The sequence below is a fragment of the Rutilus rutilus genome, assembly GCF_951802725.1.
Source record: "Rutilus rutilus genome assembly, chromosome: 14".
Lineage (NCBI taxonomy): Eukaryota > Metazoa > Chordata > Actinopteri > Cypriniformes > Leuciscidae > Rutilus > Rutilus rutilus.
The window spans coordinates 25,262,076-25,525,180 of NC_140219.1; the positions used below are offsets into that span (position 1 = coordinate 25,262,076).

A 263,105-nucleotide genomic window follows, 5' to 3' on the forward strand; every position below is an offset into this window, starting at 1 on the left:
TCTATGCTAAGCTATGCTAAAAGTGGTACCGCCAGACCCGGAGATCGGCTGAATGGATCCGAAAACGGTTAAACTCAACTGTTTAACTCTGGGGGAGTTGTAAAATGAGCCTATTTCCAAAAAAAGTGGAGTATCCTTTTAAGTTAAGTCAACTGATCACTTTATACAGCATGGCCCCAAACGTATATTTGAACACTATCCATACTTAACATTTTCCTTAAGTCAACACATAAATAACAAAACTTCAAAGCAAGTTGCAATTAAATAACACTAAAGATTCCAAACGTTTTTTTGTTTTGTTTTTTGCAGCATAAAAAGAACCATTTTCAGTTCCTCAAAGAACCGTTCAATTGACAGGTCTTAACGTTCAAACGGAATGCATTTTTTTATTTCACTGCGCTACTTTTCCATTGTTCTTCAATGTAAACACGTGCCAGACGGACATGTTTGACCATTGTATGCTACGCTAGTCAGTTCAAATATACACAAAATGTCAGGCCCTGTTTGGCCCTGTTTAAACGTAAAAATATTTTATCAGATGTGCCTTTCATTTAGACGGCGACGGCGTTTTTGGGGCTTAAAAACGCAAAAAAGTGAAACCACCCTCCAGAGTGGAAATCTTAAAAACGCTCCACCGTCGCGTTTCCGTCTAAACGGTAAAAACGAAAAAGTCTGCTAGACAGTGAAGGCACCGATCAGTGCTTCACATTGCCACCTAGCCGCCTGGAGTGCATACTACGTTGAATTTCACACACTTTTGCGTCACCATATGCACGCAGACCCCCCCCCCCCCCATAACACTCGTCTAAACGCAGAATAAAAAGTGATCACTTTTGCGTTTTCTCTTCAGATCGTTTCCATGTAAACGTAGCCTCACATGACACGACTCTAGACCTTGCGCTTTTTCGCTCGCTTTTTTCGCTCTTTTTTTACTGAACTCATGTTTTTAACAGCAAAACTGTATTCTGTGTGAACTAGCCCTAAAAGAGTATATGCTATGCTTGCAGAGCTAACCTAACTTTTCTGAGCTATTTTTTGAAATGCCTTTAAACGTTTGTCAAACAGAAAGTGTCAATAAATGTAGTCATCATTTTCAACCATTTATCTATAGTTTTATCATTTGACAAATAGCACAGCACTTTTTTGTGTGTGTGTGTGTGTGTGTGTGTGTGTGTGTGTGTGTGTGTGTGTGTGTTTTTTTTTTTTTTTTAGCTCAGGGGTGTGAGTGTGTGTGGTCCTCTACTCTGGGACATGTTTTTGTTTTGGAGTGTGTTTGTAGGTTTCTGTTTTGGATTATGTGTATATACATGCCTGTACACAGACCAGTGCATTTGTTACATTTGGTGTTGTGCGTGAGGGTGTGTAAATGTGCCCATCCAGAGACCCTTTTAGACCAGTGTCCTCAGAAATCACGCTGGGAAAATGGGAGCAAATGAGAATGAACCTCGGACTTCGAAAAGGGTCACACAGTGCTCCTATTATGTGTGTGTGCGAGCCTCGGGGAGTCATCCGGCCCAAACACATCTCGCCCAGTGTCTCTGTTCTTTTTCTTTTTTGTGTTAAGCATTCAGAGGAACATGGCAGAGATGTGTAATTACTTGTTTGAGGCATTGTGTTTTCAACAGGTGTGAAATATGTGCACCTCCTCCCCTTTGCTTTTCCTTTTTATCTCTGTTCGTCTCCTCATCTTGAACCCCCCATCATCCCCGTTTTTTCTCAAGCCTTTCTTCTCCCAGCTCTCTTCATCACGATCACACGTTTGTCTCGCTGTCACACATTGTTTCTCTCTCCTTCCCCTCATATTCCTCCTGTCAAGTTTCGCTTCTCACACACACGCCTATGATTCCTCCCCTTCTTTAAAGTGGTTTATCTCTTTTTTGCCCCCGGCCAAAATAACAACAGCTTATTAACCTCGATTAGCCCTGCCAGTTTTTCTTTTCAACTTCGTTCCTCTCCTTTTTTTTTTCTCTCCCATTCTTTCAACTCTAATTCACTCATTCTCCTTCAAGAGGGAAGAATTCTCATGAAACGCTCATCTAAAACGCTACCTGAAATGCACACACACACACACACTCCTGACACAACTTTTCCTCAACCCAAGGTAACAATAATCGTCAAAGTCTTTCAGGAAGATAAGTAGTCGGGAGTGGAAGAGTTCAGCAGTGCATCTCGGATGGATCCAAAATCCTGATCCAACATAATCGGCTTATTGAAACCATTAGATATTGAATCATGTTTCTGTGTTATATATAACAAATAAGAAAAGAGATCCACCAACATCATCCATTAAAGTCTTATAAATACTGACTGACATCTTATTCCTATTATAATTGTCTTTCGTTCCAACAAATAACTGGATAAGAGTACCGCGAGGAACATTTTATTGCTCCAAGGTTTCTCTTTCAGAGCTCAGGAGACTTAGTGGAATTCTCTATGATGTTTTTAAAGCGTTAACATGGACTCAAATGTTTTATATTTCCGAGGAGTAATAGTGATAGACAATTGTTATTGTACAATATATAAATAACGGTTCTTTATGGCTTCATGAAGAACATTCCATCGCACAAACGTTTATTTATAGAGGAAAAAGTTATTTTGGGTTATTAAAATGTTATTTTAAATATGGTTCTTTGTGAACCAATGACATCATCTTTTGGAATGTTTATTTTTAAGAGTTTAAAATCTTAAAGCTTTAAAATAATGTCTGGCATTAGAAATATTTGAGTTTATATTGAGATTTAAAAATCATGAATGCATACTTTGGTATCTTGGCTTCGAGAGACTGAGGTCTCTTCAGAAACATATGCGATTACAAGGGACTTTTTCTCGGGAAAAAAATTGGAGAAGATCTCGATATTGAAGAGATCTTGTTTTTCCTCTTTCCTGTGAAAGTAAAGGCGCCGCATACTAATAACGTCATTATTATGATATCCATAATTATAAAGAAAACATGAGTGGGATTTGCCTGTACAAAAGTAATTCGATGACTGTCACCGGGCAGAAACCGTAAAATCTCAAATCAAAAAAACCACAAATCATGAGGAGATTTAATTCCTATGATCCATACATTTGAGCAATAATAATAGAGATTTTGTGTAAGATTTGTGAACTGCTGTTTTTCTCATGGCATAGATATTATCGAGAATCACATGAAGAATGTTGTTCTCTTTTATTGCTTATTTGGATGTAAGCACAACAGCTCTAAAACAGAGCACTGGCATATTTACATAACCCCAGAAACAAATCCCCCGCGACTTTATTGAATAACCACGGCTTTCATTAGGACAGATCCCTCTCTCTCTCTTCCTCTCTCTGTGTGTGCGCGTGTGCGTCTTTGCATAGAGCCTACAGCTGGCAGCAATGATATGATGTCAAATCGGTATATCAGTCAGTTGCGCTGTCTTTCCCCGTCTCACACACATGCACACGTAGCCTCTCGCCTTCCATCTTCTGACTGATTTGTTGCCTCTGTGTTAACACTAAACAGACGAGTCTTGGAGGCTCCAGTCAACAATACCAAGAATTCAGTATTATGGTGCAATATCATAAAACATGTTTCCTTCTATCACATCATATAAAGTTATATTGCCCATATGATGGGCTGGTCAGTTCAGTGCACAAAGAGGCTAGTCTTTCATATTCATGAGCGAGTGTGTGTGTTTGTGAAGGGGGTCAGGGTCATGTTGTGTGTCTGTGTACAGTTAAAGAAGAGATTTATGTGCAGTCTGCACTCAATCAAACGTGCATTCCTTCACTGACTAGACACACACACATATAAACTAACATGCAGGGCACTCAGAAGGATGTTAGAATATAAATGCATCCGTTACATACATGATGGACGTCAATTGTTTCTAGATACATCAAACCAGGTTTCACTCGCTCGTTCACACACTTGCTCTCCGTGATCTCTACAAGGGGACATACACTCCTCAATCTCCCCGAGGATACTTAGTTTGAAATTTAAATTGATGGAAGTTGGCCTGAAACGTTGTCGGCTTTGCCAAGGACCTTCAGAACAAAGCAGGAATGGACAATAAAACCTGCGTTAACAAAAACCCTCACTTTTTCCTTTGCACGTTCCTCACATCTCTGATCTTTTTTCTCATGCTTTTTTTGGTCCAATTCGGGTGCACTTTGTAATTACCTTTCCTTTTTTTCTCTCTTGCTTTTTTTAATTACCCCCCCCCCTCACCACCATTTCCCCATCTCTCTGACTCAAGTTTCTCATTTGACGTCGCCCAAAACGACCCGCTCTTGAAAATAAATATAACAAAATGAAGAGCAACTATCTGCACGTCCAATCTAGAAAATCAAATATGGAATGAAAGAAAGAAAGAAAGAAAGAAAGAAAGAAAGAAAGAAAGAAAGAAAGAAAGAAAGAAAGAAAGAAAGAAAGAAAGAAAGAAAGAAAGAAAGAAAGAAAGAAGTGGGAGAGAGAAAGGGGCTTGGTGAAGCGAGGGGCCATGTTAATTTGGGAAAAATGTAAACAGCATGTGTAACTGTTCAAACCGTGACCAACTCATTTTATATCATTCCCCTGTGCTCGCTCTCTCCTTTTTCTTTTAGAGGGAATCTGGGCTGTGTTAACCCTCTTTCCTTTCCTCCATCACTCCATCTCTCTCTTTCTCCTTAAGCCCTGCACTTCCTGAAGCTCTTCATCCCTCTACCTCGCTTATACACTCTCTCTCTCTCTCTCTCTCTCTCTCTCTCTCTCTCTCCTCCCCAAAAACCCACTGTCTTGTCCGCATCTTTGCTTGGATTAAAATGCAAATGCATGGGGCGCTGTGACATGTTAATGGTTTGGGGCTTCTTTTTTTCTGAAACCATCTGTGTGAGTTTGAGTGTATTTGGCAGTTTGGGCTGTGTGTGATAGATGCATGTGTATATGCATTTGGGGCAAGCGTGCATGTGGGACAAACTGAACTGTAACATGGAAAAAGAGAATGTGTGTGTGTGTGTGAGCGTGACAGACTGTTCTGCTGCTTTGTTCAGGCGTAAATCGCATCATTTCGTCACACACTCTTCCTCCTTTTCACAGGCTCCCTGAAGACAGGTGGTGTGTATGTGTGTGGGTTTGTGTGTTTAGACCCTGACTAACATGAATCATGTACTTTCTCATATCAGTGTCGGTTAACAAGACAGGGGCGAGCTTGCCCTATGAACCACATTGCACTTGAGAACAAGAAGAGAAGCATAACTGTAGTCTTAGTATGTGCGTGTGCACAGGTTTGGTTATGCTCGTGGGGAACAGAATTATGGAAATGTGGTGAAACGTGACAAAAATGAGCGTGCGAGGACATTTGAAGAAGTCTTCTATTTGAAAGGCTCTCAAGGCTTCAAATCTTCAGAAATCAACAGGTTTGTGTGAGAGTTTGGGTTTAGGAATAACATCACCTCTATTGAGATGTTCTCAATATTGAGTCTGATACTGATATTTTTGAAAATACTTTGTAATAGTTTGTTATAAAAAGTCATTGTAGTGTGAATTTTATTTTTTTTTTAACATTAAAAATACCTACTTTAAAGAAATATATAATAATTAACTTATTATTAGAACAAAACAATCTCTGAACACTAAAAATTATATGATCGATATGTTATGACAACGTATGTTTTTACATTGCTTTAACTCATCAAAATAAGATAAGCAATTTTCAACTTTTTTATAAGTTATAAAAGATTCAATTCATCTTTTAAGTCAGTTTGATGTAATTTAAGTTGAAATGACTTAAACATCCAAGTTGATTGTACTTAAAAATTTAACTTTTTTTTACAGAGTATACACATGTAGGCTAATTTATATTATCCATCTTTACTTTCTTTATCATGTAATGTGTTTTGTGACTCAAATTTCTTTAGGCTAGTCATGTAACAACACTCTTGTTTAAAGTGTAATTTTAATCTGAAAATTCCTATTACACGTCATCAGGTCACCTTAAAGTTTCACCGATTTAACATAGGCTATAGCATATATGCAAATAAAAATAACTGACCTTTAGAGCAACAATTTAATCGATTATTTTACACGAAAAGCAAAGCTATTTCCGAGCTAAAGAGGTTTCGTTAACTTGCTTAAACGAAATTCACTTATTTTGCTGCATTGAATGCTCAGGCCTCTCAGACTTTCAGGGAATCAATCTTTGAGAGCTTTTGAAATTGTTTTTAGAACAGAAAACAGTATCACATGCGCAAGAAAACTAAAGATGCATTCACTCTATTTTCTCCTTCTGGCGACCTTGCAAACAAATTTAGTAAACATAGGCTACACACACACACACACACACACACACACACATCCACACACACAGACATTGTGGACTTTAAAGCTCCGAAAGTAGCAAACAGTTAGCCTATATTTAAATAATTATATTTCATAATTATCCAACAATAATAATAATTGTCAACTACCAAAATTAACTGTGAAAAGTCAAAGTCGCTCATCACTTACCTTTCCAGCGACGCATTTTAATAAAAAAATAATAATAAAAAATAATAAAAATCCGATTTCCGTTCTGATCCGTTTATTCTTCTTGAGGTTTTGAAGGAGTTTTTGATGAAATAAAATGAACCCTGTTGGTTTCGTGGGCCGCCCGGTGATTTAGCAAACTCTCCCAGAGCTTTTTTTTTCAAACTTGGATTAGTCTGCGCGTGCCTGGAATGCTATAAAAAGAGAAATATATAAAATACCTGTCGTGTGAATGTAAAAAAAAAAAAAAAAAAGTCAATAAACACAGTAGCCTAAATAAAGTCTCTAGAGCAGAAAGTGAGCTCGTGAAGTGATTGACAGTTGACGGGTGACCGCGCGCGGGCGCGTGCTCTAATATCCAGGTGAGTGTCGATGAAACTGACTGAGTGACTGACTGAAGTGATTTTATACACATGCCTGAGAGAAAGTTCTGTCCCCCGGCCTCTCCTCCTCCCCCAGTCCCTCTCTCTCTCCTCCTCTTCAATGATTCACTGTTGATTCATCTTCTCTGAAGTGAAGTACCCTGCCACGAGACTCTGAAACCACAAAGCTGGGAGGAATTACACTCCTGACAGATATTTCATAATTCCGCCATTTATTTTGTCACCAACAACATAGACAATGTAGGCCTATTGTTTTTTTCTCGGATTCGGTGACTCAATTATAATTTGGCACTGAGTTATTCATTGAGAACGTGCAGTGTTTAGACTGGTGTGTTTCTGACCTAGTCTCGTGCTTGATGTGTGTCATTCCTCTGGTATTACCTTTATTGACAGTGAGATTATTGAGATTTGAAGTGCTACATGCGTGGGTTATTTCAGAGGTGTGTAAGTGGATAAGCACTTCATTTCACAGGCAGCATGACATTAAAAGAACAGGACTGGATTTACATTGTGATTATTGTTGTGAGCCTGTGATGTTTGACTGATCACCGTCCTGATGTTAGATGTGACGATTCGTGATGCTGCTGGCGTCCTCTGCTGTTTAACACTGGGATCTTTCAGCTCTTCATCATTCAACCCTTTTTGTTTTAACCTTCTTTATTCAAGAAACAGATGCAAATATACAAACACCTTCAGGAAAACATTAAAGTTAAATAACATTGGTATGTAAAGTGTCAAATATAGCCTAAAATATTATTGTGGCTTTAACTTAAAAAAGTAAGTAACCTTGTCTAAAATTTGAGTAGCCTACATTTAAATTAAAAATTTGAGTTGATACAATTAAGGAGATTGGTTTAATCAACAGCAACTCGAATTATCTAAATTAACAAAAGAAAAAAGAAAAAATGTGATAACAAATCAGGAATATATATATATATATACACAGTTTTTACAGCGTATTAATAAGAATCATTATTCTTATTAATAAAGAGGATAAAAAAAAGACAAGGGATAAAGAAGAGACAGATAAAGGGGTATACCATACATTTTTATTGGGAAACAATAACAATAGATAGATAATCAGAGAAGAATTTGCCAAACAAAATAAAGAAGTCAAATAAAGAAGTAATATTCTTTCGATTTTTTTGGAGTCAGTTTAATAACAGATAATCTTTCGAATTAAAAGATTGCACAGGGTTTTATTTAAATGGGAATATAAGTTAGACCAAAACTTCTGAAACAATTTACAAGAATAGAATAAATAATGTGTCGTCTTTGTGACCACAAAACGTACAAGTACAAGGAATATCAACATATTTGGACACCGTTAAATTAACAGGGTCTTATGCAATATTTTAAAGTGCATCAGAATATAACTAAAATAATGAAAATACATGGATAAAGTTGCGTAGAAAGATTATTTTATCTTTAACAGGTTGCCATGGTTATATAAATAGGCATTTATTAAGAAAAAAACTAAATCCATGTTTATTGTAGCCTACATTTAACATTTATTGTACACAAACTATTCAGCATTTAGAAATCCACTCAGTTGTACGATGTCAAAGATGTGAGAGAACGAATACAGACTTTATTTTAATATTCAAGTATTATTATTATTATTATTTGAGGTTTATATTAATTTAATTTCAGTAAAGTAGATTTTTTATTATTTCATAGCCTATTAATAATACCATTTTAATACTAAACGTGTTTTTAATTATATGAGATTTTATATTTTATTTCGTTAAGTTACAGTCATAGTAGGCTAATAGATTAGCTTATTATAACCACATTTTAAATGTATTTTTACTTTTTTAAATGTAAAATATATATATTTAATGTCCTTTTCCAGTATAGACTGATACAATAGTCATTAAAGCACATTTGTTTTTACGGTAAATATTTTCTGGAACATGAAAAACGTCGGGAACATGTGAGTGGGGAGTCATGGAAACGCGTGACCCTTCAACACTTCTTCCGGGTTACTGTCTTTCTTCAGAACCCGGAGGTTAGACGCGGGAAACCGGAGAATAGAAGAGCTTGATCATTGCAGTTATTTGTGTGTTTTCATCAAATTTCTTCAACACCGGGAAACACGCTTATACGTTCATAAAGTCGTTCTTCACCCAAAGTAAGTGCTAAGTACGTTTGTATAATGTAGTGATGATGATCTTAAATCAAGCCGGCTGAATGAATCTCGCCCGGTCCACATGTACAGCAGTGTGCGAACACTGGCGGTGTCCCCAAACACAGCGTGTTTCCTACATAGACAGCATGTTATGTCCTCATTAGCGCTTTCGAGTCCCCTGAAATGACCTCTAGAATTCAACCGGAGAAACACTAGCAACACACAATGCAGCTCGTGAAGAAGTGAATTAAAGCCTTCAGAGCAAGACTAACTGATATCAATCATTTCTTTATGAATGCGTGCTGAATTCGGAACCGCGTGTTAGTATACTACTCGTACTACTTTTTTAACCATATCTTTCTATGGTAGAAATAGTATGAGTAGTAACTTATACTAGTATGCGGTTCCTGTGTTATTGCTGTGTTGATATTAATACTTATATTTTACAGAGATGGGAGACACTCTGGAGTTCAATGACATCCATCAAGAGTCGAAGGGATCTTGGGTAGGTGACTTTAACTTTGACTCCAATATGGAGTTAAAAAAAAACAAAAACACACACAGCAACTAGCAAACATGAGAGTGACCCCTAGTGTCGCAGTTTGACCTTTCACCTCCACACCAGAAAATGGCTAACCCTAACCCCAACCCCAATAAAGCTTCATATTTGATACACTCGTTTCTAAGGCCTCTAAATTATCAACGTGATCATAACTTTGCTGAAAGATCTGTTGTACACAATCTACTGACGTCTGATTAATAGTTCATACTTTTTTTAGCATATAAAAGGCCTTTTAGTATAATTGTAACAATGCCCCTCTTTCAAGTTGTGTCTTTTAGCTGTGAAATCTTAAGAATAACATATTGTTAGTAGTATTTCAAGATGAACACTGAAGCAACTTTTGATTATCCAGATATCATTTTTTTTTTAAAAGCATGTTAAAATGTGAGTGTCAAATATGATACAACAGGCTTTTGGGGAACTTTTGTCAAAACTAAGATCAAAACTTTTTCACAAGATGTAAAATAAGTCTTTGATGTCCCCAGAGTGTGTATGTGAAGTTTTAGCTCAAAATGTCCCACAGATATTTTTATATAGCATGTTAAAATTGTCACTTTTTGAGGGTGAGCAAAAACGCACTGTTTTTGTGTCTGTCCCTTTAAATGCAAATGGCGGAGCTTCAGAGTGTCCTTTTTACCTCACACAGACATGCACTGAAAATTTCAAAAACTTTTAGCCTTTTGTGTTCAAACCGGAGTCAGACAATGAAGGAGAGACTCGAGAAGAAGTGACAACATGTAGAATACAACAGGACATTTCTGAATGGTTAGTTGATGAATTTATGTAGCTTATGTGTAGTTATCTTCTAGTCATTAGCATATTCTGTCATGATAATCTATAAATCGCATTCCCGGGGGCGGGGTTTATGTAAATTTTAGGGTTTGTGATGTCACTAACCCGGGAGGAATCCATAAAAAGCTATTTCTTCAAAAGCAAATATCTCTCTTTGCTTTGAACTTTGAGCGTTGTAACTTTGCAGATGTTGTTTATGCTCAAACAGCAACATTACACACTAACTACAGTTAGAAAAGTGAAATCATAATCAACCAGCCCTTTAAATATCATTTTACTAAGACATCTAAATAGTGACAACTGGTATTTATATGCATTTAATGAAAGTCTGCTATAGTGTTACAAAGTCCTCATTGAGTTATATTACAAGCTTCAACTATCAACAACAAATAGGATACAAAACATAAAACGCATGTGCAGATGGTTTTATATATATATATATATATATATATATATATATATATATATATATATATATATATTCTAAATGTTCCAAAAAATGAGTTTTCTCACTATTTCATATTTCAGGGTTAAAATCAATACACAGAAGTATGCATTGTGCAGTGTTGTATGCATTGAGAACTTGCATTGTTTACAGCAGTAATGTGCCCTTCCAAACATATCACGAGTTACACTCACTCAGAAACCTGCCAGCTTTGTCTTTAGATGGAAACATTTAAGAATGTACAGAAAATATGTAATATACAGGAGGTTATTTAATCATAGTAACGCATAGTGAATGATCTATAATTGCTCTCCGCACATTTCTTTCTGTTTGTGTCTGTTGTCAGAACGATGGCCGTCTGAGGTTCAGCAAGCAGTCTGTGGTCTATAAAAGCCATAAAACGGGGAAGGTGGACAGTATCCCGGGGCCTGAACTCTCTGCGGCGCAGTGGCGTCGGGTCTGCCTGGGTCACGGGATCAAACTGGTCACCAGCACTGGACACATCTACAAATACGACGGCTTCAAAGACACAGTGAGTGTGTTGGGCAAACAATAGTTGACCGATCAGAGCTGCATATCCATAAATGTAATGTGTCTTTTCTTCTGTGTCAAAGGAATGTGTGTGTAATTCAAGATGTTAAGGAATGCTTTTCTCCCGGGGTTAATCACTGGCCTCCAATATAATGGATTTGCTCTGTATGTGTGTGTTTGTATGAAGTCATTGTGTGTGTGTGTGTGTGTGGTGTTTATTATTAAGCAGTGTACCGTAACTCCGGAAGAATCTGTTACATGTAACATAGACAAAGTTGACATGAGTGTGTATTTGTTTGCTGTGTATTTAGATGTGGTGTTTAACAGCTAACTTTAAACCAGCTTCGTCATTGTCTTTACTTAGGGGAAAAAGGCAATATTTTGAGGATCAGGGAATGCTGGTTTGTGTAATGTTAAAGTGATGGGATTCTGTAGTCCAGTGCCAAGCTCATTAGCGCGCACACACACACACACACACACACACACCTGGTGGAGTGACATGTGGAAGCGATTGTGCAGTGCTGGATAAATAAACGGGCTGATTGAGCGTGCTCCGCATCAGCCTCCGGCCGGATTACACACACCTCCACCGTCCCAGTGGGCCGAGCGCCGCTGCCAACTCTCTTTATTAATGAACCCAGGGCTGGATGAGAAAGAGAGTCAGGGGAAGTGAGGCATTAACTCTGTTTATCTCTTCCTTCTCTTGCTCTCTCCTTCCTTTTTGCTTTCCTCCCCTCCGCAGGATTTTGAGAAACTCTCAGCGTTTTTTAAAGCGAACTACAAGTTGGAGTTGGCAGAGAAGGACATGTGTGTGAAGGGCTGGAATTGGGGCACCGCCAAATTTTCAGGTACACACTCCTATCTACACATGCTACTAGTAATTCATGAAATTAAAATTGTCTGATTTTCATATCCTCCTGGGACCCAGGAATAGACTTTTGTCCACTGTAGTGGACATTATATTTTAGTGAATTTCTCTGACATCATACATGTCACATGTCACAACCTGGGTGTCCTGTAAAGAGCACATTCAGGACTTTTCAGAGATACCAAATGTTTGGAGGTTTCACCATGAAAACAACTTATCCTTGGTCTTTAAAAATGTCTGACATTAATTTAGTGATCAAATGTAGGAAATATGATAATATATTGTAATTATAATTTAAATCGGACTACTTTTCAAATTGTATTTCATAAACCAACATCTCAGGAAAACGTGTTGGGGTTTCAAATCAAAACAAAAAAACGTTCTGTTACAGAACAGGATGTTGATTTCATACATGTCCAGTAGAGCACATCAGGACTTAAATCATGTTTATCAGGTATTTTGGGAGACACAACAAGAGAATATGGAAATAAATTATACATCAATATTCCTATGAAATATTAGATATTATTATTAAAATGTTGCTAATTATTACTCCAATTATTACACTTCTTTTTTCATTAAATGTTGCTCCAAGAACACATTATTGTGCACATTAGATACAGTGTACAGATACATTGCATTGAATTGGAATATTAATTTATGGCCATTTTACCCACAAATTGCAGAAAGTAAAATGCTGTATCAATTCATTCCGTTATATCTTTCATAACATAGTTGAGAATCATCTTTATACAAATTTTGGTTTAAAAAAAATCCTGAAACCCCAAAATTTGTTGGTGATTGAAAAAAAAAGGTGATTGTTTTTGCCTATACATATAATTTCATGTCATTTTATTTTTTTAAACAACTGAGTCCTGGTGTCCAATACAGAGGACATAGCATAACATATGAATAAAATATCATTTTTCAAAAATGTTATTTTACCATTTGTTTCTTATGCTCTAATCAATGTGATGACATGAAAAGAAACCAAATTCAAAAAACTTTTTTTTTCTGGGTCTCAGGAGGATATTATGGCTGATAACCGAATGTAACTGATAACTCAATGACTGATGTGAAAGTTCTATAATGTCAAATTTGTTGTTAAATTAGTATTTTTAACATGAAGATTTAGTGAGCATTGTGCAATTTAATATATAGTACTATAGATGGATACCAACAAGATCTACTGATGGTGATAAACTTATTGGCCAATAACAATATAGTACCTATATATTCCAATACACAACTCCACTATATGTTTATTTGGATTTTTCTAAACATATTCCCAATAAATATCACCTCGGGCATCAAATTATTCAACTATGCTGTAGAAAGGATGGTAAAAAAAAGTTTTTGAAAGTTAAATGTATTCATCAAGGATGTTCTTCTGAACTTTGCTCATCAACAAATCCTGGAAACCTGTGCTTGTGTTTCCATAAATATTGAGTAGTACAACTGTTTTCAACATTCATAATAATAAATGTTTCCTGATCATAAAATCATCATTTTAGAATGATTTCTGAAGGATCATGTGACACTGAAGACTGTGTAATGCTGCTGAAAATCCAGCTTTGCATCACAGGAATTAATTGCATATTAGAATATATTAAAACAGAAAACAAATCTTTTAAATTGTAATAATATTTCACAGTATTGCTGTTTTCAGTGTATTTTTTTTATCACATAAATCCAGGCCTGATTTGAGATTTCTCTCAAAAATCTTTCTTATCCCAAAGTTTTGAACAGTATGCAAAAAAAAAATCTGCTTTTAAGATAGTGAGACTGAAATAAAAGAGCTAGGCCAATCAAAAAGCACTAATGTTGCCATGGTTACTGATGTCTATGTGTGTGTGTGCGCTCAGGGTCTCTGCTGTCATTTGAGGTGAGCGAAAGTCCTGTCTTTGAGATCCCGCTGTCCAGCGTATCCCAGTGTGCAACGGGAAAGAACGAGGTGACGGTGGAGTTCCATCAGAACGATGATGCGGAGGTGTCACTCATGGAGGTCCGCTTCTATGTCCCGCCCAACACTGGAGACGACGGCACAGACCCCGTGGAGGTGCGTGTGTGTGTGAATGTGTTTGTCTCGGTCAGTGTGCGAGCAGCTGCTGTTGATGCTGATGATCTCACTCTCGTTCTGTCGCAGGCGTTCGCTCAGAATGTTCTCTCTAAGGCAGACGTCATCCAAGCTACTGGAGATGCCGTGTGTATCTTTAAAGAACTTCAGTGCCTTACGCCGAGAGGAAGGCAAGTTGTGTCTTTTGTTATGACCATACACATCTTTGGCCAGAATGGTTGACTAGTTGTGAAAGGGGTAGTTCATCCAAACATGAAACTCTCATTTTAATGTCATTCCAAGCTAGTGTTGTCACGATACTGGAAATTCCAACTTCGATACGATACTTTGAAAAATATCGATATTCGATACAATTTTCAATACCACAGGGAAAACTGCCATATATATTCTGCCATACAGATCATTTATCTCATAATGTTTTTGATAATTTGGGAATTTTTTGTAATCGCTTACACACACACACAGCTTTATTTGAATCGTTGAACTACATTTACAAGAAAAAGACAACAGTCAGTAGTAGGGATGCACCGATGTGAAAATTGTGGCCGATACCGATAACCGATATTAATATTGCTGTTATGGCCGATACCGATATTTACCGATGTCGATATCTCTGTATAGAAAACAAATTTTAATGATTATCAAATAAAGAGCTATTTTCCAAAACACTTTTTTTTTTTTTTTTTTTACTTTAGAAATGACTGATATTGGGCACCTTTACCTGTATGCATTGCAAAATATGTCACACATACGACACACATGCATTATATTGCATTGCATATAATGTGTGCTGGTCAACTTGTCTAAAATTAAGAAACCCTTAGAAAACAGAAAAAAAAAAAAAAACAGGAACATTGTGTACAATTTAAGATAATTAAGAATTTATTATTCCAATATCCAAATATGATACTAAATACCACAGGGAAAAGGACTTCTATTTGTGACGTGCTGTCTTTGCCTTTGAACAACAGGGCACGCATTAGCTGAATAAATGAATAACTGTTAATAAATGTTAACAGTTGACAATGAATAGACCGGAGTCCAATAATAGCATAACGAATCACTTATTCTAAAAATAATAACAAGTAGGCTAGACGAATCCGACATATGGGCTGTGTTAACAGTAAAACGTCCGTCATTTAACGAATTTTAAAAACACGGATGGATAATACAAAATGCTTTCTGACATTTTGATAGAAAAAAACAAAAACAAGCAAGAACAAAATTTTAACTTAGCCCGTCAATTTTTCATTTTACAATTATCTTCTCTCTCTGTGCGCGCGCGTCCGTGTTTGTGAGGGAGAGCTCGCGCAGCACTGATACAACGGTAGCCTACTTTTTAATCCATAAGTAACGAACGCGCTAGTTTTCATACAAAATAAATATGTAACATAATTAGGTAGGCTACTTTAGTTATTATTAACACAATAACGTAACACATGAAGGCTACGTTTCTCAACACTGAGAATGAATAAATAAACGCCTGTTTCTCCACTCGCGCTTATCAGTAATCCACAAATCACACATGCCGTCACTTTTGAGAAAAATCTAATTCGAACGGGTATCAAATATCATGCAATATATTCAAATATCTACGAGTCAAAAAACGATCAATCAAAAATGTGTCATGAAGAGGGAAAAAACATAACTGCGTTAACAATGTTACTGACGGGACAGTTCTCTGTTAAGCACGTCTGAACGCGGCACTAAAGACCGCTTTAAAACTTTCACAGAGACCTCAAACAGAAAGCACAAAGCCTGTCTTTAAATTTAATTTTGTTTTGTATTAATTGTATCTTAATTTTGATCAATGTTTAATCAAAAATAAATAAGAAGTAAATATTAGAAAATATTTAATCAGGACATGGAGGCAACGGCGCGTGAACTGAAGCGTGTCTCAAATGAACCGAAACCTACCTGCCTCACAAACCTAAGACATATATAGAAAGCTTGAAACATCTATTTTTAAACAGAACAATTCAAAACGAAAGAAAACAGACTGTTCTCTGCTTATGTCATCTGTATGAAATGTGTATTTCTCTCAGGCGTGTTCACTACTGCTAAGATCGTGAGTCGTCAACTTCATCTTCATCTTCAACTTCACGTCAAATATCGGCCTGTTCACATCGGCCCTATTTTGACATCGGAACGATACCGATGTGTAAAAAAATGACCATATCGGCCGATATTATATCGGCGGCCGATATATCGTGCACCCCTAGTCAGTAGTAAAATAAGAAAAAATAAATTGCAAACGATAGCACAAATAAATACAATAGAATAAAGAGACAAAATAAATAAACATGGCTTTAAGTTTTTCAGGTGGGTCTAACAGTAGTATTCAGGTAAGAAATACTAAAGAAATTTAATGAAGTAATCAAATGTAAAAATTAAATGCAGATTAATGCTTACAATTAAAGTTACAAAAGTGATTTTCTTTGTCTTTTGTTCTTTGATTAACATGACAGACAGCAACAGGTTTATTAGGCTTCTGTCACTTTAAAGGGGTCATATAATGCCATTTTTGTACAAGCTAATATGATTCTTTAGGGTATAAATTAAAAAGTTTGTAATATACTTTAATTAAAAATTCTCATTAGTATTGTAAGAAAACACTCATTTTACCTGGTCAAAAACAGCTCTGTTTTCAGCACGCCGTTTAAGTGCATGTGTCTTTAAATGATAATGAGCTTTGCTCACCCCGCCCCTCTGTTCTGTGCGTACACCGTTTGTTATAACCATAACACAATAACCATAACGCGTTATTCATTATAAACGTGGGATTATGAATTATATTGAGAACGTCGTATAAAGAAAACATGCCGTAATGTACCCTGAGTGTAAACAGCCGCATTCATCGTGAAGCGTGCAGCAAGCGATTTGCAAAGATTAATATAAATATTAATATAAAGGTTAATAAAACGTTACTCACTACTTCTTCTGGAGGTGCAGCAGGAACACGAATAGTTGGTACCGATCCTTTTTTCAGGAGCAGCTTCTTAGCAAAACCAGCTTTATACTGACCCTCGTTTATAAAGCAGTCTGGTGAAATGATTCGCGCAAACATGAAAGCATTGACGTTGTGGGGAATATTCCCTTCGAAAACAAAACTCAGCCACTGCATCTTCAGCGGTTCGGATTTAGGAACATCAAAATGACTGCTGTGTTCGTTATTGCACCCAAGAACAGAACACCACAATCGCTTAGACGCCATTCTGCTCATAGACAGTGCTCCAGCGTATGATGTACTATGATGATTGACAGCTCGCTCACGAGCGAGGGCGGGTCTGATTTGAAACACTGCTGTCAATCAACAATCGTGGGAGGGGCGTCCGACCGTGTGACGTCACACGGTTGAACGGCTTGATTAGAGACGGGAAAACATATAAGAAGATAAAAAAAAACACTGGATGGATTTGTATCATTTTATGATGGTTGTGTACAGACACTGCCAACACACATTTCAGTACAATCAACTTGTAAAAGTGCATGTACCATTATATGACCCCTTTAAGAGCTTATGCACGGATCCAATATACTGTTACGCAACGTGTTTTTTTGTTTTGTTTTGTTTTTTAACTACTTGTTCCAAAACTGACTGTATTTACCTGAATACTTGCAAGATGGGCATTTTGACATAATTTTGTATGTTAAAGCGCATTAAGCTACGAAAAAGGAGTCAGTTTTGTTCTCGTGAGCTGTATGAGCCAAATTTATGAGAGCGCCACTTATATAGATCAGTGGTGCATGCGCTTCTGGTGTGAGCGTGAAACCTGCGGGAATGAGCAAAATTATATGCAATGCAAGCACTATTTAACGGTAGCGAATGAGACGAGAGAGTGAGAGGAGGCTGGTGTGTGTCACTTCGTTGTCGGAGAGAAGAGAGAGTGAGAATGTGCAGTTTGGGATCGGTGTATTTGGTATTGGACTTCTCATGATGATCATAAGACTTGTGTTTTAGAAACATCATTATCCCTTTAAGGCTGACTGACTAGTCGATTTTGAATGTTGTTACACCTCGTCACCAAACGAAACTGCATTGCAACCATCTGGAGCTCTGCGTGTCTCCAAGTGATGCGCATGTATTTAAGTCTTTTAGTGTTTTTCTTTCAGGTATGATATTCGTATCTACCCCTCCTTCCTGCACCTGCATGGTAAGACTTTTGACTACAAGATCCCCTACACCACCGTACTGCGTCTCTTCCTGCTGCCGCACAAGGACCAGAGGCAGATGTTCTTTGTGGTGAGTTGTGTTTTTATGTGCTGCTCCCCACCACAGATAAATGAAACTCAACAATAGCTACATTAACTTGTCAAAATAATCCATTTATCAGATTGATGGAAAAAGCTTAATGTAAACATCGCAATTGATCTCGCTGAAATTTCAAACAGTTTGGAAGGGGCCGTGTTCATTTTAAATTAAAATAAACGTATGCAAGTTGAACAACTTCAGACTGTTTTTAGTCGACATTTATGTGATTAAAGTTGAGTGGGCGTTAACTAGTCGCTGATCAGGCAGTGTCTCTCTACTAAATAGTGAAGCTGTGGGTTTTAGTTACTAAGAAGTATATGCTAGAACTTTTCAGTTTCTTAGCTATTTTATTGATAAAGACAGAACAGTGTTGACAATACCTTTCTGCGCTACTGAATGATTCTGTGTGCTCATGATCTGCGTGTGATGTGCAAGCTTCTGTGTGTGTGTGCTTTACAATGCAGCAGCGCCTTTAGAGCAGCGAATAATTTGCGTGTACAATAAGCTCCAGATAGTATAATCAAACATATGTAGTGGAGCGCTCTCGGAGTATGCAGTTATTTGTCATTTTAACTGCTGGAAACAGAGTGTAAAAGTGGACTTCAAAGCTTTATCCTGTTGTGCCCTCTATAGGGCCATGATCAGCGACTAGTCGACGTCAAGCTTAAACCGTCATGGCAGAGCATTAAAGTGTGTGTGTGTGTTGCATGCATACATGCATACATGCATGCACATTAACAAACACAGATTAACAAATCTAGGTTTAGAATTCTAACCTGTGATTTAAAACCTCCATTTATGATTAATGGTCTTCGCTTGATGGTTTCACCATTGTAATTAAACAGCAACAATATTAAAGGTGCATTGCGCGAGAGTCTGAGTTTTCGCAGAACTACGCCCCCTCTGGCGGCAAGCGAAACTGCAACCAGAGGTGTGCACGCTCACGGACCACACGCACACGCACGCTTGCACGAGCTCGAGCTGGTCATAACCCAAGGAGCATCAGCCGCACAAATCTTTTGTTTACAATCATAATGTCTTCAGAGGTAATAAAGTTTTAAATCTGCAAGTAATTTAAAATATGTGAAAGGAAAGGCAATTGAGTAAATAACACACTTATGTGTGAGGGAAAAAATGGGGGTAGTAGAAAACTTCGTTTTTTATTCCCATCTATCTCCATGTTGAACTGTGTTATGTGTTTACTGTATCCACTTATGACTATTATTATGGAAACACGTTCATGAACAATATAAGTTATAACTTTGTAAAAGCTCAAAATTGTAATCATGATACCATACCATACACAGTCGGTCAACAAAGTACACCCAAATGTCTCAAGGTAATAAACAATCAAGTGGCACTATGACGTTACCATAAAAGCCAAACAGGCTAATCCGCCGAAGATTTGCGGGGGTTTAGCCTGTTTTATTGATCAGCTAAGTAGCATATTCCAATAGCAATACATCGTAATTAAGCAGTAATTTGCTCAAAATTTGTGTCTAAGTATCTAACTTATATATCAGCATTTTATATCACAATCATTCTGAACCTGATCACTGACAATGGTAAGTTAGTAAAACCTATTCCGATTGTACATTTATCTAGCTTACGCTAAAGCATTACACATTTTATGGATCGTCATTTATTGTCATTATTGGCCGTATCAGACATTAGAGAATGGGATATATCTTACCTTTTTATCAAGAAAAAAGCCAACTGAGGATCCCGTTTGAGCCCTAGAGCAGACCGGAGATCTCTCCATTTGTTGAAAGCCTTCCCTATGTTTACTCTCATCTTACCCCGACGCCTGTCTGACTCCAATTTGGACCTTTTGGTTGCACTAGACAAAAGTTCTCTTTTTTTTTTATCTTACGTGGAGTTTGCGTTGGTGTTTGAAATGAACTACAAGCCGGTCTCTTAGAATCCATTTTCTACGGAGAATGGCGGCGTCGGCGCATACACAAACCTGCCAGACATATGAGCGTGCCGTGAACGCGCATGACGTCACGCCCAGTCTCAGATTCCGACCCGAATCCCTCTTATTTATTTTACTGTACAGGATTATAGAGGCAATCGCAGTGATCAGAGAAGGGCTCAGTCAGCCCATCAGGCAATTGTTTAAGCATGTATGGGTTAGAAAACGGGTATTTTTAACATGAAAAGTTGCGCAATGCACCTTTAATGTTCCATTTCCTTTTCTATTGAGCACCAAAAACTCTGCTTGCCGACTCCAGGCTAGAAATCAACATCAATGTTTGTGATTGGCCACATTGATCAACGCTGCAAAAACATGTTGTAAATAGAAACCTTTGACGTTCTCCAGAGCACAAACAAGCTCACCTCATCATCACCTCTGCTGGCAATAATAAACATTCCTTTATTTTTTTCTTCGTCCGACACCGAGATGAGTGACGGATCTGCATCCCGGACTCGATAGCAGGCGCAAGCTCACTGCCCGCTCGATGCGCTTTCATTTTTATTTGTAATAAACACCTCTCTGAGATCTCTTGCCACACATAACATTTTTGTCTTTGTTCAATCAGCCACATATTTTATCTTGTAAATTAAAGTTATGGAGCAACAGGATTAAAGTTAATCTATCTTAAATGTAAATTAAATCAAAATGAAGGTTTAAATGTTAACCTGCTTAGTTTAAAGTTATTATTAGATAAACCTTGATTTAAGATTAATACTTTTTGGTGCAACCCACCCTTAAAATGTCTTAAATTTGATGTTAAATACTCAGCAAAAACCCAGTGCTCATGTAAATAAATGTCAATCAGATTGCACCATTTAGGGTTCATATAAACAGTACTTTCTGAACCTGATATCAGATTGGATTCATTCTGACTAGTGCATGTAAACGCACCTAATGTGTCCCAATGCTAAATAATGCATTGGTGCTGCTGCCACCTGCTGGTTAAATGTTGAATCACAGGTTTATTCATTATGGGCTCAGTAAATCTTAACAGATGCTTTGTGAAAAGGCTGCTTCATGGTTATTTAGTCGGTTTATTCTTGACCCAGTCTTGATCCTTTTATTTTCCAGATCAGTCTCGACCCGCCCATTAAGCAGGGTCAGACACGTTATCATTTCCTCATCCTCCTCTTCTCCAAAGATGAAGACCTCAGTCTTGCTCTCAACATGAACGAGTAAGTTCACTGGATTTTCTGTGTGTCTCTCAGATGATTAGCTCTGCTGATGGCATCTGTTTCTCTTCTCTCTAGGGATGAGGTGGAGAAGCGTTTTGATGGGAAGCTCAGTAAGAACATGTCTGGTCCGCTCTATGAGATTGTCAGCAGGGTCATGAAGGCTCTGGTCAACAGGAAGATCACAGTGCCTGGAAACTTCCAGGGGTAACGCTCACAAGCATTCTGTTTCTCATTAGGGGTGGACGATATTCTAGTATTATTTCTTTTGTGGTTGAGCAAAGCACAGCTGGATGTTAGGAGTTACTTTACAATCACTTTACATTTAAGGTCCTGATATACTCATGCTAAAGTTTTTTTGTTCTTCGCCTAGGTGTAAAGTTTTTTTTTTAAATGCGTTTTCAGCAGTATACAGTTAGCGAACATCAAGAGTGTCAGCCATAGCAATAGTGTAGGAGAGAAAGGTAGGGACACACCAAACCGACCCCATAGAACTAGCGCTGATGAAAGCAGACTATGTTGATGCCTTGCGTCGCAGGAAATAATCTGTGCTTGAACACACCGAAAGGACTTACAGGCGACTGTCACCTGTGTGCAAAGGAGATAACTGTCTATTTAAGCAGCTATATATTCGTCATTCAAAAAGGGAAAGCCAAACCAAGAGTGCAGATGTACAAACTATAAACAAAGCAGCGCTTGCTTAACGCTTTGAATATCACTCAGGCTGATCACGTTCTTTATTCCACTCCACTATTATGAAAATATTCACGCAGTGAAATGCTGACATAAAATTATAACGGCCTTCAGACTGTCTGACTTCTCTGCTTGCTTTCATCTCTTTTACTTGTTTGCTAAACTAAACAGCCAATCGGAGTTCTTTCTCATCGATGCTGAGTCTACATGTTGAATCGGCCCCCCCCCAAAAAACGACAGCGTCCTGCTAGAGCCAACGGTGCAGAACACTGAAGAAACTAATAGTATCTGCCACTATTTACAAGTATAAATTGCATCTAACTAGTATTTACACTTATTGCAAAGAAAATACTGCTCTTTTTACAGTTTAAATAGAATCTATTGTTAAGAAAATATGCTATTTTCACTTCGTGCAAATAGCCACTGCCTTATGACTTTATACAAAAGATTGCTTTAAAGCAATTAGCTTTACAGTATTAAACACGAAAAAACAGCGTCTCTTTCAATTAAAATTACAACTTCAATTTTTACTATAAAGTGGCCCTCCTTGCCTGACCTCATTACATATAGTAACAAAAAAATGTTTTGCCCAAAATGTTGTGATATACATTGCTTATATTGCCCACCCCTAGTTCTCATTCATAATAATGTGTCAAGATCAAATTTTGAAATGAAATGTCTTTACTGATGTCAGTCTTTATCTCTCTCTGTGTGTGTGTGTAGTCACTCCGGGTCTCAGTGTATAACGTGTGCGTATAAGGCGAGCTCAGGGCTGCTGTATCCTCTGGAAAGAGGCTTCATCTATGTGCACAAGCCACCGGTTCACCTGCGCTTCGAGGAGATCTCCTGCGTTAACTTCGCCAGAGGAACAACCACCACTCGCTCCTTTGACTTCGAAATAGAGACCAAGCAGAAAAACCAGTTCACCTTCAGCAACATTGAGAGGTAAACTACATTACCCACAAATCATCACACCTTGCCCTAGAAAACACAGACAGCAGTGTCCTTCATCTCTCAATCATAAGAGAGAATGTCTTTCTCAACATTTCTGCAATCTGCAGCAGCCTGTCCTAACCAGCAGCCAAATCACCCTGTAGCCCAAGACTGGTTGCCCACTGAAGCTAAGCAGGGTTGAGTCTGGTCAGTACCTGGATTGGAAACCTTCTGGGAAAGCCAGGTTACTGCTGGAAGAGGTGTTAGTGAGGCCAGTAGAGTGCGCTCACCCTGTGGTCCCTCAGTATAGTGATGGGGACACTATACTGTCAAAGATCACCGTCCTTCAGATGAGACGTTAAACCGAGGTCCTGACTCTCTGTGGTCATTAAAAATCCCAGGATGTCCTTCAAAAAAAAAAAAGGAGTTGGGGTGTAACTCCGGCATCCTGGCCAAATTTGCCCAGTGGCCTCTGTCCATCATGGCCTCCTAATCATCGCCCTTATATTCTAATTGGCCTCATCACTGTCTCCTCTCCACCAGTAAGCTGGTGTGTGGTGGGCGTTCTGGCGCAACATGGCTGCTGTCGCATCATCCAGGTGATGCTGCACATTAGTGGTGGTTGAGGAGATTCACCTTCCATATGTAAAGTGCTTTGAGTACCTAGAAAAGCGCTTTATAAATGTAACAAATTATTATTATTAACTAGGCATAAGCGTCAAGTCTTTCCAGTCCTCACAAATGATGATCACGTCTCTTCTGTCTTATGTAGGGAAGAATATGGAAAACTTTTCGACTTTGTCAATGCCAAGAAACTGAACATCAAGAACAGAGGATTTAAAGAGGTATGTTCTGTTGTTTCAAACATTCATTTCGGTTTGAGCCAAAATGCACAGAAGAATAATACACAGTCAGTCTGTGCATTATAATCAAAATGAATTGCACTACAGGTAAAAAATTGTCTATGCATTTGCTGTATGGAAAAAGTCAAGCCTTCTTAATGCAAATTATATTTAGAGCAAGAATCAAGAGTCTATCTAAAAATACATCTTTTCTACACAGTTTTTCACTAAATCAACGAAGGAAATTATTTTGACTTAAACTACCGTTTAAAAGATTAGGATCTGCAAGCTTTTTTTCTGCAAAGGATTGTAGCTTTTATTCTGCAAGGGCACATTAATTTATCAAAAGGGGCACTAAAAACATTGTTTCAAAACATTATTTTCCATAATATTTTTGTTAACCTTTCGATTAATCAAAGAATCCTGAAAAATGTATCAGTTTCCACAAAAACATTTTTTTTCCGACATTAATAACTTGAGCAGCAGATCATCATATTAGAATGATTTCTGAAGGATCATGTGACACTGCGGACTGGAGTAATGATGCTGTAAATTCAGCTTTGCCATCACAAGAATAAATTACATTTTAAAATATATTAAAATACTAAACGGTTGTTTTAAATTGTATTAAAACAGCATTTGAACACCATTATAACGCATACATTTTGTATGAGTGTGGCTTCTTCTGTTCCTCCATGCTTTCAAACCGGCGCTTGAGTGTGAGACGTCATATATCTGCAGTGGTGGCATATTGGCACTTTGTTCAGAGCAGAAATGCAATTAAAGCATTTACATGCCTTGTAATGCAATTAAATCAGCGGTAACCATAACTGCTACTCTGCTTAATCACTATATTGTTATTATGAGTTAACTTGATCACAGTACTGCTTTAATCACATTATAAAGTGAATGGAAACAACCTGTGATGTGAATTGATTCACGTGAACTGAAACGGTATAAAACAATTGATTTGCGGAAATGTTACATCCATTAAAATCAGCACATTATTCGCAGTATAATTTAATATAGAAATATAGAGTAAATATTTGACATGTGGCCCAGCCTTAATGCGCAGTATCTATTTTTCATTTCGTGATTTTCTTTTTTCCTTGAGTTTGAGCTTGTTCTGATTGTGTTAGTGATCATGTTTTGTTCCAAAAGTCATTTGAGTTATAATTTAATAAGTCATGTTAGGAGCTTTTTCTCTGGGCACACCCAAATGTACATGTATGCAGCGTTAACGTATGGATGAATGCGCAGTACGAAACTGGTTTTAACTAAATAAACAATCCATTCTGTTGATGGATTTGCACTCTTGGGAATAAGCAGGAAGAGCGTTTGAACCTCTAATTCTATGTGTGTGTTTATACTAAAGTGCCCACACTTTCACTACATTAACTTCCTATGGACAGCAGCAGCATACCCAGTAATGTGTTGATTCACATGATTTATTGAACTGTTTGTGTGTGGTAGGGCATGAAAGGAGCTGAAGGCTACAGTGACTCTGATGAAGACCAGCATGATGCATACTTGGAGAGGATGAAACAAGAGGGCAAGATCAGAGAGGAGGGAGACGGCAGCGATGACTCCGAGGGCGATAGCGGTAATGACACACCTCAACTAAAACACAAAATGCCAACTTTATTTTTCAATACATTAAATGGGTGCTTAAACTTGAGAAAATATTGCTTGTGATCATCAGTTGGTAAAACTAAATATGAGTATTTTATTTTTCTATTACATTTTAATTTTTTTCTCAAAGAAGAGACGAGACCAAAATGTGGCTATTAATAAAATGGGTAACAGCATTCTAGCAAAAAAATCTACATGAAAACATCAAAATTGAACAAATTTGAGAGAGAGAAAAAGTAATGGGTAAGAGGGTTGCAAATTAAGCCAGCACTCAGTAGGTGCTACATTTTGGGACTAAATATTGTTTTGCAGTTCACCCGAAAATGGAAATTCTGTCGTCATTTACTCGCCCTCATGTTGTTCCATACCTGTATGAATTTGTTCTTCCATTGAACACAAAAGAAGATATTTTGATGAATGACGATAACCAAACAGTTGATGGACCCCATTGACTTCCATAGTATATTTTTCCATTGTTAGGGGTTAACAGTTTAGGACCCAAGGACCAGATGTTTGAAAGAAGACCCAGAGTCAGAATTATGAAAAATTTAAAGAAACATTTTACTGGAGATAGTTTGCAGTTTCATCAGCAGAAGTCAGCTTCAAGACTCACACAGGACTCCGTAGGCCGCCCCGCTTACAGTTACAAAGATCACAGCAGTTATACCATTTCCAAGGTCTAAGCTACGTCATTGCTTACAGGTTGAATGATTCTCATTGGCTAAGAAATAGATAAACATAGTAATTTTCCACACATATACAGATAGACTGAAGCATATCTCTATAGATTATGCGGCTGACACTCAGACCCTGAAGTCAGGCACGTCGTGACCTTCCAGGTCGCAGATTTGGGTTGCTGGGTGCCAGCATGTCCCGAACAACAACTCAGTCAATCTCCGACAATGCCAGTGGTTCCTTAACCTGTAAGCAAGAAGACTAACACACACACCGACACACATCTTTTCCAAGGTTGGATTTGGCCAGGCTCTAACTATAAACAGGAGAATCCTCTCAAAACATCAAGATAATACGTTCTTTCTCTCAGGATAGGACACTTTAGTCTAAATGGAAAATATAGGCTTTAACTGACAAGTGGTCCCTTAACTATAGACTTCAATGACCCCTATATGTTTTAACATGTTGAAGACCTTTCTCAAACACAAAACAAGTCCCCATTTCATTTCTGGAAGCCAGGATAAATAGGCAAGCACTGTTACTGCATTCAGATATCAAATACAGACATTAAAGAATACATGAAAAGAACATTTCAGTAATCACACTGGTAACTTCTATAACAAAGTAAAATCTCCAGAGAAGTCATTCAGCTTATTTGATATTTAGAAGGAAAAATATTGATTAATACCTTGATGATAATCACTCATTACATATACATTGAAGCAGCAGTGGATTCCAATCCACCCCCTTCACCATACTATGGAAGTCAGTGGGGTCCATCAACTGTTTGGAATATCATCTTTTGTAACCCTTTAACTTATTTCCTATAAATTCAAACAAATATGTAAAGAAAATTATTTGTTTAATCTTATTTCTTATGGTAACTGGGTTGAAGGTTGAGCTTGACGAATGCAGTCAACACTGCAATTGTATAAATGTTAACTGATTGAGATTTACTTGTCTTCCCTTTATGCTGTAAAATAAATATAATATTTATATATTTATATATAAATATATATAGTGAGGATAAGTATTTTAACACTATATAATAACACTATTTAACACTATATAATATAATATTTAATACAATATAAGTATTTTAACACCCTGCTATTTTGCAAGTTCTCCCACTTGGAAATCATGGAGGGGTCTGAAATTGTCATCGTAGGTGCATGTCCACTGTGAGAGACATAATCTAAAAAAAAAAAATCCAGAAATCACAATGTATGATTTTTTAACTATTTATTTGTATGATACAGCTGCAAATAAGTATTTGAACACCTGAGAAGATCAATGTTAATATTTGGTACAATAGCCTTTGTTTGCAATTACAGAGGTCAAACGTTTCCTGTAGTTTTTCACCAGGTTTGCACACACTGCAGGAGGGATTTTGGCCCACTCCCCCACACAGATCTTCTCTAGATCAGTCAGGTTTCTGGGCTGTCGCTGAGAAACACGGAGTTTGAGCTCCCTCCAAAGATTCTCTATTGGGTTTAGGTCTGGAGACTGGCTAGGCCACGCCAGAACCTTGATATGCTTCTTACAGAGCCACTCCTTGGTTATCCTGGCTGTGTGCTTCGGGTCATTGTCATGTTGGAAGACCCAACCTCAATCCATCTTCAATGCTCTAACTGAGGGAAGGAGGTTGTTCCCCAAAATCTTGAAATACATGGCCCCGGTCATCCTCTCCTTAATACAGTGCAGTCGCTCTGTCCCATGTGCAGAAAAACACCCCCAAAGCATGATGCTACCACCCCCATGCTTCACAGTAGGGATGGTGTTCTTGGGATGGTACTCATCATTCTTCTTCCTCCAAACACGTTTAGTGGAATTATGACCAAAAAGTTCTATTTTGGTCTCATCTGACCACATGACTTTCTCCCATTACTCCTCTGGATCATCCAAATGGTCATTGGCAAACTTAAGACGGGCCTTGACATGTGCTGGTTTAAGCAGGGGAACCTTCCGTGCCATGCATGATTTCAAACCATGACGTCTTATTGTATTACCAACAGTAACCTTGGAAACGGTGGTCCCAGCTCTTTTCAGGTCATTGACCAGCTCCTCCCGTATAGTTCTGGGCTGATTTCTCACCTTTCTTAGGATCATTGAGACCCCACGAGGTGAGATCTTGCATGGAGCCCCAGTCCGAGGGAGATTGACAGTCATGTTTAGCTTCTTCCATTTTCTAATGATTGCTCCAACAGTGGACCTTTTTTCACCAAGCTGCTTGGCAATTTCCCCGTAGCCCTTTCCAGCCTTGTGGAGGTGTACAATTTTGTCTCTAGTGTCTTTGGACAGCTCTTTGGTCTTGGCCATGTTAGTAGTTGGATTCTTACTGATTGTATGGGGTGGACAGGTGTCTTTATGCAGCTAACGACCTCAAACAGGTGCATCTAATTTAGGATAATAATTGGAGTGGAGGTGGACATTTTAAAGGCAGACTAACAGGTCTTTGAGGGTCAGAATTCTAGCTGATAGACAGGTGTTCAAATACTTATTTGCAGCTGTATCATACAAATAAATAGTTAAAAAATCATATATTGTGATTTCTGGATTTTTTTTTTAGATTATGTCTCTCACAGTGGACATGCACCTACGATGACAATTTCAGACCCCTCCATGATTTCCAAGTGGGAGAACTTGCAAAATAGCAGGGTGTTCAAATACTTATTTTCCTCACTATATATATATGTGTGTGTGTGTGTGTGTGTGTGTGTGTGTGTGTGTGTGTGTGTGTGTATGTATCCATTAGTCGACTAGAAGAGGTTTGGTCGACCAAAGTTTTATTAGTTGGTAAGTCGCAGGAAAAAAAACTCAGGAAATCAGATCATTAACGGCAGGAAATCCAAACATCCGCCTATCATTAATCGACCTCAAATATGGCTTATCACTTAAACATGTAAGTAGTAACAACTTTACAAGTCTGCTTGCTCTAATGTTAACCTAGATAAATGTGCGCTATAAATAGGCACATAAATGTTTGTTTTTGCGGAGAGCGCGCTTGCTGCATGATGTGTAGGCGCCGGCGCGATCACATTTAACTTAAAATACTCCATTTTTTGGTCTTACAGTTAAGAGTAATGCAAACTGTAAAGGTTTTACTTTTATTTCTGTAAACTCAAACAATAACAACAAAGCGTGGTTTTGTAAAATAATGAAAACAATCAGGATGCGTTTTCTGTTCTGTCTCATTGAACCCAAACTCAGTGTATACTTGCCTCACAGACATGAGAAATATATCTATAGAAAGCTTGAAATGTCTTTTAAATTAACTAATTTAAGTGGAAACCAATAATGTAATCCATATGAAACGTGCATATAGGCTACTACTGCGGAGATGACAAGTCAGCATCATTGACTTAATCTCTACAGCCGAAAACACAGAAAACATGATCAATTAATTATTAAAAATGATTAAAAGAACGACTACTAGTTGACTAGAAAAATCTTTAGTCGAGGGCCGCCCTAATGCACCCACACACATACATACATGCATACATACATACATACATACATACATACATACATACATACATACATACATACATGTATATGAGTAATGAGTAGTTTTATATTTCTCCATTGTTTTTAATTAAATGATGTTGTCTGCAATGCTTCATGGGATTGTTCCATCTAACACTAAAGTCGATAAGTCTTGGACCTTTGTATTTTTGTCCAACTTTCAAATACTCTTTGCTTAAAATCCAAGTTTGTAATGTTAAGATTCACCTTGTTGCTGCTTGGCTTTGTTTGTGACTTAAAAAGTTTGAACTGAGACTTTTAAAAACAAATACAAGAAATGAATGGAAAAAAATACCACTGAAAAAGTGGGCGGGCACTAATGTGCTATTTCAATAAAATATAAATATTTTCAAATACAAAATGAAATCATGCTCAACTCAAATTGTAAGTTGTAAGTGGAATATGTTGAATTGTGTATAGTAGTTAATATCTAATATCTTCCTGTAGATGAGTCTTTCAACCCTGGAGAAGAGGATGACGACGTCCCAGAAGAGTAAGGGATTTTAAACTTTTCTTTTCTTGATTTTTAGATGATTTGTCAATCTTTCACTCTAATAATATAATGTCACGTGTGTGCAGGTATGACAGTAACGCTTCAGCGAGCGCCAGCGAGGGAGAGGACGGCGACAGTGAAGATGAAGGAAAGAAGAAGAAAGTTGAAAAGAAGCCCAAGAAAGTGGAGAAAGTGGTGAAAGAGAAGAAAGAGAGAAAACCACGGAGAGAGGTCTTGGACCTTTTTTTTTGCAATATCAATATTTACATTAAATATCAGTATGTCTTAAAGAGTAAAGATGCACAGTGGTGCTTTTGACACCATGCCTGTTTGTTCTTGTCTGGTAAAACTGCGCACGATAAACATCACTGTGAAAAACCTTAATACATTTACTGGCATCTGTTCAACAGTTCAGAAAACGAAACCCACGTTACCCCAACTTGTGCACTTTTATTAAACCTCACTTCCTCTCTCTGTGGCGAACAGAAAAAGGTGAAAGACGCAGGTGCTCCTAAGAGGCCGATGAGCGCTTACATGCTGTGGCTGAACGGCAACAGAGAACGCATCAAGAGTGAGAATCCTGGGATATCAGTTACTGAAATCTCCAAGAAGGCTGGAGAGATGTGGAAGCAGCTGGGCAAAGACCGGAAAGAGGTCAGCCTCATTAACATCACACACCAATAACCAGGAAGTCTTCACAATCCCTATTAAGGAAAAATTATTTGAAAAGCTATATAATAATTACATTGCTATATCAGTGTAAAGATACAATGCTGCATTAAAGCCAGACTATATTATGCCTGTTCTGACCCACCTCAACCCCTAGTATTAAAATATACTGTTTTAAATGCAAACAGTCTGTGTAAAAAACACCCAAATGCCACTTCAGAAGCGCTTCTGTGCCACCTTTGGAGTGAAAATGTGATGAGATTCGATTTTTAGGAAAATGGCAGTCAACATCCAGTACGCAAATATTACAGTGCCATTATTGGTGGTCATATTAAAACATTAGTTTCTTAAAATGTATTGCACAACCCTGACTTCCAGGCAGATGTGTTGAATCAAAAACACATTGTTTATGGACTTTAGTTCTGTGGCAAATTCGATGTTTTATGCATGGGGACTAGTTTTCAGGAAAAATTGCTTTCTTTCCTGCATATGCAGAGTGACTGCTGCACCACTGAATACATTATTAGCCACTTACTAAATCATTTGTCTGTGGTTTGTTTCATTGGTCTGCAGACGGATGATTGAAGCATAAACTACTGATGCTGTGTTATAGAGTCAGTGTGTTTAGCTAAATGTCTCTTGTGTGTTTCGCAGGAGTGGGACAAAAAAGCAGAAGAGGCCAAGAAACAATACGTAAAAGCCATGAAGGAGTACAAAGAGAGTGGCGGGGGAGCGGCAGCGGCAGCGGCATCTGTTACTAAGTGAGCCGACTATCTCCAAATCTCAAACACGCACTTTGTTAGTGTGCAAAAATGCTTTTTAAGATCTAAAATGATTCTGTGTATTGTATATCATTTATCAGGGTTCTCAAGTTTGATCAAAAGCTTGGAGTGAGATCACATGCGGTTAGGGGAGGAGCCCTAATGGAGCCCCGCACCCGTCTGTCCGTCCCCGCCCCCCAATTTTACCCATTGTTCATAATTAACCAGCACAAATTTAAATTATAACAATTGGTAAATCTGATAAATGACAGAGCAATTCATCACATCAAATATACTCTTTAATGTTATATTTCAAAATTACAAATATACAAAAATTACAAAAATATAACAAATTGCTCCAAACAGTTTGGAAAAACATCTTTTTGCATTTTTAATGTGTCTAGTCGTAATGGTATAATGATTTATTGTGTGGTGGGACATTGTGAACAAATGACATAGAGTATTAAGGTGTGTGTGTGTGTGTGTGTGTGTACACAAGAGTACACACTCCAGCTTATGAAATGTGTTTTGTGTTGTAAGTGTTTGTTGCACATTTTGATGCCTTGATAACATTTATATATTTAATGTTCTAACCTAAAAATGTTAGACGAGCTTTCTTTCTTCCAACTTAACTTCTCCATCACGACGTGTGTTCGCGTGATGTTGTTGGTTACTTAGTAACTAACGAACGTACGGCGGCCGAGAATTTTCCGTCAACTTCCGTGTGTTCGCGCCTATGGTTCGCGCATCTATGTAACGAACGCAATCTGGCCGAGATACGTGCTGGCGGCAGGAAACTTCACTTTGTGTGCCTGCGCCTCGTATACAACGTTATATATAAAGCTTGCAGGACAACTTGGTTGGCATTGCCTTTTCAGCGTGAGAAATACACGGTGTGGCGTGTGAGCGTGTGAACTGGTTGAATTGCGTGTGTCTCACGGCCAATGCGTGAGACTTGAGAACCCTGCATTTATATACACTAGATATTAAATTTTAACACAAAGAACTCACCAGATTAATCATACATTACCATTCAAAAGTTTGGGGTCCTTTTTTTTATATGCTCATCAACGCTGCATATATATGATGTACGTATTGTGAAATATTACAATAATTATTGTTCTAATATGCTGATCTGTTGCTCAAGAAACATTTCTTATTATCAATGTGTGCTGCGTAATATTTTTGCGGACACCGATACATTTTCTGGATTCTTTGATGAACAGAAAGTTCAAAAGAACAGCATTTATGTGAGAGAAATCTTCTTAAAAATTCTTAACGTCTCTCTTTACTCTCTCGCTTGATCAGTTTAATGTGTTCTTGGTGAATAAAAGTGTTAATTTAAGAAAATCAACTTTGTTCTTTTGAAATGAGTGTTACTTGCAGCTCTGCTTTATATTGACACAGTCATTGCTTCTGCTTTTAGGGAAAAGAAAAAGAAAGGAGGGAAGGTGGAAGCTAAGAAAAGGAGTGTAGCGGAAAAGGAGAAAAAGAAAGAAGGTGGAAACGAGAGCTTTAAGAGCAAAGAGTTCATCTCCAGCGAGGAGAGCTCATCCGAGTCTGACCACGGCAGAAGCAGCAAACGCAAGGTGTGTGAATGATGCGTTTCCTCTTGGGTTTATCAGGTAATTAGATTTGCATTCATTTAACCCGTCTAATCTGTTGCAGGCTTCTGATGATGATGATGAGGAAGAGGAAGCCGCCTCCACACCAGCCAGCTCAGAGGAGTCAGGATCTGACTGATGTCACACTGACGGCACAAAGACATTTCCACATCTCAGGTTTCACAAATGAATAATGGACCAAGACTCTCTGCTCCCATGCTGTTTGCGCTCCACGCACATTGTTTCACATATTTTTTCCATTCAGACTGAGAACTTGGAAATAGTCCGGTAACATTTTTCCCTCCTTTGAGAGTGACGCCAGAAACTCTCCGGTTTTTATTTTATTTTATTTTTCTCCGGTTTTGGTAGACTGTCATCATTCAGGGAAGTGTGGATAGACCTACTTGTAGAGGATTTTCTATTTTTTGCCTTTTTTCAAAATGGAAAGACTGCACTTCAGTAAATGTTTTGTTTATTTCATTACCATGTTTTGTATTTTTAGCTATCAAATTGTTAATCACTGTTTTGCAATAAAAGTTCAGTGAGTGATTAAGTGTGTGTGTGTGGTTCAAGTATACCCTACATATAAAAAAATGTCATTTTCTATTCTGCAGGTGAAGACCTTCTGTGTCTGGCTTGTTCAGGCGGTGTGAAGTCAATGGTCTGAAAAACTATTCAGTGAAATCTTCACAAATGAACAACTTTTATGAATTTTTAAGACTAAGTTACAAAGATTACAGGGGATACATATATCACACAGAAAACACTTAGGAAACCAAGATACGAAACTTTAAGAAGAGCAAGGCAATAAAAAAAAAATTATCAACAGATTTCATGAACAAATAGAGTCATAAAATAACTTTAATTGACGCAAAATCACTGACTTTACATTTATGCAGAGGTATTATACATTTTATTAACATTTGGCCACAGTGCGTTTGCAGTTTTAACCTATCGTTAAGTTTAGTAACGATATCCCAAAGCTAGTCCCAAATCAAAAACAGTACATTACATTATTAGATGAAAGCTAAACGTTGGCTAAACTCGCTACATTACGGGTCACGTGACTTTAACGGGATAGTGACTATCACTGAGTTCGACAACTTATTCAGTCTTTATTTTAAAATATATATATTTAATAATTCTTAAGTATTAACCTAACAATGCTGTAAAAGTGAACTTTTGGGCAACTTAAACCCACTTGAATATTTTTTTTAAATCCATTGAGAAAAAAAAAAAAAAAAAACTTTTGCTGAAGTGCTGAAAACTCGTGACTCGATACATAGCCTAAGCTTGCGATTCAGTTTCGATTCATTTGGCTAAATATCAGGTAAAGTAGACCTACCTACATGTTAATTTTTCTCAAGGAAACAAATCTCTTAACCAAAGCTGTAAACAACAGGGAAACCTGTCAGGTGGTATTATTATTACAGATTCAAATGAACCCATTCGTACGTTATAGGCTACAATTAATATAATGCGGTTTTTATAGCCTAACGTTTTGACACATTTTAATGATTTACATTTTTATTTTTTATTTTTCTAACAAACTTGCTATGGTCGAATGGCTTTATTCTCGTCTTTCCGCGGTTAAAAAACGATGACGAGACATGAAGATACATTTCTGTATCTTTCAACCTTCTGACATTCATTCATGTTTATTTGGTGTTACCTCAGCTGTCTGCATTTTCTAAATTCTGCTGATGATTACATTTATGCTCTCGCAATACTTAATTTCCGTTTTAAAACCACAGAAATATAGCCTACTGTTATTTATTTAAAATTAAGCATACAATTTTATGAAGAAACTAAAAAAAAAATCTGCTCAATAGTTTGTCTCTTTTACTCCCACTAGCAGTTGATTTGTGTATAGGCTATAGCAGCTACTGCAATATCTATATTGGTTCAAAAGAAGGGTGAAATCCTGAATACCCAGCTAGGAAAAAATAATAAAAGCACTGATGTTCATTTGCTGAAGTGGTGTCCAGGAAAGTTGTAAATAAATTAGCCTACTGAACAAATTGCTGCAGTAGATAGACAGATGGGGGCCTCCAAATGTCCAGAACCGGCCCTGCTTTATGTGTTAAATTTAGCTTATCCTGTGATTACGGAACATTAAACCCGCTTAAGTAGCAAGGCATTGTCCCAACACACATGTCCTGCTGTCAAACATGTGAGATGACTCAACCAATCACCCTTTCTAAAAGGATTTTGTTAGCACTGAAAGGCAAGTAAATGAACCCCATCAGGGGTATAAAGTACCAGTAATGGCTTACAATGAGAGCTTGTGGCTTTTAATACAGCAGAAGTCCTTCAGTGGAGATATGTGGTCTGGCAAAAGCAAAGGGAAGTTGAAAAAAAAACATGTGGTTTTTAATATGATAGAAGGGGTAAGAGAGACGGATGAAGTTGTGCTTGATGGTCTGATGTAAAATGAAATTGAAGATTCTCTCCTCCTTTCTGTTGCCTTTTTTAAATGATTTAAAATTAAATTTAAATAACATTACTGTAATCATGATATAGGTATAGCCTAGGATATATAAAATAGATAAATCAAAACAAAACATACAGTATATCCCATCCTCTCTCGCTGTCAAACTCCTGTTCTTTCTCATGGATGACGTTGTATGTTGTCTTAGAAGGATAATCAATTTTTTTGTGCCATATATCAATAATGCCAGTGCTCAACGCATGTGTAATTTATGGGAAGTTGTGTCCACTCAAAAATGCTTCTCTGAAAGCTTTCTAGTTGGAGATGACATGACGTTGTAATTGACCACAAACATTATGGGCTTCAGTAAATGAGGAAATGCGATCTTCATTTTAAGTGTACACAATTTGCAAACGATTCCAGAAATGTCCTAGCAGGCCAAAGCAGCATCCGTCAGTAAATATGGGTTAGGCAGTATGATGGCGAACAGCTTTATTAAAAAAAATGTATCACTTTGATCCTATTTTTACGTTAAGTAGCATGTTTCTAAAATCGGGTATAGGTTTTCTTTGTCAAATAGAGCAGGATAATCTGTGGTTGGCAGTTCCATCTCATCTTGTTTGTAAAGGGAACCTGTCGGCAGTACAATAGCACATGGCGAATGGCATTACTGTTTACAAAACCTGATCTCATGGGAAAATTTTGCAAGGTGCCGATTTCATACGAAAACATGCGATTTTTAGAAAATTAAAAAAGCATTAAGGACCCCCCTAAACATATCGTACGAATTAATATAAAACTTATGTTAAGTATTGCCATGACTATCCCATGAGGACACGGGAGAGGATTTGTCATTGGCAGTGAAGTGACACAACTGACACTGGTAGGTCACATGACAATAATGTTAGTACGAATGTAGTACGCCTGGATTATATTCATACTACACACATTCATACTATATAGTAGGGATGTCCCGATACCACTTTTTCACTTCTGATACGATACCGATGCCGCAGCTTTGGCTATTTGCCGATATCAATCCGATATTTTTATTTTATTCTTGAACTAATACTACTAATAATAAAATATATGGAAGCACTTTGCTCAATTAGCCACATAAAAACATCTCACTCAAATGGAGAACAAATACTTCCATAGTCCACAACAACAGTTGATAATGAAAGACTGCCACTCTTTATTCAAAAGACCTTGAAATGAAAACCAATGCAATATGATGAATGTCCAAAAGATCATTTTTGCTTTTAAACAGTGTGTGTGTGTGATTTTGGTTGGGTGACAGTTGTAGGTTACAGTTTGACAAGAGTTTACAGTTTGACAAAAGCACAATGTTGTGTTTTACACAAATATAAATAGGCTAAACACTTTTTGCAGTTTTAATGATGTCCTGTATGAACAAAATGACGGAGTATAGCCTATGTTTTTATGTTTCCACTGTTCGATCGCGCCCGTGCCTCTCTCTCTCTCTCTCTCTGACACACACACACACACATTCCAGCATTGCAATATTGACATCGCAGCCTGTTCATTTTGCTGCGTTCACACCAAACGCGAATAAAGCGTCAAATTCGCGTCTATCGCGTTTAGTTCGATGTTTGAACAGTTTGAATCAATTCGCGCGTCTATAGCTGGTCCAAAGCGAGTGCACGCGAGTTTTATTTATTTTTATACCGTGTATTCTCCGTGTAAATCCATGCACCGAACCGTGATGCACGTACGTTCAATACGAATACCGTTCCACCCCTAATAGGTATCGGATAATAGATCATATTTTTTTCTCCCCTCCGATATCCGATCTAGCGTTCTGGGCCAGTATCGGCACGATGCCGTGGATCGGATCGGGACATCCCTACTATATAGAACATACTTTTTAATGGTCGTGAAGTAATTAGCCTACTTATTCAAAATAAGAACCTACTCAAGAGAGTATGCGATTTCGGACGCAGCCAATGTGTTGGTTTAAATTAGTGCGAGTTGGAGAGACCAGCAATAGTTGTAACCAGGGGCGTAGCACAAGATCCCGGGCCCTATGTATAGGCAGTCCTGATGGGCCCCCATGTTCCAAATAAAATATATTCCAGACTTTTCAAGGGCCCTCTCTCCCCTTGGGGCCCTGGTAATCAGTACTGGTTTTACCCCCAGTCCGACACCCCTGGTTGTAACAACATCAGTTTATCCACTTAAAAAGTAGGTGCAAGCATAAAATCGTGTTAAATTACGAAATGTGCATAATCTGAGATTGTCTGATAATCAGCAGATTGTCTTGTTTGATATAACATTTATTTAAAACATTCACCTTAATTAAAAAAACAAACTAGAAATACCATATCTGAGAACATGAGAGTTGTAAAACGAAAAATAAATAAATAAATAAATAAATGATTCTATGGGACCCTCAAACATTGAACAAAATGAGGCTGTTGTGTTTTTAATTGTTAGTCCATGTTATATGTATTTGCTCTGTAATTTTTTACGTAAAATGTTCCCAGTTTTTAACTTTTTGAATGAAAATGCTTTATAGAGTTTTTTTTTAACCTGATTTAATATCACGGTTTTGTAGGCAAGAACGAAGTAGTTGAGGGGAGGATCTAAGGGTATGTTTACACAACAACGATGTACCAACAACGTTGCCAAAACGATCCCGTTCACAGGGATCTGCGAAAATGACTAAAAAGGCTGTATTATACATGCCAAGGCAGTAGTTGGCGATGCCACTTTGTCAAGAAACACGCCGCGAACACGTAATACGCATGCGCATGATGTCACCGGTTTCACAAATTCACGTTTTTGTTGTTTACATGGAGACGGTAAAGGCATCGTTTTCACAACCTTCAAAAGCTCGCATTTTCAGGCCGTTGTCGTGTAAATGAACGGCCAAAACGCATAAAAAGTTTTCCCTTTTCAAGAGCAATGTAAACATACCCTAAATATAGGTGGTTCTTTAAAGGGGTGGTTGATTATGATTTCACTTTTCTATCTTTAGTTAATAAGCATAAACAACAACAAAGTTCAAAGCAAAGTGAGATCTTTTCTTTCAAAGAAATTGCTTTTTAAGGACTACAACAAACGGCTGGTAGGGACTACACGACATTCCTCCCGGGTTAGTGACATCACCAACCCTAAAATTTACATAAACCCGCCCCTGGGAACGCGATTTATAGATTATCAAGACAGAATATGCTAATCAATGACTAGAAGATAACTACACATAAGCTACATAAATTCATCAACTAACCATTCAGAAATGTTGTCTAGATGTTTTTTCTTTTTCTTGAGTCTCTCCTTCATTGTCTGACTCCGGTTTGAACATAAAAGGCTAAAAGTTTTAGAAATTTTCAGTGCATGTCTGTGTGAGGTAAAGGGACACTTTGAAGCTCCGCCCCCTTTGCCAGGAGCAGCAGCTCATTTGCATTTAAAGGGACAGACACAAAAATGGTGCGTTTTTGCTCGCCCTCAAAAAGTGTCAATTTTAACATGCTATATAAAAATATCTGTGGGGTATTTTGAGCTAAAGCATCACATACACACTCTGGGGACATCAAAGACTTATTTTACATCTTGTGAAAAGGGCATTATACCACCCCTTTAACACCTCTGGAACACAGGCATCCACAGCAAAAAACACAACTCGAAAAATGGCAAGACAATATCGGACAAAAGAGAACTGATACATAAGGCTACAAATATATGAAATAATGATAACTAAAACAGATGGCAACTATGGAAACAAACTTCTCAAAGGAAGTGAAAACAGAAAGAAACCAAATGCGAGTGTTCAAGAAAACACAAAAAGTCTTTTGGAAAATACAAATAATATGTGACATTTTGTTGGTGATCAGTGATATTGCATAATATTTTTCACATGAATTATACACTTTTTAAGTTACCATTTTTTCAGTTTAATTGGGGAAGGGGTTGATGGAGGTTGGTATAAAAATTATTTTGAACAAGTATAGTGGATTAATCCATGGCCATGCCCATATTTTAATGGTACAGCTGGTGTGGTTTGACAGGAAACATATACGATCCTAAACAATACATTGTAACAATGCCCGCCCACTTTTCAGCAGTGTTGTACCTGGAAGGTTTTTTTTTTACATTGTTTTCCATTCAATTCTCCCTTTGGGATTAAAAAAAAAAAAAGAGTCTTTGTTAAGTCATTTGTTTGGTGTATTTTGCTTGTTTTGACTCTAAATGGTGGAATTTTCTGAACAGCATCATGGGTAATGTAGTTTTTCACCTCAAATTCTGCTGTTAAACACAATTACTTTAAAAAATAAGTTGAAAAAATGCAGACTGACGGCTTCAACAGCAGCAAATAACATAGATTAACAACATCGTAGCTTGTTTTTAAAGGTTTAAAAGTTATCCCTATGGAGAAAGCATTCTTTCGCAGGTTTTGAATGATTGACTTGATAGCTATGTCACAAGGTGTTTTGAGTTTTTAGAAATGTACTTTTTTTACCAATATGATTGTAACTTTTTGGAGGAGAAATGAAAACAACAGTGGTAATGCATATTGTGACTGTATGTGTGGTGAAAATGCCAAAGACAAAATGCAACAAACATTTACAGTATGTGTGCGTAAAGAGCTTTCACAAATCAACTGATATAATTAGACGTAGTGATGAAATTAAATATAAATTTACTAAAGGTTTGGTTTGTAAAAAAAAAAAAAGTGAAACCTTTCCCTAAAATAAAGCTGAGAACAGAGAGGAGCAAATGAGCAGGCTATTAAGGAAATGCAGCCAAGGCCCCTTGGGGTCTGATGGAGGAGAGGCATGACCATGAAAAGGGGAGGGAAAATGTGGTCAAAAGTATATTTTTTTTCTTCCCAATGCATCAAGTAAAATAAGACGCACAGCAGTGAGGAACACACTGGTTCGTCCTGCACTGGATCTCGAGACTTTCTTCAGCGTACACTTGTTAGCATTAAACTACACACTCTTCTACTATGGCTCCCAAAATGCTGCACTTCGTCACTGATTTCTTCGTCTATGAAACGGCCAAATCAGTTGTGGTGAAGAGCTGGTCTGTTGGAGTCATCAACCGTTTCGTCCAGCTGTTGATCATTCTGTATTTTATCTGGTAAGCTTTAATTATGTCCTTGTTGCTAATATTAATTTAAACTCATTTTAAAGACTAGAGTGTTGGTGTAAGGGCTTGTAAATGGAGAAGAAAAAAAATTATTAGGCTTGAATGCAGTGATTGGATTGTACTTGATGGGATTAAAGAGCAGAAAATGTAATTAAACTTTGGAAATGTATATGTAAATGTTTTGAAATATGAAGGTTTGGGACTATTTAATTTAACTGCTGAAATGTATTATTTCTGTTTTGTTGCGTAAGTGTGTAAATGGGAGTAAGTGCACCATTAATGACTTTGATTATCTATCTATCTATCTATCTATCTATCTATCTATCTATCTATCTATCTATCTATCTATCTATCTATCTATCTATCTATCTATCTATTTATCTATCTAATTATCTATCAATCTATCGATCATCTATCTATTTATCTATATTTATCTATCTATCGATCATCTATCTATCTATCAATCTATCAATCTATCTATCTATCTATCTATCTATCTATCTATCTATCTATCTATCTATCTATCTATCTATCTATCTATCTATCTATCTATCTATCTATCTATCTATCTATCCATCTATACATCTATACATTTATCTATCTAGCCTGTTTATTACCCATTTAGATGACTAACTAACTTTTTAGCCAGATAATAGTAAAAGTATTTTATTTTTTATTTTTTTAAATCATTGATCTTAATATTTTTTGTTATGTGCGCGTGTTTGTGTTTTCAGCTGGGTGTTTCTGCATGAAAAAGGACATCAGCAACGGGACACTGGGATTGAGTCTGCGGTCATTACCAAAGTGAAGGGCTTGGGCAACTTAAATAACCATGTGATGGACGTAGCAGACTATGTAGTTCCATCACAGGTCAGCAAATGTACATTTTTGCACAATTACGTTTTGCATCCCCCTTCTCTTCAAAGTCTTGGTCTGAGGTCAACTTTTCTGCATTTTTCAGGGTTCTTCATCGTTCTCTATCATCACCAGAATGGTCATCACAGCCAATCAGATGCAAGGACGGTGCCCTGAGGTGACACCCAAACCTCAGCTGACTTTAAATATACTTCAAATATGCGACCTTATGTACTTACACACACTCTCTCTCTCTACTCTTCCCTTGTCTGTCAGACTGATAAGCAGTTTAATTGCACAACTGATGATGACTGCAATAAGAATAATAGCTCAAATATAGGGAATGGTGAGTTTGTTCTCTTTCTAAGGCAGACATCACTTTCAGGTCTACTAATACTCATAGTTCTTCAGCGAGTAACTATGTAGCAGAGAAGCATGCTAATACTTTCTAGGTTGCTTGATACATCTCTCCTATTTTTACAGGTATTTTAACAGGCACATGCTTGATCAACAATGTTACAAATAGTACAAATAGTACAAACAGTACAAATAGTACAAATAGTACAAATAGTACAAATAGTACAAACAGTACAAACAGTACAAACAGTACAGGAGGATGGTGTGAAATCAAAGGCTGGTGCCCTGCAGAGGATGACAGCTTTTCTGGGTAAGAAAAAGTGCAACCTTTTGGACTTGTAATTTAAATATTGTATACAATGGGGGTTGTCTTGTAATCCAAAATAGATAGTTTTAATGCTAGACACATTAATAAATCTGCTCACTCTCAGAACTCCAATGAAAGAGGTGGAGAACTTCACAATCTTCATCAAAAACAGCATTCGCTTCCCTCTGTTCGATGTCACTAGGTGAGTTTATTACATTTGCACAAGGATTAAAAACGATACTGTTGTGTTGTGAGAAGCCATTTCATTTAAAATGTATTTTTAGAATTTAATCTCATTTTAAAAAGTTGCTGCCTTCATTTTTTTAAGTACAATCAACTTAGATGTATAAGTAATTTCAACTTAAAGGGATACTCCACTTTTTTCGGAAATATGCTCATTTTACATCTCCCCCAGAGTTAAACAGTTGAGTTTGATATGATATGATATGTAATGATATGACGCAGCGCCTGAAAATAGGTCTAATAGGTTAGACAAACTTAGTCCCGGTCACGTTGGAAGAAGTTACCGAGCTGGGGACTATTTTCAGGCGCTGCGTCATATCATTACGCCTGCTGCACTCATGGTACAGCCGCACAGTTCCTTGATTATTACGCTGGAATGAGAGTAGTTCCTAGTCATATAGGCTTAGAAAATCGCAACTTTTCATTTTCCGTCGATCTCAGTACACGGTTTAACTACAGAAGAGTCAAGTTTTAAATAGGAAAAATATTGAAACTCTTTGGTCATTTTGAAAGAAATGCTACTGGACTCATCAGAATCAATGATCTATGCTAAGCTATGCTAAAAGTGGTACCGTCAGACCCGGAGTTCGGCTGAATGGATTCTAAAACGGTAAAACTCATCTGTTTAACTCTGGGGGAGATGTAAAATGAGCTTATTTCCGAAAAAAGTGGAGTATCCCTTTAAATTAAGTTAAACTGCCTTAAAAAATGAGTTGAATATTGTACAGTTAACCTAAAATAGTTTAAAACTGCTTAACTTCTTTTGACGAGTTAAAGTAATGAAAAAATATATGTTGTCATGACTTACTGTTCATATAATTTTTACTGTGTATGAATGTACCAAAATGTATTATTTTTCACATGTGAAAAAAACAACAAAAACATAATAATAATTCATTGCAAAATGGACTGTGGGTCAAATGATAGACTTATGTTCAATGGCGTAAAAATAAAACAAACAATATGTTGACTGCACTGTTCATATTCAATGATTTATCCATCTGCCACAATAGTGTAATAAAGTCCAATCACCTTGAATCATTAATTTGATTAATGTCAATAATTCAGTCAAAATGTTCATCAACAACCCTAAATTTATTGACACCTCTAAATATAATTAATATAGTGCCCTTATGAAAGAAAGCCCAAATAATAACAATAGCCTAATATTGCTTCAGACTACTGATGTGCTGTTTCTCTCTTACTTTCACAGGGGCAATTTCCCTTCAAGCTTAAACCAGTCTTACATTCAGAACTGTAATTTTGACCCGGTGAGCGCGCCGTTCTGTCCGATCTTCAAAGTGGGAGATATCCTGAAAGAACTCAATCAAAGTTTGGACCACATTACTGAAAAGGTAGGTTTACCAACTCAGCTTTGCCTTTCATCTCTTCCTATTTTCAATTGATCAAAGAGATCATTGAATTTCATCGTTTTGACTTCTGCCAGTTTGTTACAGCAAAAGTTGATATGCCTCGTCTTGATCGGCATGGTGCTACACAATAGTCTGGTTTGTGAGTTGATTAAAGGCTAATTATACCGATATCACGTATTTCCATTCGCAGAAGAGTCTTTGTTATAATATATATTGCTAGGACTGTGTTGGAGCCCCTGTTGCCTTCAGAACTGCCTTAATTCTTCATGGCACAGATTCAACAAGGTGCTGGAAACATTCCTCAGAGATTTTGGTCCATATTGACAGGATAGCATCACTCAGTTGCTGCAGATTTGTCTACTGCACATCTATGATGCGAATCTCCCGTTCCACCGCATCCCAAAGCTGCTCTATTGGATTCTGGTGACTGTGGAGGCCATTTGAGTTTAGTGAACTTACTGTCATGTTCAAGAAACTAATTTGAGATGATTTGAGCTTTGTGACATGGTGCATTATCCTGCTGGAAGTAGCCATCAGAAGATGATACACTAGTCATAAAGGGATGGACATCAGCAACAATACTCAGGTTGGCTGTGGCGTTTAAATTATGCTAGCTAAATTGGTACTAACAGACCCAATGTGTGCCAAGAAAATATCCCTCACACCATTACACCACCAGCAGCCTGAACCATTGATACAATTCAGGATGGATCCATGCTTTCATGTTGTTTACGCCAAAATCTGACCCTATCTGAATGTCACAGAGACTCATCAGAACAAACAACGTTTTTTTAAATCTGCTATTGTCCAATTTTCATTTTTCATTTCACATTTATTTGTATTGCGCTTTTCACAACACATATAGTTTCAAAGCAGCTTTATAGAAAATGATTGAAATTATAACTTAAATTTTAGGCGTTCTTTAAGTAAATATTATAAGTCGAAGGGTTTGGCTGACAAATAAAATTTGGGAAACCCTGGTCTAGAGAAGAAGAGCCTCAGTAACAAAAGAACAGGGCTTATTAGAAAGCTCTTTAATTTAGTTCTCACTAGTAACAATTTGTGGGAAAGCTAAAGCTTGTGAAGGTGGAGATTAAGCAGACAGCGGACGGAGAGTGACTGTGCAGCGCATGTAATTTATTCAGACACTTCCAAATCAAAAATATATCATGAGAGCTTTTCAGCTGGAACTCAAACTTCTGTTTCAACACTTTAGCGCGGCTTTCACGTTCACAGCTCCTTTTCACTCGTCTCTCGACACCTGTTAGTGCCATACATTCAGTTCCCCGCACTCGCTCTCCACCCAGCGGCTGCCGAACCATCCCCCTCTTCCACACAATTATTATTAGAGAGCTCTCTAATTCAATTCTTACTAGTAACAATTATTTTTAAAGAGCTCTCTAATTTAATTGTTAATAGTAAGAATCGAATTAGAGAGCTCTCTAATTTCATTCTTACAAGTAAAAATGAAATTACGCCAAGTAACGCTGGGAACGTTTTAAGCTAAAATGGCTTGCCATAGTGCGGTAAAAATTTTCCTTCACCAGAAATCGAATAGCCTAGACTTCCCCATGGCTCAGGTTTGATGGTTGTTCCTTTATCCTTTCAAATTCATTGCTTCATTTATTTTCTTTCATTTAGCTTTCTCTCTGGCTTCTGCCTGCTTTCAGTGTGGCAAAGAACAGCTCAGCCTCGTCATTCTTCCTTTCTCCTTTCTCCAGCAACACCGTGAAATCTCTAAGCCCTTTATGGCAAACACTATTTTACTGTGCTGCTTTGGCCCCCTGAAGGAGAAAAAAAAAGAAAATAAATGAAGCAATGAATTGTAAAGGATGAAGGAACGACCATCAAACCTGAGCCATGGGGAAGTGTAGGCTATTAGATTTCTGGTGAAGGGAAAGGCTTACAGCACCTGGTATTCCCAGGCGGTCTCCCATCCAAGTACTAACCAGGCCCGACCCTGCGCTTCCGAGATCGGGCGAGATCGGGCGTGCTCGGGGTGGTGTGGCCGTAAGCGAACGACACAGCCAAGAGTGAACTAAAGAAGGCACACCAGCAGCAGCACCTGAGAGGAACAGAACCCTTTTCCCCTAAAGTGTTTGTGTTTTTAAAAAATATTCCCGCTTTAACTATAGTCAGCTCAGTTTGCTGAGTGAGTTTATCCCCTGATTTCACAGACAAGGCTTAAGGCTATTGTCCCAGACTAAAATGCATGTTTGAGCTGTTTTATCTGAAAGCAACTTGTACTAGCATATCTTAAAATATCTCAGTGCCATTGTTTCGTCTCAAGATGCACATCATTTATGGGTTTTTTTCTAAGACAGGTTTATAAAAGCTACTTAAAGGGTTAGTTCACCCAAAAATGAAAATTCTGTCAGTAATTACTCACCCTCATGTTGCTCCAACCCCGTAAGACCTTTGTTCATCTTCGGAACACAAATTAAGATATTTTTGATTAAATCTGAGAGCTGGCTCACTCCTCCATAGGCTTCTAAGACACTATAACTTGCTGGCCCAGAAAATGTATTAAAGACATCGTTAATATAGTCCAAGTGACTCCAGTGGCTCAATCTTAAGTTTATAAAGCGACGAGAATACTTTTTTTGCGCAAAAACAAACACAAATAACGACTTTATTCCACTTTTCATTTCCTTCTCTCTGGGCCTCGAGTCTTTTCACGTAGTGTTTAAGCGCAGCGCGTCTGTGTTGCACATCACCACGTATCACACACATGACCAGCGTCGCCCAATAGTGAGCCTACGTGTGACGTACAACACAGACGCGCTACGCTGTTAACACTACGTGAAAAGACTCGAGGCCCAGAGAGAAGGAAATGAAAAGTGGAATAAAGTCGTTATTTTTGTTTGTTTTTGCGCACAAAAAGTATTCTCGTCGCTTTATAAACTTAAGATTGAGCCACTGGAGTTATGGTGCAAGTTATGGTGTCCATAAGCCTGTGGAGGAGTGAGCCAGCTCTCAGATTTAATCAAAAATATCTTAATTTGTGATCCGAAGATGAACGAAGGTCTTACGGGGTTGGAACAACATGAGGGAGAGTAATTACTGACATTTTTGGGTGAACTAACCCTTTAAATGTCTCAATTGAACTAAGGCCTAATCCTGGCTTAAAGGGATAGTTCACCCAAAAATAACAATTCTGTCATCATTTACTCATCCTCATGTTGTTCCAAACCTGTATGAGTATCTTTCTTCTGTTGAACACGAAAGAAGATATTTTGAAGAATGTTGGTAATCAAAAACAGTCGATGGGCCCCATTGACTTCCATAGTATTTTCTTTCCAACGGCTACCGTCAACTGTTTGATTACCTTGCAATTCTGACTTTATTTCTCGCAGTTCCGAGTTTTTAACTCGTCGTTTCTGACTCTTTTTCTCAGTCTTTCTCTTTTTCTGACTCTTGTTTTTTGTCAGGGAGGAGAGATTGGAATTAACATCAACTGGAAGTGTAATCTTGACTATGACGTGGAGAAATGCAACCCCAAGTACTTCTTCACACACCTAGATGCTGCTTTCAAGCACAGCAAAGCCACTAAAGGATATAACTTCAGGTATAGCACATGAACACACATGGCTGCTCGTGCACCGTTCCGGCTTTTCTGCCACTGCATCTTGTTTTTTGTCTCTTTCAGGTTTGCTAAATACTATCAGTCCGAAGATGGGACCGAGTATCGAACGCTTCACAAAGCTTATGCCATCCGCTTTGAAATAATAGTGTCTGGCAATGTAGGTATTTTGTACAGCCGCCCTATACGCTATATAAAGCAGCGTTTGTGACACATATGGGCTTGTGTGTGTCTAACTTTGCGTATCTATTTGCAGGCGGGAAAGTTTAACGTTGTGCCGTTTCTGATTAATTTTGTCGCCGCATGCACTTCAGTGGGATTGGTAAGATTATTGTGACATGCATGCAAAGATTAATACTGGCAACAGCAACAACAAAAAACATACATATTTGACCGTTGTATATTTTTGCAGGCTACAGTGTTCTGTGACATCATCCTCCTCAACTTCCATAAAGGGGCCGACGAGTACAAAGCAAAGAAATTCGAAGAGGTGCCAGATTGTTTATCTGACTTGAGTTTGCTTATAAGTATGCAGAGGTAAAGTAGAGCGATGTCTGATCTTTCTATGCCCTTTGTGACAGGTATCAGGCATTGTGCAGGAGTCGAAGGGACCCTGCCAGGGCAGCCAGATGTCAATCAAAGTTTTGGGGAAGAGCTCAAATGACTCTGGGACCTTTTCTATTGGACGACAGGAGTGAGTCACGTGTCCCGAACAAACCCACGAGATTTTCTAATAATTATACTACTTATTTCTTGATTTTTTTTATTATTTGTAGTTTCTTCAAGTAATAATATAAATACCATAGTTTGGTTTAAGTCTGTGAACCTTTAGGGCTGTTACTGCATCGAAATCAAGAAAACGTATTAATGTAAACCATCACATCTATACACTAGAGGTCAAATGTCTGTAAAGACCTGCTCATTCTTTATCCTAATAATCAAGTCTAGACTTTCGAAATTATATGAAATAACACAAATGTAAGTATGAGTGTTACGCGCAACTCTCAAATGTTAAACATTTCTTATCTTATATTTGAGCTTGAAGGAGTTTCCATGTGTGCTGGACACTTGTTGGCTGCTTTACAGTTTTTATCAACATATTATTTTCTAAATAAATTCACAATTTATATATGTGTATTTTAAGCATTTAACCCTTTTGTTTTGGATCATTAATACACGTTAATGCCAACTGCATACATTTTGGCAAGTGTGTATATTTATTGGAATTTTACCATTTCACCCCTTATTTCCTTTAAAGGGATAGTTCACCCAAAAATGAAAATTCTGTCATTATTTACTCACCCTCAAGTTGTTCCAAACCTGTATGAGTTTCTTTGTTCTGCTGAACACAAAGGAAGATATTTGAAAGAATGTTTGTAACCAAACAGATCTCGGTTCCCATTGACTTCCATAGTAGGAAAAATATATATAGTAGTCAATGGGGACCGAGATCTGTTTGGTTACAAACATTCTTCCAAATATCTTCCTTTGTGTTCAGCAGAACAAAGAAACTCATACAGGTTTGGAGCAACTTGAGGGTGAGTAAATAATGACAGAATTTTCATTTTTGGGTGAACTATCCCTTTAATAAATCTATTTTACTCTAGGTACACAAAACAGTAACACTTAGGACCCATTCGGACCCTGCGTCCATTGCAATGGACATCACATGTCAGCCCTTTTTTTTATTATTACTTCTGGAGCATTTCACCTATAGTTTAAAGCCTGCAGTCCATGAGATTGGACGTTTGTCATCCAATCAAATGTCAGTAAAGCTCTGCATGTGGTAATTAAAAAACAACAACACCACATTGAAGAGAAGCATGGCAGCAGTTCACTCCAAACACAGAAATAACCTTTTCTATGGTTTTATTTACATTTTTTGATATGTTTGCCAGTATTTCATAGTTTGTATGTAAAATAGAAGGATTGAACTTATTAATTAAAGTTAAAAATTGGGATTTTTTCAAATGTGTCTGTCCATTAGAATGTACAGTGGGTTCAAACGCCTGTTACTGAAATCACATGTCCAGTGATGCTGATTGAAATTTCCCCATATAAACAGTACTAATACATTTTTGAAACTATTTCATATGCAGAATATACAGTTCTTGAAGTGCTTGAACATACAGCTGATGGAAATGTCTCAGATGTTGACTTTATGTGGAGTGATGAGGAAGATGCAGATGATGCTAGATCTCCAACAACTGGTAGAAGACCAACAAAAGTGTAGAATGAAAATTAGGGATAGTTAGTTAGTTAAGACTTTTCATACAATTAGATGTACAAATACACATCTTCTGTGATAAGTGCAAGGTGCTCTGCTTTGTGTCATAGAGAAATTGTTTCAAAGATGCACACAGGAAATTACTCGATTCTATAGTTTATTTTAATATGAATAAACAAATGTGCAATCTATAAAGCAAAAACCTTACAATTAAAGTTCAATTTTTTGACCTTGAGAAGAAGCTTAAAGTATAGACCCATAATTTTTATGTTAATTATTTTATTTCATGTTGGTACATTTTTGCGATGTACCCCTGTTTTGACCTGACGTGCATTGAAATGGACAAAAACAATTAAAAAAGTGTTGAAATTTGTAATATTTGTATTTGGTCTCATTTATAGAAGCCTCATGAGCTGGGAATATACTTTTATATTTTTCAGAAACTTGAAACATAATTCAGGTCTGAAGGGGTTAAGAACAAAAAATGACCCCATTGAAACCCATTAAAACTAAAAAATTTAATCCCAGGGCCATTTAACTATAAAATGATGCAGTCTTTGTTAATAGGCTTTCATTCTGTCGGCAAGGCTTCAAAATTAAAATGTTTACTATTTTTCACCAGATGGTGCCATTTTCTCAGGTTTGGCCTATAAAGAAAATGCTCGCTTTATTCCTGTTTTCTGCTTCTGCTTGTTATAGAGCCAATTGGATAAATTATTCATAAAATATTTTCATAAAATTAAACCTCTATAACTTTTTGTTTCACTTCTTTAACTTTTGTTTTTACTTGACTGGTAGTCTACATTTACAAACAATACTTAAGCAGCAGCAAATGAAACGATACACAAGGAACAGTAATTTATTCATTAAGTAACAGATAGAAATTATGATATGTGAGTATATACACTATCCTTTCAGAAGCTAAAAGCGCATTCAGGATTCATGGCTATTTTGTGTGTTTAGTGTGAAATATTAGATTAAATCAGCTGGATTTTCATTCTGTTGACTTGGAGATTGTAAGTAATGTTAATCTTAGAAAATGAATCACACAACATCTTTACACATTAATTTAGGAAATAATTCTATTGTTATTTTTATTACATAAAATTTTTAATTTAATGGCATATCAATATAGCACTGGCATATCACAATCTCATTAAAATGATTTTTGTTTTCATAATAGATGTATTAATCATAATTGTCTGTTATTTGTGCTGTCTCCCCAGTCTTACAGTTTATGCAAGAGTCAGGTGCGAAGGGAGTTAAAATTTGTACTTTGCACTTTTGCCTTTTAAAGACACAATCCACTTAGGGATTGAAGGCCGGGGAGAAGGCTCCTCTGGGTGATCATTATCATCATCTTCATCATCTTCATCATCTTCATCGTCTTCATCATCGTCATCATCGTCATCGTCATCATCGTCATTCTCTGGCAAGTAGCTGGGCGGTAAGATGATGACCTCCTCAGAGAATCGAACGCGTCGTTGAGTGTCTTCCATCCTCCTCTGGGAGACGAATAGAAAGAATGACATAATTGTAATTGTGGACAATATGATTACAATTGAAATTATATAATGTGTCGCTTTTTGAAAAGACCAGCTGTTGCAGGCCTGTTCATGCTGGACTATGTTCTATAACTCAACTTAAAGGGATTGACTTGTAAATGAAGATTCTGTCATCATCAATATACCCTCATCTCACTATAAACCTGTATGACTTTCTTCTGTGAAACACTAAAGGGGAATTTCTGAAGATATCTTGGCCACTCGCTTCAAAATAACGTTAATGAACGATGGCTTTCGAGCTCTGAAATGGCCATAAATGGATCATAAAAGTGGTCGATATGACTGTTCCGAGTCTTCGGAGGGCTTACAGCAGCTTTGCTCTCCTCGGTACATTCATGAGAGAAGCAGCAATATCATTCTTTTAAAACAGATCTCTTTCAATGAATTGGTTGATCCAAGTCATTCTGAATAATTTGACTTACTGACAGCAGTTAATAGCGGCAGATTTTGAGTGAATAACTTACATTTTTGCAATGTTCCTCATGTAAAGCTATCATATTATATTTCAGAATATAGTGCCCAGTACAATTCTTCCCCTTTTCATGTTCCACAGAAGAAAGAAACTCATACAGGTTTGGAACAACATGAGGGCAAGTAGGATATGACAGTATATTTATGTTTATTTAAATGGTGAATCTGGTTAACAAGAAAAACTCTTGCTTGTACACCAGTATATCATGCTGAGTTAAAAAGTAAAAAAAAAAAAACAGCATCAATCATCCTTGCTGAATAAATGTACTCATTTCTTTTTAAATATTACTGCCTCCAAACCATTGAATGGTAATGTAATGTACATGCTTATTGATTGTAATGAGGATCGTCCTCACAGCAGTGTAGGTTGCTGATGTTACACATTAATCAAAGTGTGACTTACAGAATCGGTTAAAAAAAAATTGTAGTGACTCACATCGTAGTAGCCTGTGTCACAAGACAAGACAAGCAAAAAATTCAGCACCACCCAACAATTAATGGCTCTAAAACTACAACCATCTCGACATAACAACACATGTGCGTCTGTAGTCTGTAATAACAAGCTATGTTCACACCCTAAACTTTAACCAGGGGTTAAACAATTCTTCTGTGTTTAATCAAAATTACACAATATTTTATTACTTTTTATTAAAAAGTATATTATTTTATTATATTTTAATGTGTTACTCATTTTCATAAAAATCAGGTTATATATCAGTTAAAGGTCCCCTATTAGGTTTTTTTTTTTTTTTTTTTTTTGCCAAAGCAAATCCACTTTGCATGCACTTCCAAAGGATGAGGACTCTGGCTCGAATTGATACGGTAAGACCGATACTGTTTGTATCACTGTGTTTCAAGTGCTGAGGAAGATCCGGAGCTGAAATTCTGACACAACAAAGTTTGGTTTCTAAAGCCGTAAGTGGGTAGACCGATCACAACAGACTGGGCCATCTGACCAATCAGAGCAGAGTAGACCAATCACAACAGACTGGGCCATCTGACCAATCAGAGCAGAGTAGACCAATCACAACAGACTGGGCCATCTGACCAATCAGAGCAGAGTAGACCAATCACAACAGACTGGGCCATCTGACCAATCAGAGCAGAGTAGACCAATCACAACAGACTGGACCATCTGACCAATCAGGGCAGAGTAGACCAATCACAACAGACTGGACCATCTGCCCAATCAGAGCAAAGTAGACCAATCACAACAGACTGGATCATCTGACCAATCAGAGCAGAGTAGACCAATCACAACAGACTGGACCATCTGACCAATCAGGGCAGAGTAGACCAATCACAACAGACTGGGCCATCTGACCAATCAGAGCAGAGTAGACCAATCACAACAGACTGGACCATCTGACCAATCAGAGCAGAGTAGACCAATCACAACAGACTGGGCCATCTGACCAATCAGAGCAGAGTAGACCAATCAGAGCAGAGTAGACCAATCACAACAGACTGGGCCATCTGCCCAATCAGAACAAAGTAGACCAATCACAAAAGACTGGATCATCTGACCAATCAGAGCAGAGTAGACCAATCACAACAGACTGGGCCATCTGACCAATCAGAGCAGAGTAGACCAATCACAACAGACTGGGCCATCTGACCAATCAGAGCAGAGTAGACCAATCACAACAGACTGGGCCATCTGACCAATCAGAGCAGAGTAGACCAATCACAACAGACTGGGCCATCTGCCCAATCAGAACAAAGTAGACCAATCACAACAGCCTGGATCATCTGACCAATCAGAGCAGAGTAGACCAATCACAACAGACTGGGCCATCTGACCAATCAGAGCAGAGTAGACCAATCACAACAGACTGGGCCATCTGACCAATCAGAGCAGAGTAGACCAATCACAACAGACTGGGCCATCTGACCAATCAGGGCAGAGTAGACCAATCACAACAGACTGGGCCATCTGACCAATCAGAGCAGAGTAGACCAATCACAACAGACTGGGCCATCTGACCAATCAGAGCAGAGTAGACCAATCACAACAGACTGGGCCATCTGACCAATCAGAGCAGAGTAGACCAATCACAACAGACTGGGCCATCTGACCAATCAGAGCAGAGTAGACCAATCACAACAGACTGGGCCATCTGACCAATCAGGGCAGAGTAGACCAATCACAACAGACTGGGCCATCTGACCAATCAAAGCAGAGTAGGCTCTCGGAAAGGAGGGGTTTAGAGAGACTGAATCCTTTATCGAATCGTTTCAGACACTGAGAAAAGAGCTGGTGCTGCAATGTATCTTATGAGAAAATTAAGTGTTTTTGACCTTGGATGCATGTAAACCTTTTGACAAAACAAAATTAGGAACCTTTAAAATAGCATAATAGGGGCACTTTAAAACTGGTTTATATCAATGCATATTTTCTTCTGTCATGTAGTAAATCATACCTTTTTGACCATCAGCGAGTTGAGTGAAGACGTGGGTGAGTCTGAAGTCTCTGTGGCCATGAAAGAGCTGCTGTAGTCCTCGTCCTCCATGTCTTGTGTTGTGTGTTCAAATGGATCTGTCCTTTTTGTCCAATGCTCTCTTTTACGGTTCAGAGATCCATAGGATTTTATGGACGATCTGTCCATTGGCTGAGAGAAAAGAAGGAAAAGAAATAAGAAAGAATTAACATATATTCTAACATGTTGCTAATTACTAGCAACCTAATAAATCAATATTGTTTCTTAATGCTTATACTTTCACCTTAATGAATGAAAGGTCCAAGAGAGGTATGAAATCCTCCGTCCCACCTTGGTTGGGGTCAGATACTTGACTAGACATCAGTTGTGGATCGCTATGGTCAGTTGCCTTTGATTCGTTCGGATCAAGCTGGGAAAACTGTGATTGTTCGTTTGATTGCTCACTGCAGTGAGATTCACTAAGTTTCAGATTGGCGTTTTGTAACACGTTTGTAAACGGGGCAGAAGTTTGTAATGGATTTGTGGTGAGATCAGTAACATGTGATGAAGGAACGCTCATCTGGGACGTCTCGGTTTGGTTGTAAACAGGTTTATCGGAGGCAAAGCTCTCAGAGAGTGAAGGTTTAGTCATTCCTAAATGGGAATCGGTTGTGTAATTTTGAGTCCATTTACTGTTCCGTTGTTCTTCACGTGATTGGTTGATATTCATTTGTGGCTCGTTTGATTGGTCCTGTGTGGTGCAGTTAACTGAGAGAAACTGAGCCCACTCCGTCCCGCTGAAGATCTCCTCCATTAAATTAGAAGTAGTGCCAAATGAGAAAAGACTGTCACTGAGAAGAAGAATGAAAGATAGGAGTTGGGTTATTTGAAAGGCAAATACATCCAATGAAAACCACCTCAACCAGGATTTAATAGGTGCTCTCTCATATTTTCTTGTGTTTTCATAATTTTAGCCCTTACTGGGTCACACATTCTTTCTTGATGAGACAAGAGTTTTATAAGAAAAAGAAAGTGATTCATGGATCAGACCCGTGGAATGATAACTATGTCTTACTGCATATTTCTAATGTGTTTACCTCATGTAGCTTAGCGAAGCAGGGCCATCTTCATCCAGTGCCATGCTGATCGGTTCATGGTGGATATCTGTAGTCTCAGTGGGTGCCGTTGGTGTGTTGTTCACATAGATGGGCCCCGATAACAACGAGAGATTACTCTGAATATAAGCAGAAAGGACAAGTGTTTTAAATTAATTCTAGATTTTGCATGGTGCTTGTGCTTGCCCACAAAATGTCTCTGCCAAGATGCTGAATTGTTTGGGTAACTGATTACTGGAACATTGCAATGTGGTTGCTTAGGCATTTTGAGTGGTTCTTCGCACACTGTTGTGCAGTTGCTAAGACAATGTTAGATGGTAGTTAAGGCATTCCGTGTGGTTTTTAGGCACATTGTAATTCAGTTGCTAGGTGGTTGCAAAGAAGGGCCAAAAACTGACTTTTTACCACACTTGCCAATGGCCGGTGACTTAAGAAAATTTACCAAAAGAAAGTTTACTGGCCAGGAAACAGTTTTTGCAAAACAGGCAGTTATGATAACAAAATTTTAGATACCAGCGAAAAATTGGCACTGGCCAATCGTGGCTTAGCAACCGTAACTAGGCGCGGGAGGTCTGGCAAGCTTTCGAGCGAGGGAAACATGCCGAAGCGTTGGTGCAAAAGCTTGACAGGCGTAGCAACAGTAACTAAGGAGGGCGGGGCTTAGCGAAGGGTCAATTCTCTATTGCAGTTTCGATAAAACAGCTAAAACTACTAGCCTAATATAAATTTGAAACATTATTAAAGACAAGTAACAGTAGTTGTAGAATACAGTAACAGTAGATAACCGACTATGTTTACTAGGATACTCTCCGAGGCCGATATTTTTTAATTTTTGGGGGGAATTTGTGCATTCAAGCGCAAGAAGCCGTGAAAGAGAGCTCAATTCAGTATTTCTGCACTCCTCTGAGACGCGGCGAGACTGCACTCCTCTGAGACGCGGCTTTCTGTGTGCGCTTCAGATGTGTGCACGCACAAAACTTCCCACACAGCGTGCAAGTAACGAATTGAGTTTCCTTTAGCGTCTTCTTACGCTTGCATATTTAAATTGCCAAGGCTTAAACTTTTTTGACGATGCAACACTGGCCCGTCAACTGTCCCGGGCGTCGTTCACGTTTGTTTACTAAGTTCTCACAACTTTGCATTGCTAGCCAACTGGCGATTGACACAGTTTCTGTTGCTAAGGCATTCTGAGTGTTTTTTAACACACAGTTATGCAGTTGCTAGGTGGTTGCTATACTTGACTCAGTTTCATCATTTTCAGAACATTTCAGTATCCAAACAGACTGTACCGGTCATACTACCGGTTGGACGCTCACGCTAAGTGTTTCTATGTTTTGTTTTTCCAAATTATTCATTATAAATTTTTTTAAGTAAAAATGAAAACGAAAGTGTCCCAACAACAGTCGTGAATTCTAAATTAGGCTAGTTTAATAACTTTGCAAGTTTGCAGTGTTTGGTTCTAATATTGCAAGCTCCACTAATAGACAAAGAACTGGTGCAAAACTGGCTTTGACAGTATTAAACCAAGCGGACACAAATACTCACTTGTACTTCATTCTGCGCTAGTCTTTCTCCATCATCTCTTTGTCTGGTCATTGTGCTTCTGTGTCTCTCTCTCCATCTCTCTTTCACATTCTGAGCCCACCTTTTAGCTTCCCCCCACTTCTTCCTACTTGTCTTTGTCGTTTTTCCTGATTGCTCGTGAGGTCTGATGCCTTCAATTTTCTCATTCACAGCAACCCAGCTCCATGTGCCACTTTGACCCTTGACCTCTGGTTTTTCCACCACTGAAGATGATGATGTCAGTGTTGGAGCTAAAAGGTCAGGGGGGTTTTGTAAGGATTCTGTTTTGTATAACGGTGGCACATTTGAGCTGGTGTTCCCTTCCAGAGAAAATTGTTGCATCTTCTCTGGCCTGGGCATCTGATCGTCTCCGACCCAGGAAGTGACATCATCGGTCCTCTCTGACGTAAAGCGCTTGTGTTCCCCCCAAATTAATGGTGGCCGGTTTGGTTTAGTAGAGAATCCTGAGTTGTGTTTACAGATCCTTTTGACAGGTTGCTTTGGAGTCAATGGACCCCCAAAATGAGAAGACTGTTGAGTCTTATTCCAAACTGAGGTGCTTCCATCTCGCTCTTTACTTTTGGAGGAAAATCCAAACGGATAAACTGTTGTTTTAGATGAATCCTCCGCTGTTTCATACAGACTACATGTTTGCATATCAGCATGTGAGCTACTGTTGGTCTCAGCGTTTAGCTGTAATTTCTGAAGCATAGATTCCAGTAAGGCATGAGTGTCTGAAACAGGGTTCAACTCCTCCATTGGGCTCTATGTTACCACATGCACACACATGAGTCAACTCGCAGATAGTGGACAGATGTACACAATAAAGCACTCACTCTAGACGCTCAACTTTCACCCATGCTGGACAATTCCACAGATCCTTCATTTATATCCTCATGTTAGTCCATACAAGTATTTATTTCCGTCCGTCATTCAGCTCCCCTCGTTTTTCATCCCTCCTGTTAGCTCTTTTCTTGATTTCTGAAATCTTACAAAAGGAAGTGGTATGAATAATAGTTCAAGACAGAAAGAGAGGGAAGAGGCGTGTCCAACACCCAGATGGACAGGTAAGACGAGTGTGTCAGGATGAAACATTTTGTATTTTTCTCACTCCCTCTGACCAGCCACTGAATGACGGAGACACATTTTTGAGAACATTTTTATGTCTTAATATGAAGTCACTGCTACAGCAAGTGAAGCGATTTCATTTAATTGGTCACCTCTTTTCTTTTAAGCAGCCAACATACTGCAGTTCTCTAATGCAAAATCACTGGTTTTATTATAACACTAATTGTAATAATGGTATTTAGCTAGATTGCTGTAGATTTATATTACTATAAAGTAAAATACTAAATACTAAAAATAAAATGCAAGAACTATGGTAAAGTAAATCAAAACTAGGCTATAAGAAATTAATGATGTAGAATAAAGCACTTTAACTTCCACTAAAACACACACTATAGCTCAGGCTCAAAATGCAATAGTCAATGTTCACTATGCAGTATGTGCCTTAAAATATAATAGAACTAAGGTCTTCAGGTTTTCTTGTGCACTATGAACTGGTGTTTTTGGAGAAAGAGAGAGTGATCCTCTTTTTATGCTTTACCATAGGATATAGAATCTTGCTGTGATGCTGCTGTTACAAGACTTGTAGATGACAATTATCAAACAGCTGTTTATTTCTATTCTTATTTAAACTTATTATAAAGTATTGTGATTAATATAATTTTATTGTCATTAAACTTTAAGCGGATCTTGCAGAACCTGTTTTTGATGTTTAAGCAGTTTCCTTACGCAATTTTATGCTCAAGTTGGAACCTTCCATATTGGGGCGCTTTGTTATGACGCAAACAACTGTATCTGATACCTCCCTCTGATTGGCTAGTGCAGAAAATACGCGCCACATGTCGGATTCGAAGTAAACAAATTCTTGAATTATCAGCTTCTAACAAGTTTATCGTTGTCAGAATTATGTACTTTATGTTATGCGATAACAGATAACAGCTCTTAAACTTATCTTTACTTTCAATTTCTTGCGTTATAAGAGCCACTGGCGTCATGTAGCCGGTTCCGTGATCCGACAAATACACCAGCTTGAGCCGGAGGAAAATTAATGTAAATAATTTATGTTGTTTAAAAATAATATTGGTGACAAGCAAAATATAATGGATTGTGTTGCAACCGGAGGAAACGTTAAAGGTAATAACTGAAGCCGTTCACACAGGGCGAGACGTGTTTTTCAAAATTATATTATAATTAACGTTAAACCTAAAATGCTACTTAGAAGCTTCCTGTGTGAACTTCCCCTGCTCTGAAATAAAAAAATAAATGTATAAAATGTCTTTATGAACAGAAGTTGAGTCATGCACACTTTTTTTTGTAGTTTTAGCAAAAGCCATACACTCGCTGTCAAGAATCGGAGAGGAGCTGTATTTGGAGCCTTTGGAGGATGGGGTAACGTTATGTGTTTGATTCCAGTGTTTATGATTGTGTGTTTATGGCAGACTAATGTGAGCTGTTGAAATAATGTGACTTGTGTGTGTTCTGTGTTTTTAGTTGGCCCTTCGGTCGGTCAACTCTTCCCGGTCAGCCTTTGCCTGCTTCCTGCTGTCTCCTCTCTTCTTCCAGAAATATCAGGCTCCTTCAGACCAGAGCTTTCGCTGCAAAATACCCATCAAGGTAACATTTCCTGTTCTGTTCATTCCATCTCTGCAGTTCCTCTATATTTTGGGAACTAAATACTTGTCAGTGCACCACGTATACACTATAATGTGTCTATCAATTAAAGTCGGCATGAAACATGTTGCTATAGTGTTTTGTTCCCTATTGTTATGTATATCCGAGTGAAAGAAGTAAAATGTAGGGCGGAGCTTGATTTTGCCCATGGGGAATTGATTGGATGGTTGTGGTTTGCTATTGGTCGATCTGATGTGAGTGACAGTTTGTCCCGCCCTCGCACCAGTAAACACGTCATCTGAGATGTTTCTTCAAGAGTTATTTTAAAGGGTCACCCTCATGTCGTTGCAAACCTTTCGTTCATCTTCGAAATACAAATGAAGATCTTTTTAATGTAATCTGAGAGCTTTCTGTCCCTCCATTGACAGTTGCGCAACTACCACTTTGACACTTCAAAAGAGTTCATAAAGAGAATGTAAAACTAATCAATATGAATAGAGCGGTTTATTCCAAATTTTCTGCAGAGACTCGATTGCTTTATATGATGAACGGATTGAATTTAGTCTTTTATTCACATATAAACATTCATCAACTCACACATCAGTTGTGGTAAACGGAAGCTCAAGCATGTTCGCTTGATGTGCGAGAACCAATGAGATTCATTCTCGTGTTACGCAGCACGTTTGAGCTTCAGCAAGAACCAATGAGATTCATTCTCGTGTTACGCAGCACATTTGAGCTTCAGCAAGAACCAATGAGGTTCACTCTCGTGTTACGCAGCACGTTTGAGCTTCAGCAAGAGCCAATGAGGTTCATTCTCGTGTTACGCAGCACGTTTGAGCTTCAGCAAGAGCCAATGAGGTTCATTCTCGTGTTACGCAGCAAGTTTGAGCTTCTGCAAGAGCCAATGAGGTTCATTCTCATGTTACGCAGCACGTTTGAGCTTCAGCAAGAGCCAATGAGGTTCATTCTCGTGTTACGCAGCAAGTTTGAGCTTCTGCAAGAGCCAATGAGGTTCATTCTCATGTTACGCAGCACGTTTGAGCTTCAGCAAGAACCAATGAGGTTCATTCTCGTGTTACGCATCACGTTTGAGCTTCAGCAAGAGCCAATGAGGTTCATTCTAATTACGCAGCACGTTTGAGCTTCAGCAAGAGCCAATGAGGTTCATTCTAATTACGCAGCACGTTTGAGCTTCAGCAAGAACCAATGAGGTTCATTCTAATTACGCAGCACGTTTGAGCTTCAGCAAGAGCCAATGAGGTTCATTCTAATTACGCAGCACGTTTGAGCTTCAGCAAGAGCCAATGAGGTTCATTCTAATTACGCAGCACGTTTGAGCTTCAGCAAGAGCCAATGAGGTTCATTCTAATTACGCAGCACGTTTGAGCTTCAGCAAGAACCAATGAGGTTCATTCTCGTGTTATGCAGCATGTTTGAGCTTCTGCAATGAACCAATGAGGTTCACTCTCATGTTACGCAGCACGTTTGAGCTTCAGAATGTAAAATCGTCTTGTCTTTTTCTTGTGTTCTTCAGAGTGTTCAGGCTGTGTTCAAGTCCCTGTCGTCTCTGGATCGCTCCGTAGAAAAGTGCCGTCTTCAGTTGAACAGTGAAAAGAGTCGGTTGACCATAACTCTGCACTGTAAACACGGTAAAAACGTTTCCCAAAAAACATTGTTACATGCTTTTTGTTACTAGGATTAAATATAAACTATATCATCACAAAGCTCTCTATATAAAGTTGAGTATATAAATGATGTATATCCAACTTATCCACATACATACAGTAGTCTCACGTAAAGCAATATATTCTATATAGCAAATCTCAACGGCTTGATTGCTTGTATCATTGCAAAATGTAAACTATTATCACCAATCTCTAATCTGCTAAATGCGACTATATGGCATAAATATATTTAAATACTATACACATTAACATCATGATTTTCTGTAAAGCCACATTGAATGAATGTGTATTGTGCAAAGCGCTACACAAATACATTTTACTTGACTTGATTAACCTTTATTATGGTATTGTACACAAATACATTTTATTTCATAATAAACTTGTTACAAATCTTGCATAGAAACGGCATGTTCTACAGTACGATCAACCTAACTGTGTGTTTGTTACAGGGCTCTTGAAAACACATAATTTGTCCTTTCAGGACTGTGAGAGTTTGCAGGCCGTGTTTGATAAAGAAAGCTGTGCAAACGTGCTACAAGCTCAACCCAGGTTTACATTAATCTTAATACCTCAATATTAATACCAACCCATTTGCAGTTCCTTTCAGAGTGTGTTTAATGATGTTCTGTTGTTTACTGTAGGCTGATGGTGGACACGGTTCTGCATTTCCCTCCATCTCAGGAGGAGGTGACTCTGTCTGTGAGCAGCGATCGAGTGTTGCTCAGGAACCACGTCGAGGACGACGCAGGTATCAGTGGTTTCAGACTTCATTCTGCTGCTTTGCAGAAAACAAATCATGTCAAGTCAACGTTTTTTCCTCTCTCAGACCCGTCACGGGCGATGATGACCGAACTGTGTTTGAGCTCGGAGGAGTTTGATCATTTTGCCATCAGCACTCAGACCAGCATCACCTTCTGCCTCAAAGAGCTCAGGGTGAGTGTGAACTCACACAAACATCAACATATACTAACACAAAGAAAGAAAACACATCTAGCACAGTGTGACATATTTCTGTAAGCATAATAATCACTGCAATAATGATCCAATCATTGACTCTTAAGCATTTGCCCATTTAAATCCAAACAGCGACTTGGCCGTGCAGTGATTATAGTATGCTTTGTCTGTTGTTGTTATACTGATGTTTTTAAGAAAGTTTGTACGGTAACCTTGAGTGTCGTAAAAGGCGCTTATAAATACAATTTATTATTACTTCTTCTTATAATCATTTATAATTTTTTTTGAAGGTTGAAATGTGAGATTCATCATTTTCTAAAACTTTTGTTAAATTGTCATCATCATTTTTATGGTTTCGCGTTTTACCTTAAAACGGCCCTTGCCCTACATTCACCTAGCCTGGCTAACGTCAGACCTCGTCTCATTGAGACGTGGTCTGGGAACCACATGTTCATTTTCTCGTATTTGAGGCGTGGTTTACGAATGCCCAGAGCCGTTTATTGGGCGCTACGAATGTCTATCAAATGCGCCTGTACGTAGCTCATAGCCAATCGTTTCAATTATACCAGATGACGTTTGTAGAGCGACAGAAATTCGACGAGGAAGAAGACGATGGGTCAGAGATTTATGTGTACACGATGGCGTTCAGCGACTAAACTACTTAGAACACTATCTAAGGCCTCATCGAAAGGTAACTTAGCGTCTGATGCCATGTTGGATCCATAGATATAAACAAACTGCTTCGGTGTGTCGCATAGATGTCGTCATCGTCTTGCTGCTCCCTCCCCATTCTGTGATTGGTTCCCTTTTTGAGGGGAAAATCTGGTCCATGGTGTCCAGGCTGCCTAGCAGCGTGAATAAAATCAGCATGGGGAAACCCAGGATAACATTCACCTACATTTGACTTACATTTTTTGAATTAGTTTTTAATTGCCCTGATTAATCATGCACAAGAAGAAAAGATACATTTGTTATAGTAAAAAACTTGATTGGTGTCAAATTTAATGTTTGATTTTGTCTTTTTTATCATTTAACCTTGACTTTTGCCATTGAATGCTATAGCTTTACTTTTTTTTTTTTTTTTTCTGGTTTTCCATCAGGGTTTGCTTGTATTTGCTGAGTCATCTGGTCTTCCAATCTCTATGTATTTTGATGAGCCAGGCAGGTTAGTTTATATTTGCTCATGAACTAGCCCAATTCACGTTTTATCCACTTAAATTTTTTTTTTTTTTTTTTTAATGATCAAAAATGCTATACACTACCATTGAAAAGTTTCAAATATTATTACAATGTAAAATAACTGTTTTATTTTTTAATATAATATTTTAATATTTGTAATTATATGTAGTGTATTCCTGTGATCAAAGCTGAATTTTCAGCATCATTACTCCAGTCTTCAGTGTCACGTGATCCTTCAGAAATCACTCTAATATGATGATTTGATGCTCAAGAAACATTATTATCAGTGTTGTGCTGTTATCAACATTGTTGTGGAATCAGTGATATTTAATGAAAAGAAAGTTCAAAAGAACAGCATTTATTTGAAATAGAAATCTTTTGTAACATTATAAATGTTTAATTTCATGTGTTCATAAAAGAATGAATTTCTATTAAAAATATACTGAGCTCAAACTTTTGAACAGTAGTGTGTATGTTTAAAAACGGTATCACAGTGTATTCTCACCTGTGTGTGTATGCGATTGTGTTTAAGTCCAGTAATCCTGAGTGTAACAGACAGTGTTCTGGAGGCTAATTTTGTCCTCGCTACACTGTCAGAGGACTCGCATCCAAAGAACCACGGCAAATCCAACACAAAACAGTACGTCAAATCATGAAATATGGAATATAATCAATCCTATAAACGTTAAGATTCATTTCTAGTTGGTACTTTTATCGTTTTCCCCCTCAGCCCTGATACCGAGCAACCAACAGACGACTTCATGAATGACGACATGGACTCATTTCTCATCGCCATGGAGACCAGCGAACTACCTGGACCGTCACATGCACCCACATCCCCCCCGCACCCTGTCCCCACCAATAACAGAAAGCACCCAGCCAGCGAAGAGGAGCAGGAGGAAGCACTTGCAGAAGGACCTCCCAACAAAAAGGTACTATAATCTTTTAAATGAAACATTTGTTTAAAAACATAAAACTTAATGCCCGTATCTCACTGATTATTTATCCCTCCCTTCTTCTCTTTCAGTTTTGTTCACTTTTCTTCGGTTCAGTTCTGCCCACGCTGTCTCAGCTGACCAATCAGACGATACAGAGCCAGGAAGTGCTCGCAAGTGACAGCGAAGACGAAAACCAGGCAGAAACATCATAACCGCCCCGTCGATTGAACTCAGAAGTGAACGGTGTGGAAAGAGACTCCCACATGCAGCCTCACAAAGACCGCTAAAGACATTTACACACACACACTTCTCCTCCTGATTTTATTTTTCTATCGAAATAATAATGGGTTTAAACCAAGAGATGAAGCAGTGAAATATAACAAGCCACGTCAAATCATTGCACAGCTCACATTAAAACATCTCACTCCCACTGTGAAATGCGAATATTTGATCAAGTCTCTGATTATTTAGAAATAATTGTCAGAAAAAGGGTCAGAGTTTCTCCTGGAGCGAGATTGAGTCTGAGAGTCGCTGTTCCCCGTGGACACGACGTCATCGACACACTTCTTGCTGAGCACCTGGAAACTCTTCCCTCGTGTCTGAGGCTTTTTCCTCTCTTTTCCTTTGTCCTTTTCCATCTCTTTCTCTCGTTTCTTTCTGTCTTTCTCTTCCCTTTCTTTTCGCTCTTTCTCCCTCTTCCGCCTCCTCCTCTCTTTCGCCGTCAGTTTCTCCTCTTTCTCGCTAAAGTCCTGGATGAGGATTTTGGGGATGGGGGTTTTACTGGTCTCCCCACGGAGGCGACGGAACAGACCCAGACGTTTTGGATTGTCTGACTTTGTCGGTGAGCTAGGCTGAGCTTGTGTGTCTTGTGTAAGTGTGTGTGTCATATTTTCTGAAGGCATGTGTCCCTGCTGCTGTGGCTCTCTGAAGGTGTCCTCAGAGAGGATTGTGGGATAGGAAACCCGCGAGCTGGAAGTCCTTCGCACACGGAGCTGAGCTGGCGGGACGTTTGGGGATTTTGAAGATTGAATTAAAGACGGAGACTCTGAACCCTGGCTGTTTCCTGGTATTGCACATTCACTGTCATGAGGATTGCCAGATCCAACAGCACAATCCTCTGTATTACACTCAGGGTTGCAAGATCCAGCAGTCACATGATCTCTGTTGGTCTCTGGGTTGTCAGATTCAGTTGCGACATGCACCGCTTTGTAATCTGGGTTGCCAGATACAACAGCTGAATCTTCTTTATTACTCTCTGGGTTGCCAGATCCAGTTGTAACATGCACATCACTGCATTCTGGGTTGCCAGATCCAACATCCGGGTCTATTATATTACTCTCTGGGTTGCCAGATGTAGTTTTATCATGCACATCACTGCATTCTGGGTTGCCAGATCCAACATCCGGGTCTATTATATTACTCTCTGGGTTGCCAGATGTAGTTTTATCATGCACATCACTGCATTCTGGGTTGCCAGATCCAACATCCGGGTCTATTATATTACTCTCTGGGTTGCCAAATGTAGTTTTATCATGCACATCACTGCATTCTGGGTTGCCAGGTCCAACAGCAATTTCCACCTCATTGCTTTCTGTTTTTTCAGATTCAGTGATAACATCTGTCACGTTGCTTTCAGGGTTGCCAATAGCAGAATCCACTATATTGCTCTCAGGGTTGCCAGATTCACTTCCAACAGGCACTTTTCTGCTCTCTGGATTGCCAGATTCAACAGTAATTTCCACAGCATTGCTTTCTTTGCCACGTTCAGTGGTAAAATCTATGGTGTTGCTTTCAGGGTTGTCAGATTCTGGAGAAACATGCATTTCATTGCTTCTTTCTGAGAGGATAGTATCATCCTCTGCATTGTGTGCGAGGTTGCTCGATTCTTCAGTTGTATTGACTTCACAACATATTGTATTTTCAGATCCTGATGATTTAATTTCTTCACTATTTTCGAGATTGATTTCACCGATTTCTTTGTTACTAGATGTGGGAACAGCGGCAGCATCCTTGTCACTGTTTTCAGAGTGTCTTGATGCTACTGTTGCTTCTGGTTCAAGGGTGTCGGTGCCATCAGCAGGATTCGTTTCAATCTGCTCTGGGTTGCCAGATCCTACCGTATCCTTCACAGTGGAATCCATTGGACAGTGCACTAACTCTTCGGATGTAACGGTAGCATCCATGTCATTGTGCTCCGGCTCGCTTGATTGGGATTGCTGTACGGGATCTGGATACTCAGTTTCACTCTCTTCTTCAGTTTGTAAGAAGGATGCTTCAGATGTTTGCAATGGGTTATTGTCTCTCTCTTCTAAGCTTATATCTTGCCTTTCTTCCTCCAATCGCTTGTCATCTTTCTCCTCACACATCTTTGAAGGCTCTGTTATCTCTTTGGTTTCCTTTGTCTCCTCAGGGAGAACATTAAACTCTTCTTGCTGAAAACCTTCCTCCTCGTCTACATCACCAGGCTCTTCATCTTCCTCTGTCACTGTGTGCATGTACAAATCCTCTTCTTTCTGCCTTTCTGAATGTTCATGTTCTTCATGTGAATCGCTAGATGTTTCGTCCTGGACAACATGTGTCTGTACCTCTTTCTCTGGGATACTTTCCTCATTTTGCAAATTGTCTTCCGGTTTTATGACAATTGGCAACCTATCTTCTGTTTCTTCTTGTCGTTCACAGTGGTCTGTTTGTATTTCTACTTCCTGGATGTTGCTATCTGGCTGTGTTTCCTCTTCCTGTTTACTGAAAACAGTCTGTATATCTTCTTCCTGTGGTGTTTCAACAGGTGAACTTTCTTCTGGCTCTGAAGTCTTCTCTTCCACAGTCTGTTCATCTTGACATGTCTGATTGTTTGTATTCTGTTCAGTTTGATTTGTTGGTGCTTCTCTGCTCTTTTCATCTTGACCTCTGTCTTTTTCTATATTCTGTTCATCCTGCTGTCCTTGCGTTTCTGTACTCGGTTCATCTTGGTTTGTGTTCTGTTCATGATGGTGTGTCTCCTCAACCTCAGCTTGTGTTGTTGCTGAATTATCTTTCTGTTGGTTTAAAGATGCCTCTGTGTGCTCTTTCTCAAAAACATCAGAGTCGATACTAGAGGACACCACCACTGAGATGTTTGGATGTGTGTTGTGGTCTTTGTGTTTGTGTGTAGAGAGCTCATCTGTTAGCCTGTCCCGTTTGTCCCTTTGCTCCCCAACGATACCACACATACTCTTCCTCCTCCTCATCTCCTCTTCGTCGCTCTCCTCCATCAGACTATGTGAGAACTTTCTTCCTCCTCCATCCCACTCCTCTGTGTCAGTCTTACTGCTCCTCTTCCTCCATTTCTTGCGCAGAACCGAAGGAGAAAGAGAAGAATGTGAGCGCATTAGAGGAATAATCAGGCTCCCCTTCTGTCGCTCCTTCTTTTCGTGTTCCTTTTGTTTATCCTGCACTCTTTCCCATGCCATCCGGTATCCATAACAGCGCCCTCGTGGGTCAAAGGTCGAGTTCGGTCTGTCTGTCTTCCATTTCTCCAGCTCTTTCTCTGTTTGTTTTTGCAGGTCCGACAGGGACAGGGACACTGAACATACCTAAGGGGTGCAATAGTATTTTTGAGTAAAGAAATCTATCAGGACTTAAGGCCTGTTCACATTAACAGGAATGTTTGGAATTAAAATTTTCTTTTCAGTCTAAATGTGCAATCACATTAGCAAAATTTCACGGACAAAAAAGATCCATTGTCAATAGTGTAACCTTGTATGAAGCTCACACATCACTGTCAAACCAATCAGCTTTCTGTTTTTCAATGCGACAAACTGTGAAATCTGCTTGGGGAAAACACAAATTTCCCATACGCGTGGATTCCTATTGAAATGACTGGATTTTGCCCGTGAAAAATTGTTAAATAACACTAAATGTGGTTATTTTAGTGATAAAAATCATAACCTTAGTTATTCATAACCCTTAATGATTAAAAAAACAGCAGACGTCCGGAATGAAAATTCTGTTTCACTCTCTGACAGTAGGTGGCAGTTATAGAAAAACATAAATACCCCGGTTACCCCGGTTCGCCTCGTTGGTTGTAGAACAAATGAGTGGTGTATAAGCGAAGCTATCAGGCTAATCGGATGTCTATATGCTATCCTAATGTATAAGCTAACTAAAACAAACATTGATGGTCATTATAACACTCACTGCCTGGCCAAAAAAAAAAAGTCACTGTTTGGATTTAAATTTAATTTTGGATTTAAAAGTCAATGATTGGATCATTATTGCAGTGATTATGATGTTTTTAGCATGTTATATGTTTGGTGACAGTTCTTCTAACTCTAACTGATGGAGTGTGTAGCTTTTTTATTTCTTAAACCAGGAAGACACATCATGGCCATATTCCAGGCAAGATTCATCAGGCTCAAATTGTGTAATAATGGTTGGGAGGGATCATGAAGAATCATTTTCACACATGAATCGTCTCCTCAGAGGCCAGACTTTAAATTCAGTGAAAGTCTTTGGGATGTGCTGGAGGAGACTTTACAGAGCGCTGGACTCTTGCAAGATCTGGACCAAAAATTGATGCACCTCTTGATGGAAATAACATCACAACATTTATTTCCATCACAAGGTGCATCCATTTTTTTGGTTAAGATCTTGTATTGACAAGGCAAGAGTCAAGAATAACTTGGGGTTAGAAGAACTGTTGCTAGGACATAATAATCACAGCAATAATGATCCAATTGCCAATTTAACTCCAAACCGGGCAGTGTAGCCCTAATGACATATAATGTGATTATGTAGGAATTGAAATCAGGCGACTGTATCCATTAAACATTCTCAATGGGATCAGTCGGGGTCCTTATGGAGATCTGGTTTTGAGAAAGGACCAAATTTCTGACGATACAGTTTCTGTATTCTTCCTCTGCTATTTACTGTAACATACCAAGATAGTCCTTTCATGGGCGCCAACACGTCATGGTTTTATTTAACAGACGCGGCTCTGGGCATACGGTCAAAAGCACAAATCTTATTGCTTGTTCAGGTTTCTGAGAGATGAGAACACCCCTCCGTAGAAAACATCCGTTGCATTGACAGCATGCGAATGTTCATTTTAGTCTAAATATAACCATCATTCATCAAATTAAAATGTTTATCGCACCGGATTTTCGCACGGAACATTCATTTTGGTGTGAACAGGCCTTTATTTAGATGAGTTGAAATACAATATCAGTGATATTACCTCATGGATAAAGGCATCAGTCTGCTCATTTTGGACACGCTCTTTAACACCTCGCAGTCGCTCCAGGGTTTCCATCTGTCCATCACACTCTTTTCGCTGTCGTCCCTCTCCCAGACATCGCCGCACCAGCACTACAGCAACCTGAAACAAAACACGCACACCTGCCACACACACACACCAGCTGTGGTCACCACATGGACTCAATTAAATGGACAAATCATGAACTCCAGAAGTGTTAAAACCTTTTTCTGCTGTGCAACAGAGCTGAAGGAGAGAAACAGGATGGAAACCTCAAGGCTAAACATTATAAATACACTCAGCACTGAAACTAAACGAACTCTGAAACTAAAATGCTCTAATCTACGGAAGCTTGTTTCCACCACTGAATAAAAATAAACGAGGTAATTGCGACCTTTTATCTCATAATCCAGACTTTTTTTCTCAGAATTGCGAGATATAAACTCACAATTGCAAGGGAAAAAAGTCATTTGTGAGATAAAAAGTTGCAATTATCTTTTAAATAGTTTTTTTTCTGTGGCGGAAACAAGCTTCCATACTAATCTGCTAATATGAGAGCCAAAAATAAATGCTTCTGACCTCATGGTCATGGTTTTAACTGCTTAAAATGGTGGCGGTAGGAAGTCCCACACGTCAGTTAGATGAGACAATAGTTTTTTATTTATATCATTGGATATTTAACATATGTTAATCAAGCAGGTCTGAGTTGTACTTGCATAATTAGAAAAGAGACTGCAACTGTTGGTTTCTGGAAGTAAAAACATTTGTTTTCTCAATAGGGAAATTGTTTTTGAACGATAACTTATAAACCTTTAAAAACAGACCTTCAGTAAGTTCTGAGGTTGTTAATCGATGGTAAATGCTCTGCATTATTTTAACTTTAGTTTTTTTTTTTAAATGCTCGTATTTAACAGCAGAATTCTTGGTTAAAAACTACATTACCCATGATTCTACAGAAAAACTCAAGAGAATTGCAACAAGCAAATTGTGCCAAAAGTCTCGGACAGTCCCGCGAAGCACTGCGAATGACGAAATTGAGTCAGTGTCAATACGCTACTCCCTTAACTACAGTAGTCAACATTTGAAATGGATCAAAAAAGTTCATCAAAGTTGGGTATTATTCAAAATTCATGTATAACTTCGATGGAAGGTTTTGATCCACTTCAAATGTTGACTACTGTTCTTAAATATGTGTTTATATGTGCACATTTTGCAATAAAAAAAGAAAATTATAGCGTTTCTATATATAATAAATATCCTTAAATTAAGTTTTATACTTCTCCATGGTTTTTAATTCGATTGTGATTTGCAATGCTTCATGGGATTGGAGTTATTTCCCTCACTAAAGCCATTAAGTAAACAGTTTGGAACTTTTTTTCAGTTTCAAACACCTTTTTGCTTCAAATAGAAGTTTGTAATGTTGTGATGTACCTCCTTGCTGGTTGGTTTGGCCCATAGATCATTAAAACTCTTTAACAAAGACTCCAGAAAATTAATTAATGAAAAAAAAAACAAAAAAAACTTTCTGAACCATTGAAAAAGTGAACCACTGTCTCCATTCGTAGCTGACCAGGGGCTTTGCCAAGATGGCCGACAAGCCAACTGACTTGCCTTAAAAGGATTTTGATACTTCGTACATAATCACAGTAAAGCTCCAATTGTATGACACTTTTTGTTGCAGAATAATAAGGGTGGGTGACAAATACTTTTGTAAAAAGGGAATTATTTGTAAGCAAAATTGGCATCTAGCATTGAGTAATTCATCATCTAAGTGTCAGTATAATGTCTAAAGCCAGGTTTACACTGTACGACTGTGGCCCCTATTTGGCCGTCGGAGACCAATTTTGAGAATCTTAAATGGTTCCTCTGATCCTGGGCCAAAATCTGAAGTCGCTGATCGCTAGTTTGACACGTTCGTCGACAGGTGATTAATGACCATTGCGATCCAATTTTTACCTCCGACGAAATTCTGCCAGTGTCAGAAGTTTTGAGGCTCAGTCCTGCACTTTGACTTCTCCTACAACAACCATCAAATTAAAAACCAATAGGACCGCGCAGAACCTGATGACGTTCTTGTGTGCGTCCGTTTTTAACGCATCTTGACTCAAGTACAGTTTGACATTGAAGACAACTGAGATCCTACAGCGTGACATGGCTTACAGCGGGGATCATGTTCGTACAATCTGACAATCAACAGTCATGAAGGACTATCATAAATCGTACAGTGTGCACCCGACTTAAGACCACAGTCAAATCTTGCAAATATATATAGTTGAAAACAAACCATAACAGAAAAAGAGATCCCAGACTCTGAGCAAAGTGTTGAAAGGCAGGTGACGGCTGTACAGACACATCAGCCAATCAGTGGCAAACATGAGAGGCTCCACCCCCTGATTCTGCAGGTGTTTGTGTGCAGCTGGACACAGCTTTTTTAACACACTTGAGAGAACAGCAGCGTCGAATAAAACACCTTCCTAAAGAGAAAGGATAATGAAACTGTATCTATCAATTTTCATACACATTTAACCGTTACTGTAAAGATGCCCTACCAGCAGAGGACTGTAGTATCCAGGGAGGTAGAGCTCACTAATCTGCACCAGACACCAGAACGCCTCCTTAAACAGAAAGAAAATCAGTTACGCAATGTCATGCTAGCATTCGTCATGCTAGCATTCAATGCTAACTATTTCTGCAGTAGCATATACATATCATTTCTGGAATAATAGCTGGATCCCAATCACAAAATGAGGTCATGTGGCAATAAATGGTAGTACACTACTATTTGAAATGTTTATCATTGCATATGTGTATATAAATGCATTAAAAAATGACAGGTAGTGTAGTATTCATTTGCAAACTTATACATAGATCATCTGTTATATGATCTATATATGCTACCATTTAAATTATTTAAAAAATATGAATCAGCACAACTGTTTTCAACATTGATAATAAGAAATGTTTCTTGAGCATCAAATCATCATATTAGAATGATTTCTGAAGGATCATGTGACACTGAAGACTGGAGTAATGATGCTGAAAATTCAGCTTTGCATCACAGGAATAAATTACATGCATTCAAACAGTTCTTTTAGATTGTAATAATAATTTACAATATCACTGTTTTTTACTGTATTTTTTGATCAAATAAATGCAGCCTTGCTGAGCATAAGCTGCTTCTTTCAAAGACATTAAAATCTTACTGACCCCAAACTTTTGTACGGTAGCGTACATTATGAATGTGCCGCCTTTTGCGTATTATTTGGTTGTTTATTGTGTAATAGCTCTCATGTACTGTATAGTCATGACAGGAGTGGTACCTCAGCAGGCATGTTCATCAGAAGGACCGCGGCCACCGGACCCTGTGCCTGACAGTAGCCCTCTTCGGGACGGTACTGAGTGTACGCTTTCAGGACCTCCAGCAAGTCCTTCTGACTACTCATACAGAGAGCAGACAGAAGCAGACACAGAATGAGAAATGTTGTGATTTATAATGCAACAGAGCACACTGCATTCAGCACGGGAAGGGAAAGGACAGTACCCATGGCCGTCTTTGGACTGGAACATCTCATGGAAGGGAAATTGTCTGTCTGTGTCTCTTTTGATGACATCGGTCCATCCGTGATGATCTGGAGCTTCGACTAGACGCTAACACAGAACAAACAGGGCTTATAACACTGCCTGGCCAAAAAAAAAAGTTTGGATGTTTGGATTTAAATTGGCAAATGCTTAAGAGTGGATCAATATTGCAGTGTTTGGCAACAGTTCTTCTAACCCTAAGTTATTCTTGACTCTTGCCTTGTCAGTACAAGATCTTGATCAAAAAAAAATGGATGCACCTCGTGATGGAAATAAATGTTGTGATGTTATTTCCATCAAGAGGTGCATCAATTTTTGGTCCAGATCTTGTATTGACAATACAAGGGTCCAGCGCTCTGTAAAGTCTCCTCCAGCACATCCCAAAGACTTTCACTGAATTTAAAGTCTGGACTCAGAGGAGACGATTCATGTGTGAAAATGATTCTTCATGATCCTCCCAACCATTATTACACAATTTGAGCCTGATGAATCTTGACATTGCCATCCTGGAATATGGCCATGATGTGTCTTCCTGGTTTAAGAAATAAAAAGCTACACACTCCATCAGGTAGAGTTAGAAGAACTGTCGCCAAACATATAACATGCTAGAAACATAATAATCACATCAATAATGATCCAATCACAGACTCTTAAGCATTTGCCTATTTAAATACAAACAGCATTTTTTTTTTTTTTGGCCAGGCAGTGTATAAGAATATAAAAACATGATACAAATACAACCAATCACTTACTTTGTAGAGTTCATGGTTTTTGTCTTTTCTATCCTTAGCACCACAGAGCAGAGGCCAGCCCTTTGCCCTGACGGATGCTGGGATGCCCTTCTGACATTGACCTTTGACCTGAGACAAAGGAAGAGAGCTGAGCGATGTGGCTGGCCATTGTAAAACTTATGCTAACAATTAAATGCTCTTTTGACTGCAAATGAATCCAAAATTCTTGGATATTTTAGCATATTCAGAAAAAAAATCTGATTAAGCATTTCTTTAATAATTAACTTACCCAAATGCGTTAAAGGGATAGTTCACTCAAAAATGAAAATTGTGTCATTACCTATTCACCCTCAAGTTTATCCAAACCTACATGAGTTTCTTTTTATGTTGAACACGAAAGATGATATTTTAAAGAATGTTGGTAACCAGAGAGTTTACGGCACCCACTGACTTCCATAGTAGGGGGAAAAAGTAGAAGTCAATGGGTGCCGTAAACTGATTACCAACATTCTTTAAAATATCTTCTTTTGTGTTTAGCAGAAGAAACAAACTCATACTGGTTAAGAACAACATGAGGGTGAGTAATGACATTTTTGGGTGAACTATCCATTTAAATACGATGATCCCAAATCTTACATATGGAGGAATTTGGCACTCATTTGCTGTCTGCAGTATTTGACATTCAACATCCTGTATCATATGTGGGCCCACTGACAATGACATATGAGGTTTCAAACATTAATCAACTGAAAAATCAATGCTCAAAGAATCAATACGATCAGAAACAGCTGGGCTATTTACACATTAACTCATTATTGATTTATCAATTTATAAGTTCCACAAATAGCCTTCTACAATCTACAGCTGTTAGACTTACAAATCACTTGAAAATGTTATGCTGTCCCTTGTGAAAAAGAAGTGCTCTTAATTGTATTGAATGTGCACTTGTAGTGTTTCAAATCTTAAAAGTATATTTTAAAAAACTGTTCTTGAAGGCAATCTAATATTAATGAAATAAAATGCACTTAAGTGTATTTAAAGAGACTCTTAACACACTTAAGTACACTTTGTAATAATGTCAGATTGAAAGTATTACGTTAAAGTACATTTTAAATCATTGTTTTATTAATATTTTGGCATGCTTTAAAAGTACACTTGATGTTGACTAACATACTAAAGCACACGTAAAACACTTGATTATAATCATAACTGTAGTGTCTTATTCAATATTACACTTACAGTTAAAATATTGTTCATTTATTCAAATGCAACGTCATTATTGCAAATGTGGAATGACAAATTGTCATACAACATGTCATACAAATTCATGACATGCAGAGAAACAGAAAGATTAAAGTATATATTAGTTTACCATAAATTATATATGAAAAGATGTACTAAATACATAAGTGAGTCAAAAAAACATTCAGCGAAGCATTTATACATTTCCACAATAATACATTTGAATTTAATATTCAAATAACAAGCAATTAAGTGTCCTAAAACATTACATTCAGTTTGTGCTTATGTATGGGATAAGTAAAAAGTGAACAGTTGGATCAACTTTTAAAAAATTACTTAAATTGGTAACACCTAAAGAAATTAAGTTTTCTCAACTTAAATTATCACGTTTTATCATGAAAAACGTGATCATTTAAGTTGAGAAAACTTAATTTCTTTAGGTGTTACCAATTTAAGTAATTTTTTTAAGTTGATCCAACTGTTCACTTTTTACAGTGATGTTGTACTAAACAGAAGTATAATACATATACTACATACTACACATAATAGTACACTGTAAAAAATTAAATTGGATTCAACTTAAAAAAGTGTGTTCATGCTGCCATAAAATTTTAAGTTTAGTCAACACAAATATTCAAGTTGTCACTTAGTACAACTTACTTTTTTAAGTTGAAACAACAGAGTATATTAAGTATTAAAAATATGCTAAAGTGTACTTCTTTTTCACAAGGGATTGGCACATGATTACTCATTATATCATTGCACGATTATAAAGTTGATTGATTTAACATTTTTTGAAGAAAAGTGGTGTGCCACCACCACAACGTTTGATTTCGCTTGATAATTTTCCATGCTTTTCCATGTGAATTGTAAAAGTCTCCTATATGCTAAATACGAATTCCTCACGTTTCTATGAGGTTTTCAATAGTGTAGATATAGAAAGAATATTCAATCAATATCAGAATGATGGGTGGGCGCCTAACGTAATATTTGAAATGTGCCAGATGTATATATGATCATTCTTGCTAAAATATGCAAACACAAGTCAACAACAGCGAGATAGACACACCTTGTTGCTCTTTTTCTCCATCACTTGCTCCCATTGAGTCATGAGGCTGAGCCATTTGGACTCTCGATGTCTCACTAACTCTGGACATGGACTGTCACTGTCAACGACACACACACACACACACACAATCAGCAATACTACACCACTATACTGCAGCATACTTCAGTCTCAACTACAGTGCAATGAGACTGGGACTGTGCAGTCAGTGTGAATAACATTTTCCAATGAAGCAGAGAATCACACACCTCTACCCTGCTTCCTAACTCACTCTCACTAAAGACGTCTCCATACCAGTGCAGAGCATAAGTGTCATAAGAGGCAAACACACAGAAAACAGGAAACCACACTCTGACAGGCCAGATATCTCTATAGCAACATGACAGGATGTTGAGAAGGAGAAAACTAGAGTAAGAGGTGCAAAAGGTAACGGCTGCTTATAAGATTGTGAGTTGTGTCTGAATTATCAATGCAACACAGGATACAAAATGCCTTGACCACAGATCAGACATTGTATAGCACACACCGTGCTCAACTAGGGCTTTTTGGGAGTGATAAACACTTAAATCAACCTCCACCCAAGCTCTAAGCTGTGATAGACGTGAGTGAACGGACATCAACACGGACCTGTCAGTTTCTCCATTTCCTAGAATGAAGCCAAAGCGGTTAGTCTCCAAGACCGTGACCTCCGGCCCATGATTCCCCTCCTCATCCTCGCTGTGGTCCGGTTTAACAGACATCTATGTGTGTGTGTGTGAGAGAGAGAGAGAGAGAGAGAGAGAGAGAGCGATACATCCAGAAACATGTCACATTTGATAACGAATGGATTTCTATGTCAATCTCATTTCAGGTTAGCAAACAAGTGCCATTTCAGCTGCACGACACAACATACATGGCAAAGTTCTGGTAGAAGAAAGAACTTGTAGTATGAATTGATCTGAAATGAAACCCTGTCTGCTATTGCACATTAGGCAGGGAGTTTTCACAAATACAATAGAACAATAGAAAAACAAAAAAGGTCAATAAAGCAAACGTTACCTTCACGCTTCTGCCACACTGAAAGGTGCAGTTGTCCTCTGATGGGAGGGAAGACAACTGAAACTAAGACTTCCGCTGTAAAGTCAGCTAGTGTGCGGTTGTGCATGCGTGTGTGCGTGTGTGTGTGTGTGTGTGTGTGTGGTTTTGCGCGCATGTGTGTGTGTTTGAATCACTTATGGCTGGAGGACACGGATTGTAGGTTGCAGGTTGGTTCTTTCTTTATTATGAAAATCTAATAGGCCAGTGATTTCTTGTGTTAACCATCATAAGGAAGTGAGAGTGCAGTTTCACTAGTGCACTGCGATGTGATGATGCCATACTTCATGTACAACTATTCCAACCTCATATTTATTGAGAGACTACACTGAATACTTTTAAATATGTATTTGACACTTAGTCTACAGCACTAGAAGGCAGATAAACGGGGACACTTTCTGATAATCTGTCATTGTTGAAAAAAAAGAAGATATATTCCAAATGACTCATGCCACTTTCAAAATAAATAGATCAAAAAAAGAAGAAATGTTTCATAGAAAACTTAAAATTCTTCCTCAAACCCCTTATAGATAACAATTTCACAACTCAGCAGGTGTTATGGCGAACTGGGCCAAGGTGCAGTCACATCACATTAGTGACATTTTGGAGAAATTTCACGGGAAAAAAGGTTCATTGTTTATTGTCAATGCAATAGTGTAGCAATAGCACAGCTCACACAGATGTCACTTTCAAATCATGTGACCAACTTGTTGCGAAATCTGCACCCTCGCGCAAAATTCCAAATTGTGGGGATTCCTATTGAAATCAATGGATTTCATCAGTGAAAATTTGTTGTAAAAACAGTAAAGGTGACCGTACCTTTATTGTCAAAGTCAGGCAGCTAGTTATTTTAAAAAATAACATTAAATTGTAAATGAAATGTACTAAAATAATGATCTGCACAGTAATTTAGTGATTTAACACAGCTAGAAAGCTCTATTAACCACAAAACATAGATGTTGAATTTTTGTGTAATCATTTTTTGATTATGGGTAAGTTTTATTTACACAAATGTGAATTTGTTAAAGGGATCCTCCACTTTTTTTGGAAATAGGCTCATTTTACAACTCCCCCAGAGTTAAACAGTTGAGTTTTACCGTTTTCAAATCCATTCAGCCGATCTCCGGGTCTGGCGGTACCACTTTTAGCATAGCTTAGCATAGATCATTGAACCGGACAAGACCATTAGCATCTCTCAAAAAAAATGACCAAAGAGTTTCGATATTTTTCCTATTTAAAACTTGACTCTTCTGTAGTTACATCGTGTACTAAGACCGACGGAAAATGAAAAGTTGCGATTTTCTAGGCTGATATGGCTAGGAACTATACTCTCATTCCTGCGTAATAATCAAGAAACTTTGCTGCCGTACCATGAGTCCAGCAGGCGTAATGATATGATGCTAATGGTCTTGTCCGATTCAATGATCTATGCTAAGCTATGCTAAAAGAGGTACTGCCAGACCTAGAGATCGGCTGAATGGATTCGAAAATGGTAAAACTCAACTGTTTAACTCTGGGGGAGTTGTAAAATGAGCCTATTTCCAAAAAAAGTGGAGTATCCCTTTAAAGTTGCCCCAAGTTTTTAAAAATGCGTTAAAAAATGAAAAGTTTATTTCAATCTTTAAAACAACTGAAAAAGTTTAAACTCTCTAATCTTTTCTTCCCCGGTTGTGACATATACCTGAGTGAAACAGCATCTAGAACAAGAGCAAATGTAGGGCAGGACTTGATTTTATCCATGGGGAATCGATTGGATGGTTTGTGGTTTGCTATTGGCCGATCTGATATGAGTGACAGGTTGTCCCGCCCTCACGCCAGTAAACACATCATCAGAGAAGAAAAGAGATGTCACTGAGAGGATTAAGAGGGCACATAGGCCTAAATAAAAAGGATAAATAAACTATTTATAATAAACACTGTAATATTCCATAAAAAAACAAGTAGCCTATCGTCCATTTTGATTTCATGGTGACTTTAAGTTTAATTTAATTGTTATCATTTGTTTTTATATATTTCTGTAGGTTATTTCTTGTTAATATTTTTCTTTTCAATGTATTCTGCTTGGATTAATTGCAGCTGTGTTTAACAATGATAATGCCTGTTTGTTATTTGAAGAGGTTTTTTTTTTTAAAGAGAAGAAGCTGTATTGACCAATCAGAAGCCTAATGACTGTAAAGCAATAACATTAACAAAAAAGGCTAAATAAATACAATAACATTTAAATATAGGCCTATATCTCACCTGTTCCGTTCATTTGCGGTATGAGCCTCTCAAAAGTAAATCTCTCTTGTCTGTCACGCTGCTCGGTAAAGGAACACCACGTGACCAACCGGCTCTTCTTGACTGAAAGCTCAAGATCCTCTGATCACCGACCGACCGACTGAAGGAAGCATCTCGGTGAGTTAAACACGCAACAACTATAAATATGGGCCTATATTTCCGAATAATTTAGGTTAAGTTACATTGTTTCATGCAGTTTAACGCTAAACGACCACGGACTCACACAGTTTGTCTCACAGTGTCTGTGGGACACTAGGGTTTAAATGTGTAAACTAAAGGAATGGTAAAAATAAATACATAAATAAAAACAATAGCTAAAAAAAACTTATAACAAATATAAAACTGATTGGTTTTTATTTAGACTGCTTGCTGTCTAAATAGCGTCATGATAATTTAAATGGAATAAACCAAACAGATGACACAATTATTAGCCTACCTAAACACTAGTGGATGTATTTACGAAAGGCATTTGTTAAACAATAATTTACTCGTATGAAAGAAGTTATTTTCTAAGGTCTGACAGATTGGGAAAGGAGATTACCAGCTGGCTTATAACGCAAATCTGTTCATTTGGCATACAGCCCGTATGTTTCAATCTCAATATAAGGGGTAGAAGCTTATATTTGCACCACTGTCATAATTGTTTATGTCTCTTTGGCTGATTAGGATGAAGATGACATTGCGCATAATATATTCCTCATGCCGCACAAGTGAGTTTATTTGATATGATGTAGCAGTCAGAAAATGATCATTTGACCTTGAACTGTGAGATTTTGCCACAGTGGAATAGTTTGATTCTCATACTGAAGCAAAATTATGTTTAATTTCATTAAGGCACTTTCGCAGTCAGGCTTGGACCTGTCCGTCCCTTCAGCCTTACCGTCTACAGGGGAGGCTATAGTGAGATCATACACACACGTACACATTTTCACACCCTAAACACACAATCCTACAATGTGTCCTTCAATGCATCTCTCTGTCTCTCTGTAGAATATGTGAATGCTGAAGAGTTACCTACCGACATGAAGTCCATCACAGACCGTGCAGCACAAACACTGCTGTGGACCGAACTTTTCAGGGGTCTGTGTGTATAATGCTTGTTTAAAAAGTGCCCCTATTATACTCCCCCCCCCAAGATATTATCTTTCATGTTGAGTGTAATATAGCTGTTTGTGAATGTAAAATGTCTGCCAAATTTCAAAGATAAAAGTGCACGATAAATGGAGTTATTGTCTCTTAAAAGAAAGAACCTGAACTGCTGAAACGAGCCATCAGTAATTCCAGTCTCACTAACTTTTGCACACCTACGTAACAATAGGCGCAAATTATATATATCACAGCCACGTACCGCACTAGACATTATCATTATTAATGGAAGGAAACGTAGGTGTGTTATCCAAGCATTAATGGCAAGGAAAGACCCTTATGAGCGGCACATATGAGGTGTTTCTGGGTTTTTCTCACTCATTTCTGCTCCGAGGTCTAGATTCAGGCATTTCTTTGAGGTTTAGAATCCAGTATTTCTGTCATTCTTTTGTCTTTTATGAATTTAATAAAGAACTCTGTCTCGTATTCAGAGTAAAGTCAGGTGACTGTAAATGACTGTTTCCATTGCAGTTTTGCGAAATATTCATTTTTCGAATTGCCTGAAAAACCACCTCATGCGAGCATAAAAAAGTTTTTGGGATAAATGTTTTTTTTGCGAAATTGACGTGTTTCCATTGGGCGTATTTTCAATTCGCAATTTCAATTTGTGCAATTTGTAGGGTAATGGAAACGCGGCTAATGTAACAAATATGCATAATGCCAGCCTATGGTCTTCATTGGCTGCCTGCAAACAACATCTGCTTTACCCTCAAACACTGTAGTTGTAGCTGAGGCCTGGAAGAGTTTGGTTTGTTTTGTCGACATTTCGAGAAGATGCTGTTTCCTGTGCTGCGAAAGCAAATCAACTTTGTATGAACTTCCAAAGGATGAGGACTTGCGCTCGAACTGATACAGTAAAACCGACACCATTGTTACGGTTTATATCACGGTGTATCAAGTGCTGAGGAAGATCCAGAGCTGAAATTCAGATATGGTAATAGGCATTTTGTTTCCGACATGTGCTGTAAGCAATAGACCAATCACAACAGACTGGGCCATCTGACCAATCAGAGCAGAGTAGACCAATCACAACAGACTAAACCATCTGACCAATCAGAGCAGAGTAGACCAATCACAACAGACTAAACCATCTGACCAATCAGAGCAGAGTAGACCAATCACAACAGACTAAACCATCTGACCAATCAGAGCAGAGTAGACCAATCACAACAGACTGGGCCATCTGACCAATCAGAGCAGAGTAGACCAATCACAACAGACTGGGCCATCTGACCAATCAGAGCAGAGTAGACCAATCACAACAGACTGGGCCATCTGACCAATCAGAGCAGAGCAGACTCTCGGAAAGGATGGGTTTGGAGAGACTGAATCCTTTACCAAACCGTTTTAGACACTATGAAAAAAGAACTGATGCTACAATATTATGAGAAAATGAAAGTGTTTATTGTAAACCTATTGTAGGAGACCTCCAAAACTAAATTAGGAACCTTTAAAATTGCATAATAGGGGCACTTTAACTTTTTGTTCATCCTGTATATGGTACTTTTTTTGCATGCCGACTTGCATGCTGAGATTTTGCAGTATATAAAGTTGCGTTGTTCAAATACATAATAATAAAATGATTATTATATTCTGTGTCTGTATGGCAGGATTGGGCATGACCATGAGTTATTTGTTTAGAGAACCAGCCACTATCAATTACCCATTTGAGAAAGGCCCTCTCTCTCCCCGCTTCCGTGGCGAGCATGCGCTGCGCAGGTATCCAAACGGAGAGGAGCGCTGCATTGCGTGCAAACTGTGTGAGGCTGTCTGTCCTGCCCAGGTATATACACACACACACATGCATGCATGTTCCTCATCTGTGATTACCTGCACCGGCTGTGTGTTAGCAGTGCTTTTGTCTCCTGTAGGCCATCACAATAGAGGCAGAGACCCGTGCAGATGGCAGCCGAAGAACAACTCGCTATGACATTGACATGACCAAATGCATCTACTGTGGATTCTGCCAGGAAGCCTGTCCTGTGGACGCAATCGTAGAGGTACACACATATATTACATCAGGGACAAATTGACTTGCAACGGTTTGTCTCGTCCGGTGTAGACACAATGTTACCCAGAGAGCAACATAGTGTCGGCCCACATCTGGTACATGTGGATCCAGATGTGGGCCGGATCTGGGCCGAAACTATGTTGCTGTCTGGGTACACTGATATACTCAACTGATCACTGAGGGTTATTTAGTCCAAAACAGTTCATATTATACACTGATACAAACATTTTGCCTTTCTTTTTGTGCCAGGGCCCTAATTTTGAGTATGCGACTGAGACTCATGAAGAACTGCTGTATAATAAAGAGAAACTGCTGAATAACGGAGACCGATGGGAGGCTGAGATTGCTGCTAACATTCAGGCAGATTACCTGTACAGATGAACAAATAACATCCTGCTAACAGAAACACAAACAGCAGACGACATCAGTTCAAACTAAAAATGACACTTTGTATAGAACCACAAAAAGTATTAATATATTTGCTGTCTAAACGCACAAAACATAACGCAGAATGAATGTTCATCTATCTGTTCATTTTAAAGCAGTGCATCAAACATAATAGGTTGTTCTCAGGGGCAGATATTACGCATGTGAATGTTTACAGGAAATTCACGTATTTGTTTATTCTCCGATAAAGTGATTTAATGATATAAATAAAAAAAATAAAACAATATGGTGTATTTCTTTTAATAATGTAACCATTTACCACATTTGCATTATAAATATTATTGCTGTTATATATAAAGTGTATTATTTTTTATTATTATGTATTATTGTTACTTATTATTATTCTATATTATCTATAGTATAATATAAAAGCCCAAATCGATCAGTGCATTCAAACTTACTAGGTAAGACTTGCCGGGCAGTCTGGTTGAGGAACGAGCACTCCCAGAGAAGACAAAGGACATTTCAGGATATGAACATCTGAACTCTCTCTTGTGAAATTAGCATCACCATTCGAGAAGCAAGTCTCACCTCAGTGTCATCCTAATCTACATCTCTTTCCCTTGATATCCTGTTAACTGCTGTGGGTGTGCCCCCATGTAAATCAGCCTCTGTCCACAGTAAGTCTGGGACGGTGATTAATGCAAATTCCCACTGTGAACTCATGTTTACATTTGAAAAGAGGTTTCTGCCTTGGTCTGAGTATTTAGGGAGATGCTGAAGAGGGTTCAGGGCACGATTCGTAGCTCAAATCAGCCCGTGATTTTTTAATTGCACAAATAAAAACATGATGATGAGTGTCTTGAGCACTGCAGATCAAATCGATCAGTGTATTCAAACTTACTAGGTTATTATGAGGTGTGTATCTAAATGTTTGTAGGAAATTCACATTTTTGTTTATTCTCGGATAAATTGATTGAAATTATATAAATAAAATAAAAAATGGTGTATTTCTTAACATAATGCTACTAATTTAACTATTTACCACATTCCGATTACAAATACTACTATTGTCAGCTATTTTTACTTTAATAGTAATAGTAACAGTATAATATTCAACTTACATTGTTGTATAAAGCTATCTATATATAGCCTATATACACCCATAATATTTTTACATATATTATATTAACATACTGTTTATATATTTCACACACAGTATATTTATTCTGAGGGTTGTTCCATAAAAGACGCTTAGAAAAGCGGGGATTAAACTCCAAAACCGGACTTGAATGAGCCTAACAAATAAGTTGGGGCTAAAGTGGTTCCATAAAAGGTCATTTAAGTTCACGCAATCTCACTAATTTGATCCAGGTTTATCTAGTCTAGACAATTGCGTGTGCACGCGTTTCTTAAGCAGCCCTAGAGGTCGATCGTGGATCAAATCGATCCACCATCAAACAGCGTATATTTTGTGCTGTTTTATGCGTTTGTGACTTTTTTTTTTTTTTTTTTTGCAAAACTTACATTTTACAGTTATATTCTCCATCTGTAAATGTTAGAAAGTCATGCAAATATATCCATTTTGCTGCTAATCTTCATATTGAAACAGCGATAATAATTCTGACTAAAATATACATTTTGCTTGGAAAATTAATATGCAATATTTTATAACACCAGAAATATCTTCTAATTATAATAATTTATCTTAAGGATGTTGGATAAGTTGCGGTGAACTTCTAGCTCATTACACTCATATATTTTATACTTCTAATAAAAAAAATTGAACAGAAGTAGCCTAATTCAGGGAAGATTTTTTTTAAGAAACTAAATATATAAAGATACAAAATATAGTTTTGGGTATAGGACCTATGCTACTTAATAAAGATGACATATACTTATTTAGAATGCTGAGAATTACAGCTTTTAATGCAATAATTTTTTGGAGAAAGCAAGAATTGAGGGGTTAGATTTAGTTTCTAAAGTACACTATGGAGAGGATAACATGAAATTAAGAGCAAATGTATACATTTTGAAAAGATATGTGCAACTCTAAAATCAAAGAATATTCCATAAAATAAAGGAATATATATTAGCCTACATTAACTACATTTTTATAAAACCCTCCCTCCCTTTTATTTCTAGTTATTTGTTATTTTATTTATTGACTTTATTGAATATTTGATATTTAAATAATATTACTTGTATATAAATATGTGAATGTTAAATTTTTATTAATATTTATTTATTGTTTTTTGTCTTTTTCCCCTTAAATCATATGTAAAAGTGTCTAACTATGTACTCTTTGGTTATTGTTCTAATTATGTGTTTTTTAGGCTATGTGTTGGTGGGTATTATCACAAAAGAAAAAAAGTAGAAGGAAAAATAAGGAATATTTATTGGGGGGAAATATGTGTCTTTAAAGGAACTGTCCATTTGTATAATTGTGTTAAATGTGTTTGAATTGAAAGACATAATAAAGTACATTAAAAAAAAAAAATATATATATATATATATATATTTGTTATTTGGACATTAGATGTGCCTTATTTAGAATTTTAAACCTACAAGTGTATTTTTATGATAGCAATAACTGTAAAGGGACTATTGTAATGGGGTAAATCAAATGTAGGCTAATACACTGTCAATTGCTAAGCTCAGATTCATCTTACCAGTTAAAATGTAGTCTGTGCTTTTGTAATTATTTATTTTTAATTTTGTGATTATAACTTATGCTTTAAAAAGCTTTTTTTTAGATTGTGTTCTAATGTTCTTCTAATAATCATAAACATGTACTACAGCTGCCAAACAAAACCAGAGAGAAATGTATTCATAAATCTTTAAAACAATCTAATTAAATCTTGGGCACAAAACATTCAGCCAGTAAAAAAAGAAAACCTGTAGTATATATATTGTTTTTATCTATATATATATCTATATCTATATAGTGTGTGTGTGTGTATATATATATAGGTGTGTGTGTGTGTGTGTGTGTGTGTGTGTGTGTGTGTGTGTGTGTGTGTGTGTGTGTGTGTGTGTGTGTGTGTGTGTGTGTGTGTGTATACTCTAATGTATCATTGTAGCCTTATTTAAGCTGATTTTCTGTATACTGTGTATTTATTTTTGGACTAATAATGGTTAATAAAGTCCAATAATGGTATGAGAGTGTCAGTGGTAATATCATTGTGTTCTTGTCGGTCAGTGTTAGAGGATCTGTGTAACAGCTGAGGCTTAGCCTGACAGTTAGCCTGCCCTGGACCAGGCTAGTTTCCCAGCATAAGTTGCCAGGGTAACTGAGTTTGAACTATTTTAAGTTTGCTTTATGAAACAGAATCCACCGACAATAAGTCTGACTAACCAAAATAAGCCTGGCTTGTATTCTAATCTTGTTTTATGGAACAACCCTCTGGTCTTTCACTTTATTGTTCATGTCACACATTGAATATTGTTTGTTTACTCAGTAGCTGAAGTATTTCATTAAATCATATGATCTGGTTTAAAGTCTTATGAAATGTATGGAATATTATAAATGATTTATCATGCACATTTTGTTTTTTTAATCTGTCCTCGTAATCTTTAATCATAATAACCTCCCCACCTCCTTGCAGCATATCTTGGCTGCACCCGCAATCGCATACTTCCCTACTATATAGTAGGCGAAAAACAGTATGTAACAAAAGAAGTATGCCCGAATTCAAAGTACCGATGACCTACTTCTTCCAGCGAGATTCTGAAGTGTGCATATGATGGACTATTTACTATCCCATGAGGACACGGGAGAGGATTTGTCATTTGTCAATGGCAGTGAAGCGATGTAAACTGATGCTGGTAATGTAACATGATAATGACAACATGACGAAGAATGTAGTACGTCCCTATTATATTAATAGGCATACACGCATTCATACTATATAGAACATAGTGGTTGTGAAGTAATTACTTATTCAAAATAAGTACCTACTCGAGATTATACGAGAATCTTCTCTTCTCTTCTCTGATGACGTGTTTACTGGCGCGAGGGCGGGACAATCTGTCACTCACACGAGATCGACCAATAGCAGCCCACAAACGTCCAATCAATTCCACAGGGACAAAATCAAGTCGTATCACTCGGGTAAACAGGGGAGAAAAGACTATCTCAACTGCCGTTTCACTAGGTGGCGCAGTTGTCCCGCGGCAGCACAGAGTCACGTGGTAGGGGCGGAAGCGTTTATGTGAGCCACGCTGAATCCCGCGCGGGCGCAGCCATTTGCTCTCTTCCTCGATCACTTCAACACCGGTGAGTGCGGAACGACGCTGCTCGTCTCATCACAAACTCATTTCAACGAGACGTTTTTGTTTTCGCCGAGAACAAAACACACCCGAAAGTCTTTATACGTCTGCTAAGGTGATCTAAAGTCGCTCAGATCGCGTTTTTTCGCCGCTGATGAGGAGTTGTGAGTGTTTCATCATGGCTCATCTGTGTCGTAGCGCCATCGTGAGTTGTTGGCAGCGCGCGATACTGGCGGGCTGTTGTAGTCGCGTGAACAACACTTGCTTCGGTCCACTCTCTTGTAAATTTAACCGATTGTCGTTAATTTTCACAATCTTTAATGCGCTATATATTGATTTCCAAATTGATGGGCCTGTTTGAGGCCTTCAGGCTGCGACTGAAGTTCAGGCTCCAGTAGCAGCGGCCTCGTGTGTTCGCGCGCATCCTTTTATTCAGACGCGGTAGTTGGTCGTTTATGAACGCAGTTGTTTGTTTTCAATTTTATACGCTCTTTTGGGTTTAATATGCGTGATAAAAGTGTTGTTTCCAGTAGTTTTGTGTAACCATGTTGTTTATTTTTGATTGTTGCGGCCTTTTGTGTGATGTGACTAACCGTCCCGCCATCTCTCCCGCAGAGTGACTGCAGCACAAAGACCAACACACACAAACAGCCATGGCAGAGAACGAGCCACAAGTTCAGTTTAAGGTAATGCTAACTCTAAAACTAAAGTAAGTTACAATAATCAAGGGTTTTAATTGTGCGCTTGTTAGCACAATGAGTTGCTCAACTGTTTGTATGTAAATGAGCAGACTTGTTCCTGATAACGAGTGCAGAGATAAGCGTGAGAACCGCCTCGAGACCCCGAATGATGGTGCATTCATCAGGAAAACGGTTAATTACAGTAAATGTTTAAAAACAAATAGGTTAAAATTCACAGGAAAACACAAGGAGAATATTTGTATATCTTTGTTTACCCATTTTAATTAGTTTCTTCATCTTGTTAACGTTACATGTTATAGTGCAATGTAACACTTTTTTTAGGTAACACTTTATTTTGCAGTGTCATTGTTACATGTTACATGCAGTTACTATAGTGATAACTATAAAGTATGCGTAGTTACATACAACTAACTACATTAATAATATATAGTACTTAATATGTTAATAGTTATTAATATTAGTACTTAAATATACAATTAGTGTAACAAAGTCACCTTAAAATAATCTCTTTTTTTAGCCCCATCAGAGTCATGGTTTAATTAAAACGTTTAACTACCTGGCAACCGTTGTGCAAATTAGATTTATAAACCAATAAGTAACACACAAAATATGCATTCAATACTTTTAAATCGTATCTATTTAATGCAAATTAGTTACTTTATTCAATTTGGGGCTGTGGTTTTTCACAAATGTAACCACTGATATTTTAACTTACATTTTGAAAATTATATATGCAACAGTTTGACAATTATATCGCTGCATCAAATTAATGCATGGCTCAGGGTAACTACTTTATGTGTGTAAGACTTAAATAAAATTATAATGTAGTAATTCTCTTAAGAATAAATGGGTGTGTAAAACTGGCTGTCTCTATAGTATGATAGACTACACAACATTATCATTATTTTAAATGAATTACTGTCCCTGGTTCAATCAGGTACTCTTGTAAGAACGCCTCCACTTAAAGATGCAATCAAATCCTGTTTGAGTTCACGGAATTGTTGCTATGACGGCAACGCCAGGATGATCTTCGAAGAACCCAACAATCATGATCGTCAGATCATCAACCGCAAAATCCAGATAACGGAGTAATCCATGTTTAAAGAACACGCCCCTGATCCACTTATAATCTGATTGTGTGGTCATGTGACTGTTTTCACCAGCCATTTAAAATGTTTACATGACAGCAAGACAGTGAATATAAATTTTTTTTTTGTTGACATCTTTGAATAAAATGCATCAATGCCTCAGGGCCTTTCAAATTTTCCACCAAATTGTGGCCACAGATGACTGAAGGGGTAAATCACTGTATGGCCTTTTCCAGTAACCTAAATAAATGTCGTGCTGTAGGATTAAGTACCAGTGTTCTGTGTTTTTCAATTAAGGTCGCAAAAGCACTTAATTAAAGCCTTGAATTGTCTGAAATGGTTTCATATAGTAGCCTGTGTCTCCCTGCCGCCACTGTTTTGTTGGGCTGGGACGATACACCTATATTGCGATTCTACAAGTATTGCGATTCGATATTGCGACGTATTGCAGTAGACCATGGGGAAAAGTTAAGTCATACACTTATACCGACTGTACATGTAAGAGTCATTTACTAAAACAATTCATCACATCTTTCTAAGTTTTATTTCAGAAGCTCATACTGCACTACATGCATAATAAATTATTCAAGAACAAATAAATTTAAGTCACTTGTTGCCACCTAGTGGCGGAACAATGTAATCGATAAATGCGTTATAAGTGCCAAGTTTCTATTAAAAATGCTGATTTACTTTGATCGCTTGCATAGACATTCACTGTTTACATTTCTAACTTAACTTTTATCCCAGTACTTCTATGATAATTAACTATTGTATCACAGAAATGATGATACTGTGAGGCTAAAGTTTGTGAGGCCATTTCATGACTCATTCTCAACGGTTTAATAGACAGACGAATTGCCAGATCGCTTGAGTGTTTAAATTGAGATTCGTCTTTTAAAGATTATTCCTGCAGCTCAGTCTTCTCTCGGTATACGAGTAGCGCGAGGGCTTTTCAGTGCATTCATTCTCACGTCGCTTTCACACGCGTCCACTTGAAAGGGATATTAAGTCGCTTTACACTCATAGATAACATTTAATTCTCTGTTGGATCAAGTGGCTAACTTCTGCCAACCTTTTCTATAAGCAAGGACAAAAATAAACTAATTTGTATTAATATTGATTCTGGAATATAAAAAGTAAACAACAAAAAAAAATCGCATTAGTTAGGTGTGTAAATTTTTTTTTTTTTTTTTTTTTTTTTTCTCCCTACTGTTTTGTCATGTCAACTACTGTAATTCCGATTGTTTGGAAAGTGTTGGTCACTCATGCAAACTCTTTCCCATCCACAGCTGGTTCTGGTAGGAGATGGAGGCACGGGGAAAACCACCTTTGTGAAGAGACATTTGACTGGGGAGTTTGAAAAGAAATATGTTGGTAAGTCTTTTGGAGTCTTGGCTCATTTCATTATTGTGGCATCTCAACGCAACTATTCTGGAGGAATGTGTGGCTTTGGTGCGACAGTCACAGCGATGGGCAGATCTTAAATGTTTCTTTGTGTCGTCTTAGCCACACTTGGAGTTGAGGTACATCCCCTGGTCTTCCACACCAACAGAGGAGCCATCAAATATAACGTATGGGACACAGCCGGACAAGAGAAGTTTGGAGGCCTGAGAGATGGATATTACATCCAGGGTGTGTTGCTGTTTACCATATATATATATATATATATATATATATATATATATATATATATATATATATATATATATATATATATATATATATATATATATATATATATATGTGTGTGTGTGTATATATATATATATATATATATATATATATATATATATATATATATATATATATATATATATAAAAATTTATTTAATTTTTCAGCCACTTTTACTGTACAGCTCTGGTTTAACATGTGCATCTGTCTCTCTCTCTATAGCTCAGTGTGCAATCATCATGTTTGATGTAACTTCTCGAGTGACCTATAAAAACGTGCCCAACTGGCATCGTGACTTGGTGCGTGTGTGCGAGAACATTCCCATAGTGCTGTGCGGTAACAAAGTGGACATCAAGGACAGGAAGGTCAAAGCAAAGAGTATTGTTTTCCATCGTAAGAAGAATCTACAGGTACAGTGAACCCTTCGAACTCAAAGTCGGCATGAAATTATTCACCCTATCTGTGCTCGAAATGCATGTTTTTGAAAACAATTCAGAGTTTGTGATGTTTAATTACAATGTCTCTCTGGTGACACACATGCAGGACTTCTCCAATCATTTAGTCGCTTAAACCCTCCCCTTTTCCCAAATCCCTAGCCTAATGAGTTCAACTCAGATGTGTCACAATATGGAAGAAAAGATCCATTTTAAAATGGTCACCCTCACGTTTCCCCTGTGGTCAAGAGTGCTGTAGTGAAGACTGCATGTCAGGCTGTTACAGACCATTAATGAGATTCTTCCTCTTCTCAGTACTATGACATCTCTGCCAAGAGTAATTATAACTTTGAGAAGCCCTTCCTGTGGCTTGCACGGAAACTGATTGGAGATCCTAATCTGGAGTTTGTTGAGATGCCAGCCCTTGCACCACCTGAAATTGCTATGGACCCATCACTTGCTGCACAGTATGAGCATGACTTGAAAGTAAGTGTACACTCAGATGGACCCGTCAGTTACTTCTGCTCCCCCTCCCCCCAAAAAAGTGTTTAATCTGTAATGTTTGTCTCTTCCAGGTGGCATCAGAAACAGCTCTCCCAGATGAAGATGACGACCTTTAACCTGTTAACCCCTCTGACCTCCTTATGGCAATGTCACTGGGATTTTTCCAGTGACGGTTCCTCTCCCTGCCCCTTTTACTGTAAACCCCCAGCGCAGAATATTTTTATTTTTCAATTTTTGGTTTGTTTTGTGTTTTGAATTTGAGTAAATTGTGTGGTTCATTTCATTGTAGACATGCTAACTGTTACCACCAGACACACACACATGCAGACATGCCTACACTGACACACTCGCTCACTCAAACGGTGTGAGCAGGTCGAGTGTCCCAGTGCTTACTTCTCTATGTAAAGCTCTAAGCACTTAGAGGAATTCTTGGAATAAAAACATTCTCGATATAATAATCCTTGCTTGGTCTTTTCTTACAAACAAAATAACTATTAAAGCAGATGCTTTAACTGTAGTGGGCTACTTGTAAGCAATTTTGTTGACTGAGGAAATGGTCAATCCTTTGTTTTACATGTAAAGCATGTTTCAGGATACATGGCTCTGGGTGTTTCTCTGGGTTTGCGCATGTTGCATCATAATGCTGGAAAGGTCTAAAATGGCATGTTTCTGGTCACTGGTTGTGATGTTTAAATGCTGTGTGAGTTATGCAGTGGATTGTGAATTGCTGCCGAGTCCAGGATCGATCCATTGTCAAATAAAACCGCATGCATCTAGTTTAAGGTCTGATGTTTTACACCAAGCCTTTCAAGCCATGTCACTTTCATATCTGTTCTTAATGTAAAGTGATTAGGGGATTTCCTTGTAAGAAGTTTGTCATTTTTGTGCTATTGGAGTAGTTACTCGTATTTAAATGAATGCTATGCCACTAAACATGAAGTTTTTTTTCACCAAATGTTAAAAGGAAAAAGTGTTTAATCCTCTTAAAATGCAATAAATGTTAAATGAAAATTCCAAATTAATCAGACATTTGATATTAAATGTAAGATTTGAATTGCCTTTAATGTTAAAATTATGATAGTTTAAATGGTTGCGTACAGTCAGGAAGGTCAAGACTGAGAGGAGACGGGCCCAAATCAATTTAGGTGTTTTATAAAATAAAATAAAATGCTTTAAATTATACAAACATTTGATATAGATTGGTTTCATGACATCTGTGTACATTCCATGATAAATATTCATTACACTGAAGAGCTTTTTCAGTTATAAAACCAAGAGTTGCTGTTATATAAGCAACTTTGTTTATGTAATACATTTATTATGAGTTTTATTTAAAATGCATCTAGTAGTATAATATAAATATTTAATATATAACTATTTATTGACTGAACAGGCAAAATGTGAACATGGACTGGTAACCAGTTTCTTTCACGATAGCCGTCAGTTGCTACTATAAAGTAATATGAGCTTCTCCTTCAAACAGAAGTTTGTAGTTTTGTTTTTGATGGCACAGGACAATAGTGTAGTAAAATAATCAGTAACTGGGGTACGTTTCCGTTAGAGTGATGACGTAACGAAATTCCTTCGTACTACGTAATACTACGATTTAGCCACCAGAGAGCAGAAAATACTAATTAATGTGTCATGTCACAGTCTTTGGAGTCTAGGGTTCACAAACTATCTGAAGGAAGGGTTTAGTGAAACATTCATACACACATTCCGTCGCGTTGGGGTATAAACTACAGACGTCCGTCACATTGGTCCTCTTCACTGATGACGAGAATAATAACTCAACGTCAGCGACGTCACGTGAAGGACAGTGATCGCTGAGACACTGATGTAAAACACAACCTTTGTTTTCGTTTTTTGGGGGGAAACAAATATATATATATCAAGACTTTCACATTATAAAAAAGCAATTAAAACTATTTCTATATATGAGTCCTTTAATATAGCCTACCTATGTAAAGACTATCCCCTGGTTTCACAGACAGGGCTTAAGACTAGTCCTAGACTAAAATGTAAGTCTGAGCTGTTTCCACTGAAATAAACTTGCACTGACTGATCTTAAAAATATATCAGTGCCTTTTTAGTTTTAAGATGCACATCGGTAATGTTTTTTTTTCTAAGCATGTTTATAAAAATTACTTAAATGTCCTAATTGATCTATGGTCTAATCCTGGCTTAGTCTAAGCCCTGTCTGTGAAACCGGGCCTATATGTGTTATTGCAGTTCTGACTGTACGTTGATTTTGTTTGTTTGAAGTTTAATAATAAAAAAGACACCAGTGCTGATGTAGCCTATGATTGCACTTCCTCGTCCTCTGTGTTGTTGACAGAGGACAGAGGGTTAATGAATGTCAGCTCTCGTGCTTCATGTGTGGTGAAGTGGGCTATTCTCATTGATCTCTGACCCCAGATATATATATCCCGTGATACATTGCACAGTAAAGACAAAAAGTCTTAACATGAAAAAGTTTCCTTACAGTAAGTATTAGAATCTAATAAATAGGCCTATGTTATTTCATGTCAGAAGCACATAGTTAATATCTGAAACACAGTCATTTTTTTTTAAACAATTAGATTAGTTCATAAAAATAAGCCTTTTTTTTTTTTTTGATTTACGCATTTCAGTAATAGTACAATTTCATCAAATTGAATTGAACAATCCTTACATATTATTCATATTATGAATTAAGAATTTTAGATGAGTAAAAAAAAAAAAAAACTAGAGCTTAATAAAACATTGTGTATCTCAATGGAATAGGGGAATGGACCATTCAGTTTATGTGATTCGTATTCATAAATTAAAAAAGAAAGAAAAAATGAAAATCTGTTATAAATAATATATTTTATTATATAAATATGTTTTAAGATTTATTCAAAATGTTTTATTAAGCTCTAGTTTTTTTTTTTTTTTTTACTAATTTAAAATTCTTAATTCATAATATGTAGGGATTATCCGATTCAATTTGATGGAATTTTACTGAAATGTAAATCTTGAAAAAAGGCTTTACTAGCATGAATACTTACCAGTAGATTAAATACATTTAGATTTAAATATATTAGTCACTATTACAATACCGAAGCTACTAAATGGGGTATGAAAATAATTTTTGTTTAACACTCGAAAACTGTTCAAAGGAAAAAGTGCCTAATCTGAAAATGCAATAAATACATTTAGGCTAGTTAAACTTAAAAATTAATCAGACAAACATTTATTTAAAAAACAAAATCTGCAACAGTGCAGAAAATGTGGGAAAAAAGAATATTATGTAGGCCTAATTCAAATTAGTTAATGAATACACATATTTAGCTACTAAAATAATTGTATCAAAATTATGAAATTGTCTAACTGTAATGGTTAGATGACAAGATCAAGTCTTCTGAGATGAGCAGAAAACAGAGATGGGATACATTAGTAATCACCTCCTTTCAAGGTCTGTGATTTTTTTTATAGATATTATCGAACATATCCATCAGTTATCACGAAACGTGGAATCTGTGCCCTTCAATACTCAAAAAAGCAATGTGATATAATGGATTCAGTAGAAATGACACAGATTGGTCAATATTGGAATAGCTGGTGTCTATATTTGGGTCACTGACAAATAAAGCTTCAAAACTGATGTAAAGCATGTTTTTAAACTAGTTTCAGTTGTTAAATAACATTTCAACATGTTTAAATTCATTTTTGGACTGTTTTTATGTCAGGCGGTACAACCAAATAGTTGTATGTATAAATTGCAGTAGTACCACCTGACATGGAAAATTAGCAGGTTTTACCAGTATATGAGAGAGATCAACAAACCTTTTTACTGCCGCAAGGATCAGTTGGGCTCCTCTGGATGACGCATTATCATGTTTGCTGTTATTACCTTGTCAATTCATAATAAAAGAGCCATGTTTGCCATCGTGCCACCCTGACATTTGAAAACATACAAATTCCCGGACAAAAGTTTTTCAATTATCTCAACAGCTTTAAAACTACTGATATCTATAAAATGTGTTTACATGAAAGGTTGTAAACATAAAATACATTTTTATTATTAAGACACCTTTTAAATAGTTTTCTTAGTCAGTTCATATGTTCGGACAGTTGCACCACATGACATGGGGGTTTAAGGAAACAAAACACAAAACAATATGTATAGCCTATAAATGAATTCAGACTAAATAGGTTTTAATAAATGAATATGTCATGAATTTACCAAATTATTTAAAAAGGAAATAAAGTACTTGGACACAAAAATATGCATGCCATATAAAACAAGATCGATTACAACATCGATTTTCTTGCACTACAAGAACATCGAAACACATACTTGATCTTAGTTTTTAGCATCAAATGAATAGTTATCAACAAATTGAATATTTATTAGAACTTGAAGATAGTACTTGTTTTTGAGCACACACACACACACACACACACACAGGTGGCCGCAGGAGCGCGCATACAGGGCGTGACCACGGCCAGTGATGTAGGTGAGAGCGAGACACACAGAGAGCATGCGTGAGTCGACAACTCTCTCAGACCGATTATAACGAGAAAAGAGAGGGAGAGGGAGGAAGACAGATTAAGCAGACTGAACACAACTGTTGTTTTAATCCTCTGAGCGGATAGATTTAGAGGGGAAAAAAACTACTGGTTTGGAGAAGAGCAGCCATATTGCATGGACCTTTGGTGGAATAACAAGAGAGGAGCAGGAATACGCGGAGTTCAGGAGGAAACATTCAGACTTCACGATCCGCTAAGCACTGTTACAGCTCACTCTTCTGTCTAATTTGACTTTGACCTATTTATTATTTATTTATTTGATTGTTTAGATAGTGTTAAACAACATATTGAAAGATGAAGGACCGACTGGATCAACTAAAAGCGGTAAGCGTGTGCTTATATTTCTTCATGTGATTGTGAAGTTAACTCTTGTATTCAACTGCTCTACAAGTGTATAGGAATGACATTACGTAATGGAGTTTGTCTTAAACCTCAATGTCAGATTCAGTAGGACTGTCAGAAGATGATCACAGTATCAAAAAGGAACATTAGTAACTTTTGTACTTAATGTTACACCAAGGAATAATACAGAAGTTAAAGGCGTCTATAATAAGAGTGTGTGAATGAATTTTCCAAAAAGTGCTCACCAAAGGCAGCAAAAGTCATATTAGATATATAGCGAAGACAGTGTTGGACAGCTGATGTGGTCACCTGATTCATGGAGGAGGTCACGGGCCTTTGGGAAGATGGGGGATGGGTTGGGAGAGATGATGCTGATCTTCAAATACTTATTGAAAAATGAAAATAGACCGAATTTGCCTTCCATTCTGTAGCCACACTAACCAAAAAGTGTTTTTTGGACGTGTACCCTGATACTATAGTTTTTGGACATATGCAATGTGTTTAAATAAGCGTATCATTGTAGGCCTACTGCCATTTTATTACATGTACCATGTTTTTCAGACATATTACCCAATACTACCATGTTTTATGTATGTACCAGCAATGCGATAAACAGTGTTGCGCCAATCACCAAAATATACAAAAATGTAAATAAACTAGTTTATATATCTAGGTGTGTCGATCCAAATGCAATGACAAGCTCAGTGACAAGGATTTTTTGAGGATTTCACAATTCTTGATTGATTCCAATTTCCATACCACAGTAAATACTAGCCTAACTAATTTAAAGTTCAAAGTTACATTATTGAGGACAAGCGAGACTTCAGTAAAAAAAAAAAAAGAACAAATTACAAGCAACATTTTAATTAAACACAACAGAGCAAAGATACAAATGAAATAAACAGTGTTTTATTTCTGAAGTGTTTCCAGGTAAGTCTAATAGTATTCAGGCACAGACATTGCATAATTAAATGTAAACACTGCATCTTCACTGTATGAATATGGATTAATCCTAGTTAAAGCTACAAAAGTAATTTATTCAAGAGCATTGTTTTCAAGAGCAAGTCTTTTGTCGTTTGTTTAAAGTCTCCCTGTAGTCAATAATTGTATTCCTTAAAACTCATCTTTGATCACCAAAATTGCATATTTATATGTTTGTTCCTATGATTTGTTTTTTAATTCATGCCTTAAAATAGCTTGAATGTTACTCTAGACCCTTGCTTTATTAAATATACATAGAACCATAAATATACTAATTAGCCCCGCCTCTACTCACTCACGCCAGCTCAGAGATCCACTCAGTCAACTTTACTCAAGTTAGTAAACGCTGCACAATGGTATCACTCTTTACAACATTGGCTAAATGTACCTAATTTTTCATATCAACAGAAACATACAGGCCTAACCTGGCTTCTCTTGAGACTCCCCTGCTTTGCATCAGTTAATGATATGCTAAAGCCCGGCAGCACATGATGTGATTGGTTATAAGGTAGTTTGTGACGTAAGAAACACCAGCGATTTCAAACCGTGTTTTTGAGACTGTCTTTGGTTCACTGCAGTTTTTAGGAGAAAATACTCAGCAGTGGTGTTGACTTATGAATCTGCACATGGTTTGTCTTGAAGCATATTAAAAATACCACATAAACATACAGTAAACAACATTAAAAACTTGATTTACGGCAGCAGGAATATTTGGCTGCTGTCCCTTTAAGATCAAATGCACAGATCCAATATACTGTTACGCATGCCAAAGCCGTTGAAAAACAATGGCTTTGACTCATGCGTTTTCTTTCTCATCCGTTTACATTCACTTAAGACATAACCGACATTTATGTTAATACTTGCCAAGATGGGCATTTTGACATACTTTTGTTGTGTGTATTTTTTAATCCAATGCAAGAAGACTCGAAAGAGAACTCAGTACTCAGACGACTCGGCTCTCTCTGTGTGTGTGTGTGTGTGTGTGTGTGTGTGTGTGTGTGTGTGCACGAAACAGCTTGCAAGGTTTTCTTCGTGATGATAGGGCACGTGACAATTTCATCAACTGTCCCGAGCGTCTTTCACGCTGGTCCCGGGCCATCAGGCAGTCCTTATTGTCGAGCCCTGAAAGAAAGAAGAGAAATATGATCTGCACACCAAAACCTAAGCAAAATTTGACATACATTTTATTCCATTGAAGCCACCAAAAAAGTAAAAGAATGCAACAAAGTGCTTTGTGCAAAACGTTTTCGTGTGCCATACAATTCCAAGCAACCAGTTCATTTAAAATCACAGAATCCTACTTATATAAACATAGATATACAATAAATGTTACATTAATTTAAAGGAGGTAATTCTTCGTATAAATTTGTTATATGTTCAAGTAGGGCTGCACGATTATGACAAAAATCATAATTGCCGATTATTCCCTTGAAATTGTAATTGCGATTATTAATTACGATTATCACAATTTACATTGAATATATATATATATATATATATATATATATATATATATATATATAGACAGACAGACATATTATTATACATGTTTACTTAAAAATTGTGAACACACACACTGTACCCCCTTTACTTAACATACACATAAATTGTAAGAATATGACTAATAGTAAAGACTACTAAGAAATAAACATTAGGCATAGATGCTAAAGCTAATAAATAGCAGTCCCAAACTAGCTTTTGTTAATATTGGTATGAGCCACCAGAGTCATTAAAAAATGTAAAAAATAACACAAAGTGAAAATAAAGTGGCATTTTGGGGTTAATATTGAAACGACAGTTACCATGGTGAATACACAATATTAACAAGAACTGTTAATGAAACATGGAAACTGCTCCTGGTGAATAGAATGAAAATCATCCCTGCATGCAAATCCTCCTCAGCTAACACACAACGTACCAGTAACGTGATTTATTGGTATTTTACTTTTATTTCGTGACTTACTAATTTACAACGTAACAACGTTGCATGCTCGTAGTTTCCTGTGCACTTTATACACAGCGCGCGCCGCCGCCGCATTTGCGCGTGCAATTGAAGAGTGTGCATTACGAACACAGTAGCCTATAACGGCTGACATGACAGGAACGTCCGTTTTTCTGAGGTGAAAGACTTTTTATTTCAGCGTACACATACGTCGCTGCCTGGTAGTTCCTATTGTACTGGGTTTTATGAAGTAGTTGTTATTCGCCTCTTATAACATGCTCTAAATGCACGCAGAGTGGATTTTTTTTTTTTTTTTGTAATCGCGGCTTTGAACGATTACGTAATCGTGGCATCCATAATCGTAATCGCGATTAGAAATTCGATTAATTGTGCAGCCCTATGTTCAAGTGCATATTTACAATCCATTACCTTACATTCTCATCATAAATAAGGCATTTTGCAATATCATCATTGTTTGCGATTTTAATGAACCAGTTTATATCAAGCCACAAAAATATTGTGCAAAACAAAATTCACGGACAATTCCTCATTCATACCTACTATTATGGTTTCTGCATGATCAATCGTAAAAAGGTTGCGATCCCGATTTAAACACCAACCCAATCTCATTCCTAAATGTCAACAATTCGTCTATGTCACTAAATCTTCGATCGATCACAGCGAAGATTCAGATCTGTGTTTGCGCTGCCGCTGACCCAGAGAGAGCAGTTATCATGGGTATGAAACGGCATGGTATCATTATTTCTGTCTTAGAATAATTCATATTATCACTGGGGTAAAAGTTTATAGTTTGGATATAAACACTGATGTCTACAGAAGTGATCGAAATAGAGTAAATCACCTTTTGAAAGTAACTTGACTCTTCACATAAAGATTGTATCAGTTACATCGTTACACCAGTAGATGGCAACAAGTGACTGATAAAAATGTGTTCGCCATTGAATCGTTCGTTCAAGAGATTCATCTAGTAATGAAGCAAGTGAAGTATTTATGAGTGAGTCATTGAATCATTCATTAAATTAATTTAAATTTAAATTAAATAGACTTTTGATTAGTTGTCTATTCAGAATTGTGGGCGAATCGTGATCTCCATTTTAAACAAAAAAAATGGTGATTCTCAATTTATCCAGAATCATGCAGCTCTAAGATGTACTATATTGAAGATAGGTCCCATGGCACTAACTTTTATAATTTATAAAATAAAAATAATTTATAATTTAAAATTTATAATTTTTTTGATAATAAATATAGTATATCAGAGTACTGTTGGCGGCGGAGGTTATTGAGTTTGTTGGGATGTCAGATCCTATGGGCAGGGTCAGAGGTGAGGATTTGTTTCTGTGGCAACTCTGCCTCAGTCAAATATTTGTTTTGTTGACTCTGGTACCTGAAGCAGCCTGGCTGGCAAGAGGAACTTGTGTGCGTGTGTGCTTATGGCCGAACCTTATTTACATTAGTCATAGTTTTGTTTCCGTGCTGGTTTGCATACAGACAATCTCACTCGCTCAGGTTTTTTTATACTCGGCTGTTACTGGTTTATTTTCTTTAAGGTAAAATTATATAATAATAAATACGATTTTTTTTTACACTTTCTGATTTCTCATGCAAAACTGACAAAATGCTGAGATGGTTGGTTACCAGTGTGTTGCTATACGGTTGCTAGAGTGTTCTAAGTGCTTTAAGCATGTTGCTATGCTGTATCTAAGGTGTTTTGGATGGTTGCTATGGGGTTGCTAGGGGGTTATGGCAGGGTTACTTACTAGTCCAAGTCAAAAGTGCCCATGCTTTAGTCGATATTCTGATCAGTGTTATAATTACTAAAGAAAATGAAATAACTTTTCCGTTAAGTGAAATTAAAACTAAAACTAGAAAAACGAAACAAAAATTCCAAAATTAGCTAATACAAAAAATCAAAATGGCCACAATATTAATTTTATACATATATATTTTTTTGTAATACAAATAATAGGCTTTTGTATATTATAAAACATACAATCTGCCTGCAATAAATTTGCAAATACTACTAAATAGCAATAATATTACACTGAAATATTAATATTAGAAGGCATATTTCACCCAAAAACTAAAATTCTGTCATTAATTTCTCACCCTCATGTTGTTTCCGTAAGACTTTTGTTCATCTTCAGAACACAAATGAAGATTCTTTTTAATGAAAACTAGGAGCTTTTCATCCCTCCATTGACAGCTACGCAACTTTGACGCTTCAAAAAGTTCGTAAAAATAATCCATTTGAAGTGAGCGGTTTAGTCCAAATTTTCTAAAGAGACGCCATCATGATGAACAGATTGAATTTAGGCTTTTATTCACATATTAACATTCATGACCTCACACTTCAGTTGTGGTAAACGGAAGCTCAAGCACGTTCGCTTGACGTGCGAGAACCAATGAAGGTTCATTCTCGTGTTACGCAGCACGTTTGAGCTTCCTCAAGAACCAGTGAGGCTCATTCTTCAATCAGGTTTGAGCTTGAGCTTGTTTAAACGTGAATAAAAGCCTTAAATTAAATCTGTCTTTTCAGAAAATTTGGACTAAACCGCTCAATTCATATAGTTTTACGATCTCTTTTTGAACTTTTTGAAGCGTCAAAGTGGTAGTTGCGTAGCTGTCAATGGAGGGACAGAAAGCTCTCAGATTTCATCAAAAAGATTGTTCCGACGATGAAAGAAAGTCTTATGGGCAAATGCAGAATTTTCATATTTGGGTGAACTATCCCTTTAACTTTAGGCTAATTCTTAGGGTTAGGGGTCTGTTTAAATCTTTAACCCTAGGTCTGAGCTGTAGTATTAATGAAGCTTATCTTAGCAAACAGTTTCTTGGGACTCGTCTGCGTGTGACCCTCTGTGCTAAAGGAAATCCTGTTGAGAAAAAAATATTTATCATTCTAACCTCTAGTCTAAACCAAATGTTTTTTTCTATCTGTGTTTCACTGTAATGTTTAACTTGGTGTGGCTATTTTCTTCTTTGTGTGCATGTAAGAGTATTAAAGGCTAAGTGTACATACACACACACGCACGCGCACACACACTGGTGTTCTTGGAGCACAAAAGGAACTGTAGGACATTAAACAGCTGAGCGGGAACATTGTGTTAGTGTGACCCTTTTTTTTTTTTTTTTTTTTTTTTTTTAGCAACTCCAATCGGCCTTCTTCTGTAAGTGTTAGCAGGGTGATGAGTGAAAAACACTAATATTACAGACTTTACTCTCAGGGTACACCGTTAACTCACTATACTTTAAGACACACACTCACTCTCTCTCTCTCATGTTCCCTCTGCAGGAAGTGTCTTGTAGGCTTATCTCTCTACCTCAGTTCAAAGCTTTTCCAGCACACTGCATTCGTGTGTGTGTGAGTGTATCTTTGACCTTCACAAAAACCCGTTGGGTTGGCAACACATTGTTTATACTACAAGTAAACTTGAAAAAAGAGCAGATGTCTTTGTCAGCAGGATAGGTAATATTACATTTTGTAACAGGAATAGTTTGTCTCTGAAATTCTCTAGTACAACCTCTCAGTAAGTGCTTGTTTTCATAGTACTGCCTTTTTGTTAGCCCTTCACTCTAAAAACTTTTACTATGATTTACTCAGGCTTTTTGGTGAAACATTTTTACATTTAAAAATAAATATTGATAAAATATTGATAAAATCAATTACATATACATAGTATAGTAAATGTAGGTAAAAAAAAAAAAAAGTAGATCTGAGTAACTGCATTTGGTACATTAACAAATAAAATTGAGTTGAAATAATTGAGGAAAACATAAAAAAACCCCCCAATATTTATGAATAATATTAACTGTTTTTATTTATGAGTAATATTACATTTACATTTAGTCATTTAGCAGCCGTTTTTGTCCAAAGCGACTTACAAATTAGGACTAAATTAAGCGAGTCATTGTGAAGAGGCAAAAAACAACGCAAGAAGTGCTCAAAATACGAAGTTCAGGCATTATTCAGAGTAGCATAAGCCCGATAGGCGAAGATTTAAAGGATTAACTTTTATAGAATGTGTAATAGTAACTTAAAGGTACAGTATGTACGATTTTTGCATTAAAATATCCCAAAATCACAAGGCCAGTGTTATATATTTTGTTAAGTTGATCACTTACAATTTCCCAAATGTTTCCAACTATTTTTAAATCGTGAGAAAATTGTGATTCTAACCAAGGAAACGGGGCGTTAGAGCAGGGGTGAGCTGGGAGTCGCCAGTCAATGGCGTCATATCCGCGTTACCCTCGGTTTCCGCTCGTACTGCCTGGAGTCCTGGACAAATGCGGAAGTTGTAGTTGTAGCGTCTATCAAGCAACAAACGTAAGCTTGTTTCGTGCAGTCGTTAGGGAACACAATTATTCTTTACCGATTGCAGCTGGTTCTGTCGACAAAGACGTCCATAAACGTAAACGTCAACGTACGGGTATTATTGCGTTAGGTTTGTGTTTAGTTTATTGACATTGTTTATCACATCTGGTGTTTATGGCCATGTAAATAAATATAGTGTGGCGAGCAGGACGAGGCCGACGGCCGTGAGAGAGCGGCACGAGGCCGGTGGCGTGATTACTGATGATCGACACCTGCGCGACGCACCGGTCTCGTATCTCTAACGGAGGAGCGGAAGCATACGACGACAGTGAAGAGCGAGAGAGGACAGGCCTGAACTTGTGTTTTGTTTTATTGTGACAGCAGTCGTCCGTGAGGGGCTGCTGTCTTTTACTTTCGTTTTGTATTTGTTTTATTTTTATCATTAAAACGTGTCATGAATGTTCGCCGGTTCCCGCCTCCTCCTTCCCGTAACACCTGAACTTCGTTACATATAGCATGTGTTATACATAAAGATTAATCAGTATTTTGGCAAATGATGTGGGTATGTTCGAATGTACTTTTACAACAATTGTTTAGAACACGTAAAACTGCGCCGCGTTATCACAACAATGAATTCGACAAATACAGTAACATCTATGTTAACCAATTTAGTATTAAACCTTACTTTTCTTGCGGTTAATTCATTTTAATTAAATAAAAGCATGTCATTAAACGCAACATTTATAAAAATAGAACTTTACCTCATCCATGAACACGATTTTTCGATTCCCGTCTGACTGATTTACATCCACGGTGGAGTTGAAAACAACAGTTCCCATCATTCCACGCTCCTTCACATCGTCATCAAGCTACGCCGTCGTTGTTGTTGTTTGGAATGTAGCGCCCTCTAGCGGCAGAAAATCTTGCATATTGTACCTTTAATTTCCTGTAAACCTTTGTAAAATACACACAACCACAGGTAATGTTTTATACATGACATTGGCCTTTATTGTCGATGAATAGCCTACAGCAATACAGCATGTTTTTTACTGTTTTAACATATATATACAACATTTCCTACATTTAAACTCATATAACAAACATATTAGAAGTAAAAACAAAGTAATTCTAGTGTAATCAACCGGGTCTGTTATCCCATTTCCACCGGATCATCGCTGGTTCCCGTGCCGGAGATGGACTCACGCTCTGCGGGTGAACTTTAATCCGCTATCCCGCGTTTCACTCATAGCCGAAAGATGCTGCGCTATTGGATAACCTGCCAATAAACAAACAGTGCACAGTTCTGAGAACATTGTATCATCCAAAATAATTCTATTTATTATCTTTAGGAATAAAGTCGTGTGTTTTATGCAAGGCATCAGACATTTCAGTCACGCGAAAAGACAGGCGTGACTCTCGTTTAGGTGACTCCCATTGCGTCCCAGTATGTTGTTTTGAATTAAATAAAATGAATTAAAGCACAGTAATGATTTTATGCACCAATTGCGCGCCGATGAGAAGAGAAGAGAGAACTGTTCTGGACTGGAGAGAATTCAAACAGCCCGCGCTCACTCAACCGTTGACGTCAGAGGGTGGGGGAGGGGTGCATTGAGTTAATTGAGTGTGTTAAATATATTAATAATATTGATTTGAATTAAGTAATATTTGTGGTTCTTGAAACAGATCAGTTTAATTCTCCATTCTCAAATATTTTGATAGAAATTTCACAAATATATTAAGTGTATTATAAATAAATAATTGGTTAGTCAAATGCTAAAATCTTTTAGTGAATTCTTTTTTTAAATATAACAAAATTTGAGACCAAATTTACTTTTTAGTCAATTATTTTGGTATGTTTAACTCAAACAATCAAGTAAATGATATTCAGAGATTTTATTAAATTAATAAAGTTAATTATTTACTAATCCACTGAATTATTTGTAAGTGTTGGCTGATGGGCTCTTATAAAAATGTACTATTGTAAACATATTTTCCACCATACCATCATTAATACAGGTATCTATGTTGATCTAATGATTAAGGATCAGTCTAACAATCATCTAACCCTAAGTATTAAACTCCGTTAGTCATTCTGCAATGTTCGTGTCATCAGCATGAATGATTCAATTCAAAAAGCTCGTTTTGAGGGAAATTGGGTCATAGCTCGTTATAGGAGTCATTTGTGTTTTAACAACGTTTAGCTCACGAGTTATTGATCCGGGAAGTTCAAATCTGTGAATATATTGCCAACTTAAATGAACTCCTTGAGTTAAGCGCTGACTCCATTTCTTTACATTTGAGTCTAAGTTCAAACTCTATAAACTGCTCCATTGTTAACGTACGGAGCTGTCTGAAACCAGTGGGACATTAAACAGGACGTTTTTCAAGAGAACACAAATATATTTGCGCAAACGTTTTCGAGAAAGAAAACGCATGTGTAACAGTATAATGGATCAGTGCGTCAGGTCTTAAAGTGACAGCAGCCTAATAAACCTGCTGCCAAATTATAAGATAACATAAAAAATATCTATATGGCAGTTTTTTCCATGGTATTGGTGTCAAAATTGTTCCTAGTGAAAATGCTGAGTGGCTAGTAACTTTGGAAAACCACTAGCCACAGTGGCTGGTGAGCAAAAAAAGTTAATGTCAAGCCCTGGTTACTTTTAAAGGGAGTAACGCAATATTGTAATGCATTACTTTTAAAAGTAACTTTCTCCAACACTGTTATGGCCAATATTAAAATTAGGATTCTAACTCTAAAAACTAAACTCAGTAATTTGTGATATTTTATAGATGTGAATTTACTCATTACAACATTATAATATTCAGTATAACATTATAGCATTATAAACACAACATTATTGTAATGTGTATGTTCAGTTTTGGTTTCGGTTTCACTGTGTACTGGTCCGTTTTTTTTTCCTGACTATGTTCCAGTTAGTCTCCTTGGTTGTTAATTAGTTCCACGCACCTGTTTCTGTTCAGTTGATTACTCTCTCTGTGTATTTAAGCCCCGAGTTTAATCTTCTGCTTATTCTTGTGTTTTTGAGTTATTTTAGTGTGTTAAATACCTCACCTGTTGCCTGACAAATTATAATGTCCAAAAATATTATTCAGTTGGATGTTTCAAAATGATATCAGTGTTATTAAATTATTAGCTTTTTTAAAGATTACCTTTAAGTGAGCGTTAAACTATGTTATAAGGAAAATGAGCAAGAACAATTAAATATCCATTATCGAATGATACAAATAAATGAATAAAATATCTAGCATATATCCGTATGTGTATTCTTCAGAAAATGTAAAAATCTGGTTTTTACTGCAATAATACTGTGGTAACTTGATATTTTCCACCTACACCAGCACTGCATTTATTTGATCAAATATATTGTAAATAACAGTAATACTGTGAAATATTATTACACATTAAAATAACTGTTTTCTATTTTAATATATTTTAAAATATAATTTATTCCCTTGATCAAAGCTGAATTTTCAGCATCATTACTCCAGTCTTCAGACACATGATCCTTCAGAATCTTATAATTATCAATGTTGAAAACAGCTGTGCTGCTTAATATTTTTGTGAAAACCGTGTTGTATTTCTTCGGGATTCTTTGATGAACAGAAAGATCAAAATAACAGCATTTATTTGAAATAGAAAACGCTTATAACATTATAAATGTCTTTTACCCAATTGTTTGACAAGTGGTGTATGTATGTTTTTATAAAATTATATCAAATGACAAAGTATGCAGCAAAACTTAGTATATTAATGACAATTTTACTGAAGAAAATATAACTACTTATATTTTGGTAGTTACCGTGGTTACCGTGGTACAATTTTTGTAAAAAGTTACATGTGTAATTTGATTCCTCAGAAATGCTGAATGAGTCAAAGTGTTTGAGCTTCATATAGGGTTTTACAGAGATACAAAGATGTGTGTGTGTGTGTGTGTGTGTGTGTGTGTGTGTGTGTGTGTGTGTGTGTGTGTGTGTGTGTGTGTGTGTGTGTGTGTTGGGTTTCTCTGTGGTGAAGTGACGAAGCCACAAGCTTGATGACTGTAGAGAAATCCTTGAGTAGTGTCATAAAGAAGGTGTGATTTCACTCAGACTTTAACCCTCGTGTCTTTTGACATTTGAGCTATAATGTTATCATGCACGAAGCGCTGTTCTATGACGGTGTTAATTTGTTTAATTGCGTCATTTGACAGTAAAGCTATTATTAAAATAGAAAACAGTACTAGTCTCCACATGCTCCTCATAAAACATCACAAGACACACCTTTCTGTCCCTATAAAGTGCTGTGCAAGTCAGCTGTAACATTGCTGCTAACATTGATTGCTGCTAACAAAATCACACTTTACCCTACTTACTTTTGTAAGGATTTTATAGAGAGCCGTGTTGTCCATTTAGGAAGACTTTACATGCAATAAAAGTCTAGATTTGTTTGCTAAAGCAACTGTTTCAGGGCAGTTTACATTGTGCCTTGTCAGCAGAGGCCTGTAACACCGGATGTTCATGTGACATGATCAATTTAAAGGGTAAACTCTCGCCAAAATTGAACCTAGGCTCTTTTTGTTAATCTACCCGAGTCAAACTTTCGTTTACAAGCATAATTAGAATGGAAACGCCACTTTTAAGATTGACCGTATTTTCGTTTTAGGTCAAAATGCCTTTTGAATGGGAGTGCATGGGGCACTTCTATGATAGCATCAAAATCGCTATTTTTAAAACACTAAGGAGGCTCGACACAATATAAAACTGTGCTTGAAGTATCACCAGAGGCTCTACACATGAACTCGAGCATTGACTACGTTGTTTGTGTACACAAAGATTACTAAAAAGAAAGGTTTTGTTCGACTCACCTTATCAGTTAGTGTTTCCGGTGGCTGGAATTGTATCAGTCAAAAGTAGTCGATCTCCATATGAAGCTGTTTTAAAAGTTCATTATTTCGATTATTGAGGGTGAACCAACTCCAGGGTAAGGCTAAGGAATGAGATGCACTTTACCTTTAAAAACACATTTAAATAGATTACCATGAAATAGTTTCAAGTTACTTGCCGCCTGCACGAACTATATGTATTCTAATTGAAACACTTTTGTTTGGACATTGTCAACAAGTATGTGCAAAAACACGTTGTAAATAGAAACCTTTGACGCTGTCCAAAGTGTGTCAGAAATGTAACGCCCCTTAACATAATCGCGAGCTTCAGCTTGCAAGGCTTCTACAGCAATTGTGAACACACAGTTAATAACATTATTGGTTTTACCGTATCATTTCGAGCCGAAGTCAGATCGTGCAAATGTGGATGATCAAGCATGACTTAGTAGTAAGTAAGTAGTCTTCTTTGTATATAGCCGATGTTGTACCTTTCCAGGTTCTTGAGAATAAGCTCAATTTTATTGTTGTACTGTTTAGGAACAGCGTTTCTTTGCATATGCATTTGGGCAGGCATTATGCTAATATTTCACATTTGTGACATGGACGTTTTGAGGAAGTAATATTTGGACTTCGATCGAGGCGTTTTCGGCAAGTCTGGATCAGGTTTCTCTGTTAAAGCCTGGGACAGACCAAACTGCCGCCAACGTGAACCCGACGAGAGCCGACGTGTGCAAAAACTAGCCCGACCGTCGGCTTGGTGTGTCTCGGCCTTTAGATATAATAAATCGCTTTGTGTGAGACTATGAGCTTTGTAACTTTGCAGTTTGTATACATGCAGAAACACATACATTACACACTGAAGAAAAGGAAAACATTAAAAAGCAACTTTAAAAACACTATCGCAACTTCCATTTCATGCTGACTTTAAGACTTGACCACACTGCCTTAAAGCAGAATAAAGTCTAGATCATACGTTTTTTAACTTTTAGCGTTACACTCTGTTTTGTGTCAGGGTAGTGGTTTTGATTGAATACATTTGCTTATCTGCTACCTGCTCCATTTGAAAGGTTTAAAATGCAAACATATATATTTTGGTTATCAGCCACAGCAAGCTCTTGATTATCAGTTATTGTTATTGGCTCAGTAATTCCCAAGCCAGGAAATGGCCGGTCATTTTCAGGGGTTACTCCACTAGATATGCAATCGATAGTTTAAATATCTTTCCAAATTTGTACTAAATTGTAATTTAGTTTCTAGACAGTGAATTAGTGACAGTGAGTTACTTACCAGCCATAACAATATAAGGGTGTGTAAAAAGACAGCATGAGATCATTAAAAACACAACTGACATTTCCTTACGTCTTTACCTTTCAGACATGCGATCATGATGACGAGGACGTTGAGATCGCTGTGGACAATGCTGCTTTTATGGATGAGTTCTTCGGCCAGGCACGTCCTTCTGTATATTTTACAGTCCTGTTTGTGTAAATACTTCTGATGTGCTTTGCATGAATGTGTGTCATTGTGGTTTGTGCATTTTAGGTGACCTTGTTTCTTTGTTTCAGATTGAAGACATCAGGAACAGCATTGACAAGATTGATGAGAATGTGACCGAAGTGAAGAAACTTTTCTCAGTTATTCTTTCTGCACCAACATCAGACCAGAGTAAGACACATTCACATGTTCACTCATTATGACCCAGTTCAACACTGTTTTCCACTGACTGGCACCCGCTGAGTAACAGGTGACGTATGCTGCGTCCCAATTCGCATACTCTCCGTCCTAAATAGCATTCGTAATTAGAATTAGTGTGTCCCAAATCGTAGTATGTTGAAATTGGGTTTTCCAAAGATACCCGGATGGTCTACTTTTTCCGGCTAGAATCTGAAGTGCAGATCTGTGGATCTAACGGCTAATATTACCCACAACCCATTGCGCTTTGGACGAGGATTCGATTGGAACTACAAACGTTAAAAAACTACAAACATGGCGGATGTGCGAGTCCGACGGTTAAGTAGAGAGGTGTAGATAAAGAGGTTTGAGTGATTAATAATCAGTATCTTACCTGATGAAAAGATATTTATTCAATGTTATCCACATGTTATCCGAAGACAGCATTGTGAACTTTTGTAAAGATCCGTTTGGTCATTAACTTCGTCATTATGCAAATTGCAAACACAAGTAGAGTCTCCGCATGAAAGAGACATGTTACTGTATTTCTCTCGGAAATGCAGGGAAATTCAATTCAATTGAATGTAGAGTATTTTATCTGTGACAAGATGATTGACAGGTCAGTTTAAACGGTGACAGGATGCACTTAACTAAGCGACAGAGAGTCCGGACTGTTAAAGGCACAATCATGGCAAAGTAGTATGTCCCAAAGCTTGCCTACACACTCAAAAGTATGTACTTTTTCTTCACAAAAACAGTACACAAGAGGGCATTGTATAAGTAGGCAAATTAGGACACAGCAATATACTCTGCAATAGCAATAGGGTGCACACATACATACTTACATATCCTATCAATTACAAGAAATAAAATACAGATACATAAATCCCAGAGGAATTAAGAGCATGAACAATCCTACAATAAGTGCTGTTCAAAAAACGCTTGGATCTAGTTTTTATTGTCTGTCTGAAGGTCGAGCGGTTAAGAGGTGCCCGGCCCGATGAGTCGGATCTCTGAGAATTGTTAGTTCTTTCCTCTGCAAACGTATAAAGGTCATCAATAGTGGGAAGATCTTAAACTATAATTTTTTGAGGCAGACCGCACTATATTACAGATCTGACTTCTGTGCTGAACAGTGGAGCTGCCAAACCACTCCGTAATTGAGGAAGTCAGTACACTTTCAGTCACAGCTGTGTAAAAATGTAACTTTAGATACTCCAAACATTTTAAGCTGTCTTAAGAACGATGGAATTATTTCATACATTAACATTATTTAATGCAATAGTCAACACTTATAATATTTTACACCATTTGTAAATATTGCTTAATGTTCATTTTTTTATGTACTGCTAATACATTTCAAGTTGTATATTACATTATCTTAGATAATAAGTTGTATTATGAATTAAAATGAATTAACAATGAACAATACAATATTGAGAAATTAATATTGAGAAATAAATTAGTCAAATTTAATGGGGTTTTGAAGAAACATTTGAGAGAAACTTGATACACTGCCATTCAAATGTTTACAGTCAGTGAGGTTCTTTTTGATGAATATTAAAGGTCCCATATTGTCAAAACTGAAATTTCCTGGCTTTTATCATGATAACAGAGGTCTAGGGGCTATGAAACTACCATATAAGTTTCAAAACAGTCGATCCACAGACAAACGCACACAGCCTGCATAAAGTAGCTGTGCCTTTTCGCGAGCCGTTGTGACTCAGTCACCCACCACCAATGGTGGGTCACTCAGAAAACAACAGGCCAATCAGAAGAGAGGCTCATGAATATTAAGTAGACAGGCCAAATTCGACCTATTCTTGGCAGAGCTCCTGAGAAAGCTGTACAAATATATTGAGATGGTTTTTGGTACTTATACCGCAAATATACATTCTTAAGGACATCAAAACCTAAAATAAAACTTCAGAAAGGTGTACAATATGGGACCTTTAAGGGCCAGATTGACTAAACAGGGCAAATTATCGTGAGAGCGCAATCCCATAAACGCACAGATGGGAGTGAAAAGCTCTGCTCGAGATCTACTGAACTGATCAAAAGTGACAGTAAGACATTTATAATGTTACAAAAGATTTCTATTTAAAAGAAATGCTGTTCTTTTGAACTTTCTATTCATCAAATAATCCTGAAAAAATGTATCACCGTTTCCCCAAAATATGAAGCAGCACAACTGTTTTCAACATTGATGATAATAATAAATGTTTCTAGAGGATAAAATCATCATATCAGAATGATTTCTGAAGGATCATGTGACACTGAAGATTGGAGTAATGATGCTGAAAATTCAGCTTTGCATCACTGGAATAAATTACATTTTAAAATATATTTAAATATAAAACCTTTATTTTAAATTGTATTTACACATTGTACACATTGTTGATCAAATAAATGCAGTCTTGATGACCGTAAGAGACTTCTATAACATTAAATTCTTTCAATTCTCTTTCTGAGCCGGATATGAAACATAACTCCATTAAGTCTCCAAAGCTGTGAAAGAGGAACCTCTGAGCAATAAAATATTCCTATGGGAGTGTTTAACAATGACAGAACATACACAAACCAGTGCTGTTTTAATCTCCTTTCATCTCTCCATTCTTATACCTTAACTTCAGTTTTTTTGTTCTCTGTGAACAGAGACACAGGATGATTTGGAGGCGCTTACTAACGACATCAAGAAAATGGCCAACAATGCTCGAAACAAACTCAAGAGTAAGTGTCCGTACATGTGTGCTGGCTTTTTTTTGTGCTTTTCCCATTAGGGCAAAGAATTAGGACACGCATAAAAAGGTTTGTCTTTTCAAACACACCTGACCCAGAATGATGTGAGCCATTTAGCCACCTTTGATGCAAAGTTTACCCTTATTTCAGTATCATTGAGATACTAATATAGTTTTATTTAATATCTGGATTCGCTTTTATTTGAGAATTTTTCCGTTTTATTTTATTTACTTGACGTCTATTTAATTTAAAGTACTGAACATGTTTTTTTATGGCTTTAGTTGAAGTTAACTGTTGTAACCCTGCGCTGTGTGAATGTGTCCGTACAGCCATTGAAAGGAATCTCGAGGCAGAAGAAGCAGAAAGAGTATCAGCCGACATGAGAATACGCAAATCACAGGTGAGTCAACATCCCTCTCGCATAACACACACAAATACACACGCTCTATTAACTCTGCTCTCATGTTGCCCCGCCAGCACGCTGTTCTTTCCAGGAAGTTTGTTGATGTGATGACCAAATACAATGAAGCTCAGGTGGACTTCAGAGAGAAAAGCAAAGGTCGCATTCAGAGACAATTAGAGATCAGTAAGTGTCGCCCGCACTCTCACTCCTGACTAAACACCAGTGCATGAGACCTTATTGAACATCACCTCACCCTCACAGTGTGCAACGCACAACACGTTTCTCTCTCAGGCTTGCGGTTGAAGCGTGTCAAACTGACACTGTGCTATTCCTCTTTTCTGTCTTTGACTTGCTTTTGTTCTGCTTCTGGCTCTAGCTGGTAAAGCCACTACTGATGAGGAGCTGGAGGAGATGCTGGAAGGAGGAAACGCAGCCGTTTTCACTGCAGGGGTAATGCGTGTCTTCATGTGTGCGTGTGCGTGTGGGGCCGAGCTGGAGTCAAGACCAACAATTCAAACCGTTTTCCCACGTCATCCATATTCTAAAGCAGTGGTTCTCAATTATGAGACTGGGGAAAATACCCACTAGGGGAACTCTAGATGACTTAAAATGATTTAAAGTCCCCCCTGCTGTCAATCATTTCATCCCTTAAAACTCATCTTTGATATTCAAAATGTTTTTTTTCCCGTGAAAATAATTTCTTCATGTCTTAAAATAGTCTTATTGTAACTCTACACCTTTGCTTAATTTAGTATACGCAGCAGGACCATGAATATGTAAATGATCCCCGCCTCCACTCACTCACGCCAGCTCGGACTACCTGATCAACTCGCTCAACTTTACTGTAGGAAACTGTACACAGTGACAAGTGGAAATAGTGGTGTACTTCAGCCATGTATGTTTGAACCAGAAACTGATTCAGAAGAAGAAGAGGAAGAGCGAATTATACAGTCAGGCCCGGCTCTATGGGGGTGCTTTCTTTTCTTAAACGAGAAGTCCTCTCATTAACAAAGTGTAGACACTATTACATAAGAGATTCATTGTGCAGTGTAGATAACTTCAGTGATTATAACCCAGCTTTGTGAGATCGCGAACTGAGATGAGTGACAGCAGAGTGATTTAGTGATATAAAGGGAACTGTCTTTGCGTGCTTTCTAGGCTATATATATCCCATTAATAATTTGAATAAAAGTTGAAGAGAAACCAGGATTCCCACAAAGCCTTGGAAAACATGGATATATGAGGCAGCTTGGATTTAAAAGTGTGATTTCTAGACCTGGATGTAAATTAATTACATATTTTTTGTAATGAATACATCAATTTTATAATGAATAGATATATATATATATAATACAATTTAAAAAATAATAATAATAATTTTATTTATATATATATATATATATATAATTTTATATATATATAAAAAAAAAATCTGTAATCCTGAAATTTGATTTTTAATAATATTTAAAATTTAAAATGAAAAAATATTATTAAAATGTATACATAATTTAATTATAATTATTTTCAAAATCTTGACGTTATCGAATTTGTGGCAAAAAATATATATATTTTGTTCGTATTGACCACCTCTAATACAACAACAAAATAACTTCATTAAAATGCGTTGACTCTGGCCGGCCTAATCAGCACATCTAGCAATCTTTTGTCACAAATGTAACATTTGAGTAATTCATTATTTCCTGTGATTGTGGTTGCTGTGTAAATACATCCTTATCTCATAGCATCAATGCAGAAGTAGCCCACCCACATACTTTATAATGCAAATGTAATGCAAACGCAATACTTTTCATATAAAGTAACAATGGTTACTTTTTATTAGAAAGAACAGTGTAACATGTTGCTTTTAAAGCATTGTTCTCTTAACACTGTTACATCTGAGGTACAGTACATGTTGTAACTGTTTAACCGGTCTCTGATGGCGAACACCACTAGTCTACTGATAATTTGAGACCCTTGTCTTAGACCATAACCTGACCATAATATTTTGAGACCAAGACCAAGTAATCCCAAAATCTTTTCAAACTACATCCTGATAAAACTGCTGTTTGTGTTGTAGATCGTGGATTCAGGGATCTCTAAACAAGCGCTGAGCGAGATCGAAGCGCGTCACAAAGACATTGTGCGTCTGGAGAGCAGCATAAAGGAACTGCATGACATGTTTGTGGACATCGCCATGCTGGTGGAGAGCCAGGTACACACACACTTTCATCGCACGCATCTGTCCAATATTTTCTCCATCCTTTCACACTGTCATTGTTTTCTAACTTTCCCCTCATTGTCATGTATTTCCTTCTCTTTCTCTGCTTCTCTATGTCTGGTCTGTAGCATCCTTTCCTCTCTTCCTCTTTGTTCAAACTCGTTCTGTTGGTTTGGTCTCTTGGTTGCTAAGCCATTTGCAACAGGTCGGAGTGACTTCCCATCAGCCCCTTCTTTCACATGTGAGTGTTCTTAACTCCTCTTTGTTCATACCTTTTAATTTCCCTTACTGCCTGTTTTCCTCTCATTCATTTTTGCTTTATTTAATTTGGTCACAAACTTTATTCACCCATTACACCTTCAAGATTTGTTTAGAAGAAATTAATGTCAAAACCCTGCGAGCTGCTTATCTAGACAACATTTTAAGCATCATAAGCCCTGTTTACACCTGGTAATAAGATGTGTTTTGGTCAGTCGGATCACAAGTAGACAAAGGGACACATATACACATTTACACCTGGTGTTTTAATCCACTTTCAGCCACTTCTGGTCTATGGGCGGGTAAATGTATGGACTTTTTCAGATCTTCCGATCTTATGGACAAAATAAGCTCGCGCAATTTAAATTTACAAACACACGGAGAACATCAGCTTTCGTTTCTTCTCTGATAGCCGCAAGACCAGCCGAACACTGTGAGTGTGTGTTAGAAATCAGGAATGGTGAGAGAACATTGTGCTTGGTATGTTTTTCATCTTCAAACCAAGCTTGGCTCTTCAGCCGACAGTTTAAATCCCGTCTGGCTAGCATGATTCCCACTAATGTTTGCACATTAGGTCTGTAGGCGGAGAGCTCTTTTGAACTCATTCGACCACATGAGCGTTTACACTACGAAAGCAATCCAATCTAATGAGTCTTCGACTACCTCTGGAAGTGGTTGAAAGTGGACAAGCTCAAAACATTTTAGACCCCGTTTACACCTGTATTTAGCGTCGGCCACTTGTGATCCGATCGACCAGAATGCATCTTAATACCAGGTGTAAACAGGGCCATAGAAACACTAAAGGTGAACAGTTGGCAGCAAATCTATACTTCATAATTATATAAGATACCTCAATTCAGTCGACATGTAATGCAGCATTGCATTTGTCATTTAAGAAAGAAATGGAGGGCAGAATCAAGTAAAATGCTAAATATCCAATTATTTATAGCATATTTAAGTATATTACTTTTTAAATCTCTGTATTTTCGGAGACCTCTGACTTGTACCACCTGACTGCTGCAGATTCATTTTGGCTTTGATAGCATTGCCATATAAACGTATAATTCCAAGGAGTCCAAGGACGCGAACAGACTTGAAACATTTCTTATTATCAATGTTGAAAACTGTTATTGCTGCAGTGACACTTTTTTTCCGGATTTTTTGACGAAATTTTTGGTGACTGAAGAAGGCAGCTGTCTATGTAGACCTTTGCAGTTCACAAGGTTTTGGAGCCTATACTATATATATTTATAATATACTATTTTGACCAATCCACCATTATTTTGCTTAACTGCTTGCTATGGAGGATAACTGAAAGGTAAGATTGTGGTATTTCTCTAATTAATCCATTTGATTCAAGTCCCTGTTCTATAGGGGAGACCGGGGCTAGTTGTCACACTTTTTACTCCAGTGAATCAGGGTGGGCTTGTTTTTGAAAACCAATTTCTATAAAACCAACAAATATATTGAACATTTCTACATCATTGTACAGGAAATACGTTACAGTTCATTAAACACATTGACTGTTTAAGTCTAAGATAGGAAATAACTTCCCTGTGTGTCAAGTAGCCCCAGTCTTCACATTTATGTGTGAAAGACACCCTGTATGTGTTTTCATTGTTTTTTTTCCCCCTTATGTTTCAGGGCAACATGGTTGATAACATTGAAGTGAATGTGGGTAAAGCAGTCGATCACGTTGAAGCTGCAAAGGCTGAAACTAAGAAAGCAGTCAAGTATCAGAGTAAATCCAGGAAGGTACGGACCTCACCTGCCGCTCAAGCTCACCTTACAATAACAGTCGCTGGTTTCTGCTGTTTCTTTTCTCCTCCTTTTTTGCCCCCCACCTCTCTCTCTCTCTCTCTCTCTCTCTCTCCCCCCTCTATTTCCTCTTCTTTTCCTCTTTCCTTCTCTCTTCTTCACCTGAAATCCATTGTAGGGTGGTATGATTGACAGGATTGAGAACAACATGGACCAGTCAGTTGGCTTTGTGGAGCGGGCGGTTGCTGACACTAAAAAAGCTGCTAAATATCAGCAGGAGGCTCGGCGTGTGAGTTCATGATGATTATCAGCCCGTCCCGTCCCTCTGTTCCACCCTTCCCTAAAGAGTCTCCGTACTGTGTCCAAGCCCTATGACGTCACACACAGACTCACACAAACAAACTCAGTGATTAATACTAATCCTGATACGCCCTGAAACTTCCTATTACAGGATTTCAGCGTATTTCAGGTAATGAAATGAACATTAAGCTACGTCGTCATTTTACATTTCATATTAATGGCTAGTTGGCAACTAAATATTTGACATATTACAAACACATTCATACAGTTGAGAAGAACTGTGTTGAAACGGGAGGACAAACGGCATCTTGTGGCGTGAGCGAGAGCTTACCGTGGCTCCATGTGTTAGCATGCCAATTTTGGCCTTTTTTGCCACTTTTATTGATACAGATAGTATAGAAAATACAGAAAATGATGTGGGGAAGGGAGAACAGGATCAGGAAATTCATTAAGTTCAACATGAAATCTAAACTAAGACCATTTGCTTAATCCACAGTCCTTACAGTGAATGATTCATCTGTACATGTATATAAAATATAAAAACCTGCTGAAAATACCTCTCTTAATTGTTTTTTAAGAGGTTTTTTTTGTGCTCTTCAAGATTTTTACATTTATTTTAAAGGGACACTCCACCCAAAAATGAATTTTCCGTCATAATTTTCTCACCCTCGTGTCGTTTCAAACCTGTATGACTTTCTTTCTTCTGTTAAACAAAAAGGAAGATGTTTTTGTAAGAAGGTTGGGATCCAAACAACTTTGGACCCCATTGACTTCCATTGTATAGACAAAGAATTATTTATGTTCCACATAAGAAAGTAAGTCATACAGGGTGAGTTATTGGTCACAGAATAAAAAAAAATGGGTAAACTGTCCCTTTTTAAATGTATAGTAATAGAGAAAACAAACAGCATAGACAAAATCAAAGACAAAAGTACAACAAACAACACAAAAGTGTTCTTTCTTTCTTTCTTTCTTTCTTTCTTTCTTTCTTTCTTTCTTTCTTTCTTCAATGCCAGTTTTCTAGACATTGTCTATTCAATGAATGCAGTCCTGAAATGAATGTCAGTGGATCTGTGTCAGTTTATGTCTGAATGAGTCGTTTAATTGTTACGCAAATGTTAAAGTAGATGCTAACAGTTGTGTGCATCTGTTGTTTTTTTTTCTTCACAGAAAACAATCATTATAGTGTCTGTGGTTGTGACGATTTTGGCAATTATTGCCTTGATTGTGGGTTTATCTGTAGGTCTGAGATAAAGTCTCTGGTGAGTAAATTTCAGAGGAACGTGTGTAAGGTGTTGGAGCTGGGAATGGTGTTGGTGCTGGTTCATTATGCAGATATGAAGCTCTTGTGACCTGGATTTTAGTTGATCTTCTCTCGTCTTCCTCTGGGATGTCAAGCATGCTTTGTTCGGTGTTTTTGGGCATCTGTTGGTTTGGTTGTAGTGTTTATTTCTATGTTCTCTGTGTGTTACGGTTCTGTAGGGCTTGATGGGTTGAAGTTATTCGATGTTTGCTGCTGTTGGATTAATGGATTGTGTTTGTTTCGTCTTTTGTAGAAGATGATCATACTGGGTGTGATTGGTGCTGTTGTGCTCATCATCATCATCATCATCATCCTCACACAGGTTCTGTGATAACCTCTCCATCAGGACATCTCCTTTGTGGCTGCTCACAAACTCTCCTTTATTATAGCTGATCACTTCCTCCTCTCCTTTTACATCCTCTCTTCGAGTTATGAAGCAGATGCTCCGCCCCCTCCACCTGTGGCCCCTCCCTTCATCAGCACAAACCAATGGGAAACTACTCTGCTGGAATTTGAGTGATGGTCAAGGAAACAGATTTTTTTTATTATTCTTGTAAGGACGTGACGGGAAATGTTTAAGGAAGTTTTACTACATGCCAGGAATGGCTTTTGAAGGAAGCATATTTACAATACATGGACGAATCAAATGAGCACCGAATAAGGGATTTTTATGAGACTCACAAGGGAAAGGTAACCATTTCATGCCTTAATGTTTTTATTGTTTTAGCCTGTGTTCTTAAGACTTACTCAGACTTCAATGGCTAACATCTACTGGACGAGCTACTAAAATGTTTTTGATCAAAAGGGCTCAGAGACTCAGAGGTGATTTCGGCTTCTGTTCAAAGACCCGGTGAAATGAACACAATAAGCTAAGCATTGATGGGTCGTCCAGAATGGAAGCGCACATCTGTATGTTTTTTTAATGTGATGACAAACTTCTGTATGGGAAAACCAGAATTAACCAAATGAATAAATTACATTATATATTTTCTAAGTATGTTGTAAATACACGAGACGTTTATGGAGTGATTCATGGGGATCATGGCCTGAAAACTGCCATTGTGCTGAAACATTCAAGATTTTATCTTTTTTTTGGTCACTTACTTACTTACTGAAGAATTTTTGCTGGTGATAATGTACAATAATGCATAATAATGCATCCCCCAATATTTAGCAGTCAACAAATATGGTTTTGAATAGTTTTAATGGGTAAGTATAGGTTGTCAATAGTTAAATTCTTAAACTATTATCACCAATCATAAATATGTGGTTACAGATTGTGCTACATTACATAATATCAGCCTCATCACAGTAGGTTTAGACTTTAAGTACTTAAATTACACTCAAAAAATGAATTCATTACCCTTAATTTAATATTGATGAACGTTTTTACACGCAATTTAATTCAGTTCTGTCATGACACCTCTGGGAGAGATTGGCATTGTAATGGATATGGCAATGTTAATGTATTTGTTCTCGGTGGAATAGATCTTCTACGCTGCAGAGCAAGTACAGAGGCTTGCCACTGCCAATACATTCACAGACATTGCTGTGAGCATGTAAGACATGCTGCTGCTGTTGTACATGTACCATACATGATTTAACCCCTGTAGCAGATCTATACAGGTGGAGCTGGGGAGGTGGAGGGTTTCTGAAGCCACATCAGCTGCACTGTACAGTAGATAATAATGATGTGATCGATACCAGGTGAGTTAAGGACCTATCATAGCCTGCGCCATCAAGAGTTTCATGCCAGAACTTGGTATTTAATTCTAAATAAATCAGTTTAGTTGGGTCAACATATATTTTTAGGTCAAATTAATTTACTCTTGTATGTTAAACTTAACTTTATTACATATGTCAAACAAAATGTTCTTATGTTGGTCCAACTTAACTTTTTTGATGTTTCGTTAATTTTATTATGTTTAAACAATTAGTTTCAATCATCATTGTACACAGTGTACATAATGAACAAATAAGAAAGACTGTTATCAGTACTGTCATTTGTAAAGATGACTGAGTGCACACAGCTTAAAGCCCGGCTGTCCGCATGCCGTGTCGGTGTGCGCACTGTCCGCGTGACGTCATTTTCGTCATTACGAGGGTCAAGGATGTCCACGCAAGAACAACATGATTAATGTACACTGAAAAAAATGATTCGTTGAATTTAATAAAAAAAATTATCGTAAGTGGTTGCACACAATTGATTTTAGCTACATTTAAACAAATGCATTAAGTTGAACTAAAATTGATTAAGTTCAACTTAATGCATTTGTTTAAATGTAGCTAAAATCAATTGTGTGCAACCACTTACGATAATGTTTTTTATTAAATTCAACAAATAATTTTTTCAGTGTAGTAAACTTCAGTTTTAAGTATATTAGGTGGATTTAAAACAATGGCATTGTGACAATGTTCAAAAATCATGTTGCTTAAGCTCATTTTAAATAAATAACCTGAACAAGAGGCAAAAATATTTTTTTGAGTGTGCAAGTATCACTCAGGTTCAGTGTGCCTTGTAATAATTTTAATTATTAGAACTGAAAACAAAGATGTTAATAACTCATGACATGTCTAATTTATCTCAATTTGAACCATGTAGTCACTTATTTTGGATATATTTAAAGGATTTTATATATATATATATATATATATATATATATATATGTATATATATATATATTATTATTATTATTATTTTTACAAACTTTTGTTTTATGATTATACAAATGTTTATTTTTATAGAAGGGGAATTGATAAAAAAAAATGCAGTGCAGGCACAAATAAAATTCATCCTTTTCTAAGAGAATACATTAAATAATTAAAATACATTGTGAAAGAATTATATTTGAATAAAAGCTACATAGTGTATATATACTTTTTTTGTTCAATATAGCTTAAAGATATACTATGTAACTTTTTTTTTTTTTTTAAATGAGTCATCAATCCTCCTTCCAAAGTGTGTTTTTGTCTTACCCTGATTCATTATGGTGTGAGAGTGGCAGAGGGTAGTTGTCACAACGAGTGAGAACGGTTGACATGGAGCTGCTTAATCTTGAACCTCTGGGAATCACCTGGTTTAAATAATCGCTGAACAGAGGAGAGTCTGGTGGCAAAAAAAGAAGGCGACAGAGCTCATAATAAAACAAGAACCAACATTAGCTTGGCTTTTTTGAGATGGCGAGGACTGAGGGGTTTGAAATGTAAAAAAGCGATGCGGAGACGGTGTTTTTACTACTCGACATTTTTATTCATATTTAATTGAACATAAATTCCCTTATGTAGCTCTTGAACAGATTTCATTCTAAAGCATTATCTATCATGAAGGGTCATTTCATTATGGTTGTTGTAGCACTGTGCTGGAATATACAGTTTTGGAATTATTGGCACATCTGGTAAATATGAACAAAGATGGCTGTAAAAATAAATCTGCATTGTTTATCCTTTTGATCTTTCATTCAAAACATTTTTTTTCACAAATCTAACCTTTCATTGAAGTAAAAGAATTAAAAGTGGGGAAAAATCACATTATGAAATAAATGTTTTTCTCCAAAACACGTTGGACAAATTTATTGGCACCCCTAAAAAGATTTAATGAGTAAAATATCTTTAAAGTATTCCCATTAATATTTACATGTTTTAGCAGGGTGACTAGGAACATGCAATTGTATAGCTATGACTTCTTGTTTCACAGTATTTCAGAGTATAAATATGAGGAAACGCAAAGGCCAAATTCCCTTAATCATCCATCACAATGAGTAAAACCACAGAATATAGTTCTGATGTGCAGCAAAAGATTCTTGAGTTTCACAAAAGAGAAAGTGGCTGTAAGAATATAGCTAAATCACTGAAAATCCCTTCAGGGCAATAATTTCCAATCAACTGAAGATCTCACGAATCTGCCTGGAATAGAACTTGTGTCTCTATTGTCTTAATGCACGGCGAGGAGGAAAGGAAAGACTCTGACTTTGGGTCAGAAAGACAAAAAAAAAAAACTTGCTGTTTGGGAAGCTTTCAAGGAAAATCCTCCTCACTCATCCAAAAACAAAGTCCAGCATATTCAGTTGTCAGACACAATTTGAACTTCAAAAGGAACCGGATTCTGTGGTCAGATGAAACTTAAAAAAGAGCTTATGGTGCAAACAGGGATAAGAAGTACCCCATGCCCACGGTTAAATAAACAGCTGGATTTTTAATGTTGTGGGCCTATTTTTTTTTTTTGCTGGAGGTCCTGGACATCTTGTTCAGACACTTGGTATCATTGATTCTAGCAAATACCAACAGATAAAAAATCAAAACCTGACGGCATCTACTAGAAATCTTATAATGGGCCGTGGTTGGATCTTCCATCAGGACAACGATCCAAGACAAACATCAAAATCAACACAAAAATGTGGCACTGAGCACAAAATGAAGCTTCTGCCATGACCATCCCAGTCCCCTGGCCTGAACCCTATAGAAAATGAGTGTGGTGAACTGAAGAGAAGAAGCACCAACATGGATCTGGGAATCTGAAGGATCTGGAGAGATTCTATATGGAGGAATGGTCTCTGATCTCTTGTCCGGTGTTCTCCAAACTCATCAGGCATTATAGGAGAAGACTCAGAGCTGTTATCTTGGAAAAAGGAGGTTGCAAAAAGTATTTCATAAAAGGGTGCCAATAATTATGGCCAACGAGTTTTGGAGAATAACATCAATTTCATAATGTGATTTACCCCCCACTTTCAATTCTTTTTCTTCAATGAAAGGTTCCATTTTTGAGAATTTTCTGAATGAAAGATCAAAAGGATAAACAATGCAGATCATCATATTGATCATATTTAACAGGGGTGCCAATAATTCTGGCCACAACTGTATTTTCAGGGAAGTACCAGGACTATTTATGGGTATTGCTAACAAATTCAGCTAGTCAGCTTGAGATCCTTGCAGTCTAAGCTGGTTATATCTCTTCAGCAGTAGGATAACTATATTCATCCGCACATTCACGCAGAGCTGAAGCACATCCAAAACAATGTTCTTCCGCAAAATTCATGCATTTAGAGGGACAAAAGTTACATAGTGTAGGTTAGTAGGTTAGTATAGTGATGAATGAGGACATATTGCTGTACTGGATGACATTATCAGTACAGGGTCATTTTATGAGAAGGCTCGTGTTGACAATAAGCATTCAAGTTTGGCCTTAAACACGGGGAAGTTAAAGCCTCATTGCCTGTTTAGGCTGAACTGAGTCACAGTGAGGTGATTTTAGCAGGTTTGTGAGCTGTATGTATATTCTTTACGCAAAAAGCAGAATCATGTTATTAGGAAGCATCTAACAGAAGAACTTCTTCTTTGGTTTGTATTATGAGCCAATGACACACGATGTGTATATAATCTAAACTCTTGACCACGTGCACTACAGCTGATGGTAAGTGAGAGATCTCTCTTTCTTAAACACACATGCGCACACAGGCCCTAAACCTATAAGCTTTTCCTTTGTTTTATTCCTCTTTCTCCCTTTTGTCAATTTAAAAGTATTGTGCATGATTTTCCATAGGCAACATTTTAATGTGAACTGCTGAGACTGTTAGATTTGGTGCCAAAAATGTATTTCTCTTTCCCATGTGCTGTTTCTAACTTTCTCCTGTTCTCTTATTTGTTTTTGCTGTCTCGGAAATATCCATCTTTCTCTTTGTAGAAGAAAATGATGATCATGCTTTGCTGTGCGATTCTGGGGATTGTTGTGTTTTCTTACCTTTACAGCTTCTTTTCTTAATGGTAAGCATTCAAATTAAATATAGTATTCACATTAGGGAAACTGTAAGGTGTGGACTCAACAGCCTAATTAATTACACAAATGTGTGTTTATTAAATTTTTTAATAATGTCTTCCAAACTAAAATTCCATGGAACGATACTGCAGTATCATATTATTATCTAGAGTAAACAAATGAACACAACAGTACCACTGACATGTATTCACAACAGTCAAATATACTGTTTAAGGTAAGTTTGAAAAGAGAGGCTATAGTTGATTTAGGATAATTGGGCCATTTTCCCCAGTCACCTCAATTGCAAAATTCACCAGTTTACCTGAATTAAAGGTGCAGTAAGCGATTTCTGAGAAACGCGGTTGAAAGTAGCCTGGCAAGCCAGACCTACATCAAGATGGTAGGTCTGGCAACTCACCATAGACACGGCTCAATCCGAGGGGCGGGATAAACGGCTGTCTTTCAAATTCCCTCGGCACACAATAGGACAGCGCTTCAACCAACCAGAGCGTTTTCCCAACAGCGGAGCTAACGTTAGTTGATAGATTCAACTTTTGAATCTGGCCGGCAAAACTACGAACACATCTTCCTTTTTTAAGAATGACTTAAGTGCCGTTCTTTGCTCTTTTCTCAAAGAAAAACTTAACTCCAAGTCCTCCAGAGTCGCGGCCAAAGCCGATTCGAAAGACTGTTCACCAGCAGCAGCAGCCGCCATTCTTTGTTTTCAAGTAGCAGGGAACCGTCGCAACTCTGTCGTCATTAAGTTAAGCCCGCCCCGCCTACTCTATACACGATGTGATTGGCCTGACCCAATTTAGGTTTTTACAGCTCCGAAAGTCAACGGAGAGTTGCTAGACTACCCTGGCTGCAAAGTAAATTTTCTAGATTTCTAGGCTAGGTTGAAAGTGGATCGGACCAAGCATCACAACACACTTGTAGCCAATCTTTAGGGGGAAAATGAACCTTTAGGGGTTCACTTGTTTGTTCTGTTGATTTCAGATATCAACAGCATTTCTCAGAAACCTTTAACCCAATAAATATTGTTATTAAATGGTAAAATTGCTCCATCTGTGTCAATCATCTCAAATTGTCACTTGCTATCTTTCAGGCTGAAATGACACCGAGACTATCGTCAGCCAACTCCCCTTGTATCTCCTGCTTTTCTTCTCAGTTTGACCCATGATTCCAAGAGATGCATCATTTGCTGTGTAGTGCACTTCAACCAGACAAACAAATCCTCACACTGACAGACCAACAAGAGTGACTGAAGACCAGCGCCCCCTGCCGCACAATAACACAATAGCCTACTCCTGTGCTGTTTGCTTCTCAAACAAGGACAATTATTACAGAAAGGAGCCGAGATATCTATATTTTTTTTCTATTTCTTTGTGTGTGTTTTTTTTTTTTCTGGTTAGTTTTTCTCATAGTCTTATAGTCTAATAGGAATGAAAATTATTATTGTTTGGTTGTATGTTTTTGTGTTGCTGTAGTAAAATACACGTCTTTTGAATACTTGTCTTTCATGTGTTATGTAATTATCTATTAAAACGAGACCTTAAGAAATCGTTTTTGTTGTCATTTGCTATTATCCATAGTAGGCAAGTTGTCTTAGAAATATTGTGTTATCCTGCCTTCACGTGCTATCGGAATTATCGTAAATACTAGTTTCCAAGTAAAAAAAAATTGGACATGAACGCTCTCTCAAGTCAAAATTTGTATGCAACGAGTTTGCAATCACGACTTCAGAAGTGGGAACTAGGAGATTTCCGACGTGAAGGCATGCAGCATTAATCCCCATCAGCGACCAATCAGGGTACAGACACCCTTTGGGTGTTTTTGAATGATGGCAGGTGGCTTTTGACTTGGTTGTTTTACAAGACAATAACTATTATAATGCCTTCGTTTTAATCCTCTTCTTATGAATTGTGGTGGTTAAAAAAAAAATCAACCAATGAGTTTTCGGAGATTATATGCGTCCGTTGACGTTTCAGCAAAAATATTCTTGCCACTATAGGCTGATTTAATGACCCGATTTTCACTCCGCAGCCAATAAACTGCCCGTTATAAGCGACAATCCGAACATTTATTGGCTCCCGTAATATAATGCACGGGCGAGAGGCGTTGACGATAAAACTCACCCTTGTGAATGGCGTCGCTCTCACCCAATCATCTTTCATCTAGTTTGCATTACCGCTATCTCATTGGCTGTTGATTTTGAGGGGCGTGTCGTATGAGTAGATAGTAGTGGTGTGTGTGTGTATCATGACAATCTGAAAATGGCGGATGAAAGCGGATTGATTTAACTTTATCGTACAAAAATAAGAATATCAAGTCAAAAACCGACACTTTTGCACAGAATGAATTTACAGTCCAACGGGAATTTTTAAGCCTGTTCCCACAAAACGACTCGTCACTATCGGCAGAAAGCGAAAGTTAAAGGCCAGGTATTGTTTAAAGGTCTTTTTTTGTTTTGTTTCTAGCAGGCTAACGGGCTAGCGCGGGTTGTCAATGGAAATGCTAGTGGATTAGTCGGTTAGCCTCCACTGTCAGGGGCTTGACTCTGGTATTTTAAATTCACCGTATGCTTTTCAGCAACAGAGCCGTCACAACCGAGTCTTGTGATGAAAATACGGCAATTTTAAAGTTGAATTATATTAGCATTATTGGTTCTCGGTCAAAAGTAGTGCAGGCGTTCGCTCAGGCTAGCAGCTTCAGACTAGAGGAGCTTCAGCTGTAATAAATGTCAGATATCTGTCACTGTTCGTGTACTTTATGAGTAACGTTAGCGGATGGAAGATATTCGATTGTTTGGCATTTAAGATATGGAAGTTAGTTTCGTTGTGATTTATTGTTTCAGGAATGTGAAGTTTTTGGGAAGACAACGGAGCATTTAAACGGGCTCTGTTGTCTGATCACATCGCACTGCTGATTATAAAGATGCGTCTCAAAAGCCTAGTGAGCTGCCTACCTAGACAGCATTCACCTCCCTCCTAATGCCCAGAACTATTTTAGATAGGCTGCTTAATAGGTTTTGAGACACATGAACAACCGGTCATGCATCTGATTTCAGTCTATAGCAGTTAATATCCTTTTTTCCCCACTTCTTCTGAAATGTAGGCTAGTCATTGAGCGTGTCTCGATGACTACATATCCTATATCCATATCCTTTTTTTAATGTAACTGTTGTTATTTATGTAGGTGCTTTAAATTGAAGTCGTGTTTCTTTTGTTGGTGATTGTTTAGGGGTATTCCCGTCATTCAAGCTAGTTTCAGTTGCATTGATTGATTCATTAAAGCAGTGATACTCGCCGCACCTGATGCTATTTATTATGAGCGTCTGCAAGAAACGCTCGTCTAATTTGTCCATTCATTTTTTCAGAGCATGGAAGAGGAGAGTTCACGTTATAGCAAACGCCTGGTAAGTTTCTTATTTACCCAACAGCTATTATGCAAATCATATTGCGGTCTAGGGAACATTTGTTTGTAGTTTTTAGCCGAGCTGTAATGTGGTTATACTGCCGACAGCTGGCGCTCTAGGCCTGACGTCGCACCCGAGGGGTTTGTTGATATTACAGTGAACACGCCCAAGGGAAGAGACTGTCAAAACCTCATTCTCATATGTGTGTGGCACTCTATCACAAAGCCTGTGCCACAACAGCAGTAAAATAAACTTTTTTTTAATTTTATATTTGCTTTAAATGTGGATCCACCCTTTCTAATGTTCATATGGCATAGAAGGCTCTATATGGTGCATTTGAAAGATAGGAACGCATGTTCACATCAGTGTGAAGTAAAAGATATTTTATCAACGTCCGGCTGCGCAGCTATATGAATGTGAATCAAGATAAATTTAGCGCAAACGGCCTTTGCGTTTCTATATTAAAGGCACAATATGTAAGATTTTTGGATTGACATATCAATAAACCACTAGAGCAATGTTATATATTTTGTTGATTTGTGTACTTGCATTTTCCAGAATGTTTAAATGCAGAGAAATAAGCCATTTTAACTAGGACACAGACCGTGTGTTTTATTAGACTGATGAGTAACTGTTTTGGATGCGTTCATCGACAGAAAAATAATCATTGTTATACGGCTCAACACAGTTAGTCTTTTTGTTTAAATCTCGTTTTCTTGATTTACCGCGAGTACCGTATTTACCATGCCGGCTGTGGAGGTGAAGACAACAAATAAAGGCGTCATCAATCTACGCCTTTGTTTTCAATAAACGACCTCTAGTGGTGAAAAATTACATAGTGTGCCTTTAATCTTGAGTTTTGTTTTCTCAACCTCTTATAAACGTGTAATTTGTTTTCAGCGGACTGGCACGCGGCGGCGTTACCAGGACGATGGAATTTCGGATGATGAGATTGAAGGGAAGAGGTCCTTTGACCTTGAAGAGAAACTCCAGTGTGACCGATTCAACTCGGATCTGGTCAAAATTATGGATGGGAAAGGTGCATGTTAAACATGTTTAGTTCCGGCACTGACTTACATGCTGAGTTTTGGTTCCTCTTATCCAGGCTAACTATATTGTGAGATTTTTCTTTGCCACAGCCATCTTTGAGTTTGGTTATGAGGCAGCATTTTCTGTAAAGCTGCTTTGAAAAATTGCTATTTAAAAAAAAAAAGTCACTGATATTCTGCATTTTTGGAGATCCAAGTTAACCGTGTATGGTGTTCTCTGCAGACTTCACCTTGGAGTACATCCAACGGGAGGGACTCCGGGACCCCATTATCTTCAAGAAAGCAGATGGCCTTGGCCTAAAGTATGGCTCATTTCATCATGCCAGTTTGCACAGCTGTTTGCACCTCTTTATCATTTCATTTTTTTTATATTATCTGTTTTTGTAGGATGCCTGACCCTGACTTTAGTGTCAGTGATGTGAAGTTGTTTGTGGGTAAGAAGAAAAGTTTTTGATCCTCTCACACTTTGAACATTTTTATCATCAGTGACTGCTTCTAATATTCGCTCTCCTACCTTTGCTCCGATAGGCAGTCGCAGGATGGTCGACGTGATGGATGTGACCACTCAAAAAGGCATTGAGATGTCAATGGGTCAGTGGAGGCGATACTACGAGACGCCGCCATCTGAGCGAGAAAAGCTGTATAACGTCATCAGCCTTGAGTTCAGTCACACAAAACTAGAGAATCTAGTTAAGAGACCCGCCTCGGTACGTGCACGCTCAAATAGTGGTCAACCAATGTATCGGTTTTGCTGATTAATCTGTGCCAATAACAGCTTTTGGAAGTGGTGGATATTGGCAAAAGTGAATGTGATACCAGCTAATAATGGGTTTTATTATTGTGGAGGGCATAATTATGAATATGGGGTGTGATAAAACAGATGATGTTGTTTTACTAAATTCTATTGATAGTTTTATCTGCAAAAGTCATTTTCGGTTGAGCTCTACACGAACAAAAATGCCTTTGTGTCTGCGAAACAGTTTCTTTATGTGTTGGCTTGTGTTTTCATTAGGTTGATATGATTGACTGGGTGGACAACATGTGGCCACGTCATCTTAAAGAAAGACAGAGAGACTCCACCAATGCCATTATAGACATGCAGTACCCTAAAGTACAGAAGTAAGTTGTTCACTCGTATAAGTCAGGGTTAATCCACGGCTAGCTGTGCATCAAACTATTTTAATGCACGACTTAGAGGCAAAGAACCACCCAAAGCGAAGTGGAGTGCATTCAAGTCGTTTAATGCACTGCTAGCTGTGTGTGCGCGTCCTGTCAATGTAAGCAGAGCATTAATATAGAACAGCGATTAAACTGACTGGAACTACCTGTGCATTAAACTATATTAATGCACACCCTCCAGCCAATCAGAATCGAGTATTCAGATAGACCATGGGAATAATTCCATTTAAACTGTTTTTGTTTCAGCGCTAGGGCAACATGAACTTGATTTGTGAAGATTGTTCATATGTTGTGTGTGTGTTTTTCAGGTATTGTCTGATGAGTGTCGAGGGATGCTTCACAGATTTCCACATAGACTTTGGTGGCACATCAGTCTGGTATCACATCCTCAGGGGAGGGAAGGTGAGTGCTGTCTTAAAGGTACAACACTTGTGTGTGCTGACTGAGTTCAGATCAGAATGAAATACTAGGGTTGAAAAGTTTGGGGTTGTTATGATTATTTTTTTTTTTTGCTCTCAAAGGCAGCGTTTATTTGATCAAAAATACAGTAAAAACAGTAATGATTACAATACAACAAAACAATGCCATTTGATAATATATAACAATATATCAATGTAATTAATCCCTGTGATATCAAAGCTGAATTTTCGATCCGTTCTTCAGTGTCACGTGATCGATGTGAAATAATGCTGATTTGCTGCTCAAGAAACATTTCTATAATTATTCATGTTAAACTGTTGTGCTGCATTTTTGTGGAAACCATTATGCATTTTTTCAGGGTTCTTCGAAGAATGTAAAGTTCTAAAGAACAGCGTTTATTTGAAATGGAAGTCTTTTGTAATATCACGTCTTTACTGAAATGTATCAATTTAATGAATACATTTTTTTTTTTTTTTTTTTTTTTTTTTTTAACATACTGACCCCAAACCTTTGTATGCTAGTGTAGCTGGAGATTCTTGCTTTCTTAGCGCTTAACCTGTAAATGTGAGAATCTTTTTCTTTCTCAGCTCTAATTGCTGTGGAGTACTGCATGATTGTTTTGTATCAGCCTCTCCCTGTCAAATCCTCTTTGTTTCCTGTAAATGCAGCATTAATAAACCTGTGTCAATCTATCCCTCTGGTATTTCGTAATTACCTGTCCCTATTGACCTTGTTATACTGAATGATCTCAGGTTTTCTGGCTGATCCCGCCCACACCTCAGAACCTGGAGCTCTATGAGAACTGGGTGTTGTCAGGGAAGCAAGGTGACATCTTTCTCGGCGATAAAGCCACCGCCTGCCAACGGATCGAACTGAAGCAAGGCTACACATTCATGATCCCCTCAGGTACACTCATGTGGAATCTAATGATGCTTTAATTGCTTTAGCTTGGAAGCTCGCTGGGTTTTCTGGGAGCAAACCACTGTGTCTTTGTGTGTAGGGTGGATCCATGCGGTGTACACTCCAATGGATACTCTGGTGTTTGGGGGTAATTTTCTGCACAGCTTTAACATTCCCATGCAGCTCAACATTTACAACATTGAGGACCGCACACGGGTGAGCATTCGTACACAATCACACACTTGATTTATTCATACCACCGATACCCATTTGTGAACCGTTTTCGACTGTCTGTGGTTTATCTGTACAGGTCCCTCCTAAGTTCCGCTACCCTTTCTACTTTGAGATGTGCTGGTATGTGTTGGAGCGTTACTTGTACTGTCTAACAAACACGTCTCACCTCACACCTGAGTTCCAGAAGCACTCACTGGGCATTGGTCAGTACACATCCTTTTATATACGGCTGTGAATGTGTACAAAAATACATCAATTATGGGTGTAACGGTATAAAAAAAATCTGCAGTTTGGTACATACCTTAGTTTTGACGATTGTTCACTAAGTTCCTCGTGGGCAGTGGTTAAAACAATGCTGTATTAGTTCGATACACGTGCTTGCCAAACCGATAGACCTGTACTGAATATTTTCGGGACTAATATGCGTACCGTTACAGCCCACCATCAAAGCAACCGTAATTAAACTGGCACATCTGATTTGTGCTTCACAGGGCTGAAGAAGGAAGATGTAATCAAAGAAGGAGAATTAGATGATCATGCAGGGAGTGAAGAGAAGGAGGATGTGGAGGTGAAGGAGGAGCCTGAGGATGAGGCAGCACTCACTCCTCCCTCTCGCCCAGGGGTGAAAGTTCACCTGACACCCTTTGAGCTGGAGGGACTTTGGGAATTACTACACAAGTTGGAGGATTTGCCAGCTCACAAGAAATGTGTTCCATCAGGCATCAGAAATGCTCCAGCACTACTCAGTGACATACGGGTACAAACATAAACGCCATGTGGCCATAGTAATAATTTTTTTTTAAAGCACAAGCACATTGATTTTTTTTTATTTTTTTATTACGCTTTCCCCAACAGAAGCTGCTAGAGGAACATGGAAATGATAATCCCAAATTGTCTTACACTGGAAAACCAATTGTCAAATGGCCCAAAAGAGTAAGTTATATACTTGTTCCATGACCACTGTACTTGCAGCACATACCAGGAAGTGGAAGTAAAAATGTGTCCCCTTCTGTCTGCAGCCCTCGTGGTATCAGCCGCCGCCACCTCTGTCTCTGCTGTACCGCCCGCGTGCTCCTGGTTCAGCTCCCGTGTTGCCGCCGGTTCCTCGGCCCGTGAAGCCGTCTTCCTCCATCTCAGCTATGAGACGCAGACGCGTGCGCTGCAAACGCTGCGAGGCCTGTCTGCGCACTGAGTGTGGCGACTGCAACTACTGTAGGGACATGCGGAAGTTTGGAGGACCCGGCAGACTCAAGAAGAGCTGTGTTCTCCGACAGTGTCTTGCAGTGAGTATCTGTGTTCAGAAGGGCCAGACTGGGACAAAATGTCAGGTTGGGAAATCACACACTCACCAGGGAATCCCATACACCCACAACAAATGGACAACCTTGTTTTTTGTATGGCCATCACATTAAAAAAAAAGGTATAGGCCCTTAGGCTGTGGCTGTGCAAATATTTAAAGGTTCTCTCTAGAGCTGCACCTTTTTCCAGGGTTCTCAAGTCTCACGCATTGGCCGTGAGACACACGCAATTCAACCAGTTCACACGCTCACACGCCACACCGTGTATTTCTCACGCTGAAAAGGCAATGCCAACCAAGTTGTCCTGCAAGCTTTATATATAATGTTGTATACGAGGCGCAGGCACACAAAGTGAAGTTTCCTGCCGCCAGCACGTATCTCGGCCAGATTGCGTTCGTTACTAGGCAACCTAGATGCGCGAACACATGGAAGTTGACGGAACATTCTCGGCCACTGTACGTTCGTTACTAGGTAACCAACAACATCGCGCGAACACACGTCGTGATGGAGAAGGTAAGTTGGAAGAAAGCGCGTCTAACATTTTTAGGCTAGAACATTTAATATATAGCCCATCGTATACATTATTATTGATGCAGTCAAAAACTCTACAACTACTTTGCAACCAGGCCAGAAGCTTTGGCTCAGTTTGGCTAGCTTACATTACCTGAAACTAAGGGAAATGTTAGTGGGTATGGGAAGGAATTTAATGAAGATGTATTTTCTTCAACACAAAACACATTTCATAAGCTGGAGTGTGTACTCTTGTGTACACACACACACACACACACACACACCTTAATACTCTAATATGTAATTTGTTCACAATGTCCCACCACACAATAAATCATTATACCATTTCGACTAGACACATTCAAAATGCAAAAATATTTGTTTTTCCAAACTGTTTGGAGCAGTTTGTTATATTGTAATTTTTGTATATTTGTAATTTTGAAATATAACATTAAAGAGTATATTTGATGTGATGAATTGCTCTGTCATTTATCAGATTTACCAATTATTATAATTTCAATTTGTGCTGGTTAATTATGAACAATGGGTAAAATTGGGGGGCGGGGCTCCATTAGGGCTCCTCCCCTAACCGCATATGATCTCACTCCAAGCTTTTGATAAAACTTGAGAACCCTGTTTTTCCCTGATATCTGTCTCTCCTTGTGTGTACAAATTTTTATTTATTTTTTGTTATTTTTCTTGTACCTGTCACTTCTTCACTATACATTAATAATATAAAATAAGTGTTAAGTGTCATTTACTGATAGTACTGAAAATTGTAGAGAAACTGGTTAAAGTTTTGAACTTTTGACCATTGCATTTACACTAATGTGCAAAAATGTGGGGTCAGTAAGATATACTGTTCTGTAATATATAATCTTTTGTAAAACATTTTTTAAAGAAATGTTTGCTTTTATTTAGCATTAACACATTAAATTGATCAAATTTATAAAAAAAATATTAAGCAGCTCAACTGTTTTCAAAATTGATAAAAATAAGAAATGTTTCTTGAGCAGCAAATCAGCATTATAGAATTATTTCTGAAGGATCATGCGACACTGAAGACTGGAGTAATGATGCTGAAAATTTAGCTTTGCATCAAAGGAATAAATTACATTTTTAAATCTATTAGAATAGACGGTTATTTTAAATTGTAATGTTTCACTATATTACTTTTACTGTTTTTTTTTTTTTTTTGTTGTTTTTTTTAAATCATATGCAGCCTAAGAGACTTTCAAATACATTAAAAAAATCTTACCAACCCCAAACTTTTCAGTGGTAATGTGCATATAATAGTGCCCATTGTCAATTAAAATTACAATTCAACAAAAGTTGTTTGCTGAATCTCACACTTGTGTTCTGTTTCTAGCCGGCGCTACCTCTTACTGCAGTATGTGCCATATGTGAGGAAGGCTATCAAGAGTCTGAAGACTCTGAGTCCGTCCAGACGCTCATGGAATGCTCTGAATGCGCTCAGATCACTCATCCAGAATGTATAAAGGTACATGTGTATCCCACATCTCACTTTTTATGGAATTAGCTGTTATATGTATATTATCTTAATGCCACATGTATTTTGCAGGTACCCAGTCAGGGTGTTATCAATAAGGACCTTCCCAGTTGTTGGGAGTGTCCAAAATGTGTCCAGGGCAAGAAAACAGAGGTATTCTTTCTGCTTTTGGCAGCTGTCCTTTTTGAAACACAAAAAGTCATCTGGTTTTAACAGGCTTTTACTTAAGTGACTTCACAGATGATAATTAGATTTGAAGACTAATTTGATGATAATTGTGTTTTATTGGTATTAGTCTTCCAGTAGTAGTGAGGAGGAGACGGACAGCAGTGTGTCCAACGGCGGTCGCTTGTCTGGTCCTCCGGCTAAGCGGGCATACAGAGAGGGGATTGGGGTGGGGGGCTTGCGTATAGGGCGCAGAGGTCGCCCGCCCCTCTCCCCCTCCTCCCCCTCCTCCCTGCCTCTGACCCGCTCCAGACGGCAGCCGCCCCCGTCCCAGAGACTCCTGCTGCAGCACCAGCAGAACAGGAGGAGAGCAGGGGCGCTGGAGTTACAGCTCAGGAAAAGAGTAAGTGTACACATGGTTTACAGATATAATGTAAAGTTGCTTTCAATTCGTTTGTATTTCCATTCATCGGACAACATGTTTGACAACAGTTATTGTCAGAAGCTGGAGATGCACTAACATTCAAAAGTTTGGGTCAGTAAGATCTTTGTTTTTTGAAAGAAGTCATCAAGACTGCATTTGTTATAAAAAAAACAGTAATATTGTGAGATTATTACAATTTAAAATAACTATTTTAAAATGAAATTTATTCCTGTGATGGCAAAGCTGAATTTTCAGCATCATTACTCCAGTCTTCATTGTCACATGATCCTTTAGAAATCATTCTAATATGATGGTTTATTTGATACTCAGGAATCGTTTCTTATTATTAAGGTTGAGAACAGTTGAGATGCTTATATTTTTGTACAAAACCAGCCCCTAAATGGTTGGTCTGATACTCACTTCCTGTCTAAGTGGGTGGTTCTTGGCCAAAATAAGCTGCAATGTGGATCATGCTTTATGATGATGATTGTCAGACGTCTGACTACATCAGTCCAATGCAATGCTGCATGTCTGATTTCTTGCTTTCTGTTGCAGATCAAATTGGAAAGGAACAAAATCCTCCAGTCGGTGAGTGTTTTGAGTCTATAACATCTGCTTCCCTCATCCCAGCGCATCTCTAATCCCGCTTTTACCATTCCCACATGCTCTCTCTGTCACTCGGCTGTGCTTTCGTTCTCTCTACTTCTGTCTGTCTCTCAGACCCGTTCGTCTGTCTGTCTTTCTCCAAAGCTCCTGCGTCAGCGGAGTCTGGAGAGAGGGGGTGTAGTCCGAGCAGGACCCGGCCGGGGCGTTTCCCGTGGCCGAGGGACATCCTCCTGTCGCGGGAGAGGGGTACGACTACGCGGCGGTGGCAGAGGTGGAGGTCTGAGAGAGAGAATGGAGACGGAGGGAGAAAGAGATGATTCTGTGGAAGAAGAACAGGAGGAGAGGAAAGAGAATGGACAGTATAACGGGAAAGAGAACCGTCCTCAGAGACGAGGCGTTAAAGCAGGCGAAGACGAGAACGGCGACAGTCATCGAAACGGAGAGAGCGAGGGGAGCAGTGAGGGAGGAGAGCCGACTCCATCTGACACTTCTGTGGTGCTAAATGATGACGTCAGAGGCCAGGGGTCCTGCGTCACCGTCACGTTACAGCCATCGAGAGGTCGGCGCGACCCTAGCGCAATTGTTCCAAAATTGGAAGCCAACTTGTCTTCTAGAAGCCTTCCGCAAAACCACAAAGCCCTGCTCCGTCCCCCCTTGCGTAACGGCGCCACTCGCTCTGACAGGCCTCATTCGCCTCCGAACAGATTGCACCTTAACAAATCACCTCTTTCATCATCACACACTCTGACGAGAAGCGCATCCAAACACTCACACGCGGTGCGGTTTCTCAGATCAAACCTCAAAGGCACCCATCACCGGCTAACCCGAGAGAGAATTGGGACAAAAACTCGATCGGAAAGGGCAAAGTCCTCCGTCTCCTGTCCCAGCTCCACCTTACGGCCCTCGCCGGAGCAGAACGGTGGGGGGAACGAGCCAGGCTGGGAGAGAGAGGTTTGGGTGTCCGTGTTCCGCTACTTGACTCGTGCAGAGCTTTGCGTTTGTATGGCGGTTTGCAAGAGTTGGTTAAAATGGTGAGTGCACAATTACCAACACACATGTTACAAAATCTAGTGAGCTACCTTGTTGTTTACCGTCTATATAGGCAGCTTTCTTCTGAAACTGTATACAAACTGAAATGAAAATGATTTCGGGTTTCCTAATTCCAAAAATGTAATTGGAGTTCCCTTTTTTTTCTTGTTAAAAGCTCCAGGTTTGTAGGGCTGTAAAGTTTGGACAAAAACATTTTATATATATATATATATATATATATAAAAAAATAAAAGAGGGCTTGGATTTTTGTGGCAGTGCATTCTGGGATTACCGTCATCATGAAGTATATAATCTGCTACATTATATGCTGCAGTATATGTTCAGCTCAAATTATGCCTTTTAAATGTTTCCTATGGAGGCAGCTCAATATACTTCAGAACAAAGCAAAGGTGTGTGTCTGTTTATTTGAATACTGTGGTGTCGTCACAGGGGCTGTGACAAGCGTTTATGGACGCGGATCAGCCTGAGCCGATGCCGCACTATAAGTCCACAGGCCCTCACCGGCATCATCAAGCGACAGCCTGTCACACTGGACCTGTCCTGGGCCAACATCTCCAAGAAGCAGCTCAGCTGGCTCATCAACCGGCTGCCAGGTGTGTGTTCTCGCATTACCACTGCGTCTGTTTTAACACACACTACTGTATGACATGACTCACAGCCCGCTCTCTCACAGGCCTTAAAGATCTGGTGCTATCAGGGTGTAATTGGACATCAGTCTCAGCACTGAGCTCTCCAAGCTGTCCCCTACTGCGCTCTTTAGACCTGCGCTGGGCAGATGGCGTCAAGGACGCTCAAATCAGGGATCTGCTCAACCCACCAGGTAATCACTCATTTATTCTTTAATGTTTCCTGTATTACTTTAAATTAGGGGTGTGATATTGTCAAAAAATATCTGTCTAGTTTTTTTTGTTTGTTTTTTATGACAATAATTAGTGGAGTGCGTTTTTGTGCTGGTACATTAACTGGTTTAGGCCTGTCATGGACAGCTGACTCTCAAAGCTTTTCATATTGTGTGTGGTGGACAGTTCACAAGTCACAGACGTTTAATTTTCCACTGAGTCAATATTTGTCCCCTTAAACTGATTTCAAGGGAATTCTTACATTTATAATTCAACCTTAGACATGTGCATCATCTTTTGTCTTTGATACATTTCATGAATAAATTGTTACCAATCAAATGAAATCAGTATCGTCAACCCATCTTTGCACTGCAGAAGTGACACAGAAGCCGCATCTGAAGAGTCATTTGGATGTATTTATGGTTTAATGCAACTCGGAGGTGTCTTGTATCTTTTTTTTTTTATTGAATATTTAATTATGAATTGGTTTTAAAAAAATGAAACCATACTTTAAAGGGATAGTTCACCCAAAAATGAAAATTCTGTCAGTAATTACTCACCCTCATGACGTTCCAACCCCGTGAGAGTTTCGTTCATCTTCGGAACACAAATTAAGATATTTTTGATGAAATCTGAGAGCTGGCTCACTCCTTTATAGGCTGCTAGGTAATCGATATCTGCCATCCCAGAAAAGTTAGTAAAGACATTGTTAAAATAGTCTGATAAAAATCGTTGATAGTTTATCAAGCGACAAGGATACTTTTTGTGCGCAAAAAAACACAAAAATAACGAATTGTGTGTATAATGACAACTTATTGTTTATTGAACTGTTTTATAAAATGACAAATGTGACATTTGCAGTCATACTGATAAGTAAAACGGCATTCTTGCTTGTCATGTAATATTGCTTAAAGGGGTGGTATAATGGCCTTTTCACAAGATGTAAAATAAAACTTTGATGTCCCCCAGAGTGTGTATGTGAAGTTTTAGCTCAAAATACCCCACAGATATTTTTATATAGCATGTTAAAATTGTTACTTTTTGAGGGTGAGCAAAAATGCTCCGTTTGTGTCTGTCCCTTTAAATGCAAATGAGCTGCTGCTCCGCACAGGGGGCGGAGCTTCAAGAGCTCATGTCCTTTTACCTCACACAGACATGCACTGAAAATTTAAAAAACGTTTAGCTTTTTATGTTCAAACCGGAGTCAGACAATGAAGGAGAGACTCAAGAAGTGACAACATGTTAGCCTGGCTAAAGTCAGACTAATGTTAATTTTCTCGTATTTGAGGCGTGGTTTACGAATGCCCAGAGCCGTTTATTGGGCGCTACGAATGTCTATCAAATGCGCCTGTACGTAGCTCATAGCCAATCGTTTCAATTATACCAGATGACGTATGTAGAGCGACAGAAATTCGACGAGGAAGAAGACGATGGGTCAGAGATTTATGTGTACACGATGGCGTTCAGCGACTAAACTACTTAGAACACTATCTAAGGCTGCATCGAAAGGTAACTTCGCGTCTGCTGCCATGTTGGATCCATAGATATAAACAAACTGCTTCGGTGTGTCGCATAGATGTCGTCATCGTCTTGCTGCTCCCTCCCCGTTCTGTGATTGGTTCCCTTTTTGAGGGGAAAATCTGGTCAATGGTGTCCAGGCTGCCTAGCGGCATGAATAAAATCTGGGGGAAACCCAGGCTAACAACCATTTCTGAATGGTTAGCTGATGAATTTATGTAGCTTATGTGTAGTTATCTTCTAGTCATTAGCATATTCTGTCATGATAATCTATAAATCGCATTCACGGGGCGGGGTTTATGTAAATTTGAGGGTTTGTGATGTCACTAACCCGGGAGGAATGTCCTGTAGTCCCTACCTGCTGTTTGTTGTAGTCCTTAAAAAGCAGTTTCTTTAAAAGCAAATATCTCCCTTTGCTTTAAACTTTGAGCATTGTAACTTTGCAGATGTTGTTTATGCTCAAAAAGCAACATTACACACAAACTACAGTTAGAAAAGTGAAATCATGATCAACCACCCCTTTAATTATATAATTTGATATGAATAAGACAACTCGTAGGGAAAAACAGCCCATTATATCTTGAATTGTGTGGTCATTTATCGGCATTAAAGTAGGCTACATCATGCAGAGACACTCAATGTCAGCTTGCACATTTAAAACAAGAATTACGATATTATCTTAGACACAGGTTTCAAGTAGGGGTGTGCAATATACTGTATATATATATATATATATTTTGTGTGTCTGTAGGCAGTGATAACCGTTCCCAGATGAAGAACATGCAGTGTTTGTGGCTGTGCGGTCTGGAGGTGACTGAAGCCACGCTGAGGCTGATCATCAGACATATGCCTCTGCTCACACGCCTGGAGCTCTCGCATTGTCCCATCACAGATGGTGCTCTCAACCTCCTCAGCGCAGTGGGCTCCTCCACACGCAACACACTCACACACCTCAACTTAGCAGGTGAGCAAGCGCACACCAAACCTGCTTCCAACTTAGTGACGTTAAGCCAAACTAAATTTGATGTCACCCTCAGGTTGCAGCCGCCTGACGGACCGATGTCTGGTGTTCCTGCGCCGCCTGTCCTGTCTCTCCGTACTGGACCTTCGCAACTGCAAAGGGGTCTCGCGGCAGGCGTGCGAAAGCTTTATCTCCGAGCTCTCTGTCAATGCCCTCTACTGCCTATCAGACGACAAGCTCATCCAGAGGATATCATAAAAGCCGCCCTTCTCAGGGAGAGAGAGAGACTTTGTGAATATTTGTGTGACTGAGAAGGAACGCAGGGTATGTGTGTGTGTGTGCGATGGGGTCTGTAGGAGGTTCTCTGTTTGACAGATGTGTAACGGCTCAGGAGGGAGGAGCTCAAAGCGTCCAGGGTGGGGCTTATGTATAAATGTGACTGGGCGAGGAGTATCCTTTTTGTAGTTAACTATTTCCCTTTGTTCTGTGTACACACACAAACACACTGCAATTGGCAATCAGATCGGTTCTCAGGCCTGTCATGCCATGGGCTCTTCTATTAAAGAGATCAACAGGTGCTATTCCTCTACAGTTTGTTTTCTATTTCTGAGCAGCTTACTGTCTGCTACTTCTCTGATCCATTGTCACCTAGACAGATTCATTTATCCTTAGTAGTGTGGAGGTTAGCGTTGTTTCGTTTTCTTTTCACTCATCCCCTTACTTTAAATGTCATTTTGCTTGAGGAATACCTTTCTGTTCTTAATTCCTCTCCCTCCTTAATACCTGAGAGTATAGAGATATATAAATATATAAGCACCCTTGTGTAAATGTATTCCTCTCCTGTAGTAAGACAGAAAAAAAAATCTGTAGCATTATAATTATTTTGAGAAACTTTTTCACTTTTTTTTTTTTTTTTCAAGAAAATAAAAAAAATGAAAAAAAAATGCGAGCTTGAGTTGATTTAAATAAGTGAAGATGCCGACTTCTGAGGTTTTGTTGAAAATGTTTACATTTTGTTCTTAGTTAACAAATTAAAAAAATATTGTTATTGGTTTCTACTTGACTTAAAATACTGGATATATGTTAATTTTTGCAACGGCTATTAAGACCTAGCTGCCCTGTGTTAGCATGGTGTGTTGCAACTCTGATTAATTTGATCCTGTCAATCTCAGACTTGGTCACTTCAGCTCACCCCAGTCTCATGCTGATAGGTTAAAGGTTTAGTGCAAATATCTTTTATTATTTATTTATTTTTGTTCTCAGAAGGGTTTATGAATTCAGTCTGATCTCATGGAGTTCATAAAAACATCAGCATGACATTCTGAATCTGTCTGGTCCTAAATGACTTTATACATTCAGAACACGATAGCGTCTGATCTCAGATGTATAAATTCAGCACATGCTTGACTGATGTAATTTGATCATGTTTCTGATGCTGTCTGATCTCAGACAAGTTTATACATTCAGATCAAGATGCTTTCTGATCTCAGTTGAGTATAAATTCAGTTTAAGGTGCTGTCTGATCTTAGAGGAGTTTATAAATTCAGTTTAAGGTGCTGTCTGATCTCAGATGAGGTTATAAATTCAGTTTAAGGTGCTGTCTGATCTCAGATGAGGTTATAAATTGGTGCTGTCTGATGAATTTGCCAAATCCATCTGATGTTATTTGTTTTCAAATAAATTAATCTTTGAGATCAGACAACACCTCGAGCTGAATTTGTTGTCTGGTTAAAAAAAAAAAAAGTGTGTACATGATCCCCCCTGGCTCATCTCAGATGAGCTTATAGATTGTGGTCATGATGCAGTCTGATTTCAGATGAGTTTAATATTCATCATGTGATGTCATCTGATCTCAGGTGAGTTTATATATTCTGCACATGCTGCTGTCTGATCTCAGATGAGTCTCCATGCTGAAGCAAGGCGCATGAGGAGGGTCTCAGCACAGCCAAGCCTGCATCCGATGCATTTTTCACATGGACATGGGTGGAAATTAGGCCTCCGCTTGCTGTCTGCGCTGGTTTATCTGCATTTCCCCACCAGGTCATTACAGCCCGACAGGAATATAATGGAAACAAGTCATTTTCTCTATCGGTGGACAGTGAGAACATCATGTGTCAGCGAGCTCTACCAGCACTAGCCTGATGATGATGATGAGGAGGATGATGGGAAGCTATCTGCTAACTCAAGGATGCTTTACTCCAAATAAACCCCCAACTCATCCATGCTCTCGATTTTACCTCATTTAACGGAGCGCCGCTTATTTTTACCGTTCAATTTTTAATCATTTTAGCCTTGAAGGGGATATTTTATAAAGACTCGCAGATATTTTGACTTAGCCTCGCTAGCTAAGCAGCTGTTTGCTTAACTGTCAGAGGATATTTTCAGCAAACGGAGGGATTTACAGCAAAATAACACACGAATCAGTCCGGTAAAGAGTGTAAATGAGACATCTGGAGGACTGAGGGAATTAATTCACAGAGCAGATTAAACGACACATCTCATTAAATGAAATAAACGGTCCGTAAATAAACGCTTGTGTTGTTTAACTGTTAACGTTAGATGCAAAGGTGGCCGCTGACCAACAAACATTTTCTAAAAGCCTATTCGGCGACCAAACAAATAAAAAAAATTTGACAACGTAAAATAAAATATAGAAAACTTAAGTCCAACATCACTGAAATGGCTGAAGAGGCGTTTCCTTTACATTATCTGGTGTGGAACAATCAATACCAAGAACTGGACCGAGAGCTTCAGGAAAAGCAGGTGCATGGAGTAGTTTAAACTATTTATTATTTGATTTTAAATCATGGGCTTTCCCCTCTGTTAATATGTTTGTATTATTCTTTAATGTGTGTGTGTGTGTGTGTGTTGCAGCATGAGATGCAGCGGCTGGATGCGCGCGGGCGCACGCCGCTCGAGCTGTCAGTGTGTCTCGGGCACCTGGAGTCCACGCGGGTCCTGCTGAGACACAACGCTGATCCCACACACAGCAGCACACAGGGCTGGACAGGTACAGCAACCATTTCATCAACTACTTTAACCACTAACAGGGGCCATTGTAGGATTTCAATATCAGTTTAATTTTTTTAATTTTTTTTACATTTTGTTTGTATACCAGGGTAGGCATGAAAAGGCCTACAGGTTCTACACCACCTATCAAGTTAATCCCTGCATATTTAATTCATTTCTAACTAAACTAATATTCATTAATATTGATTAACAATATAGACTAGCTTTACTTTATATTACTGCAATTGTCTAGATTGTCTATATTTTATATTTTTAAATGGTATTCTTTTTAACTACATTTTTGCAGTAAAATGAACTTTAAAGAAGATCTACATTTATCATTTTCATTCATGGAGACGTGGAAACTGTGCCATGGTTTAGTGGAGGATTCCTGTCACCTGGTGGAAAACAATAGCCTAGAAATCTAGACGCCCCCTAGCGGCAGCACATTTTATTTTGCAGCCAGTGTCGTCTGGCAACTCTCCGTTGGCTTGCGAGCTGGAAAAAACAAAGTCTAGTCAGGCCAATCCCATCATGTATAGAGTCGGTGGGCGGGCTTAACAAAATGATGGCAGAGTTGTGACGGTTCCGCGTGAATTCCCTGCTACTTGAAAACAAAGAAGATGGCTTTCGAATCGGCTTTGGCCGCGACTCTGGAAGACTTGGAGTTAAGCTTTTCTTTGAGAAAAGAACAAAGAACGGTGTTGTGCCGAATTTCGACCCCCACCAAATTATTACCCCCTTAGCACTGGTAGGTTTAGGATTAGTTGTGGGGGAGGGGTTAGGATTAGGCAGTCAGGTACTAACTTCAACTGGGGGGTAATAATTTGGCAGGGGGTCGGAATTCGGCACAACAACGGCACTGAAGTCATTCTTAAAAAAGGAAGATGTGTTCGGAGTTTTGCCGACCGGATACGGCAAAAGTTGAATCTATCAACTAGCTCCGCAAGTGGGAAAACGCTCTGGTTGGTTGTAGCGCTATTCTATTGCGTGCAGAGGGAATTTGAAAGACAACCGTTTATACTGCCCCTCGGATTGAGCCCTGCCAATGGTGTGTTCCCAGACCCAACATCTTAATGTGGGTCTGGCTTGTCAGTAGCCTGGGAAAACCCAGACAAACTTCCGGCAAATTTAGATTTGCTCTGCAAGTAGTCTGGCAAAGAGCCCATTCAAGCCCATTTCTAATCCATCCAAATCGAGGCACCAATCAGAAACGTTGGTGATTAACGTAGGAAATTAAATTAGATTTAATAGAGGATTTTAACTGTGACAAGATGATTGACAGGGCAGTTTACATGACAGGATACATGCGACAGATCTGTCCGATAAAGATGACAAAGTAGTATGTCCCAAAGCTTGCCTACTTTTTTGCTACACATTCAAAAGTAAATACCTTTTCTTCACAAAAAGAGTACATACTTTTATGGCGTAGTGTAACTTGGGACGCAGCATATGGCTTTACATGATGACGATCGCTCTGATTGGTTTTAGGTCTATCCAATTGCGCCCAGAGGCATTTGAGCGACGTCCGTTGGTGACGCCCCTTTGGAAATGAGTTATTAATGAAGCTTTGCCAGACCATAACTCAGTTACTACTGAGAATGGTCTGGTTTTAACCAGGCTAGCTTGTCAGGCTAAGAAAACAAACACTTAACATGAAAATGACATGAAATTACCTTTGTAACCAGTAGATGGAAGCAGAGGAGCACTCATTAGCTAATTTGCCATTTCCACTCCCTTTTATAGTTCTTTTTTACCATACTGTCTATGTTTTTTACATATTTTGCTTTTTATTATAAAATGAATATTATATCAAACCAATAACTGGTTGTTGTTGTCAAGCACATCATTGTTTGTTATGCCAAGGCTGAGTTACCTACTCTGGTCATGCGGAGAAGTTGAAATTTTGGTAATGTTTAATTCAAATCCAGCAGTGATTTTTATATAATAACTCCTTATTTTTCTCTCAGTTTATCCACTTCAAATGTACACTCTAATCTTTGCTCAAATAACCTGTTAAATCTCAATGTTCCTTGGGTGTGAACAGAGCTTGGAAAAAAAGATTTTAAGTGCAATCCTTCTGTTCCTTGAAATAATCTACAAAATATTTTAAAGTTGTCCATGCTTCAATCATAAATTAATTTAAGGTTGTAGGTTAAAAACTGTTTTATCTCTTGCTAAATTGTTGCTGTGATTTCAGATTGTGTTGTATTGTATTGTGGTTGGTATTGTAATATCTCAATCAGCTTTTAACCTTGCTAAATAAAGGAAAATTTAATGAAAAAATTATAATAAAATAAACAAACGGTATTTAACAGCTTTTAAGCATCTTTATGAACCATAAATATTAGAAATAGAATTGTATTATTCATATTTTAAATTTAAATGGAAGCATTGTGGAAAAGCACTTCTAGTGCCTTCTCATTCTGGAGAATATCTTTTTTTATTCCTCAGAAAAGACAAAAACAAAATAATACAGGTCTGAAATCACACAGAGGTCAATATTAGTAATTAAGTGTATAATTTAAATTTTTCCCACCACGCGCATCTTTAGTATATCTCACGGGTGTGTTGTATTGTGTGTGCAGTTTTGCAGGAAGCAGTGAGCACTGGAGACCCTGAGCTGGTGCAGCTGGTCCTTCAGTACAGAGACTTCAGAAGAGCCACAGAGAGACTGGCTGGTATTCCTGAGCTTCTGAGCAAACTCAGACAGGTGATGCACAAGCACACACACCGCCTGATTGAACAAATAACAAAGTAATAACTCAACTACTATAAGTAAATCCAACCTTTATTGCAAATTGCGGCTGCAGGATTGTTTATATTGTTGCAAAATGTAACTGTATTATCACCCGGTTCTAATCTGCTGAATGCGATAAGGCATTAGGAAAATAATATAATCATTAACATGATTTTCTGTAAAGCTGCTTTGAAACGGTGTGTATTGTGAAATGCGCTATATGAAATTGACCGATCAGGTACAATGTTGTTTTGAATCAACATCCTCTCTCAGAAAGCATTCCAGCTTGTTGTCTTTTCCTGCAGGCACGCGATTTCTATGTGGAGATGAAATGGGAATTTACTAGCTGGGGTAAGTTGAAGAGCTAAAGTGTTGGGAAAGACCCACAAACTCGTTCGCTTTCCCTGTAGATCACTACTGCCCTAGATAGCAACTTTAACCGTTTCAGCACCACATGCGTGGACAGCTCCTGTGATCAATTGCTCCTGACAGTCAGTTGTCATTCTCTTTCAATTGCTCAGTTCCTCTAGTGTCGAAAGTTTGTCCAAGCGATGTGTATCGTGTATGGAAAAGCGGTTCATGTTTGCGGGTCGACACCACTTTGTTGGGCTTTGAGCACATGACCTGGCTTAAGGGCCGACGCAGCTACATCTTTAAAGGTGGAGGTGAGTCTTTAAAGCGGCAATATTATCATATGTACGTTTTGATTTTGTTTTTTGGGGTTTACTAGAATAGGTAGAGTGTTTAAAAAAACACATTATTTTCACATATTTTACATTGTTGCAGCACCTCTCTTCCCAGTCTGTCAGTAACACTCTGTTTAGTTTCTGTCTCTGTGAAGCCCCTCCTTCTGAAAAGCGCAATGTGCTCTGATTGGTCGGCTGGATCAGTGTGTTGTGATTGGGTGTGTGTTTCAGAAATGTCACGCCTCTTACCATAACCACAGGTTTCAACATTACTAACTCAACTCAACCACCCCTTTATTATGCTTGTGCCTTGGGTGGGAATTATTTAAATGAGGAATACAGTGACGTGATCGTTCCTGGAAGAAAACTCAAGACCACAATCGAGGCGTTTCAGGGAGTTCAGAAACAGTGCGCACTGATATAGAGAATAACTCCCTTTGGAGTGACTTCGTAACTTTGCAGACCTTTTTCATTCTCAAACAGCAACATTACACACAAAGAAAGCTTAATAGGTCCTCTTCAGGGGTCTGAAGTGGCTTGTGTATTTTGCAGAGAGTGGGGCAATGGTGATGGAGGTGGACCACGAGAAGCAGGTGGTGTACACAGAACCGCTGTCTCTGTCTCCACGCGACACTCCCTCACTGCTCGCCGCCATGATGCCCTCACAGGAGAACACGGCCCAGAGACTCACCTCACCTATAGTGTCCACTCACCTCAACACACGCAACGTTGCCTTTGAGAGGTACAGGAAGAGTTTTCCCACAGATATTAATTACTGTCTGTGAGGAATTCTTACTTAATTCTCTGTTCTGTGCTGTACTGTAGAAATAAGTCTGGGATTTGGGGATGGCGCTCAGAGAAGACAGAGGTTGTAAGTGGATATGAATCAAAGGTGGGTCTTAATTTTTACTTTAAGCGGCATTTAAATGTGCAGGAAGCGATTTCTGAGAAACATATTTGAAATCGACACCCAAACAAACAAAGCCCTCCCTTTATTGCTCCGCCCCTCAAATAAGAAACAACACGCTATGCAACATTCAGCTTGAGCAAGTATGGATGAATCAGCGGTGATTCAACAACAACGACAGCATATCCGAGTTGCTATGTAACATATGTTACTCACATATAAAGCAGAAACAACGTAACCTCGGCGTCCATTTTCCAGCCTTCCTACTTTGGTCTCTCCAGCCATGGAAATCTTTTCTAATATTAACAGGGGTCCTAAAACTATTGCCTGATTGTAACCCTTCATCTATCAATTATATTCCTCTGACCTTTTTTTTGTAATGTCTCTCAGTCACCTCTCTTTCTACAGTCTTTTTTCAAATCTCCCTCTTGCTCAATCTCTCCTCCCCCATCACGAGTGGACACGCCCCCTACTGCTGATTGGCTATATGTGCTGTTGTGCTCTGTGGATTGGTCCGTTTTTTTTAATCCTGTTTATACAGCCAGGAATAAGTACAAACACAATATTTTTGTTCAGCACACACACAGAGCAAATATACAAAAATCTATCAAAAATTGTTTGTTTAGGTGTTGATTTAAATTTTCAACGGCGTTTCTCAGAAATCGCGGTAACACTTTATTTTACAGTGTCCTTGTTACATATGTTACATGTACTTACCATAGTAATAACAGTAAATTATGCATAATTACATGCTACTAACCTAAATCCTAATCCTACCCTAACCCTATAGTAAGTACATGTAGTTAATTAATATTACTCAGTACGTAAATATATAATTACACTGTGACAATGACACCTTAAAATAAAGTGTAACCGAAATCGCTCACTGCACCTTTAACTTTGAGTCCTGCTGAAAACACCTGTGCACTGGGACTAAATGGGCTCCCTAATTGCTTTTTATAATGACATAATTGTAGGTTTACAGTGCCTGTAATGTGGAGTTAGTGACACGTTCTCGGACTGAACACCTTTCTGATCAGGACAAGTGTAGGAGTAAAGGTACATAAACCCATACAGTTAGAAAAATGCTGCTGACAGGCAATTTAACTAATAAATATACAGTGTGAGACTTTTGTACGGTCACCTTCTACACACTCCTGGCCTCCTCTGTGCTTTCAGGATCTAGAACTCCTCTACAGTCGTTCCTCGGCATTGCTGAGCAACACGTCTCTAGCACTGGGGTGAGTGCGATCAGTGGTCACTTGCATATCATTTTATTTGTTATTTACATTTTCAATATATATATATATATATATATATATATATATATATATATTTTTTTTTTTTACTATTATTAGAATTTTTGTTTTAAAAATATTCTTAAAAATATAAAGTAATAATATATTTAGGAATTAAAATAACTAAATATAAAAAAAAAAAAAAAAAAATGTTTCGCTTGTATGTTTGACTTGTGATGTTCTTCCTCCCTTTTTTTTCTTTTCTATTTATTTGTTTTGAATAATCCCTGTAATGCCAAAAATGATTAAAATGATTAAAAAATAACCACAAACATAAAAAAAAACTCAATAAACATATAAACTACCATTAAAAATGTTGGGGTTAGTTCGATAAAAAAATAAAAAAAATAATAATTAATACTTTTATTCAGCAAGGATGCATAAACTGATCAAACATAAAAACATTTATAATGTTACAAAAGATTTCTTTTTTAAACAGATGCTGTTCTTTAAAAACTTCATTTGTATATTGTGTTTGTAGAGTCAGGTTTCTCAGTGCGCCAGTCCCCATAACCCAACAGCCATCACAGCAGAGGAGTACTTCGATGCAGAGTTTAATCTGAACGGCAGAGATATTGGGCGGCCCATTGAGCTTACCAGCAAAGTGCAGAGGTAACTCCAAAGTGCCATGAGTGAACAGTGTTTGTACGTGAATTATGAATATTTGGTTTGTCTCTATACCTCTGTCTTTCTCAGGTTTAAAGCCACTCTGTGGTTGAGTGAAGCTCATCCTCTCTCGCTGGCTGAGCAGGTGACGCCCATCATTGACCTCATGGCCATATCTAACGCCCACTTTGCCAAGCTGCGTGATTTCATCACCCTACGCCTACCACCTGGCTTTCCTGTAAAGATAGGTGAGAAGAAGAGACACATTACATTCAACAATATTTCTTAATACACGTTTTTTGTCTTATTGTTATTAACTTTATCTGTGCACATTCAATTTGTTTTTGATATCTTATTTAAAATATTGTTTTACTCAGAAATACACCAAAGATTGTTGCCAATGCAAATTTAAAGTGCCCCTATTATGCTTTTTCAGATATTACATGTAGTGTGTAATATGGCTGTTTGTGAATGTAAAAGGTCTGAAAGTTTCAAAGATCAAAATGCAGATAAATTAAGTTATTGTCTCTGTTTAAAGGAACACGCCGACTTTTTGGGACTTTAGCTTATTCACCGTATCCCCCAGAGTTAGATAAGTCCATACATACCCTTATCTCCGTGCGTGCCGTAACTCTATCTGACGCACCCACCGCTAGCCTAGCTTAGCACAAAGACTGGAGATAAACAGCTCCAGCTAGCATACTGCTCCCAATAAGTGACAAAATAACGCCAACATTTCTTGTTGGTAATACATGAAATAACGCACTGCTACTTCTGCGGAGTGATTTACTCCAACTCTGAGCGAACTCTCTGCTCCTCACCACGGGGCTTCTCAGGTGCTGCGAGCAAATCACTCCGCAGAAGTAGCAGTGCTTCGCCTTCTGAGAATATAGTTCCCAGTATGTATACGGTTAGAAGATGGCTGTGCCTCATGTGACCTTATTATTTGTATTTGTACAAATCACATACATTATCATAAATTATTTTGTCACTTATTGGGATTAGTATGCTAGCTGGAGCCGTTTACCTGCAGTCTTTGTGCTAAGCTAGGCTAGCGGTGGGTGCGTCAGACAGAGTTACGGCATGCACGGAGATGAGAAGGGTATGTATGGACTTATCTAACTCTGGGGGATACGGTGAATAAGCTAAAGTCCCAAAAAGTCAGCGTGTTTCTTTAAAAGAAAGAAGCGATTTTGAACTTCCTGAAACAAGGTTTCAGTAATTCCAGTCTTACTTTTCTAATTATTTATTTGTATAATACCAGCCAACGGTCTTCATTGGCTACCCGCAAACAACATTTGCTTTGACCCTCAAACACTTGTAGACCAATCATAGCAGACTTGGCCATCTGACCAATCAGAGCAGAGTGAAAAAAAGGGGGTTAGAGAGACTGAATGCTTTATCGAACCGTTTCAGACACTGTGAGAAAAGGCGTGATGCTACACTGTATATTATGAGAAAATGAAAGTGTTTTTTGACCTTGGATGCATGTAAACCTATTGTAGGAGACCTCCAAAACAAAATTAGGAACCTGTAAAATAGCATAAATTGACTTTAATCATGTCCTTACTCTTAGAAATTCCTCTCTTCCACGTGTTGAATGCTCGAGTGACATTCAGCAATCTTTGTGGCTGTGATGAGCCGGTCAGTTCTGTGACTGTACAATCTCCACAAGGAGCCACAGAGGCTGGTACGCATCTCTTCTGTTCAGGTCACAAGTTCCTCTGGCTGTAACTGTGCTGGTTGTTCACTCTCACATCACTGCTTTCAGGTCAGACTCCTCCTCCTCTGCAGTGTGAAGTAGACCCGTCTGTGTTTGAGCCTCCCCCAGAATACACCACACTTGGACCAGGCCGCAGTGAACCGATGAGAGATGAGGATGATAATTTACTCCAGTTCGCCATACAGCAGAGCCTGCTGGACGCGGGAACAGAGAGTGACCAGGTATTGGCATCTATCAGATGGTATGTCCATGGACCAGCATTCAGACTGTCTGATGTATATTGCACTTTCTTGATCTGGCAAGCTCTATTCTGATTGGCTGGCTACACTCAACTTCTCAGAGTCGGTGCACTTTTTTTTTATCACTCTGCCTGGAAACAAGATTGTTGATTTCTGATTTTGAGAGAGAACAAATCTCTGGATTAGATAAAAAAAAAATTCTTGCATCAAATCTTTCAATTACTGTAGATATCCAAAATACCTACAAATAGAACTGTATTTTCCACTTTATGTCTGTGAAATAATCAATACATGTTATTTTTGGGGCGAAAATAAAGTCGGATTTAGGTTAATTACTGTAAAGCTGCTCATAAACCTATACTGCTCTGCAATTATTACATTATTGTAATATATACAGCAAATTACAGAATCCAGACATAAATGTAGTACTTTATTTCATTCTATTTTCACAGGTGTGGAGATATATATATACACATATATATACACACCTGTGAAAATAGAATTTTTTTTTTTATTTTTTTTAAGTGTCCCTGTAACCTTGTAAAGCAATTTTTTCTGTTACGTTCATGCAAAAACAAAACATTCCATGATTAGTAACTATAGATATTTGGACAGTAACCTTTTTTTTTTTACTAAAATAAGCTGTTACCATAAACCAGCCACCATAACAAATTATATAATCATCTCCTGATTAATTTATTTAACCACCATCTGATTTTTTGGTGCTGTAACCAAGAATGCATCCACAGATGGAACCTGACTTGTCGTTATTAATTTAATTGAACCATTCATGTGCACAACGAGCATGTTTGCAATGCTCAATGCTGCAAAAATCATGTTAATGCAACATGAACAGATCTAAGTAGATGCTGAAATTAACACTTTTCACGATTAAGTAGTTCTAGAAGCCAGAATATTAATCATTATTAGTCAATGCTAAACAATTAGCAGACATCAGCTTTTCATTATTCCCTCCACTGCTTTCCACCCACTCCCTCATTTCTCTTTCTTTTCCTGTGTGTTTTCTGTAGGTGACCATATGGGAGGCTCTCACTAACACTCGACCATCTTCTCAGCCTCCGCTTTATGAGGAGGACTCTCAGCTTGAGAGGTGTGTGGATCAACAACAGTGTGTAGATTGAGTGTGAGGATGTGCATATCAGGTGTTCATCTGCTTTGAAATGTGACTGTCTCTCTGATAGGGCGATTCAGGAATCTCTGTCTTTGTCACTGGTTGGAGGGGAGAGTGGAGAGTCAGATCCTGGCCTGCCGTTATCCCCATCTGATCCCTCCCTCAACTCACCCCCGTGTTACAGCTCACTGGCCGAGCCTCGAGCGCCGGGAGCGTTTGCCGTGGCCACCAGTTTTGATGAACAGCTACGCATCGCAATGGAGCTTTCATGCAGAGAACAAGAGGAGTTAGACAGGTACGAATGATGTAGGAGCAGAAATGACAGAATCCATAGACATAAGCTCTGTTCCCAAACCTATTGAGGGTTTCAAGTAGAGGTCGACCGACCGATTAATCTGCACCGATAACCGATTGTTCCATCCATACCGATAGTTTTTTCGTGTTGCGTCCGTTACTGGAGCGGCTGAGAAGGGTGCGCTGTCATTATACAGTACCAGACCGCCATCTAGAGGCGAAATAAAAAACTACCACAGACACCTTGTGGAGTTTGTTTTGACACGTGAGCGGAACACTTCAGATGCGAATTTAAAACAGACAATGAAACACTCAACGCGCTCCGGCCCGCTCATCCGCACAAAACAGTGCCTGGTGGCTTGAGAACGCAAACCCTGCAATAGATTCCAAGGTGCAAGCCTTGTAAAATTTAGGGAATAAAAAGGTTATCTCTGCGCAAACCTCAAAAACGCAAACCCACAAAAACGCTGACGGCGTGCACATTTGCATCACGTGTTTAGTCTATAGGTATGCGCGTTTGAATGTATATGTGCGCGGGTGTGTAGTCCTTCTTTACAAACCAACCCTCAACAAACTACTTGTCTGGCCTTAAAAATGTGTACAAATTATTTATCGCTTCCACGGAGCCACGTGAACCGGAATTATCCCGACAACGTTTTATCTGTACAGAGGGAAGGAACAATGTGACAAAAACACACGCAAGTCCAACCCAAATGTTTACTGTCATGATTGTTACCATCTATTTGCATTAGTTTATATCCAGCTGGTCGCTTTAATGCATTCGTTATGCAGCGAAGTTGCATATTTAAAGCTAGTGACATGAGAAAGCAAACTGATGTTCATGCAGCCGACAAACATATAAAACGCATTCGATTTCAGTTTGGGTTTTTTATCATCACTGTAATACATATTTTGTTATTTTGAATAGATAATCAAGTATTCTAAAATAAAAGCAAATAAAGTGTGAGTATACATACAGTATAGGCTACATATGTGTATGGCATTTGTGTGTAGATATTTAAAGATGGCCGTCTTTAAGCATGACTATTTGGATTTATATGAAATAGTAACACTTTATGAGTCTGTTTGCAACATTAACTAAGGTTAATAAAAGTATTGTTCATTGTTTATTTCAACATTTACTAATACATTTTTATATTTTTAAGTTGTCTCTTAAACTCTTGTCACTATGAACTAACATGAATGATCAAGGTATAATTAATATATATATTTTTTATATTTAAAAAGTACAGTACATTTTCATGGTTCAGTACTGTTGCTACATTTTTGCAATGAAGGTCAGCACAATTTTATGTGTTATGTTTGTTTTCCTTCAGTATCCATTTAAAAAACGTATGGTTGATTAATTGTTTATCGGCCAGCGTGGGCAAACCTACTTATCGTTATCGGTAAAACACACTATCGGTTGACCTCTAGTTTCAAGGCATCATAGACTCCTGACACAAAGCCTCATTTTTAAATAATGTTTTGTTTTGTTTTGTTGCACTATATTCAACATGACAAGAACATTTACTTCACATTTTTGTCCCTATAACATTATATGTTTTTTTTTTTTACTTACTTTTTCTTTTTTCACTTGCAGCATTATTTATATGCAATATGTCAGTTTCTAAGAATCTATATTAGTCAAAAACACAAATATAGTTTTTCGAATACGAAAATACGAATTGTATTTCGTATTTTCATTGTGGCAACAATGATGTTCTAAAAACCTTAACGGTTTTCCTTGGCGATTTTGAAAAGTTTCGTGTACAAACGACAACGTTGTCAAAATGATCTCGTTCACATGGATACACGAAAACGATTAAAAAGGCTGTATTATTCATGCCAGGCCAGTAGTTGGCGATGTCACTTTGCAAAGAAACTACGCACTTATAGACTGAACACATAATACACATATGCATGGCGTCACCTATTTCACAAATTCTAGTTCCCTTACGAGAACATTCTCTCGTACTGCGTTGTAAACGGTGTGGGAAAACTCCTTTTCTCGAGAATATTGAAGCCTTTATTTTAAAACGCATTGCAGCTGCACAGCGAGAACATCATAGCTCGCGCGAGTGAGCTGATTGGATGTGCTGCGGCAACTGCACAAACCTATGGCGAATGAGCAGAAGCGCGCGATCCAATAGGAGTGCTTGGCGCCCTGCCAGACTCAAGCGCGCCAATTTACACATGACAGGAGAGTATAAATTGAGAGAAAATTCCACCGTCAGATGTGATTTTACCTCTGGCTCATCGGGCTCTGGCTTGGCAGGCCATCCCCGGAGTCTCAGATTGGGTGATGAACATTATAAAGCGCGGCTACTCGCTTCAGTTCGCCCGCAGACCACCGCGCTTTAGCACTATTATACAAACCACGGTAAGGAGCACCATAGCTCATGTCCTCTGCACCGAGGTTTCATGTCTGCTGGCGAAAGGGGCTATCGAGATAGTCCCCGCATCACAAAGCGAGTCGGGGTTTTACAGTCGTTATTTTCTCGTTCCGAAGAAAGACGGTGGCTGGAGACCCATTTTAGATCTCAGACATCTGAACAAGGCCCTCATGTCACGGCCACTCAGAATGCTTACAACCAGACATATCCTAGCGCAAATTCACCCAGGAGACTGGTTCTTTTCAGTGGATCTAAAAGACGCGTACTTTCACATCCAAGTGAACCCCCACCACAGGCCATTCTTGAGATTCACCTTCGAGGGGCAGATATATCAGTACACAGTCCTACCATTTGGACTGGCACTGGTGCCTCGTACATTCACGAAGTGCATGGATGCAGCTCTCTTCCCCCTGAGACAGCGCATTCTGAACTACCTCGACGACTGGCTCATACTGACCCAGTCAGAGGCGGAGTCCCATACTCACAAAACCTGGCTCCTCAGCCATCTGGAATGTCTCGGGCTCAAGGTAAACTTTTCCAAGAGTATACTGTCTCCCAGCCAACGTATCACGTTCCTGGGTACAGTTCTCGACTCCGTACTTATGAGAGCATGGCCCACCTCGGTCCGGGCTCTGTCAATTCAGCGGCTCGCCGCGTCGTTCAAAGAGGGCTCCTATGTACCCCTCCGAACGTTTCAGAGGATTTTGGGCCTTATGGCGTCAGCATCATCAGTACTCCAACTAGGCCTACTGCAAATGCGTCCTCTTCAGCTGTGGCTAGCACCTCAAGTACCACCCCATGCATGGCGCTCGGAACTTTTGAAGATCAGGGTGGACCAGCGCTGTATCAGAGCTCTGGACCCCTGGAAAAACACCAGCTAGTACCAGCAGGGTGTGAGCATGGGTTTGGTCTCAGAGAGGAGGGTCATTTCGACAGACGCTTCCAACCTCGGTTGGGGAGCCCTGTACGAGGGCAGGTCTGCCTCCGGCCTCTGGTCGAGCTCGGAGAAACGCCTACACATCAACTGCCTCGAGATGAGAGCGGTATTCTAGCCCTAAAAACCTTCCTCCCGTATCTGGCGGGACGTCTTGGTCCGCACGGACAACATGTCAGTGGTCTCCTATATAAATTGCCAGGGCGGCCTCAGGTCCCGCAACCTGGTCCCAACCAACCTGCGCTGACTCAGGGCAGCTCACGTGCCGGGCACGATGAACACAGGAGCAGACATGCTTTCTCGGGGCAATGTTCCCCCAGAAGAATGGTCACTCCACCCCCAGATGGTTCTCCTGCTATGGGAGGTCTTCGGGAAGGCAGAGGTGGACCTTTTCACCTCAGAAGACAACTGTCACTGCCCAATCTTCTTCTCAAAGAACAGGGACGCGCTGGCCCATGAGTGGCCCAGCTTCCCCCTTTATGCGTTCCCCCAGGTCATCGAATGGATCAGGAACACCAACTGCGCAGTCCTACTGGTAGCCCCCCTCTGGCGAACCCAGATTTGGTTCCCAGAGCTAATGCAACTGTCTGTGACAGCTCCGTGACCAATCCCGCTGAGGAGTGACCTCCTTGCGCAGGCAAACAGGACTATCTGGCACCCCCGTCCCGATTTGTGGGCCCTCCATGCATGGCCACTCATCGGGTACCCCGGGACCTCCCAGAAGGTGTCCTGAATACCATTATGGAGGCTAGAGCTCTGTCTACTAGACGTCTCTACCACCTTAAATGGTCAGTGTTCTCTAGCTGGTGTTTAGCTTGGAACCTCGACCCACACACTTGCGAAGTACCAACGGTACTTTCCTTTCTCCAAGAGCTACTGGACGCGGGACGTTCCCCCTCCACGCTCAAAGTATACGTGGCAGCTATCGCAGCCTTCCATGTGCTGGTGGCCGGCTCATCCTTAGGAAAAAGCGACCTCATAGTTCGCTTCCTTAAAGGAGCCAGAAGGCTTAACCCGCCTCGGCCACCTTCAGTGTCGGCTTGGGACCTCTCTTTGGTCCTAGGGGCTCTTAAGGGGCCTCCCTTCGAGCCACTTCAGTCGGTTGATTTAAGACCTCTCTCTCTTAAAACCGCCCTGCTGTTGGCACTGGCGTTGACTCTAAAGTCGTCCTTAAACCAAGACACAGATATGTACCAAAGGTGCTCTCAACACCGTTCAGAGCCCAGGTTATTTCGCTATCCACCCTCCCAGTTTCGGGAGAAGACCGTGCTCTCACGCTCTGCCCCGTCAGAGCTCTGAGAATATATTTGGAGTGTTCGGCCTCTTTCAGACAGTCCGAACAGCTCTTTGTCTGTTTCGGGGGCCGCACCAAAGGGCTGCCGGTCACAAAACTTACGCTATCTAGATGGATAGTCGATGCTATTGCTCTGGCATACACCTCACTGGGCCTCCCGTGTCCCATAGGTGTAAGAGCTCACTCCACAAGAGGCATGGCTTCCTCTTGGGCATGGTCCAGTGGAGTTCCTATCGAAGATATTTGTGCGGCGGCCGGCTTGTCCGCTCCGTCCACATTTGCAAGGTTTTATAACCTAGAGGTTCCTGCTCTGCAGGCATGAGTTCTCTCCATCTAGACCCTGGCTCTATGGACCCAGGCCGGTGTGGAACTCAGACACACTGTTGTGACTTCATTTATATGTGGGAATAATATTCTAGGTCCCTGGCTCTGTCGACCCAGCCCTATACTGATTTCTGAGTGGCTTTGTGCTTCACTTTATACTTGCATATCATTTTAGACCCGACGCTCCGGTCTGTGATATTCAGACTATTCTGTAATAGTCCTGGGGCTCCCTGGATTCTCAGAGAAGTCACAAGCGAATAGCACGGCGTTATAAAATGGGTTCCCACAGCGTTTACAACGCAGTACGAGAGAACGTTCTCATAAGGGAACGTACTTGGTTACTTACGTAACCTCAGTTCCCTTAGAGATAAGGGAACGAGTACTGCGTTGCCTTGCCGTGCTGTTTCGCTCATATCAGGTGTTTCGCTTTAGTCGATATAGACCTGTCATATGGCGAATTTTCTCTCAATTTATACTCTCTTGTCACGTGTAAATTGGCACGCTTGAGTCTGGCAGGGCGCCAAGTGCTCCTATTGGATCGCGCGCTTCTGCTCATTCGCCATAGGTTTGTGCATTTGCCGCAGCACAGCCAATCAGCTCACTCGCGCGAGCTATGATGTTCTCGCTGTGCAGCTGCAATGCGTTTTAAAATAAAGGCTTCAATATTCTCGAGAAAAGGAGTTTTCCCACAGCGTTTACAACGCAGTACTCGTTCCCTTATCTCTAAGGGAACCGAGGTTACTTAAGTAACCAAGTGCGTTTTTGTAGTTTACACGGAGACGAGAACGGTAATGTTTTCAAAAACTAGCACTTAAAAACTTTCTTTTTTTCTTCTTTTTTTTAAGTTTGCGTTTTCAAGCCCCCAAAACGCTTGTGTAAATGAAAGGCCAGAAGTTTTTAGTTCAAAACAGTGTTGTGTAAACAGCCCCCTTAATGTGAGCGATTTTCCACTTACCACATCATCTCATGAGTTCAATAGAGAATAAACGTAACTATTCAAATTAATATAAAACGTGGAACAGTTTATGTTTCTCCTCATTTGTATCAGCCAATAACATTCCTCCTTTTGTTCCCTAAAGGAAGTGGAGGGAAGAGGAGGATGAGCTGGAGAGGATACTACAGCTGTCTCTCACAGAGAAGTAACTGTAGCAATGCTAGATGTGGGTTTAAAGGAGTAATTTATTGGTTGTGTTTTTTTCTCCAATGTTAAATTATTATTCTTATAGATTCATCACTCTCTATTTCTTTTCCAAAATAATAAAGATGGGATAGCAAGAGGAATTGGAGAGAGAGAGAGAGACAGTGTGTGTGTGTGTGTGTGTGTGTGTGTGTGTGTGTGTGTGTGTGTGTGTGTGTGTGTCAAGACTGAAACAATTCATAAGAGATGATAAAACATGGCATGAAAATGTGATTGATTTCCTCTCAGTTCCACTGTCTTTTGAGTGATACCAGGTCAACTTCATTGTATAATGATACAGATGAAAATGTGAATATAAATTATGAATATTGATGACTATGATAATGCATAAAGGTAAAGTACTGAAAATACTATTGCGTACAATAATGAGTTTACGTATGGTGGATGATAATAACATGAAAGTATAAGTATTAAATGTTGCTCAAACACTTTCACAACAATGACTTCTGTTATGATGTTTTTGTGTGCATGGGGAAGCGACCATCTAAGTCTAAGATGTATAGATAAGGAACTTACTGAAGCACTTAAAATATATTAGCATCAAGGATGTAAAGGGTGTTGTAGGCTTCAGAAAAGCTGCCGTCCACACAGATCTGCATCTGCACAGCAAGTGTGGTTTAGATGCGCCAGAGTTCCAGTGTTTCTATTATTAATCTTAAACTGCTGTCATTTTGTTATGTAAGAAAACTGAATCATCCATTATATCTGCAGGTAGTTCTACTCCGACAGTGGTTCTCAATCAGGTTCAGCAAACTTTCAAGGGGGTTATTTTAACTTCATTATAATGCTAAAAAAATCCGTTTCTATCTATCCATCTATCTTGCAAAAACAAATTATGGAGACTGTTTGTATTTAAATAGGCAAATGTTTAAGAGTCTGTGATTGGATCATTATTGCAGTGATTATTATGTTTCTAGCATGTTATATGTTTGGCGACAGTTCTTCTAACTCTAACGGATGGAGTGTGTAGCTTTTCATTTCTTAAACAACCATGTAGGAAGACACATCATGGCCATATTCCAGGATGGCAATGTCAAGATTCATCAGGCTCAAATTGTGTAATAATGGTTGGGAGGGATCATGAAGAATCATTTTCACGCATGAATCGTCTCCTCAGAGGCCAGACCTTAAATTCAGTGAAAGTCTTTGGGATGTGCTGGAGGAGACTTTACAGAGCGCTGGACTCTTGCATTGTCAGTACAAGATCTGGACCAAAAAATGATGCACCTCTTGATGGAAATAAATGTTGTGATGTTATTTCCATCAAGAGGTGCATCAATTTTTGGTCAAGATCTTGGCCATGATGTCTCTTCCTACATGGTTGTTTAAGAAATGAAATCCCTATTTATCCATCCAATCTTGAATCCTCTGGAATCAGCATTGTCAAAATTAAAGCAGAAAATGGGGGGCCTTTGAGTCAAAAAGGCAGAGAACCAATCAATGCTCTAGTTAGTCAACTTAGGAGCAGAAATATTCAGGGTTTGAGTGGAATGCTAGTTCATTTACAAGTTAAAATTAATTTGGGTAATTCTGTTCTGTAAAGGTTCAGTTTATTCTAAGATAAAACTAGACATTTACACAGCATCTTACTGCGTGGCAAGAGTTCTCTGAGAAATTCCTTCTGTCTGCATGAAGGACATCCCATTGTACTCAACATAAGCCTCTAGATGTTGTGTTAGAATCAAATCATTTAACTCAGCATGGGAAATACGACTTGATTGTCCTTATGTAATTTTTCAACATTTTGTTATAGAATTTCTCTAGTCACTGATACATCTTACCTTAAACATCTGATAAAACATTTTACCCCACAGCTGTAGGGAAATGCTTCTTTTAATATTTAATGTACATGGTTTTACACAATTTACAAGCATAAATGGACTGCATAAAAAAATATTTTACAGCCAGCTGTATATGAGTGCCCTTTCTATAATAATAAATGATGATGCGACAAATAATGCAAATTTAGGGGGCGAGACAGCTTACCTACTGACACATCTTACCCTTCTGTACCCCATTTAGCAATCTCCATATTTTGGAAGCTTGTTTCCGCCACGGAATAAAAATCGAATTGTGAATTGTGAGGGGAAAAAAATCAGAATTTTAAAAAAGTCACAAATACCTTTCTTATTTTTTATTCTATTTAATTTATTACATTTTGAGATATAAACTCGAGAGACAAAAGGTCACAATTAGAACTGAGTTTTAGAATTCTGAGTTTACATACAATTCTGATGTAAAAAAAAAAAAAAAAAAAGAATTCTGAGTTTACATTTTGAGTTTTGTCTTCTTTCTCGGAATTCTGAGGTCATATCTCACAATTCTGAGTTTACATCTCACAGTTTTGACTTTCTCACAATTCTGACTTTTTTTTTTAAAGGATTCTAAGTTCACTGTAAAAAAATTCTAACCTCCCTTTTCTAGTGACTGGTCACATCTAAAATTTTCAATTGGCCCAAGTGAAAAATCTGTAAATTTAATTTTATCATTTACAGAATTTCACTTGGGCCAATTGAAAAATTTTGATGTGACCAGTCACTAGATAGGTTAGAATTTTTTTACAGTGTTTATATCTCGCAGTTTTGACGACTTTCTTGGAATTCTGAATTTTAAATCTCGCAGTTTTGACTTTTTCCTCGCAATTCAGACTTTTTCCTCAGAATTCCAAGTAGCAAAATTCACAATTGTGAGTTTACATCTCGGAAATTCTGACTTTTTCTTCAGAATTGCGAGTTTACATCTTGCGGTTGTGACATCTTTCTCAGAATTCTGAATTTATATCTTGCAATTCTGGCTTTTTTTGTGTGTTACATTTCAAGAAAAAAAAAAGTCAGAATTTTGAGATATAAACTTTTGTATTCCGTGGCAGATACAAGCTTCTGTAGTGCCTAGTCCTACCTCATGAGCAGGCCCGCACGGAATCCGCGCCCGCAGACTCCCGCAGAAACCTCCGCAGATTTCCGCAGTTTCCCCCGGATTGTAGTGTCCGTCATTGACAGGCTACAACCTGCGCGCGCGCGCGATTGTGAGGGTGTAACGTTAGTAGGGTGCGCTGATTGTTGTTTACATTTTATGAGAGAGTGAAAGTTGAAAATGTCTAAAATAAAACTGAACGCGGAGGAATTAAGGAAACGTCACTTGTCTGTAAAAATCACGGCACAGGACAGAGCAAAAGAATTTGCAAACGATTTTTATGAAGATGGCGGAGTTATGTTTTGTAAAGCCTGTCAACACTCCGTTGATTACCTGAGGCGACAGACGGCACTGGAACATCTCAAATCCGCTCGCCACACGAATAGAAAGAGGAGTACTCTTGGCAAGTTTATTTAAAGTTTTATTTTCTTTGTGTTGAAAAATAATAAAAAGTAATCATGATGAGAACAGTGCTGGGTGGTGTTTATTTGTGTTTATTGCTACCGCAATACCGGAGCAAAGTGGAAATAAATAACTAACGTACTCTGTCTCACTGCCAATTATAATATCAAATCGCTATATTGACTAGTGTCTGTGAATATTAAAGACTGCTATTAAAGTCTGATAGTTTTGCGAGTCTCTGTAAATGAGTGCCGCAGATTTGATTACACGACGTTCAGCATTTCAGCATCAGATACACTCCGAAACCCGTCAAAATAAAAGTTCGGTTTAACTTGATGAATATTAATGATCACAGAAATATACTAATATTGTACAATCGAACGTACTTTTCAAAGTAATATTTATAGGCTAATAGTACTATATTTATTTATTATAAATGTTTTAAGTAAAATCAAACCATTTCACATTATTTTATTTAACCAGTAAACCTCTGTTGTGCCACACAGCAGAAGAGACTTCTTTTAAATGCATTTCAAATCGTACCGACCCCAAACTTTTGAACGGTGTACACACACACATACACACACACACAATCACACACATACACATTCAGTGCTTATTATAAGTGAACACCATGCTAAAGTTGACTTAAAAGAGGAATACAAAATCATCTTTTGGAAATCTTAATGCCTTAATCAATAAAATGAGGAAAACTCTAACCTTCAAGGGCATCAATTCTCTTTGTGAATGAATAATGCATCGTAAATAAATAAATGTTCTCCAGATACTATGCATCCTGATAAAGTTCCCTTGGCTTTGGAATTAAAATAGCCCCCTCAAATAATAAAATACTTTTTAACCCCTCAGCATCATTCAGAACACAGACATTGGCCTCCTGTATGTCTAAGACTCCATCTACAGCTGAAAGAAAGGAGTTCATTTATGATTTCATAAAGACCTTCATTGAAGCCGACATCCCTCTGGAAAAAACCTCAAAATTTTCCTCATTTTTACAGAAGTACTGCAAACAGGGAGGGTCAATTCCAGCTCCATCTCACCTACGCTCTGATTATCTTCCACACTTATTTCCTCAGTATTTGGAGGACATCAAGCAGGCTGTAAATGGAAGTCCTGTTTATGTAATTGCAGATGAAACAACAGATGCTTGCGGACGTTGTGCTCTTGCTATTCTCCTCCAGCCAGTGGGCAAGCCACCTGTTGCAGCAGATCTCATTTTTTTGGATCGGGTTAATTTCAGCACCGTATCGCAGGCTGTCATCTCCTGTCTTAACTCCAACCACATTGATTTTAATGATGTATGGGCTTTTGTCACAGATTCTGCAAGTTATATGAAAAAAGCATATAACACGATTCTCTATGGCCTCTTTCCCAATGCCGTACATGTCACCTGTCTTGCACATCTTCTGCAGTTAGTTTTAGCAGTGTTTCCAGAGACATTTGAAGAACTGAACCGGATGTGTGGTTTGGTAAAGCGTGTTTTCTGCCAGTCACCCCAGCGTCGTCTTGAATTGAGGGCCTTCATGATGCAGCAGGGTCTGTCTCCTCTCATGCCAGTGTTTGCTGTCCAGACAAGATGGGGTTCCTGGATAAAAGCTGTGCAATATCTGGCAGACAACATTGATATTTTGCATGGCTTCATCCAAACGCTGCCACTGTCCTCTAAAGCTGTGCGGGATCTTAGAGTTCTGTTAGAGCAGAACGGAAAACTCATGAAAATCCAGGCCACCTTCATTGTTGAGCATAGCTCCGATATACTTGCCACCCTGGTCAAGCTTGAAGAAACCTCCAGACCCGTGGCTGCCACCATCTTCAGTCAGCTAGAGGACCTCAGCATGCTGTTTGAGTATGGGCGCACCGCAGAGGCTGAGGACTGGCGTCCCCGCACCAGAGAGCAGATGAAGGAGTTAAATGACGATGAGCGGTACACTTGTTCTGAGATGTTTAAAGAAGCAATGGCACAATGTTCTACCAAGCTTCAGGCTGTGATGGAGAGACATCCTTCCACTGACCTGTTTAAAGCCCTCCCAATCTTTGATCCAGCCAAGGTATCTGGTTTAAAACCTGATATTAAGAATTATGTCCAAGTTATCCCTGCTTTGAGCAAGGTGTCTGCAGAGGAGTGGCATCGCTACATCTGTATGGACAAGAGTGATACAGGCGAGGTTAGTGCAGTGGAGTGGTGGGCTGCAAGGGAAGATCGAATGCCAACACTTGCCCCACTGGCTGCACTGTACCTACATCTCCCCACTACTTCAGTGGATGTGGAGAGACTTTTTTCCCACTATTCTTCTCTTCTGACACAGCACAGACGAAGCCTAACCGAGGACAATGTTAAGATGATGCTGATTGCCAAATTCAACAGCAGAGACTCAAAATAAGCTCCAAACTCCACACACATTCAGTAGCTTTTCTGACGTCAAATGTTTTTTTCTGATGCTAAATTAGTAGTAAAATAGTAAATTAGTGTTTTTTAATATGAATGTATTTATTAATATATTTATTTAATTATATTTTTATGTATTTATGTATTTAATGAACTGTTCTGTAACTGATTATCACACAGTATTTATTTATTTATTTAATTTATATACTTTATTTATTTTAATATTGATATTTATTTTGCCCTATTTTTAAATTATATGCAATTGCTTGTTTAATGTTCTGTGCACCATACAATTTTCTCCACTGTTTAGTGGATGGACAATAACATAGATCAAATGTTCTTTTTCTATTGGTATTTGTATTGTAAACCTTAAATAAAAATTAAGAAGTGAATATTTAATATTTTATTTTGTAATATTTTCAGTTCCAATACTCTAAGATCTGTTTAAAGGTGCAGTGTGTGATTTGCAAACTGCAAACAGCCAGTCACTGACGGCCTATCCCTCCGTTTTCAAACTCGAAGGAGAAGCTACGGTGGCCGACGTAAGACAAAAGATGTCGTAGCAGCAGAGAGTAGCAAGTCAAGCAATGAGGTTTCTTTAGCGCTGTTTGTTCGCTGTCGGCTACGGTAGAAACATGACGTCACGATTTGTCGACCTTCATAGAAGGGTGGTGCCCGCGGTTATGTAGATATAAATGACTCATTCTAAGGTAATAAAAACATAACGTTTCATTAAGTAAGGTCTTTATACACCACTGAAAACATAGTTATGGATCTTACATTGCATTTCTGTCAATAGATCCTCAGAAATATTACACATTGCACCTTTAACACATTTAAAACCATTCCGCATAATTCCGCAGATTTTCCCAAAAATTCCGCACAGAAATCACAAAAAAAGTCCGCAGATTCCGTGCGGGCCTGCTCATGAGTATCTGATGTATGAAGAAAAGAAAGTGCGTGCATGATCCCGCAATATGACAGACTGACCTGTAGAAGGCGCTCTACTGTACATCGCTCATGTCTCTGCTCTGAATACTCGCTCTTTCCACAGCACGTTGTCTGTGCGGCCTCGACTTCCTTTTCTGTGCAGATTTCATGGCGAGTGATAGCGGGGAATAGTTGATTCACCTACCGTGACCACACTGACCCGTACATCAATCTCCAGAGACGCTTTTTCGGGTGAGTGGGGTGCGTTACCCTGCTTCTGGACTATCTTTGACACATTACGCACTTCACACTCTCGATTGTGTGTGCCGTGAGACTCCAGTGTGTTATTATGACTGTATCTCTCACTCTCTGTGTGTGTGTGTGTGTGTGTTTAATGTTTGGTAGCTCAGTTAGCAACCAGTCTAAGCGCCTTTCTCAGTGTGTACATTCACAGTCAGAGAAACAACGCTATCAGAGATGAATATAGTTATAAGAGCGATTAAAAACCACAAATAAGCTCCTATGTTTTCCTTTGCGTGTTTTGTCTAACGTTACTGGATTTGGAGGTTAATTGTGTAGTCATTTGCATTGTGTCTTGCTGCATGTGCTAATTAGCTAGCTCAGCGCTAACTTGAGAACTTGAAGCGAGCGAGGGACGCGACAAAACTTCAACGCACCCGGTAAAATCAACGAAACCGCAAGTTTCCCCAGTTAAACGCGATTGTTTGAGACCGCAGCCGTTGGTCTCGCGCTCACTGACTGTCCGCGCGCAGTTCTGCAGGCTCGCGCTCGAGACGCGGCGACACGACGCTTGTCAGGATTTATGGATATTTAACTCAACTTATGTGCTCTTCTGTAGTTTTTCCTGTTCTGAACTACTCTACACAGTCACAGGTTTGTTCATTGAGCCTCATGAGAGAGAAATAACTAAGCGAAATGAGACTGAAGTTAATAATCACGAAGTTATCAACTGAGCGCTCAAAACAACGTGACATGCTAAATAATTTTGCTTCTGAAAACGCGCTCATTCGTTCGTTTTACGGGTATTTAGTTTAAGTATCACATGGTTCACTGAAATGGTAGCGAGTTTAAAAAGGTAGCCTCTTTGAGGTACTACAACATTAATGCTAGTGGAGATATGGGCCTTTATCCTCTTTCAAACGCCTCAGATAATATGAGTAACTTGAATTATGAGGGAATGTGACAGTTTTCTACGCTCGGTCCTGGTTCATAACTAACGCTTGTTTGATGTTCTCCCCTTCAGCTGCCATTATCAAGACCGTGACGTCAGCAGAGTAGTTGATTGGCTTTGACATCATCAGGTGGGTAGTTTCATTTGACATTTTCCCAGCACTATTTATAAGAATCGAGTCATTTGTGTGGTTGAAGACGCCTCACTGTGAAACATTTCCAGAATAAACAGTCACAGTATTTTACACCAGATAAAATGCATGACATGTTTATCTTTGCTTTTTTTTTTCTTTTTCTTTTTTCTCCATGGTGCGATTAGGTAATCAAAGTGCTTGTGGTCTGTATCTTAACCTGTTAAATTGATCTTCACAGCTATTTTTAGGATTTGGGTGGTTTCTGGACCGAACGCTGTGCTGTGCCCTCGCTCTCCCTCATCGTGTTGTGGCCGTAGCTGGTCTTACCGAAGAACTGCCAGTCGATGGCTCTGATGGACAAGCACAAAGTGAAGCGGCAGAGACTGGACCGCATCTGTGAAGGTGAGAAGATGAAACCATATTAGATGGACAATATATACTCTATTGACTTTCAACAACCCAAATCTTTTAAATTCAACATAAAATGACGTTTGCACCCACTTTACGTCCATAATGTGGGATATTCAAGGACAACGTTTAGGGTGGGACTGGAATTGATTAGGTTATGAGATGCGGTTCACAGACATCTGTTGGTTAAATTAAGTTATTAGGTTTTGATGAATGTTTTTATCTCTTTGGTATAATGTGCACTGATGAATTCTTCACAATAAGACCATGAAAATTGGTACATTTTGATTTCATGTTGACTTTAAGTGAATCCTTGCTTCCACCACCACATACACAGGCCTGAAAAGCATTGCATTGCATCTTGAGCTGAACTTCAGAACGTGATTTTATGTTTTACCTTGTATTTAAATCTAGACGCTGTGGTTGGTCAGATTTTCATTTGCTTTAATAATTGGACTGTTATGTATTGGCCTAAATGTATTCTCCAAATGTTTATAGAGAAGTGATTTATGTGTTATTTGAATGTGTCTGTGTAAACCTTGAGTGAATCATCATCTGGCACTGTCAGTGTACTATGTGAACTAAGAAACATTGAGAAATGGATGGGCGATATGGTTGTTTCATGAGTGTTAGTGTGGCCGGTGATGTAGTTGTTAGACAGTTTGAGCTCTGTTCTCTTATCTTTTCTCCTTCCTGTTTGTGTAGGGCGACACGGGCAGCACAGACACTCAAACCACTGTTATTAAAAACAGTGCCTGTGTGTTCTTTATTATATAGTACATTACTACTGAAATGAATGAAACTCCTGTCCATTTTCTGCCATTTCTATAAAATCTAGGGAAAGCTAGTTCTCTTTAGATTTGGTGAACATAGTCTCATCTCTTAAAGTCCCCATGAAATGGGGGAAATGGATTTTTTTTTGGCTTTTAGTATGAATTTGGTAGCTTTACTGTTATCTATAAGCTAGTGTGCTCCAAAACAATGACAACATTCGCCATTAGAAGATACGAGCATTTAAAACTTAGTCTCTCACTTCCGCCAATACGGATCAATGATTTTGATGACATCACTCTGCACTTCAGCTTCTGAGAAAGATGTCACAACTGCAAGATGTAAACTTTCTTGGAATTCTTTCTTGGAATTCTTGGAATTCTGAATCAAATGCTCTCTAGAATCTAAAGCCCCGCCCCGTACATTATAAATAGACGCTGAAGCTGTGGCTAAAATCGGTCGCTTGGTCACACATTTTATATATATATATATATATATATTAAAAAATGTATATGGTGAATAGCACGTAATGCACTATTAGAGAGGATACGGAACTATTCAGACAGTGTAAATATGCTTTCCCAGGTGAGAAAGATGCAGTATTAAAAATGTACTTGAGTATGTTTTTAGTACAATACAAATATACTTGAATACATTTAACAGTACGTCTTTATTTATTCAATTTAGTTTTTTATTTTTGACAAAAAACTCTATTCCACCTCCTGCCCAATGCTGTTCATGCTGTTCTTCATACAAACGTGCCAGCTGAATGAAATGAAAACATATATATAGTGAATATATCTATGCTTTATGCAAAAGAGCTATAAAGCAAAAAGGACAGTTTAAATCCCTACATTAAAAATTAAGATAATAATAATAATAAAGATAAAATAAAAACACAAACTCTGTGTTAACAGATGAGAGGAATGACACACACATTCACTCTAGACACAGTAACCCGTTACTGTCATTCTTTATCCTGTAAATGTAAGAAACGTCTTACTTTTCCCTTCACAGTTACCACTCTCATAAAGTTCTTGAATTTCATTTTTGACTTTTGAATCTAAATTTAACGTCCAACAACAGATATTCCAGCAAAATTAATATTTTTGCTTTGAATATTAATTGTCTCCCTCTCTAATGCGTCCCGTTTGTTTATGTGTTGCTGTTTACTCGTTCAGTAAAGTTTTAAGTTTAACGTAGACTGTCAGGACGGAGCCTTTCATGCAAAGTTTAAATACTTGCGTGAATTTTGCGCTAAGAAAATATATCCCACATTAAATAGCACACGCATCTATCAAAGCGTCTGACTGGGCAAGCCATGTTAAACACTACGTTAATGCATTAGCTTGACGCTTAAAATAAAGATTTCTCATGGTTTGGGCAGCTTGGGTCACGTACCTTTCCAGGAGCAGCCCACTCTGTTTTCTCCACTATTTTTAAATGCATTTTGTCCATAGAAATGCGTTATTCAGTGCTGGAATTTGACACTACTTGCGGAAGTTTTCTGTGCACGGTGGGCAGACGCGACTAATCGATAATGAAGTTCGTTGTGGATTTTCATCATTGATTAGTTGTTGCATCACTAGCGCCCTGTCTTCCTGTTTCTTTTGAAATCGCATCAACACATCTAACCCTCATCCTATTTTTGAGAAATTAAAAATTTAGTGTTTGAGTGACTTTTGTTGCACTTGAACCACAAATACACAAAAAAAAACCGTAATGGATTCGAGGAGTTTTGTGGTTGAAATTTTATTGAATTACCTGTTAAATAGTTGAAATATGGGAAAATCTTTTTGCAGGCCATATCATCATTATTTTTTTTAGTCGGCATGAAAAGAAATTTCACTCTATTTATTTTCCTAATACATGTTTAGGTTCATAAACGATTCATCCATGCATATGTTTTTAATCGCAATGTCATAAATGGATCTTCTGGTGTAAACGACAGACTTTTCTCTGGTGGCGTGTGAGAAACTGCTCCAATTAGTCACTTAACCTCACAAGCTCACGTTCATCTGCCTCTACTTTTGAGTGCAACAAACACATCTCAAAATCCAGAGTGAATAACCGATGCATAGAACAAAGTACTCGATAATCTTTTACCCGGATGTACGACACGATAAGGATGAAAATGTTTTGCTGCTTCCATTACATTGCAAATGTTGGTAGATGGATGACACTTTATGAATTTGCTTGGTAAGATTTTTAAATGGTCTCTAATGATTTTATTGTGGTAACAATTTCTTAAAGCAATAAGGCCTTAAGCTGCACTGTTTAAATATAAGAAATGTCAAATATTTATTGATTTTGGTTTCTTAAAGGGATAGTTCACCAAAAATGAAAATTCTGTCATCATTTACTCGCCCTCATGTTGTTCCAAACCTGTATGAGTATTTCTTCTGATGAACACAAAAGATGATGTTTTAAAGAATTTCAGTATCCAGACAGTTGACCACACCCACTGAACTTCTATAGTACTTTTCCCCCCTCATACTGTGGAAGTCAGTGGGTGTCGTCAACTGTCTGGATACTGAAATTCCTTAAAATATCTTCTTTTGTGTTCATCAGAAGAAATATTCATACAGGTTTGGAACAATATGAGGGCGAGTAAATGATGACAGAATTTTCCTTTTTGGGTGAACACTCCCTCTTAACCTTTTTGTTAACAATGCTTTAGTAATTTTAAAGAATTCCAACTTGACCGAAGGTCGTTCCAGAACAAAAATAAAAAATTAAACTAGTTCTGAATAAAAAAAAAATTCTTCTCAATTTACAATCTTGGCTCACATTTGTGCCCTTTGCAAATGACTATATTAAGCCTATATCACAGCCTCTTGCATTTTATTGCTTAATTGTGACATTTTAAATGCGGATTCAAATACGGAGCGTGTCTTGTGCCATTATTCAGTTAACATGGAGATTGTAGCTGGCAGCTTCACTCTCATCAGCAGTTGCCTGGGGTCAAACCTTATTATTTATCAAAGCGAGTTGTTTTGCTTGCAGAAAACATCCTATGAGAAAACTGCTGTCCTCAGCTCAGGCGGTGCGATTTTATTTGAAAACCTATCTCTGCTGATCATTTTCCTGATATTTAAGCCCAGTTTTATGGCCACAGCTGCAGATGGCAGTGATATTTATCCAAGTGACAGCAGAAAAGAGAGCCAGGGGGGCGGGAGGAGAGGATGCCGGAGGCGTTTCTCTGGAAGAGCGAGGTCATGTAGATGCGAGCAGAACAAGACTCTGTCTCTTTAAAAAACAACAACTGCCTAACTGCCTCTAGTGCTGCTTGTCAATGCAGTGGAGGTTTGTGCTGGTTGGCCGGCACTCGAAGCCCAGGCCTCTGGTTGGACGGTCACCATGGGGGAGGGGCCAGTGTGGATGACATGGGAGATGGGTGTCTGCCAGGCAAAAACAGCCTGACACTGATTGTAAAGGGTGGAGAGAGAGCGATAGAAGGAGAGGAGGGGAGAGAAGACAGGCGCGTGGATTTCATGATGCAAGGTTTGGACCTACGTGTACCTGTTTGATGGTGTGTGTATTTGTGTGAGTCGCCTTGAAGATGCAGTGCGAGTAATTCACATGGGTGTGGTGTCAGCAGCAGGCGTAATTTTCCTTTTTGCCGCTTATAGTGCATGTCCTTGCAGCTTGAGCAAGAGTGTGTGTGTGTGTGTTGGCCAAGCAGGAGGCAGGGTGTGGTGCAGCTGTATTATCATCCACCCACCCTTCCCCCCCTCTCCTTGAGACCGTGTGTGTGTGTGTGTGTGTGAGGACCATGTGGGGGGTGAAATGGCGAGGGAGGGAGAGCCAGAGAAGGTTTGGGAGGGGGGAGAAGTAGAGAAATGAGCGCTGAATGAATGGCATTGTTTGCATGGCCATGCTTGTGTTGCGGCCCTCTCTCTTTCTCATGCAGCCTGGCTCGGACTCAACACACGGCATCTGTGCTCTCGCCGGCGCTCGAGCCGTGACCCTACAGAAATAAGTGTTTGCATTGTTCCTCGCGAGAGCACCGCGGACTGTGAATTTTGCCGCTCAGCCATTTTGCGTCTTTCTTGTTTTATATGTTATGTTTATTCCGCTCTGCGCTGCCATCACGCAGTGTGTGCGCTTCCACAAAGCATTGATTTGGAGGGAAAGAGTGCAAATATTTGTCTTTAAGGTCTCGTTGTGGAGCTCTCCTTAATCATTAGCTGTGCACAGGAGTGTGATAGCATGAGTGTGTGTTGGTGAATGTCACGGAGGCGTCTTACCCCACCCCCATCTCAGCCGCCAGTGCAGCAACACCTGTCAGTGATGGAAGGGGGGCGTTGGGTCTTAAAATCATAGAATGTAACATGGCTGTTCGGATTTACACGAGCATCGTTCAGTAGAAATAGGTTTTGGGGGTTGTGAGTTCTTGGATGAACGGTTTAACACCCCCTTTCCCCCCCACAGCTGTTCTTAGACGAGTGTGATAATGAGATTGTAATTATATGACGGGCGAAATCCCACACCTCGTTAATCGATACTTCTGGCATTACGCTGCATTCCCTGAACCGCGTCTCTTTAATTTCTCTTAAAATTGGGCAGATTTGGTGATGCCACAATGAATTTTGCCATTTGTAACACTGTTCGTTATGTAATGCAGTTTAATGATCGTGGTACACAGAACGGCCTGATGCATGATGGGAATCTGATGATACAGATTAATTAAGTTCTCCTCTTGCATCCTTTCCTGTCTCGTCCCAAGAACCGTACATTTCAGGAATTCGTCCCAGGCTGGATTTGTTTTTGCCTTTGCTCAAAAATGTCCTTCCTGTAGTTGTTCTGCATTTGGCTGTAACAGGCAGAAGTTCCTCATTGTCTGATATGTCAGCTTTTTACCCTGCTAATTTAAAAAAAAAAAGTGCTGTGCTTCGAATATGAACAAAGATGACATCTCTGCCCCCTTTTTTTTCTTTTTTTTACAGCCAGTTGTGACACTGTACTAAAATATTTGCCTTTAAGTCTGTCCCTGTCATGTGCCGTAAATGCAGCGCTGATGGCTGTCTATGACTTTAGTCTGTATGACCATGACCAATCATCTTTAATTTTGCATTTTGCCTGGTAACGATGCTGTATTGCATTGTCACTGCATCTTTGTACTGTCTCCCTCCTTTTTGTGTTCACCATTACGTTGTCAGTCTAAAAATAAAGTGTGTGCCGAGGTGCATTTGTAAGTGACTAGACATGTTCAAATCTATATGTATTCAAAATGGACCACTAGACACTTGATGAAATATAGAAGGTAAGCTCGGACCTTCAATAGGGTGACTAATAGATAGGTAGCAAAATGAATGTGTTAAATATCTATAAAGTTATTGCACAACTTTCATGGCCTTAGATGATCACACTAAAACTCACTGCAAGAATTTGCCTTTAAAACAAATTTAAAGCGTAAATGTTTTTTTTTTTTGTTCTTTTTTACAATTGAGATTGTAACCGTTACATTGAATCGAATCACTTTAAGAAATCACTTTTATCTCTAAATAGGGATGGGGCGAATCTACTTGTGCTGAACTGCAGCTAGATGGAGTGCAGTGGACAAGAATGCAGGGCTCTCAAAAGTTAAACTATTTTGAAAATGTATGAAAAATTCTCACACTAATTACTGCGAACATGTATGACTGACGTTCTTCTATGGATCACAAAAGAAGACATTTTGAAAAAATTGTTTTTGTCCATACGACGAAAGTCAATGGTGACCAAAACTGTTTGGTTACCAGCATTCTTCAAATGATCTTCTTTTATGCACCACAGAAGAAAGAAACCTAAGACCGACATGAGGGTGTGTAAATAATGACCATTTTCAGTTTTAAACGATCTATAAATGTTGATATGCATATGTAGGCTATTGCTCCATGCGGGATTGACTGTGCATTTGGGGTGGGGGTTGGGGGGCTTGTTTTCCTGTTCCTCTCCTCTCTATTGCACTTAGACATTTCTATTTTTGATGTATTAAACCTGCAGTAGTTAGTGATGGTTTAGCAGTATGGAGACAAAGATAATTTAGCTTCCAGTCTGCTGAATGTAGGTCATTATGAGTCATGTGAAGACTCCCTGCCCCCCTTTCCTCATCTCCTTCCCTCCCTCTGTCCCCTGCTCACACTTTCGTTTGTCAGGTTGGGGGGGTTGGGTTGGACCCGGGAGTTGTTGTGAGCTGTTGTCTTGCCCCATAATACTAACAATCATAAAATATTTCCTGGAATTTATCGGACCACTAAGATTCAAAACATGATAAATCTCTTCTGGCTTTGTAATGGGTTGGTGTCATTTGATATGGACGTTTTGTTGACGTAAATAATCCGTCATCTGTTTGGTAAAAAGAAATGCTGATCGTCTTGAAAGGCTTGAGAATATTTGCTTCTCATAATGCATTTAAGGATTCATTCATTTAATGCTGGTTAATCTGCTAATCTGATGTAATGAACGTTGAAGTTATTGTCATCTTGGTTGCAAACGACGGCATGTGCTGCTGTTGTTTATTAACACGACTAGTATCTAGGGATGCTCCGATCAGGATTTTTGCAGCCGACACAATTACAGGATTTTTGTTTTGTTTTTGTCATCATGAATGGCTGATACCGATCCTGATTATTCAAGCTTTATACAAGCAATAATTAAGCGCTCTCTTGATTGTCAGTGTTTTATTTATTTTTATAATGTTGAAAAAAAACAAAAAAAACAGATGTTTACAGTGATCTAGATTGTTGTTTTAATTGAGAATCAAATAAATAAGCACAACAAATATTACTTTTGCAATTAACAATTTGATAGGCCTTTAAAACAGGGCTTATGCAATACATTATCCATATTAGGATACTCTGGCTTATTAAAGAGCTTACAAGACTTAATGTCAAACTGAACATAATTACAACCCACAAGGTGTAATTAAACATTGTCCAATATGTGACTGAGGACAAAAACAAAAAGAAACGCTGCAACTACAAAATGAGTATTCTGATCAGGAATATTTTTCAGCAAGTGCCGAATATTTCTTCCTTCCTACGTCCTACTTAAGTAGACGGGATTCTCTTTATAAAATCAAGCTTTTCTGCATTTTGGGAATATATATATGTATATATTTGTCTATCTATCCCTCTTTTCATCCAAAACGCATGCGGCTGTACTGAATCGAAATACAACAAATTGCATAAAGTAATCAAATGCACTGTAGTGTACAAAAACAGTGCATATCTTCACAAAAGTGATTTAATTGAGAGCAATGAGAGAATGTTTGATTAACATGAATGGCAAGGACGGCAGCATCTTTATAGCCTTCTTTCACTTCAACACCGAAAACACTGTATATGTTCACTTAAGACATAAACAAATAGGGGTGTGGAAATTAATTTCTAAGATGCATTGCGATGTGTTCAGTTCACTTGTTTTTTGTTTGTTTTTTAAAGCTGTGATTTTACCACTTGATTTCATAGCTTTGTAAGATAAAATCCTTTTTTGCTAGACCTGATCATTATTTTGGTATATAATCATATCCATATCAATATCAAAAAGTAGAATAAAAAAAAGTAGCATTAAAAAGTTTATTTTAACTAATAGTCTAATTTTCTACCATAAACTGTACAATCTAAAAAATTAGCTGCTTGGTAAACAACTTGCTTTTTTTTTTTTTTGGTAATGTTTCTACACATTATCATATAAATAACCTGAAAATACTGTATATTAAGGTTAAATCTTGCTTACCACTCTTACTAAAAAAAATGGGGTAAGCACACTTACATTCTCATTTTATGAGGTGTTCTGAATAAATTATTACTTTTTTTAAATACAGCTGTTTCATACATGAATTGTTTGTTCATGTTACTTCACAGTGCATTAACTAATGTTAACAAATGCAATGTAGGCTACTAGTAAATGGTGAAATTAACTTTAAGAAAGATTAATTAATGCTGTAGAAGTGCAGTTTACTAATAGTTAATGTTACTTAATGTAGTTAACTAGAGGTTAATAAATGGAACATTATTGTAAAGTGTTACCGATTTGTTATACACCGATTCAGACGTCTCGTGAGTTCAGTGTTGGACAGATCAGTTGTTTTAACCGTTCATTAAAGTGAATCGGTTCAAATGAGTCATTAGTTCGCGAATCGGACGTGCCGTTGACGGACCACGGCGCGCGTTGTGTGATTTATCTCGGCAGTTTAGGACATCGCACAAAACTTGTCTCAACACAGAAATCATTTCATCACTGGATAGGTTTTTTGGTTTAGTGAAAGTGTGGTTTAACGTTATGTCAGCTGAATGTGGGGAACGCTTTTCAGCGAAGATAAGACAGTGTGTTTTTTTTAGCACAATTCACACCCAGCGGTAATTCAAGAAATAAATCTCTGAATGCTCCACGTGAAACTGCGGTCTTCTGACCTTTTACCATCGTGTCTGTCAGTTGATTTTGATTAATATGAGCGAGGGAGAGAGAGCAAGAGTGAAGAGAGTGCGCACACGCGACCAGAAATACGATCAAGACAAGAAAAACCCTGTATTGTAGTGACTCCTGATCGAGTCATTGAACGCTATTTTTGGCCGATACCGATCGATCGGAGCATCCCTACTAGCATCCATAAGCTTTGGTGTTTGTTCTCATTGGCTGTTTGAGTTTAGGTGCTGCTTTACTGTACTTATTTAAAAATGTTTGCTTGTAGGTTCATGTAAAGGACATGTAGTGTTTGTGATGAGAATTGTGGTAATTTGATGAACAATTTGTGTTTCCATTACGTGTAATAAATGGTTAAGGTGATCTTTGGTGTCCTGCAGGTATTCGACCACCCATCCTCAATGGGCCCATGCACCCTCGTCCTCTGGTGGCACTGCTGGATGGGCGGGACTGTACTGTGGAGATGCCCATCCTGAAGGACGTGGCCACCGTGGCCTTCTGTGATGCCCAGTCCACACAGGAGATCCACGAGAAGGTAATGTCACATGTTGTGCCCACATCCAAGGCTTTTATACAGCCCGTATATAATGGGTTTTTGTTCTGCTGCAGGTCCTAAATGAGGCTGTTGGCGCTTTGCTCTATCACACCATTACACTCTCGCGAGACGACCTGGACAAGTTTAAAGGTCTTCGGGTCATTGTGAGGATTGGCAGTGGATTTGACAATGTTGATATAAAAGCTGCAGCAGAGCTGGGTGAGTTTTGTTCCTGTGTTGTGAAATGATCATGTTTGATTGAATGAGTTTCAGTCTGACTAACCGTTTAAACTGGTTCTCCATCTTAAACAGGTATAGCAGTGTGTAATGTGCCAGCCTCGTCTGTGGAGGAGACGGCAGACACTTCCATGTGTCTAATTCTGAATCTGTATCGCCGCGTCACCTGGATGCATCAGGCTCTGCGCGAGGGCACCCGTGCCTCCAGCGTGGAGCAGATCCGGGAGGTGGCCGGAGGCGCTGCGCGTATTCGAGGGGAAACGCTGGGCATCATCGGACTGGGTGAGTCCTGATATGATTAAATCAGGGCTGGCAGGAAAACCAAGGCTGTATGAATGAATCAGTTCTATTAAGGTGACGGCTGACAGCATGTTTATACTCAATATATATAACTACAATAGAAGTTGTATAACGAAGTATAAAACATGACGAACAGCAGCATTTAAATATTAATGGAGAATTAATTTAAATATTAATTCACTAAAGAAGATTTAAGCAAGACACTAGTCAAAAATGTTTTATGTACTTTCAGAGGCTATTTAGCTTTTCATAACAAGTTGTTTCAGACTAGAGGAAAGAAAACGTCCAAAATACCCTTACGTTTTTTGTGTGTGTGTGTCTAGAGATTTTAATGGTGCTTTTCTCAATTGTTCTCATGCGCTAAGGCAGAAATCTCCACCTTCGTCAGCACGTACTCCAAACTATACAGTTTAGTGTTTATCTCTATTACAGAGAGACTCTATTACTTAGTTTTATACAATGTTTTATTTGTACATGCTCTTTTCTTTTTCTGGTGGTATCTTCTAATTATGAGCGATAAGAGATATCCGAAATCCCTTTTGTGAAAACATTTAACTATAGTATGTCAATAAAATGAAACAAGAATTTTGAGCAAGGCTTTATCCAATGTTAGGATTTCTGTTGTGGAATTGTATGCAAATTAGTGCATATTAATTTAGATCAAGCTTAACTTGCATTAGGGCTGCACGACATTGAGGAAAAATGCGATGACTCGTTAAATAATGCAATATGCGATATGATAATGCTTTGTCTGTCAATAGATACTTCAATAGAACTTTTCAGAATTCAGTGTACAGTATGTGTGCGGTGCAACAACAAAGAGCTTGTTTACATTTTAGACATGTCATACCAAACAGGACCACGTGCAGATGCCAACAAAAAAGAGCTAAACCAACTGCCTTGACCTGACTGCATGCATGTACTGTACCTACATGGATCCATTCAGAATTACTAAACACAGCAACATACACGTGACAGATAAAAACATTTGTTTGCTCGCTCATCAATATAACAGACTTGGGCACTTACTGTACGACTCCTGTACGTCGCCGCAATCCTCTTTACCTTGATTACAAGCCGCATCCATCAAAACTTTACAAGCGATACGCTGGTTTGCTTTATTCAGTCGAGAAATGTAGCTTGCATTCCAGCAGTGGGATGTTTAGAAGTTCTGTTTAGTCTGTATTTCAAACAGCGCGATGCGGGAGGGCTCTCGCTCTTCAGAAACAATCACAGAATATGACAGAGCTTGTGTTTTAAAGCTAAACAGACACTGGAATGAATAATTAACTGAACTGGCTGCAAGTCACTGTTCTCTGCCATCTCTGATGTATTAAGCCTGATCTTCTTTTTACATAATTGCTTTTTTTGGACTGATTGTTGGAATGAATTTGCTTACTGTATAACTGGACTGAACTTTCCCGGAGTTTAAGTGGTTTAAAATGATTTAATCGCAAAAAGTGTTGCACAATAAACCGGTACTAGTAAGGTATCACAATACCCTGTTATTAAAAATGGTACGATACCACATTTTATTAGTGCCGGTACTTAAAGAATGACTCTTCTAATAAGAGCCGCTGCCCTTCATTTGGGTTGATGTGTGACAGCAGGATGGGTCAGGGTGTGTGTGCAGAGCTCTGCTTCCACTCCAGGGAGTAAAACATATCCACGCAATGCATGATGGATTGACATCTTATTGCAACAAAGAAACATGCTTGCATGAGAAAATAAAGCACCTGACGTGTTGGTTTAAAAGTTTTCAGAATTCAACTAGCGCAGCTGTGGTCAGATCTGAAGCGTGCGCACAGAAAGCCGCCTTTCAGACAGCATGCAATCACAAATTCAGTTCTCTTTCGCAGATTATTGTGCTTGAATGGTCAAAAATAAAAAATGCACGTCCTGGAGAGTATTCCAAGTAAACAGTCGTGAATGTTTTTAGTGAACAAAACCAGTTGAGAAAGAATTGGGATGTGTTCCAGTGTTTTAGGTTCATGCTGGTCTTAAAGTGACAGCAGCCATACCTGATGCGGTCTGTTAATCAAACAATAAAAGAAAATAGAAGACCGGCCACTGCTTGACTGAATACCCTAACTATATTTATTAAGAGTTAAAGGTATAGCGGAGGATTTTCCCGAATTTTAGAAAAGAACCGCCCTCTCCACTTTTTGAAAAAATGCACACGCGCAACACTCTACCTGCTCCCGAGAGGGAACGCCTATTAAACGTGTGCACGGGAGAGCATGCACGAGCTAATCATAGCTTACATTAACTTTTACTAGCAGTGATTTTAAATGGATTTCTCCAAATAGCATGCCAAACTTTACCTGTCAAGTAGAAACTTCGCGACTGAGGCATCAGTGGGAAGCCCAACCTGTGTTTTGAGCGCACGCCATCGTGTGAATCGTGTGCATGAGCACGTACGACGGCCTTACGTAAACATATCACCAGAATGATTGACACTTAGGAGGACCAATAGTCTTGATGATCCACCCGGAAAAAGAAAATCCTCCGCTATACCTTTAAGAGTCAAAATGCAGTTAGTTTATAGAATGAAGACTATGCTGTGTTTTTTTTTTTTTTTTTACATGTGATTTCATTTCTGACTACTGTTAAGTAGACCTACCGTAGCCTACCTGAAAAATAAAGTTTATTTCATTTATATCTATTTGTCATAGTTATAATTTGCTTTTTTGCTTTTTATAAAGATAAAATAAAAGTGAAATAACTATTGTGAAATAAAAAAATATTAAAATATATCATAATAAAAGATTTTGGTCATATCACCCACTCCTAACCTGTTCAGCAAATTTTAAATAGCAAATGTTAACATAATTGATAGTGATTGTTGCATACATCTCTGTAAGGACATTCACACCGTGGAATGTAATTCTTTTTTAAATAAAGGGGAGGGAATGGTCAAAGATGCAGGGCAGGAATGCACTGGTCAAGTCAGTTTTTATTTTTTATAAATCAATGAATTTCTGTCATATTATTCAATAACTTTTTCTGTTTTCGTTTTTTGCCGTGGTATTGATTCAGTATTGGTATTGAAGGTATTTTAGTCGGGTATCAAAGTATAATTTTTGTATCGTGACAACTCTAATCACAAGCAGAGAAGCGAAATCGGATTAAAAGGTTAGGATGGAAATTTACGCCTACCAGTGTTACAGGTGCTTATGCCATTGTAGAAGCTCAGTGTGATAAACTCACGACTTCTCAGATCATGTTAATGCGTGACATAGATTGTTAATGATGCAATTTCACATGCTTAAGTAATTTATTTGCGTTAAATTATTTTAACGCATCAAGGATTTCATTAATTGCATAACGTTCACAGCCCTATTTAAATATATCTAAAAAACCTGAAAATGGTATAACCAACATACATGTTTCACGTTCTTTTTGTGAGAAGAAAGCATCCCTACAACTTCTGAAAGCGAACAGTAGTCTGTTTCATTTTAACATCAGTGTAAACCTAACTGCATTAGGTTTATTGAGCAACAGAAATTAAATAATAAAATGTAAAAATAAACACTGCTTAGTCTTCACTGTATGATTTAAATATACACTTATTAAAGCTACAAAAGTTATTCTGTCAAGAGCAGTAAGTGATTTTTCTCTGTCTATTGTAGTTTGATTAACATTAAGCACTCAGACAGAAGCAGGTTCATAAGGCTGCTGTCACTTTAAAAGCGACCTAAAACTTGGACTTTTAGTAATCTTTTGAGGTATTAAAAGATTAGTTATCGGTAGCCATTGCGACATGCACCTTTGTGATATTTAGATAATTTCTATACATTGTGCAGCCCTAATTTGCATATTTAAACATAACATTTCAGAAAACTTGTTGTATAAAACGAAATGTAATTCTTAATGTAAACAGTCAACTGGGGAAGTTTGGTGATTTATATATTAGTTTTTCTTCACCTGGGGGTGTCTTGCCTTAAAATGTCTTTTTCTGAACCTCAATCTAATCTCTGGTTTTAACTGATTTGAGATTAGTAATGTGGTCAGAACCGAGCTAAGAATAAACCGGTTTCTTATGATGGCTGTTTTTAGGACGTGTGGGCCAGGCAGTTGCTCTGAGGGCAAAGGCGTTCGGGTTTGGGGTGATTTTCTATGACCCGTACCTGCCGGATGGGGTGGAACGATCACTAGGGCTCCAGCGCATGGCGACACTACAGGACCTGCTCATCCACTCGGACTGCGTCTCGCTACACTGCAGCTTAAATGAACACAACCACCACCTCATCAATGACTTCACCATCAAACAGGTACAAATGCAGCTCTCCAGTAACACTCGTTTAACAGCACTGTTGAAGCCATATGGTTCTCTTGACTGCTTTCGCTATGAACCTGGGTCTGTTTGACATCAGAGTTTGATTCATTTGCTTTCTGTGAAAGCTGTTTTCTGAACTTGGGTTTATGCGATGGGACCGCACCCCATTCTGGAAAATGAAGGACTGGATTATTCATCTTGTCCATGTGAACTCCAGTACGGCTCACAGTTGATATGAAGGCAATCTGGCCTGATTTTCAAAAGTAAACTGTCGATGTCGTGTGTATTACACAATTATTCCCAAGATAAATGGGAAAAGGTTTTACTCTTCCAACACATCTGTGGCAGACACAAACATTGTTATCTCTGTCTTAAGGAAACCTAAAAGGAGCAAAATACTGAGCAAAAGTCATTACTAAGCTGCAGTTGCTGCTATTAAGTGAACACACTTTTTGAGTGCAAAATGTCATACTCTTGGGGAATATTGCAGACAGTAGGGTTAACTTACTGTCACATAAACCCTGAAGTCTTGGTTGATTAACCCAAACCTTTCTTACTCGAGGTTATCGGTTCCAAAGACCCATCATGATATACACATAGAGACATTCTCAACAGTGACTCCAAATACAGGAGTTCACATGGAAATGGACACGAAGTTGAAGTGCAACATACTACTACTCGTTTTTTTTTCAATGTCAATTTTATATTCTTTGTGCATATCACCACCTGCTGGGTGGATGTGCAATCCTTTTTTAATCTTATGTTTTTAATCAGTTTGTTTGAACAAGAAGTGTATTATTATTTTTTTATGCTAAATACATAAATTGCAGAAAGATTGATTGAACTAAAAACAGTCTCTACTTGCAGAGATATGGCTGTTAGTTTTGTTCATTTTTACTAGTCATTTTGCTCAGTTTGTTGTAAGGTGAGATCTATCATGTATTTTTATTATAGAAATGCATAATATAGAAAGCGCTATGTTGCAAAAATAATTTTGAATGATTATCCGTGGAAATAAATAGAGTAAATTAAGATAAACATTGCGTGGTTATAATACTGCTTTGTAATAAAAATAAAATCAATGAAACTATACAATATTGTGCAAAAACTGTCATGCAAACTGATGCTAGGTTCATAGTTGCTATGTCTACTTGCATACCCTGAAAGTTACCTCAGTTTGGGAAGTTGGGAGGGCTGTCACTAACGATTATCTTGGTAGTCGAATAAAAAAAAGAAAAGTGTGGTAATAAAAATAGACCTAAGCATACAATAGCCTTTAAAATGACTTAAAATACACAACAGTGAGGCAATAATATTTGGTTCAGATAAAGTATCTAAAGCAAATAATCATATGGGTTTTATAGAACAACACTGTTAAAGTATATAATATACATAATATAAATCAAACAAACCTACACTCGTGAAAATAAAACGAATGTATATTAAACCCGCAGGGCATATGTTTATTTAATTGAATTTCAGCCATTGTGAATTCACAGTAGCACTGTGCTATAGTCTGGTTTTTAAATGGGTTTTAATATATTATGCAGCAGTAGAAAACGGCCTAATAATGGCTTCCTCGTCCATGGAATGCACCACTTCCAGTATTTTGCCGGTTAACCGACACGGGTAAATTGGCTTCCTTATATTGATTGTGATTTATATAATGAATTTTTATTTTTTTTGTAGATGCGCCAGGGCGCCTTCTTAGTGAACAGTGCGCGTGGTGGACTGGTGGATGAGAAAGCGTTGGCCCAGGCTCTGAAAGAGGGCAGAATACGGGGAGCAGCGCTGGACGTCCATGAGACAGAGCCCTTCAGGTGAGAGAAACCAGTTTCATTATTTTATAATCCAATAACTTTATAATTCATATTCAACGATTGGCCTGTGTTACCCACCCGCACCCCACACATACACAAGTTTTTTTTCCGTTTTTTTTTTTTTTTCTTAACCTGACACTTACCCCATTTTCTTGATCAGTTTCTCTCAGGGCCCACTGAAGGACGCCCCAAATCTTATCTGTACCCCACACACATCCTGGTACAGTGAACAGGCCTCCATTGAGGCCAGAGAGGAGGCGGCGCGGGAGGTGCGCAGAGCCATCACAGGTCAGAAAACACCAGGTGTTCATTATCAGCCTGTGCCTGCTGGGAATATCTGCTCAATTAAATGCTTTGCAGGAGGATTCACTTATTTTATTCTATGCGTGTTTGACATGCTTTGCAACACTTATCATAGAATAAACGAGTAATACAAAAGTATCCTTACATGTGCAGTTATAATTGAGCTGCAGCAGGTTTTTGTGAGGATGTTCAGATTAAGACTGTCACTTAAGCACACGACACAGTGCTTAATCGTTTTGCACAGCGACAAGGCCAGCGTTAATTAAGCAACTGAAATTTGAAAAGTTTGGTAACTCAAGAAAAATGTTAACAGATCATCAAACAAATTCATGGCCAAACTGTTGGCAATGTAGTTACATAAATATTTATTTTTATTATTATTATTATTATTATTTCAATATGTAGTTTCAGCATCTGCAATTTTACCTCTTTAGAAATGATTGAGTAAAATCGTCAGTTTAAACTGTTAACAGTTAAAACTATTTTACAGATGGGTGTGGTGTTGGTTAGGGGAGCTTAAAAAGCACTTTGTAGGCTTTTCGTAGTCTGGAGTCTGTGGTGGTGTTTCCATTTTGCTCTCTAACAAGTTAGTTAAAATGGCCTTGCTCTTTCTGAAGAGATTTTCATAACCGTTTTTATTATGCTGGTGTTTTTGGTGTCACCACCTTTTCACAATATCATACGTCTGTGGAGTAATTTAAGAAATCATTGTGGAAATGGAGGTTAAAATAACTTCTTAAAATACTCCCAGTTCAAATGAGAGAAATCATTTATCTGCATAAAACCACATATAAAGCCCTGAGAGTTTATCAGCCTTTCTTGTGTTGACGCTGTATAAATGACTGATAATGAATGACACAGCCCTGTGTCTTTGATGCGAGGCTTTCATTCATGGTCCTTGCTCTCTTGTGTCCGTGCAGGTCGTATCCCGGACAGTCTGAAGAACTGTGTGAATAAGGAGTATTTGATGGCAGCCTCTCAGTGGCCGTCTATGGAGGCCACCACCGTGCACTCTGAACTCAACGGAGCTGCAGCCTATAGGTGACGACACCTCTGTCCCGACTGCTATTAGATGCCCTACAGCAGGGTTCCTCAAACTCGGTCCTGAAGGGCCACTGTCCTGCACAGTTTAGCTCCAACCCTGATCAAACACACCTAGCTGTGAGTTTCTAGTGATCCTGAAGACATTGATTAGCTTGCTTAGGTGTGTTTGATCAATGTTGGAGCTAAACTCTGCAGGACAGCGGCACTTCAGGACCGAGTTTGAGGAACCCTGCCCTGCAGTATGTCAGCATGTTGTTTGAGAGAGTAAAAACTGACCGTCTCTCTGTCGCAGGTTCCCTGCAGGGCTGATTGGTGTAGCAGCGGGCGGGCTGCCTGGAGCCGGGGCAGGAGTGGAGGGAATCGTGGCTGGATCTCTGCCCCTGGCCCACGCCATTGCCCCGGTCTCACACCCGCCTCATACCCCATCGCCTGGACAACCCTCCAAGGCAGAGGCGGACAGAGACATCCCTTCCGACCAATAGCATCCCAGCACATTCCATCTTTGCCCTGATTGATGCCCTTTCACCTCACCCAGGGGGACCGACACCCCTTGCTTTCAATGTGACCTTGGGTCACCCCAGTCCAACAGAACACATATACAAACCCAGGAGTGAAACCCTCTACCCCAAACGTGCCCCTCATTTCCACTCGCTGTATCCTCTGTTGATCACTCTGGCAGAAAGCAATAACTTCTCTCAAGGATTCAATAATTGGGTTGATACACACTATTTGTAAGCTACGAAATCCCAATTCCTTTGCATTGTGTCTACTCTGGACTAGTTGGAGTTTGTTTCCGAGTAGTGTTTCTTACATTTTGTTCTTTTCTAATCTGTTTTAACAGCGTGGAAATAAACGCATGGACCTTGTTTTCTTTCCTTCGTCCCCTGCCCACTCTCCTCCTAGCATAAATTTGTAAAACCTTCTCAACCTGTCCCGTCTTGATCCATCAAAACAAAGTAACAGCTGGCTAACGTGTTTGATTAAATTCAGCAGCCATCAGTGTTTATTTCACAGCTGGTGTTCAATAACAGAGATCAAGGCTAATGGTGATAGCCCGTGGCTAAGAGTAACTCGGTCCATGGGAAGAGCTCAGATGTTTCGCGTTCCTCTAACTCTCTCTTCATGTGGAAGGCATCTTCTAGAATTGTCCATCGTCTCTCCCTCTCTCTCTCTCTCTGTCTTTCAGAAACCGAGAGATTTACCCCCAGAGCTGTTGGGGGTTTGATCATGTGCTCCACTTTAAGTCACAAGATTTTCAGCATCCGTAATGCCTGAGGTCTGCATAACAGTGTCATTGAAATTGCATATGTGAGATTCCATCGTCTTGTGATGGCTGACTTAATTTTATTTTGTGTCGCCCCTTGTGCTGCTTTGTGAACAGCTAGATGATGGGATATTGCGCGTAAGGCTGCCATCTTCATAAATGAAAGTTTCAAACAAAGCCATATTCATTTGACAAACTGTAAAATAGCTGGTTTAGCAAAACATATCCGACACATCTCAACTCCCCCCTCCAAAAACAAAAAACAGATGCCCTTTTTACAATGTGCGTACAACATTGACCTCCCCTTGACTCATACTGAGATCCACCATTGCTAAGCTGATAATATTGGCACCTTTTTTATTCTTAGCCATTTGAAGAATATTTGCCTTGTTTTCCATATCTTCTCTCTGTCCTGGATTATCTCTTGCTGTACTTCCTCCTTGTGCCTCCTTTTCCGATTAGGCCTTCTCTTTTTGACGTGGCGAGGCACACCGTTCCACCCTTCATATCTCCGCTCTCGTCCTCTCGCCCCCTCCATCGATTCCCATGAAATCACTGTGTAGCGCATTCGCCTGCCCTTCCTCCTTTCCACAAGGCACTTAAACTCTTAATACACTTTGTAATACGTTTTCATACAGGCCTGATAAAACAAACTGAACTTCATCCACCTTTTTGGGAGGAAGTCCTGGTTTAGGCGAGCTGGGGCTTCTGTGCTCTGGAGGCTGCAGTAACGTTGATGGCCAGCAGGTGGCGATGACTTGCTTTCCCCCTCAGGTTTGGGCTCAGCCGATGGTTGCACAGCGAGCCTTCTCGTGAAGGTTCAGACCTGTTGTGGGCTGCTCAATCTGTCACTCATCTACACACTTCCAGATAACCCAGGATGGGTGATGTGGCAGCTCTGTGCCACACTGTTAAAGCAGGTCATACCCTGAGCTTGACATTTGCATGGGCGTCTTCTATGATATCAGCCTTTGTTTTCTCTGCGTTTTCACCATTTAGAGCACAGAAGATAAGGTGGAAAGAATGTAAAAGCTAGGTCACTGAAACGCTGGTTGCTTTCCAAAGAAGGTAGGAGAGTGTCTCGGGATAGCGTTCCGTCTGAAGAGAAAGGCCTTTCTAGTACCTCAGTAACAGATATTGAATGTATGCTCAAATCTTTCTCGCTTTGTACAGCTTTTTTAGATCATAGGTTCCTATTTGTGAGGGGGTGTGAATGAGTCTGCATGTATGTGACCGTGTGCGACTGCTTATCCAGTACATCAGTTAATTTGCAAATTCTTTTCTTCTTTTTTTATTCCTTCAAAGCATAGGATGTCTATTATATTGTTTCATTAGATGTAGTTTGAATCTCAGGCTTTAGCTTTAGAAAATTCTTGATCTGTGATTTTTGTCATTTTCTGTATAAAGGAGCACAGTTTCACGTCTTTGTCGACATGTATGTTAATAAACTGAGAAGAGAGGGGTCCTAAACTTATTTGGAAATGGCGGTAGTGTGATTTGGGGATGTTTTTCTCTAGATAGGTGATGTTGTGGTAAGTGTCCCCAGATGGCCGTCGTCCTCAATTGCCAATCCTCATGGATTAATGCATGATAATGAGATGGTCGTACCTGTCAGGCCCCTCCCCCTCGCTTCCCCCATTGGCCACGTTTTGGTGTTGAACTTTGATTGACGTGCAGCTTTTCATAGAATGAAGTGATGCCCTTTCTCGTCAACACTTTTATAGCTGCTCTGTAAAATTTCTCTGTACTACAAGGTTTTTGAAGTTTTCGAGTTTCCTCTAGCATTATCGTGGTGTTTCTTTGCCGTCGGCGTCATCTCCGATGTGAGATGCGTGCTGTGTGTTAAAAGCAAGAAGTGAGACATTTTGAATCTAGTTTGTGTCATTCAGTGTTCAACATGTTGTATTGAAACATTTCAAGACGAGTCTCGTTCGATACTTTCACCCTCCGCATCCAGGAATCCCGTTTCTCGTCTGAAGGCCCCCCCCGTCATCACGTGGTCCCCGCGCTGCCTTAATGTTGTAGATTGTGGTGGGCTTTTTTCCTCTACAAATCCCCGACCTCTCCTCTTCCCCCCCCCCCTGCAAACACGCATGCAAAGAGAGAGGAAGCTGATTTATTTAGCCATATGTTGCTCTGTGTGCTTGGTGCATATTTCTAGAGAACACGAATGGCTTTCACTTGAGGTGTGAAATGCTCGGGCACTATGAAAGACCCTTTCAGGAGCCGCCGATGTGGTTACATCTAGTCCATGAAGGGAGGTTGGAGAGGACAGATATGGACTTGGAGAAGTCAGTTTCTCTCTCAGGGTTATAATACACACATATCCTACAGCCGCCAGTTACACTCTTCCTCGATCCGAATGAAGATCTCCAGAGCTCTCTTACACAGTCCATCTTTCAACAGTGAGTGTCTTTCTCTGATACTTTTCCTTTCTATCGCTCTTTTCTCCTCCTTTCTTTTTGCGTATTTGTCGCACTGACACCTAACAACAGAAGAATGAATGTTTTAATAGAACTGCGTGTAACGTTGAAGTTGGGAAATGTATTTTTACAACATGTGAACTTTTTATTCCTTTCTCTTACCTTCTTTTTGTTGTGAATTGACCCCCCCCCCCTCCTCCTCCCCCCATCACCAGACTGCAAAAAAGTAAAAACAACACACAAAAAAAAAAAAAATCCTGTAACTAGGCTCTTAAGCTTTACTTTTGTTTTTGTTTACTTTTTTTTTTATTAGAAAACAATCATGTTTGTGATGGTAACCTCTGATGGTAAATTCCACAAGGTATTTTAATAAAATCCTAAAGATTAAACCCTTGGTCGCTCGCTCTTTTCTGACATGAATCGAAAAGCTGAACTTCAAAGTGTAACGTCAATCGCAGCCGGTTTTTCTTCTCTGTGACGTGCACTACAGAAATCTTTATTTTTAATTTAGCAAGAAGTGAGAGTAAAGGCATTTATAAATGTTACAAAACATTCTCAAATAAATGCTTTTGAACTTTCAAAGAATCTTAATATCTGTTTCCACAAAAATACGAAGCGGCACATCTATTTTCAACTGATGTTTCTTGAGCAGAAAATCTGCATATTAGAATGATTTCTGAAGGATCATGTGACTGGAGTAATGAGGCTGAAAATTCAGCTTTACCATTACTGGAATAAACTGTGTTAAAAAAAATTATTATTATTTTGCAATATTTCACAATATTATTGTTTTACTGTATTTGTAACCAAATAAATGCAGCCTTGGGTGAGCAATGTCTTTCAAAATCATGAAGAAATCAAATCAACCCCAATCTTTGGAACGGTGGTGTTTCTAAGTAAAACACTTTAAGCAAGAAACTGTTTAAATGCAAAATACAGACATAAATGTATCCATCAGGAATTGATTGGATGGTAAAAAAAATACATGCTAGAATAAGCACAGATTTTAATGAGTTTGCTGAAACTGTCTAAACCTGTACATAGTAAGAAACATCAGTGTAACAGGAAAGTTCTTTTACAGGCTACAAATGTTTTTTTCAGTTGAGTAATAAACATTGGTAAATTAATGATGCACAAGAAGACCAGGAACATGAATTAAGGAAAGGGGCTCAGTTTTGATTTCACTTAAACTCACGATGTAATTTCTGTTGTTTAGTTTAAATGTTCGTGTGAGTTTAGCCAAGCGCTCGTAACACAACTTTTCCAGACTTGCTGTTCAGGTGTTAGTGGTTTTGTACTCATGCATCAGGTTTGGCTGTAGGGAAAAGAAAAGCATGGTTTTGAGGTGATTAAAGGGAGGAAAGTATTTTGCAGTGTATTTTTAGCAGGGTGCTCCCTGTGAGTGTGTCCTGATGGTTGTTTATCAGCTGAAGTCCCCAGGTGCTGACGTGTTGCCAATCAGGTTAATGAGGTCTTCAGGGCATGTACCCCCTACCTCTGCTAGCTTAAATTGTTGCCAAATGTCTCTGAGAAACTTCCTCTGCCACATATTAAAGGGATAGTTCACCCAAAAATGAAAATTCTGTCATCATTTACTCACCCTCATGTCGTTACAAACCCTGTAAGACTTTTTCAAGATCTTTCTGATTAAATCTGAGAGCTTTCTGTCCCTCCATTGACAGCGAAGCAACTACCACTTTGACATTTCAAAAAGTTCATAAAGAGATTGTAATAGTAATCCATATGAATTGAGTGGTTTAGTCCAAATTTTCTGAAGAGACTCGATCACTTTATGGCTTTTATTAACCTATAATATAAACATTATAAGCTCACCCGAAACGGTTTGACGCACAAGAACAAACCTCTTGCTGAAGCTCAAACGTGCTGCGTAACACGAGAATGAACCTCATTGGCTCTTGCTGAAGCTCAAACGTGCTGCGTAACACGAGAATGAACCTCATTGGCTCTTGCTGAAGCTCAAACGTGCTGCGTAACACGAGAATGAACCTCATTGGCTCTTGCTGAAGCTCAAACGTGCTGCGTAACACGAGAATGAACCTCATTGGCTCTTGCTGAAGCTCAAACGTGCTGTGTAACACGAGAATGAACCTCATTGGCTCTTGCTGAAGCTCAAACGTGCTGCGTAACACGAGAATGAACCTCATTGGCTCTTGCTGAAGCTCAAACGTGCTGTGTAACACGAGAATGAACCTCATTGGCTCTTGCTGAAGCTCAAACGTGCTGCGTAACACGAGAATGAACCTCATTGGCTCTTGCTGAAGCTCAAACGTGCTGCGTAACACGAGAATGAACCTCATTGGCTCTTGCTGAAGCTCAAACGTGCTGCGTAACACGAGAATGAACCTCATTGGCTCTTGCTGAAGCTCAAACGTGCTGTGTAACACGAGAATGAACCTCATTGGCTCTTGCTGAAGCTCAAACGTGCTGTGTAACACGAGAATGAACCTCATTGGCTCTTGCTGAAGCTCAAACGTGCTGCGTAACACGAGAATGAACCTCATTGGTTCTTGCTGAAGCTCAAACGTGCTGCGTAACACGAGAATGAACCTCATTGGCTCTTGCTGAAGCTCAAACGTGCTGCGTAACACGAGAATGAACCTCATTGGTTCTTGCTGAAGCTCAAACGTGCTGCGTAACACGAGAATGAACCTCATTGGCTCTTGCTGAAGCTCAAACGTGCTGCGTAACACGAGAATGAACCTCATTGGTTCTCACATGGCAAGCAAACTTGAGCTTCCATTTACCACAACTGATGTGTGAGTTGATGAATGTTTATATGTGAATGAATTCAATCTGTTCATCATATAAAGCGATTGTCTATTCAGAAAATTTGGACTTTTGAACTGCTCAATTAATACAGATTAGTTTTACGCTGTGTTCTGAAGGTGAACGAAAGTCTTACGGGTTTGGAACGACATGAGGGTGAGTAAACGATGGCAGAATCTTCATTTTTGGGTGAACTATCGCTTTAAGTCCTGTTGTCTTCTGTTTAGGACAGGAAAACCCTTTTGTGCACAGAGTTATGTAGAACGTTAAATGTGGTGTTTGGCACCTGTTTTTCGTTAATTCAGTTTGTTTATGTTAAAAGCTGAAGTTTAGGAGTGTAGGTTAACCATGAAGGTCTGGCAGTAAACATTCTTTATGTCTTGTAAATGAAGGAAACTCCTGTCTAAATGGGCTATCTTGGAAAAACGGTGTAGAAAAAAACAAGGCTTCCTCTGTGTTTTATGATGGTTGCTCCTTTCAGCTGATGTCAGAAAAGTGGTGAAACAACGTTTATTTTTGTTGTTTTTTTTGCAGTGATTCACCATTATGTCTGAAGTTTTGTAAGGATTGTGCAACACAAAGATGTTGAAACTTTAAAAATTCAAAAAAGACCCCAATCTTTTACATGCATAAAACCAAACCCCATGTGGTTTCAAAGTGTTGCTTGCAACTGATTTTTCCATAACGTCCCCCAATAAACCATTTCCCACAATGAAGTGCATTTTATTTTGTCACAGGCTTTGAAAAGAGCCAGTTATTACACATTTGTAAGCATATTGAGTGTTATTAGTCTTCTTATTGAATATTTAAGTGTTGACGGTTCTAAAATACATATGCTTTACATATGCGCAGATTTGTTTTTCTTACATATGCACTTTTTTTTTTTCATCTGCTAATCAGCCAGTTTGCTTGTCCACATTCATCACAATTACTTTTTAATGGTTTATATAGAATATACAAATCTTAAATTCTCTTTAAATAATCAGAAAATGTTTTTTGTTCTGAGAATTACCCATTTTTCCTCATTAACTTTCATTCAAATTTAAGTTGAATTTAAGAAAGTCCTATTCTGTAATACACAGGGCTGTGTTTGAGTGTACTATACAGATGTGATGCTGTATCATATGTCCAGATGTGGCCTTTGCAATTTGGAGGCCCGTTTCAAATTAACAGTTGGAGGGCCCATACACCCCCATACCCCCACCCCCCTATGGAAAAAAAGACAGACAAAAACATTGTATGCACTGTGACTGCAATCACTTCATTATCCCTGTTATATTTTAAAATGTTATATCATATTTAACTCTTAATACTCTATTTCTAAACCAATTATGTCTCTATAACCAGAACTATTGTTGCAATCATGACCAGAATCAAAAACAGCAATCAATCTTCATCACTCTTTCAGCCCCTAAGCTAAAATGAAATGATCCTCCACCAGGAGGTGGCGACAAATCATTGTCTTAATGAGTGACTCATTGAATCAATTAGTCAAATTAAACAGCTGATTCATTCAGGGACAAAGCAAGTGGATTGCTGCATCTGAAACAGCATACTTCCCTACTGAACAAAATAGTATGTGACAAGATTAATGTGTCGGAATTCACAGTACTCATAAAATACCTACTTCCGGTGAGATTCTGAAGTGTGCATAGGATGGACACTTTACTATCCCATGAGGCCACAGGAGAGGATTTATGAATTGCAGTGAAGCGACAGGTCACATGATAATGACAATATGGTGAATGTAGTATGTCCGGAAGTTTTTTCTTTGAGTTCTCCGCGTACAGACGACACCATTGTCAAAACGAACACATAATGCGCGTGTGCATGATTTCATCGCCTTCAGAGATTCGAGTTTTTGATGTTTACAACGTAGACCGTTTTCAAAAACTTGCACTTTGTAACCTGTTTTCAAAAGTTAGTGTTTTCAGGCACCCAAAACGCTGTAGTCGTATAAACAAACGGCCAAAACGCATAAAGTTTATGTTTTTAGTTGAAAATGATCTCAAATGATCTAAGTCACCTAAGATTAACTACTTGTGTATTGAACTGTTGTATAAAATCAATATTACATTTGCAAACGTGCTTCTGATATTCGGGAAAACAGCACTCTTGCTCGTGTGGTATTGCTTATAAATAATAAAAACAGGAATTTAGACATTTTTTTTGCACCATATCTTGGATTTTTGGGGCATTTTTTTTATTAATTTTGGTGGCATTTAAAGGGTAACTAAACCCCTGGTCAGAGCCTGACTCCACCCACTGGCAATATTTGAAAAATGCTGGAAAAGTGGGCAGACCCCAGCGGAGAATAGAGGGGACAAACCGAGGGCGACGCTAACTTGAAGCTATCCTAACTGATGCAATACTATGCTACTAACTAACTATGCTTCTAACAATACTACACTAACAAATATGCTAATTAACTACCTAGGCTACACGAAATAATCTAAATAACTATATAAATGCTATGCTAAATAGATGCTAAAATACTCTATCCTGATCGTTTTCAATACTCGCAATTCCAACACCTGACTCGCTACAGTGGTTTTGACCAGAGGTGTCAAGTAACGAAGTACAAATACTTCGTTACCTTACTTAAGTAGAAATTTGGGGTATCTATACTTAAGTAGAAATTTGGGGTATCTATACTTTACTGGAGTAATTATTTTTCAGACAACTTTTTACTTCTACTCCTTACATTTTCACGCAATTATCTGTACTTTCTACTTCTTACATTTGAAAAATAGCCTCGTTACTCATATTTAATTTCGGCTTGTTTTCCTTCCGGCTTGTCGTCGTAAAAAAAAAAATTGGCCAATTACACAAACGGTTTAGATCTGAGTCCTCCTGAATACACATCGCTAAACTGATTGGTGTTGTGTTTTCTTTCTAACTTGTGAGAGGCTGTAGTCACATTTGGTTGTGCGAAGCGCCAAAACTCCTCCGAAGGATACCTAGATGCGGTAAGCGAGGGAGAAATCGGGGCAAATCGCGTCAAATATTGATTTAGAGAGAGAGAGAGAGAGAGCATTAATTGCATTTTTTTTCCTTACATTACTTTTACTTTTATACTTTAAGTAGTTTTGAAACAAGTACTTTTATACTTTTACTTGAGTAAAAAGCTTGAGTTGATACTTCAACTTCTACAGAAGTCTTTTTAAACCCTAGTATCTATACTTCTACCTGAGTAATGAATGTGAATACTTTTGACACCTCTGGTTTTGACGAAACAAGATGGTTTTTATACTGCCAAGGGCGTGGTGAGCTCGTACCAAGGGCGTGGTGAGCTGGAACCTGCTTACGTCACGTGCCACCGCTTGCATCACGTACCACCGCAAACATCCAATAGGAAAATTCAACTGCAGTAGCCACCGTTCAACCTGAAGAGGGCAGCACTCAGATGTTTTTACACCATATATTGTAGAATTAAAACACTTTATACTCAAATGTCAAAAAAGTTACTCGAATCAATGAACAGCACTAATAAAGCCCCATTCTTACAGATCATTAACTAAAAAAAGTTGGTTTAGGGTTTAGTTACCCTTTAAGCACCAAGCCCCTGTTAATTTCAGACCCAGGTGTGCGCGTGGCATGATGGCGGGGGCGTGGGCTCTTTTTCGAGCGCAAGCGAGGACCCTTCTGTTGCGAGGCCCGCGGGGTGAAACCTATGGGTGAAACATATCAGAGGCCACCACTGCATACGTCTACGCTGCAACTCCAGACAAGAAGGTGACCATGTATTATGTCTAAAATGGTTTTCCTCAGACAAGACGTAAAACTAGATTCCACTGTTTATGGGAGTCAGTCAGCAGAGAATGACTGTTTATCCAGCACTCTGACCCCATGTAAATGTTTTTTTTTTCTACAGGTTTGTCTTGCTGGACATTGGCAGTTTATTTGACGTGGCTTCAATGCATCGCCACTTAATCCCACAGAATGACGTCACTGACAAGTTGTCGGAGGTTAAATGACAGGAAAAAGTGAGCTGTTAAAGGAATAGACAGCCACACTTGAAATACTGAGCAGAAATGACATTTTTGAATGCTAAATTTGTTTTATTGTCCTTGGACGACTGAGCATGAGCTCATGACCTCATGTCAGTCTACCCAAAATGCCCGAAAATCAATCAAAGTTTTTGGATTACAATACTTTAAATTGGCTGTGTTTTTGCAACCACAGTCATTTAAACTGAACAAACAAGTTAATAAATAAAAACCTACAGAGTTTGAAATCTTTGTGAAGTATTTGGTTTTAGTCTACAAGTGAAATATTGCCAAATATTTGTGCAATTGCGAAAATGCTCCATGCAAATATACTCCTGTTTCTTGTACATTCTTGGTCTCATCAGCTCCCCTCATCCCTCTTGCTTGCCCATTGGCAGATTTATCAAGGGCTTTTGTCCAGGAGAGGGTCATGTTAGGGTCAGTGTACTCAGAGTGTTCATAACACTCAAACCGATCACTTCATTTGCGGTTTCCAATCCCATCTGCGTCAATGCAAACCAATCACCATTCAGTCTGGCCTCTGATGAAGTGATGACTACCTTCGCCTGACACGGTAAGCATTACCAAATTTGATGAATAGATGCTTTTACATTGGACTTTTCCTGTAAATGCCAGTCTTGATTTATGGAGCCTAGTAAAATCGACTTGGCTTTTTCAGCTTTTCTGCTTGTGTCTTTTCTTGATGGGCAAATGTGTCTTATGTTGGACTGACGTGAGCTCCCACAGGGACCGGCTGCTTTCTAACCAGAAAATTCCCAGATGTCATTCACGTCTGAGTGTGTTATTATTAAAACCAATCTTCCTGTGTGCACGAGTGCACGAGTTCTTGGATCAACATCTTTGTTAATGCTAGAACAACATTCCAATCAACCAATCAGTTGATGGACAAGTTTAAAGTTTGTGTGAAGTTTAGGCTTACAAACCAGGGTTAGGTGCTTCTACATCAGTGTTATTCACCTATCATTCCCCTCTGATTTTATGGATAGTGTTAGGTTTAGGGGTAGGGATATGGTTAAGACCCAGGAACGCTTCTAATTTGGCAAACTCTGGATGTGCATGCTGAAACCTCTTGTGCAAGTGTGTGATCTGCTGTAGATCAGCCATATCAGTGCAGAATTACTTAAGCAACCAACTCTATTACTTTTGCGCAAATCTCTAACCCTAGGTATTGAATGTCATGGTGTCACATGCCTCAGATTGTTTGGGCTACTGATATGATGTATGGAATGAAAAGTCATGTGGCTCACAGAGGAAATCTGGACTATTTTCTAAGCAATTGGATGTTGACCTGAAGGGATTCAAGTTCCTTTTGGAAACATAGTAACATACTAAAACAAACCCACTCCAAACACTTTAGCAACTGCATAGCAACGCTCTGGCATTGTGTTGGCAAGTCATTTCTGTGTGTAATAGGATAAGACTTTGTATTTTCAGTTGTTCGATCCAGCCAAAGAAATACATTAATATACAGTCAACCGTAAGCGTGTCATGTTTCCGTGGATTCCCCTGATAAGTGTAAACACTCGGTGGTGCTATTGTTCTGTTTGAATGAGAAGCCCAACACAGCAATAATTGCTCAGCCAATGGTGTGAGTTTGGGGCGGAGCTTTCTGTTTGTCTGACCAATGCCAGATGGAGGAGTGTTTAGGAAACCTGTTAGAAAACAGATTTCATGATTTGTCACTTGCCATTTCTTGTCAGCAGAAAGTGGTATTAGAGGGAGGGACCTTCTTATTTTAGAGAACATTGTACACAAATTTGTTTACACCCCTGAGAGCAAGATGAGGCATCAATTTTTGTATTCAATGAAAAGAAAGACTGCTGTATACATTTTAAAACCATATGTCAGCTAAAACGTTAATTTTTTGTTACTTTTAGGAGTTTACCAAAGCGACAACTCCCATTTTTATTTAATGAGATAATAATAAAAAAATTCATTTTCATTTTAATGCAGTTTGAAATGGAAAGTTAAAATATGGCTGCGTCTGAAAATGGAAGTAGGCATAATTTTCTTAAAAAATGACTTATTTCCTGGTCGTTAAAAAAGTATGTTCTGTATATGCAGTAGAATGCAATATGGATGTACTAATACTTGTCATAGTATCATTTGTGTTGCTTCACTGCCATTTACAACTCCTCTCCTGTGACCTCATGGGGAGAGTAATATGTCAGGTCATGTCAGGTCAAATAGTTGGTCAACCGTGTACCTTTTTGCCTCATATTTCACTAATACTCTGAATTCTACTTTTCTCAGCTGTTTTTTCGACTACTATTCGTCTGCTAGTGGAGAAGTAAGCCTATTCAGAAGCACCCGATGACTGTTTTCAAACAGGTTTTCCAAACACTCCCCTTCCTCTATAATCCCCCCCAAAATCACGCCATTGGCTGAGCGGTTGTCAGGCTGGTTGCACAAACAAACCGAGCAATGTTTTGATAGAGCCAGTGAGAAAGGTTTACACTTTCCAGGAGAAGCAACCTACAAATGACGCAGTTGTTTTACAAAGTTAAGTATTTTCACATGAAATTCTTTAAGCAAAACATCACTGAAATTCCCAGATACAAACAGGAATCCAAAGCTGATGAGTGCTTACTTAAGAAGTCAGTCACATCTTGGGCGTTACACAGGGGACCTTCTGTGATCTCACAGGAGAAGAAAAAGAGATAAACGGAGAGGACAGGAAAAAAGAGCAAGACTGTTACAAGAGAGAGAAAGTGTGTGTGTGTGTGTGTACCCATACATGGAGAGGTGGGGGAGAAGAATGGGAGGAGAAAGAGGAGGGGAAAGAGAGCATGAAAGTGAGGTATCTTGATCCGTAGTGCACATCTCCACAAACCCTGTCCTGCTGTCTACCATCACAGCCAGGTAAGAGTGAGCCATTCACTAGCGTGTGTGTGTGTGTGTGTGTGTCCTGCGCTCAGGCCGGCTGCTGTGGCAAAGGTTAAGCCAAGGGTTGCTTTTCTGCTTCTCAACTCTCCTGCTGTGCCTCTATATACCGCAACCTTCCCACACTCCTCTTCTGCAGGTTTGACGTCTCTTTGAGGAACAACGCTGCAGTCCTTAAGTGTTTTAACACATGTGCTGCTCTTGACAGTTATTTAACTGTTATTTCCCCCCTCTTCTCATTCATTTTTTACTCTGAAGGTTTTGCATTTGCATGCGACTCCTGCTTGCAGTACAAGCGCACTTGCGGCTTCATGATTGCTCTCCCTGTAAGTTTAAGCTTAAGTGTCGAAAAGCCGCAAGCTCTTTTCTTTGGCTCTTTTCCGTCTCCCCTGGTTTTATTGTGTCTGGTTCGTGCTGAGAGCAGAGGTTTGCTGCGTCTCTGTGTTTGAGAATACGTGTGCCTTTTGACACGGCAAACAGAGGGAGCTTTGCCTTAGGTCAGTGTCACGCAGCATCTGCAACCACTGGCAAGTGCATCCCAACCCACTAAACACGCCTGAATTTTGTTACGTGTGTAATTTAATGTCACAGCCCAATCCCCAGAGAAAGAGATAATGTGGAAAAAGTGGCACTTTGCATTTGTACGCGTGCAAAATGTCACTGCAGATGGGAGATCTAAATATTTATACTGTTTTAATAGCCAGCGGATGGTTTTTGGGAATGCTGACTGCACTAGATAGACAAGGCATTGTTTCAAGGCAATGTCTCCGTCTCACATGAACAAACAGATCTGTTTGTTTTGAGGACAAACATTATTGAGCAATATCAGCATGTGTGCCTGATGCTTGTAGGTTATAGTCCCTTACTTTCACACATGAAACCAGTTACATTGCAGTAAAACGGCTGGATTACTTTCCCCTGGCAAATGCCACATCTGCTTTTCACACTTTCAACAGATTTTATTGTTCCCGTTTACACATCAGCACTAAAATGCAGTTAAAATTCTGTGATGTTATTGGGTGGAATTGGAAATGTCTTTCAAACAGCTACGCCAGAAATCTGTCCCAAGGTCTGTTGACTAATTTATTCATCTACAGAGATGAAAAGAAGCTCTTTTGTGTCAACGCTTGTCCGGTTTTCTTTCCAAAATGCAGATAACCATGATTTTCATGTGGTGCAACCAATATGCATGGAAAAAAGAGAGGAAATGATGTCATAGATTTGACCCCCACAGACCCTCATAACTGTGAGCCAAGGTCGATAAGTCTCTTTAAATATCAGATAATTTGACCTTTTTATGACATGGAATGATTAGTTGAGGCTGTAAATGTCATGTGGTGTAACTCCCTAAAAACCTATTGATATACACTACCAGTCAAAAGTTTTGGATCTTTAAGATTTTTTATGTTTTTAAAAGAAGTCTCTTCTGCTCACCAAGGCTGCATTTATTTGATTAAAAATACAAAAATATATTATTACACTTTCAAATGTTTAAAATTTCTATGTGAATATATATATATATATATATATAGTAAAGTGTAATTTATTCCTGTGATGGTAAAGCTGAATTTTCAGCATAATTTCTCTAGTCTTCAGTGTCACATGATCCTTCAGAAATCATTCTAATATGATGATTAGATGCTATTATTATTAAGTATTGTGAAAGAACTTTGTGTCAGAGCTCTTTAAATTTGTGCATCAGTTTAGAATTTTTCCAGCAATGTTACAACTTCTCAAGCGGTCAGATTGCTGTGGCTGATTTGCCGGCATTTCTGTTCACACACGGTTCACCTCTAAATTGGAAAAATGCAGTTGGAAAAGTCTGCATGTGTGAAAGCGCCGTGACATTTCAGATTTTCCAAAAGATGCCGAAACTTGATCTGTCAAACATTGGAGAAAGAGACTCTGAGTTCTGAAGAAAAAGAAAGGAAACCACAAAGGAGTGCACGCTCAGTCCTCACTCGTAAGATTTTATCCATGTCCCATTGAACCTGCGGTCTAGTCGGCTTTAAAACAAGGAGCGTTTAGCTGCTCTCTCACTCCAGAACTATGTCCATTAGACATGAGGTCATTTCTGGTGATTCAAGACCTTTCTCCTCATGGATCTTAATATATCTGTTCATTATGAGCACTATTATAAACCTGTCCCCTGTTTTTCTTCAATAACATCAGTCATCCTCTCAATATATATATATACATATATGTATATGTGAACTACAGGTCCAACCTAAACCTACATTAATGACTTAAAATTTTAACAGGCGAGCATAAAAATACCAGAAACGAGGACGCTGTGAGCCTGTGTCTTTGATCTGAGGGTTTGTCATCTGATCGTGGCTCATTATAAACTATGGGGATCCAGCGGACGGGGCCAGAGCAATAGTCTGAGCCTGCAGTGATGAACTTGTGCCCTTTGTCGCTTCGCCTCTTTATTAAAAGACAGTGGCAGACAGTGCAGATCCCAGTATCTCATGCAGTCATCCTCTAAACCTTCTGCCGGGGTCTAAGCTGGTCTTGCGTAATACACTCAATCACAGGATAAATGGGATGAAAATAAATCAGTCACACAAGCCATTGCTGTTGTGTTATTTTAATTTAGTCAGGAATAAACAGCAAGCCTAGGGTTGTTGTGAGAAGAGGGGGTTGGTTGAGTTCATCACACATGCCTGTGTGAACAGCTGTTAATTATGTTTTATTTAAAGCAAAATTTACTCACCCATATGTTGTTTCAAAGTCTTTCTTGAAACACAAAATGAAATATTTTGAATGTTCACCGTGCTCCTTTTCATTGAATATGAAAGGGGAAGGCGCTGTCAAGCTTCAAAATAGACAAAAAACAACTGTTAAATCTCATGCATATTCATTCATCTTAAAGTGCCCGTATTATGCACATTTACACGTTTATAATTATATTTTGGGGTCTGCTAGAAAACATTTGCTTGATTTGAAGTTCAAAAACACATTATTTGTCTCGCACCTCGTCAGAGCTCTTTTTCCAGTACGTTCAGCATCTGGCTCATATTCGCCATCTCAAACATATTCTTTATTTTCAACATATTCAAAATCAATATTTTGATAGCTGACAGATCAAGTGACAGTGACACTAATATTTGATTGCGTTCAGTACTTGCTCTGCAGTAAATCGCTGAGCCATTTCAAGTTTTGCTGATGATACTTCCTATTCTTTTGTTTTCTGCCTGCGGCAACTATGAGTGAAACGTCACTTCATCATTGTGTATCAGACATTGCACTTATTCAGTCATCAAAGATTCAATTATTATTGTTGTGCAGAAAAAAATATACTTACACTGTTACACACCTCGGGTCATTAACGACCCTATACAATTTTTACAAAAAAATGTATGGGAAAATTTTTTTTTCTATTTTTTTTCTTGTTATATTGTTTATAATGAATTGATTGAGGAATACTAAGAAGGTTGATGTCTAACTTAAAGAAACGAATGATGAGGAGGGTAGTGAATGACGTCCCGGATCACTAAAGACCCAAGGTATGCGTTTAAAGTTTAAAGCCCGCCTTTCCAAATAGCCTAGTCTCCTCTGATTGGTCAAAGTGTGTGTCAGAAATGAACACATGCCCTTGTAGTAGAAAAAACAGCATCTCCTCAACATGGTTAAATCACCTACCCAACTGTTCTTTGAAGCGGCCAGTGCAGACAGTAGGCAACATTATGCAAATGTATTTGCATGGTGATATAGCTAAGTCACAGAAATAATGGCAGGACTACAAACGAGTCGTTTCAGGCAAGTGGTTTCTGTTGGAGAGATTCAAGAGATTGGAAGATTTCCAGTGAATAACAACTTTAATTTCGGTCGTATAAATTGGGAATACAGCCAATATGGGCTATTTTATGGTGGTCATATGCCTCTTTTGAGATTGACAGTCCCAGTCTCAATTCACTTTCATTGTATGCAAATTAGTGCTCAGGACTTCAGTTCCTCAGAAGAATGTTCAGTCGAACAGGTTTAGAGTAAATGATGACAGATATTTAGTTTTCAGAAATTTCAGAAGACCAGTCTCTCATAAGGGTTTCTCTAAAGCAGCGTAACTTTGTATTATAAGACGGTTGGTGTCTTTGAATCCGGAGCAAATCTCAGATGCTTCCTCGACAGAGGATTAAGGTGTCAGGAACCAAAGTTATGTAATTTCCTTTTGCAATATATATTTGCTGCATGAGTGGATCAGAATTATTGTAGCATGAAAAACGTACAATTATTCGATTTCAACTTGGCCTTTTTGTTGCTATTAACCATAAAACGGAGAAAAAAAACTTTTCTTCAGAAGAAGTGCACTGTACTTGGCTAATGACTTTTCCTGCTCTTTTTTTCCTGACAGAGATGATGTCATCAGAGATCTTTGTTCCTGGTTGGCTGCAGCATCTGCTCGTCGTTCTTCTCAGGTTTACGCTGTCCTGCGCGGCCCCAATGAACCTGAACAACGGGACCGAGTGCAGCGCTCGAGGACCCGCCCCTTACATCCTGGTGTTCACCGGCCACTGGAGTCCACAGACCTTCCCCAAACAGTATCCCCTGTTCCGACCACCTGCTCAGTGGTCCAAGCTCATGGGTAAGACTCCTGCGAGGTGGCGGAAAGTGAGAGTGTGAGCTTTGTGAGAGATGAGGTGTTTGGTTGACGATTCTGACGTAGGTTGCTAGACGTGGAACATCTCGTTCTCTGAGGTCGACCGCCAGCGATGGCTCCACGTTCTGTTAGGGATGAGGCTGTTCAAACTTCCTCACCTCACCTCACCATATGTCAGAGTTCTCACAGCTGGCCTGTTGTGTTAACCCTGCAATTTGCCCCGTCGACCCCTCAAACATACACACTCCCTGCCACACCACGTGAGCGGGGCAGTCTAATGAGGAAAGCAGAACGAGAGAGAGGTTGAAGAGTAATAACCGTTGCCAGATGACACGGGCTGCCCTGCAGGTTCGCCCTTTTCTTTTACGCTTCTTCCATAAATACACAACGCATGCGGCCTGCAATGCCCATTGACTTGGCCACTGCAAAGGCGTTTTCTGGGTGTCACTGGTATACCAGCCGAGACCAGCAGCAGACGTGGACGCCTCAGCCAAAACATTCGAAACCCCGAGATCCTGAAAGTTCAGGCTGTGGCTTTGGAGCGCTGAGATGATCTCTATGCGGTTTCTGCTGCCTTCTGGATGCCTTTATGGCTCTCTCTTTATCCATTTATCACTGTTGTATTACAATTATGTTCAGAAACCGCACATTTTTGTATCTAATCACAAGTTTGTGCCGTACAATGGATGTTTGGATGAACTCCTTGAATGAAGGATGAGACAATTTGAGGGATGAGACAAAAAGCATGGGAGACGGTTGTGATTTGTGCTTTAGCTGAGTGAGGTCAGGTCTCTTCAGTTTTTCTGTCCACATGTGAGCCAGACGTGTAGCATGGAGAGACTAGACGTGTCAGCGTGCCAAACGTGCTCCCTGCCTTCCTGTCATTCTCACTTGTATCTTTTTCTCTCAGTCTCCTGCTCTCTCGCTCCCAGCTCAGGGTCTGCCAGACCAAAATGGTTTGTAGCTATGAAGAACACACTGGGACGTTAAAGAGAGGCTGAAATCATTTCAGAAACATCATCTTAGCTCCTTCCTCTTTCAAAACCTCTATTGTGATATCAAGAAGCTAATAGGTGAATTATCAAACTAGGCACGGTTTGTGTTTGGAGGAATAGTTCACCCATAAATTATGGGCTGTATTTACTCATGATTATGTCGTACCAAACCCGTCATAAAAAAGTAGATTTTTTTTTCTGTGCAGCTCTTACTGAGGCAGTTTACAGTGACCACGTTTACATTTATGCTTTTATCCAAAGTGCCTTACAAAAAGGGAACAGAAGCAATTCATAAAATATTTGTTAAAGACCACATCTGTTAAGCTCTAAAAAAGAAGTTCATATAACGTGTTTGAATATGTAGTTGCACAACCTGATTTCACCAAGTGCAACATGTTCCTGGATCAACATCTTTGTTGATCCTGGAACAACATTCCAACATTCCAATCAACCAATCAGATTTGAGTTTACAGTTTGACAGGTCTAGGCTTACAATCAAGGGTTAGGTGCTTCTACATGAGTGTTATTCATTATGTTATTCACTATTCAAATCTTATCATTTTCCTCTGATTTTAGGGATACACTATACACATCTGTAGGGTAAGGTTTAGGGGTAGGGATAGGGTTAGGACCACATTTTCGGAAAAGAATGTTGCAAAATCTGGACGTGCATAAGTTATGGACAGTTTTTGCTATGAATCACAGAAATCTGCATGCAAAGTAAAAGGAACCTGAAAATGTCCTGCTTCACAGTTTTTATCGTCTGACTACTCAGGTGTGCAATATTTGTATTAACTTAAAGTTTGTAAAGCTCCCTTTGACGTTAAAATGCCATGTGACAGTGAGTGAAGACCGTGTTGTAGTATTTGCATACCAGTTTGTGATTGGTCTTTGTGTCTGTTTGCATACTGAACTGTGATTGGTCTTTCTTCTTTGCACACATTTAACCACTGTATAGTGCATGGTGATTTTTGAGTTCAATGAACTATGCGCTGAATGTCATGACAATGTCAAAGTGATTCATTTACTCAGAACCAATACCGAAAACATAAGTTTACCCAAAACCTTAACCTTTTTCCGCATTGCAAACACTGATATTATCTTCAGGGCATGAAAATCTACTTTAATATATTACAAAACAGTCTCTGTCACCCCTGCACTTTAGGTGCACACTAAACTCATAGTAGGTCTGGCTTTTCTCATTGAAGGGTTTGTTTTTAGGTGTTTATTCTCTTGGCACTGGGGCTTTTACATGGCTTTATTTTAAACAGCTCGAGGTGTGTTAGGCACACACAGAAAGTGGCAGAACTGTATTTGTGTTTTTTGAAATCTGATGAGCAATAAAAATTCATGGAGTGTTAGTAATGTTCAACAGGCCACGACAGAACCTGCCCGAGGAATCACGAGGCCTGAGCACATGAGCAATTGATATATGTTTCCTCTGAGTTTACCATTTATTCTTTTACCTGTGAATCTGTGCAGCCGTGACCCATAATGAGCAGTACCGGCTGTGGCAGGAGGGGGCGCCGGCGAGCGATGGCTTGAAGAGCTTTGCTGAGCAGGGGCTCACAGTGGATCTGGTGAAGGATGCAAAGGAGGCGAGGAAGGGGCGATCGGTGGGGTCCATGTACCGCACAGCTGGGATTCCCTCTGGCATCGGCCACAGCTCCACTGAGATACTTCTGACACCCAGGAGTCCGCTGGTGAGATGACCATATCACTACACAAAATGGATCATTGTTGTGTTCCTAATTTTTTTTCTGTACCTAAAAACATTTTGGTGATGTCAGTTGTCAGTAATGTCCACTGTAACACATCAACAGATTCTAAATGTAGGTCTGTCAGCACTACACAGAGAAGATTGGTTTTATTAATATACAGTAGGCTTCTTGAATAATATATTAATCACAAGTTTAAGTGCATCAAGTTAAACTACAAACATGAAGTAAAAACTTAACTTTGTTTTTGAACATTAAAGAATGACAAAAATATCAAAGCACTGAGTCATCCATCCATCCATCCATCCATCCAATCATCCATCCAATCCATCCAATCCATCCATCCATCCATCCATCCATCCATCCATCCATCCATCCATCCATCCATCCACTCCATCCACTCCATCCAATTCATCCATCCATCCATCCATCCATCCATCCATCCATCCATCCATCCATCCATCCATCCATCCATCCATCCATCCATCCATCCATCCATCCATCCATCCATCCATCCATCCATCCATCCATCCATCCATCCATCCATCCATCCATCCATCCATCCATCCATCCATCCATCCCACGACACAGGTCAACTTAAACAATGTGAAATATTGTGAATGGTAAGGGATTACATTTCTCAGATTTCTTGAATTTTTCGATTCATAAACAACTGGGAAAAACAGTCCATTTGTTTGTGAATTGGGTTACACTGGTTGTGCTGTGTGTTTTTGACTCAAAAAGAACCGGTTCATAAGAGTCGTCTGTTAATGAAGTGTCCAGCCCGCAAAGACAAAAAATACATTTTCCACAATATTTATTTTTATATGCCATCACATTGAAGCGCCGCTACTGAAAAGTGGTACATGAAACACTACTTAGATTTATATTTTTAATGGGATAAATCTGGGGTGGCAGATGTGGTGGCAATGCTTTTTCTCAGATCCGCTCCTGGCAGTTGTTCTCATTCCAACAGTTTTGACTATTTAGTTTCAGACATTTTCATTGCATTACGCAGTGGCGTGCATTTGTGTGCTAAAATGAGGAGGCAAAGTCCTCACTGTTGTTTTAAATGTAAATTCATGTTCCAGTTACACTTAATGTTGACCTGACAAAACAGTGATATCTTAGTGTGCTTTTTAGGTAGTCTTCTGATTAACACCATTATTTATTCATTCAGACCGATTTGTGGTTGCGTCTCCGTATTGTGACGCATCCATAGTGGATTATCGAAAAATACAAAATGTAGGCCGTGCATACTTGGTTCTATGCATCATTTGTGGAGGCATGAACATGTCGCTTGCAGGAGTGGGTTTAAGAAGACTAAATGATTGGAGAAGTCCTGCATACGTCATTCAGTTTTTAGATCAGACTTTAATGACACAATTCAGATCTATATTGCACAAAGACAGACTTCACCAGAGCGCAAGTCTCCAAAACCACATCCAGAGTCCCAGGACCTCCAGACCACAAGCCTCACTCACTCCCTCCCTTCCGGCTCCTGTGCTGGGTTTCCTGAACCCACCAGATCTGCAGATAGAGAGAGGCTGGATCCTTTCCTTCTCACTTTCTGGAATATTTATTTTCCTTAGCCAGGAGTCAGTTGGTTATAGGGTCTAAAGGCAGCGCTGGTGACCTACATATCTTTATTGCCAAAGTCTGGAATACAAGGTAGACTTATTAAAAACGCCAACTACCCTCAGATGCGCTTGGCATTCAGTCCCGCTGGCATTTAACCACAGCATGGCGGGATGTCTGCTGTGGCGCTGCTGTTTTTAGATCCGCAGGGCAGTAAAGTACGACTGAGAGAATGAATGTGGCCTTGGGGTGAGACTGTGACGTGTGTGTGTGTTTGTGTGTATGTGAGTGTCTGTTCACTTATTATTGATGAACTGATTGCTTACATCTTAATATTAAGCATATTTAGTATTAAACTTCAGCGAGTGATTTATTCTGAATGTTTGTGCTACTGAAATGAATATCATCTCAAATCACACGGCTTGTAGATCTGACGTATTATTTTTCTTAGTGATCAGACTTAATAATCCCAGAAACGTACATTAAAGGAACCCAAGAAATATCGAAAGCAAATGCTTTTTTGACATGCAATTTAAAATTGGCATTTAAAAAATATTTGTTCATTTATTCTATTATTTAAACCCTAACTACATGGTAAATCATCCATTAAACCTAATTTTAAGTATATACCACAGTGGCAAAAAAGTGATGTCCAGCCTAAGTTAATTGACATGTTCACCCTTTATTCAAATATTATTAAAAATGTGTTTGTAAGCATATTGTGTAGTCAATTGGTTTATTTGTGATAACGCAATGAAACATGCTAAATTGTGCAGACAATTTTTTGGCCAGGCTGTCTTACAAAGAAATGATGAACACATGCAAAAACAAGAGAGAACCAATGAAAATATTGATAACTGGTTATGTTGTAGTCAGTGTAGGTTTTTTGCTGTGAGTTTTTTGTTCTTTTACGCCATTTTTTTTTAATAGTATAATATAACCTGTAGCTGTAGTTTGCCATTTTTGGCAAATAATTTGTCAGATAAATTCCTTAACTAAGTTTAGTGGTTTGTTCTTCCCTCTTTTTTAAAATATTGAAAAAGTATAAAATATTGTCCTCATACGCTGATTGTTAGACTGAACATTAATTATCCTACAATATTGAAAAAGTATAAAATATTGTCCTCATACGCGGATTGTTAGACTGAACATTAATTATCCTACAATTAATATTAATTGTCAAATATAAAAAAAACTAAAAAAAAAACTCTTAATGTAACTCTAAATAGTGTAACTCTTCTCTTATTAAAATCAAAATTGGATTCAGACATACCTTGATGCCTTCTCTTACCTCTGTATGCTGTCTTCATCGTTCTGTATCATTTTCTGAGAAACTACAAATACACATTTGTGCTCCAGCCGACATTGAACAGTGTTTATTTAAGATCTCCAAAAAAGACTGCAGTGTCCGATTTCAGCTTCCCGCACATGCATGACCAACAACCTCAAATCAACAGGAAAATAAGGTAATCAAAAACAGCCAAATGCTGTCCAAAATTTCTAAAGGTTCTTTTTGCGTTTAATAGGATCCAGACAGTGTGTATTTCTACAAAGTGCGAGCCATGCAAGAAACCACAGCGCGTTCCAGCAGCACATGCGGACAGACAGAGGAATAGATGAGTTGTGTATTATTTTTCCTGACACTCTGTTCTGGCAAATCAGGGCATTGGTTTGGCAATTATGTGTTAGTGTGACTTTGTGCCCTGAAGGGAGATTGAGCTCTATTAGCTTGGGGTCAGAACAGACAGAAGAGGGATGAGGCACCGCTCGCTTCTCACGCCAGAGAAATTGATATAGCAGGAGGTATTCCTGGAAAAGCCACAGAATGAGAAGAGATGTGAGGGAGAGACCAGAGTAAATCCAGCCTGGAGAAAAGTCAGCCGTAGACTGGATGTTGTCACAAGGTACCAAAATTGTGGCCCAAATATGGATGCAAAATGCCAACTATATCGGTCCTGCTTTTAATGTTTGCTTTGGGAATGATGGATTGTAAGTGATTCGCACTAAAATGCGTACTTTAAAAAGTGAGATCCAGTTCGAATGCAGTGTTGCTTAAGTTTGTGTCCGAGGGGAAAAGGTTGCTCTTCCAAAGTGCAAGAGAATCCAGCGATTCTCAACCTTTTTGACTTTTTGACAAGTTGAAATAAATATGGCAGTTTCCTAGCTGAACAACTTTTTTTTTTAGGGGTTTTGGTGAATTTAGCATTTTAATTAATTGATATCAAAATTCATATCACTTTAATTTTAAATTGCTTTAAGTTTCAATTTTGCCTCAAATGACTTGCTTAGAATTCCATAAAAATGGTTTACATAGAGATTATAGAACAATAAAACTGTAGATGCGTGTGTTTTTTTTGTGTGCATATCTTTAGATTTTTGTTGTTGTTGCATATCAGCAATTCTGAGCAGTTTGAGGCATTTTTGATTTCTCTTCTAAAACTCTAGAGGAGAGACATGTGAGATTATAGGGTTTCATTTTCTCAAGAGACAAATCTAAGAAGCAGGACATTCAATAAAATCTCCTTTTGCTATTTCATCTCAATTGCTTTCCAAATATATATATATATATATATATATATATTTTTTAGCTACACTCTGAAGGTAGCAAAGGGATTTTTCACCCTGCCATAGAAATACCATTTTAGGTTTCCCAAAGAACCTTATTTTTCTTAGTGTGAAGAACATTTTAATAATCTAACGAACCTTTTTCCACTCTAAAGAACCTTTTGTAGAATGGAAAGATTCCATGGATGTTAAAGATTCTTCACTGAAACCATCGACAGTGCTGGGGATAGTTACTTTTAAAAGTAATGCATTACAATATTGTGTTACTCCCTAAAAAAGTAACTAATTGTGTTACTTCTTATGGAAAGTAACTTGTTGCATTACTTTTGCGTTACTTTTTCTCACCTGCGCGGGGCTTGCTTGTTTGTTTTTTAATAACGAAAAAGTTCTATTTTTGGTAAATGTAAAAGCCCTTTCACACCAAAAGTGAAATGAATAAAAACCTCAGGCTGAAGGAAATACAAATGCATGCCTGTACAGTAGACGGCGCAACTGCTTATGATTGAATTGGATCATCGAAGGTTAGCAGCACTGATGCATTGGTTAATAAAGTGAGATTAAATACATAAAGTATATTTGTATTCTTTAACATAAGCCGCGTTTCCATTACCCTTCATATTGCGCAAATTGAAATTGCGAATTGAAAATACGCCCAATGGAAACACGTCAATTTCGCAAAAACTCCCATTTATGGCAATAAAGTTTTTACGCTCGCATGAGGTGGTTTTTCAGGCAATTCGAAGGAGGAGTATTTTGCAAAACTGCAATGGAAACAGTCTTTGCGCATTTGTCACCTGACTTAGAAGGCGCGGTGTGTTTGGACAGAATACGAGACAGAGTTCTCTATTAAATTCATATAAGACAAAAGAATGACAGAAATACTGGATTCTAAAACTCAAAGAAATGCCACAATCTAGACCTCGGAGCAGAAATGAGTGAGGAAAACCCCAAAAACACCTCATGTGCCGCTCACAGTATATGGGTCTTTCCTTGCCATTAATGCTTGGATAACACGCATATGTTTCCTTCCATTAATAATAATAATAATGTCTAGTGCGGTAGGCTGCTACGTGGCTGTGATATATATAAACTTATCAACGTCCGTTGCCATGATTTTTTTTAAATGACTTATCGCGAGAGGAAAAAATGACGTTTTAGTCGCATAACATCGACTAAAAAACGCCGTCATTTCGCAATATAGTTTTTTATCGATATTTAGAAAAAAATCGCAAAAGTTTTGCTTAAATCTTGAATGGAAACGCGCCTATAGTCTCGGTAAATGGCGGTAATGTTTTTAATTCATTTTGTGCAAGTGAGATTAGTAAATGCATGTTCACGTTTAGATATGAGGCACTGTCTATGGCTTAAATCAAACTTCATTCACGCACACATAAATGAAACACTTGCATACACACAGCGAACACAACGCCTCTGCACTTAATCGTGATTCTTCTCAGCATGGGGACAGGATAGCTGTCAGTCAATTAATGGGAAAACAAAGTAACTAGCAGTACTTATAAAGTAACTCAGATATTTTGTTGTAAATTTAAAACTAATGCGACTTGACAAAAGTAATCTGATTACGTAACTTGCATTACTTGTAATGCGTTACCCCCGAATTGACCATTGGTGCCAATAAAGAAACTTTATTTTTAAGAGTGTATTAAGAAGAGGATTCCCTTTTGACTAGCACTAGTAAGCAGCTACCCAGAACACACTAGCAACACCCTAGCAACCACATAGCAACACACTAAAATCACTCTGAACATAGCAACTGCACAGCGACGTTCTGGCAACCCTCCTGGCGAGTCTTCCACTCACATTTTGGTCAGAAAATATGAATCTACCTTGTGATTTCTCTTTTATAGAGACGTTTGACTGATATAGGCTACCTTAAATGAACTCAAGCAGACAGGATCTGTCAGGTTTTATTGTTTGTCTGATGAATCATCTTTGGCTCTATATTAGGCTTGCGCTCATCCTGAAATAGCCATTGTCACAGTATGGCTGGTTTCTCTCTGTGCGACTGTCTCGTGTGGCTATTCCCTCATTCTGCTCTGACCGAAGGGATCCTCCTGAATGAGGTCACAGTCAAAAGGAAACATTCATCACCATTTAGAAAAAAAAAACCCCAGCTGGTTTAACCTAACATACACAGGAAAGAGCGGAAAATACTGGAAATGGCTACAAAGAAAAGTTTCAGATGTGACTTATGAAGCCAATTATGTTAGCAGAGCATGCTGAAAAACGGAAGTATTGCCAAAGGTAAATCAGGGTTGATGATGTCTGTGTGTACGTTTTCAACATGAGAGTGACTTATCTTGTGTTTTCTCTCACAGCTGTCTCTGATAGTGAAAGTGATCCCCAGTCCAGACTGGTTTGTGGGGATTGACAGCCTGAACCTGTGTGAGGGTGGGCAGTGGAAACAGGAAGTGACCTTTGACTTGCACCCATTTGATGCCGGCACAGACAGCGGCTTCACTTTCTCCTCACCGAACTTTCCTACAACACCTCCTGAAAATATCACCATGGTGAGATGTTACATTTTTATATTTTAATACAATGTAAAAGGTAAAAAAAAAAAAAGTATATATTATTTAATTAAATATTTTAAATATGCGTGGAAGAAAACAAAAAACACTAAACCCTCTGGGCCTCTTCGAAAAATGTTACGTTTGGAATTTTTTTCTTTTTTTGCTTCTTCGGAATGGGATGACACTTGGTTACTTTTGTCATATTAGTTATGTGAACACACAAAAAAAGCATGGACATGATTCAGATATGTTAAAGGGACAAAAAAAAAATCGAATTCACACTTGCCTCCTTCACGGTCAAAAATGACCGACATGGGAAATACGAAAAAATATGAAAACTCAAACTCTTTTGGTGGTACAAACTACAAATCAGCCACTGTGCAGAAAAAAAGCAATGAAGAATTATCACTATCCATTCTTTATTTTAGATGTTTTAATGATCAAAAATGCTTTTCATGTGTTCCCTTTCTTTCAAAATGTTTGTTTGATTGTAATCATAATGCAAAACCTGACACTTATCTAACAAAAAATATCTTAAAAAAGTAGTCTTATAATGTCTAAATATATATCTAAATGCAAAACCTAATAAAATTAAGAAATTATGTCTAAAAAAAAACAATGGGAATCCAAAACCCTCTCTATATACAGTATTTATATAGGGAAGTTTTTATTTTTTAACGACTCCAGATGACACTATTCTCAGAAAAAAAAGGATTTTAAAAGCTTTCACTCTATTTTAATGTGAAAATTGCATTTATTGAAAAAAAAACATTTTTTATAAATGTTGCATAGTATCAGAAAATCCCCTTAAATTTCTAAATAATAATAATAATACAAAAATTATTGAACAAAAATATATTTACATTGATTTTCCTAAAAAAACAAAAAAACATTTCAATTACATTTCAAGGCTTCGGTCACTTTTGATTGAGAAGGAGCCAAGTAAAGGAAGAGGCCCAGAGGGTTAAGGTATTAATCTGGCTAAATCATTTTGCCAAAAAAAGAAAAAAGGCAAACTACAGCTACAGATTTTATTTTACTATGTAGAAATAATGCATAGAAAAACAAAAAGCTCACAGGAAAAAGGATCCATTGACTAGAGCATAATCAGTTATTAATATTTTGTTGGTTCTCTCTTGTGTTTGCATGCATTTATAATTTCTTTGTATGACAACCTGGCCAAAAATTATGTCTGCAGATTTTGGCATGTTTCATTGTGCTATCACATGCTATAAGATCATTATAATATATAAGATATAAGATCAACACATTTTTAATAATATTTGAATAAAAGGCAAGAATGTAAATTTTCGTAAGCCGTAAACTAATGTTTTTGCAATATTTTTGACTAATTGAAATAATAAATCACTGTTTTAACATATGTCTGTTGTTTTATTCTGATGCAGATTACCTCTCAGAAGCCAAACCACCCAGCAAATTCCTTCTATTACCCTCGGCTAACAGATCTCCCGCCTCTGGCCACCATATGGATGAAGCGTCAGAGCCGATCACCTGTCCGTCAACAGAACCGGGTGTCCAATCACATCCTGCCTGAAGAAACCAAACCTCACAGATTCTCAGGTAGATCTGCATACACATTTCACACGTGCAATGGCAGAGTATTGCGTCTCTTGATCGTGATTTTCTTTTTATTTGGATGGTAAATCAAGATGTTTTGGTTTACCACAGCATTGTGCGTGATTTAATGTGTTCTTAGGCCAAGTAAACAGTTTAGACTTGATGAACCCTAATGCACGCCACATGTGGTAAACTCTTTTTATTTGCTTCCACAAAATTTTTAGCATCTGCGCTGTTCCACTAACTAACGTGCTGGTTTCAATTTCTTTTTTAAAGTGCCCCTATTATGCTATTTTAAAGGTTCCTAATTTTGTTTTAGAGGTCTCCAAAAAATGCATATGCATATCCGAATTTCATCTCTGGATCTTCCTCAGCGCTTGATACACAGTGACGCGAACAGGTTTTAATGTATCCATTCAAGCGAGAGTCCTCGTCCTTTGGAAGTGCATGAAAAGTGGATTTGCATTCGCAGCACAGAAAACAGCCTCTTTTTCAACAACACAAACCAAACTCTTCCAGGCCTCAGCCACAACTACAGTGTTTGAGGGTCAAAGTACATTGTTTGCAGGCAGCCAATGAAGACCATAGGCTGGCATTATGCAAATCTGTTACAAACCTACTTATGTTTGAGCAGGAAGTAATACTAGAATTACTGACGACTCGTTTCAGGCAGTTCAGAATCTGTTCTTTCTTTTAAGAGACATTTATCTGCACTCTGATCTTTGAAACTTTCAGGCCTTTTACATTCAAAAACAGATATATTACACTCTACATGAAAGAAAATATCCGAAAAAGCACAATAGGGGCACTTTAAGAGATTTAGGCCCGATTTCACAGACAGGGCTTAGATTAAGCCAGGATTAGGCCTTAGTTCATTTAGGACATTTAAGTTGCTTTTATAAATGTGCCTTAGAAAAACACATTACTGGTGTGCATCTTGAGAAAAAACAATGGAACTAACATATATTTTTAAGATATGCCAGTGCAAGTTTCTTTGACTTAAAGGGGTGGTTGATTATGATTTCACTTATCTAACTTTAGTTAGTGTGTAATGTTGCTGTTTGAGCATAAACAACATCTGCAAAGTTACAGCGCTCAAAGTTTAAAGCAAAGGGAGATATTTGCTTTTAAAGAAATTGCTTTTTAAGGACTACAACAAACGACTGGTAGGGACTACAGGGCACTCCTCCCGGGTTAGTGACATCACAAACCCTAATATTTACATAAACCCCGCCCCCAGGAACGCGATTTATAGATTATCAAGACAGAATATGCTAATGACTAGAAGAAGATAACTACACATAAGCTACATAAATTCATCAACTAACCATTCAGAAATGTCCTGTTGCATTCTACATGTTGTCACTTCTTCTTGAGTCTCTCCTTCATTGTCTGACTCCGGTTTGAACATAAAAGGCTAAAAGTTTTTGACATTTTCAGTGCGATGTAAAAGGACACAAGCTCTTGAAGCTCCGCCCCCTGTGCCGGGAGCAGCAGCTCATTTGCATTTAAAGGAACAGACAGAAAATGGTGCGTTTTTGCTCACCCTCAAAAAGTGACAATTTTAACACTCTATATTAAAATATCTGTGGGGTATTTTGAGCTAAAACTTCACATACACACTCTGGGGACATCAAAGTTTTATTTTACATCTTGTGAAAAGGGCATTAACCCACCCCTTTAAAACAGCCCAAACTTGAATTTTAGTCTGCGACTAAACCTTGTCTGTAAAACATTACAGGTTAGTATTACAATTTTCTATTGCATGTTGCTATCGGGACTTCATAGACCTACTTTATAATACACGTTTCTTCAATTATTTGGGGATATCTGAGCCGGACTGCCCTAGATTACGCCAGTGGCCTGTTTTTCTTTATCTGACCATGCATAAACAGCCACAGAAACATAATCTCCTGACGGATTGCTTCCAGACTAGCGATCCTCATGATTCCTGCATGTGTTTCAGAAACGCCGCTGGACTGCGAGGTGTCGATGTGGTCATCCTGGGGCCTGTGTCTGGGGCCGTGCTCTCGGGGCGGACTGCGTCATCGCACCCGATATATCCTGCTGAAACCCGCCAACAGTGGCACGGCGTGTCCCGAGCTGGAGGAACAAGAGGAGTGCACGCCGCACAACTGCCTCGCGTATCAGTGATGCCGGTCACACCGCTGGCATAGACACTTCGACGCTGTCCAAACGGAGAGCCGAGTTTAACCTCATGCCAATGCTGAGTCACGGGAGAGCCGCCTGGCTGGGACGTCCAGTGAGCTGCATTGGCTCCTCTCCTCACTGGAAAAGAATGGCTCGTATTCTGTTAATAGAGACTTTGATTACGGGTGCTGTACTCGCAGTAATCTCAGTGTATCTTTGCATAATCGCACATTATTTTGCCAATATAGATTTGTGGAAAAGACGACTTGCAGTTGCCCAACCACTGATTTGAACATAACTACATGAATTAACATAAGCCTTCCTCCCGAACTCACATCAGTAGCAACCTTTTTGAAGTATAGCCTAGTTGGGTTTTGAGTGATTTGACAGATGGTGCAGTTATAGTATGCTATGGAAGTCAACTGGTAGTTCATTAGTAGTAAAATAACACTTGAAGACACCTCAGCTCATGTCTCATACAGGCCGAATGATGTTCAAAATGCAGTATTCATACAGTTTTCATACAATATTATCTTGTGAGGAATCACAGAAAAACAAACTGTCATGTGTCATTTATCAAATAAGGGACCGTTTAGATGTTCTTTACACTACCGGTCAAAAGTTTGGAATCATGAAGATTTTTAAAGAAGTCTCTCTTATGTTCACCAAGGCTGCATTTATTTTAAGCTGCAAAATCATTGAATGATTTCAATGGTTCATTTTTGACCAGTAGTGTATATGTTGTATTTTATGTTTCTTCTAATAATAAATGATGAAATTCTCTCTCAAATCATCTCCTCCTCGTTGCTTTTTTGTGGTAGTATTTTACAATCATTTTCCTTAATAATATTGACATAATTAGTAGTAATAAAAGTCCTCAAACGGGGGCATACCTATGTTCCCAGATTTATATGAACACGTGAAAAAGGTTCCTATATGTTCCCCTATATGTTAATGTACATTAAGTAATTTTTTAAAAGGTCAGGACTCATTTCCCCAGGGCCCTATCAACTTAATAAACTTCTAACATAAAGGAGCTATGTCTTTTGTCTTTTGTGATTCAATTACTATGCAACCATTTGTCTAGTTCCTTCAGTCTAGGCCTATTAATGAGAGCCATACGGCAGTGCTGGGGAACAGAAAACCCCTTTGATATGTTCCCACAATAACCCATGTCATATTAAGTAAATACAGACCGTGGGAATATATTTTTTCAGGTTCTCACACTGTAAAACACAAACAGCAGCTGGGGTTGTCAGCACATTACCGTAAATTTTAGATTCAATGGCACTGAAGTTACATTTATGTTAAACTATATATTTCATTAACTGATATGGTAATATTCCATAAAGTAATGAAACCTGTTTTGTGCCTGTATATTCTGATAATATACTGAATACATGGAAGATGCACACAGTGTCATACATTCACAAAGTACCATAACAAACATGACACTAAAATAATGAATAAACATTATTTAAACAATAATAAGATGTAACATAAACCCCTAATATACACAATTAATACCAAAATCTAACAAGAAACTTTTATATAAACAATATACCGTCAAATGTAAATTGTCAGGCAATTGTGTAAATGTTGTTTTCCACTGAAGATTAAGATAACTTTCAAAATCTGTACATTTACAAGTATTGTAATATGTCTGTTAGATATACGTGCCCTTATCCAATTTTAACCAAGTTAATATTACATGGGACCATTTTCATGTGCTCATTATGTGCCATATAAATTTGGTGGACATAGGGATGACAGACATTATTATTTACTGTTATTTGCACAAACTTATGGAGCTCACAGTGTTGCTACAGCAGAAAGGGAGCAAAAACTTTTCTGTTATGCTGGTTATATAATTTGTAATGAATAATAATGCCAAATAGGAGCATTTTCTCTATAGCTACTTAAAGGCCAACAACAAACTCAGTGTCTGAAATCTATAGATCCATAGCCAACATGTTTGTGTGACCCATAATAACATGATTATGTGTGTAGGCTACACGTTTTCATTTTCCTTTCAGGTGATGCATGTCGCAAAAAAAATAAAAGGGTTATTATCACATGGCACATTTATAAACAATCAGCTGCTGTATATAAGAACATAAACTCGTTGAAAAGCATTAGCTGCAGTTAGAAATACGATTACAGTTGATGGTCGATGTGTTCATGACATTTGTTCATTTCATTGCGTCTAACATGCTGATGCGCATGTCTTTATATGCTTCCTCTGTAGAGACTCAAGTGGATCTAAGATTTCGTATTTATTATTGTTTATTAACATTTAATTATTTGGGAAATAGGCTAATAATGCCGTAATATTATCCTGTTGACCGCTTTCTTGCATGAAAGCTACCCATCTTTCGAACTTCAAGGCAAGCGAAGCTGAACTTGTTATTGTGTTTTGAAATGTCACCATCTAGTGGAGAAAACAGATTTTACAGTGTCACAGTTACACGAACTTGTGAATTAAACTAGATTTAGGAGCCCCGTTGTCATGAATTTTATAATTGTGATTGAAATAAATTGAATTAAACCGCTCAATTCATATGGATTAGCTTTACGATCTGTTTATGAACTTTTTGAAGCTTCAGAGTAGCCTAGTAGGCCTAGTTGTTGCATAGCTGTCAATAGAGGGACAGAAACCTCTGATTTCATCGAAAAGATCTTCATTTGTGTTCCGAATATGAACGAAAGTCTATTGGGTTTGGAACGACACGAGGGTGCTTAATTAATGACAGAATTTTTGGATGACTATCCCTTTAATTCACCATTAAGAAAAAATGTCAAGAAGAAATGCCAACATTGTTTATTTAACACTTTATTCAGGTTAACAGAGCTTTGCCTGCCATAGCTAATATGCTCCTGTCAGGTCTCAGGAGTTTAGACGTCATCCATGTCCCAAACCTATCCCCAAATTCATAGTGGTCATAGTTCCACGAGACTGAAATCTTCTTCCTAACTCATTAACAGTGTCCAGAATGGTCTCTTGCGGCCCCTGCTGGCAAAATAAACACCGAGCTTTTCAAAGATCAAATCCTGTTGGGATCAACTAACACCAGGGATCATTTCCTGTGGGATGCCTAGGCTCATAAATTTAATTTAATTCAGAAGTGAGAATCCTGGATGTGAGTTTCCCCATTCTCACAGCTGCTGCCTATCGTCAGAAAGCTGGTGATCCACTGACAGAGGGTGGGCACATACAGCATGGGTCAGTTAGTATGATAGAAGATCTGGTCTCATGGTGTTGAAAGCCAAACTAAAGCCTACAAATAAGATCCTTGCGGGTCTGTCGAGATGGTGCAGGATATAATGAGTCCCATGTTCACAGACCTGTAGAGGATCCACTGATGTCCTTCAGGTAGTCCAACGCCAGTCTCTCAAATGACTTCATGACCACAGATGTGAGAGCGACAGGTCTGTAGTCATTAAGGCCAGTGATTTCGGGTTTTTTGGGGACTGGAATGATAGTGGAGTGTTTATAATGAACACTTAGATCACATTTATGTTATGTTGCTGTAAAGCAAGTAACATCTATTTGTGAGGAGATAGGTAGTGATTGGTTCTTCGGGTAAAAACACTATACTGCCTGTAAAAGGTCATGTAAAAATATATGCCTTTTTCATTTGAATGACTGAATGTAGAATGTTCCCACATATTAATGTGTCAGAAACAGAAGGGTGCTCTGTTGTTGGTGATCTGAGACTCTCTCCACATCAGTAGCATGCCCTCGCCATCTGTTTTCTCTCGGGATGATGAATCCGGGAACTCATGAACAGGTGGGATGAGAAGATTGACAAAGGAGTAAGAATAAGATAGGCAGCAGAGACTGGGGAAACTCAAATCTCTCACAATCAGCACTGGTTTAATATAATTAAATTAATGATGTAATTTAGTTTTTTTCAGAAAAGTGTGGGCTTTGTAAAAATAAAATATTGTCTGCCATGTCCTGGGGGAACAGGCAATAAATGTGTTGCAGATAGTACATTTATATAGATATGTTGGATATATAGCTCATGTACAGGATAACATTGATGAATAATTAGAAATTATTCATTAGAAATGTGTAAGAAATGACATGTTTAACTTTAAGGTAAAGTCAAGATGCTGTGTACATGATACACTCGTAAAAAATAAAGGTTCTTTATTGGCATTCTGGTTCCATGAAGAACCCTTAAACTCCATGAAACCTTTCCATTCCACAAAATATTCTTTATAGTGGAAAAAGGTTCCACTAAAATGTTCTTTACACCAAGAAAAGAAGATGGTTCTTTTAAAGAATGGATCACTGAAAGGTTCTTTAATGATTCCTTTGTTGCAAAAACACCCTTTTGAAAATACTGTGTAATGTAGGTCGTCTGTGGTGAGGTGTAAGCTTTTTTGATTTACATGGAGGATTGGATCCAACATTAAAAGAGTCAAAACAGAGAGGCCATTTACAAAAAGGTAGGGACTTTGTAGTCTATCATTTGTAAAGGATTTTGGTTAGGTTATGTTTAACATGCCACTGGGAATAGCCTTGGGCGTTAAAAAAAATATATTTACAATTTAAAAAATAAAAATGGGGAAAGTGTCAATAATTGTCAATAAGTTGGTCTAGGACGCTTCATCTCGTTGCTGCGCGACTTCAAGTCCAAATAAGCGAGCTGAATTCTCGCGAGAGTTTAGCGTGACCCTCCCATACAGACCTCCAGAGATGCGCGTTCACTGTGTATGGCGCGTACAGTGTCCAGCAGGGGGCGCTGCTCTATTTCTCGGGTAGCCCGTGAAGCGCAGTCCCGCAGCAGTACGAGGGGTGCGTTTGATCACTGCACAGCTAAATGGCGGATGAGGACAAGGGGCTGAAGCTCGAACAATAACACCTTCTTTCCCAGTAAAGCGCGTTATCAGTCGTCTCAGCTTGCCGATGCAAATCCCACGCGCACAGGCTGCAGTCATTCATATGTGACTTTAGTAATTGACGGGTTTAGTTGAGGCACGATAGATCGCGGATTTTAGCGGAGCTCCAGAGGAAGTCGCTCTCTTCATGGTGGTTGTGATATGGGGGACTCGCTCGGTTTGATCGGGAAACGGCTGCTGCTGCTGCTCAATGACGGGAGCTCCGCGTCTGCCGCGGGCGTTGGGACGGATCCGGCGGCCTGGCTCCGCGGCACCGTGCGGGCGGTCAGTGTGATCGGGCTGGCGAGCCCGGGGGTGGAGGTGAGACCGACACAACAACAACAACAACACCCCGTCAAAACATTAAACAAAACCTGCCCATGCGAATCAACTCTGGTGCATTCGACAGTTTAACAGTGTAACACAATGTGACCTGACTCCAGGTTGCATCTAATTCTGAATTAAGGGAGAGATATGCAGATAGACTTTAAGTGTGTGATGGAGTGCTAGTTAGCTAAGTAGCTAGCTGCATATAAGGGCTGGCTTAAATCCTAGTGAGCCGTCTGTGTTTTTGGAAGTCACTGATGCTGTCTGGTTAGGCAGCTTACTAGGCCCATTGTGATTTAAAATGCATTCAGCACGATAAAAGCATACGTCAAATCGATTAAACATACTCACTATGAATACAAAGGGAAGGGCCATTGTTTATGTCATTCTGCCTTTGTAGTAATAAGGAGAATGAGTTTTTATAAATGGGTTATTTCTATGTAGAATAAATGGATAAATACTTGCGAAGTATAAGCTATTTATATTCACACAGGCAAAAACTTTATTTAAAATAAGTTTTTTTTTAGGAGTTTTTATTTTGTCAGTCATTAGTCTTGGATTAAATTGCATTAGATTCAGTTTAATGGTCAGTGTGTGGAGTACTAATACAGAGCCAATGAAATGCATGGTAGACACACATGCAGGCTTTTTATATCTTGTGCACTGGTTTGATTTAATCCTTTTTTTTTTTTTACCATCTGTTATTTACTGGAATCCGGAAGACTAGCTGATGTTACTTTTTATGGCCCTTGAAACGTCTGAATGCTGTTCTAAAATAACTGATTCTCTAGATGATTTATAAAATGAAACTTGGTTAACATGTTGTAATAAATAAAAAATGTGGCATTTTTATCTTTATAACATAGTTAAGCAACATTCAATACTGAATGATTCAGCGTTTTAAACGAATCGGTTGAGTCAATGATTCAATGACCCCTTCATAAACAACTTCACTCATTAAAGGGTTAGTTGAAAAATGAAAATTCTGTCAGTAATTACTCTCCCTCATGTTGTTCCAACCCCGTAAGACCTTCGTTCATCTTCGGAACACAAATGAAGATATTTTTGATTAAATCTGAGAGCTGGCTCACTCCTCCATAGGCTTCTAAGACACTATAACTTGCTGGCCCAGAAAATGTATTAAAGACGTCGTTAATATAGTCCAAGTGACTCCAGTGGCTCAATCTTAAGTTTATAAAGCGATGAGAATACTTTGTGTGCGCAAAAAACACACAAAAATAACGACTTTATTCCACTATTCATTTCCTTCTCTCTGGGCCTCGAGTCTTTTCACGTAGTGTTTTTGCGCTGCGCGTCTGTGTTACACGTCACACGCATCACACACATGACCAGCGTTGGCCAATAGTGAGCCTACGTGTGACGTACAACAAAGACGCGCTGCGCTAAAACACTACGTGAACTAACTCGAGGCCCAGAGAGAAGGAAATGAAAAGTGGAATAAAGTCGTTATTTTTGTGTGTTTCTTTACGCACAAGAAGTATTCTCATCGCTTTATAAACTTAAGATTGAGCCACTGGAGTCACTTGGACTATATTAACGATGTCTTTAATACATTTTCTGGGCCAGCAAGTTATAGTGTCTTAGAAGCCTATGGAGGAGTGAGCCAGCTCTCAGATTTAATCAAAAATATCTTCATTTGTGTTCCGAAGATGAACGAAGGTCTTACGGGGTTGGAACAACATGAGGGTGAGTAATTACTGACAGAATTTTCATTTTTGGGTGAACTTTCCCTTTAAGACGGTCATACATTTTTGAAAGGAAACTACTTGGTGAGTCTTTTTCACTCACCATATTTTAATAATAGCCATTTTAATCATATTAACAATGCTGAAATATTAGTTAAAATGAGCATTTTTCTTGTTTGGTGCTGATGAAGGGGTACTGAGCCTACTGACGGGGTTGTTGTTGTACATAGGTCAAAACAGTTTGGGAGTTTGGTATGTAATTAACATAATATCCATTTCCAACAGATGGAAGTTCAGGTTGAATTCACGTCAGTTCACGTTGAAACTTGTAGAGTGCAGCGTTTTACTTCTGTGTTCTGCAAAGATGCCAACCTCCCATCTCTTATCGCAGGTGTTCGTGGAATTTGAGAAGAGCCCTTGGCGGCAGCGCTCATGGGTGCAGGTGTACGGGGACGAGGTGCGTGCGGTTCTCGTGGAGAGTGGCATCGTCTGGGTCAACTGCACCGACCCTTCCCTCTGCCTTCCCTCGCCTCTAACAGCGGTTGCTACTCAATGGCCAGCCTTGGTGAGTACAGATGCACACTGGGATTCTGCTCTTTCCATCTGGGTAATCTTCCCATAATTGCCCAAAGTCGGCATGAAACTGAAGTTGCGCTAGTCTTTTCTTCCCTATTGTGACGTATGTCCGAGTGAAACGACTTCTCGAACAAGAACATGTGAAGGACGGGACTTGATTTTGTCCATGGGGAATTGATTGGATTGTTGTGGTTTGCTATTGGTGGATCTGATGTGAGTCAGATAAAGTAAACGCATCATCAGAGAAGAGAAGAGATGTCGCTGCAAGAGGGAGGGGAAGTTATTCTGAATTGTCAATTTTGATTTCATGTTGACCTTCATACAGGTCGAGAGCTGTCTCCATATTGTCAGTCATCTTTGGGTTTTGTTGTAGTTATAATTTGATTAGAAAAAGCTTTTGGAAATTGTTTAGATTGTAACTCTTGTAAGAGTGAAGATATGTTTTTTTATTCACTCGTTTGTGCATCCCATACTGGTTTCCCTGAACCCACTTGTTGTCTCTTGTCTCAATCTTCAGATGTTCAAGCCGCTGGTTGACCGTGTGGGTTTGGGTTCCATGGCTCCTGTCGAGTTCTTTGGACCAAGAACTTTGTCGTTTCTCCCTAATGGGAATTCACTGCACACGTTTGAGGTTGGTGACCATCATAAGATCTGCATTCTGATCACTTTAAATGTACTAATGCAGAACTTTTGCACTGTAAAAGTTCACATAGAACTCAATCAAATAGATTATTTTCTTTATTTCTTCAGACTGAAAAAGATTTTGGACACTCTCTGCTACAAGAGCAGCCAGCGCTTCATGCTGCCATCAGCAGTTGGCACAGTGACTCTGAGCTGCAGGAGATCCTGCGCAAAGGTCAGTTGCATTTACCTATAAATAAACTCTAACTCTATAAACGTGCATGAGTAAAGTTACCTGTGCAAAGCCTGCAATGAAGTCAAGTCATGCAATATATATAAAGGGTTAGTTCACCCAAAAATGATAATTCTGTCATTTAATCACCCTCATGTTGTTCCAGACCCATGAGGCTTCCGTTCATCTTCGAAACACAAGTGAAGATATTTGTAATGAAATCTCTGTCCCTCCTTTGAAAGTCTATTCACCCAAAACTCTGACGCTTAATAACATAAATAAAGAGATTTTAAAATAAACCCATATGCATCCAGCAATTTAGTCCAAAAGTCTTCTGAAGAGACTCGACTGGAATTTCGGCTTTTATTCACGTAAAAACATTGATCAGCGAACACAAACAGAAGCTCAACCGTACTTGGTTCTGGCTCATCCATCAACCATGCTTGAGCTTCCGCTTACCAAAATTAAATGCTGTAAACATTGTTTGCTGACCAATGTTTATATGTGAATAAAAGCCTAAATTCAATCTGTTCATCCTATAAAGTGATTGAGTCTCTTTAAAAGAGTTCGGACTAAACCGCTTGATGCATGATATGGATTTATTTTATGATCTCTTTCTGAACGTTTTGAAGCATCAGAGTTTTGGGTGAATGGGATTTCAATGGAGGGACTAAAATCTCCATTTGTGTTTCAAAGAGGAACAAAACAACACGAGGGTCAGTTAAGGATGACAGCATTTTTATTTTAGGGTGATCTATCCCTTTAAGCTGATAACATAAGCTTTATTTCTTTTCTGTCTTGTGCAGGATCTTACACTATTCAGGGTCGGAGAGTACAGGTGTACCAGCCCGAGTTTGGGGAGCCCTGGGCGCTGGGACTCGTATCTCAGCATGATCCTGTTTCACACATCATGGAGATTACCATGGATCAGGTACGTGTGCAAGTCTGTCTGTTTTAGAAACTAATGGTGTTACCATTGACTGATTCATGGCGTACTGTAGCTGCAGATGGAAGCTGATTTTAGTGTGTGGCTTAATGTGTCAATCATGGTTTACCATTGCAGGGTGAGGAGACACAAGTGGTCGATCCTCGGGTTATTCATGTGATGCTTGCTGTGGAACAGTCAGATGAGGTATGTTCGAATTCTGTCACTGCTAGTGAAATCAATTAGATTTAGTGAAATCTAAGTTGTCGATTAGAGTGTTCCAAAGAAATATTTTTTTATTGATTTGTTTTTAGTAATAAATATTTTTTACTTGCACCAGATAGAATTTATTACACTTTAAATTTGAGTTACGAAAAAATTATTTCAAAGATTAGCAATAATAGTTGGAAATTATACTCGTTTAGGAGTCTTTGAGAACAAATTGCATTGTTTTTTTAATGCATTTACAAAGTCATTTAAATTCTGAATATTGTATACACACTAATGTTCAAAAGTTTTAGATTAGATTTAGATAAAATTATTAAGATTATAAAAAATGTTTCTTGAGCATCAAATCATCATATTAGAATGATTTCTGAAGGATCATGTGACACTGAAGACTGAAGTAATGATGCTTGAAACACAGGAATAAATTACATTTTTAAATATATTACAAATAAAGGTAGCCTTGGTGAACATGAATTTCTTTCAAAAACATTTAACAAAATCTTACTGACCTTAAACTTTTGAACAGTTATATATATTTATATGCGTATACTCACACATACACATATATATGAACTTCGTAATTGATCTTGTGCCTGGGTCATTCTACCATATCGTTTCTCTTTTAGAGCCAAGATAGACGCAAGAAGGAGGGTGATGGTGGGAAAGGTGAGGGCAGTCGGCGGCGCCGGACAGCATCTGAAGGAGATGAAGACGTTACTCTCAAACGTTTCAAAGGAGCCGGGGAGGGTGCCTCTGACAGCCAGAATGGGAATGGCTCCAACAAGGACGCTGAGGCTATGGTAACACGTGTAGAGATGCCGGTAGAAGTAGTAGTGGAGAGAAAAGACGGAGGGGGTGGCGTAGGTGGGAGGGTGTCGAGCACCTGTAGTCCAGTAGCTTTCCCAAACCAAGACTCCTCTAACACCACCAATTCCTCTCAGCAGGATCACTCCCACATAAGGAGCACAAGTTTTGTCAAGGAGAATGGCAGTTTTGTCCCAAACCAAGAACGTATATCTTCAGTGTCAGCCGTGCTTCCTGCGTCCACTCCAACACCACCTCCATTGAAGCCTGCCCCATCGCCTTTTTCTAACACTTTTCCTTCTTTGGGGCAAATGCCCAGTTTGGTGCCCGGGGCCCCTGCCCCCAAGTCATCTCCCACACTCCCAGCATCCGAGAGGGAGGAGGGAGGTGTCCTTTCAGGGTATCCTAAAACAGCTGCCCTGGTGTCTCCAGGTCCCGTGACCATTTCGTCACCTTCCCAAGACAATGCTTCAAGTGTGGCTCTTTCTGTTCCTGGAGACGCAAACCTAAAGCCCAGTATGTGGGGATCAACCCCAGAAGCAAGCCAGGTAGGAAATGATGTTCGTTTTTTTTCCTTCTGGATCTATTAATTAATTCAAAAAAAAAAAAATAGTCCCCAAAAATGGAATATTATGAATTAATATGCATTTGTGAGAAATACTTTTTATGGTGAAAAATATATTTAAAACATCTTCAGATTTATTTAAAGGAACACTCCACCGTTTTTTTAAATAGGGCTTATTCACCTTCTTTCCTACATTTAGATAGGTGGGCAAATGCATTTTTGTCTCAGTGCATGCATTGTTTTAGTTTGACAGGGTCAGCGCTAGCTTAGCTTAGCATAATGAATGGAATCCTTTGTTGCCAGCTAGCATGTCCTGAGTAAAAGTGATATAAAAAATAAAAAAAACACCTAATTACTTCTTGTGGCCTGCATATTCACAACAAGTACAAATAGTTAACACTAGGTGATTTCCTAGGCAGATATTGACTTATATATTAAGGACTATATTAGGGGGAAGCACAGGCGAAGCACTGCTACTTGGGCGTGATATCTCTGAGCCCAAGTAGCAGTGCTTCGCCTGTGCTTCCCCCTAATATAGTCCCATGTCAATATCTGCCTAGGAAATCGCCTAGTGTTAATCTGCATCGCTATTTGTACTCGTTGTGAATACGCAGGCCACAAGAAGTAATTAGGTGTTTTTTATTTTATTTTTTATATTACTTTTACTCAGGACATGCTAGCTGGCAACAAAGGATTACATTCATTATGCTAAGCTAAGCTCGCGCCGACCCTGTCAAACTAAAACAATGCATGCACTGAGACAAAAATGCATTTGCCCACCTATCTAAATGTAGGAAAGAAGGTGAATAAGCCCTATTTAAAAAAACGGTGGAGTGTTCCTTTAAATAGGAATGTTCAAAACCATATGAATTCAAAATGGATATAAAGACAGTTCATCAAAAAATGTGCCATGTTTATTATTATTTATATATTATTTTATAGTTTATTTTAGCTTTTGTATTTTTATATTTTAATAAGTATGTGCTTTTGTTATTTTTATTAGTTTGTTTTCTGTTTAACTATTTCATATTTGTTTTTCTGTTTATTTTCTTTCAGTTTGAGTAATTTTACTACTTCAGCTTCAACTTATTTATTTCAGTTAGTTGCCAAGACATAATTTACAACTTAAGTTTTTTTGTTTTTTTTTGTTTTCATATTAAAGGGATAGTTTACAAATTAAATCATTAATTACTGACCTTCATGTCGTTCCAAACCCATAAGACAAATGAAGATCTTTTTTTAATGAAATGGAGGGACAGAAACCTCTTTTCATTAAAAATAACTTAATTTGTGTTCCGAAGATGAACGAAAGTCTTATGGGTTTGGAACGACACGAGGGTCAGTTTTAGTTAATATCAACACTGGTTTTTTAACAAGATTTGACCTTTTCTTTCTGTGGACTTTTATTAGTCTTTGACCGTCACTTATTTGGCTTATTTATATTTCAGACGCCCAAGACCCTTGCTCTAGCTGCTGCAGTATTTGGTAAACAGTCAAGTGAGTTTGGAGATGTTCCCACACAGACAAATGGTTCTTCCCAGGAGGACAAGCCTTTTGGCTTTCCCTTTGGAGCCGCGAAGGAACCGCAGAGGCAGAACGCTGATCCCTCACAGAACCTGTTCTTTCAATGCATGTCTCAGAACCAGAGTATCACGCAAGGCCAGTCAAAGGCCTTCACATCCTTGTCCGAGTGCCTGAACAAGGAGCCGCCTAGCCTGTTCAAGCCTTCCGCTCCCTCCGAGGGTTTCAGGAAGGCAGTTGTGGCTTCTGCATCCGCTGGACTGTTTGGTTCAGCACCTGCTAGTGGCCTGGCACCACTGAAAGAGCAGCCAAAAGTGCCTGACATCAAGCCTGCAGGCAATGGGCTGATGAACAAGCCATTCGGAGCGGTTGTGGAGGCACACGGAAAACTCCCAGCCACTTTCCCCTCAGCCATCGGTCAAGCTGCGAGCTCTGCGGAGGTGCTGAAACCCTCTTTGGGATTAGGAACCAGTGGACTTGGAAGCGCCAGTAGTGGGATTAGAAATGTTAACAGCTCGAGCCCAGTCAGCGGTTTCGGTTTGCTTGCTGGCAACAAGGTTTCAGAAACTCACGAGAACCTGTTCCTACAGGCGTCGAAGGAGACGAATCCATTTCTCGCTTATGGTGGAGCTGTTTCGCACAGCCCTTTCAGTTCCTTGTCAACTCCAAAGTCGTCATCTGCCCTGTCCGCATCTGCTGTTTCACCTTCAGGCAGCACCAGTGTACTTAGTCAAGATCCTCCTGGTAATGAGGTCAAACCAAATCTGTTCACCATGGCAGAACCTCCTAAGGGAATCTTAACTCCCCAGTTCGCTGCTCCTGCTCTCATGACTACTCCGTCATTCACATCGGTAGCACAGGATGGACAACAAACGCCCAAAGCAAGCAAAGAGGGTTCAGATGTCAGTACGGGAACCCGACTCTCCACTGAAGGCCAAGGTGTCGCTATGCCCTTCGACCAAACCAAGTTTTCCTTGGAGGAACGCGGTCAGTCCACCAAAAGGGATTCAGAGTCCAGTAGCAACAGTGACCTGTCTGATTTGAGCGAGGCGGAGGACAACTCGAGCCAGAAACCTGGGGTTCCTGCAGCCAATGAGGATAAGAATAAGACCCTGCCTGCGCCTAAGAGCCGGCCGCGGAACAAACCCTTTAAAGGTAACATGCTTGACTACTGCATGCTGTGTGATTCATAAATTAGTTCACCCTAAAATTAAAATTCTGCCATCATTGACTCCCCCTCATGTTGTTCCAAACCTGTATGAGTTTCTCTAATCTGTGAAACATGAAGGAAGATGCAATAAAAGTCAAGGGGTCCAGTGTTGTTTTGGACCTTAATGACTTTCATTGTATGGACAAAAACAGTTGAAACTTTTCCACTCACTTTTGATTCCTTTTGCTTCATGCCTTATAGCATTTTTATGCAATCTGTAGTAGTGGTCGATGTGTATATTGGTCGATTTTTGACATTTACTAATTATCGGCACTGGCCAATAAGTCAGTTTCAGTTTGGCTGAGATGTGTCAGAAGCGAGATGTTTATTTTGACAGCTCTGAGAACTGATATCAGTGTGTGAGAGCGTGGGAGCTCCTGTGCGTCTATATTTTTGCATAGAGTGGTGCAGAGATGACATATTTTTGTAGGCTAACCCGTAAGTTAGCATCACCCTTGTTCCCTCGGCTTTTCCATTGGCTTTTGTATTATTGCAGAAAATAAGCTCTGTGACTGACAAAAGTTTATGATTCTTTCATACACAATTTGTTCATTATGATAATCTTCACAAATTAACACAAATGTTATGAATTAAAAAGCCTAAAAACTATCGGCAGAAGTAAAAAGCTAAAACAAACTGCATGACTTCAACATCGCCATCACTAAGCTTCCGACAACTCTTTATAAAAGAACATTTTCCCTTAAAGATTGAGTTAGAATAGTTTGATTATAAGCACATTGAGGCTGTGAAAGCGGACTAGTGCGTAGTTGAGTTTACCTGTTCGGCTGATGATGTTTAATGTAACCATAAACTTCTGTAGTCCCGTTTAGCCAATTGTTAGCAGTTTAAGTCAAATAAAAGCGGCTATTACTGATGCATTTTATGTTGCAGAATAAAATGAGGAAATAACGTCAACTCAACCATCTTTTTTTCTGGTGAAAGAAATGTAAAAATAAAGAAAGCCAAAATATTAAATCTCATTATATTTTACTGTGTTATTCACTGTTTTGTTGAGGGGGGTCAAAATGAGCATTTGAATTTGAGTGACAGGCACGCAAACTTGGGAAAAATAATATTTATGGCCAGACTCAGGCACTCATTCTATGGAATTGTGTTCACTAGCGGCGCCAGGATTTTGATTGTAGGTGGGCCCCCAGAAAACTAGATGGGCCAGTTAAAATAAGCCCCCTAACCCCCCCCCCCCCCCCCCCCCCAAAAAAAACAAAAAAAAACGGGTTCCCCTTCATCTCCGTTTCAGCGCTTTTCTGCGGCACTGAGGACTGTGAGGACTCAGTAGCCTACCTGAATTTAATGCGTAATTAGCATAGGTTTAAAAAAAAATTTTAACAGGAATTTTTTTGTAGCTTTTTTTAATACAATTACAGTTTCATTTAATTTATTGTTTAATAGAATTATAGGCCTATTATTTTTAGTTTATTAACAGCAACAACAGCTGTAAAGATGAAGTTGACGATCGCCATCTCCGTAGTGAACGCGCCTATAGAGAGAAATGCACATCATGGATTACATAACCAGAGAGTAGCCTATTTCTTTTCGTTTTAAATTGTTAAAAAGACATTTCAAGCTTTCTTAAGATATATTTCATGTCTGTGAGGCATATGCTGAGTTTCGTTAAGCTAGGATGAGCGCTCCTGTTCACGAGCAATGCAAGTGACCGTGCAGGTGCCTCCATGATTATGTTGTCTGCTATATTTAAATCCAGGCAATTGGTTGATAAAAAAATGTATTAAAATTAAGATACAATTTATACAAAACGAAATTCACTTAAAAAAAGGGTTTTCTACAAAACAAACCTTAATTAAGTGGTCAAAATCATGTCTGACCCGCTCCATGTCTCTCGATATTGCGCATCCTATCTTACTCGTAACTTTTCATAATCAACATAAATGAAAAAATAACATTATAATATTTTAACAAATATGAAACTAAATGAGCTTATTTAATGGCTACAACACATATAGTAGGCCTACAGACTCTCTATTTGTACAAATTGCTGCACATTCATTTTATTCTGAATTTTGCACACTAAGTTGAAAGGCATTTGTTTGTGCATGCATGTAAACATATCTGCAACATTTATCAAGTTCACTGATAATTATGCGTGCATTTAATAATTACTATCTTAATGAAGAATGTAAAAAGGACGAAGCATGTAAACTGCGTTGATTGTTTAGAATGGAATGGATCGCAAATAGATCCGAATGAAGAAACGTACAAAACCATAGTAGAAAATGGGTGGGCACGGACCTAAAATGGGTGGGCCCAGGCCCACCCGGGCCCAATGGTAGCGCCGCGGCTGATTGTGTTAGAAAAAAATCGAGATGCATTTCTAGTTTCAGCATTATTTGTTGTTCAAATATTCCTCTGAAAAAGAAAAAAGGAGGCGAAGTGACCCACATTTGGTTTTGGACCTCTGAAAATGTGTACAATTTACTCCTGGAGTTGCATTAAAATCTCCATATCTCTGGGATTGAGCCGTATCGGGCCTTCAAAATTAAGATACCAAAATAAATGTTTGTTAAAAACCAAAATATAAAAGAATATTAAGATATCTTTAATACTTCTTGAGTTACAGGCATGCAAACTTGAGGCAAAAAACACAAGAAGTGCTTTTTCCATTTTTGAACTGTCACTGTTGGCATATTATGCAACATAGATTGCTAAAGTAAACAGATTTAACTAGCAGACTTACCCATCTCTGTGTAAAAACAGAATAATGTTGCTGCCATCTTTCTAAAGCCATTTTTACCCCCTGTAATTTGGCACCAAATCTCATGTGAAAATTGTCTTTTTGATCCCCCTCTACAAAATAGTGGATTACTCAGTCAATATACATCTTATATTTAATATTTTGGCTTTCATCACTATTTTTGTTTGTCTATGTTTCTTTGATTTAAATTTGAACCTGGGAAGTTTCCGAAATTTTGTTGCTTTGACATGGATTGACCCTTGAGCTTGTTTTTACCACAGACCTTATTTCAGGCATTTAACCAAAAACCCATTGACTTCATTATGATAGAACCGGAAGTGATATAAACTTGCCTGGGTTTTGGCCTACAAAAATGTCATCCCTGCAGAACTATTCGTTAGTTTACTGTCTTTGTTTAACAGTTCTGTCCATCGGCCACCTTGCTTTCTAAGATATCAGCATCATCGCCATCAAAAAATCCACAACGGTCGGCCGCCAATCAGTAGTTCATTTTGATAGATCAGTCAGCATTCACGGTCACCTGATTTTGAGTCCATGTGTGAACATTTATCTAGTGGGACAGTCCGTGTTGAAGGACCAGAGTAAGGTTCGGCGCTTGAAGCAGTCCGGAGAGTCCTTCCTGCAAGACGGCTCTTGCATTAACGTGGCTCCCCACCTGCACAAATGCCGCGAGTGCCGTCTGGAGCGCTACCGGAAATCCCGCGAGCAAGACTCGGATGATGATGACCCAAACGTGGCCTGCCGATTCTTCCACTTTCGCAGGTGAATAAGATTCAGACAACTTTTGGTATGACTTGCTTAACTCTTGTCTAAGGTATGACTCTGACATCTTGACTTGTGTTGTAACAGGCTGGCTTTCACTAAGAAGGGAATCCTTCGTGTGGAAGGTTTCCTGAGCCCGCAGCAGAGTGACAGCATGGCAATGGGGCTGTGGCTGCCCTCCCTCGCGGTACATGAAGGACTTGACCTGGACACGTCCAAATATATTTTAGCAAACGTGGGTGACCAGTTTTGCCAATTGGTCATGTCAGAGAAAGAGGCTATGATGATGGTAGAGCCCCATCGTAAGTAACTGTGTAATTTATAATCTGAATAAATCATAACAAAGTATGACATAAAACCAAAAACTATTTGCACATATAGTAGTTCAGTAGTTCTTAAAGGCATAGTTCACCCAAAAATGAAAGTTCTGTCATCATTTACTCACCCTCATGTCGTTACAAACCTGAATGAGTTTCTTTGTTCTGTTAAGCTTAAAAGAAGATATTTTGAAAAATGTTGGTTTCCAGCAACTGTTTGATTACCAACATTCTTCAAAATGTCTCCTTTCGTGTTCAACAGAAGAAAGAAACTCATACAGGTTTGGCAAAACATGACGGTGAGTAAATGATGACAAAATGTTCATTATTGGCTGAACTATCCCTTTAACCTTGTTTTATGGACTTTTCAAATCAGATTAAAAACAAAAATGAATTTTAAGATTCCAGTTAGAGTGGAATTTTCTTCGTTTCACACCTTTTTTTTAACCAACGAATGTCCATGAAACTTTAAGATTTTATTGATTTACATGACTTTTCTAGGTCTAGAAATTACACATTTAAAAGTTTGGGAAAAAATGTGGACACGTGAATAAATTGCTTGTTATCTGAGCAATTAAAAAAAGTATATCTTCCATTATTGTTGTGATATTTCAGTCTTCATTCATGAAATATAAGCAGAACAAATTATTCATAAAAAATCTCTTATTACACAACCTACTCAAGTTTTATGAATAAGGCCCAATGTAAAGGGGTTTAGACACTTTTCCATGTGTTGTTTTATCAGCAATAAACATAATATAATAATAATAATTTTTGTTTATGCAGCACCTTTTAGGACCTCAATGTCACTTATTTTAGTGTGAACACTTAAGGACTTAATAGTTGAGACTGTTATTAAAATAAAAGCTAGCAATGCAAAAAAAAAAGATATTTGAACTAAAATGAAAAGTATAACATTTGTCTTGTTATAAATGTTCACTAAAATATTAACAAAACTAACATAAAAAAACAACAAAAACGAAAAGCTAGTGACTATTTTAAAACTCTATTAAAGACTTGCATTAAATCTGATAATCCTCTGTGATTTTGCAGAAAAAGTGGCATGGAAGCGAGCTGTGAGGGGAGTGAGAGAAATGTGCGATGTGTGTGAAACGACACTGTTCAACATCCACTGGGTGTGTCGCAAATGCGGCTTCGGTGTTTGTCTTGACTGCTACCGGCTACGCAAGAACAGGCCACCTGAAGGTAGACCTGCAACAAGAATGACTAGCCCAAATGCTCATTTTGTTTGATATCTTGTATCATGCACATCCATTACAGCATGTCTCTGACTCCTCCTTCCACTCTTTCAGTAGACGACAGTCCTGATGAAGAGGTGTTCTCATGGCTGAAGTGTGCTAAAGGCCAGCCACACGAACCACAGAACCTCATGCCCACTCAAATTATACCTGGCACAGGTTAGTGCATTTATTCCTATTAAATATATGTAGATTTAAAATGAAGTAACTGGAGCTATGGGCACATTTATACTTTCTCCTTGTACCCCTTTAGCCTTGTACAGCATAGGTGACATGGTACACTCAGCCAGAGGTAAATGGGGGATCAAAGCGAACTGTCCCTGCATTAGTCGACATAATAAACCCTTGGTGCGGCCCAGTGCTCCAAATGGCCTTTCACAGGCAAGTTTTCTTTTTGATACCTTTAGAAAGAAAAACCATGATATGTTTCTGCAAAATTTAGTCTCAATATCTCATCTTTTATCTCTTAATTGGTGCAGTCGAGTACAGCTCACACTTCGGGGAATGGAGCCAGCACCACTTCAGCCACAACCCGCCCCAATGGGGAATCTGCAGCAGGTGTAGTGGTCAAAACAGAACCCGTTGAAGAGGCGGGCAGTGCTGACACAACATTAAGCACGAGTGGGACAAACAGCACCGCGTCTAGCCCTCCTGCTGCCCCGACACCACCCGCTAAAGATAGCAAGGCCAGTTCCTCAGCCCTGCACTGGCTGGCTGACCTGGCCACGCAAAAGGAGCCTAAAGGTGAGACAATGTGGAGGTGCTTTATAACAGTGGTTCTCAACTGCGGGTAGCACTTTATTTTACAGTCCTACTCACCATGTACATACTATGAACTTATTACAGTAATTACAATAACTAGGTACTAACCCTGAACCTTCACCTAACTTTAACCCCTGTAGTTACCTTATGTTACCCAGTATTTTCTTAGGGAAGGACACATACTGTAAAATAAAGTGCAACCCAACTTGTTTTTGCTGTTTTAAACTTACATTTGACCCAAATTATCGTGGACCGTTATATTTATCATGTTTATACATCATTTTTCTTATATGTATGCAAAGATATTATTATTATTATTAAATTAAAACTGTAATAATAATAATTAGCTATATTTGTAAAGCATCTTTTGTACAAGAAATGCAGATCAAAGTGCTTCACAATAAAAACCATTACAAATTCTTTACATACAAACGAATACAAATAAATACCATAATTAATATAACATGAAACTCACTTTCTAATATGAAAAAAGATGAAATTAGTATTTATTTAATGCATAACAAAAGATGGAAATGAAAACGTATGAATAATAAAAGTAAAAATGCAAAAATGAGGCGAAAAAGTCAATGAATACAGAAGGAATTTCAAGCAAGTAATTTTAGTTTTAGTAAATTCATTTTACATTCATTTTAGTTAAAAGCTAAAGTAAGTTTTTAGCTTTCTTTTAAAAATATTTTGTGAGCTAGTTCCCCTTACTGTGCGTTCACACCGCCGGCGGCGAGAGCGTCAAAGTGGCCTGAAGCCATTCATTTTTAATGAGAGCCGGCGGCGAGCTCCAGCGAGGGCGGCGAGAGCGGCGAGAAGAGTTGAAATCAAGTCAACTTTATGGTAATGAGCTATGACGCGGTTCGGCGGCAACCAATCGGAATGTAGAAGTCCTCCGCCTGAGAGGATACAAGAGAACACATTCCTGTAAACATTGGTTCCGACCACATTAGTTCCTAAGCAAAATGGAGGAAAAATTTATCATTTCTGTTGCGGGTTTCCCGTTATTGTACGACTTGTCATCCATAGTGTTGTCAGTTTGATTAGAAAAAGCCGCGCAACACTAATAGGCAACATTTTCACGCTAGAACTTCTTTGAACTAAAAACGCTTGTTTTTTTTCAGTGGGAATGCAATTAATTTGTTTAAAATAATAATGATTTTGACCTATTGCAGCTACGGTTTTTGCGGACCTTTTAAATAAAGTAAAAAAAAAAAACCACGCATTCTAATCTACGTCAGAGCGTCAGAGAGTCCCCGAATCTTTCTCCGGCGTCGGTGGCAGGGCGGCGAGAGTGAATTTTGCCGCTCTCGCCGTCGGCGGTGTGAACGTACAGTTATGCTATTTTTGTAGTCTAATAATTTTGTTACCATTGTGCAAAACACAAATAAAACTATTAAATGTTGGTTCTGCACTGGTTATCAGACACTTCAACATATATAAAAATTATCCATATTGTTAAATCATATGGGTTGGTATCATATCTGTACTGCCCATTTTGTTTCAAGTAACAGTAAAATACTATAGGGTTTTTTTTTTTTTTTTTTTTTTTTTTTGATAAGCCTATTCATCTTTCTATCCTATGCATGATTATATTCTTATCTACATTTTATTCAACTTTAGTACTGTTTTTTTCCCCCCTTGCTGTCCCCAACTCTTTAAGAATAAATTTGTGACTAAATATCCACATTATAACATTTGATGGATTGGTTACATACTTCATAAAAGGAATGAATCTCTTGAATTTGCAGCTTCTTGGTGAATCTTTGCAAGGACTCTGTGCAGATACCATGTGCTCAGGCTCTCCCTCTTGCTTTATCATTTTTCAGAGTCTCTGCGTTCCATGATGGGTCGTGACCCTCGTACTCCGTTTGGCCTGGACTCCTTCAGTACCCTTCCCAAACCCTCGGGGTCCAACCCCAAGCTCTTCAATAGTCTGCTGTTGGGTGCTGGCCCGTCCCAACCCAAAGCAGAGGGTACTAGCCTCCGAGATCTGCTGAACTATGGAACTGGAAAGCTCCCGCAAGGTCCCACAGAGGGAGGAGTCCCCTTCCCTTCAGTGTTCTCCACTGCTGGTGTAAGTATCAGCGCATTAACTTGCATCTATCTTGCATTATTTTGTGAGACTTTTGAGATTTTTATTAATATAGTTTTGTTTTTTCCCTCCTTAGCAGGCTGATAAAATGAAGGGAGGTCTTCCTAATTTCCTGGATCATATCATTGCATCAGTAGTAGAGACAAAGAAGGCAGAGGGTCGGCGTGTGTCGGGGTCAGCAGAAGGCGGCGAGTCTGGGACTGCTCCTCGCAGAGAGGGGATGATGGGCCTCAGCGTACTCGACCCCCACACCTCCCACTCCTGGCTGTGTGATGGCCGTTTACTCTGCCTACAGGACCCCAGGAACACCAACAACTGGAAGATTTTCAGAGAGTGCTGGAAACAAGGACAGGTGAGCAGTGACAGTCAAATGGAAGAACTTTTGTTTCATCAGTTGTGTTCCACTGATGCTAATAACACTTTGTCTTTTTTTTTCTTTTTTTTAAAGCCTGTGCTGGTCTCGGGCATACACAGGAGGCTGAAGGGTAACTTATGGAAGCCTGAGGCTTTCAGCCAGGAGTTTGGAGACCAGGATGTAGACCTGGTCAACTGTAGGAACTGCGCCATCATCTCTGATGTCAAAGTCCGAGACTTTTGGGATGGCTTCCAGGTTATTTCCAGTGAGTACAGACGCTTTATCTCTAGACTTTAAAATTCTGAGCAAGATTGGACTGTATGCTCAAATTTGGCTTGGTTTTTTAAATGATTAACAACAGTTTAATTTATTGTTGAATAATTGTTAACATCCCTAACTATGATCCCTAACATCCTTAACTACACTGAACAAAATTATAAACGCAACACTCTTGTTTTCGCCCCCATTTTTCATGAGCTGAACTCAAAGATCTAAGACTTTTTCAATGTACACAAAAGGCCTATTTCTCTCAAATATTGTTCACAAATTTGTCTTAATCTGTGTTAGTGAGCACTTCTCCTTTGCTGAGATAATCCATCCACCTCACAGGTGTGGCATATCAAGATGCTGATTAGACAGCATGATTATTGCACAGGTGTGCCTTAGGCTGGCCACAATAAAAGGCCACTCTAAAATGTGGCGGTGGGGTTATGGTATGGGCAGGCGTATTTTTATGGACAACGAACACAGGTGCATTTTATTGATGGCATTTTTAATGCACAGAGATACTGTGACAAGATCCTGATGCCCATTGTTGTGCCATTCATCCACGACCATCACCTCATGTTGCAGCATGATAATGCACGGCCCCATGTTGCAAGGATTTGTACACAATTCCTGGAAGCTGAAAACATCCCAGTTCTTGCATGGCCAGCATATTCACCGGACATGTCACCCATTGAGCATGTTTGGGATGCTCTGGATCGGTGTATACGACAGCGTGTTCCAGGTCCTGCCAATATCCAGCAACTTCGCACAGCCATTGAAGAGGAGTGGACCAACATTCCACAGGCCACAATCAACAACCTGATCAACTTAGGGGTGGGCGATATCTCGATATTTACGATATATCGAGATTTTTTTTTTAACTCGATATGGATTTTGACATATCGTATATATCGATATATTGTTTATATTTAATTCTGATTTCGCCACTTTGCTTGTTTGCCTTCTCTGTGCTGTGCTCACCCCCGCCCTCCTCTGCTTTTGTTCCCCCTCCCCTCGCGTGTTGTCTCCTATTTTTTTACAGTCTATGGTTGTCTCATTCAAGTTAAATGATTCAACCAACCAAGTCCCCCGAGTCCGGTCACGCACATGATCAATCTTTCCCCGCCTAGCGAGTGCTTGAAGTGCGTCAGAAACAGCGCGCGCGCGATCAGTTGTTGTTCGTAATTTGTTGTGTAGCGTCGCCTCTCGCCGCATTGCTTTTGTTTTAGGGCGCTTAACACACTCACACTTAACATGCTCCCCTGTAGAAACGGGCCTGGCAGCTCGCGCCAGGTCTAGACACGGTGAAAGTTTCCTGATTGTGACGGATGGCCGAATTTACATGACACATTATAAATTAGCATTAGCCTACCTATTCTGCTATAGATACAGAGCCAAAAAGAAGAGAAGAGGATAAAGGTGGATAAAGACAGAGGTAAAGTGATGTAATGAATGAACAGTTTATCTAATTGCATAGTAGTAAGATACTATAATTTAATGGCAGTTATTTTTACCTTAAACTTTATGCTAGCAGTTGTTCTGAGTTCTCCAGAGGCCCCAGACAGTGTGATTTTGTAACAATCATGTCAGTTTTTAGATGCATTTTTATCACTTTTAATCTACAAGTGCAGTTTTACTCTACAGTTGTGCAGTTTTTTGGGGGTATATGGCATTTTTTTTTTTTTTTTTTTTCAAAATTAGTAATGGTATTTCTATAGGTTTATTAAAAATAGTGCAATATATATATATATATATATATATATTTTCCTTTATTTTACAGTTAAATTATTATTTTAGTATACAGGACTTTTTTTTTTTTTAAATGTCACAGAAGCACTTTGTTCCTACATGAACTGCCTACCTATTTGCATTTCAATAAAAGACTTTGTGGTATTTGGCATATTTTTGCAGTAGTTTTTGGGGGGTTATTTTTCCTGTAAAGATATCGAGATATATATCGTATATCGAGATATAGCAAAATATATCGAGATATATTTTTTGCTCCATATCGCCCAGCCCTAGATCAACTCTATGCGAAGGAGATGTGTTGCACTGTGTGAGGCAAATGGTGGTCACACCAGATACTAACTGGTTTTTGGACCCCCCCCAGACCCCCCAATACAGTAAAACTGCTCATTTTTAGATTTTTTTTTTGTTACCTTTTATCTTACCTTTTATTGTGGCCAGCCTAAGGCACACCTGTGCAATAATCATGCTGTCTAATCAGCATCTTGATATGCCACACCTGTGAGGTGGATGGATTATCTCGGCAAAGGAGAAGTGCTCACTAACACAGATTTAGACATATTTGTGAACAATATTTGAGAGAAATAGGCCTTTTGTGTTCATAGAAAAGTCTTAGATCTTTGAGTTCAGCTCATGAAAAATGGGGGCAAAAACAAAATTGTTGCATTTATAATTTTGTTCAGTGTATTTTGTGGTCACCAGTTAACCATAAATCCACTTTAACCTGGAGGTCTATTATATTCTCTTTTCTAGAACGGTTACAAGGTGGAGATGGCCAACCTATGGTACTAAAACTCAAAGACTGGCCCCCTGGAGAAGATTTCAGAGACATGATGCCCACTCGGTAGGTTTTCTGATGTCATTTGGCGTCTTGTTATCTTCATCTGTGCTATATCTAACTAGGAGCAGCCAGTGTGTTTAGCAGTTTTTATGATTTGGCTTATTTATGTTCTTGCAGGTTTGATGATCTCATGGACAACCTTCCTCTGCCAGAGTACACAAAGAGAGACGGCCGTCTCAACCTGGCTTCTCGTCTTCCAAACTTCTTCGTTCGGCCAGATCTGGGCCCTAAAATGTACAATGCCTATGGTAAGGGATCTTCATTAAAAACACTCAAGTACTCAAGAGGATTACATTGGCATTTTGTTAACCTCTTTTCTTCGCCGTGTCTCTCTCAGGTCTGATCTCCACAGAAGACAGGAAGGTTGGCACCACTAACCTGCATCTGGACGTATCCGATGCAGTCAACGTAATGGTGTATGTGGGTGTCCCAGAAGGAGAAAGTGAACAAGAAAAGGGTAAGCATTAAGCTTTTATAACATTTCTATTGCTAATTTACTTAATTGTTTCTGTTCACTTATATTGCTAAATCATATTGTAATATTTTAGTTTGTATCTCCCAGATTTGTTGTATGTTGTATGTTCCTGTACTGTATAAGGATGGGTATTTTGAGTAATTTTCGAATCTGTTATTCTTGCCAAAAAACGAAAACCCGTTGTAATCATTAGCTCAAGGTAAAAAATTTAAATAAAGTTTTTTGTTTATATTTTGTCTTATTTGCACGTTATCACCAATAATGGTTTCAGACTTTCAGTGAAATACCAAAAATTTAAAATCCACACCGTGTTCACAAGCTGTTTAATTTCCCTGAAAACACGTCCTGTCCTAAAAGGGTTAGTTTAACTAAAAATGGAAATTGTCATTTGTTTACCACCCTAATGTTGTTCTGAACACGTTTGACGAAATACGAAAGGAGAGGCAGAATTTGATGTCACTTTCATTGCGACTTTTTGCTCATAAAGTGAATGTTGAATTGGTCATTCTGTGTCAAATTGTTTTGTGTTCTGTGGAATAAGGAAAGATTTGGATTGATTATAGTAATTTAATTTGTAGGTGAACTGTCCCTTCAGGCATAAGCTTAGAGAATCTACCCATAGATTAAATATTTAGATAGGAAAAATGGCAATCAAATAGAACAAAATAGAGACAGTGCCTTGCAAAAGTATTCAGACCCTAACTTTTTTTTTTTACAATATTTTAAATCAGTGAATAATAGTCCCAAGCCTCCCTCAAGAGGTAGTTTCCTAGAGGCCACCATGGCAGACCTTATTAAGAGTAGAAGCTGTATTTAATTTGAAGAACAGTGGAAGGTTGTTTAAAATGTTGTAAGGTGACAACATACATCTATGTTTCATGAACAGTGCGACATATTGAATGTCTTTCCCTCATAGCTGCATTTTTGTTGGTGTCATTAAATATAGCATCTGCTCTGACCGAGGTCTCTCATGGTAAAATCTGTGCAGATTATGAGCTATTGTAGCACCTTAGCATCCAAACCACTCACAGGTCAGTGGGCCGGATGCAGTCAAGGCGTTTAGGACGGCCTGTGCTCTTAGGGTCTTACTACTTTTGACTGTGGCACCATTTCTCATTTACAGAAGCAGACCTCGCTGGATTTAAAGGTCTGTGCATTTTTTTTCATTTGTCTCAACTTAGGCATGCCCCTCCCACTTTTCTCGCCCTCTCTTGTTCTACACTCTCATTGCTTTAACCCATCTCTTACTACTCTTTACATTAAATAATGTATTTTTGTTGATCGTTTATGATAAAACACCAATATATGGGTAATAAGTATGGACAATGCACCTCTCAGTGCACCATTTTGTACTCCATTCAGAATTTCCCAGGACACCAAAACATAGTGACCGTAGTGTTTTTTTGTTGTTGTTACATTTCACTGTGTTGACGCCCCTTCAGACCACTTGATTGAGTTAGCTTTATTTTTTTAAAGGGGTCATATAATAAAGAAAACCACAATTTCCTTGGTTCTTTTCAAGTTGGAGTGTTATGTATAATGACGTATTACTTTCAGAAATCTAAATGTTTTTTAAAGGAATAGTTGACCCAAAAATTTTAACTCACTACATTTAAAACCCATGTGCTTCTAGTTCAGCTGTGCAACACAAAAGGAGATTTTTTTTAAAGACTCTTCATGCCACTCTACAACAGTTGTTCACAGTAATATGTAATAGTATAGACCAGTGCCGCTTAGGGGTGGTGTGGCGCAATGGATAAGACACATGCCTTTGGTGTGAGAGACCCGGGTTCGAATCCACTGTGAGACACCAATGTGTCCCTGAGCAAGACACTTAACCCCTAGTTGCTCCAGAGGCGTGCGACCTCTGACATATATAGCAATTGTAAGTCGCTTTGGATAAAAGCGTCAGCTAAATGAATAAATGTAATGTAAAAAATGTAGTCCCGTGCATCCTGTCACCGTTTAAACCGCCCTGTCAATCATTGTCACAGTTAAAATCCTCCACATTTAATTTAATTTAATTTCCCTGTATTTGAGAGAAATACAGCACTTTGATGCGGGAGACTCTCCTCTGTTTGCATAATAATGCGTTTAAAAGTGAATGACCAAACGTATCTTCATAAAGTCCACAATGCTGTTGCAGGTGAAATATAATGTGGATAAAATTGAATCCTCGTCCAATGCACAATGGGTTGTGGGCAATATTAGCCATTAGATCCACAGATCTGCACTTCAGATTCTAACTTCTAACCAGAAAAAGTAGACCATCCAGGTTAAAGCCCTGCACGGCCCTCAAATGTAGGCGCCAGCCCGGGACCCTAACCTGGCCCTTGTCCGACAGCTTATCAGAATTCTCGGCCCGAGTCCGACTGGAGCCCGTGACGACCAAGCGGCCAGTAGCCGACAGTGAGTTTGACCTCATGTTTGATCAATTTAGCCTCTCAAAACAACACTTGACTTGCTTACAATAAAATCCAGATACAAAAAAGTTAAAGCATCACCACCACTGACAGTAAAAAGGCATGCTCGGCCTGCGTGTGAGCTATGACGCTAAAAATGCAGGGCTCTAATCCAGATATATTTGAAATACTCATTTCAACGTTACGATTTGGGACACACTAATTCTAATTTCGAATACTATTTAGGACAGAGAGTATGTCAATTGGGATGCTGCGCAACTACACATTTTCAAACTCTTCCTAATCAAACACACCTGATTCAAATCATCAGCTCATTATTAGGGAGACATGGTTAAAGACCCAGACACACCAAATGACATCAATAAACATTAAAGGACTGTGACGTCACCTGCGTCTGGGCCAAAAAGTTGAAAACGCTGCAAAGACTACAGCCAATGGCCAACTTGCTTATGTTCTGTGCCTCGGTGAGAGGAAATGACTCTTCATACCAGCAGGCTGCAGGAGTCTGTATTCATTATTCAAAAGAAGAACCAATAAGAGGACCGTAAACAAAGCAGCGCTTGCTTACCACTTTCACACCAGTCTCGCCCCCTGCAGATGGATTCATTGAAAATCTCAGATGAGATGAGCACTCAGAGCACTGTTTGTGCCCTCGACTAGGGTTCGACTAGTGCCAACGGTGCAGAACACACGACAGAAACTAGACCGACAGACACTCACCATGGCCCGACATTGGTCGTCCGTCGGTTTAGTGTGTCACAGGCTTGTGCACTATATTCCAGGTCTTCTGAAGTTGTATGACAGCTCACTGGAGGGGTCTGTTCTTAAGACGGATTCTGTTAACCGCTGCAACTAGATCAAATGGATCGCTCTTGAGTCAGTTGTCGTCAATGAATCTGGTTCATAAATTTTCAATTTCAGATTTGTTTAAAATTGCAGTGTTTCGCGATGACTAATATTATGACCCCTTTAATATCTTATTCTTATCTGCTATAGGATAAAACCTTTTTTTATTTCCTTTTTTTTTTCTTTTTTTTTTGTGGTGGTTGTTGTTCCTGTCTTTTTTTTTTTTTTTTTTTTTTTAAGATATTTGAATTGGAATTTGTTTTTAGTTTTTTTTCCTTTTCTGTACAATATGTTGGGATACTGCAAGTGCCCCCCCCCCATACTTTGCTTGCTTGATCAGTAGGGCTGTCAATAGATTAACATATTTCATTTCAATTAATCTCAACTTTCTTGTAGTTCACAAGTTATCACATTCAGTTCCTTTTTAAGATAAAAAGTCAAAACATGTCGTTATTGTGTTTGGTAGTTATGCCACACAATGAGGAATAGTAACAATTTTCCCACTCTGTGTGTGTGGTATTAATCTTTTCTAACATGCTCTGAAGCCCTGCTCCATTATGTTTGCATAAGTGTTTTTACGAGTGAGTGAGTAACTGATGGTGATGGAAGTGATTATTGGAATCCCACTGTTGTAATAAGTCCCTAATACCTGACAGTTATCAATGAGGCGGCTTTCACACTGGGCACGTTCGCTGCGGTCCGAGTCCGAGCGCGATTGTCTGGTTTCACACTCAACTTGATTCTATCGAACCCTGTTGTGTTAAAGGGTTACTTCAGGATTTAGCATTAAGCTTTGTATTAGTAGAAAACCTGTAGTATTTTCGAATTACCGTGCTTTCCACCCTCATATCCCCCTGAGACAAGAGATTTATGTATTTTTTGTCTGGAAAAAATCCTCCGATGACGCAAAAATCGTCATTTTGCGTCATCGGAGGATTTTCTGTCCTGAGGCTAAAGACTACAGCCAGTAGATGGCGTTGTTCCGCATGTTTTCAGCCCGCCCATACAGGGTGGGATCTCACTCAGTCAGAATGTACACAGTGTCAGCTGTCTTTCTTTGGAAGCTAAGCTAGCAGGCTCTTGTTCTGTGGAGAAAGCTGAATAGTAGGAGAAAGCTGAGTAAGTGACCATCCTCCTTTTCCCGGACTTGTCCGGCGGGCGAGATCGTTCAAAATGTCCGGGATTCAGCTTTTGCTTTCTGCGGTCGCCATTCATTATTTACATGCACACCTTTCAATCTAACTGAATTCATTCCGATTGGTGAATTTGAATGTAGTGTTTACATGAACGCTAAACAAGTGATCGGTTGATGTGCGTTTTACCATTGCTAAGAAAAATTCCCGCTCCTCCGTGAGAGATGCGAGACCCGGCGCGTCTCAGTAATCTCGCCACCGGCCTCGCGCCGTTCTCCCGCGGCCGTCAGCCTCGTCCTGCTCGCCACAGTAAACATGATGAATGAATGGCGACTGTAGAACGCAAAAGTCGAATCCCGGACATTTTGGACGATCTCTAAATCCCTCGCAAACTCATCACGTAGGCTAGCTTTGTTGTTTTCAACTGCAGTGCGCACTCTTACCGGTAGGCGTGGCCTCCTAAGGCAGCGAAGCAAGTGCATTCTGGGAGTTGTTGTCTTTCATCCACATAAGCCAAAAATACATTTTCTGGCTTTTCTCAGTCTAGAAAGCTCCAAATTCAAAAATTTCGTCACATTTCTGCTACTTAAATGACCTATTTTAAATACACATTCATCTTCCCAGAGGTGAAGTATCCCTTTAACATGCACTGAATGTCTTCACAAACGTGCACGGTGCATGACAGAAAACAGGACGTGGGTCAATAAATTGTGTTTTTTATTAATTTGGTGCGATTATGCGCAGCAGATTGAACGACACTTCACTGCAAACAGACTCTTTTAAGGAGACAGTGGATTGCAAGCCATTAATTAATTAATTGGGCTCACTCTGCACAATGACACTGCACTCTCACTCATGCTTGTATCCAAGGGAAATCATCACCACTGTCATCCCTCACGTGTTTTGTTGAACTGAAATGCATGTGTGCAGGTTACTTTAATTCCTGAACAAATGCGCACCCGAGTTGCTTTCACATTCACTCGAATCGCACCACAGTTCGAGTGCAGCTAAACTCAGACCACCGCCTTCAGGTAGCCTCGGGTTCGGGACCCCGGGTCCGCACGACAGCTTTCACATTACCAATTTTTCACGCGAACCGTGCTCAACTAAACTGCCAGTGTGAAGCACCCTTGTGTTGGTGACTGCGACAGTCTTAAACAGCAAGAAAAGAGTAGGGATGTCCCGATCCAGTTTTTTGAGCCCCCTGATCAGATTCGAGTCATTGCATTTTGAGTATCTGCTGATATAAAGTCCTGATCTGATACTTGTATATTCTTAGTGCTTTGTGCACAAACACTTCAAGCACATTTAAATTATTAAAATCAATCCAATGTAGATAGGGATATAATTCCAATAAAACTTAAACTAAAAAATATTTATAGGCCTATGTGTGTGTGTGTCTCTTTCTAGTTTTGGTGATGTCTCTGTTGGGCAGGGAGAGAGAGCATGTTGTCTATAGCAGAATACGCTGTCAGATAAAGTGATGGTGTTAACAGCGTAACGAAGAATTAATCGTACGTGTTAACATTAATTTTGACAGCCCTATTGTTAGTATTAAATATTTACTTGCCCGACTAATCCTTAGAGACCCTGTGCAGTATCATGGCATTAAATGATGGACAGAACTGCGCAAGTAAATCACAGCAGTGTGAGCACAGTGACAAAGCTTGCAGTTGAAATGTAAACCTGCAGAAAGCCCAAACTTGAGCACAAAAAAAAAAGATTGTGCACAGATCAACACAGTGTGAGGAGAAATAACAAAACCGTGAGTCCTGACAGGTCTTTTTTTTTCCTCATGATCTCGACTTCATTTTCTCATGATAGACACATAAAAAGCAGTTTTCTCGCTATGCAATTTTAACTTAACTTGGTTTGATATTGGACATTCGTTAAACATTCAATATTTTCTTCAGCATTGAACATTTTGTATTTCATTCAGATCATGAGCAGTCAGCAGTCATCCGAGCCCAAGCACCAGTGGCCCATAACCAAGTAAACACTGTAATAAATAATTTCATATTTTTGTAGAAATTATGATCTACTGTACTGGAGTGCAGAAATGCTACACAGAACAAATGGTCGTATTTAAGACGGCATGTTTGAAAAAAACAAATAAATGGAACATTTTTGTGATGCTGGTGTCAGGGTTAAATGAAAATGTGCTGTCTGTATGTTTCTTTTTTCATTAATACCACAGCAGTATATAACTGTCTTTATAGAAATCTTGAAATATTTATGTTCTACAAAAGGCAAATCAAATTGTATCTTAATTTTAAATGGACAGCAATATATTTGTCATGTCTGGCAATTTGAAAAATGTTTTATTGGGGTCTATAAAAGTTCAAGCCCCCCCTGTAGTCAATCATTTTATTCCTTATCTCATCTTTGATCACCAAAATGACATTTAAATGTATTTTCCTGAAAAACAATTCTTCGTGCCTCATTTAGTTTACGCGGTTCTGTGTCTCTGTCTTTGGTTCACTGCAGTTTTAAGGAGAAAATACTCAGCAATGGTGTTGACTTATGAATTTGCACATGTTTGTCTTAAAGCATATTAAAAACAACACATTTATATGTGCATCACCACAGGGGGACTTCAAATAAACATTTAACGATCTATAAGTCAAGTCAAGTCATTTTCATTTATATAGCGCTTTTAACAATGTAGATTGTCTCAAAGCAGCTTTACAGAGATAAATGTATAATTTAACGTAAGATTGTTTTGGCTTTATAGCGGTTCTTTAATAAAGTTATTTTCCAGCTAAAGTTAGTTTTGATTGATTCGCTTCCGTCGCAACGATCATTTGTTTTTAAATTAGGGCCGCCAAGACGACACCATTCTCTCTACACAGACTTTAAACGCGAACCTGTGAGAAACGCTGATGGCGTTCAGATGCGCATTAAGAACGGGTTCTATAGTTATGTGCGTTTGAATATATGTGTGCAGGTTTGGAATTCCCTGCAAACCAAGCCTAAACAAATTACTGGTGTTTCCTTATAGTTTTGATTCAGAATTTTATTTTATTTTATCAATTCGGGGTAGATGCGCAAATTGAGTTTTCCCGACGACGCGTTATCTGTAGAGTGGGAAAGGGATCCTCCATAGGGAGAGACTAGTTGGCACTTCAGCACTGCGTTGACATCGGGTCCAGGCGAAGGTCCTTCATCAGATCTGGAAACGGCCTGGATCCGGCAGGCTGCGGGAAAACCTTGGGATAAACAAAGACACTAAAATTAGCGTAGATGCCATTCTTCTCATGATGTAACAAGTACATCAGGATTTATGGGAAGTGTTCCCGGTTCCAGCTGACCTAATCTATGCAGCCTAATATTGAATTATAGAAGTCTATAATGTATTATGTGAACGCTATGTCAAAGAGATGTGTCTTTAATCTAGATTTGAACTGACAGAGTGTGTCTGCTTCCCGGACAATGGTAGGAAGGCTGTTCCAAAGTTTTGGTGCTAAATAGGAAAAGGATCTACCGCCAGCAGTCGATTTAGATATTCTAGGTATTATCAACTGGCCGGAATTTTGAGATCGCAATAGACGTGAAGGAGTATAATGCGTTAAGAGCTCGCTCAAGTACTGCGGAGCTAAACCATTTAGTGCTTTGTAAGTAATCAGCAATATTTTAAAATTGATGCGATGTTTAATAGGGAGCCAGTGCAGTTTTGACAGAACCGGGCTAATATGGTCATACTTCCTGGTTCTAGTAAGAACTCGAGCTGCTGCGTTTTGAACTAGTTGTAGTTTGTTTATTAAGCGTGCAGGGCAACCACCCAGTAGAGCATTACAATAATCTAGCCTTGAGGTCATGAACGCATGGACTAATTGTTCCGCATTTGTCAATGAGAGCATATGACGTAATTTAGATATATTTTTAAGATGGAAAAATGCGGTTTTACAGATACTAGACACGTGACTTTCAAATGAAAGATTAGTATCAAAGAGCACACCCAGGTTCCTAACCGACGACGAAGACTTAACAGAGCAGCCATCAAGTGTTAGACAGTATTCTAGGTTATTACGTGAGGAAGTTTTTTGTCCAATAATTAGAATCTCTGTTTTTTCAGAATTTAGAAGTAGGAAATTACGAGTCATCCAATTTTTTATATCAGCTATGCATTCTGTTAATTTTGTGAATTGGTAAGTTTCGTTAGGTTTTGAAGAAATATAGAGCTGAGTATCGTCGGCATAACAGTGGAAGCTAATTCCATGTTTCCTAATGATATCTCCTAATGGTAGCATGTACAGAGTGAACAGCAGCGGTCCTAGTACTGAGCCCTGTGGTACGCCATACTGAACTTGTGATCGATGAGACATCTCTTCATTTACTGCTACAAACTGATAACGGTCAGATAAGTATGATTTAAACCATGCTAGTGCAATTCCACTAATGCCAACATAGTTTTCTAGTCTATTTAAAAGAATGTTGTGGTCAATGGTGTCAAACGCAGCACTAAGATCGAGTAACACTAATAGAGAGACACAACCACGATCGGATGATAAGAGCAAATCATTTGTTACTCTAACGAGAGCAGTCTCAGTACTATGGTATGGTCTAAATCCGGACTGAAAATCCTCGCAGATATCATTTCTTTCTAGAAAGGAACACAGTTGTGAAGATACTGCCTTTTCTAGTATCTTTGACAGAAAGGGTAGATTCGAGATCGGCCTGTAATTGACTAATTCTGAAGGATCAAGTTGCATTTTTTTAACAAGCGGTTTAATCATAGCCAGCTTAAAGTTTTTTGGTACGTATCCTAGAGACAAAGATGAATTAATGATATTAAGAAGAGGATCTATGACCTCTGGAAGCATCTCTTTCATTAGCTTAGTCGGTATAGGGTCTAACATACATGTTGTAGATTTAGATGATTTAACGAGTTTAGTAAATTCTTCCTCTCCTATAGCAACGAATGAATCAAATTTTTCCTCAGGGAGACTACAATGCACTGCCTGATGCGATACTGTAGTAGACGGTTGCATAGTTATAATTTTATCCCTGATATTATCAATCTTATAAGTGAAGAAGTTCATAAAGTCATTACTGCTGTGCTGCTTGGAACCTTCTGTGTTTGAAGCTTTCTTTTTCGTTAGTTTAGCCACTGTTTCAAATAAATACCTAGGATTATGTTTATTTTCTTCTAATAGTTTTGAAAAATAAGCAGATCTAGCAGCTTTTAAAGCCTCTCTGTAAGCAATCGAGCTCTCTTTCCATGAAATGCGAAATACCTCTAATTTTGTTTTCTTCCAGTTGCGCTCCATTTTTCTGGCTGCTCTCTTAAGGGCCCGAGTGTGCTCGTTGTACCACGGCGTTGGATTATTTTCTTTAATCTTCTTTAAGCGCAAAGGAGCAACTGTGTCTAAAGTGCTGGAAAAGAGAGAGTTAAAAGTTTCTGTTGCAATATCAAGTTTTTCTAAGCTATCCGGGATGCTAAAATGATGAAACTGATCAGGAAGATTATTAATAAAGCAATCTTTAGTAGCAGAAGTGATAGGTCTAACATATTTGTAACACGGAGTCAGCTTTGCAGCCTTGGCTAAATGTAATTTACACGAGACTAGATAATGATCTGAGATGTCATCGCTCTGCTGCAGAATTTCAACGGCATCAACATCTATTCCATGTGATAATATTAGATCTAGAGTATGATTACGACGATGAGTAGGTCCTGACACGTGTTGTCTAACTCCAATTGAGTTTACAATGTCTTTAAATGCCAAACCCAATGCATCTTTTTCATTATCGATGTGTATATTAAAATCACCAACAATTAGTACTTTATCTGCAGCCAATACTAACTCTGATAGAAAGTCCGCAAATTCTTTGATAAAGTCTGTATGGTGCCCTGGTGGCCTGTATACAGTAGCCAGCACAAATCTCAAACGTGATTTATCATTTATACTATATATTTTTACATTAAGCACTAACACTTCAAAAGAATTATATTCGAAACTTGATTTCTTAGTGGTTTTGAAAATATTACTATAAATTACAGCAACACCACCCCCTTTGCGTTTAAGACGAGGTTCATGTTTATAACAGTAATCTTGCGGGGTGGACTCATTTAAAGTAATGTAATCGTTTGGTTTTAGCCAGGTTTCTGTCAAACACAGCACATCTAGGTTATTATCTGAAATCATATCATTAACAATGAGTGCTTTTGAAGTAAGCGATCGAATATTCAGCAACCCAAGCTTTAGCATTTGCTCATCTGTATTATAGCTGTTTTTTATTTGTTGAACATCAATTAAATTTTTAACCTTAGATAGGTTTAAACATTTTTTGGATTTCCTAAATCGGGGAACAGACACAGTCTCTATATGATGATAGCTAGGTGAAAGAGGCTCTATGTGATGGGATTTATCTGACCTGGGTGACGCGAGGCCGCTAGCAGACGGTTGGTTTAGCCAGTCTGTCTGCTTCCTGACCTGGTGCCCAATTTGTCATGTTTGAGCTCTAAGACTATGAGCCATATTACTAGATAGAAGAGCAGCACCATCCCAGGAGGGATGAATACCATCTCTTTTCAACAGGTCAGGTTTGCCCCAAAAACTTTTCCAATTGTCTATGAATTCTATATTATTACACGGACACCACTCAGACAGCCAGCGATTCAGTGAACACAATCTACTAACTATCTCATCACTCCTGCGAACAGGAAGGGGGCCAGAGCAAATTACAGTGCCTGACATCGTACTTGCAAGTTCACACACCTCTTTAATATTAATTTTGGTGATCTCCGACTGGCGGAGTCGAACATCATTAGTGCCGACATGAATAATGATCTTAGAGAATTTACGATTAGCATTAGCCAGCACTTTTAAATTTGCTTTGATGTCAGGCGCTCTGGCTCCCGGCAAACATGTGACTATGTTCGCTGGTGTCTCTATTTTCACGTTCCGTGTGATCGAATCACCAATTACTAGGGCACAATCAACAGAATTCTCAGTGGGTGTTTCACTGAGCGGGGCAAATCGATTTGTTGTGGTAATCGGAACGGAAGAGTGGTTTTTTGATCCGCGACTAGAGCGATCCCTCACTGTCACCCATTTGCCCGGCTGCACAGGCTCTACTTCAGCTGGAACCGAATCATGTAAAGAGTTCACTATGCTATGCGCATCCAAAATAGTATCTAAAGCTCTAGCACTCTTACTATCCTCAATTAAAGTTTGGATGCGTGTCTCTAATTCTGAAATCTTCTCTGTCAGCCTAACTGTCTCCTTACATTTATCACATATAAATCCTATATTGCCAACAGAGAAGTCTATGCTAAACATGTGACATGAAGTGCAGGTGACAATAACAGGACAAGACATTACTCACCGTGTTTGTTGACTGATTATTACTTACCTGAGCTTTTATTAACTCAAAGGCGCGAGCGAAAAATAAATAAATAAAACAGCTGAGCGCACGGGTGGCGCGTTAACAGGCTAGCTTAGCGAATTAGCGTGTTGTGCTAGTAGTAATGGAAGCTAGCGATGTCAATCTGAGATGTTGGGTAAGCTGTATTTAGTATAAACAACTACAAATTGTAGTAAATGATGGTTCAAAACAAAGAAATACGAGGCTAAGACGGAGCTTACAGCACCGAAGCAAACACACTCACAGCAGGCAGCGAGGCAGACAGGAGCAATCGATCAGCGATCCAACGATCGCAAAGGTTCTCAACGTCAGTCTATAAGCCTTTCACATTTCTACACTAGTTCATTTGTATAACTGTGGTGTACGGACAGTGTAGTTTTATATAATTCGATTAATGCATTTCTATTCAAAGAGATGGAAACTGATAGAAAAACATTAGGCTTAAAAGATTCCTTATCCTGTGGTACATTAAAGGGATACTCCACTTTTTTTTGGAAATAGGCTCATTTTACAACTCCCCCAGAGTTAAACAGTTGAGTTTTACCGTTTTCGAATCCATTCAGCCGATCTCCGGGTCTGGCAGTACCACTTTTAGCATAGCTTAGCATAGATCATTGAATCGGACAAGACCATTAGCATCTCTCTCAAAAAAATGACCAAAGAGTTTCGATATTTTTCCTATTTAAAACTTGACTCTTCTGTAGTTACATCGTGTACTAAGACCGACGGAAAATGTAAAATTGCGATTTTCTAGGCTAGGAACTATACTCTCATTCCTGCGTAATAATCAAGAAACTTTGCTGCCGTACCATGAGTGCAGCAGGCGTAATGATATGACGCAGCGCCTGAAAGTAGTCCCCAGCTCAGTAACTTCCAACGTGACCGGGACTAAGTTTGTCTAACCTATTAGACCTATTTTCAGGCGCTGCGTCATATCATTACGCCTGCTGGACTCATGGTACGGCAGCAAAGTTTCTTGATTATTATGCAGGAATGAGAGTATAGTTCCTAGCCACATCAGCCTAGAAAATCGCAACTTTTCATTTTCCGTCGGTCTTAGTACACGATGTAACTACAGAAGTGTCAAGTTTTAAATAGGAAAAATATAGAAACTCTTTGGTCATTTTTTTGAGAGAGATGCTAATGGTCTTGTCCGATTCAATGATCTATGCTAAGCTATGCTAAAAGTGGTACCGCCAGACCCGGAGATCGGCTGAATGGATTCGAAAATGGTAAAACTCAACTGTTTTAACTCTGGGGGAGTTGTAAAATGAGCCTATTTCCAAAAAAAGTGGAGTATCCCTTTAATACCACAACTTTCATTTGAAATAGCTGACTGTTTATAATGTGCTGTTAGCCTCCCCGAGCATCATACATCAGCTTGTTTGCCTTTATGGAAACCCGCTGCTCCGATGCACAACGAATCTCACAGCTACTAAGACATGTGAACTCAGAAAGAAAACGTATCCCTTTAACATAATACAAGCAGCAGAGTTGAGCAAACTCTAGATTTTTGGATTCGCGATTTCTGAAGGTGTACATTTTACGTGTGAGCTTTGTCACTGTGCTCACGATTCTGTGTTTTTAAGGGCATGCGCTGTTTTGTCCATTTAAAGCCATCGTGTAGAGACAAAGGAGGCTCTTACAATCAATATGAATAGTAAAACTGTAGTTCGCTGTCTTATTGAAAAGATAAAGACTTTTACACAAGTTATAATTGTGTTTGTTTACTGACCAAGCTGTTCTTACTGCAGAGGTGATGCTGACCATTGAAGAGGGTGATGTGGATGACATGACTAAGAAAAGAGTCTACGAGATCAAGGAGAAACCTGGAGCTCTCTGGCACATCTACGCCGCTAAAGACGCCGAAAAGATCCGCGAGCTCCTGCGAAAGGTGACAGAATGATGTTGTTTGTTTGATGTTATTGCTAAGTTTTAGTTTACCCAAAAAAGAAGATTGCCCAAACCTAATGCCCTGAGGACATTTTTAATGTCACATTTGGGCAATGTTCTCTACTTTCTATGTTTTTCATACGGTATGAATGACTGGAGTTAATTTCACACGTTTATTGCAGGTCGGAGAAGAACAAGGACAAGAGAACCCACCAGACCACGATCCTATCCATGACCAGAGCTGGTACCTGGACCAGACGCTGCGCCGCAGGCTGTTCGAGGAGTATGGAGTCCAGGGCTGGTCCATTGTGCAGTTTTTGGGAGATGCCGTGTTCATCCCAGCTGGAGCGCCACATCAGGTTAGTTACGGAGATCATGTCCACCAGAGTTCAGTTCAAAATCATGCACTTGAAACTAGGGGTGTGCGATATTGACACAATTATATCTCGGTAGTTTCAGGGGTTTTGTCGATAGCGATAATTAGACAATTTGCTGAGTGTGTTTTTGTGCTGGTACGTTTAACTGACTCCTGAAGTTTTTCATATTCTTTATCAGAATACTACTTCCATGTTGTTACTGTCACATGACCTACCAGCGTCAGTTACGTTGCTTCACTGTCAATGTCCATCGAATGCGCACTTCAGAATCTCACTGGAAGTAGTAGGTCATCCAGGTACTTTTCGCATATTATGCATTCGGACAAACTACTGTTTTTCGCATACTATATAGCAAGGAAGTATTTGAGTTCAGATGCAGCGACAGTCTATTTGAATGGATCATTGAATCGTTGGTTCGTTCAAAAATGCTGATTCTTTCAGGAAAGAAACACCACTGTGACGCACTGAGACAGTTGTGTTGTGATTGTTTTGCCAATGAAAATAGCTCCAAACCAGAGCAAAAAGACTAAATTTTACATGTGACAATAACAATTTTAACTTACAGATTTTCTAAAATGGTTCAATAAACAAGATCACATTTACAATCATGCTGTCGTGATATTCCTGTACAATATCATGTAGAAATATAAGAGACAAACTCATACGGAATTGTGTGGTCATTCTTGCTGAATTCTACTAGGCGACTTCATAAAGGGAAAGCGATATCATTCAAGGCCTGCTGTTGTTTGTTTTTAACAAAGTGAATGAATTATGTCTGCTTCCACATGATTAAAACAACAATTCTAAATCAGATGGTTCTGGTCCTTGATTATGATTGGTTGAGCCGTGTTCGAAGCGGTTGTAAACAACTCTACAAACACAGACCTGTGACCGCATTACAACAGTATTACTGAGTCAATGCATCGGTGTTGCATTTGTCAAACCTAGCCAGGTATGTGGAATAACCCAAAAGGGATACTCCATACCTGTCCGCTTCGTGTCGTGCCCAAAAACTGTTCTAAATTCACTGTGAACCACTGCTTCACAGGGCTTATTGCTTTATTACGATATTATCGTAGACGATACATATGACGCACCCCTACTTGACACATGAATACAAATTTATTTTCCTCCTCTTGGTTTTGCCAGGTGCACAATCTGTACAGCTGTATCAAGGTTGCAGAGGACTTTGTTTCTCCTGAACACGTGAAGCACTGTTTTAGACTGACGCAAGAGTTCCGGCATCTTTCCAACACTCACACGAACCACGAGGACAAGCTACAGGTATTTCTATATGTCCTTCCAAACCTGATGTGACTTTCTTCTGTGGAGCACAAAATCAATTTTTCAGCGTTTATGCCTGATCATGTTGCGTTTGTGTTGTTCACAGGTGAAGAACATCATCTACCATGCTGTGAAGGATGCTGTGGGAACACTAAAAGCCCATGAGCCCAAGATAGGCCGCTCTTAGTCGGAGAGATTTGAGGCCAGTGCGCTCGCAAAACAAGCTGTTTATAATGGAACGTCTCTCAGCGTTTTGGTAGGATGAAGATGCTGCTTCATCAGTGTTACAAAAGCATTGTTTAGTTTTACAATCCTTTTCTCTGTATTTAAAAAGTCTGTTTTTTGCTCCGCGTTTAAAGTTTGTTGGACTGTTCAGAGAGCTGGTGATTATAAGCTGACGAATCTTTTAAAAGGCCTTCAACAAGGTTTTTCTATGACTTCTGTGAAAAGTGAGCACTGGGTTTCCTTCTTAGAGAACATTCATTCTGTGCTCTTCAATGAAGGAGAGCTTTTAGTTAAGATGGGGGTCAACAGAAATTAAAATGATTAAAAGATTCCCACCACCTTGTCCAGGAGAGGTGGAGATGAACATGGAAGGGAACTAGACCAAAGTTTTTTAGTTTTGAGTTTTTTTTTTTTTTTTTTTTGTTGATGAAAACATGTCCTTTTGCTTTTTTTGTAATATGCCATTTAGGTAATAATTTCACTGACAACAGGAGTTAGACTGGCGTTGAGGAACAGTCATTCAAGAATCAACAATTCCAGTTATGCAGAACTACTGCTCATTAATATGTACCAATATATATATTGATCTTAGCAGTGTGTATGATTTTTTTTTTTTTTTTTCACAATAAAGATTTACAAGAAAGGATTTGGCCCTGTTGTTTGGAAATGACACAACGAATTTCTTAGCTATCTATTTGTTAAATGCTTACTATTTTATTTTATAAGACATTTTGTGGTTCATGGATGGCACTGCAATAAACTAAAGCTTTTGAAATATTGTCGGTTTACCTTGAGATTTTCTTGATGCACGAGGGAAACTTTAGCTGTAATCAGTGTTTAACAAATAACTTTTGACTTGTGCTTCTGTAAAGTTGTGTAGGAAAAATCTGAAAATTGTGCATTTAAATCATAAACACAACTAGAAGTGTAAAACAATTACCAGAAGTGTGTGTGACAAGCTGGACAACTGAGTCACTGAAATTACTGAACATTTTGTTGACCAAACAAACAAAGGAGACAAAGTAATTTTTCTCTTTTAATATATAGCATAGTATTAATTTAAAGATGCACTTAAAGACTAATTCTATTTGAAATGTTACGCACTTTGTAACTTGTTTATTGCAAAATGTAGAGGACATTTTATGCGCTTTATCACATAGAGCGATACCGGGTATGCTAATACAATGCTAGATCATAAATCAGATATATCTACAATAACATTACGATGTCCAGCTATCGATTTAAATAGTACATTGGGTTTAATTTGTCGTTTAATGAGCTCCAATATAGTTTGTTAAAGTTTATCAGACACAAAAACGGTGCGTTTTTGCTCACCTTCAAAAAGAGACAATTTTAACATGCTATATAAAAATATCTGTGGGGTATTTTGAGCTAAAACTTCACCTACACACTCTGGGGACATCAAAGACTTATTTTACATCTTGTGAAAAGGGCATCAACACAACTGTTGCAAATAAATATACATTTTATTTTTATATATAAAAAAGTTTTTCAAATGTGCATTATATATATATGTGTGTGTGAGTGAAGGCCTATTTCTATCTGCTCTCAACTTTAAAACTTGCAACAACAGTGACATATCTGGCACATTTACATGATGGAGTTAAGTTCTCATGTTATTAACCCACGCTTTAACTTTCAGGGTTGTGACAAAGAGATACTGTGATGCTTGGTTTTGGGTTCCCTTTCGAGAGCGGTAACTTCTACATTGCGTCAGCTGATGCTGCGGGAACTCCTCCCTTCTCCACTTTTGTTGAAATCTTATAGGCTAACGCCAGCTTGGAACAGCTGGCCAATTGTTGCGAAGTATGCAAATACTGACAGGCTTGCGGGCATTATAAAATGCATGGTGCGACAATTGCGTCAGAATCTCTTTCTTCACGCTGTCATCGTTGAAATTGCACCTGAAGACTAGTTACCTTCTAATCCAGTGGCTAACCTTTGCAGGATTTGTGCGGGCCCCATCGACCCGCCCCACACCTACGAGTACTACGCCACCTGCCTGGGCCCGGCCAACGTGGCCTTCTTGGACTCCACGTGTGTGCACTGCGTCAACCTGCCCGTGCGCACTTGAGAACCAGGAAGGGTTTTTGCTCATACTATTACGGGGTCGAGGCCCACTGCCACCAGGGAGCCGCTAGTGGGTCCTCCCCCACCCAGAAACGACGGTGACGACGAGGCCTGGGGTCATAGTCCTGTGCCGTCGCCACGTTCCACCGGTCCTTTTCGCGGACGCGCTGGACTCGATGTGAAATACTTCAGACGAGTCAAAATACCAAGATTAAATCGGATTCCTAGGTATGTCCAGTCGGGCCGCCGCCAGGCTGCTTCGAGGAGGAGGACTCCGTTCTTTCACAACTTCCATGAGCACGTGGTTAAGTTGTGGCCTGCACCCCAATCGGATCGTGTCCACGCTGCCACCCATGCCATCTTCTCCCACGTGGACGAGGCTGAAGCCCATGGCTCTGTACGCCATGCATCTGTGCCCGTCCTTTCATCTCTGGGCGCGGATCTCAGCTTGCAGTCCAAGCCGTGCAATTTCAGGGCTCATCTGGCTGAAAAAAAGAAAGGCTCCAATCACTCCCTCCGGCCTCTTTGGTGACGCCGTGGAGTCTCTGTTTCTCTGAGGTGCAGAAGCGTGAAGACTATGAGTCACGAATGTTGCCCAGTCGTTCGTTCCAACCCAGCCCGGTCGTTCTCCGGATCATCCAAATGGAGGGGAGAGTTCTTTGGAGGCCCTGCCCCCTAAATGCCATGTTCTGCATCAAGTCCCCTATGTTCCTACAGGCAACATTTTCAATGTTTGTGTGAATGGATATGTGACATATCCGGGTATGTTTAAGGGTAAGTAAGCGAATAACCTCAACTTTTGGTTCCAAAACGGAGGTTTGGAATTATAGTGTTTGTGTGATAGAGATCATGAAAGATACCATTAATATAAATCATATATAGCTGAATAGGAGTTTATGAGTTATGACTAGGCTGCTATATGAATCAACACAGACACACATTAGGCATAATTGTCAGATATTAATTCATTAGTTCATTAATTCATTACCTTCAGCAAAAAAGTCATTTGTACCTAATAAAATGTTTATTTGAAAAAAATATTATTAATACAGTGGTCCAAGCTGCACCGAAGGTCTTGGATTTTGCAGGCTATATGAACCAACCATAATCTACTTGTTTTTGTATAAGCCTACACCAGAAAGTAGTTATGTTCATTTCAACAAATAGTCCAGGTAATATGTGCAAATTTTGAGGTGAAATGTTCACTTTTTCATAAAAGCATTAAACTTGGTACACTTGTACAGTTTGGTGCCCTGAACATTTTCAGAAATGGAGCCATCGCAAAAACGCCTTGTTGCGGCCATTTTACTTTCCGCCACAACCAAATTTTGTATTTTGTATCATATCTCCTGAACCAAACATGATAACATGTAAAATGTGATGTCTACCCCTATGTTCTGATGGTCAAGGATTACAACGAAACCATATACAACATTATAAACTGTTCAGGAGAATAGTAAATGGTTAATTCAGTGACGCGAGAAGCCAATCACAGTATCTGAGAACCTAGGCTAGACTTTAAAATATCATGTTTGTTGCATGCATGTTGTGTAGAGTTTAAAATCTTAATACATTTGTTCATTAACCCTGACAATACAGTGACTGTAAAGAGTAGAATATTCAATATGACCTAGCAACATAGCTTAAAAAGAATGTGTCAAACACAAATATTTACTATTATATAAAAAAACTATTTTGTTGTTGTTGTTGAACCTATTCTTTACTGTCTCCTTCACAGTCTCCTCCACATTGACACAGCTGTGGATACTTAAGGAGGCTTTTTTTTTTTGCATTTGCAATGCCCTCGGCAGCCTTTCTTGCAGCCACAACTTCAGAGTTCAAGGATGGACTGGCTTGTCTGTGAAAGAGTTGACCATAATGGTCTCCAATCGCTTGGGTCCATCCAACCCCGGTCTGTTGGAGATGGCATATTTGGTGCCAACTCAAGTGCTTGTCCCCAACATTGTCCTCCTTGGTACACTGCTCTTTTGAGGTGCTGCACCAGTGTGTCCTTAGTTCCTCTTCCTTTCTTTATGAACATCTCAAGATGAGCTTGATCAATGTTGAGTTGGCTGCTGGTGTGATCGTAGAGGAGAATTGTGAAGCTCCACACTGTTGCCATCTCATCTGGATTCCAGGTATCCCATGCTGTTTTCCTGCCCCTGGTTGCAAATGCAGATACTGTGTCACAGCCAGTGAAGGTATCGAACACAAGAAGGGCCTTTGACTTGTCAGGACCCAGAGACTTGGCAATCTCATGGCCAGGCATGTATCTAAAGTTCTTGCCAGTCCAAAATGCCACGCGCAACTCCTCTTCGTCCAGCTCTGACACATTTGCAATGGCTAGGATGCCCAACATCTGTGTCCACAGTGCGCAGGGTAATCTTTTTAAATCCTTTTTTTTTTGCAGCATCCGCCACATGGAGTAGCATCAACCGCAAGTTGAACCAACTTTGAACCAGCACCAGTTCCGAACCAGTTCTTTTTTGGTGGAAAAGGGGTAATCGATATTATGTATGAAGTTCTTGCTGGAAAAGTCATTGAAAGTTTTAGCTACGCCTTGTTTCAGCATGTTGATGACTGCTGACCCATCTAGTATTTGGACCTCACTGTCTGGGGCACTGTTTCGTGAGGCACCAGGGCTCCAGACGTCAACAAAAACGGTCGCATTTGCAACCAAAAATGTTAATTTGCGAGTGATATTTTTGCTGAGATCTCCACTGGCAACAATATAAATTGACATGTTATGATTAAAAATTCCGTGCCTTTTTTACCTGCATGTTCTGTGATGAGTATCCCGACCA

At 38.7% G+C, this 263,105-nt stretch overlaps 13 protein-coding genes across 32 annotated transcripts; 11 read left to right on the forward strand and 2 right to left on the reverse strand.

Annotated features, from left to right (window-relative positions):
- The first annotated feature begins 8,797 nt into the window (after positions 1-8,797).
- ssrp1a (structure specific recognition protein 1a) lies at positions 8,798-34,036 on the forward strand. The gene is made up of 18 exons (XM_084430535.1): positions 8,798-8,986; positions 9,433-9,488; positions 11,129-11,314; positions 12,056-12,161; positions 14,047-14,240; positions 14,328-14,428; positions 18,372-18,501; positions 21,560-21,663; positions 21,739-21,867; positions 23,077-23,298; positions 24,059-24,131; positions 25,602-25,731; positions 30,408-30,453; positions 30,540-30,684; positions 30,940-31,107; positions 31,777-31,883; positions 33,310-33,472; positions 33,552-34,036. Exons 2-18 carry the CDS (start codon positions 9,435-9,437, stop codon positions 33,624-33,626), a joined length of 2,133 nt encoding a protein of 710 aa, XP_084286661.1. The 5' UTR covers positions 8,798-8,986; positions 9,433-9,434; the 3' UTR covers positions 33,627-34,036.
- Positions 34,037-40,715: 6,679 nt separating this feature from the next.
- Positions 40,716-49,054, forward strand: p2rx3a (purinergic receptor P2X, ligand-gated ion channel, 3a). Its single transcript, XM_084430373.1, has 12 exons — positions 40,716-41,024; positions 41,768-41,903; positions 41,995-42,066; positions 42,165-42,234; positions 42,372-42,555; positions 42,677-42,754; positions 44,009-44,150; positions 47,600-47,736; positions 47,818-47,911; positions 48,008-48,073; positions 48,164-48,241; positions 48,333-49,054. The coding sequence occupies exons 1-12, from the start codon at positions 40,891-40,893 to the stop codon at positions 48,447-48,449; spliced, it is 1,308 nt and encodes a 435-aa protein (XP_084286499.1). The 5' UTR covers positions 40,716-40,890; the 3' UTR covers positions 48,450-49,054.
- A 1,930-nt stretch (positions 49,055-50,984) lies between these two features.
- On the reverse strand, positions 50,985-58,189 carry LOC311303139 (uncharacterized protein). The gene is made up of 5 exons (XM_084429446.1): positions 57,095-58,189; positions 55,532-55,668; positions 54,739-55,285; positions 54,438-54,626; positions 50,985-51,483 (listed from the first exon to the last, which is right to left on the reverse strand). Exons 1-5 carry the CDS (start codon positions 57,869-57,871, stop codon positions 51,241-51,243), a joined length of 1,893 nt encoding a protein of 630 aa, XP_084285572.1. The 5' UTR covers positions 57,872-58,189; the 3' UTR covers positions 50,985-51,240.
- A 791-nt stretch (positions 58,190-58,980) lies between these two features.
- Positions 58,981-64,991, forward strand: rad9a (RAD9 checkpoint clamp component A). Its single transcript, XM_084429448.1, has 12 exons — positions 58,981-59,030; positions 59,158-59,311; positions 59,496-59,566; positions 59,669-59,791; positions 61,326-61,440; positions 61,926-62,025; positions 62,118-62,224; positions 62,303-62,409; positions 63,531-63,595; positions 64,142-64,249; positions 64,340-64,541; positions 64,637-64,991. Exons 2-12 carry the CDS (start codon positions 59,239-59,241, stop codon positions 64,757-64,759), a joined length of 1,194 nt encoding a protein of 397 aa, XP_084285574.1. The 5' UTR covers positions 58,981-59,030; positions 59,158-59,238; the 3' UTR covers positions 64,760-64,991.
- Positions 64,855-77,563, reverse strand: tbc1d10c (TBC1 domain family, member 10C). The gene is made up of 10 exons (XM_084429447.1): positions 77,437-77,563; positions 77,026-77,138; positions 76,402-76,498; positions 74,112-74,219; positions 73,322-73,428; positions 73,101-73,215; positions 72,330-72,395; positions 72,065-72,254; positions 69,763-69,923; positions 64,855-68,119 (listed from the first exon to the last, which is right to left on the reverse strand). Exons 2-10 carry the CDS (start codon positions 77,136-77,138, stop codon positions 65,015-65,017), a joined length of 4,062 nt encoding a protein of 1,353 aa, XP_084285573.1. The 5' UTR covers positions 77,437-77,563; the 3' UTR covers positions 64,855-65,014.
- A 2,201-nt stretch (positions 77,564-79,764) lies between these two features.
- Positions 79,765-83,560, forward strand: ndufs8b (NADH:ubiquinone oxidoreductase core subunit S8b). Of its 2 annotated transcripts, XM_084429450.1 has the most exons (7): positions 79,765-79,869; positions 80,419-80,462; positions 80,587-80,652; positions 80,743-80,832; positions 82,509-82,681; positions 82,770-82,898; positions 83,159-83,560. In XM_084429450.1, exons 2-7 carry the CDS (start codon positions 80,420-80,422, stop codon positions 83,288-83,290), a joined length of 633 nt encoding a protein of 210 aa, XP_084285576.1. In that variant the 5' UTR covers positions 79,765-79,869; position 80,419; the 3' UTR covers positions 83,291-83,560. The 2 variants fall into 2 exon arrangements, with proteins under 2 accessions (XP_084285576.1, XP_084285575.1); XM_084429449.1 differs by lacking the exon at positions 79,765-79,869 and having other exon boundaries at positions 80,275-80,462.
- A 3,817-nt stretch (positions 83,561-87,377) lies between these two features.
- ran (RAN, member RAS oncogene family) lies at positions 87,378-92,425 on the forward strand. 3 transcript variants are annotated; one of them, XM_084429926.1, is made up of 7 exons: positions 87,378-87,575; positions 88,184-88,254; positions 90,647-90,731; positions 90,864-90,989; positions 91,252-91,439; positions 91,779-91,949; positions 92,039-92,425. In XM_084429926.1, the coding sequence occupies exons 2-7, from the start codon at positions 88,222-88,224 to the stop codon at positions 92,081-92,083; spliced, it is 648 nt and encodes a 215-aa protein (XP_084286052.1). In that variant the 5' UTR covers positions 87,378-87,575; positions 88,184-88,221; the 3' UTR covers positions 92,084-92,425. The 3 variants fall into 3 exon arrangements, with proteins under 3 accessions (XP_084286052.1, XP_084286054.1, XP_084286053.1); XM_084429928.1 differs by having other exon boundaries at positions 87,548-87,732; XM_084429927.1 differs by having other exon boundaries at positions 87,548-87,683.
- Positions 92,426-96,420: 3,995 nt separating this feature from the next.
- On the forward strand, positions 96,421-126,977 carry stx3b (syntaxin 3b). Of its 5 annotated transcripts, XR_014629817.1 has the most exons (12): positions 96,450-96,848; positions 110,386-110,460; positions 110,577-110,676; positions 113,338-113,412; positions 113,751-113,821; positions 113,899-114,007; positions 114,201-114,274; positions 115,902-116,036; positions 116,171-116,283; positions 118,237-118,347; positions 125,339-125,418; positions 126,519-126,967. XR_014629817.1 is itself a non-coding variant. In XM_084430352.1 (11 exons), the coding sequence occupies exons 1-10, from the start codon at positions 96,819-96,821 to the stop codon at positions 125,414-125,416; spliced, it is 858 nt and encodes a 285-aa protein (XP_084286478.1). In that variant the 5' UTR covers positions 96,421-96,818; the 3' UTR covers positions 125,417-125,418; positions 126,519-126,977. The 5 variants fall into 5 exon arrangements, 4 of the variants coding, with proteins under 4 accessions (XP_084286478.1, XP_084286476.1, XP_084286477.1 ...); XM_084430352.1 differs by lacking the exon at positions 116,171-116,283 and having other exon boundaries at positions 96,421-96,848; positions 126,519-126,977; XM_084430350.1 differs by lacking the exons at positions 116,171-116,283; positions 118,237-118,347; positions 125,339-125,418; positions 126,519-126,967 and adding exons at positions 117,945-118,055; positions 119,529-119,620; positions 119,915-120,655.
- Positions 126,978-127,633: 656 nt separating this feature from the next.
- kdm2ab (lysine (K)-specific demethylase 2Ab) lies at positions 127,634-142,408 on the forward strand. 3 transcript variants are annotated; one of them, XM_084431047.1, is made up of 23 exons: positions 127,634-127,854; positions 128,790-128,828; positions 129,729-129,867; positions 130,101-130,179; positions 130,265-130,311; positions 130,406-130,584; positions 130,890-130,996; positions 131,365-131,458; positions 132,229-132,382; positions 132,477-132,592; positions 132,687-132,813; positions 133,102-133,367; positions 133,466-133,543; positions 133,630-133,893; positions 135,788-135,919; positions 136,001-136,081; positions 136,224-136,496; positions 137,073-137,105; positions 137,268-138,154; positions 138,603-138,766; positions 138,847-138,993; positions 141,282-141,494; positions 141,568-142,408. In XM_084431047.1, exons 2-23 carry the CDS (start codon positions 128,793-128,795, stop codon positions 141,747-141,749), a joined length of 3,798 nt encoding a protein of 1,265 aa, XP_084287173.1. In that variant the 5' UTR covers positions 127,634-127,854; positions 128,790-128,792; the 3' UTR covers positions 141,750-142,408. The 3 variants fall into 3 exon arrangements, with proteins under 3 accessions (XP_084287173.1, XP_084287171.1, XP_084287172.1); XM_084431045.1 differs by having other exon boundaries at positions 127,639-127,854; positions 137,238-138,154; XM_084431046.1 differs by having other exon boundaries at positions 127,723-127,859; positions 128,792-128,828; positions 137,238-138,154.
- Positions 142,409-143,384: 976 nt separating this feature from the next.
- ankrd13d (ankyrin repeat domain 13 family, member D) lies at positions 143,385-160,713 on the forward strand. The gene is made up of 16 exons (XM_084429929.1): positions 143,385-144,254; positions 144,366-144,501; positions 147,089-147,213; positions 147,546-147,591; positions 147,762-147,905; positions 148,479-148,668; positions 148,752-148,818; positions 149,811-149,892; positions 150,013-150,074; positions 150,613-150,743; positions 150,828-150,985; positions 152,314-152,427; positions 152,509-152,681; positions 153,731-153,810; positions 153,902-154,126; positions 160,153-160,713. Exons 1-16 carry the CDS (start codon positions 144,171-144,173, stop codon positions 160,214-160,216), a joined length of 1,881 nt encoding a protein of 626 aa, XP_084286055.1. The 5' UTR covers positions 143,385-144,170; the 3' UTR covers positions 160,217-160,713.
- Positions 160,714-166,967: 6,254 nt separating this feature from the next.
- On the forward strand, positions 166,968-190,427 carry ctbp1l (C-terminal binding protein 1-like). 2 transcript variants are annotated; one of them, XM_084430929.1, is made up of 11 exons: positions 166,968-167,172; positions 168,185-168,242; positions 168,484-168,647; positions 178,214-178,368; positions 178,443-178,587; positions 178,681-178,887; positions 182,965-183,179; positions 184,874-185,004; positions 185,165-185,292; positions 186,228-186,348; positions 186,644-190,427. In XM_084430929.1, the coding sequence occupies exons 3-11, from the start codon at positions 168,590-168,592 to the stop codon at positions 186,831-186,833; spliced, it is 1,350 nt and encodes a 449-aa protein (XP_084287055.1). In that variant the 5' UTR covers positions 166,968-167,172; positions 168,185-168,242; positions 168,484-168,589; the 3' UTR covers positions 186,834-190,427. The 2 variants fall into 2 exon arrangements, with proteins under 2 accessions (XP_084287055.1, XP_084287056.1); XM_084430930.1 differs by having other exon boundaries at positions 167,032-167,181.
- A 6,828-nt stretch (positions 190,428-197,255) lies between these two features.
- Positions 197,256-218,472, forward strand: spon2a (spondin 2a, extracellular matrix protein). 3 transcript variants are annotated; one of them, XM_084429550.1, is made up of 6 exons: positions 197,256-197,388; positions 204,073-204,303; positions 206,796-207,016; positions 213,514-213,705; positions 215,115-215,289; positions 217,253-218,472. In XM_084429550.1, the coding sequence occupies exons 2-6, from the start codon at positions 204,075-204,077 to the stop codon at positions 217,438-217,440; spliced, it is 1,005 nt and encodes a 334-aa protein (XP_084285676.1). In that variant the 5' UTR covers positions 197,256-197,388; positions 204,073-204,074; the 3' UTR covers positions 217,441-218,472. The 3 variants fall into 3 exon arrangements, with proteins under 3 accessions (XP_084285676.1, XP_084285675.1, XP_084285674.1); XM_084429549.1 differs by lacking the exon at positions 197,256-197,388 and adding an exon at positions 199,048-199,697; XM_084429548.1 differs by lacking the exon at positions 197,256-197,388 and having other exon boundaries at positions 203,908-204,303.
- Positions 218,473-222,229: 3,757 nt separating this feature from the next.
- Positions 222,230-258,856, forward strand: kdm3b (lysine (K)-specific demethylase 3B). Of its 8 annotated transcripts, XM_084429709.1 has the most exons (26): positions 222,235-222,648; positions 224,752-224,925; positions 225,454-225,567; positions 225,687-225,792; positions 226,596-226,720; positions 226,853-226,921; positions 227,569-227,742; positions 227,887-228,294; positions 229,760-230,987; positions 234,328-234,535; positions 234,623-234,837; positions 235,906-236,058; positions 236,166-236,270; positions 236,365-236,492; positions 236,591-236,855; positions 238,709-238,956; positions 239,051-239,326; positions 239,423-239,594; positions 242,096-242,186; positions 242,301-242,431; positions 242,521-242,640; positions 243,782-243,805; positions 256,186-256,325; positions 256,507-256,683; positions 257,851-257,985; positions 258,092-258,856. In XM_084429709.1, the coding sequence occupies exons 1-26, from the start codon at positions 222,490-222,492 to the stop codon at positions 258,170-258,172; spliced, it is 5,226 nt and encodes a 1,741-aa protein (XP_084285835.1). In that variant the 5' UTR covers positions 222,235-222,489; the 3' UTR covers positions 258,173-258,856. The 8 variants fall into 8 exon arrangements, with proteins under 8 accessions (XP_084285829.1, XP_084285833.1, XP_084285835.1 ...); XM_084429703.1 differs by having other exon boundaries at positions 222,230-222,648; positions 227,569-228,294; XM_084429704.1 differs by having other exon boundaries at positions 227,569-228,294; positions 239,054-239,326.
- The last annotated feature ends 4,249 nt before the right edge of the window (positions 258,857-263,105 follow it).

Bases quoted from the DNA above. Each gene is read 5' to 3' on its own strand.
- ssrp1a (XM_084430535.1), top strand. From the start codon at position 9,435: ATGGGAGACACTCTGGAGTTCAATGACATCCATCAAGAGTCGAAGGGA. The intron at 24,132-25,601 runs GTATGTTCTGTT...TGTGTGTGGTAG, and splicing joins AGAACAGAGGATTTAAAGAG to GGCATGAAAGGAGCTGAAGG. The intron at 31,108-31,776 runs GTCAGCCTCATT...TGTGTTTCGCAG, and splicing joins TGGGCAAAGACCGGAAAGAG to GAGTGGGACAAAAAAGCAGA.
- p2rx3a (XM_084430373.1), top strand. From the start codon at position 40,891: ATGGCTCCCAAAATGCTGCACTTCGTCACTGATTTCTTCGTCTATGAA. The intron at 41,025-41,767 runs GTAAGCTTTAAT...TTGTGTTTTCAG, and splicing joins ATCATTCTGTATTTTATCTG to CTGGGTGTTTCTGCATGAAA. The intron at 42,235-42,371 runs GTGAGTTTGTTC...CTATTTTTACAG, and splicing joins TAGCTCAAATATAGGGAATG to GTATTTTAACAGGCACATGC.
- LOC311303139 (XM_084429446.1), bottom strand. From the start codon at position 57,871: ATGGAGGAGTTGAACCCTGTTTCAGACACTCATGCCTTACTGGAATCT. The intron at 55,669-57,094 runs GTGAGTATTTGT...GCTTATATTCAG, and splicing joins TAGCGCAGAATGAAGTACAA to AGTAATCTCTCGTTGTTATC. The intron at 51,484-54,437 runs GTATGATTTACT...TTCGTCTCCCAG, and splicing joins ACTCGCTGATGGTCAAAAAG to AGGAGGATGGAAGACACTCA.
- rad9a (XM_084429448.1), top strand. From the start codon at position 59,239: ATGTTGTTTAAAAATAATATTGGTGACAAGCAAAATATAATGGATTGT. The intron at 59,567-59,668 runs GTAACGTTATGT...CTGTGTTTTTAG, and splicing joins TGGAGCCTTTGGAGGATGGG to TTGGCCCTTCGGTCGGTCAA. The intron at 63,596-64,141 runs GTTAGTTTATAT...ATTGTGTTTAAG, and splicing joins TATTTTGATGAGCCAGGCAG to TCCAGTAATCCTGAGTGTAA.
- tbc1d10c (XM_084429447.1), bottom strand. From the start codon at position 77,138: ATGTCTGTTAAACCGGACCACAGCGAGGATGAGGAGGGGAATCATGGG. The intron at 69,924-72,064 runs GTTTGTTTTCAA...TGTGTGTGGCAG, and splicing joins GGATCTCTTTTTCTGTTATG to GTGTGCGTGTTTTGTTTCAG. The intron at 68,120-69,762 runs GTAATATCACTG...TGCACCCCTTAG, and splicing joins CTGATGCCTTTATCCATGAG to GTATGTTCAGTGTCCCTGTC.
- ndufs8b (XM_084429449.1), top strand. From the start codon at position 80,399: ATGTCTCTTTGGCTGATTAGGATGAAGATGACATTGCGCATAATATAT. The intron at 82,682-82,769 runs GTATATACACAC...TGTCTCCTGTAG, and splicing joins AGGCTGTCTGTCCTGCCCAG to GCCATCACAATAGAGGCAGA. The intron at 82,899-83,158 runs GTACACACATAT...TTTTTGTGCCAG, and splicing joins CTGTGGACGCAATCGTAGAG to GGCCCTAATTTTGAGTATGC.
- ran (XM_084429926.1), top strand. From the start codon at position 88,222: ATGGCAGAGAACGAGCCACAAGTTCAGTTTAAG. The intron at 90,990-91,251 runs GTGTGTTGCTGT...CTCTCTCTATAG, and splicing joins AGATGGATATTACATCCAGG to CTCAGTGTGCAATCATCATG. The intron at 91,950-92,038 runs GTAAGTGTACAC...TGTCTCTTCCAG, and splicing joins AGTATGAGCATGACTTGAAA to GTGGCATCAGAAACAGCTCT.
- stx3b (XM_084430350.1), top strand. From the start codon at position 96,819: ATGAAGGACCGACTGGATCAACTAAAAGCG. The intron at 96,849-110,385 runs GTAAGCGTGTGC...TTTACCTTTCAG, and splicing joins GACTGGATCAACTAAAAGCG to ACATGCGATCATGATGACGA. The intron at 116,037-117,944 runs GTACACACACAC...CTTATGTTTCAG, and splicing joins CCATGCTGGTGGAGAGCCAG to GGCAACATGGTTGATAACAT.
- kdm2ab (XM_084431045.1), top strand. From the start codon at position 128,793: ATGGAAGAGGAGAGTTCACGTTATAGCAAACGCCTG. The intron at 129,868-130,100 runs GTGCATGTTAAA...TGTTCTCTGCAG, and splicing joins CAAAATTATGGATGGGAAAG to ACTTCACCTTGGAGTACATC. The intron at 133,368-133,465 runs GTACAAACATAA...TTTCCCCAACAG, and splicing joins CACTACTCAGTGACATACGG to AAGCTGCTAGAGGAACATGG.
- ankrd13d (XM_084429929.1), top strand. From the start codon at position 144,171: ATGGCTGAAGAGGCGTTTCCTTTACATTATCTGGTGTGGAACAATCAA. The intron at 144,502-147,088 runs GTACAGCAACCA...TTGTGTGTGCAG, and splicing joins CAGCACACAGGGCTGGACAG to TTTTGCAGGAAGCAGTGAGC. The intron at 150,075-150,612 runs GTGAGTGCGATC...TTGTGTTTGTAG, and splicing joins AACACGTCTCTAGCACTGGG to AGTCAGGTTTCTCAGTGCGC.
- ctbp1l (XM_084430929.1), top strand. From the start codon at position 168,590: ATGGCTCTGATGGACAAGCACAAAGTGAAGCGGCAGAGACTGGACCGC. The intron at 178,888-182,964 runs GTGAGTCCTGAT...GGCTGTTTTTAG, and splicing joins GCTGGGCATCATCGGACTGG to GACGTGTGGGCCAGGCAGTT. The intron at 185,293-186,227 runs GTCAGAAAACAC...GTGTCCGTGCAG, and splicing joins GGTGCGCAGAGCCATCACAG to GTCGTATCCCGGACAGTCTG.
- spon2a (XM_084429548.1), top strand. From the start codon at position 204,042: ATGACTTTTCCTGCTCTTTTTTTCCTGACAGAGATGATGTCATCAGAG. The intron at 207,017-213,513 runs GTGAGATGACCA...TTTCTCTCACAG, and splicing joins TGACACCCAGGAGTCCGCTG to CTGTCTCTGATAGTGAAAGT. The intron at 215,290-217,252 runs GTAGATCTGCAT...CATGTGTTTCAG, and splicing joins CAAACCTCACAGATTCTCAG to AAACGCCGCTGGACTGCGAG.
- kdm3b (XM_084429703.1), top strand. From the start codon at position 222,490: ATGGGGGACTCGCTCGGTTTGATCGGGAAACGGCTGCTGCTGCTGCTC. The intron at 222,649-224,751 runs GTGAGACCGACA...CTCTTATCGCAG, and splicing joins TGGCGAGCCCGGGGGTGGAG to GTGTTCGTGGAATTTGAGAA. The intron at 234,838-235,905 runs GTAAGTAACTGT...GTGATTTTGCAG, and splicing joins GATGATGGTAGAGCCCCATC to AAAAAGTGGCATGGAAGCGA.